This window comes from Orcinus orca, chromosome 18, assembly GCF_937001465.1.
Source record: "Orcinus orca chromosome 18, mOrcOrc1.1, whole genome shotgun sequence".
In the NCBI taxonomy this organism is placed as follows: Eukaryota; Metazoa; Chordata; class Mammalia; order Artiodactyla; family Delphinidae; genus Orcinus; species Orcinus orca.
This window is the reverse complement of record NC_064576.1, coordinates 63,350,395-63,610,676: the sequence shown is the minus strand read 5'-3', so window position 1 is coordinate 63,610,676 and position 260,282 is coordinate 63,350,395. Positions and strand designations below refer to the sequence as shown.

The following is a 260,282-nucleotide window of genomic DNA, read 5'->3' as shown; positions in this document are numbered from 1 at the left end:
TGTATTCATTCCTTCGTTCAGTTTCTTCCGTGAACATTTATTAAGAGTATATGAATGTCTAGAATTCTACAAGACTCTGAAGAAATTCAAGTGAACTTGAAGTCTTAGCCATTGATAAATGCAGAAAACTTCCCAAAATAGTCCCATGCGATACATGGTAACTAGGAAAGCTAGGTTACATCCCATAGCATCTGAAATCGATTTCAGCATTATCACCACTTCACTCCACTTCACTCTTACCTTCTTCCTTCCTTCACCTTTCTGTGTGCACAGCAAGAGTCCCGTGAAAGGGGACAATGGAGCCAAAAGGTGCCTAGATTCTCCCTGAAGGATAAACTCCCTAACTGCCCCTTCCTCCCCCAAACTTACAACCCTGAGCCTCTGGGAAGTCTCAGCAGCTTCAGCTCCCCATGGTCCCCACCTGTGTCTTTCTCCTCCCACGTCCCAGTGAAACATGGCTACCAGGGACAGACTGATCTGAGAGCAGAATGAACATCTGTGATGCTGCCTCATGCTGTTCCTCCACTTAAATCAGCCTCTGAAAAGTGGCTAATGTTTGATGCCCCTTGAAGTTGACAGCCTGCTAAATGGCACTGCTGCCCACACCTATCCCTCCTTCCACAGGACCTGCCCAGGCACAGGTACCCTACAGGGCTGCCTCCGGTTGGAGCTGAATGAAGAGGTGTTGCCTGTGTCTCCCCCACCCTAACCTTTGATCCTGTGCTAAGAAAATGCTTTGGCTTGTGAATCCTGACCACTGCTCATCACTCACCAGCTGTGTGAACCCACACAAGTTCTCTAAAGAGTCTGAGTCTATTTCCACATTGGGCAATGATGATCCCTACCTCACACCAATGCCATAAGGAGAAATATATGTGAAAGCACCAGTAAAATGCCTTTTTTATAGTAAATACTTAATAAATATCAATTGAATCTGAACTTTTTCAGTTGTATGTAAGGAGTGTGCATCCTTCATAGTTATGGTCAAGAATCATCTTATATATAGCATATGTCAATGAAGAGGTTTTGCACCATTAATTTTAATGGGCCACAGATTATCTAGGAGGAAGCTGGACAGAAGATAAAAGGCAAATAACCCAGGTCTAGAGGGGGAGGGGTGATGAGGAGCCCAAGAAAAGACCGAGAAACCACCCCATAAGGAAGCCTAGTTCTGGGATAACATAGTGTGTTATGGGCCACAGTCTGCAGAACAGCAGTGCAGCCCAGGGGCTTGGTGTTGTTGACAAGATAGTGTGGCCTCGATTCAATTGCTGTACCCGAAAACGAAAGGAACACTGTTCCTCAAGGACCATAAAGAGTTAGAGAGAGCTTTGATTCAACTATGGCAGAAACAAGATGAAACTATGAAGAGAAACATAATTTTTAAAGAAGGCTGGCCTAGGACCCCATGAATCTAACAAGGATCCCAAGGAAACTATAGGAACCAGGAAGACAATACAAAAGGGTGAAGCAGAGGTTAGAGTAGGGATGCAAGTGTAAAGTTCTTGCACATTACCTGCCTGCGACATTGCCTTTGAAACACTGCCACGTGGCCCACGGGTCACAAGTGCATGATCTCTGCCAGCATACCCACAAATTTCCCATATATATGGAGTCTGTGAGCCCAGATTCTTCACATTGCACTGTAATAGTTTCTTAGTGGAAACTATTGGCTTGTTGGGTGGGATGTTGTCGACAGTGGGAAATGGACACAGTCAAAGGAGAGAGGAGACAATCGATCTAGCCTTTCGGAGATGGTAGAAGGTTCCTATTTGGGAGCCTGGAGATTCCATCACTGATGTGGAAGAGGACCCACCAGGCTCTGACATTTCAGTTCAGTCAGCTAGATGATTATGCACCACTAAGGTATAAATTTAAAAAAAAAAAATATATATATATATATATATGTATATATACACACACACACACACACACACACACACACATATATCCATATCCATGAAAATGAGATCATAAAGTATTTATGAGGATTTTCTTATATGAAAAGGTCATATAACCTACTTCCAAAGGATGTCACAATTGTCCTTCTGTGGTGCCGCCTTTACCTGTTTGCAGTGACGAGGCGCCGTCACTGGGTGGAGAAGCACAGTTGGAAGCTGCTGGTATGAACTACACAAGCCTGATTAACAAAACTGCAAGGCAGAGATTGCCTGTTCTGACATAATCATCGCCACGTCTCTGGCTCAACTTGCCCACTTGCAACTGGCACCCACGCAGATCATGTAAGAACAATGTCACCAACCACTTTTTAGTAAGCATGTGAAGCGAATGACATATGTTTATGGGCTCCAAAATTGGAATATCCAGGAAAGATCAAGTGTCTCTTCTGACTGTCTTGGTGGTCCTCGTGATCTTGCCCAGGATAACAAGTAAGTACCTGAGGCATGAGAAATCAGACCCATCTTTGGCTGGACCTTTCATTTGCTAAATGGCCATTGCCAGGTCTCTTCACACCTATATCTGTTTCTAATTTGCAAATAGGATAATGATCTCTTCCAACCTCATTCTAGAACAACTAGAGAAGATGATAACAACATTCTAATTCTCTCCAGACTATGGAATGCTACAGCACTTTGTGATTGTCATTGCCACCACACATTCATGAAATTGACAAATAAGTAACAACAGAATAATTAAATTCTTCCCAGTGTCTTTTTCTGAAAATAGTTGAAATATGGAAATAACATTAACCTTACAGGGCTTCCCTGGTGGCACAGTGGTTGAGAATCCGCCTGCCAATGCAAGGGACACGGGTTCGAGCCCTGGTCTGGGAAGATCTCTCATGCCGCGGAGCAACTAAGCCCGTGCGCCACAACTACTGAGCCTCCGCTCTAGAGCCCGCGAGCCACAACTACTGAAGCCCGCGCGCCCAGAGCCCGTCCTCTGCAACAAGAGAAGCCACCGCAATGAGAAGCCTGCGCACCGCAACGAAGAGTAGCTCCAGCTCGCCGCAACTAGAGAAAGCACACGCGCAGCAACAAAGACCCAACGCAGCCAAAAATAAATAAATAAAATAAACAAATTTATTTTTAAAAAAATTAACCTTACAAATAAGCACCAACATTCCAAGTTGAAAGAGACTTTTATTTGGGGGTGAATTTTCTCCCTAGGTTTATACCATGTGGTTCCTCACAAGCAAGAAAATTGGGCATAAAAGCATTTTGGTACCCACACAGCTGGAATAAACTACATTATCACCACTGAAGGCAGATTATAGATAAAACTGAACAGTTGAAAACATCATCGCTATTGCCTTGGGTTTGTTTACTATTCCTTCCTGAGTCTATGACAGGAATTAAAATAATAGAAACTTAGACAATAAACCCATTAAATCAAGGATACAAGAACAATCTCTAAATAATGAAATGGAAGAAACAACAATACCAAAAAGCCTTGAACAAAGATAGTTATTTTAACGAAGTACTAGGTATAGTTCGGACTTGCTGTTCTTTTCTTTCATAAATGTTTAAAGTCGCTGTTTCTCAGAGTGCTAAGAAAGATAATTCTGAAACTGCAGCTTTAACCTGCTAAATAAAGTTGGATGTTCCAGAAAAGTAGGATATGGGTAGATGTGACCATAGATTCTGAATTTAGGGTAAACGTCTGCCTTACTTTTATCTCCCTCTACCCCCAACTAAAAAAAAAAAATTTTTTTAAGAAAATGTAAAGGAGCTTATCTTACAACAATGACGGTATTGTCTCAAATGCTTGCATTTCCTTAGCCTTAAATTCTTCTACTGTGATCTTCCAGGGAAAAGACCTTGGTGGTTTGGTTGTCCTCATCTGACACATTAGCCACAAGCCTTTCACATACAGAAAACCGGAGTCATGTATAAATAAGCGCTCATGGAATCACTTTCAAAATACCCGACACTGCATTTTCAGAAAGTAGTCTCTATCGTAGGCCCATCAATTACTGTAATCACATCTCCCACTGGCTACACACCAGTCAGAACATATTTTAAGAATTCAAAGGCCACTCTGTCAAAGACAAACCAGCTTGACTTTGGTTCCAGTATTCAGATGGGAAGGCGGCAGTTCCTGGTGGCCCAGGACTTCGCTGAGCTGTCCCAGGGGACAGCTGCTGGGGACTGAGCTCACTGCGGCTCCTCAGCCACAGGAAGAATCAGGCAACTGCCTGATTTTGCACAAATTTTCATTTCCTCCCCATGTAGATCCTGAGGCTTGACGGCCCTGTGGTTCAGGACGCAACGTGAAGGAGGAAGGTGAGCCCTGTTCCCTGTGATATGACCCCTCCAACTGAAGAGAGGCAGCAGAAATTCTGCCCTTGGCCTTGGGTTCCCTGATGAACCAGCTTGATCCCCAGCTTTCTCTGGCAGAGGCCGACAAGTCTTCCTGGACACAGGCTGGGGACAATGGTCTTCTCCAGTCTAGCCAGGCTTAACCCTGGCAAAGAACATGAGCTTCTATCCGTGAAGAGCCTGTATAGCTAGAGGCAAAGCCATTTCTTCCAGTCCCGTGGGAGGTGGCATGGGGAGGCAACTCAAAGAAAACGGCCACTTCGAAAGCACGCGTGTTTCTGTGATTTGGTCATTGGAGGGACAGCTCCCAGGTCCCTGTGAGGCATGCTCCACAGCCATGCTAGAGGTGGTTCAGCATTGATAGTTGATCCCTTGCATAGGTGCCTAGAGGCATGACCATGGGATCCCCCGGAGGTGCCCCAACGAAGCCCGTATTTGGAAGGCGAGACGTCCCACTAGGTCACATCAGGTCTCATTTATGACACACCTTACCTCACAGCTGAGGTACCTCCAACCGTGTACTCAGGAGAATCATTCAGGTGTGTGTTCTGTAAAGTTGATCATCCTGCTTAATCTGGACCTTCTCCATAATCGCTCCATCAGCCTATGTGATTCTGGGTTTCCTTTTCCAACCACATACTTCAGATCAAATTTTCACATACCTGTGAAACTGTGCTATGAAAAACCTTAGATAGGGAAGAAATTTTATAAGCATTTTCACTTAACTCACACGTTTGCAGAGGTTCTCAAAGGATGCCAGGGAGCACCCGCATCTCCTGGGAACTTGTTAGAAATACAAATCCTCAGGCCCCACCCCAGACCTACTAAATCAGAAACTCTGAGGGTGGAACTCAACAGTCTGTGTTTTAACAAGGTCTTCTTTGATTCAGAAGCAGGCTCAAGTTTGAGAACCACTGGCCTAAAAGAGAGCTTTCTCCTCATCGTGGTCAGTGAGGGCAAAGACATATACATATGAAATGTTTAGATATCATCTGAAGGCAGAATTTTTCTCATTAAAGTAGGGGAAGAGGCATGGGGCAGAATTTCACTTCATGGATCATCTTCAGATTTGTTTCTCTTGGAGCGGAGTTCTTAACCGGGCATATAAAACAGAGCAGAGAACGTCCTGGAAGATGTTTTAAACACCCAATTATTCTGGCAAAGGATGACATATTCTTTACCCCTCTGTCACCCCCTCACAACAGTGTGTCACATGTCAGAGAACTCCCTCAACCAGACTGATGTAGAAAGTGAACCTGTGTGTGGTTTAACTCTTCCAATGCCAGTCTCAGCAATACCATTTTCAAGATCCAGAGAGAAAGTTGTGAAAACTGACAACTACCTAATCTTTGTCATAAAGATAGAAATTATGCTCAGTTTTCTCTGGTCACTTTTCACAGAAAACAGGGATCTAGATACACAGTTTTTCCTTGATGACATTATAGAATACCATGCCTGGCATCTCCCCCTGAGAAAAATGGTAGGTGAAATAGAGAATTAACATTTCTAATATTTGATTTTCTTCTTTTTCTCATAAAAGAAGCAAACGGAAGATCAGGAATTCCCTTAGAAATTTGCCAGCGGTTCTATGGTTTTCATTAAGTAACCAATGGCTTGGTTGAAAGCTTAGCAACTTGTGAGGGTTTAACTCTCTCAAAGGATATAATGTAAAGACCCATTTTATCAGAAACCCCAGACTTGTTCAACAAGCATGTTCAGTTTTAAAAGATATGAATAACACTTGAGTCCTGCTCTCATGTCTGATTTCTTCATCATTCAAATTAGTTACCATTTACGTATCCTAAAACTAATCAATGAGAGGAAAAGGAGAAAGTCTTGCCTTGCTAAGTGTCTCCCACCATCATTTAAACATTTTTCAAAAATTGTTTTCCAGTGAAGTTCAAAAACTTGGGGTAAGTTGCCAATTCTCATTTTTATAGAAAAATCCATTTTTCTGTGGAATAACGTGAATGCAAAAATGGAACAAATTTAGCAAACTGAGGCAAGCTACCTTCCTGTTCTGAAGCAAAGATTAGATATGACTATCGAAAACCTGGTCTGGAGACAAAGTTCAAGCCTAAAAGATGGAGTGAAGGATACAGGGGAAGAACCAAGGTCAGATTCCAGACGTAAGGAGACTTGAAAAGTGTTAGAGTGAGAAGTGAAGAAAGGGGAAGTAAAAGACACACCACCTACGTGAACTCAACTACCCTGTTCAGCCTAAAACCCGTATCAGTGTCCACTACTTTGTACTTTACCTGGATGTGCACTCTCTTCTCACTATTCCTTCTATAGCTCTACCTGCTGCTGATAACTCCTACTGCCTCGCCAAGGAGAATTATTTATGTTCTCCTTATTCCGATTCTAACTACTGACTGAAAATTGCCTCCTGCTAGAGAAATTAATATGAATTAATTGACGTTAAGCTCCAGGGGCAATTAACTGATATTAATTCAATTCCACAAGTTTTGTCATAGTGCAATGTAACTAACGTGTCATATACATAGTAAAATTTTAAAAACCGGCCACATGGTATCTAAAACAATAAAGTGCATAGATTTCTCAGAAGTCTAACTGAAAACAAAAAGTTAGTACAGATATGCAAAATTAGGAATGGCTGGCAAGAGAGCTTTGAAGAAGTTATTTTATTACATGAAAACTATGGTAACTCTGCTAATAACTCTGAAATGGATGGTTTACTGAGATGATATATTGAATTAAGAAGTGGGACATTTTAAGAGACAGATAAGCATGAAAGAAATGGACACTGTCATCAGAGAACTGCCTTCCCCAAAAGCTGTGATTGATCAGTTAGTTTTACAGGCAAATTATATACTTTTTTTTTCAAATAAATACTACTTGTGCTATATTCAGTCCCACAGAAAATTCTGATAAACTTCTCCATTCATTTTATGACTCTATCACCACCCAGATTCTATAGCCTAACAAAGAGAACACAAAATAGAAATCTGCAGATCAAACCCACTTATAATATGGATATAAAAAATCTAAAGAAAATAATAAATCTAGTGCAGCTACACAGCAACAACAGCAAAATGACCCAATATGGCTTATTTGTGCATGTGCAGGTGGTTAAATATTCGTAAATCAATTTATATAACACATCACTTCAAGGACATGGGAGAAAAATAAGATAATTTTTTCAATAGATAGCAAACATTTAAGAACCATTCCTGAAAAAGAAGTACTTAGCAAACTAAGAATAAGATACTACCTTAAGTGGAGAAAAAGGAACCCTCTTGCACTGTTGGTGGGAATGTAAATTGATACAGCCACTAGGGAGAACAGTATGGAGGTTCCTTAAAAAACTAAAAATAGAATTACCATATGATCCAGCAATCCCACTAATGGGCATATACCCTGAGAAAACCATAATTCAAAAAGAGTCATGTATCAAAATGTTCATTGCAGCTCTATTTACAATAGCCAGGACATGGAAGCAACCTAAGTGTCCATTGGCAGATGAATGGATAAAGAAGATGTGGCACATATATACAATGGAATATTAGCCATAAAAAGAAACAAGATTGAGTTATTTGTAGTGAGGTGGATGGACCTAGAGTCTGTCATACAGAGTGAAGTAAGTCAGAAGGAGAAAACAAATACCATATGCTAACACATATATATGGAATCTAAAAAAAAAAATGGTTCTGAAGAACCTAGGGGCAGGACAGGAATAAAGATGCAGACGTAGAGAATGGACTTGAGGACACAGGGAGGGGAAGGGTAAGCTGGGACGAAGTGAGAGAGTGGCATGGACTTACAAATACTACCAAATGTAAAATAGATAGCTAGTGGGAAGCAGCCGCATAGCACAGGGAGATCAGCTCGGTGCTTTGTGACCACCTAGAGGAGTGGGATAGGCAGGGTGGGAGGGAGACACAAGAGGAAGGAGATATGGGGATATATGTATATGTATAGCTGACTCACTTTGTTATAAAGCAGAAACTAACACACCATTGTAAAGCAATTATACCCCAATAAAGATGTTTAAAAAAAAAGAAGATACTACCTTAACATTCCAAATAATAAAATTTCTTAGATCAATAGTGAATATTTTAACTAAAAATGAAATGCTATGGGCACTCTTATAAAAATCAACAGACAAATAAATAACGGATACACAAAGACAATTCTTTTCTCCACGTTTAAAATCCATATATGTGTGTGTATACATGTATGTGCGTGTATATATTTATATTTTCTAGCCAGTACTAGAAGACGTGAGACAAAGCAGATGCATCGTTAAGTAGAAAGAAATAAAATTTCTTTCCAATGTATAACTATCTATATAAAAATAAAACAAAGCGCACATGCACATACACACGAACAAAAACAGAAAAGCAAAATAAAAGTTCGACAGCTTTTATGTTTTTTATATATTATCATAAATAGATATATATACATACAAACAGAATTGGAAAACGTAATGAAAAAATTATCTAATTCACAATAACAGCAATGCACAAAATATGTAAGTATAGCCCTATAAAAAATAGAATGATTTATAGAAGGACATAAAGAGAAAACAAATAACCACATAAATGTTGTAAAGATGTCAGTTCTTCCCACAGAGATCCACAGGTTCAAAGCATTTCCAACAAAAATTCTAGCATCCAGTAAGTAATTTTACATTCTCAGATAAGCTGCTTTGGATAATTTAAGATACCAAGGAAGGTAATCCACTGTGAACGAGTCAGGCAAGTGCCCCGAAGAACTTCAGTCTCATCAGGCAACATCTACTGAGCTCCTAACTTTGGACAAACAGCAATTACCGACACTGGCAATGAGAACAGTGTGCAGAGGCTCCTGGAGCACCTGGCTGGGACCCGGAGGTGTGGGCAGGTGCTCAGGGGTGCCACCAGTAGTGAGAAGAGCTGATGTCAGTGGGGAACAATGGTGGGGAGCGGTGTTGTCCTCCGCTGGTCCTCAACATCACAGCCCAGCCAGAACCGTCCCCACTGGAGAGCAAACTGCGAGCCAAAGAGCCACAGCCTGAGGCTCCTGGGGGAGGTGCCCCCTGCGGACACGAGCAGTGGTGGGGAGAAGAGAGCCCTGAGCTGGAGGAGGATGCTGACAAAGGTCTAAGAGAGAGAAGCTGCGATGCAAAATGCCAAGTGTGGCACAGGATAGGGAGAACTGGAGTCCAGCCTTGCTTCTCAAATTTGACTAAGTGGGGCTTCCCTGGTGGCGCAGTGGTTGAGAGTCCGCCTGCTGATGCAGGGGACACAGGATCGTGCCCTGGTCTGGGAAGATCCCACATGCCGCGGAGCGGCTGGGCCCGTGAGCCATGGCCGCTGAGCCTGCGCGTCCGGAGCCTGTGCTCCGCAGCGGGAGAGGCCACAACAGTGAGAGGCCCACGTACCGCAAAGAAAAAAAAAAAAATTTGACTAAGTGGCCACCATGATGGTGAGCCTTCAGAGAAGGAAGAGGGATGGAGGGAATGACTCTCCACGTGTTCCCAGCCCTGCCGTGACATAACACAACAGCCATGGGCTGACGAGCCCCAGGAGAGAATACCGAGCCACGGGGCCCCCGGATCTGCCGATCTACCGTCACCCACAAGGCCAACACAAGTGCCAAGGCGCGGAGGAGAGCAGAGCGTGGCTGAGTCGTCAGTGGGGCAGGATGGGGGCCGGCCGCACAGGAGACCGTGGCTGGGCTGCAGCCCTCCTTGCGGTGTTCAGGCACCTCTGACACATTAGCAAAGACCACACTCTCCCCCCGACCCCGCCCATAGAAGGGTATCCAAAAATGGAGGGGGGTGTATGGGATCTCTGGCTCATTGCTTGAATCCTAGTATTCCTGGGACCTCCGGGGTCAATTCTGGCTATAAAACCATCCCTCTTTGCCTTCTTCTCTACAAATTCTACATGCCTCAAGGTCAGCTCAAATGCCTGCTTCTTTTCTGCGAAGTGTTCCCCAACTCCATCCCGACCCCACAACGGCGACTCTATCAGAACCTATCACTCTGAACCCCGCATTCCCTGGCACTTTGCTTACACCTCCCACGGAGCATTTGTTTCACGTTGCCTTTGATTCCAGTAAGTTGCATTCACATCTGTAGACTGTAGACTGTATGAAGGAGGTGGGACCATCTCCTGAAATGCCTAGAACAATAGTTTGTCCAACATCTATTATGGGGACGCTCGATAAATAGTTTTGAAATGAACTTAATTCCTACTCTGCCCGTGATTGAGTCGTGGAGGGGAAGGAAATTCCAGTTCTTCTTTTGGCAGCTCCTCGGGACCCTTGGGACACAAAGCAGTCAAGTTTCTGGGCATTAATTAACTGAAGAACCCAGCCCTCAGCTTTCCTGGTTCTCGCCCGATTGCACTCTGTCTGCCTTCTTGCAGAAATGTCAGAGCAGTCTCCATCAGCTTGCTCCGATTCTGTGTTCGTTCCCAACACTTGCCAGAGGCCAGCTTAATTAAGTTTGCTCTGACACTACGACGTTCCCACAAGAATTCCTGAATGTTTCGCACTTGCCAATGTTTGAACATGGATTTCTTTCACACTCTCTGTTACATTTTCCTCCGGAGGCTTAGTTAGGCAAATTCTGCCATCTCCTTTAGGAGAAGTGCTATCTTTGCCAATAAAAAAGTGTTTTCAAGCCAAGATTCCTTCCTTCCATACACACATACATACATAGTGTACATGCCTCAAGCATAACCCAGCACAGGGTCTCTCTGCCCCCATGCGGGGTACGGAGGGAGAAGAATATTCGTGGACCTCCCTCTGCACTGGGACTTCAGCCTAGAGGACACAGGACATACACAGCCAGTCCCCTTGTGCCTGCCAGTGTCTACCAGCCCAGGCAGGTCAAGGATGGGGGTAACCACTGTGGAGCTGTGGAGCCTTTGACTTTGGGGATCTTGTCAATCCACTTCTCACTTTTAGCTTTCCAGCCTAAACACACACACACACACACACACACACACACACACACACACACACACACACACACACACCCCTACTCTTCCGTGTGCCCAGTAGAGAGCAAGAAAGCTATTCCCAACTGCAGGGCAGCCGAGAGCAGAGTTACAGCTGCAGCCAGGATGGTCCTGAGGAGAGGCAGCTGAAAGCGCCTCTTCCCTCAACCAGGAAAGGCATGTCCTTCCCACCCTGCCCTGCCTCAAAGCGGGTGAATGGGTGAAGGGGGTCAAAAGGTATGAAATTCCAGTTATAAAATAAATCATTCATAGTGATTATAGTTAATAATACCACATTGCACATTTGACAGTTGCTAAGAGAGTAGATCTTAAAGGTTCTCATCACAAGAAAACAGAATTCTGTAACTATGTGAGGCGATGGATGTCAGCTAAACTTACTGTAGTGATCATTTCACAATGTATACAAATATCAAATCATTATGTTGTACACCTGAATCTAATATAATGTTATATGTCAAGTGTATACCAAAAAAAGAGGAAGGAAGGAAGGAAGGAAGGAAGGAAGAAAAAGAAATTGAGGTAGCAATTTTTAAATCTCTGCCCCATGTGGACTTGAGCTCGCTGGTAGAAGAATCATTCTCTCGTCCAGGAATAAAGTTAGCTGTATAGGCAGTGACAGGCAGAGAAGTCTCTGAGGTCCAGGCTGACAGCAGCCCTCACTAGAGAAAGACAACTTCTCCCTGTCAGCACAGCAGAGGACCCCAGGCTCTCCATCACACCCTCAGCTCCTAACACCCTCCCCGTGGATGTGCCTGTGAGATAATCACAAGGTTTGGAGACCGAGGTACTGAGTCCCTGTTCTTGTCTTCCTAATTACACAATCAGGAGCAATTTCTTTAACCCCTTTGAATCCAGTGTCATGTAGGGAAACAGGGAGTAAGGCTGGAAAAGTCAATTGGAGCAAATATGAATGGACCAGTTTGCCAGGCACAGAACACACTGGCTGCCCTTCTCTGATTATTATCCCTCGCTTTACCTTGATTCATCAGCATAAAAATACAGCAGGCGCTCTGCAGAGCACGCCCCCAGCTGTGCCCCTCTGGGGTGCCCTGGTGACGCCAACTAAGCCAGGCTTGAAGAGTCATTTGCCAGAAGCGGAAGCACGTTTCCCTGGAGGAGCCCTGACCTTCGGGACCAATCCTTGCTCAGCTCAGCAATGACTATAGGAGGAGAGCAAAGAGCCCTGGCAAGCTGATGGAACGCAGAAGACTACTGTGGGGGTTTTTTTAATCAAAATAATTTATTAGGCTTAGTTTTGGCTTTGTTTTTTTAACAGCTTTATTGATATATAACTGATATACAATAAACTGCACATATTAAAGTATACAACTGAAAGTTTGGACAAATGTATATGCCCACATCCTAATCCCCAGAACCTGTGAATATGTTACCCGGCACGGTAGAAGGGAGTTTGCAGGTGCAATTAACTTAAGGATCTTGGGATGGAGAGAGAATCCTGGATTATCCACATGGGACCAATGTAGTCACAAGGGCCTCCACACGAGGAAGGCAGGAAGACCTAAGTTAGGAGAAGATGAGGTGATGCAGCCACAAGCCAAGGAATGAGGGCAGCCTCCAGATGCTGGAGGAGGTTCTCTTTTAGAGCCTCCACAAGAAACGGTCCCGCCAACACCTTGATTTTAGTCCCATAAGGCTCATTTCACACTCCTGACCTCCACAACTATAAGAGAATACACTTAAGCCACTAGGTTTGTGGTAATTTGTTACAGCAGCAATAGGAAACTCATACGGTATATATCCAGGAAACCATTGATGCTGTCCCCAGGCAACCATTTATCTGCTCCCAGTCACTATAGATTAGTTTACATTCTGTAGAATTTCACTTACATGGAATCATATCGTATGTCCTCTTTTTTGATTGACCTCTTTTCATTCAGTACAATTTTGTTAATATTCGTCCATGTTTTTGCCTATATTAATAGCTTACTCCTTTTCTTGCCGAGTCGCAGTCTAATGTATAAATACACCACCACTTGTTTATCCATTAACCTAATTTAATCCATCAAATTGGTGGCCATTTGCATTATTTCCATTTTCGACTATTATAAATAAAATTGCTACTAATAGTTTTGTTCAAATCTTTGGATGGTGTGATGGGTTGAATCATGTGCCCCAATAAAGGATATGCTGAAGTCTTAACCCCCAGAACTTCAGAATGACCTTATTTAGAAGGGTCATTGCAGATGTAATTAAAGATGAGGTCTATGTATAAAATAGATAACTAATGAGAACCTACTGTATAGCACAGGGAACTCTACTCAATGATCTGTGGTGACCTAAATGGGAAGGAAATCTAAAAAAGAGTGGATATATGTATACGTATCACTGATTCACTTTGCTGTACAGCGGAAACTAACACAACATCGTAAAGCGACTATACTCCAATTAAATAAATAAATAAAGATGAGGTCACCCGGGAGTAGGCGGGTCCCTGATCCAATGTGACTGGTGCCCTTACATGAAGATGGCCATGAGAAGACAGAGACACGGGGAGGACACCATGTGACAACGAAAGCAGAGACTGGTGTTATGCAGCTGCAACCCTAGGAATGCCTGAGTCCCAGAAAATCACTGGACGCTAAGAAGAGGCAAGGAAGGCTTCCCCTCCAGCTTTCAGAGGGAGGCTGGTCCTTCCAACACCTTGATCTCAGACTCTAGCCTCCAGAAATACATGATAATATGTTTCTGATGTTTTTAAGCCACCCAGTTTGTAGTTCTTTGTCATGGCCGCCCTAGGAAACTAATACAGATGGACACATGCTTTCATTTCTCTTGAGTAAATTCCCAGGAGTGGAAAAGCTGGATCAGATGGTAAATGTCTCCTTAACTGTTTAAGAAACTGATAAACTGTTTTCCCAAGTGGTTGCATCTTTCTGCATTCCCACCAGCAGGGTAGGAGAGTTCCAATGTGTCCACATCTTTGTCAGCCCTTGGAATGAACAGTCATTATAATTGTAGCCCCTCTAACAGGAGTAGAGTCGTACCCCGGTGTGGTTTTATTTGCATTGCCCGCATGACTAATGATGGTGAGCGACCTCTTTAGTGAAGTGTCTGTTAAAATTGTTTGCCCATTTTTTAATGGGGTTGTTCATTTTTTAAATGTTGGGTTTGAGAGTTCTTTATATATTCTAGATACAAGTCCTTTATTAAATATATGCTTTACAAATACTCTCTCCCACTCTGCGGCCTGGCTTTTCCTTCTCTCAACAGTCTTTCAAAGAGGAAAAGCTATTAATTTTGGTGAAGTCCAAGGCAAGACCTTCCCAAGAACGCTCCCCAGTGCTCCAAGTACCATGAGACTTTCCAGTCTGTCTGGTGGGAGCAGGCATCACCACCTGCCCTGTGTGGGTGTCGGCACTGTTCGCTCCAGTCCTCTCAGGAGACTCCTGCCTTGGCCTTGTGTAGATCCCTACTCTGCTAAGTACACGCAGGGAGCCTCTGCAGGTCCCTAAAGTGCTCTCTCTTTGCAGCTCTCTCCTCTCCTTCTCTGGGCTGTGACCTCCAGCCCTGCGGACTCGTGCTCCCTGGACACTCAGTTGCACGTCTTCAATTCCGGGAGTCCAGCCTGGGTTGTCCTTTCCTGCCCTGTGGTCCGGAACTCTCTCGAGACAGCAAGCTGGGCAATCACAGGGCTCACCTCAATTGTTTCTCATCTCACAGGGATTGCAGGTTTTCACTGCCTGCCTGTTGTCCAGTGTCTGGTCCATATATTTTATCCAATGTCGTAGCAGCTCTAGATAAGGGAGTAAATCCGGTCTCTGTATCTCCATCTCGGCAGGAAGCAGAAACCTGTCCTGGTGTGTTCTGATGTGGTGCTACCCATGCCAAGCCATGCTTCTAGGAGAAACCTGCAGAGGCGGACCCTGCTTTGTGGCCTGGATGGGAAGGCCAGTGAGCACACACTAGCCTCCAAAACATTCCCAAGGAATTTCCATCACCAGGATCCAGAAATGGTGGCAGTGACACAGCGATCTAGCTTGCCTTTTTGTGTCCGAATTGAAAACCCAGCGAAACAAACACTTCTGTCCTCCCATAACCATGCAGGAATAAAAGCCTTCAGTGGACTCCCATATTTCACCTCAGGATAGCCAATGTCAGGGGAACAGGGGCAAGGAAGCTTAACAGTTAAACTGTTCGATCTTTGGGGCCCACGTAGGATATTCTACTGCAAGTTGAGATTATTGCCAACAGTCTTATCTCCAAGGAGAGGGACTCACCCAGGAGGGAAATTGGAGCTGGGGAGGCAGTCCTCTACCCTTTTAGTTCTTAACTGGAACCCCTGTAACAAAAGACAGATTACAAGAGAAAAGCATACAAGTGTATTCAGTACAAGTTCTATGTGACACGGGAGCTTTCATACGGAAATGAAGACCCAAGGAAATGGTTCAACCTGGGTGTTTTTGTGCCTGCTTGCTGAAGAGTGGCGAGTCCTGGAAAGATAAGAGCAAAACGGATAAACTGCGCAAGGAGGAAACCGCGCAAGACGTGTTCGTTCAAATTCCTCTGTGTCCCCGCGTGGTCTTCTTTAAAGATAAGGATGTGCCTTTCCTCCAGGTACTGGGACGGCACCTGTCACATGAGGGTTTGACGACCTGCTTCCGGGGAAGGTCTTCGTGCACATGCCATTTCTCATGTTCCTTCAGCTGGTAGCGTTCCATGTGCCAAGGTGCCATACTCGGGGGGAGTGTGTCCTGAACCCCGTCAGAAGCAAAAGCTGAGCTGTCCAGCCAAGGTTGAAGATCCTTCTCTGAAGCGGTCCCAGGACACCCTTTCTCAGCTGGCTCCTATCAAAGTGCCGGGCACCATGCTAACTCCTGCGTGCACTTGGAGGGCAGACATCCCAGAATGCTGAGGTCGGTGTCCTTGCCAAGGGTCCATGTGCACACGGGCGCAAAAGCTTTGGGAGCCCATTTCTTGGCTCTCCTGACGTGGGAAGAAAAGGACCCTGGAGCTTCATCTTGCCCCTCCAAGAAAAGACTTGATAAGCTTTCTCATTTTGCAGCCCACACCGCTTCACCTCGGCGCAGTCCTGCCCTAGGAAAGGTGTGCGTGGGAAGCGCTGACATCACTGACCAGGTAGACGCACCTTGTCCTCCATTCACACACCCTCACCGCAAACACACACAAACTCACGCACACACAGCCACTCACACCGACAGGCACGCACGTGCACACAGGCATGCATGCGCGCACACACACACGCACACACCCTGCGCCCGAGGTTCTCTTCCCCAGCTGCCTGTGCCTTAAGGTAAAGAAGTAAGGAGGAGGGAGGCTCCGGGGTTTCATATTTCTGATAGATGGAGCCCGATTTGGGAGTTGGAGCAAAAGCTGGAGATGTCAGTGTTCTGGCCGGCCTCCCTCTGAGAACACCCACAGCTCTGAAAGCTCAGTCAATAGCCCATTGTTTGCTGTGAAATTAAGAAGATAAGAGAGTGAAGGAACTTGCTCTAAAATGCTAAGAGGCGGGCAGCTACTATCTTGGATCTTCAGCAGACAGACTCCTGCCAAAGTGTTTGCCATTCAAAGGCAGACTGTGCCTGCAGATGGGAAATTCACGTCCCTGAGCCCCTCTCCCCGGCTCTCTCCCACCTCTACCTCCACGCCCTTCCTGCTAGCATCCCTCTCCCCTCTCTCCCTGCTCTGGTCCTCTCCCGTCCTCTTTCTCCCTCTCTCCCCGGTAGTGCTTCTGGCTGCCCTGCCCCGGGGGATCCGGCCCTGCTGCAGGGCCCATGGCTCCTGGACAGGCTGGACCCTCATCCTTCCGGAGAGCTGAGTTCTAACAGTAGGTGAAGACGCTACTTGGCCGAAGCCCAAGGAAAGCAGATGACCTTGGGCAGGTCGACCCACCTCACTGGGCCTCATACCTGTCAAGCAGGAAGCCCCTTTTTTTACACACTTATGGAAGAAATTATAGGCACTAGGCTAGGTGTCATCAAGGGCCCCTTCCAGGGTTCAGGAGCTTTTCCACATCTTTCTGAAACCCAGAAAAGAGGTTGTGAGAAGTCTACTCTGAGTCAGAGGCCAGCCTTGCGTTCATAATGAGGATTTTGAATCGGTTTTCCAAATGGAACGAAATCAGTAGCCTGCTCACCTCGGATGGAGGGAGGGCTGATCACAAGGCCACGTGCAGCTCATAAAGACCTCCACCAGCACAGTAATCCCCAGCGCCAACAGCGCAAAGCCTAAATGCAGTTCCCTGAAGAGAACACGTACGCTTCACCAAAAACATTACACTTGGACGTCTTTGTGAGACAGACTGATTCTCCCAAGCCAATTCAGAACCAGACAAAAAATCGTGGGTCTGAAGAGGCAGATGAAATTGGGAGGGTGAAGGAGCAGATCGAATGCGTCTGAGCCTTCCCTTCGGCTTTTCTCCCGAGACCCAAGATACTGGGAGACGAGACGGGAGGCAGGGGTGGTCTGCAGCCCCCTCAAAGGGCTCGGGGTGAGCTCTGCCCAATGCTTCCATCTCTGTGCTGAAAAACCAGAAGCCGACCTGGCGGCCAGGCGCGGCAGAGAGAGGTACAGCAAGGGCAGAGCTCCAGAGCCAGGGAGAGCGTGGTCCTCGAGGAGCTGAAAGACCAGAGGGGCCCGAGCACAGGCAACGGGAAGAGGACGAAAGGGGGCTCAGACAGGGAGGCCAGCAAGGCCCAGGTCGCCGGGGCTCTGAGGCTCAGGCGAGAGGGCTGGGGCAGAGAGACAGAGAGACAGAGTGCGTGTGTGTTTTAAGTGAACAGGGCTAACATGATCTGACACATTTAAAAGCCCGTTCTTGGGACTCCCCTGGCGGTCCAGTGGTTAAGAGTTCCCGCTTCCACTGCAGGGGGCGTGGGTTCCATCCCTGGTTGGGGAACTAGGATCCCACACGCCGCGCAGCACATGGCCGCAGAATAAAATAAAATAAAAGCTCCTTCTGGGGAACAAGAGTGACCAAGTAAGAGACCATCAAACAAACCAGGCAGGAGGTAAAGATAACTTGGGTTAGGGTAGTGTTAAGAGACAAACTGAGGCAAATTAAAAATCTTAAGAGTTGGGCTTCCCTGGTGGCACAGTGGTTGAGAGTCCGCCTGCCGATGCAGGGGACACGGGTTCATGCCCCGGTCCGGGAAGATCCCACATGCCGCGGAGCGGCTGGGCCCGTGAGCCATGGCTGCTGAGCCTGTGCGTCCGGAGCCTCTGCTCCGCAACGGGAGAGGCCACAACAGTGAGAGGCCCGCGCACCGCAAACAAAACAAAAAAAAATCTTAAGAGTTTATTTGGGCAAATCTACTTGAAGTGGGCAGGGCCAGACCGGAAGTGGTTGGGAGCTGGGGAGAGACTTTTACAGAGAAAAAGTGGAAGCAAAGCAAGGGAATTATCTGATTGGCTACAGCGTAAAGCCTGATTGGCTGTTTGTGATGGGCGGTCCTTAGTGTTTTGATTTTGTAACCTCGAGGCATTTACAGACTTAGACCTAGGCTGCCAGGCATCAGGGCCTCCTCAGTCTAACAGCCTCCTTGTTTGGTTAATTTAACAGTAGCTACAGTGGCAGTGGTGCCCAGGGGTCCTATCTGGGCAATATCATGCAGGTAGTTAACAACACTGTATTGTCTATTTAAAAGCTGTTAAGAGAGCAGATATTAAAAGTTCTCATCACACACACAAAAATTCTGTAACTATGTGAGGTGATGGATATTAACGAAACTTATTGCGGTGATCACTTCGCAATATACACATATGTCGAATTGTCATATGTCACCTTAAACTAAGACAAAATTATATGTCAATTATATCTCAGTAGAACTGGAAATTTTTTTAATAAAATGATAATTAAACAAAGAAAGAGCCACTAAAACTTGCTAAAGGGCTGGATACGGGGGAGAGGAAGTGAGGAACAAAGGAGACGTTTGGGACAGGGGAAGGGGGTGCTGAGCATTTGGGTGGAGGATGAACTACCAGCTGAAAAGGGGGGAGACAGGGGACAGGGTCAAGGTCAAGACTCGTGAGTTGTTTTGCACCTGTGGCGCGCGAGATGCCTGTTACCCTTCCGGGTGGAAGGGCCAGTAGACAGGTCTGGGGCTCCCGGGAGGTTACCAGGCTGAAGCACCACCCAAAGTTGGGAGTTTGGGACTGACATGTACACACTGCTATATTTAAAACAGATAACCAACAAGGACCAATGTATAGCACAGGGAACTCTGCTCAATATTCTGTAATAATCTAAATGGGAAAATAACTTGAAAAAGAGTAGATACTTGTATATGTATAACTGAATCACTTTGCTGTACACCTGAAACTGTCACAACATTGTTAATCAATGATACTCCAGTATAAAATAAAAATTAAAAACAAAAATACTGTATAACTGAGTGAGCAGAACTGAAGAAATGCTTCAGAATGAAGCATGGAAGACAGAAAATAGAGAGAGCTGCTATGGGACTGGAGTATAATCACAAGAGGATTTTTATGGAACTCAGTTTTAAGTCTTCATAGGTTTGAATGGATATTTTTATTTTTTTTACTCCTTATTAAAATGTAAATGTGGGAAGGTACCTTAAATTCTTATTAACAACTCCTTAGGGACTTCCCTGATGGCGCAGTGGTTAAGAATCCGCCTGCCAATGCAGGGGACATGAGTTCTATCCCTGGTCCGGGAAGATCCCCCATGCCGCGGAGCAACTAAGCCCGTGCGCCACAACTACTGAGCCTGCGCTCTAGAGCCCACGAGCCACAACTACTGAGCTCGCGTGCCTAGAGCCCGTGCTCCGCAACAAGAGAAGCCACCGCAATGAGAAGCCTGCGCACTGCAATGAAGAGTAGCCCCGACTCACCACAACTAGAGAAAGCCCGCGCCCAGCAACGAAGACCCAACACAGCCAATAAATAAATAAATAAATGTATTTTTAAAAAAACTCCTTAGAGAAAAGTTTCGGGAAGCATGACCCTCATAGCACAGAAAGGAATCCCAGAGAACGTTTCATCAACAATGCAGATTCCTGGGCCCTGCCTGAGACCAACTGAATTAGGATCTTAGGGCTTGAGGCCCGAGAATCTGCATTTTCAACAAGCTTTCCAGGTGATTGTTTTTAATACTGAAGGAACATAAGCCTTGCCACTGTCAAACCGGGGTAGGGAAGAGGAGGTGCAGGACAGGGATTGAAAATGGAAAGAGGAAATGGGCGAAGATGGAAGACCCTGCGCCCACTGCAGCACTGCTCACTGCACAAGCATTATTCCTTTTAACCCTGCATCACTTAGCACGGTAAACACTGTCATTGGTCCTGCTTCACCTTTGAAGCACGCGTCAAAAGGAATTAAGGAATTTCTCCAAGAAGATCCAGCTGGAGAGTGACGGGGGCAACATTTGAACCTAGGTCTTCCGGCTCCAGAGCACTTAGCCAACACTCCATGCTGCCAGCCCAATGACTCCACTTACTTTCCCTAAAAGAGCAACGTGGATTTCTTTACGTTTCAGTGTTGGTGGACTTGAGGGTCAGCTGACTACAAGATCAGGGGCCCACTGGTGGCCAGGATGAACCTGGCTGATCTGTACCCTCCCTCAGGGGTCCATTAGGTGGACTGGTTAGTGTTTCTGAATCACCAAACTGGGGGTGGTGGGACCCAGTGGGTTTCCATGGTCCCAAGGAGAGGGAGGGAAAGCAGTGTCTCCACCACAGGCTCCTTGGCCATCACCCTGGAGACACCCAGGCCAAGTGGCCCCCCAGCTCCTGAGACACCTGCAGGTGGAACAGTCGAACCCATCCACTGCCAAAGCCTTTCCAGGACTGAAATTCAGATTTAAAGCTCGGCACTGCTCTGCAAAAAGAGAAGAGCTTGACCGACAAAGAGTCAGAAGAGGCAGAGAGGGGGCGAGAGGGAAAGAGAAAGGAGTGAGAAAGGACTGAGAAAGGATGCTCAGTCTCCCACCACAGCAACATCTCCCCTGCTACCTCCTCTCATTAGCGATTAAATTCAATGATGCCTTCAACAATAAACATGGGGCTCTGCCTTCAAAGTCTCCCAGTTAGAGTACCTAGGAGACTGACTAGACTATCTGACAAGAGACCTCACGCTGCATAAAAATAGCAGCTAATATGTACTGAACACTTTCTGCATCAGGCACTAAGTACTCTCTATATATTATGACAGCAACCCTGTGACGTGAGTCCTACTGCCATTCTTGTGTTTTAGATGCAGAATCCGAGACACGGTTAGGGAATTCACCCAAGGCCACTCGGGCAGTGAACGGCAGAGCGGGGATAAGACACAGTTATGTTCGCAACCACTACGCCGCACTGCATCTTGCTTGCCCCTGTGACCAGTCACTAGGGACGTCCTGAAGACCTGTGCTGGGAAGGATCTGAGGCTGTATCCTAGCTCAGGAAAGAATACTTTGATCAAACCAGAAGAAAGTCCCCAAGGGCTGGGTCCTTACTGACTGTGATGATGCCACAGCCCAACCAGGACACGGAGTGAGGGTGGGGTGGCCCATGGTGCAAGCCCAGGACAGCCCAGGACAGCCCGTAAGGCCCTGCCAAATCTCAACAGTCTCCGAACCTTCCAGAAACAGACTCAGACATCGGGCAGATGTGCAAAGATGAGAAAATAACTGCAGCTTGGCTGACACATCCTCAGTGTGGACTGTAATGCCAGCAGCGGGTCTCGGGGAGCCTTTAACACAAAAACTTATCTTCAGAGACCTTCCCCCACCTTCCTGAGCTCCTTCTCCCTTCTGGGCAACTCCTCCAAGCACCCACACCCAACGTATTCCTTCTCTCACCCTCCCTCCATCAAAGTGAGATACGCCTCCCAGGCACCTTCACCCAAAGGAAGACATCTCTAGCCACTTGGTTACAGCCACCCTTGTTGAGTATTTGCTCTGTGTGCTAGGCGCTGCACTAACATTACCTCATGGAATCCTCATGATATCGCCAGTTCCGGGCTGCATCTCGTTTGACCACCAGCAGCTCTGGCAAAGCTGAAGATGCCCCCTTCAAACTCTCTTCACTTGGCTTCCCAATCTCACCGATCTTGTTTGCCATCCCACCCTACCGGCTGCTCCTATGCTAGTTTCCCCTCATCCATCCGACCCCCTAAATGCCAGAGTGACCCAGGGCATAGATGTCTTCTCTGGCTACCTCACCCCATACGTGATGTCTTCTGAACCCAAGGCTTTATTTTCTAATTCTATATATCTCCACCCCAACTACACCCCCCGAGTCCCCATCTCTTATTCCCGACTTCCAACGTGACATCTTCACTTATATATCGAGCAGGCTTTTCATACGGCTACAACAGAACTCTTGGTCCCCCATCTGCCTCTCCGCATCTCGGGATGCAGGAGCTCCATTCTTGCAGTGGCTCAGACCAAAAAAAACTGGAGTCATCCTTGACTTCCTTCTTTCACGTCCAACACGCTAGAAATCTTGCTAACTCTGCCTTTAAAACAGACCCAGAATCGTCCACTTCCTACCCTCTCCACTGCTGAATTCTGCTCTAAGAATCCATCATCTCTCCTAACTCGGCTCCCTGCTGCCACTTCTGACTTCTGATGATTCAGTCTAGTCTCAACTCAGAAGCCAGACTAATCCTTTTTAAATCAATCAGATTGTATCACTCCTCTGTTCAAATCCCTGCAGAGGTTTCTGAGCAGGCTCCTGATAGATCCGCCGTCTTTCCCACAGCCTAGAATATTCCATGTGGCTCCCAGGTAGCTCTCTGTCCCCTCTGCTCTCCCTGCTCATCCCACTCCAGCCACTTTTCTACACTAGAGTCTTCACGTGTCCCCTCTGCAGGGAGGAGTCTTTCCCCAGCTCTGAGTTCCTTCAGGTGTCAAAGGCTCCTCCCCAGGCAGACTTTCCCTGACCGCAGCAGGTACACACTCATACACGCACACTCACATCCCCATCACTCTCTCTGCTCCATTGCCTTAATTGCTTATTTCACCCGACATATGATGCATTTATTTGCTGACTGTTGTTATTTTCTACCCTAGTCCATTAGACTGTAAGTTCCATGAAAACAGAGACTTCTGTATTCACAACCACCAGGGTAAAGACTGCCAGAGAGGAGGTTTTCAACAAATAATTATTGAATGAATGAACGAATATATTGTACAGATGAGGGTCAGAAGGTCTAAGTAATTTTCCGAAGTTCCTACAGTGGGTAGGTGAAAGAGTTGATAGTCTCACTCCAGGTCTGTCTAACTCTGCTTCTCAGAAATCATGATGTGTAGGGGAGCCCTGATAAATCAAGCCCTGATCTGTGAAATACAAATGCTTGGAGATATCAAATAGCACGCTCAAAGCCCAAAATAGTTACCATAACTTCCTGAGAGACTTGACCCGAGACGCGCTACCCTACGGACTCGTGACCCCCCGCCACTTCTGTGTCCCTTCGACATCAAAACGTGTGTCCTCTCATGGTCCTTCTCTGAAATGCCCGGAATTAAACAAAGCAGGCGCAGCCCCTGCCCTTTGGAAGCTCAGCAATCTAGAACAAACACTGATGCACACAGGGCTGGTTTCGTGAGCTGGCAACCACATGGGCTGATTTTAGAGGCTGGGAAAGCTTAGTCCAAAAATATCTACCCCTCCCAAATGCCACAGTGCCTGGAATTCCACCATTAGAGAGATATTTCTGGGAGCTTAAGCTCTATCTCTGATTCTGAGTCACTTTGTTTTAGGTACATATATATATATTTTTAAAAACAGTACATAGTTGTGTTTAGGTTTTTTTTTCTTTTTTTTTACCCATTCTGTTAGTTTATTTCTTTTAATAAATAGGTTGACCTCATTTACATTTATTATTGTAATACATTTGTTTGTCATAATACTATCATCTTGAATATCCTTTTCCCTTTTAACGCTTCATTTATATTCCTATGTTTTCTTTACTGTGTAGTCTGAATTTCAGTTCATACAGTGGTTACCTTTTCCATTTTAAATAAGATGCTTAAATTTCTATTTCTCAATTAGCTTCAGAAATCAAGTCGTATCCATTACCTCCCAACTAAGAAAGATGAGAAAATTAATGATCTTATAATTCCTCCCATTTCCTTTCCACCTACTCCTGCCCTCCCAATAAACATAAACTTTTTGTTATTACGCTGCTGGATTTTTCCTACCATGTGGCTATATTATTATCTTTATTATTTTTATTATCTTACATTGGGTAGTTGCTGATTTTTTTTTCTTTTAAATGCAAGAAATACCTGGAAGAGGCCTCAGTTATCAGACACCAGTATCTTTGGATGAATTAAATGTTCAAATTGCTTTCATTTAGGCAGTAGGGGTTCCTAGGCTGCAGGACAGCCAGGAAGAAGTGGGCAGGGAAAACACAAAACGGGAAATTGGATGGAGGATGGGGAAATACACGAAAGGCAAATTTTACCTACTTCTCTGTTTTGCCTTTTGTCAAACATAGAAACAAAGGGAACACATAAAGTAGACTAAATAAACATTCCCAGAAAGCACCACGATGGCTGATGCTCTGCTGGTGTGAATGAGACAGACACGTAAGACACCTCTGTGCTCATCATCTAAGGTTGGCACCATGGGGGTTGGTGGGAGAGGAGGAAGAGAAAGGCTGAACTTCCCAGGGAGCAGACATCACAGGCTTCGAGAGAATTCTCTCAGCTACAAACTCCATCCCACGTCACGTCCTGTCCGCAAGCAGTCTGGCGGGGCCTGCCTCTCACCACAGAAGGCATGCGAAAACAACCGCCTCCCGCTCGTTCCAGGCTCAATTCTTTCTGAGACGGCCCTGGGTTTCTTTATCTCAACCCCTTGTGAGAACACAGGAAACCCTGCTTCCCCAATCCTGAAATATCTGCGTCAGGAAGGAAGGCATATCGTCTTTCCAGGGCCTCTGTTTTGCTTGTGAACCAGTTCGATAGTCCGCTTTGTAAATGCGTGGCAAAAGCAAACCAATTCAGACCTTCCTTGGAAATGGCATGTTTGAAAGATAATGTCCAAATCCATGGAAACAATGGGGGAAAAGTTAGGTCATAAAACTGGGTCCCAACTTTGCACAAACTGGACTAACTGCAGTGCTGGAGAGGTCTTTTGTTATTGTTTTATTTCGTTTGGTTTGTTGATGGTTTTTTTTCTTTTTTGGCTTACTAAGAATTGTTCAAGAGAAAAATCATTCATTTTTTTCTTCAACATTCTTGCCATACTTAGGGTATATTTGTTAATTCACCTTTCATCAGCTCCAAATGAAATTTATTTTTTATGTTTTATAGAAAACATACAAACCTTCAGCTGGTTCAAGGATATTTTATGATCAACTTTTGTAAGTAAATATGCTAAGTCAAGGCATCTTAAGAGATTAATATAATTGAATTAGAGAGCCATCGTGCTCACTATTAGAAGATTTCAATTAAAAAGGTTTGCCAGAGACAAAGGGTGGAACGGACCTCTGGGATTGCTTCACAGGCCCAGAATTCTGTGTTGCTATAAGCAGAAGTGGTATTTGTGCTTGACAACGTGTTCTGGGCCATCACCCATGATTTCTAAGCTGGACTCTGGTATTAATCACGTTCACACGAGCCTCAGACGGCCTTTATTTCAGAACGGATGAAAAACCCACCTTTCTGTGAAAAATGGTTAGTTGAGGTCTGGAAATGAATTTTTTTCTTTTTTAAAGAAGCCAAGTCTTGAAGTCCCTAAATTCCAAGGCAACTTCTCTTTCTGTCTGTTCCTAAGGACCTACCAGCATAGACCTGAGGTGTTGTTTGTATACCAAACACTGCTGTGACACTGAAAAAAAAAAGAAAGAAAAAGCATAAATGCTCTTTGCCTCCAACCTCTTAAAGGATCTGTTAGGCCGTGTGTGTGGATTCTTAACCACTATTCCCAGGACCGGTCTCCACGCTGCCAGCTGCCTTGCATCCCGGGCCCCTCCTCCCGGCTGCCTGGCCCTGCACCCTGCTGTCCACCCCTCCCCCCCAAGCGGCCCCGCCTCCAGCGTCCTCCAGCTCACATCCCTCCGAGGATGTCCCCATTGAGCAGCGTGAACACAAAGAGCCTTTTCCAGGCTCTCCCGGGCGCAGCGAGAGCGAGGCCGGCTTTGAGGAACGTGCCAAGGGGGGCGAAGGCCTCGCTTTGAAAACGCTCCTCCAGTTTGCTGACTCGTGGGACTTGGGAGGCCCGGGGAACAGTGCCCGGGGAAGAAAGCCCCTGGCCTGGCCGGGCCTCCCTGGCGGGCACCCCCTGCTCTTTTCATCGGGGCCCCATGTGACACCCGTGAGGGAGCCGGCGGCCCCGGGCCGCTGAATGAAGGCTGGTTGTCGGGGCCCCTCTCCCGCTGCAGCCCCTGCTTCGGGACACACGCCTCCCGACTGCTAAATCGCGGCTGAGAAAAGGACAGCAGTTTTGCCATCACCCAGAAAGCCCCTCTCGGCTGCTGTTCTGTCCTCCTGGGCGCCCCCCTGGGGCCCGCCTGGCACAATGGCCCGCATTTGCAGGACGGGCAGGAGTGGCCGGGCGAGGACGGGGTCAGTAGGAGTTGTAAGTCCTAAAAGGTAGGAGGAAAAATCCACTGAGCACAAGAGGCTGTTCTCCTTTGCTCTGAGTCCGCGAGAAGGCCCCGTGATTCAGCACAACAAGTACCGGCATGGCAGCCCGCGGCGTGTTTGGTTCTCGCTCAAGTGCAACTTCTTGGTTGTCACTCAAGTCTTTCCCTCCGTAAAACAGGCCTATGAGACGTGGGCCCACGGCAGTGGCTCAATAGAGCCCTATTGTTAAATCACTTGACAAACTGCAAACCCGAGTCCGAAATGCTCCATCCGCTGACCACCGCTGATGGGTGAATAATGACAAGTGAGACTTCGAGGGCGGCCACCTTGCCCATCTGTTTATTTTTCCTGCCTGAGTCAAAAATGGCTTCCAGGCCCTGGACTCACAGCGGTCACGGCTCCTCCCGCCGCCAGAAATGTGCAGAGGACAGTGCTATTCAAGGTCATTGGCAGGAGGGAGGGCCTAGCTAACACAAAGGGCCCTTGTGGAAATGTGGGCACCCAGAAGCAAGGATCAGGGCAGGACTCCCATGTAGGACGCAGCCCAGGGCTCCCCTCTCTGAGAGTTTAGGAGCAAAACAAAAGTGTGGTCAGTATCAAGGCAGAAGCACAAGTCCTAGCATTTCTGTGAAGGAGAAGAAGGCATAGCCTCCAGAGGGGGAAGATTACAAACACCCCTCTGGGCGGACAGGTGAGGAGAGGGGTGCCGCGTGGCCAAGCCAGCTGAGACCTGGCACCCCTTTCTCCCAGGCTGGGGGCTCAGGGAGAGTAGCCCTGGTCCCCTCCGCCTCTCTGGGCGCCCTTCACACCCTCCCAGCCCTGATTTTCACAGCTCTGTTGCTGGACAGGGAACTGTCAAGGTCAAACTGGAGGCTTCTCACAGGTGCAGGAAGGCGCACCAAAGCATCTTCTTAAGAAGTAAACAACGTTGCCTAATTTAGCTCTTTTTTTTTTTTTTTGAACTGCTTTGAAGTGGCAGTTTCTAGGGAAACCCCCAATGCCCTTTAAGGGGGAGATCAAGGACTCCAGCGTGTTGCAGCTAAGCTGCTCAAGCTACTTAGCTGCAAGCCTAGGTGGACGCGGCCAGGCCAATGTACAGTTAATACACAGACACGCAGGTGAGTCAGCACAGCCCCTACCCTCCGGGAGCTTGTAATCCAATGCAGTGGAGAGACCAACAGTAATACATGGCAGGGGCAACTAAAGAGGTGCAGAGAAGACGCTGGCAGGCCCCAGAGCAATTCATTCATTTTAGGAAAAAGCAAAGAAGGCTTCACAGAGGAGGTGGCTTCTGAGGCTGGGTAGGAGTTCCATGACTAAAGAAGCCAGGTTGAAGGAAAAGCATAAGCAAAAACTAGGAGTCAGGAGAGCTTGTGACGTGGCCAAAGCACAGGGTGGGGAGAAGCGAGTGAGGCTGGAAGTCAGCTGGGCCAAACCTGGAAGACCTAGAACATGGCCAATTCGGGGGCAGGGGGTGCGGGGAAGCGCAGCGTAATTCTACCTGTCTTAGGATAACTCGGACAACACTGGGAGGCCCACCTGCAGAGACGAACGACATTACAGTCATCTAGAATGACCCAGGAAGGACGCCGAGGCATGATGGCCTGGCCCACGGGGATGGGAAGGAGGAAGCGGGGAGAAGGCAGGGAGCAGGTGACACTGAGGTCTCTGGACTGGACACGTTGGGGGTTGGGGGGAGGGTGGAAAGCCAAGTCACGTATCTGAAGTAGCACACACAGGAGTGAGAGCCGGCTTGGAAGGAAAATGTTGAATTCAGTCAAGGAGAAGCCCAGTTTGAGCTGTTAACAATTCAGGCTTGTAGAAACGTCTACCAAGTAACGAACCAATGAGCTGGCTTTAAAACTGAAATGCAAAGAGATGGCTAGTAAGCTAGGGAGCTGCATACGGGTCCCTGCCTGGCTCCTTGTGCAGGTGACTACAGTGGTGACTAGGTCAGGATAGGTGCAACAGGCCCCTGGGGAGCATGGTGACAGCCCAGATGCCTCACACCCCACCACCCTTGACTGTTCAGTGTCACTGCCTAAGAAGGGACACCGATTCCAGTCACTTAAAAAAAAAATTGAAAGTCAAGAATATTCTTTTAGGGCTTCCCTGGTGGCGCAGTGGTTGAGAGTCCGCCTGCCGATGCAGGGGACACGGGCTCGTGCCCTGGTCCGGGAAGATCCCACATGCTGCAGAGCGGGTGGGCCCGTGAGCCATGGCCGCTGAGCCTGCGCGTCCGGAGCCTGTGCTCCGCAACGGGAGAGGCCACAGCAGTGAGAGCCCCGTGTACGGCGGAAAAAAAAAAAGGAAGATTCCTTTAAACTTTTAACCTCTTTCTCATTAATTAACTAGAATATCTTCATCTGTGTTTACGTTTTAGCTAAATAATCCCCTTAACTGATTAACTGAAGTGAATTCCCATTGGCCAGCAGAAAGGTCAGTGCAATTAGCCTCAGCAGAAACCACCTAAGATCGCAAAGGCTGCCAGAGGCCAGAAGATATGGAGAAACAAAGAGACAAAAGATGCTAGGGTGACACAGCCTAGGAGAACGGGGGTGCGAGCGCTGGGGGGAAACGGCCCGGCAGTCGTGGGTGGTCACTGGAGAATGCCTAAGGAGCCAGGGTGGAACTCGGGGAGCCCAGGATTCTGTCCTAACTCCTCAGGGGACCCTGCCAGCTCCACCAGGCCCACCCTCAGATAAGGCCCCCAGCAGGGCACGGTGTGCTCCAGTTCCAGGCTGTCTCAGGGCCACTGAAGGTTTGCTGCTGTTAACCTCTGACCTCACGACCCGCATGACCTGTCAGAATCATTGCAAAGTTGACCAAGACTTGCTAAATTATCACATGAAGAAGAGACAACAAAGGCATGACTGGAAAACATGAGAGAGCAAATGCACGGTCAACCTTGAGATCCTGTCACCAAAAAGTAATATCCCAACCCCCAGCAAGCTTGGCGTCGAGATCAGGTTCCACCAAACTTCGACACTGGCACTTAACGTGCAACGTCATTTAGAAACAGATGACAAAAGAAAAACGTCTTAAAAGCTGAGGAGGGGCTTCCCTGGTGGCGCAGTGGTTGAGAGTCCGCCTGCCGATGCGGGGGACACGGGTTCGTGCCCCGGTCTGGGAGGGTCCCACATGCCGTGGAGCGGCTGGGTCCGTGAGCCATGGCCGCTGAGCCTGCGCGTCCGGAGCCTGTGCTCTGCAACGGGAGAGGCCACGACAGTGAGAGGCCCGCGTACCGCAAAAAAAAAAAAAAAAAAAAGTTGATGAGCTAAGGGCCAGAGGGGGCAGGGGGGAAGAGGATATATTTTCCTTTTCTCAGAAACCTAGACCAGGCCTGTACCCAACTGTCCTGGCTCCATCGTCCCAGCCTACACAGGTAGGGTGACAACCGTCCTGGGCTGCTGGATTCTCCTGGCTTGGGCAGTGACAATCCTGTGTCCTAGAAACCCCCTCAGTGGTTTGGTCACCCCGGATCCAGGTCTAGGGAGGCTCAGGGATGTACTGCCAGGCTGTTGGGACTCTGAAGATGTGGGCTGAGGAGTTAGACTCCCGGTTCTGTCCACTCCCCGACTGCCACTTCCCAGATGTGGGTCCCAGCACAGATCACGTCACTGCTCTGAGCTTCAGTTTCCCCCCTCTAAAAAGAGTGCTCAAAACGCTTACTTCATAGGATTGTTTGCAAGGATTTAAACTTAAAGGAGTAGAGAGCACACAGTCTGTGGCACCCAGGAGCTCCCGGGTGGTGTGAGATGGGAACCTGCCCTGATCGCAGCCTGCATGACCAGCAGCTCTCCCCAGAAGGGACGCCCGCTCCATGGGGGCAGCCGAGATGTGCACCTTTGCTGCTTCCCCTTGAGGACGCACAGCCCTGTCACACGTGGCCCCGGCCCAGGGCTCCACGGAGGGAGATGTCTGGGGATGCTTGAGGTTGAGCAAGAAAGCCGCATGCCTGGGGCCACCACAGCTCCTGCGTGCCAAGCACGTCACGGAGGATGAAGTGAGCTGCAAGCGTTTCTAAGTGCTTGGTGAACGTGAATTACCCTCCCCCATGGAACAGCCTGCAGTACAGTTAGCGAGAGCAGAGGCACAAGTCTTGCCCATAACTGTCCTTCCGGCCCCAGCGGAGCTCAGGGCCTTCTCATTAGCGAATGAGAATGGGGGCATGGTGGTCTCGGGGAGGTGAGGTGCGTGCCTCCCCTGAGGGGTTCAAAGCAGGAAGTGCTGCCCCCGGCCCTGCCACAACTGTAAGAAATGAGACGCTTTTCTTTTCAAAGGTTTTGTGCGTGTCCTTGAACTGCTCTGTGGCTTTTCCAGCGCTGTGTGGCACTTCCAGGTGAATGGCAGAGAGGAAGGCGGCAAAGGCTCGTGAGATGCCAGGGCTTTGTTCATGGAACAAGTATTCATTGAGCTTCTACTATGTGGCAGCCGCGGGTCTACGTGGGGAGATACACAAGCCCCTGCCCTCCTGGAGGCTACTCTTCAGGGTGGGGAGCTGGACAATAAACCAGCAAACATATAAATAAAAGAGAGTATTCACTGGGGGTAAGTGTCCTCAAAGCAAAGCAAAAGCAAAAAGGGGTGATAAGTAATGGCGACAAGGAGGGTGGGGGGGAACCTCTGTAAGGGGTAAGGTCTGAGCCAAGACCAGTCCAAGTGCGAAGGAGTCAGCTGTGCAAAGAAAGAGGGAACGGCAGGTGCAAAGTCCCTGAGGTGCACACAAGCCTCGGAACAGAAGGAAGGTTGGGATGGCCCGATGGCAGAGGGGGAGATGGTGACAGCTTGACCGAGGGAGGGAGACGTGGAGGGGTGACGTGTGGTCTGATTTGGGATATGTGAAGCCAACAGGACTTGCTTGGGGTCGGAGGGGTAGGAAACAGAAGAACCAAGAGTGACTCCTTAGATTCAGGGTAAACAGAGGTGAGAGAAAAAGGCCATGCGGAGCTTGAGATGCCTGCTGGATATTTTAGTGGGGATGTCAAGCCAGGCCATTGGACAGATGCGCTCAGTGGAGGGTCAGGGCTGGAGATATAAATAGGGGAGAGAAACGTTTAGGCTTGAGAGAGAGACGTTGATGAGCAGCGTAGCAACACTGCCTAGCTTCCAAACGCACCCAGGCAGCCGCACCCTTTGCAACCGAAGTCCCTCTGTGTTTCAAACAACCCTACAGTCTGCACACACGACTGCGTGGAGGAACCCGGCCCAGGTCCTGCCGGGCTTTCGTTTATTCGCTCAGCAAACCCGTGTCCTGCTGGGCCCAATACTTACCCTGGAGAACAGGACTCTTGCCCTGGGGGAGCCAGCTCACTTGAAAAGGAGATGGGAGAACCTACGGGTGTGGCCACAGGAAGAGGAGGGGCAGGGGCGGGGACGGGGGGGGGGGGCGGTGAGGGGTGGCAGGCTGCCTGGGGGCTGGGCTTGCTGGGCCATTACCTGGCCGAGGACCTGGGCCAAGTCCATCTGCAGGCTTCGAGGCCTCATTTGTTGGACAAGATGATCTCCCAGACTCCCCTCCAGTCCCCAAAGGTCATAATTATCTGGAGCTGATCGCCCAAGGAGACAAATCAGATAGGCAAAAAAGAAGATGGAAAAATCCTTTTCCTTCAGTTTTGCTTTTCTTTAAACCTCCATTTTACCTACATCTTCACGCTAGTTGCCTGAAGCCTGGGCAATCCCTCCCAGACAAAGCAGTCTTGCCCTTAAGTTCTGTGCTCTGCCCCTCACAGCAAAGATCCGCACACGGCAGTCCCACCACCTTCCCCCCAACCCCCTCCGCTGGCTCCGCCTCGGAAGGTGCCTGCGAAAGCGCTTTGGTACTAGTACGGTTTATTATAAGGTGTGGTCCCCCAGACACTACCCTCTCTATATTTTGACAGTATGACTTCCTGTAAGATTACTGAGTATCTCCTGTCATCTCAGGAACAAGGCTGATACCTCGTTGGGGTTTTTTTTTTTTTCCTCCTCTCGACAATATACTTGACATTTAATGCATCATCAAAAAGTTTCTGAGGTTTTGGGGCTAAAACTCTGAAAGTATTACTTCCTGTCCCAGCAGCAGCTCCAGTGCCCCGAGCAGCCCGAGGCTTCTGAAGAAGGGCTGCTGCTCCGCTTTCAGCCCCACCAGACGGCCCCTTGCACCTCAGAACTGGCCAAAAGCCCTCCCTCCCCTCAGTGAACCCCCTCAAGGGCTGAGAAATGTGCTCTAGTCCAGAAAACAAGGGCCGCCAGTCCCCGTCCCAAGCTCTGTCCCTTAGTTCTAGGGTCCTTGAGCAAGTCTCTCAACCTCTCTGCTACCAAGGGCGGTAGAATTGCAGAGGTGGGCAAAGTAATCTCCAAGGAATGTTCTAGCATCCAACTCCCGGGTGTCGGCGTACAGACTTGAACTGCCCTCAAGACCAATAGGGCGAGACCCACTGTAAAACCTGCCGTGAAACCACACATTTTTCCCAGAGCTAAGAAGGTTATTAGCTCGGTCTCCCCCAAAACCCTCCCCAATGGCCTCGCACCAGGGGAATGTACCAGACCTGCTCTGGAAAAGCTGGAATTTGCAGCCTGCAAGGTAGAAAAACATGCCTCATTTCTGCAACTCTGCATTCCTTCCGCAGGATCTGTGGTGCACGCGCTCTTGGGCAGAGCCCAGGTGAGGCCTGGGGATGCGAGACAGAAGCCAGCAAAGCCCACATCCTCTGGGGTGGGCTAGGAACCCACAACTGCCCACAGGAAATGCTGGGAAGGACCGAGGGGGGCACAGGAAGGGAGCCCTGGCTTATCCTGAGTGATCGGAGAGAGGGGCAGGGAAGGAAGGCTTCCTGGAGGCACCAGCACCTGAGCTAACTCAAGAGTTTAGTAGTGACTGGGCAGCTGAGCCTTCCAGGCAACGGCAGCAGAAGCGCCAAGGGCGCAGCCCCAAGACAGCGCCCAGTGGGTAATGCCACACTGATCCGTTAGGGCCACAGAGCCCGTGGGCAGTTCACAAATCCAGGCCGAGGCTTCAACATCTTTCTCGTGTTAGGTGTTTAATCGGGGGCGGGGGGGGGGGAGTCACGAAAGGGTTCACAGAGAGGTGACCTAGGAAATAGGTCTCAGTTAGGAGGAGAGATGGGGAGAGAACAGCACAGATAAGGAACGGAAGTGTGAAAGTTCAAGGTGTACAGAAGCAATGGATATAACCCAGAGCCAGGGGGCCGTGGGGGAGGGGCGGGGAGGAAGGCTCCCATGGGGCCAGACTCAGGGGCACACAGGACATGACCCCTGCCCATGCGGGGCCGGGGCTGTCATGACGAGCCAGTCGGGCCAGATCCCGCATCAGGCCCTGAAGGCCGCGCTAAGGAATGTGGAATTTAGTCAGTAGGCAACAAGGGGCCTCCTCCTTTATTAGAGGTACCTATTTCCTGTCCACGGATGCACAAACAGTTTTCAAGAAACGAGGGAGACTACAGTAAGGTCTTCCCCACTGCTCCCGCGTTCAAAGGAAATGAGCCGCATGTCTTCGTGCTCCGTTATAATCAAGGTGGGGTGTCCTCTCCCTCCTATGCACACCAGAGGTGTAAGAAGAGCCGACAGCTCTGTTCGAAGGGCTTTGACTCTCTTAACTCATCTGATCCTCCTAAATAAGGTCAATATATTCTTCTCTCATTTTACGGATGGGGAAGCAAGACCCCAAGCCATGAAGAAACTTAGCCAAGGTCACCCAACTAGCAGTGGACAAGCAGGCAGCCCAGCACAAGAGCCTGCCAGAAAAGGACTGGAGGCTCCTCTGCTAGCACAGGAGAGGGTCCCAGCACAAGAGTGGCCAGCGTGCCCCAAGGGGAAGTCAGGTTGCCACGTGAGGGCTCTTGGGACCCGATGGGTCAGAGGAAAGATGCTCCAGGTGGGCACAAAAAACATCTCACCTCCCTCCACGGAGGAAAGTCTGGCTCACGTGGGACAGAACATCACGCCTCTCCCGGGAAGAAGGCACAGCAGCCCAGAGAGGGTGACGCTGCCCAAAAGCACAGGTGCTTCTGGGGGACACACGAGCATGAAGGTGAGAGAAGACGGAGCCACCCTCAAGCACCGGGAATCACACACTGTGAGCTCCGTCAAGGGTTGATGCTGGGGGTGGGCGGGCTGAGCTGCTTCCAGAGCCGCCCCTCCCCTCCCCCATGGACCCGTGTCTTCCACCCCCACCTGCTGTCCTCAGCCTGTGATTGCTGTTCTTCAAGCTGTCAGTCCTGCCTGGACCATGCCAACCCCAAATTCTGTGTAGAAATGAAGGAGATCACTCCACTGGGATGGAGTTTCTCAAGGTTATCTGATGACCCAAGGTGATCTGATAAATTTGCAGGCAAGAAGGAGATCTGCTAAAGGAGATCTGGAGACTTTAGTTGGAAAGTGAAGGGTCTGAGGTGAGAAGACCAAATTCCAACTCAGCCTGCAAGTGGGGAATGAAAAAACGAGAATGAAACAGCGATTCAGTGACAACCGTTAACAGTCTGTGCCGGAAGCTTCAAACCCGTGAACTCGTTTATCACCTCTGTCTTACAGATGAGCCACAGCCACTAAGAGCCATTGTCCTGGTGAGAGGAATGGCCAGAAAGCATGTGAAGCAGCTGCTGTCTGGTTCCAAGGACCGTGTCTCCGCCTGCCACCCTGCCTTATCCCTTCCCAACACTTAATCGCTTTCTGCCCCAAAACGTGGAGGCGGTTGCATCAGCACCTCTGCTTCCAGATCCACACAGATGAGAAACGACCCAGAAAATGTGTGCCAGAGACAGGAGGGCTTAGAAACAGCCCCCAGCCCCACACTCTCCCTCCCTCCCCTGCTCCATCACCCTCACTGGGGATCTAACCAGCGGGGACTCTCCTCCCAAACCTCGCCTCCTGTAGAGGAGCGAAGGACCGAGACCAACAAGCTTCCTTGCCTGGTATGGATGGGAAAAGGGGCAGCGACTTCTCCTCTCTGTTTCCAGCCACCTGAGCCTCTGGCAAATCCAATTCCTTTTGACAACGGCAGACAGAAGTCATCCCTGCCTAAGACATGCCAGGGATATTAGCGTGGCAGCAGGGATGCAGATCTGCAAGACCCCCAGAGGAAGCCAGACACACCAGTTGAAAACCTAACTCTGTCTAGGAGACCAACTTCCCCCAGGTCCCCTGGGGACTCATTAAATTTCTGTGTCTTCATTTCCTCCAAGGTAAAAAAAGGGGTAATAATTCTGACCTACCTCACCACAGTGCTGTAAGTAGGAATAACTAATTAACGCTAGCGAGGCACTTTAAAAGTAAAAAGCACTTTGCAATAATTAACGTGGTTCCTGCTTTCATCTCCTGCAGCCTCACCAACAGAAGCGAGGTCCCAGATAGCTACAGATGGCAGCAAGCACGCCCAGGCAGCCAGCTTTCCGAAGAGGTACGAGGGGGGCTCTGTCAGGGCCATCAAAATTGTGCCGGGGCTCCGGGCCACTGGAGACTGCTCCAAGCTGACAATTCCAAATCCATTTGCATCCACTTAGCTTTCCAGAGGCCAAGGCATTTTTCAGTTACAGCAAACAGCACATGAATGTGAAGCGCTGAGCAGGAAGCACAGGGCGAAAAAGGATTGGAAAGTCTCTGGGGCTGCTGCTGACTTGTCTTGAAAAATCAAAATGAACTTTTTTTTTTTCTTCAAAGACTTTGCTTTTATTCATCATCATTATAAAAACAGTCAAGTCCTGGAGGTCTGCATCTGCAGAGAATGCATACAAAATGGGCTTTCTGAGAAACACACACACGCACACACGCGCGCGCGCGCGCACACACACACACACACACACACACACACGCTCTACAAACTCTTCTTGTGAGCGACCGGGAACAAGGGAGTCTGGGTTTGGAGTCCAACCTTCACCTCCATTGGGCAGATTTTGCCAGATAGCTTGTTTACCCCCCTCCAAAAGTGCCTCCTTTATGAGGACATTCCTATCTGGGGAGGAGCCTTACAGAACATAGAAGTGTCTTTAATTATGCAAAGTGCTGGACCCCAGAGGACTATACCCCCTCTGTCAGCTGTCACCTCCAAAACATACCTGAGATTTCACTAATGCATCACAGAGCTTGGAACAGATGCCGAGTTGTTTTTGCTAACCTGGTTTATTGGTGAGGTACTGCAGGTCCCCAGGCCAAAGGGCTCCTGGGGGCTGTGCTGAGAATCGCCATGCACCATAGTGTTTCTTAGGAAAATCAGTTCTGATTTCCGAGGGGCTGCCTTGAGATCTGGAATGCAAGCCATTCGTAAGACGGAAACTGCCCTGAAATATTGGACACTTTTCTCCCATTATTTCAGAGGTGAGGAATGTGCTTATCTTGAATTTCCTCTGGACAGACGGTGTTCCTTTTCTCCTGCCGCCCCCCTTCTTCCTCTTTTCCTTCCTCCTCGCCAATTTATTAGCTGATAAGCCATCACTGGGTCACACGGATGTCCCAGACGGAAGTTAGGGATAAGCTTTACCAAAAAGGGGGAGCCCTGGGGGAGGGGGCGATGGCTGAAGCCGTGGTCCTGACTGGGGCGTGGTGTGGCAACAGAGAGGCCTCGGGGCAACCTGGCATAAAGACCCCCAATCAGGGGCTCAGGAAGGAGCCGCAAGGAGAGAGAAGACCTAGAAGCAAGGAGCCACTTCTGATCAAGAAAGTGACTGGCAGTCCCCAGGGAGCCAGACTGCGCAAAGGCAGAAGGCTGAACAGGACAGTGGCTTAGCCCAGCGACGGACCAGGTGAGTGCAAAGCAAGACTGCTTGAAAGTGAGTTTGGGATTGTCTCTAGAGAGAGGACATGTAGCAGATTCTAAAAGATGGTAAAAATGAAGAGGCCCCCGTCCCTTCTATCAATACACGGGAGAATGAATTCCTTCCCTGATGGTCCCTCAGAGCCTCCCAGGTGCCGGTCCTTCACCAAGGCTCCCCAGTGGGAGTTCTGGGTGGCGGGGAGGGGGCGGGGGAGACCTCTCCGGTCTGCCTTTCCCAGCCCCACCCCTGAGCTCCCTGCAGTAGCCCCTCAGGGATCCTTCCCTCCAAGTGAGGCCAAGGCCAGAACAAAGGAGGAGGCGGGAGAAGCACCCGTCTTCCTCCCTGATGGCTGCGTGCAGGGGTGAGGTTGGAAACCACAAGCTCCGCCCCCATGGTTGCAAGCTACTGACCCAGGGCCAGCGAGCCCCCGGGCACATCACCTGAAGATCAGCTCTCTCAGGCAGCCTTCACAGAAGCGTCAAGCCAAGTTCTTTTAAAAGAACACGTTAAGATTAAAACAACAAAAATGCATAAATGAAAGTATATGATACCTTCTTACAAGATTTTATTTGAGGTCATTATTACAATCTTGTGCAGGATAAGCTCCCTGGGTGTGTGACGCGGGCAGCCACAAAGGACCCCACATTTGGTTTTATATTCTGCTGTCACCATCGTGATATTCTTAATCATTTTGGAACAAAGAGCTCCATATTTTCATTTTGCGATGAAAACTGCAAACTATGCATTACAGGTATTATCAACATCCCCATTTTAGAGATGAGGAGACTGAGGGTCAGGCAGCTTAAATGGCTTCTCTAAGGTCACCCTGCTGGTGAGCAGCTAACTCCCAAACCAGTATTTGCTCTGATTTATCAGCGCAACATGCACATTGTGAGGTGCCTGCCCAGTTCACGGTGACAGCTCTCCAGAGCTGCCCCATAACAGCTGATACCCGAGCTGGCCTGTCATACTGTCTCTCCCAGCGATCTGCAATTGGCACCTAAAGGGACAGCAGATGGGGGTTAAGAGGGGCAGCCAGAGTGATAGCTGGAACAGAGGAACAGCGGGTCCAGGCACAGGAATATCATAGGAAACAATCTGCATCTCCTCCCTCCCACAAGGGCTCAGGTGCTACCGCCTGGTCAGGTGATAATAATCCAGAAACCTTAGGAAAAACTGCCTTATGTGACCTCACCTGCTGGTCCTGGGAGTTACATGAGGATGGCAAGTAGTACTTGGCAACATTTCCTATTCACGCTGCTACTGTTGCTTAATATATATGGATAGGTACGGTGCTTACTATGTGCCAGGTCCTCGTCTAAGTGTTTTACACATAGCAACCCATTAAATCTTCCTAACAACCTTATGAGATAGATATTATCATCCTCGCCATTTTATCGGTGAAGAAACTGAGGCACAGAGAGGTTAGGCACCTTGCCCAAAGTCACACAGCTAATATGTGGTGGGGCCAGGATGTGAACCAGCCTGGCTGCAGAGTCTAGGTTCTTAAAGTGCCTCTCAGAAGTATTATTCTGGCCAGTCTGAAATTAGCAAGGCACCATGAAATTTCCATGTTTAAGTTTCATTTTTACCTTTTCAAAATGCAGTATCTCAGAAGTCTTTGCTACTTGGAACCAGTGAGGCCTCTGAGTAGTCAAACGGATCTTAAAACGACTGCACACAGAAGAGTGAGTACTCGGCCCCTCGGAGTCCCACTCAACACCTGTTTCCTAACACACACTCATGCACACTCACACACAGTCACACCGATAGCTTTTGCTACCCAATTTCTTAGCACATAATAAATTAGTAGGAAACAAAATTCTACTGCAAGCCTGCATGCTGACAGCATCAAGAAAATATTCCTATGAGCCTGGCAGTAAAAGAGGCAGAGAAATCCTAAAAGCAATCAGAAACCTTACAAAGCGTGGCAGCTCGGCTTTACATAAAAACAGTCAAACAGCCCTAAACTCTGACCTTCCAACCCAACTTCTTCTTATACAAACAAATGCCCTCTTCTCAGTGTTTAAGCTGTTTCCAGCGAGGTTATCTATGATTTGCAGATGACAGCATCCTGCTTCCAGGAACAACTGAGATTATTTTGCTGTATTCACTATACTATGTTTAAGAAGGCAAAGGACTATGGAATACATTTTTTAAAAGACCTACATCTAAAATGCTCACAATTTTTTAAAAAAATTTTTGAGAGCTTAAGTGGGTAGACCAGGGATTAGACACTTTTATTCCTTGGTTGGAGGGTTGGTTAGTCTGGGGAAGGTGTTTGTTATTTGGGATTGCACGTATGGCAACATTTTTTTTAATTCCGTGGCCGCTGCCCGTTAAAAGGGTCAGGGGCTGTCTAGTTCACTACAGCTCCCACCCTTCCTTTTTTCATATCACTTTTTAAAAAAAATTTGTTTATTAATTTATTTATTTTTGGCTGTGTTGGGTCTTCGTTTCTGTGCAAGGGCTTTCTCCAGTTGCGGCGAGCGGGGGCTACTCTTCATCGCGGTGTGCAGGCCTCTCACTGTCGCGCGATCTCTCTTGTTGTGGAGCACAGGCTCCTGACGCGCAGGCTCAGTAGTTGTGGCTCACGGGCCTAGTTGCTCCGCGGCATGTGGGATCTTCCCAGACCGGGGCACGAACCCGTGTCCCCTGCATCGGCAGGCAGATTCTCAACCACTGCGCCACCAGGGAAGCCCCCACCCTTCCTTTTTTCAATTGAATTTTTACTTGAAGATAATTGTAGGCTCACATACGATTGTAAGAAATAATACAGAGAGATGCCACATTCCTTGTCCCCAGTCTCCCCCAATGGTAACATCTTACAAAACTCTAGCATCGCATCTCAACCAGGAGACTGACACTGACAAGAGTCCAGATACCGACAGTTCAGTCACCAGGAGGATCCCTCATGAGCACCACCCGCGTTCCATCACCGACCCCATCCCTGACCCCATGGTAATCGCTGCTCCTCAGTTCTCCATTTCTATAATTTTGTCATTTCAGGAACGTGATACAAATGAAATCATACAGTGTATAGGATTGGGTTTTTTCACTCATCATAATTCCCTGGAGATTTATCCGGAGTTGTTGAGTGTATCAATACGTGGTTTCTTTTCACTGCTGAGTGGTGGTCCATAGCATGGATGAAACAGAGTCATTAAAGGACATGGCCACCACTCTTCTTTCCTATATACACAGGCCGCTTTCCTCATTTACATGACCTGCCTCATCTGCCCCTCCACCCCCATGGGCATTTGAACTTGTGAGGGTACAGTCTTACCTGGGATCTGGAAAACTCAGATATCCAGAACGATTAACTTCCTCTCAACTCTATCTGTCCATTCTGTGGATTATACAGGTCACAATTTTAATACCAGGGAGGAAAGGTTCCCCAGCACATAGCTGGCTCTCATCCCTTCCTACTAGCTGGCACGTGCTCAGGAAATGCAACACTGGAACCAACATAACCAGGACAGTAGACGTGAGCCAAAAGAATCAGCCCATAGAACACTCGAAGACAAATAACGGAATTCTTGAGAGCTCATCCTTGCTTTGTTTTATTGCCTTCTGATAGCTCCTTCTGTGTGCATAGATAAGAAGGGTTAGATCCATTCAGGACTCTCAAATTCCTTATCTTGTACCCTCCCACCTCTCACTGAGCCCCTTGAGACTTTAGAATGTTCCTGTATTAAGTACTCTTTCCTAATTTCCACTTCTTCATCTGCCTCACTTCTAGGGCATATCATCATTACTTTTAACTATCTCATTCTTATATGGTATAAATTCTACTAGCTCTAAGACACTCAACAACTTGAACCGTTTCATATAATATACTTCATCCAGTAAATACTTTTTGAGCACCCGTTCTGTGCTCTGACTACATTTAATGATTATATATGCTTTTTTTTTCCTCATAAAATAAATTCTTTAAGCCACTAACAGACTTGTCATTAGGGTCCTCCAGCATCTTATTCATAGCAGGTGCTTTAAAATGTTTTAAACTGGATTCACTTGCTAGGACATCGTTCGGGAATCAGATATGTGTAGTTCGGATCCGTCTACTCATCTATGGGCAGCAACAACCTCCTCTTTCCTCCATGATATACTTTCCTTTTAATCCTTTACACTTCTTTCCTTAATTTCTGAAGCCTGGATCACTGCCAGCACCGCCCCGAATGACATCTACCATCAGTGTCGCTCACTCGTTATTTCTCGACATCCACCGAAGACCCTTCTAGGCGCCAAGCACTAGGAATTGCAGTGCGAACAGCCATGTCGCTTGTCCTCACAACAAAAGCATGTAAGGTAGTGCGTGCCTGAGAGGTGAGTACGACTTCTTCTTCCACAGATGAAACCCCTGAGATGGCGTGACTTTCCCAAAATCCCAGGCTTGATAAGTAACAGAGCAGGATTCAAACTCAGGTCTGTACGATGTCAAAACCCATCCTCGGGCTTCCCTGGTGGCGCAGTGGTTGAGAGTCCGCCTGCCGATGCAGGGGACACGGGTTCGTGCCCCGGTCCGGGAAGGTCCCACATGCCGCGGAGCGGCTGGGCACGTGAGCCATGGCCGCTGAGTCTGCACGTCCGGAGCCTGTGCTCCGCAACGGGAGAGGCCACAACAGTCAGAGGCCCGCATACCGCAAAAAAAAAAAAACATTCTCAGGGCACTTGGCCAGACTACTTTCCAGACCTCAGAGTCCCAGAGAACACCTTCACCGCCTCGCTGAGAAGACAGATTCTTGACACGAATCTTCCTAGAAAAGAAGAATCCAGTTTGTCTCCATCGTCCTCTCAGAGCATCCCCTTAGCTTCCTGTCTTTGATGCTTCAGGTCCCTAAGGAGTGCTCTGTGGGTCAAGACCTGGGGCAGGGGAGCGGGGTGGGTAGAGGAAGTCGGATTGGGTAGAGAGAGACCTTGAACTTCAAGGCCGCCAGAACCTAAGCCTCAGTTTACCCATAGGGAGGAGAAGTGCCCCAAATTAAGTCAAGGGGGCTGTCCCTTTGTACCCCATGATGAGCAGTCGCTGGGTGCAGGCTGCCCCAGGAAGTGGGCATGACCTTGGCCCCGCAAATCCCAGAGAGGGACTCGTCGGAGAGCTGTCAGCTGCCACCGGTCCCCGCTGCTGGGGGAATGACTGCTATCTGAGTGGGCACCCGGCACCCATCACACTGAACTTGTCCTCTGGCCTCCTTTCCAAACCTCTCACATCTCTGAGAAGATGTCTGGATTGGGTCTGAGGAGAAAGCCATGCCAATTTTGTACATTTTTCCTATACTCTTCTTTCAAAGGTCTCAGTATTATTTTTTTAATTTATTCTTCCCTCTTTCCCAACAAAGGTAACAAGTGTTCTCTCCACTGCCTCGGCTCACCTGAGGAGACAGTCAGGAAGTCGTCCCCCCGGTTCCTCAGCACCCTGGCCTCTGGAAGGGTGGCGGGTCCTGGGCCCCGAGTCCTGCTGCTGGAGCTCTGGGCTGAGCCTCTCCTATTTGCCTCTGAGGCCCTTGCCCTGAACCCTCTGCTTTCCCTTCCAGCCTTCCCTCCAGCCCAGCTCCTTGCCTCGCCCAGCCCTCCTCACGCCTCACCTGGACTCTGGCCTAGTCTCCTCTCCGCCCCACTCTGGCGCTCTCAGACCCGCCCTGCACACCTCCCCCGCTGCCCTAGCGAGCTTTCTAGATGCATACCTACCATGTGACTGCTTTGCCCAGCTTACAGGGTTGAATGTTAAGTTCTTTACCGTCACATTCAAGACCCACGTGGTCCGGCTCATCTTTCCTCACCCACCACTAAACACACGCATGTGCGTGCACACACACACACACACACACACACACACACACACACACACACACACAAATTCTGGTGATACTGAACTACTGTCGGTGGTTTTTCCTTCCTACCTCCAAGCCTTTTTCTACCCCTTTCCTTCTGCCTGGAACATCTTATCCTTCCTGCACCTGGTCAATTGGTGCTTCAAGAACCAATTGAGGTTCTCTTCCTTCCAGGAAACCTTCTGTGCCCACCCTCATGCTCAGCCCTAGCTCGCACAGCACTCAGATCCACCTTGACCACCGTGCCCCTTACTCAAAAGCTGTCCGCCATTGCTGGCCCATGAGACCCCACCAGCGGGACAGACGCTTTCCTTTTCTGTGTCACTCATGCCTGGAACAGAGCAGGATCTCAAGATAAGCTTATTGAACTGAACAGACTAACCCCTCTCCTCAGCGTCGATACCCGCTCATTCCGTCACCTACAATTCCCCAGCTCCTGGCCCTTCACAACACAGGCTGGACCCAAATGTATTCATTTTCTCTATTTTTACAAGATGATTATCAAGCATAGCTGGGCTTCACATTAAGCAAACTGATGTTAGGAAAAATCTGTATTTTAAAAGAAAATCTCGGGTGATTCTCTCTCTTTATAAAAGTCTGCTAGCTTAGCTCTCTTGATCTAGGAAGCTCCAAGTATGTGGACAAATGCATGATAGAACGCTGATCTTGATCTTGAAACTATGAATGGTGATCACCTTGGGATTCTCTTACATTCTTTATATTTTTATATATTATTTGAATTTTATATAATGATCATGCTTTATTACTTAAGAATCAGAAAGAAAACATAAATCCCTGTTCATTGTAGGCACACAGGAAAAAATTATAGGCCTCCAGATGATTTTTTTTCTTCTTTAAATAGATTTTAAAAAGTAGAGTTATGAAAAAATAAGACCCCAAGTCTCTTAATCTCTGGGCTCACTAGCAAGAATGAATTACACTTTTGTAGCACTTTATGCCCAAATGCATGTTAAATTGTTCAATTTGAAAACTGTTTCTTTCTTTATAATTTCCAGGGGCCAGTGTTTTAGAAATGGCATTTGCTATCAGGTCATTATTGTGACTTGAAAAATGCAGACTGTATAGCATGGAGCAAGTTCACAGTCAAGGAGCCTCAAATATCAATCCACACAGTAAACTAACTCTTGGCAAGTCAATTGAGTTCTCTGAGCCTCCACTGCTTTAAGTGGAAAATGGGGTAATCTCTGCACCATCCACTTTTTCCAGTAAAAAGAAGAAAATGAGATAATATACGTACACTTGCATTAGAAGCTAAAAGACTGAAGATGCCATGATAATAAGTGGTAGAAGGTTATGATTAATAATAATAATCTAGCAGCAGCCACTGCCCCCATCCCTCGGAGGCCCTGCCCTGTTCCCCTTGAGTACCAGCCATCTCCATCCCTACATTAAACACCATTGCATCCTTTCCAGGCTGGGAGGCAAACTGTCTGATCTCCATGAGTTTTCTGCATGATAGATCATCAAGTATCTTGGATTTAACCACACAGCCTGTGAGTGAGGGTGACGGGGCCAGAACTAGGGGCTCCAAACCAGAACTGCTTGGCCCATTGCACAGTAAATGTTGCTTTCTCTTTTTTTCAGTAGGTTAAAAAAAAAAGGGGGGAAAAAAGTGTCTGATAACGACAAAGTAAACACATCTTCAGATACACCTCAGGACCTGGCAGAAATATGCCATTAAAAGAATTTAGCTTTTTTTTAAAAATCTCTGAGATACATCCTATAAAGTAACAATAACATCTTTGTCAGGGTTGGGTGGGGAGGAACCCTGGTTTATTTATAAGGATTGATATAAATTATATGGTAAGCACAGGAGCAGAAAGGAGCCAAGGTTCATTAGCATCAAGAAATCAGTAGAGGGACTTAACTGGTGGCTTAGTGGTTAAGAATCTGCCTGCCAGTGCAGGGGACACGGGTTCGATCCCTGGTCCGGGAAGATCTCACATGCTGCAGAGCAACTAAGCCCGTGCGCTACAGCTACTGAGCCCACGCACCCCAACTAATGAAGCCCGTGCACCCTAGAGCCCATGCGCCACAACTACTGAGCCTGCGTGCTGCAACTACTGAAGCCCGCGTGCCTAGAGCCCATGCTCCGCAACAAGAAAGCCACCACAATGAGAAGCCCGCGCACTGCAACGAAGAGTAGCCCCTGCTCACCACAACTAGAGAAAGCCCGTGCACAGCAATGAAGACCCAACACAGCCAAAAACTAAATAAGATTTAAAAAGAAAGAAAAGAAAGAAAGAAAGAAAGGAAGGAAGGAAGGAAGGAAGGAAGAAAGAAAGAAAGAAAAAGAAAGAAAGAAAGAAAGAAAAAGAAATCAGTAGAGTAGAGAGACCAAGAGCTTAGATTTTAGAGGCTGAAACACTTGGGAACCCTTCCCAGCATGGCTACAAATGCACCATGTGAACATAGACTAGTTACTTATCCTCTCCTTGTGTCGCTCTCCTCATTTATGAAATGGAGCTGAGGGTACCTGACTCATAGAGGGGTGATGATTTGATGAGCTAATGAATGCAGAGCACAGAATAGAGAGCCTGGTGCATACTGAACACTCAGAACATTAGCCATCTTCATCTTTATCATCATCTTTATCATCATCATCAGGTATCAGCAACCCCAAACTTCCAATCACTTGTTACATTCAAAGAACTGTCCAAGGCACTGAAGGAGACACTTTGAGGCTCCCTTTAGGAAGCATGTCCGAGAAACTTAAGAGGTCATTTATCAAACTAACAATGAATTTAAACGTGTTCGAGAAACAGCTATCACTATCGCCACTTTTGTGAACTACAAAGCAGATTATATCCCATCAGCATTAGCTTTTAACCCTATAAATAATTCAAACTCCTTTGAAAAGCAGGTAATAACAAAGAAGAGCCCATTTGCCTGGATATTCGTCAGCTAGGTGCTCTAGGGCTGAAGCCGGTTATTTCTTGGGAGTTCACCCACAGTCCCATTGAATGAGAGGTTTATAACTATAGTAATCTTACTTCTGCTCCTTTAATTTCAGAGTTCATAGAGGTAATACTATAGCTAAGTGGTCCTCGTCACTATATATAGTTATATAAACTATATAGTTCTATAACTATATAGTTCTATAACTATGTAACTATATAGTTAGAATGTCAACTATAAATTTTTATGAAACTTTTGTTCACTTCTCTGATCCTTTGTTTTAGGACATTCTCCCTTTTACCCCAAACGTGGAGTCACCTCAGCCAGCTCGCTGACCACCATACAGAACAGCCCGTACCTCATAATGTAAGAATGTTCCACCCTATTGCTACAAGCCATTAAACTTTAAAGCACAGAATAGCATCCGTGTTTCCAGCTTTGGAAGAAGATAAAGCACTGGCTTCATAGCCATTTGTCTCAGAATTTACTCACATTACAGCCCCGAAAACATTCCACTGTTTTGGCCTAACTGGCTTTCTTGAGGGAGGAGTATACACTCTTACAGCAGAACCACTGTGTCGGTTCGCAGGGTTAACCGAAGTACACTCTGGCTTTGGCAAAATTCCCAACAGCTGGAGCTATGGGCCCCAGATTAAGGGCCATTACTGTGTCAGCCATCCTCACCATCCAAGCAGCAATGGACCAATTTGGAAGGAGCCACTGGAGGGCTTTGTACTTAACAGATAGTTACAAGATTAGTAACAGAGAGTCATGACCTCTACTGAATGTTCAAAGTACTTCTACTCATCCAGAGACCCACGAGGCAGCCGACCTCGATGTGCTGAAAAGCAGAGTGAAGGGAAAATAGATTTGTTATGAGACAGAAGGTCTTGGAGCCCAAAATTAACTTACTCCAAACATCCATCCTTGTTCCCAGTCAGTCACACAATTCAGCCAACACCAGCTTCCAAAGAATTAACAAGGAGCTGCCAGTCCCTGTGCTTCGTCAGAACAGAACTCTCTAAGCCTCCTACCCAATTTGCAAAACCCTAAGGAGAGGGGCCCTCTCTCTTGTGTCTTTACATTCCCATTCTTAACACAAATGGCTGACCAAGCTCACCATAGATATTTGTGAAGTGAGTTGAATCAAGGTAAGCTTCACATTCCGGGGTTTGGTTTTCTGAGGAATCCCCCAAGCTATTGAAGAATGGCAGTGTGACCTCACAGCGCCAGTCACACCATGACTAGAGATGAATATTCAGCGCCACAAACAGCCCAGCCCTCACCCCCGCCAGGCCCCATTGTTTCCCTAAACCAGAAGTCAAGTACTGGGATGCAGGCTTTCTGGAACGCACCTCCCTGGAATTCCCAGCATATGTTGATTCTATGAGTAATCGTCAGACATTGGCTACCACTATCTGTCATCAGATAATATCCTTTTCCTCCCACTAGCCAACTGGATCGTGAACCTGAAATACCCTTAGAAGGATATTTTCATTTCAGTTCGAGGTCTGGCTGCAGCCTCAGCTAGGCAGGCAGGCAGGAGGCAAGGTCACCACATATCCCTCCCAACTCTGGAAGCACAGCCCTCTCACGACCAGGGCTACGCCAGCCCACATCCACCCATAGCAAAGACATTCACCTCGCTCACGGGCCAACTTCCTCTGAGCTCTATTATTTGGAGGTACTTGGCTCATTCTTGTTCCTGTGGGGTGGCCTAAGTGGGAGGCTGTCTTCCACACGTCACAAGGCTGTGTTTCATCTTCTGTTGTCTGGCATCTCTCATACACTAGCTATATGACCTGGTGTGCCGCTCTCTCTCCAGGGTTCTTTAAGAATTGCTTTCCTGCGTAGCCGCTATGGAAAATGGTACGGAGGGTCCTTAAAAAACTAAAACTAGAACTACCATATGACCCAGCAATCCCACTCCTGGGCATAATTCGAAAATCTACGTGCACCCCAACGTTCATGGCAGCACTATTCACAATAGCCAAGACATGGAAACAAACTAAATGTCCACTGACAGATGGATAAAGAAGATGTGCTACATATATACAATGGAATACTACTCAGCCATAAAAAAGAATGAAATCATGCCATTTGCAGCAACATGGATGGACCTAGAGATTATCATACTCAGTGAAGTAAGTCAGACAGAGAAAAACAAATATTATATGATATCACTTACATGTGGAATCTAAAATATGATACAAATGAACTTATTTACAAAACAGAAACAGACTCACAGACAGAGAAAGCAAACTTACGGTTACCAAAGGGGAAAGGGAGGGGAGGGATAAATTAGCGGTTTGGGATTAGCAGATACAAACTACTATATATAAAGTAGATAAACAACAAGGTCCAACTGTATAACACAGGGAACTATATTCAGTGTCTTGTAATAACCTATAATGAAAAAGAATATTATATGTATAACTGCATCACCTTGCTGTACACCAGAAACTAACACAACATTGTAAATCAACTGAACATCAATAAAAAGTAATAATAATTTTTTTTAACACAGTCTTTCCTGAATGTGCTTTCCAAACACTGGTCTCCAGTGTGGGAGCAGCATTTAGATTTCTCATCAAAAATGTTCTGCCGGGGGCTTCCCTGGTGGCGCAGTGGTTGAGAGTCCGCCTGCCGATGCAGGGCACACGGGTTCGTGCCCCGGTCCGGGAAGATCCCACATGCCGCGGAGCGGCTGGGCCCGTGAGCCATGGCCGCTGAGCATGCGCGTCCGGAGCCTGTGCTCCGCAACGGGAGAGGCCACAACAGTGAGAGGCCCGCGTACTGGAAAAAAAAAAAAAAAATGTTCTGCCGGTTCTCACAACTGAGAGACAAGGGGCGCCGGGCTCCACATGGACTTCTCCCCTTGGAGTGGGCAAAGCGGGAGAAGAGCTAGAGCTGGGTCCTGGGAAGCAGGTGCCCACAGCAGAGAGGCCCACCCTGCTGGGGTCCAGGGGTGACAGCAGATTTGTTCTTCATTAATTAGAGTGTCAAGAATCCAAGCGTGTATCCATGACCTCTTTTGAAAGATCTTAGCTGCTGCTTCTTCTTTTTTTTAATTTATTTATTTGGCTGCACCGAGTCTTAGTTGCGGCACGCGGGATCTTTGTTGCCGAGTGCGAGATCTTTAGTTGCAGCATGTGGGATCTAGTTCCCCAACCAGGGATGGAACCCGGGCCCCCTGCACTGGGAGCTCCGAGCCTTAGCCAGTGGACCGCCAGGGAAGTCCCTGAACGATCTTATCTTCTTAACATCCTGCTGCTTTTACTGTGATCTGAAATGTTTTGTTACAATTCACTTGTTTAACATCAAAATATTTCTATGGACTTCCTATGGAAATGCATGAAAAATAATTTTTACATGGTACATTTATAACTGAGACGCTGCATTATCGAGTACATACTGGATAGGAGAGAACTCTTTTGACGAGGCATGGATAAGAACTGAATCCTCAGCTTAAACTTTTACATATCTGATAAAGGAATAATTTACTATAGAATAGCTTCCGGCTCCTTCCATTTCCAACCCCGATTATCTTCTACTACCCACATATTTCTAGTGCCAGGTGCCTCAGCACCTGTTCACATGAAATACCAGCTCAGTCATGGCACTGGTGGAGTCGGTATAATGGGCATTGGGAGTATTTCTGGAAACCACTCTTAATAAGAGCAGCCAGAGACACTTAACTCTGCACGGAAGTGACTGGGAGTCTCATCAATATACGCTTCTAACCCAGACTGAATGTTTGCCCAACTCCACTTCCCTTAGCATGATCCAAAAAGTGCCTGTAGCCACCAATTCAAGGAGACGTGTATGCAGACGAGTCCCACGGAAGGAGGGAGTGGTCTTAACCAAGTAGAATTAATTTCTCTTAGGTGCACACGTTTTACAAAAACACATGACCGTGGCAATGAACACATTCCTAGGGCCGTCACACAGCTGTGAAAATAAAGGGTTCTGAAGCTGAGGCCTGACTACCTTTATGTAAGTCCACTCTGGCACCAACCAATCAGAACAAATGCTGGGTGTAATCAACCCGCTCCATCATCTGGCACATGCTGGCTGAATGAACATCCCTGAATGCCGACTCCTGACGTTTGTAAGTATCCATAGACGATAAATGCCCATAAAGACCCAATTCTCATTCTAACTCGTTACAAGTTCTGTTTTGCCATCCTTTCTTTTGTTAAACTGTTCATTCTCGCCTTCCTTTAAACTCGTTTTCTGCATTCTTAATCTCTCATTTTTTATGATATTGCAACTTGATCTGGGTAAATTAGACATTTTAAAAGATGTGTTGTGTTCAGGGGCTTTGTAAAGGCAGCATCACAGAACAACATATCTCCAAAGGAGCTGGAAGAGTAGCTTGAATTAAAAGGCAAGGTCAGGCAAAGAAGAGTATGAAGCAGTAAATTGATGACCCAACCAACCAAGCTATGGGGAATCCTAGAAGCATCTTCCAACCCATTGCCTATCCTCAGATTGGGCCGGTCTGTTGACTGGTTTCCCCTCAGCTAGAACCTAAGTGTGTTGAGGGCAAGGATGGCATCCTTCGTCTCATGTGTCCAGCCTGGTACAAGGAAAATCAGCTTTATTGCTGGGCGAATGGATGAAAGATCAAGCATGGGAAACGGTCCTTGTTTGTTGGTGGTTAGGAGTCATTGGAAACCCTTGGCAAGTGTGATTCTGGCAAAGGTGAAGCAGAGGAAATCAGATCAGAGAAATTCCGGAAGAGTGTTGTTTATTAAGGAGACTCATTGTGCATGCATGCTTCAGGACGCAGGGAGGGAGGGGGGAGAGGAGTGCAGCTGTACACAGGGCCAAACATCTGGGTTTTATTTTACAAGAGAAGGTATCCAAAAATAAGGGCTAGGACCCAAAGTACAGAAGGGAGCTAGGAGGGAAGAGGCAGGGCAGGGAGGTGTCAAGATGTGGGTGGCAAAGGGCTTTCATGAAACCAGTGACTTAATGGGTATGTTTGATATGGGGTCCTGGATCATTACACATGCCTCCTGGCCCCTTGTAGGGAAATGCTTACCTCAAGGGCCACGACACCAGCACAAGTGAATGAGCTTCCTGGTGAAAAGGAGTGTGACAACACAACCTTCTCCTAGAGGGGGAAGGTGAGGTCGTCAGGGACATGACGTGATGGGAGAGAAAGCAACACATAGCACCTACAAATGGCAACAGCGGGATTAGAACGCTTGGAAAGGTACTGATGGGAAACAAGAAGCATTCTGACTCAGCCCAATTAAATAACACAACACAGGTTTTTCTACTCTTTCCTCTCATCACAAATCATTCATTCATTTTCTTCAGTTTCTCCAGGATCGCCATCCTCCCATTTCCACTCAGGATTCCCAAACGTGACAACATTGTTGACAGGGTTAGAACCATGCTGATAAGCAGTGAGAGAACAGTACAACCTAATTTACTCCATTTTGAATTTGTATTTTTACTTGCACCTCATCTTTCCCTCCCCTTCTGCTTCAAACTTCACAATAGCCCTTCCTTTGATGGGTGCATATTTTACTAAGTAAATTACTCTGTGGTTGTAACCTTTAATTTCATCTCGATTAACTGTGTCTCCTTCCCCAATTGTCCCAATCTATGTTGAGGTTTTTTTAAAATTTTTATTGGAGTACAGCTGATTTACAAGGTTGTGTTAGTTTCTGCCGTACAGCAAAGTGAATCAGTTATACATATACATTTGGCCACTCTTTTTTAGATTCTTTTCCCTTATAGGTCATTACAGAGGACTAAGTGGAGTTTGCTATGCTATACAGTAGATCCTTATTAGTTATCTATTTTGTATAGTAGTGTGTAAATGTCAATCCCAATCCAGATCTATGCTGATTTAATGTAACTCTCGAGGGTGCCAACTTCCCCAGCCTAACACAGCGTCACACACAAACTGAATGTCTACCTATCCACTTACTCAGTCAGGTACAAGAACCAAAAAAGATGGATGCTAATTTCCTCTTAAATGAGCTTTTTCCACTTTCTTTTTCTTTATGCCTATTTGATTCTTTGACCTCAACATAAAGTGAACAGAAATCTAGAAAGAGAGAGAAAGAGAAGTCCATTCTGGAAGCAAAAGATAGAGCCTTTTCTATTTCATTGGCTGGCAACAAAGCCTGAAACTCCATCACTACGTTGCCTGGCAACCTAGAAAATATTGTTCTGATTAAACAAAAACTATCTGGAGTAAATTCACAATAAAACGGCTGAAAAGCATTGTATCACTCTGCATTCCACCGTTAAGACATTCACAGCAGACACCTTGCGATAGTTCACTTTCAAGAAAACGAGAACAAATATACTGACATCAGTGAGAGGTAGCCTGGGGGTCAGGAAATGTACTGGACCGGGATCAGAAGTCCTGGGCAAGGCTCATAACCTTTGGGAGACTCGGGTTGTTTTTTTTTTCATGTGCAAAAAGAACAAGTGGAATTAATGAACTGTGACATTTCATGACTCAAAAGAAACACTAAAAATGGAGAGCACAGCACCAGACATCTTTTGGAACGGTAGCATTTACTCTACCTGTGTAGGCCAAGAACAAGGGTCCATGCCTAAAGGGTGAAACTCATCCATCTCACCTTCAATGTAATCCACAGTGGGGATTGGTTGGTTACCTATAGGCTATCGATGCCCTGTTATTACAAGAAACTCCCTTAATTTAGAAAAGCAGATGCTCAGCATTATGAAAACTGCTCATCTCATTAAGACAAAAATAGCTCCTGGAAATTTCTTCAAGACTATTCCAATGAGCAATCCCAGTGAAAAGGTGCCCTGGTGAAATTAAAGCCACTTGCTTCTGGAAATCACAAATGAATAGATCCTAAAGTTCTCCAAACAGAGAAGCTGCAGTCGAAAATTTAAAACGCCAGCAACCAAGCTTTGAAGAGTATAGGGTGGCTGTTAAAAAGCAGACTCTGGGTTCAAATCCTAACTCTACCACTTACTGGTTGAGCTGTTTTTTAACCTCTCTGCATCTCAGTTTATCCATCCTTATGTGTGTACAAAAAGAATACGCACCCCTTTTACGGTTATTGTAGAAATGAAATGAGTTAGTAATGTGTTTAGAATAGTGTTTGACATACAGTGAGCTGCTGTTGTTATGTCTGGCATGAGCCACTAATTGTCCACAGCAGTGCTGGAGTCAGATGAACCTGGATTCAAAGCCCAGCGCCACTGGTTATTAGCAATGGCCCTTTGGGCAAGCTTCCTAACCTCTCTAAGCCTGGGCTTCTTCGTGTATAAAATGAGAATAATCATAATGTACCTCCTGGAGTTTTTGTGAGGATTAAATGAGATCATGCTTTTGACAGGCACAGCACAGTGTAGCTGCCATGAATCATTACTGTCCAGGATTCATCAAGAAACTTCTCTGCAATTTCTTTAACTTCTCATTGTTGCTTTTTCCATGCCATAAGACATAACGATGTATGCCAAGACATTTCAATGAGGAAAGAATGGTCTTTCAACAAATGATCCTGTGAAAACTGGATATCCATATGCAAAAAAATGAAGTTGTACCCCTTCCTCACATCATATACTAGAATTCCCTCAAAATAGATAAAAGACCAAAATAGAAGAGTTAAAACTATTAAACTCTTAGAAAAAAACACAGGCATAAATCTTTGTGGCCTTGGATTAGGCAACGGTTTCTTAGCTACTGTACCAAAGGCACAAGCAACAAACGATAATTTAAAAATGGACAGATCGGACATCATCAAAATCAACAACTTTTGCACTTGAACTGACACCATCAAGAAAGTGAAAAAACAACCCAGAAAACAGAAGAAAATAACTGCTAATCATATATCTGATAAGGGACTTGTATCCAGAATACATAAAGAACTTTTATAATTCAATAATAAAAAGATAAATAACCCAGTTAATAGATGAGCAAAAGATCTAAATAGACATTTCCCCAAAGAAGATATACAAATGGTCAATAAGCACATGAAAAGATTCTCAAAATCACCAACCATCAGGGAAATGCAAATCAAAACCACAATGAGATATCATTTCACACCCACTAGGATGAATATGATAAAAAAGGAAGAAATAGGAAGTGCTGATGAGGATGTAGAGAAATTGAAACCCTCTGCGAGTGGGAATGTAAAATGCTGCAGCCACCTTGGAAAACAGCCTGACAGCTCCTCAAAGAATTAAACATAGAGTTAACATACAATCCAGCAATTCCACTCTCAGGTATATACCCAAGAGAAATAAAAATATGTCCACACAAAAATGTGTACACTAACACTCAAAGCAGCATTATTTACAATAGTCAAAAAGTGGAAACTGATGTCCATCGGCTGATGAATGCATAAATAAAATGCGTTATATCCATACACTTGAATAATATTTAATAATAAAAACGAATGAAGTACTAATAAATGCTACAGCATGGAAGAAACTTGAAAACCTTGAAGGAAGACAGTCACAAAAGACGACATGTTGTATAGATAGATTACATACATAAGAAAAATCCAGAATCTCAATCGATCCATTAGATTAGTGGTAGATGAGTGGTTCCCTGGAGGTGGCGGTGTGGAGGAAAGTGATTAGGGAGAAATGGGGAGTGAAAGCTAATGGGCATGAGACTTCCTTTTTGGATCAGGAAATGTTCGAAAATGGATTGTGGTAATGGCTGCACAGCTGCGTATACTAAAAATCACTGAATGGTGCATTTTAAATGGGTGAATTGTATGGTGTGTGAATCGTATCTCAATAAAACTGTTTTTAAAGATAACAATGGAAATTTCAGAAGCCTCCTCAGCTTGGAGGACCAATTCTGTGGAACTTCAGATGGGCGCCAGACTTTTATCTTCCAGCAGAAACAGTAGGGGCTGGCAACAGAAATGCCTGGATAGATCCAGAGAGAGAGAGAGAGAGAGAGAGCTTGGAAGAGCCTCCAGAACCAGCTGCTGAATCCGTATGAATTCCCTGTACCCCTTCCCTTTTTGGATTCACTGTCAAAAGTTCTGTGGAGATGCAGACACACAGTACCAACCCTCTTCCCCCCAATAAAACAGAACTGGGTCACAACGCAAATAAGCAGCTCATTTTCCCTGCTCAAACCCAATCACATGAATCTACCTGTAAGAACCCTCAGGAGAGGGACCACGACGAGGGAGGCTGTGTTTTGGAAGATGGCTTCCCAAGGAGTTGAAACTGAGGAAACCAGAGAATATGCCCGCTTAGCAACAGTGTACAAATTGAGAGGATTCTGGTGTGGTATCTGAAGATTTACCTCAAAAAGGAGTATTGAGGTTTTGAGCTTTTAAGATAAAAAAAGCCGTCTTCACAGAGTATTATTGCAAATTCCTCCTAACCACCTGGTAGTTAAAATTTGGGGTGTGTGAGATTGTGAGGAAAGAACTCAAAAGTTATATTGGAGCAGAAAAGTAGAAACTCAGAGAAACGGAAAATTTTAAGAACTCTTCTTTCCATCCTTTTTATTTCTCCTTTATTTAGTCTTATTTCTTCGCCTTTCTTCCTTTGTCCCTCTTTCACCTTGTTCTCTCCTGTCTGGTCGCCACATTTTCCAGGAAGCAGCTGACCAACGAGTCAGGGCATGCAGACCACCCTGTCTTTGTATGCCAGCACCTACCACGGCACCTCATGAGACATGGGAGCTCGAAATTAATTCTTATTGGTTGAATTAAATGCTACTGCACAGCGATTGTTAGTTACACAAGCCCAATTTCTGTGCGTCAATGCCATTTCCTTGGTTTATGAAGCAGGAGAGATATATATTAGACCCTGGACCTGGATGTCTAACTGGTTATTCTCCGGGCCATTATTCTTTATATGCACATTCCTATTGCTTCACAGGAGTCTCCTGTGAAAACACATCAAGGCATTTCATTCTTCTAGGTCAGAGTCTGTGGCAGACTGTATTTTCCAAAGATGACCGCATTATTATGTTCCATCCTTACAATGTGATGTCGACACTTCCCCATTAAAACGCAGGGTCTATGTTCCATCTCCTTGAACCTGAGTGGACCTTTGTAACTCTTCTACCAGTAGAGTACAGCTAATGGACTTCTAAGGCTAGGTTGGAAAAGGCAATGCAGCTTCCCTCTGGCTCTCCTTCTCTTGGGATGCACACGTTGGGAATCATGAGCCGCCCTATAAGAAGTTTAGCCCTCGGAAGCTGCAGAGGGACCGCACGGAGAGGGTGCTGACCAAGGAGCCCCAGCTGTTCTAACCTTCAACTGTTTCAGTCTTTCCAGCCCAGGCACCAGAGTGTGAATGAGTGAGTCTCCGGACGATTCCAGCCCCCAGGCTTCAAATCGCCCCGCTGAACACAGAGTGGAACAGAAATGAGCTATCCCTGCCCAGACTGAAGATTTGTGAGCAAAATAAATGTTGTTGTCGTTTTTAAACCAGCAAGTTCTCTTTACGGAGCTTCCTGGCACAGAATGTACTATGGTGCCTGCCCCTCAGTTACCACCAGGCAGAAGCTTCTCTGCAGGGCAGGGATAGAACAGAGAGGTTAAGCTAGCTCCTCAGAAATGCCTTCCGGGGGCGGGTGGGGGGGAGGTGTCCAAGGAATTAGACTTCTCCCTTCCTGGAAGTCTTCAGTCGGAAGTGCCTTCTGCGCACAATATGGAAATGTCCAAATAGCACCCATATGGGGATTGACACATATACACTACCGATACTATGTATAAAGTAGAGAACTAATGAGAACATAACTGTAGAGCACAGGGACCTCTACTCCGTGCTCTGTGGTGACCTGAACGGGAAGGAAGGCCAAAAGGGAGGGGATATATGTATATGTATGGCTGAATCATTTTGCTGTACAGTAGAAACTGACCCAACATTGTAAAGCAACTCTACTCCAATAAAAAAGTAATTTAAAAATTAAAAAAACAAATAGCACTCATCACCTTTCCCATTTCTTTTTTTTTTCCCATTTCTTTTAAAGGCATAATCTATTATATAATCTATTATATATGCTATTATATGTATTATATATTATATAATCTATGATATAATCTACTATATAAAAATATAATAGAGAGAAAGAGTACATAAGTATGATACCACTTTTATAAAGCTCAAAACCAACAAAACAAAATAACATTTTAGAGATACAAACAGATAAGGTAAAATTATAAGAAAAATGCAAGAAAATGGTCAAACACAAAATTAAGGGTAGAACCAGGGATGAGATCAGGCACACAGGTGTGATTGTGAGTGGTAGGTAAGTGGTAGGTTCAAGGGTACTTATTTGAATGTTACGCTTTATAACTGACATATACATTACCTATATTCCGCTCTGTATGATATACTGCATAATAAAAAAAATGATTAAAAAATGAATGTTAGGGCTTCCCCGGTGGTGCAGTGGTTGAGAATCTGCCTGCCAATGCGGGGGACACAGGTTCGAGCCCTGGTCTGGGAGGATCCCACATGCCGTGGAGCAGCTGGGCCCATGCACCACAACTACTGAGCCTGTGTGTCTAGAGCCTGTGCTCCACAACGGGAGAGACCACGACAGTGAGAGGCCCAAGCAAAAAAAAAAAAAAAAAAGAATGTTAGGTTAATAAATGTTTCCAACTTATAAAAGCAAAGCACAACACTTGGCATCGTGCCCAATGAGTGGCCCAGTCCTGGCCTCACTACATATTCAGTCTCATGTTGATTTACCCATGTTCTTGCCCCGTTCACATGGACTCTGTCCAGTTCCCAGCCCCGGTCCCCTCTCCGCAGGACCCTTGCTGAGTCCTCACAACTGGATCCCGGTCCACGTCTCCCTCCCTCAAACCCACTGCGGTCCAGTGAGCCTTCTTGAAGCAGAACTAAACCTGCCTTTCACAGCTCAGTAACCCTCAGTGACCCCTCGTGGCCCTGGCATTAAAATCTAGAGCCTGACTTTCTTAGCCTGCCATTCAAGGCCTCCACAATCCAGCTGCTTCATGCTCTTTAAGCTCCAGCCAAACCAGGCCATTTCCCACTCATGCCTCAGACCTCCCACCTCAGTGCCTTCGTCCTATGGCTCCCCTCGCCTCTCTCCTACTTCTCCACGTTTCCGTCCTTGAAATCCCACTTCAAATACCTCCACTGACATGAGGCGTTTCCCGACCCACCACCCGGGGTTAGTCACACGCACAGGTGTTCCCACCTCTCAACTCGGGTAAGACTCTCTGTTATCGAGTGGGACTGTTACCACTTTCAGAGCCTCGCTATTGGGTAAGTCAGGTCTGTTCACCTCCCCTGTGAGACCACAGGTTCCTTTAGGGTGGAGGTCATATCTGGTTCGTTTTTTTGTCCTCACACTTCCTTACACATACCAACTATTCAATCTTTTTAGAACGAATGTATCACACAATGAATGGATTCCACATCAAGATCTACCCTCAGCAAAACTATAAAGTGAAGAAAACTTGTCCTTGGTATCTCCAATTGCCCTTCCCCGTGAGGAGCTTAAGCCCTCCCTACCCAGCTACCCAGTACTTCAGACCTATGCCCAGACAGAACCTGCTTTGGGAAAAAGATGTGATAAATTCATTCCTACCACTGTATAAACTCCTGAGAAGGCTTCTGATGGGACTGCCCTTTCCTGAGAAGTACTTATTTTGTTAGTGGAAGCCAAAGTCAAAGAATATATCTGTACTGGGTTGAATAGTATCCCCCTGAAATTCATGTCCCCCCCCCTCACAGAACCTCAAATTGTGACCTTATTTGGAAAAAAGGTCTTTCTAGATGTAATTGTTAAATTAAGGTGAGGTAATACTGGATTAGGGTGGGCCCTAAGTCCAACAACCAGCGTCCTTATTAGAAGCCCATGAAAGACACAGACACAGAGGGAAGACAGTCACGTGAAGAAGCAGAAACTGGAGTGAAGCAGCTACAAGCCGAGGAAACCCAGGGATTTCCAGAAACCACCAGAAGCTAGAAAGAGGCAAGGAAGGAGTCTTCCCTAGAGCCTTCAGGGGGATCACGGTCCTGCCAACACCTTGATTTTGGAACTCTGGACTCCAGAACTGTGAGAGAACACATTTCTGCTGATTTAATTCACTGAGATTGTGTAGGTGTTTCGTTACAGCAGCCCAGAAAACCATCTGAAATGCTGGATTACCAGGCACCAGGGAACCTGTGGGAGAGATATATTGGGAGAAGATCCTCAGTGCCCTAGGAGAGACCTACCCCACCTGTTCGACCTGCCCCCAGCCACGGGGCTTGGCAGGTGAGAGGAAAAAGTAAGACTGAGACTTGGGTGAACTCTCAATCATCGCTGCTGACACCTTGCAAAATGTCAACGGATGAACATCCACCTCTTTTTGCGGTGGGTTTGTTCAGCTGCCTGCTGGGCAGGCTGAGACCAAAGTCAGGATCAGGGCTAGGAATACACGGACTAATACAGTGGCTACTAAACGCTTGGTGTCATTAATCCCTCTGAGAACACGGTATGATCTAAGGACACTCTCCCAAGAAATACGTGCACATATCCCCTCAAATTTGCATAGAGTTTCAGCAGTTTCACAGGTCCCCTGAAGCCCCTCCATGGGGTAAGAAGATTTGATTGTCTAATGCAACAATGATATGGCTAAACTGAAACTTACAGAAGATGTACACTTCCTGCAATGATGAGTAGCTTTGTTTCTGTATATGAGCACTAAGTACAGGCGAGGAGGACACCAAGTCCTTGGCATTAGATAGATCTTGAGTCAAATCCCGGCACTCCTTTTCACTAATAAATTTATTTAAACTCTCTCAGCATCAGTTGTCTTGTCTGAAAAAGGAGGAATAGCAATACCTACCTCCTACAGCTATGTGAGAATAAAAGAGAAGTAAAGCCACTTACACACTCCCGACGTGCCCTGGCCTCCCCCTGCATAGGGCTTTGCTCTCTTGTAATCATTCAAATAGCAGTTGTTCAGTGGCTGTCGCCCCCAGTGGATCATAAGCTTCTGGAGAGCTTTATTCACAACTATATTCCCGGGGGCTCTATAATTGCTGACAGAATGTTTTGCTCAGCACCATTCCTGGTGCACGGTATGGGCTTGATAAATGATAGCTCTTATTAACATTCAGCTCAAACTGATAAAAACAGGGACACATTGCTAGTCAGCAAAAGGCTATCTGCTGAGACCTTTGACCTCAGTATTGAGAAAGTAAGTGGACTCCATGAAAAAGGAACGAGTATTGTATCCTCTGTGGCCACCTCCAAGCAGAGAAGCAGGGGATTCAGAGGCGCAAAGTCTACCACCCACACAGTTCACCGGGAAATGAACTTCTGCCCCCAGTTCTGGTCCACACAGCAGCTCTTGAACCTCAGCCTGATCTGTGTGTCCAAATGAACAAGACACCTACTGATGAGTGGGAGGCTGTATCATCTACTGCAAGAGACCTAGCCCTTTCCCAACTAGGTGTTACTTTTGATTTCCTTCAAGTACGATCAAGGTGGGTGAAGTGGGGGGGGCTGCTAGAAGGCTGTGAGGTGTGGGCTGGCTGAGTCAGTACTGGTCACATTCCCCTTGGGAAATTCCCAGGGGGAGGGGAGCGGAGGGCAGTTGTCAGCTGGGAAATTAACCAGGCATGACTTCCAGAGCAATGGGTGGGTTATAATCCGGGTCTAATGAATGGATAGAATCCTGGGGTGGAAGTGAGATCTGTGTTTGGAATGAAGTCCTTCACCTTGACCCTCTCTGTCTCCAAATGATAGTCTTTCCCACCTCTCTAGTTCCCAGGAATGTCGTTAGTATAAATAAGATGGAATGATCAATACATATTTTTAAAAACGGAAAAAGTACTTATGAAGTAGACAAATGAAATATAAGAGAACTGGGTGGATTTTCACGTTGTGTTACTTTTATAAGCAAAAAGAAATTGTAAGAAAAATACTATTGAAAAATCTTTCTGCATGGTATCACGAATATTATTATACTAGCCTCCACTTTGCACCAAGGAACAGGTTCCCTCATTCTAGGGGATGGAGCCCCAGCCAAGGAATTAAGGTCCTTGGGCACTTTTTATTTGATTAGCTGCCCAAAGGAGCAAAAATATACACGGCCAACCAAACAATTAAAAAAATGTGTTAGAGACATTTTAAGCTTCCTCCCATATCCTCATGTTTTAAATAAACATGTATTTCAAATTCTTAAAGACAGACTGGTAAATAAACTTTCATAAAAGGATTACAGGATAGAAGTTCAGGGCGCTGAGGGGCTTCATGAAAGAAATCTAGTGATAAGGACCCTTTCCTCCCAAAGATAAGCTCCCAGGGAAAACTTCTCCCACAACATGGCTCTGGCTTTCTTGGGTGAGTGACTTCTGTGACACAAGACAAAGGCTATTCCCTAGGACAGGAGAACGAACAGGCTTTTCATTAATAATGATTTTCATTTTATCAGACATCAACTATGCATTAGATACTTTCTGTGCATTACTGCCAACCCTCAAAACAACCCTCAAAACAAGCCACTTTCTGTGCATTACTGCCAACCCTCAGAACAAGTCTCAGTTTATAAATGAGGTTGAGAGGGCACAAGAGACATATGAGATCATTATATTTATGTTTATTATACTTAGGAAAGATCATTATACTATGGAAGGTGGCCCAGGTTTTGAACCCAGGCCCCTGTGCTCTGTCAGCTCAACCTTCCTTCTGCCACGCTTAAGGTCGTTCCCACTGAAACCCACAGCGGGTGGCACTGCTCGCCTTGGAGGGTGAACATAATCACATGGGGTCCAGCTGGGCATTTCTGCGGGCTGGGCTATGCCTCTTCTCTAAACTAGGACACATACTGCCAGAAATCCAACACTGAGCTAGACAACCCCTTATTTTAGCTTCTACCCAGTAAAAAGAAAATTGAAAAACCAGACATGAAAAAATATTTTTAACATTTTATTACAGAAAATTTCAAACACACACAAAAGTGAAGAAAGTGGTAAAAAATGAACCCCCCTGTACCCTGACCCGGCTCCAACGACCATCAACAGTTTACCATTCTTATTTCATCTATTCCTCTTATTTTCTGGAATATTTTAAGCCAGTCCCAGGCCTCATATTATATTACCTGGAAATTTCAGTACTGATCATCACCCATAAAGACTTAAACTTAACATGATGACAGATCTGTTATCGCTCCCAAGAAAATAGTAATCATTACTTAATATTATTTCTTTTTTAAATTTTTATTGGGGTATAGCTGTTTTACAATGTTGTGTTAGTTTCTACTGTACAGCGAAGTGGAGCTCCCTGTGCTATACAACAGGTTCTCATTAGTTATCTATTTTATACATATTAGTTAGTGTATATATTTCCTAATGTATTCGATTTTCCCCCAATTGTCTCCGAAATGTCTTCTTACAGTCGTGGTTTTTTTGTTTTGTTTTGTTTCCAGCCTCCCAGCACGGCTTGCAGGATCTTAGTTCCCCGACCGGGGATTGAACTCGGGCCCTCGGCAGTGAACGCTCGGAGTCCTAACCCCTGGACCACCAGGGAATTCCCTAGAGTTGGTTTATTGAATTCAGTCCACACCTTACAAAGTATGGTTGTTTCGGTCCTATCCGATTTCTTTTTTTAGGGAAAAATATTTCACAAACAAGGGAATCTTACTGCTGGGTGGTCAAAGATGTTCCTTTCACAGTGAGCTCAGGAAGACAGAACCACCCAAGCAAACGACATTATCTGAGCAGTGTCCTTCCCGTTGGTTGAAATTATCTCAATGTTGTGAATCGATTCCTGTCACAGCTGTGGGCACAGAGGGTATTTTTATCGTAATGAATAATGTGTGGACCAATGAAGGAAACAGAATGTGTATAGCACGGGTGAGAAGTGAACTTGGTGATCGCCTGAATAACCAATGCGGTTGTCCGGAAGTAAAAGAACTTTTTCTTCAAAATAAATAAATATATAAATGCAGCACTAACAATCACTGCCAACTATCCTTTGAAATACAGAAATACTTTTTAAAATTAAGAACAAGTTTTACACTCCCCTCCTTTACAAAATAAGACCTCCCTGTTGAAGTCATGTTTGTGTTTTCTAATTCACATAAAAGAAAATGAGGAACGGATAAACGACATTAGCACTCCCTTTGGGCCTCAGCTTCTTTCGCTTCACAACGGTGGCGTCTAGGAGGGAGATGATGATCTTCAAAAGGTGCTTCCAGGGGCTTCCCTGGTGGCGCAGTGGTTGGGCGCCCACCTGCCGATGCAGGGGACACGGGTTCGTGCCCCGGTCCGGGAAGATCCCACACGCCGCGGAGCGGCTGGGCCCTGTGAGCCATGGCCGCTGAGCCTGCGCGTCCGGAGCCTGTGCTCCGCAACGGGAGAGGCCACAACAGTGAGAGGCCCGCGTACCGCAAAAAAAAAAAAAAAAAAAAAGGTGCTTCCAGTTAACCAGCTGGGGTGGAGACCGGCCCCCGCTTCAACACTGGGACACTCGATCCCCAGGTTGCCTGGCATCTTGGCTGCCGGGGGCTCACAGATAGTCCCTCCACAGAAACTAATTGTGGCCCAAGTTCACATTCCCTTTCTAGGCGCTACCCACCGCCATTGACTAGTGGATGTGGAAGGTATGAAGGCCCAGGACCAAGCGTCAACTGAGAAGACTCTGAAGGGCCTTCCTCTTTTAAGGAAGGCCAAGAGTTCTGTGGCAAATGCTTCACACTCCAGCATCTCTTTCTGCCCAGTCCGGCTCCCCTACCCCTAACAGGTAATGGACTCAAGAGCACTCCCCAATAAACATTCCCCGCACCAGCCTGAGCATCAGGGTCCGTGTCCTGGGCACTGACCTACAAGAGTATCTGTGATTCCACGAGCTGCAGGTCATCAGCTGGGACCCTAGTGAGCTTCTCTGCCTCTCAAATCCCAGCATTTATGGTTCCAGTACAATGGTGTGGCAGCCAGAAAGGAGGTGGCTCCCTTTTGAATACAAGCGCTCCAAGGCCACAGGGCTGAGAAAGCCACACTCAGAGCGAGCTGGCAGCCCAAATTCCTCCAAGGTCAGCTTATTTGCACAATCACACGCAGTTACAACTGTCATCCTCAGTTGTGAACCCAGAAAGAGCTGTAAACAAAACTGCCCAGAAATGACAAAGACAACAATATTTCTATGTAATAATTGACGCAGCAGCCAGGTTGAACCTTTTAAAACAAAAATCAGGTCATGTCACCCCCAAGCTCAAAACCCTCCAAAGAAGAGCCACTCTTCCCATCTTACTCAGAATAGAATCCCACATTCCTACCTTGGACTCTAAGGTCTAACATGATGCAGATTGCCTCTCTGGCCTCATATCCTACCACCCTCTCCCTTATTCACTCTGCAACAATGAACACTGGCCTTCTTGCTATTTCCAGAACATTCCAAGACCACTCCTACCTCAAGGCCTTTGCCTGTGTGGTTCCTTCCGAAGTGCTCTTCGCCTGGATGGCTACATGGTTCCACCCTCACTTCCTTCAGGTCTCTTATCCAATGCCACATTATTAAGGATGCCTTCCTGCCTTTTCCATAGGAGGATCCTCAAAATAGGGTACGTGCCTCCAGATATACGAAATCTTCCCAAGGAACACCTAGGCACTTATATAGTTTTAAGGGAAATACCTTTTGGAGCCTCAAGTTCTACCTTCATTCTTTCCTAAACTGTTTGACTTGACTAGGGTCAAGTACCTTACAAGTTCCTTCTTCTTACTTCCTCTTTCAAAACAGATCCTTCTCTCACTTTACAAAAGAAATATTTACCTCTTCCTCATCCCAGATCTTATAATGATGGCTTGTCCACGTAAAACCTCCAGGTTGCCAGGCAAAGTTTTACTTGGAAGGTTGAGGTTGCATCTGAGAAAGTGTACAACACTAACGAGTAAATAAAATATTTTCTTGCAGCTCAAGTAGTTTCTAATTCATTGTTTTTAACAAAATGGAAGAAGTTCCTAATAGATTTATTCACTATATTCATCTAAAACTAATTTTTGATGAAAGATCCCCAAGTGATTTGGGTATTTAAATCAGAAGGAGTTCAAAGAATTGGGTGACACTGCTCTAATAGAATCTTTCCACTCCTATCTACTTACGTATGCAGACAAGATTTCTTAGCACTTACATCTCTAAAAATGAAAAATAGTTACAGAATCGATATCAAATCTTGTATCATTCAAACAACATTATATTCAGCCAAGGATATTTGAATTAAAGTTATATTCTTTACAACTACTAATGATAACATTTAGAAGTTCATTTAAAAATGGTGAGAATCAACACTACTGATCCCATAGACATTAAAAGGAATAAAGGAATATTATATAAAATTCTATGGCCACAAGTTTGATAACTTAGATGAAAAGGACCAATTCCTCGGAACACACAAACTAACAAAATTCACACAAGGAGAAATAGATAATCTAAATAGACCTATATCTATAAGAGAAATTGAATAAGTAATTAGTAACTTTCCTAAAAAGAAAGCACCAGGCCCAAATGGTGTCACTGATGAGCATTGACCAAACTTTTGTGGAACAAGTTATACCCATTTTCCACAATCTCTTCCAGAAAATAGAAGCAGAGGGAATACTTCCTAACTCATTCTATGCAGCCAGGATTACCCTAATACCAAGACCAGATAAAGATATTACAAGAAAAGAAAACTACAGACCAATGCCTCTCATGAACATAGTCACAAAAATCCCAACAAAATATTAGCAAGTCAAATCAAACAATGTATAAAAAGAATTACCACAACCAAGTGGGATTTCTGAACTGAAAATGTGTGCTCTTTTACCAGCCTCTCCCTATTTCCCCCATCCCCAGCTGCTGGCAACCACTTTTCTACTTTGTTTCTGTGATTTTGACTTTCCCCCCTAGACTCCACATGTACGTGACACCATTGTTTTTCTGTGTCTGGCTTATTTCACTCAGCTTGATGACCTCCAGTTTCATCCATATTGTCACAAATGGCAGAATTTCCTTCTTTTTTTATTTTTTATTTTTTTTTTTTGCGGTACGCGGGCCTCTCGCTGTTGTGGCCTCTCCCGTTGCGGAGCACAGGCTCCGGACGCACAGGCTCAGCGGTCATGGCTCACAGGGCCCAGCCGCTCCGCGGCATGTGGGATCTTCCCGGACCGGGGCACGAACCCGTGTCCCCTGCAGTGGCAGGCGGACTCTCAACCACTGCGCCACCAGGGAAGCCTCTTTCTTTTTTAAGGCTGAATAACATTCCAGTGTGTGTATATATCTATATCACTTTTCCTTTATCCATTTAGCAATTGACAGACACTTAAGCTGTTTCCATACATTGGCTAATGTGAATAGTGCTGCAATTAGTATGGGAATACAGATAGCTCTTCAAGATAATGAATTCATTGCCCTTGGATATATACCCAGAAGTGGGATTGCTGGATCATATGGTAGGTCCCTTTCTAATTTCTTGAGGAGCCTCTATAATGTTTTCCCTAGTGGCTATAATTCCAGTTTTCATTCTCATCAACAGAACACAAGAGTTCCTTTTTCTCCACATCCTCACCAGCATTTGTTATATCTCATCTTTTTGATAATAGATATCCTAACAGGTATGAGGCAATATCTCATTATAATTTTTATTTGCATTTCCCTGATGATTAGCAATGTTGAGCACATTTTCATGTATGTGTTGGCCATTTGCATATCTTTTTTTTTTTTTTTGGAAAAATGTCTATTTAGGTAGCTTACCCATTTTTCACCTAGGTTATTATTATTATTATTATGATGCTCTTGAGTTGTATGAATTTCTTGTATATTTTGGATATTAACCCCTAATCAGATATGTGGTTTATAAATATTTTCTCCTATTCCCTGGGTTGCCTTTTCATTTTGTTGATAGTCTCCTTTGCTGTGTAGCAGCTTTTTATTGTCATAGTCCCATTTGTTTACTTTTCCTTTTGTTGCCTTTGTTTTTGATGTCAAATCTAAAAAAATCATTGCTAAGATCAATATCAAGGAGCTTACCCTCTATATTTTCTTCTAGGAGTTTTATGGTTTCAGGTTTTATGTTCAAGTTTTTAATCTATTTTGAGTCCATTTTTCTCTATGGTGTAAGGGAGTGGTACAGTTTCATTCTTTTGCATGTGGCTATCCAATTTTCCCAATACCATTTATTGAAGAAACTACCTTTTCCCCATTGTGTATTCCTGGTTCCTTTGTCATAATTAATTAACTGTATATGCATGGGTTTATTTCTGGGATCTCTATTCTGTTCCATTGATCTCTGTGCCTCTTTTTATGGCAATACCATACTGTTTTGTTTACTCTAGCTTGTTAATATAGTTTGAAATCAGGAAGTGTGATGCCTCCAGCTTTGTTCTTTCTCAAGATTGTTTCAGCTATTCAGAGTCTTTTTTAGTTCCATACAAATTTTAGGACTGTTCTATTTCTGTGAAAAATGCCATTGGAAATTTGACAGGGATTGCATTGAATCTGTAGATCACTTTTGGTAGTATGAGTATTTTAACAATTAATTCTTCCAACTCATGAACATAGAATATCTTTCCATTTATTTGTGTCTTCTTGACTTTCATCAACATCTTACAGTTTTCAGTGAACAGATCTTTCACCTCCTCAGTTAAAATTATTCCAAAGTATTTTATTATTTTTTTGTAATAATTGTAAATGGGCTATATTCTTCATTTCTCTTTCTGATAGTTCCTTGTTGGTGTACAGAAATGCAACTGATGTTTGTATATTGATTCTGTTTCCTACAACCTTAGTGAATTCATTGTTAGTTCTAACAGTTTTTCAGTGGAATATTTAGGGTTTTCTACATATAAAATTATGTCGTCTACAAATAAAGACAACTTTATTTCTTGCTTTCCAATTTGGATGCCTTCTATTTCTTTTTCTTGTCTAATTTTGCTCTGGCTAGGACTTCAAATACTATGCTGAATAAAAACGGTGAGAGTGGGAATCCTTGTCTTGCTTCTGACCTTAGAGGAAAAGCTTTCAGCTTTCCACCATTGAGTATGATGTTGCCTTGGGTTTGTCTCATATAGCTTTTATTCTGTTGAGGTACATTCCCTCTATACCCAGTTTGTTGAGAGTCTCAATCATGAAACATGTTGAATTTTGTCAAATGCTTTTTCTGCATCTATTGAGATGATGATGATGATTTTAATCCTTCATTTTGTTAATGTGGCATATCACATTTATTGATTTGTGGATGTTGAACCATCCTTGCATCCCTGAAATAAATGCCACTTGATTATGGTGTACAATCCTTTTAATGAAATGTTTAATTCAATTTGTTAATATTTTGTAGAGGAATTTGTATCTGTGTTCATCAGGGATATTGGCCTATAATTTTTTTTTCTTGTGGTGTCTTTCTCTGGCTTTGGTATCAGAGTAATGCGGGCCTCATAAAATGAGTTTGAAAATGTTCCCACCTCTCCTGTTTTTTGGAAGAATTTGAGATGCATTGGTATTAATTATTCTTTAAATGTTTGGTAGAATTCACCATTGATGCCATCTGGTCCTGGACTTTTCTTTGTTGAAAAGTTTTTGATTACTGATTCCATCCCCTTACCAGTAATTGGTCTGTTCAAGCATTCTATTTCTTCATGATTCAGTCTTGGTAGGTTATATGTTTCTAGGAATTTATCCATTTCTTCTAGCTTGTCCAGTTTGTTAGTGTATAATGTTCATAGTAGTCTCTTATGATCCTTTGTATTTCTGTGGTATCGGTTGTAATGTCTCCTCTTCCACTTCTAATTATATTTATTTAAGTCTTCTCCCTTTTTTTCTTGGCAAGTCTACCTAAAGGTTTGTTTCTTTTGTTTATCTTTTCAAAAAAACAGCTCTTAGTTTCATTGATCTTTTCTATTTTCATTTTATTTTCTATTTCATTTATTTGCTCTCTGATCTTTATTTCCTTCTAAACTCGTTTAGTTTGTTGGGCTTTGTTAGGGCTTAATTTGTTCTTCTTTCTCTAGTTCCTTGAGGTGTAAAGGTGGGTTGTTTCTTTGAGATCTTTCTTTTTTCTTAATGAAAATATTTATCACTATAAACTGCCCTCTTAGAAGTGCTTTTGCTGCATCCCATACATTTAGGCATCTTGTGTTTCCATGTTGTGTTTCCATCTTCATTTGTCTCAAGATTTCTTAAATTTCCTTTGATCTTTCATTGACCAATTGGTTGTTCAGGGGCATGTTGTTTACTTTCAACATATTTGTGAATTTTCCACATTTATCCTTGTAATTGCTTTTGAGTTTCATATCTTTGTGACCAGAAAAGATGATTGATATGATTTTAATCTTCTTCAATTTATTAAGACTAGTTTTGTGGCCCAACATATGATCTATTCCAGAGAATGTTCCATGTGCACTTGAGAAGAATGAGTATTCATCTTAGATTTAATGCAAACCCAAGCAAAAAAATCCCAGCAGATGATTTTGCAGAAAACAATGAGCTGATCCTAAAATTTATATGGAAATGTGAAATGCCTAGAGTAGCCAAAACAATATTTAAAAAGAAGAACAAAATTGAAGACTTGCATCTCCTGATCTCAATACTTACTATAAAGCTATATAGCTAAGTGTGGCTCTACTGCAAACAGTGTGGTACTATTGTAAAGACAGGCATATAGATGAATCAAGGAGAATTAAGAGTCAAGGATAAATCCTTATTTTTACGGTCAATTGATTTTCAACAAAAATTCCAAGACAATTCAACTGGGAAAAGATAGTTTTTTCAACAAATGGTGCTGGGACAATTGGATACTGACAAGTAAAAAAGATTAATTTAGACCCTTACCACACACCATACACAAAAATCAACTCAAAAATGGATCTAAGGGACTTCCCTGGCAGTCCAGCGGTTAAGACTCTGCACTTCCACTGCAGAGGACAAGGGTTCGATCCCTGGTCGGGAAACTAAGATCCCGCATGCTGCGCAGTGCAGCCAAAATAAATAAATAAATATCAATCAATCAGTCAATAAATGCTTTTAAAAAATGCCTCTAAGACCTAACTATAAGTGCCAAAACTTAAAAAAAAAAAAAAAAAAAGAGCTAAAACTTTAAAACTTCTGGAAAAAAATATAAAAGAAAATCTACACGATCCTGGGGTGGGCAAAGACTTAAAAATCACACCAAAAGTATGGTCCATAAAATAATTATTATATTTGACTTTAAACCTTTAAAACCTTTTGTTCTTCGAAAGACACCATTAAGAAAACAAAAAGCCAAACCCCAACCTGGGAGAAAACATTTGCAAATCCTATATCTGACAGAGGATTTGCATCCAGAATATATAAAGAACTTATGCAACTCAATAATAAGACAAAAACAATTTCTAAAATTAGGCAAATGATTTAAATAGACATTTCACCAAAGAAAATATGCAAATGGCCAATAAGAACTTGAAAAGATGTTCAACATTAGAGAAATGCAAATTAAAACCAAAATGAGAAAGCACTTTACGCCCACTAAAATGGTTATAATCAGAAAGATAGGCTGGGAACAGGGCAAAGCAAGCATTGGCAAGGATGTGGAGAAACTGGAACCTGCATACATTGCTGGTGGGAGTGTGAAATGGTACAACCATTTTGGAAAACAGTTTCCACACCTAGGTATCTGCCTAAGATAAATTAAAACATATGTTTGGATGAAACTATTCATAGCAGCATTATTTATAACGGCCAAAATCTGAAAACAATCCAAATGTCTATCAGCTGGTAAATGGATACATGTTATATTGTACAATGAAATACTGTTCAGCAATTAAAAGGAACAAACGACTGATAGAGAGGAGGAAGGAAATATAATTGTACAATAAATTAGGTTAAAAAACTTTATGCTCTTGAGTTTGAATTGGAAGTAACAGCATGAATTAAGATGTATTTTATCTTAAACAGTATGAATTAAGATGTATTTTACCTTAAACACTTTTTTCTAGCTTTGCCCACTAAAAATCCTAGTGAAAAATAACCTACCCAGTATTAATGAGCCTCCTAGCGCCCAGACTATGGTCTCTGAATACAATTTTCCACCGAAAAGAACAAGTACTCCTTGAAGAAATGATTGACTCCAGATCTGTGGCACAAAATGTACCAGATGAGCCTGGAAATTTTTGTCATACCACCAAAAAAAAAAAAAGAAGAAGTTACCAACAACTACAAGAGTCAGGTCCAAAAGAATGGAGATGCCAAGTTGATTAGATTCCAATCTTCACAAAATGGAACAACCAAGCATCAAAGAGGACAATTACCACAATAAATCGAAACACTTCCAGTAAGTCTGAATCTCTGACTTTATAATGACAGTAAAAAACAAAACAAAACTCAATGGTTGTCTTTGGACGATGCTAGGGAATCAACTCATTATTTTGAAAAATAATAAAGCGAAAGAATTAAGCATCTATATTGCCTTTCATATTCAAATTCATCCTTAGGAGACCAAATGGTTTAAGAGGACAAGTTTATCTTACAGAAGTAATAAAGGCAGAAGTAGAAAACCACCATTTTGCAATCCTAATGAAATAATAGACTTAGGCAATAATTATCGAAGGTTGCTAACATCAAGAAAAGAGATAAATCACACACCATGACACTCTGTTGGAAGTACACTACACCATTCATGATGTAATCATGCTAAAGAAAAGAACTGAACTTGAACCTGAATGAGTCTCTAAACCCAACTTACAGGAAATACAGGGGGAGAGAAACATGTTAAATAATATCTCAACGATGCAGTTGACAAAATCTAGACTGCAGGAAATTCTAAAGGCAAAGACCTATTTCTTCACTTAAAAAAAAAAAAAAACTGTTATAGAGGGCAAACCTATACATTAAAAGAGACTTAGAAGACATCACCCAATCACAGTATAAGGGCCCTAATAAAATCATGATGTAAACAAACCATTAAAAATGTTTAAGTGTTTTCAGACTGGATTGTGGTGATGTTTACACAACTGTACAAATTTACTAAAAATCAAGCGGTACATTTACAATGGGTGAAGTTTATAGTCTGTAAATTATACCTCAATAAAACTGAAAAAAAAGTGTGTCAGACTATCAGGGAAATGTGAACACCAATGGATAATAAAGAATTATTATTAACTGTTGATTTTTTAAGGCATGATAATCATATTGTGGTTTTAAATAAAGAGTCCTTATCTTTTAAAGATTAATGCTGAAGTATTTGCAGATACAGAGATTTTGAAGCATTTGAATTCAAAGCTCTCTGGTGTGGGGTGAATGAGGGCTAGAGGTGTCAAATCTGGATAACAATACTATTCTACATTTGTGCCTGTTAGAAGTGTTCTATAATAAAAAGAGTGAGGTATAAAAAGATGATTGAGAAACAAAAAGGAAAAAAGAAAAAGTGAGGAAGAGAAAGTCTTTTAATAAATCAGTTCTCTCTTCCTTAATTATTTAGTTCTTATCTTTCCACCTTTGATGTTAATGCAAATGCCTTGTGGGAATGAATGGCATATAAATAATAACACTGTAAACCAGATGCTGTATCTTCATAACTATACAATGCATGGAACTACTGCCTCTCACCCCAGGGATGTTGCAAGGAAACTGGAAACCAACCACGTACGTGGACTTGACCCACAAATGATGGGCAATGATCAGAGTATGTTTTAGTCGTGGTTTACACACGTCCCAATGCCGCATACAGACTTCATATGATTTACTATAGTCAGGCTGATGAAGTAAGATCCCCAGATCCATTCAACAGCTTTTTATAAAGTAAAATACTTCACACTTCATGGAAGTCAGAGCTTACGTATCCATGAGTAACGTTATAGCAGGAAGATTTTGAGTAGAGGTGAGCTTTCCCCACAAAATTTGGTAAAATAGCCCTGCAGAGTATCAAGGCCTCACAATAGCTTTGCGTAATGGTTCATATTGGTTTACACAGTTTATTTCATTCTAACTCCCCCACCTCTTTTTTTTTCTTGAATCCTAGATTATTTGTTCCAGAATCATCAGTTCCAGGAGCTGGTTTGGGGGATGTCATTCAACCCATAACAGCGTTAGTATGATAAACCATCTTTACCTCCCAGGGGCTGCTTGAAGTGTGGCCTGTGTTGGGTCACACCTGTCAGGTGTGTAATGTGGTTTTCCATGTTTGAACATCACTTGCCCTGGACACTCAGCTACAGAAAACAACTGACATTTCTTCTGGATTCATCTGAGTTAGGTGGTAAAGAACACGGCCTTCGGAGTTAGACAGATGGGCTCTTTTTCAACAGGATGGAGCTAATTCTTCCATTTTCCAATCCTCACACTCTTCATCAGGGAAATGGGAATAAAAACGCCTTCCTCTCAAGGTCGACGCAGGGGATAAAATGAGACAATGCAGGGAACGCTTTTAGCGCCATGCCTGACACGTAAGACATGTTAACCAAAAGCAGTTGCTGTGATGGTTCCTAACACCCAGACTTGCAGAAGATGAAACTGGAGGTGGACCTTGCAGCCTGTTTCACTGGCAAAAAATAAAAATAAAAAAATAAAGCGCCTGGTCTGCTGGACGACCTGGCAGGGCACATGTCTGATGAACAGATTTTTCCAGGCATGATTCGGTAAATGGCAAAGACGCTTGAAAGAGCTTCAAAGGTCGGCGCCGGCCTCTCGGGGCCCACACAGCCTGTTGACCTCCGGAGGGAGCCTGGTGTGACGGAAAGAGCGTGGACTGGGGCCGAGCTGCTTCACCTCGGCCTCCTCCCTTGAAAGTGAAGCTGGGAACATCTACCTCGTGAAGGAGGTTAAAAGAAGGAAGGGTGGGAGCTCACGCTGCCCGGGACTAGACTCTGTACAGGGAGTTCACGGTCACTGTTATTTATTGAAGCCTCACAACCACCCGGAAAAGAACGCATCGTTATCTCATTTTATCAGGGAGGAAAGAAAGGCCCGGCTGGGAGAAGGCACGGGCCCAAGGTTACATACCTGTGTGTGCAGGCGCCGGGACTCGACACTGAGTCTGAGAACAGATCCCAACCCTCCAACCACTCCCGCCTACCGCCTGCCACTCAGCTTCCCGCTCTGGACACAGAAAGGCCCGGGACCGCACTCGTGCCGGGACGCGGTGTTTTTAGGTCTACACGAATCCCCGTGATTTCGTGACTCCTTATCACAGTGACGCGAAGGAAGGGGTGGCAGAGGCCTGCCTAATCTCCCTCCCTAGTTTTGCTACCAACTCTCCATGAAGGAGTTAGTTCTAGTGTCTACAGTGGGCCCAAGTCAAAACACTAGGTTCCCGGAAGGTAAAGGGATATTTATTTGGCATCTAGAGGTCAGCTCCTGGAAGGAGACAAATGGTAATTCATCTCTTCAGAAAAGTAATAAATGGAAGGGCTGCTATCAACAGAGCCTCCGGAACTGAATATGCAGAGAGCGTAAGAGTTTACTCTTCTCAGTACGTGCTGTCTCGTTGCTTAAATTCTTCAAAGCTGCAGCTCTAGTCTCAAGACCCCAGGGTTAACCTGAGTCCAAAAGTCCTGCAGTACCTGATCTACCTCACAGCTGCTAAGCTTTACAGCTGTCGTCAGACTGTTCAAACACAAGCAGAGCCAAACATCCTCCCAGCCAGCACGGCCCTGCTCCAGAGAGCCATGTGTTATGGTTTCCATCACGCCCAGCCATAAAGTCCCACTTGAGCTTGTCATCCCTGGGAGCCAAGTGACTGCTGGCACCTACCTGGGTGACCCCTGCCTCTTCCCTTGAGACAGGGCTTCTCAGCAGAATGGCCACAGTCACTGGCTACGATGAGTCACAAGTTCCCCAAATCTCCTGACACCGTGGGGAGCAAAAGGAAAGGGACAGCAAACAGGCCCCGCGGGGGGCTGTCTAGCCATGACATAAGAATCCAGCACATTTCTTCAGAGGAACATTCATGCCCAAATCCACCCCCACTTTGCGGGGGAAGGTGTAGGGGGAAGCTCCAGAGACAGCGTTTCCACTGGGAGTGAGAGGAACTAGGCCAAGCCCCACACATCCCCTCCAGACATTCAGCGTACCCACAGAACCTTCCCGACACCCCTGGACCCAGTGACTCTGTCAGGCCAACGAGCTGACTCCCAGAACGTGAAAGAGCCTGACAAGGAGATGATTCTCTCTCTGAGCAGGCAAGGTTCCACATCACAGCAGCAATCCCTGGTACTATGAGAGTCAGACAGTAGCCAAGGACAAAGACCTGGGGCCAGACCTGCTTCCCAAGTGACCCAGCATTCACGGAACAGATCCCCCTGTGCAATGGGAATCTCACCCGCCTCTCCGCACACACTGGTCTCCTGGTCATTCCCCCACTGCGGCCTCAACCTCCACAAAGGCCTTTAAAATACACCATCTGTTCCCTCATCACACCTTTAGTTGCTCTCAGGGCAATGGGGACAGGTTCAGACTGTGTCCCTGATCCCTTCAGCGGGTGAAGGCTCCCCACGCTCGGCCCAGGAGTGTTCTCAACAGCCTCGGCCTGGCTCCTGGCCCCCCACCTACTGCCATGAGGGGCCTGGCTCCTGGCCCTCCACCTACTGCCATGAGGGGCCTGGCTCCTGGCCCTCCACCTACTGCCATGAGGGGCCTGGCTCCTGGCCCTCCACCTACTGCCATGAGGGGCCTGGCTCCTGGCCTCCACCTACTGCCATGAGGGGCCTGGCCTCCGCCATTCCTCTTCGAGGCTGTTCACCTCCAGCCAAAGCTACCCACACTCTTTTCCTGCCCTCTCCCGCCCTGTGCTTTGACCCAGACTTTTAAAACACCATCCACCTTAGAAGCCTCACCTGCCCGGCCCGAACATGCATATCGAAATTCTCCCAGCCTTTAAGGCCCAGCCAAACACTCCCTGCCCAGGAAGGCAGCCTGATTCCCCATCCACGTCCTCCACCCAGGTCCATACCTCCCACCTGACGGCAGGTAATTCCATCCCTCCACCCCAGGGGGGATGAACTGTTTCTCCTTAAACGTTGGCCCTCTAATTTACTATTCATCAGTGGATCTTCCTACAATAATTACTATCACGATATTCTTTTTTTTTTTTTTTGCGGTACGCAGGCCTCTCACTGCTGTGGCCTCTCCCGTTGCGGAGCACAGGCTCCGGACGCTCAGGCTCAGCGGCCATGCCTCACGGGCCCAGCCACTCCGCGGCATGTGGGATCTTCCCGGACTGGGGCACGAACCCGTATCCCCTGCATCGGCAGGCGGACTCTCAACCACTGCGCCACCAGGGAAGCCCCACTGTGACGATATTCTATCAGTAATCTTTATTTCCCTCACTCCTTCCACATTTATTCACTAGGATTTTTCTGTAAAGAAGAGTTGTCCCTCCTCCTCACATATTTATTTATTTCAGTCACTTATATTGTACTTATCAGTATTAACTCAAGGATGCTTACTTTATATAAAATTAATATTAAATATAATTGTGCTATATATGACATTATGGAATATATGATTATATTAAATTACAGTCATTATAAATTATTTATAATGTATTGTCTATAAATTATATTAAATATAAATACTATCGTGATTTATTTTGTTGCTCAAATTGTTCTAGCTTTGGTCAGGGCGAGCTCATCTGGATTGCTACAATTTGCTTTACTAGATTATAAGCTTTTTGAAGATAAGAATCATGTCTTACTGGTCTTTCTGTTCCCACAGTCCCAAACACAACATCATGAATATAGTTGATTCTCAATAATAATATTTATATACATTTCAGTTTTTCAAATGTTTTCAGGTCAATTATCTTGATTCTTACATTGTTAGAAGAATGTATAAATGAATAAGGACCAGACTAATTCATGAATGATTTTTGTGTATATCCCAAAAAGTTACCTAAATTGAACTCAGGAGCTCAACTTTTATCTGTCTTTCCTTGTTTGAGTCCAGAGCCGCTATTAGGCAAAACACTTGATTATTTTAGCTGTGTCCAGCTGTGTCCACTTCTGACTCAGACCAACTCTGTATAGGGCTCTTATGAGTAGATCTTAGGTTGTTTTTGCTTGCATGTTTGTGTTTCAAATCAAGCTGAATTTCCCCTGCCTCTCTGCTCATCTGGACGATGCTAATCTGCTATGGTACACAGGTAGAGAGTACTGAGATACCCGTCTGAAGTGGACAGCATGCCCAGCCATCACACCCTCTTAATATTGTTCTCGATTGTTGGGTAAAAGCTTCTGGAGTATTACACCCAGCCGTGAACATCTGGCCTCATTTTGTAAGACGGCAACTCAGATCCATGTGGACAGCCTTACGTGGAGCATGTTCGTTGCTATCTTCTTGCTAAACTGGCTTGAAATATGCTGCCTCATGGTTGACTTGAAGTGGCTTCAGATGAAAAACATGTTTCCTAGTTATCAAAAGTAACAAGTCTAAAGAAGAATAAGGTGGCATTCTCAGTCTCATTGACCATATCAGAGGAACAGTCATGAAACACTAATGATTCTTTTATTCAAGAAGAGCCAGGAGGTCTTTTGCTCAACCTGCTGACTCTAATCTTCATTCCCCCTGGGCTCACTTCCACCATTTCATGGCTGGGCCTAAAGAAAAGTAATGGGTGACTAGTGAGTACAGGTAACGTGCCCACATGATGTTCATCTACACCAAGACACTTTTGAAAGGGAAAGAGGATACTATTAATAATCACAACTGGGTGACAATCATAAGTTGAGGCTATCTTGGAGGAACTGGGGTGTATCCTCATTCTACGTAAAACAGAATCCCACCCTTAAAGCAATGGAGACTGGTAAACTTTTACTAAACATATCTGTATCTTCAGGAAAGCCAACAGCAATCCTCAGTGAAGTTTTCAGGGAGAACAGATTGTCTTATAACGGAGTTAAATGTGCAAAGGGATAGAAACTGCTGGGTATGTGGAGGATATTTTTGTGGAAGGGACTCAAAGGCAAGGAAACAGAAGGAGGCACAAGCAGCTGAACACACAGGACATAATCCTGTTCCTCAGATCAAGAAAGAGAATGCAAGCCTCTCTGCCTATGAACCAGCTGAAAGGTACATCCCAGCAGAACGGACTGCTATGCAGCATAAACTCATTAGTCTTTCAAACCTTAAACACTTTCTTCTTTCAAGTCAAACCCAATTTTAAGTATTCTGTTTAATAATTTCCTTCAAACATCTAGTCACTTAGATCATTTCCTCTTAAAAGACACGAAGCTATAAAGAAGGAAAAATGGGGGCTCTCACCAGGGAAGGTGTGTTCTCTGGAATGTTTTTCTATATTCATTTGGGAGCAGTTACAGACCTCACCACCTACCCAAGCTGTCTCCAGTTGGTCTCTAGTAGGAAACACCTCTTTGGCAGCAAGTCATGACCCAGTATTATTTTTTCCCATTCTACCAAGGAGGAAATGGAGCCTTTGTAAGGGGCAAATGATGTGTTTAAATTTCTGGCTTGAATCAGTAAGCAGCCAGATTTGGGATTACTCATGCTGTAGCCACGGCCCTTCTCTTTCAACTTTAATGGGAATAGTCAACATCCTATTATGTGACTGTTTGTCCCGAGTTCATATTTTTTCACACAGGGAAAGGCATTTAATGATATAAATCTTTTCAAACCTATAAAGTTAAAGGAGGAGGAAAGTCTTCCACATATCCATAGTGGAGACAGTGGCCTGGAAGATCAGAGATCATTAGATAAGTCTGCTATCTTATGGTAGAAGCCATGAGGATCTATGAGTAATAATTTCCAACTCAGAATATCTGATGAGTGAAATGCATTGAGTGCTTAGGTTAGAACCTGTCCCCAAGGTGCTCAGCATGTAGTGATTATTATTGCTGTTGTTGTAACTATCAATAAGCAACAACTTCAGCCTAATGCCTTGCAGAAAATTTAAATCTAGTGATACAAAGCAGATTAATAACTCTAGAAACACTGGCATTCCCAGAACTACTCAAGATAAAGTCCACAGGACATCCATATCATTACTTCAGGGAAGTCTCTTCATTGAAAGTTTCAGCTAGTGAATTTAGAAGAAATGATGGAATATCACCATTTTATGACCCTAATGAAATAATCACAATGACAACGATCGTCAATGGCTGCTAACATCATACAAAAGAGAGAGAATCAAACACCATATACTTCCAGCCCTATGTATTCACAGAATACTATGAAGTATTCTTGACAAAAATTGAGCCTAAATATGATCACGCCTTTAGATCTATTAGTTTTCAGGATACACAGGGATGAGAAATATAATAAACGACCCCGTGAAGATGCAATCTGCAAAATCCAAGCCGTGGGACACTCTACAAGTGACCCAGTTTCTTCAACAGAGTGCAAAAAAAGTGTGTGTGGGGGGAGATATATATAGCTTAAGAGAGATTCTTAGAAACATATAAAAATAGTAATATATAAATGTTATTTGCATTCTAATGTAAATGTCAAAAACTGTAAGGAAAAATTAGAAAATAATTGAGAAAATTTGAACATCATGCTGACTAGATACTTAATAATATTAAGAACTTTTTTATTCTTTATGTGTAATAATGGTACTGTGGTTATGTTTTTGTTATTGTTTGAGTTCTTGATCCCATGTATACAACAAAGTGATTAGAAGAAAACATAAGAGAATACAGGGGACTTCCCTGGTGGCGCAGTGGTTAAGAATCCACCTGCTAATGCAGGGGACATGGATTCGAGCCCTGGCCTGGGAAGATCCCACACGCCGCGGAGCAACTAAGCCCGTGCGCCACAACTACTGAGCCTGCGCTCTTGAGTCCGCGAGTCACAACTACTGAGCCCGCATGCCACAACTACTGAAGCCCGTGCGCCTAGAGCCCAAGCTCTGCAACAAGAGAAGCCACCGCAATGCGAAGCCCGTGCACCGCAATGAAGAGTAGCCCCCGCTCACGGCAACTAGAGAAAGCTCACACGCAGCAACGAAGACCCAACAACGAAGACCCAGTGCAGCCATAAGTAAATAAATAAATTTATTCAAAAAAAGAAAAAAGAGAATACAGAAGTAGGTAAAGATTTCTTGGTGAACACACAGAAAGCACAAACCATAAAAGAGAAATGAATATAAACTGAACTTAAAAGTACTATTCATCAAAAGACACTATCAAAAAAATAGGTAGCAGGTTGGGAGAAAATACATGCAACACATATATCTGGATGGATAGATAGATACATAGATAGAACACCTATATATTTTTTTTTAATAAGGTGTCTTTAAACAGTCACACACAAAACAAGGTTATGTATTGATTGGTTGAAACACCTATATCTTGTATCCACAATGCATAAAGACCTCCTATAACTCAAAAATAAAAAGACAAACAACCCAATTAAAAAATGGGCAAAATACTTGAACGGACACCTCACAAAAGAAGACACACAAATGGTCAATAAGCACATGAAAAAAGTTTCACCATCACTCATCATCAGGGATGGGAAAATTAAAATCGTAATGAGATACCACTACACACACTAGCATAGCTAAAATTAAAAAGATGAAAAATACTATATTTTGGAAAGGATGTGGAACAATCAGAACTCTTCATATGTTGCTGGTGAGAATGTACAATGGAGACAGTCACTCTGGAAAACCATTTGGCATTTCTTAAAAAGGAAAATAGAGAATCTGAGAGAGAATACATATACACACTTTGCCACACACCTGAAACTAACACAATATTGTAAATCAACTATACTGGAATAAAAAAAGAAAAAAAACCCAAAACAACAACAAAAAAAGGAAAATATACCTATGACCCTGCAATTCCATTTCTAGATATTTACTCAACAGAAATGAAAATATATGTCCACAAAAAAAGCCCCGTACAAGAACATTTAGAGAGCTTTGTTCATGCTCGTCAAAAACTGGAAACAGTCCAGATGTCCATGAACAGAAGAACGGATCAACCAACTGGCGTATCTATACAATGAGACACTCCTCAAAAATAGAAGGGCTCAAGCCACTGATGCAAGCAACAACCTGCTTGAATCTCAAAGTAACACACTGAGTGCCAGAAGCCAGGAGCAGAAAAGTACAGTATATGAGCCCATTTACATGAAATTCTACAATAGGCAAAAAATAACCAGTAGCAACAGAAATCAGATCAACGGTTGCTTCTTCATGCAGGGCACTGACTGGGAAGGGGCACGAAGGGATGGGGTGATAAAAACATGCTGCTCCTTGATCTGCAGCTGTCCAACTGACTGAGTGGTACACAAGTTCTAAGGATCTGAATGTATGTAAATTATGTGGCCAAAAAATTTTTTTAACTTAAAAGAATTCTTATCTATATAATTATATATCTATTTTTAACCAAGTGAAATTATGAGATATATGGGGTTTTCTTCAAAATAATCCAGATGCAAGGGTGAGTATACATGGAACAAGTTTGGCCAGGAGTTGATGACTACTCAACCTGGGTGATGAGTCTGTGGAGATTCCTGATACTTTGTATTCTTCCTACTTTTGTTTATGTTTGGAATTTTCCATAATAAAGAGTGAGTGAGAGAAAGAGAAGGGAAGGGGTGAGGGGATGAGGGAGAGAGATGGAGGGAGGGAACGAAGGAGGAAGGGTCCAGCCATGAGATCCACCTCAAAGCACTGAGGAGGAAGCCAAGCAGGACCCTGTGGGGCTCCTGGGCATGAAGAAAGCCTTTCTGTGTCCCCCGTTTCTTGTTTGTAGGGAATAGACTCCAGCTTCCATGACCTTCCCTGAGTTCCAGAGGGCAGGTTCAAACAATTGCTAATCAGGGAAGGGAGGGGATGCAGGGACAAGGGAGGGGCAGTCAAGAAACAATAGTGCAGCCTTGGGGCAGGGTCCTGGTTCTGCCTCAAGGGATACACATAAAAAACGATATCTTTGAGCTCTTCTACAGAACTAAAACCCCCAAGAAATGGAAGATGCTAGCGTTCTTCATTCCACAGAAGATCACAATTTGATAACCTTGAGAAGCTCATCAGGACACCACCTGAAGCCAGATTAAAGGACTGCAGGCCCTGCGCCCTGACCCTTATCGGCCACCCTGCCCTTGAACCATTGCTATAAAACTCCTCACCAAATCCTCCCAGGTCGGGACACACGGTTTTGAGGGGCATGGGCCCGCTGTGCCCCGCTTTGCCTGGCAAAGCAATAAAGCTATTCTTTTCTACTTCACCCAAAACTCTTTCTCCGAAATTCAATTCAGCACCGGTGCACGGAGGCCAAGTTTCTGGCATCGAGGACACCTCCAGACATCAACTTGGCTCAGTCATAGACATGCCTGTGATGACCCTGAACTGGTCAAGCTGAATTGGATATGGTTCTTTTTGCAAGAGAGACTTATGTCCTACTTTGGAGGAGATTTTACAAACAAAATAGAAAAAATCCAGGCAACCACAGAGGCGGAGACTTCCAGCGATCTGGAACTGTTCCCTCGTCGGGGGCAGAGCTCAGCCTGGGGACACCACCCCAATGAAGTGTCAAGGTGCTATCATCACGGGGGCATGGACCCTGCCCCAGGGCCGTGGCTGCTGTTCCTCACCAGGGTTTGGAAGAGAGGCTCTCCACCCTGGAGATCTCCACCCTGGAGCACTCTGCCCTGGAGCTGTGCAGGCTTGGCCCAGGGGCAAGGCAGTGTCGGCCCAGCCTGGCTCTCCAGCTCGGTATTGTAAGCTCATCTCAGCCGGGACATCTGGGTCCAGCTTACATTCCTTCGAAAATCTTGCAAGATGAGCTATTTCTCTCCTGCAGCTATTAAAAAATAAAATTAAATTGTTTTTTAAAAAAAGCTTCATTCCCAATGGAAAACAGACCCTACACAGACTGGGTTATTTTCCTCAGACCTGGATGCGCTTAGCGCTGCCCTCTGGTCAGTAGGGATCAAACTGGCTGTGTTTCCAGGTCTGCCTCTTGGCTGAAGCTACTTCAGTGCCACTCCACGGTGTTACTCAGGGATGGATCCTGGTGCTGGCGAGAGGCCAGACCGGGCCTGGATTTGTTAGCACCTCGAGGACAGAAGGCCAGTCTCCTCAACGAGCTTACTCCGTATGCCCTGCAGGTTAGGCAGGTAAAAGCCTTTGATGGATGCTGGAAATTTTAGAGTTTCAGAACCAGTTATCAGGCCAGTACTCTACCTGACCCCAGTAGCCTATTTTTAAAGAACACTTCATGACGTCTTTCTGGTAAACCTCACTACACATCTGAAGAGGGCAGGAAACGGAAAGCCTCATGAAGGCAGAGGGCGGGTCTGTCCTGTGCACCACACGGGGCATCCCAGCACAGAGGGCCAGGTACACAGGTTCTCAGGAGACATTTAACTGCTGAATGAATGAATGAATGAACGAACGAATAGCAGTTAATGTCGCAGTATCTCCAGAGACTGGTGGTGGTTCTCAAATTTCAGTGTTCACAAAAGTCACCTGGAATGATTAGAATGCAGATTTCTCAGCCATCATACCCCCCCTTCCCCCCATCCCAGATTCCTGAATCCATAGGTCTGAGGAGGAGCCCAGGAATCTGCATTTTTACAAATCTTCCCAAATGATTCTGTTGACCACAATTGGTAGTTTACACTTAGAGAAACACCGTGTCTTACTTCAGCAAGTTTCCTCGGGGTCTCTAGACATCTTCCCTAGTCTGTGATCCATACAGAGTGGGTTTCCTCTGGTCATTTTAATTCAAAGGGAGGCTGAGGAACTAACTTCAGCAGATGCTAGGTATGGCCCATGCAAAATGCTACTAAGATCACAAAACCTTTGGAAGAAACAAACCTTTCCTAATAATCCACCCACTTTCCTTAATTATAGTTTTTCTTCCATAAGTCTTAGAACTGCCCTGGAAAATAACATTGGCTCATTTCTCAGAGAAGCACTCAATTCCAACACTTTTTTTGTGCTGGTCACTGACCAGCCCTACAGCTTTCAAACACTCCGTATTTGGAACATTCCCTCTCTGGAATCTAGAAGGTGGCAGGAGGCCTTCCCCTTCCCCACGTGGGCAGGCTCTCTGCAGTGGAAGCCGACAGCTCCCTTCCCAGGTGGGAACATTTGAGACAGAGTCAGGCTTCATCTCAAGACGATTAGGTCAAAACAGCATCTTTGGGATCCAAAGCTGATACAAACTTCCTTTTTGCTGTCAAGAATATTAAGAAAGTCTAATCCCAGAGGGAGTATTATTGTCCATAATAAAGGCTGAATTTTCATTCATTCAACTGATATCAGTTTCTCTGACACTCAGATCCAGCAGGGGGGACGATGGCTGGGTTTTGAGCCAACTTTTGGAGCAAAGTAAGGTAACTCAGACTCCAAAAGTATTACACAACTGAATGCCCAAGCCTGGAAACATTCCGAAGCCTTTTTTTAGTTACCCAGAAATGACAAAGGAAATTATTTACTCCAGGAAGGTTTGCAGATTGGTGTGGCTAAGGGATCCAAGAATGCATTTTTTTTACATCTTCCTCCCTATTCCTACTCCTGCCAGTAACCAAGTGACAACAGAATTATTGCTAGCCATCTATTTTTTTAATCATGTGATTTTCTTACAAAAGACAAGGACAATTGTTGTTTCCAAAGAAAGGCACATGATAGTTACATGAGATTCCATACAGCTGTTAAATGCCTCCAGCCAGTCCAATCCAGGCTTTTGAAAATTATTCATGCTTTTAATGCAATATCAATCAAGACAAAGAAAAAAAGGAGTCAAAAGGGAACTGGAACATTAAAGATAATACTAATCTAAAATACAGCCCATAGGGCTCTAACAACTGTTGAGATCTCATAAGACACTTTCTTAAGAATAAATGAAATTTTCTATTCAGGGTGTGTTTTATCACAACTTCACACATACTTCTAAACAGAATTGCCTGACTTCAGGAAATGTCTCCTTTTTACCAAGTCATTGTTTTGGTACATGTGGTGAATTGAGGTAGGAAAAACTGTTATCTTGTAAAGGAGAATGATTACGTTCCTTTCTGAATAACATTGTATTTCAAAAAATATTTGAATATTTCAAATTAATTTCAAAATATTATTTTATAATCAGAATGCAAAACCCACCTATTTTGTCTAATTCCTTTCTGTAGGGGAAAAGTGGAGACAATCCAATGACACAACACCAAGGCAAAAATTACAAATGACAGTGTCTTTCTCCGGCCAGGTTCTGTGAAAACAAGTCAGCAACTATCTCAGGGTGACCAGCTGTGCCTTTTTTTTTTTTTAAGTGGAGAGCCTAGGACTGTTCCAGGATTGACACAACCTAGCCATTACTATAGACGTACAACCCTCCGGAGGGTAAGCAGATAAACTGGCATTTCAGTCTTGTTATTGGCAATTTTGGAGGTGGGAACTAAGCAAAGGGGACTGACCCTGGTCCCTGAGCCCGGAGAAGAGGTATACGGAAAGGGAGGATTCAGCAGCCTGTGGGGATGGCTGGCTGGAAGGAAAGCCAATGATCCCATTTCATCATTGGTCACATCCCCTCTCTTGCCTCTGAACTTTCCTTGGTTGAAGAAAGTGAATAGCAGCTCCGGACTTGTCCAAATACCTTGGGCTTCTTGGTCTGCTTTTAACTTGCTGGAATGTAGGCAGACGCAAGCTGGCTCACCCCAGAGGAATGCCTTTGGCTGTGTCCAGTGGCAAGCACTGACCAGTTGCTTCAGCCTCACTGGGAGCCTGGTGATGACCCCAGTCAGTCAGGCTGGGCTCTGAATTTCTCAGCAGGATGGCTAGAGGGCTGCCTAGGGAGGACTATTGAGGATTATGACGATGGAGCCAGAGCTCAACAAAGGCACGTGCCTGCATTTGGAAAAGGAGTCCTGAGAACCATCTAGCCCACCTATGCAAGGAACCACTCTGATATGAGGGCCTTGAAGGGTAGGAGGAGGCTTTGAGCTGTACCTTGTTGACAAGGAAAGGAGGAGAAAGGCATTCCAGACAAAATCTTCCAGCATGTGGAACAGCTGGAAGCATAAAGGGGAATGGCTGTCGGGTGTGACTGGTACATTGGGTGGAAGAGATGAGAATGCGGAAGAAGGTAGGGAAAGACCTTGCACGCCTTAGATTAACCTATGCTATTCAGACACCGGGCTAACATTCCTTTAGAAGAAAAACCCTCCAGCCAGAGACCGCTTCTTCCAGGGGGACTCTTGGTATGTCCACTGTGAAGTGAGGGTTCTAGGAAGTAATTAACTGGAAAACAGTCATTTGCTGATGGGTCGAACATATAATTAACCACCCAAACACTTGACAAGAACAGCTAATAATAATCGTGCTGGGCACAATTAGCCCAAGCCTGTCTTGGCCAAACCAGAATGTCTGGTCACCACTATTTTGTGAGCCCTTTCTATGTGCCAGGCACTGTGATAGGGTCTTATCTCGGGTCATTTGTTTCCCTCAGTAACTCCGGTTGAGCAGCTGTGATTATTTCCATTTGGCAAACCATCATGAGTCCCCAAAGCAGAACTGGCATCCTTTTGTATTCCTTTCCCAGCTCCAGAACCTTCCCCTTCCATCCTCCTGTTTCAAAAACTTCTGTTGGGGAATTCCCTGTCCGTCCAGTGGCTAGGACACTACCGAGGGCCCGGGTTCGATCCCTGGTCAGAAAACTAAGATCCCGAAAGCCATGCGGCATGGCAAACAACAATAACAAATAATAATAATAAATTTTAAAAATTAAAAACCTCTGTCGATGCTTAGGGCATTCAGCTACTCCCCCGTGTACCTTTCCTAGCCACTGACATCTACCTGCCACTTGGTTCCTCCCCCAGATTAAAGGCTTGGGCACTTGAAGTTGAGACTCCCTCTCCACCCCAGCCCTGCAGTCTCTTTTGTTGGCTCTGAAGTCTAATTTGCACGCCCCATGCAATCTTCAGGCTTCCTCTTCCCCGACCTCTTCCACTCTAGGGCCCCATCCTCACTGCCTGTCAATCACCGACTGGCGTGACCACACCCTGGACCTTGAGACAACTTCCTGTTCTCTCCCTCTCTCACTGCTATTCCACCTGTTCTCCTGTGTCATCCAAACCGCGAGTCCTTTAATGCCTTCGTTACACCCGTCAGTGGTGCACTGGTCAATGTTTAACCTGCTCCGTGGAGGCAGCAAGGAGCTGCATATATAACATATGCCTGCGCATATGTATATGTTTATTATGAATTTACTGATATAAAGAATATGCAACACACACTCTATAAATAACAAAATACACAACAGCCTTTACTGTAAACTCTATCAGGCCAATTGATTTTTGGCAAACTCTTTCATCTGTAGCCAACATATGGCAGTGAAGGCAATTCAGCCAGGATTTGACAAAGGGACTTGCATCCCAATCCACTAACTCTTTTCTTAATAAATTTGTTTTCTCAATAAATTTAACTGACATGGGGCTTCCCTGGCGGTCCAGTGGTAAGACTCCGCACTCTCACTGCCGAGGGCCCAGGTTCGATCTCTGGTCGGGGAACTAAGATCCCACGAGCTGCGCAGCACGGCCCCCCGCCAAAAAAAAAAACTGATATGATTTATTGTTAAGCCATTTCCCACCCTCATTCAAACTATATTTATTAAACTGAAACTTTGCTCAGCTTCAGCACCAGCAGTGGGAGCATCCCCATCCTAAGATACAACCAGGGCAAATATTTACTTCCAGAGCAGACAAGAGCCACGTGTAGTTCACGAGGACATGATGAGTTTTGAGTACTTACTGCCTTTGTTTTTAAATGTAACTTCGTAAGTTTGTCTAAGTTAATTGCAAATAATGGTGCTCTCTGAAATCGGCTCACAGAATTCCTGCACACTTAAGCATCAGCTCCTGTGAAATGGGCGATCGGGCTCCAGCACACCACGAGGCCCCCTCGACCTCAGCCTGGCCCTCTCCTCTCCTCATTCCCCACCTTACAGGTTAGCCTATAAGGGCACATGGAGCTGACGTCCTCCACAGCCTCTGGGTGAACATGAGTAGGGTGAGGTCGAGGTCAAATAGTCTACAAATGTCTCTCAATTTTCTTAATATAGGTCCACTTGTTCTTGGGAAACAAGTATCTCGACTAGTTTGTATTGGGCACATAATGGGTTTACAACTTACTGAGTGCTTCTAGAGTTACCAAGGAGAGGCTATGGACTCTCCTGGCGTTTGGGTCTGGTAGAATGTCTACCCACTCCCCTGTGTAAGACACGGAGGGCTGCAAATGGGGATGCGGAAGAACCACGGAAATGAGCCGAGCAGCTCTTCCACTTGCCCTGCGGGGAAATGCTGACTGTCCAGAAGCCCCACTAAGGAAACGAATCTCCAAGGCCTACCATTACCTATGCTGACACCAACTGCTTTTCCCCTGACAGGGGACGTCATCTGCAGACATTACCTCACCCTCCAATCCTCACATCAAACCGGTGAGGCACGCAGAAGGTATCCTCAACTTACCTCATCTGTGGGGAAATCACTGCCCACGCATCAGGGAAGCTCACTGCTCTGCAAACACTCCGAGTGTCCCTGCCACCAGCACAGACTAAGCAGTGGGCATCTCTGGTTTGTTCTCGAACCAGTTTGCAACCAAAGTGCAAAGCGGACCGTCCTCTACCCCAATTCACCAGAGAGAGAAATCTGTGTTAAAATGGCCCACTGTGAGCTCTGTTCTAAGCAGCTAAGATCACCTCCCTGGAGCAGCAATTTTAGTAACGTTACAATCCCCAGAGTGGGTTTAGAGAAACTCCAGCAAGTGGGTTACCATCTTAGGCAATTTTAAGTTTTATGGGAACTCTGAAAGTTGCTTGTCGGGGATTGGAGCTCGCGGAAGGAAATGTAAAGAATGACTAACAAGCCCCCCAAAAGTTGCCCTCTTTCTTCCTGGAGGATGTAAATCTCTACTTTCCACCAGTGGCTGCCAGTGCAAACAAGACTTTCACTTTTCGAAGACATGAACGTGATAAAAGTACTAATGCCAAGAAGTTTCAACTTTGCCTTTGAGTTCATGGGCAGTAGCGTTGAAAACAGTATCCTGCTACCAGTCAAGCAGAGAAAAGATGGCCTAAGAAAGTTGACCTGTATCTCCTTTTCTCCTTAACAGGTGAATGCCTTCTCAAGTGTGCAGCTGCTCCCTCTCACAGCCATGTTGGCGAAGCCTGGGGTCCGCATAGAAAGCCTCCTCTCCCAGCCACCTGCAAAACTAGAAGTTCTCTCTTGAACTTCTAGATGCCCATGCCACTCTGCAGCTTCCTCTGGTCAAAGGATCCAAAGGCCTGCCCTTCACCTGCAGCTCGTACCTCGGCTGTCTCCATCTCACATCCGGATTACCCACCACCAGCCAGGACTACCTGCCTCCCTCATTCTTTTGTTTGTTTTTGGCAGTATGCAGGCCTCTTACTGTTGTGGCCTCTCCCGCTGTGGAGAACAGCCTCCGGACGCGCACGCTCAGCTGCCATGGCTCACGGGCCTAGTCGCTCCGCGGCATGTGGGATCCTCCCGGACCGGGGCACGAACCCGCATCCCCTGCATCGGCAGGCGGACTCCCAACCACTGCGCCAGCAGGGAAGCCCCTTCCTCATTCTTTCATGCCAACACAGACCTCCCTTTCCATTCCACACTAACTTCACTCATTTTCCAGTTACTTAAACTGGAAAACAGCCTAGAGACCATGTATCCATGTAATCACCAGGGTAATTTTCTACACGAAATAATAAATGAGAATCAGGAAACCTAACGTGAACACACTGTCATTTTAGAGGTCACGGCCCAGCCTGGCTGCAGGCTCATGACCCATGAGGAACACTAACAGATGATACAAGGTTCAATGTCTACACGACAGTGACTACTGCCAAGACTGCCACTTAGTGCAATACGTCTCTAGGCACAGCCTGCCACCTACCTAACCACACCAACGGGTGTAAGTTTAACCAGCACCATCACTGTTACAGTAGGTCAGCTCCAACGTGGAGAACGATAGCCAAGGCAGAGTCCTTCAGTGTGGCAGGTCCACAGGTCAAGAGACAATCCGTCCGTCTCTGGTCACAGCAGGGGCCTAGATACTGTCCGAGGAAGGAAGTCTCTCCCTCCATGTTAACCATAGAGCTCCAACCATGGGATCTGTCGCTTCCCACTGTGTTGCTTCCTCTTATCAACTTATCTTAATGAATGACATCAGGTGCGTGATTTTCTGTATATGTACAGAGGGTTTTGAAAGGAGCCTGCTGCTTTGAGTTCTGGTGGTGTAATCAAGGCGTTTTCCTGCATTTGGACTAGATCACTTTTCAAAGTGATCTACGCACAAGACCCAGGTCTGGGGGTAGATGCTCTTATCTGTTCCACACTCTGGACTTCTGACTATCGTATCTTTTAAAGCAAGGGCTCCATTGCTGAAAGGAAGTAAGGAAAAAAATGAAAACTCTGAAAGCTGGACTGATCTTCCAGTGTCTACACAGACAAACATTAGAATGACCTATTTCCTTTTTCCTACTCCAACTCGTTTGGATGTCCCATTGCCTAGCAAAAGAGTCAGAAGCATGGAGAGACGGGACTTAATCCTGGTTTTAATCCTGGATTTAGTAACATCATTAATCTAATCCCAGCTCATTCCTCGGGCACTTTCTGAAAAAAAAAGCAAAGAAAGAAACCTCAACCTGCAGCCACTGAGTGGAAGGCACAACGCCCCCTTCATGTGGCCTTGGAAAGCCACTGCTCCCACCACACCACCCATCCCTGCTCGCTGACCTCCTAGCCAGGCCCTCCCCAGCCTGCCCTTCAGGTGTTTCTCCCTTCAGCCCCACCTATTCCAACACGAGATCTCATATGCCTGGTCATTTCTGTGCCAGATGTAGTGCCAGGCGCTCCACGGATGAAGTGCTTCAGGGTGGTTTGTTACCAGGGAGTCTACTTGCTCTTCAGTTCTGCGGATGATAGTTTGGTCCCAGAGGGACTGTTTCCACCACCCCCCAAAGAAATACCAGATTTGAATAAATCGTGGCACCGTGGCTGACAAGGGTTGAACTCACGTGAGAGCAAAACATGAAAAAACGGAAAAACAAAAAAAACCCCATAAACCTAATAAAGAGCTTATTCTGCACAACTAGAAAAGAATGACACCAAACCATTTAAACATAATTTATGTACATTTATGGCTTTATACAGTAACAGCAAAGATTGTTCTTGTGTCTGTAAGTACATCAGCATCATCAGGCACTTCTCAGAGAGTATGGGAACGGGAACGTGGAACCTGGTACTAAACTCGAGTAGCGAAATGTGGGCGGGAGTGACTGCGTCCCGACGGGATGGACGTGGCCGCACCTGGCCACGCTGCCAGGCTGTCAGCCCCCCGCCCCCGTCAGGGAGGAGGCCAAGAGTAATGCTAGGCTGTTCTGTTTGCATAAACCACACTGCAACTTTTACTGAATGGTTACTCCCAAACTAAAACCACAAGAGAAACTTCTTGTTTAAAAGTCAGTTATAAATTAAGAACTCTTAGGAGCTGAATGTAAGAATTTCCAGTTGGGGGTTGGGGAATGGTGGGTGGGAGGGGAGGACTGATAACATATATCCAGCAGCTGAACGGGTCCGAATTGTATATTTGGGGGTAACTGTTTCCATATTAAGTGTCTCTTCTCCTCTTTTGGGGATGATGTTTCACTGATTTACTGCTCACTGGGGTACAACATTTGCTAATTAATTTAGACTTTGTCAGTTTGTCAAAGCAGAACTTTCCAAGTAACACATCTATGACCTAAATATATTCCATACGTCTATATTACGGAAACAATACTTTATATTTAAAATATCTGAATAGCTCTATAATACAATATGCTTTTAATAACAGTACAAACCAGAGGAAATAAATCAAACAAGGCTGCATAGGTGGCACATTTCACAAAGCAATCATGTACAATAACTGATATACTCATTACTCCAGAAAGTCAGTATTCTTACAGAAAAAGAATTACTAGAGGTCACATAATGTTTGTTTTCGAAATAGACAAGGTGCCTTTCACTGGACTTCACTGTACCCCGGAGAGCTACCCAGGATTCCTGTTAGAATTTCAACACAAAGAAAAATTTGAAGAAAAAAAAAAAAAGATATTTACACAGACTCAAGAGGAAGCAACATCTTTTTAAAAGTCACTCTACGAAGTAGTAAGATTTTAACAGTGATTTGTAGCTACGGTTGCCTCTTCAATGAACAAGGCGGTGGGGAGTCTCACCGTGTGATGCCTGGGAGGCGGGGAGTGGTGGCAGGTGGACCCAGAGGGGAACACGAGTACTCTGGCTCCAGCAAGCTCTAGCACATGCGCAGGAGGCACTGCTCAGAACAACTAGGGTTTCTATGACCAGACTTATTTTGGAGTGGCCAACAATGAAGATGGCTAGAGAGGCGGCTGTTTTGATGAATTTTCAGAAGCACAGAAGTCACTGTGGGAGCTTACAGTAGAGCCTGTCTCCTGGAGGAGAGCGCCATCAGAACACCTGTGTTCTTGTTAAACACGGAGGAAAACCCAAGCCAACAGAGACGCAACTCACAGGCAAGACACAGCAAGTGTGAAGTGGGCTGGGTTCACAGAAATCAGAGCCTTCTCAAGAAGGCCAGAGGAACGTTTTTGTGCACCTGTTCCTTTTACTGTGCGGATTCTCAGCGTTCCACATGACGTGAACACACCGGTGGATTAAATGGCACGCAAAGCCAATTAACTTGGTCTATCAGTACAGGTAATTGGAAAATATCAATATTACAACATAATGATCACAATTATAATTGGCGTTGCTAAAGGCAGAAGAAACACTCCAATTCTTAACTTACGCTAAGGCTTTTTAAAATAAACTCAAATGTACCACTTACAGCTGGTTCGTTGGTTTTCAAATTCATTGCCCCGATTTTTAAGCAAGCTCTATCCCATTTGGTAGCCACCTGCACTCATGAACACAAAACATTCTAAAAATCACTTGAGTGCCACTTAAAAATTCCCCGCTTCGACTTGGCCTTCCACAGGGTGCCAAGTCGCCCAAGGACAGAGGGAAAGAGGGATGAAGCATGAGTGTGGACCTGATTCTTCAAGGCAGAGCTACAGAACCAACCTCCACCTAGACCAGGAAGAGCACAGTATTACGAGGGAAAACTTTTGCTGAAGCTCAACTCAAAACGGTTACGTTGATCAAAACCCCCAGCTAGAGAAAGGAGCACTGTTTTAGAGGTGGATCTCCCCTTCTGATCTACAAATATTACGAGGCCCCCCGCCAGGAGTATTTGCAACAAAGAGCATACAGGCATCCGTCAGCAGAGTCAATGCTGTGTGGTATGCTTAATTCACAGGATAGTAGAAGCGGATGGAATCTTTTAAAAACGCATACATAAAAACATATCAAGTTCTCCTAAACGTGAAACACAAAATGTTCATAACTATACATCACTCTCCTGCCAAGATAGGGACAGAAATGTTGAGTGTGCAAGTACTAATTACAATGATTGAAAGATTAGCCAGAAACATCACCAAGTAGCATCCCAAAGTGTACAAACCAGTTAAGCACGTATAAAATTAGTACTAATCCAGTTAGAAATACAAAATGAAAATTACGGATGCTGCTTCAAATATCTGGGATTCCACAAATTTACAAGCAGACTATGTAACAAAGTAGACTCTAGTTTTAAGAAAACATTACAGTTCAATATCTATTCCAAAAATGATCTCAAGTCCCAACAATAACATCAAAAATCATTCATCTGGAAATTAGAACCATTTAAGTGTTTGTACAAATTTGCAAATAACAAAATAAACAAACAAAACAAACCAAAAAAAATAGAAAAGACTTGTACAAGGCTGGCGTTTAACCTATTTTCTATTCTTTTTTTTTTTTCCAAAAGAGTTCTGATAAGTCCATTAATTCAGCAGACGGACAACAGGCTACTGGTTCTCCTGTGAGTTATGTGGCAACGTGAACAGGTCCAGAGCCGTTCCATGGAGGTGCAGAATGGAGAGCTTGGTTCTTTGTCATTCATCAGTTCAGCAGAACACAGGTCGTACAAACAGAAGTTTAACTTATCAAGGACATGAGACCATCACAGTATTACAAAAAGAGTAGAAACTTTCCTTGGACCAAATGAATATTTAAAAAAACAAAAATGCACACAAATACAATTCTGTAGCTACGGCTTATATACAAAACTTGAAAGCACACCAGGATCCAAAAGTCTTTTCTGCAATTATACGGTGTAGTGAGTTTGGCACTTCATTGTAATGAAATTTCCAATGGCACAGTCCTTATCTACAGCAGCACGTAACCTGCAAACATCGGGCAAACATCCTGTACAGGAAAAGTGTCTTCGCTGCCAAGTCTGACGAAAGGAAAAAAGAAACACTTTTTTTCTTTTTTTTTTTTTAATCAAGAAAACGAAAAGGTAGGGTGAAGGACATCTTTGGACTGCTTCTCTCAGTTCCTGCTGTCAGACAATCTGAAGTACTTTTAAGTGTAGCCTAGGAAAGAAAACACATACACACACACACTCATTGAATATACAGCCAAATTAAAATCAATTCAACTCAACATATCAGGGTGACAGACATACTTGCAGGGGGGGCTGGACTTTCTCAAACAGCTCTGAAATCATTCGGTGGGAGAAAATTCCACTTTAAAAAACCCTTCAGCATTTGATTTGTATCAAATGTATTCACTTATTGAAGAGTTGCTAAAAAGATGCAGCCATCTAGTCTGTCGAAAGAAACTCTCTAAAGCAGTTAGAGGAAAAGCTTCCTTACGTTTAAGCTCCAAAGGAAAATTTCTAAGCTGCAAAAGGGGTGGAGAATGAATGATAAAAGGTGCCTCTCGGCAAGGGGCGGCCAGCTGCCATCCAAAACTCCCCGACCATGGAAGATACAAGGCAAGGTACTGGGTTCCTCTCTTCTAAGTCCTGTTTTCAGAAGGTCTTTTGATATCGGGGTGCTCTTACCTGCTCACTCGCTCGCTCTCAGCCTGACACCCAGCTGTGTGTCGTCGTCTTGACACTGTGTGGGAAGCTTTGGTTGGGCAACACATTGTCAAAGTTAAAATCCAACGTATCTCCATCCATGAGGTCGTTCCGGATGATGGACTCCATGTCACAGTCCAAGCGCTCGATAAACATGCCGTCCAAGTCACTTGGGAGCTTCTCCTGGTGGAGAATGCCCATCCTGCCGTAGCCGTTGCAGCTGCTCACGGAGGAGTAGCCCCCCAGGGCATTCATCTGCATGGGGTGGGGCAGAGGCACTTGTAAAGCTGTCTTCACTGGGGCCAAGCGGCTCAGACCCGAGGTGTGGGGCATGGTGTTCACCGCGTGGGGCAAGGCACGCCCGTTAACCGCAGACGTCGACTGAGCGTGTCCAGGGTGGCTGTGGGAGCTGGGGTTCATCATCTTGTTATGAGATGCCTGGCTGCCATAGGCTGGCATGACCGAATTAGGGCCCATCAGCACATTCTGGCCAAGGACTCGGCTGCTGGGTTGAGCCACCCCAGGATCAACTGGTGTCATAATGTCATTATGGGGAGGAGAGTCGGAAGTAAGTAACTCCTTCAAGAGTCCCGGTGCACAGTTATACTGACTCATGCCTCCGTAACTCGATTTGCTGTCCTGAAGCGTTTGCATAGGCATCTGGGGCAAAGGGCTCATGCTGGACTGGCCGTACGTGTATTTTTGGTAGTTCGGGCTGGGTGAGTTCAGACTGGTGTTTGGCGGCGCAAACGAGTAGCATGGTGTCTGCTGCATCATGGTGCCCGGCGAGGACTGGGTTGAAACAGTTAATGACGTTGGTGATGAGAGAAGGTTGAGATTATCCAAAAGGTTTTCCATGTTCTCAGGACTGCTTATCTCAGACAGACTGGGCAGGGTAGAAGCCATCTTTGCAGCAGACGGTGGGTACACCATGGAATGCACATCCCCGTCTCCAAGATCATCCTGTTCAGTCATAATGGGAGAAAGCCTCCCACTAATAGTACTAGCATTCGAGCTCGTTCGAGGGCGAAATGTACTCCAGTTATCAAAGTCATCATTGCTGTGAGAGCCAGGGCTCGCAGGCCACTTAGGAAACTGAGACCCTGGGCTGTCCCCGGCACCCTCCTGGCCAGACTGGAGGGATGCTTTTTTCTTGGCAGCTCGGCCTCGGCTCTTAGCAAATTTACTGTTGTTGTCCATGGAGGCGGCTCTTCTCCTGGGGGATTTCCCACTCTTGCCTCCCTCTGGATTAAGCATCCACCAGGAACTTTTTCCAGTTCCTTCATTCTGCACTCGAATAAACTTGCTGTGTAGGGACAGATTATGACGAATTGAATTCTGTAAAGCAAAACACCACGTTAGAAATACAATACTCCTCCAATGGGAAAACCCGCTATTCGATACAGACACGTATCACATGGAAGACAAGTCAAGTTTTGAAAGGGTTTACGGTATAGATTTCAACCGGTACAGTCACTAGGTGAGAGCTCAAATCAGTAAAGGAAAAACAGTATCGTATCTTAAAAACAGTATCTGTGTCTTAATTTAACGACGGGACAAAGTTAAATGAGCATTATTATAAACACCTTCTTTTACACAGCTCTATTTTGCGGGAAATTATAGGAACTGGTTTTTAAACCACTTGGATTTGCTATGCAAATAGCACTCCACAACAAAGTGCTATCAAAACCCCTTTCCACTCCATCACGCCTAGAACTACTGCAAATTCTCTTCGGATGGCACATTTGCCACTTACACAAAGTGAGAAGTTTTATATTATGGGGCCCACGTGGTCACGGAAAGGAGAGAAAAGAAGCAGGATATATTCTTAGTCAAGAATTAAAAGCCTGAAAACTAGTAAGACATAGACTCATTTACATCCTTAAAGTCCATGGCAGATATAGGTGAATATAAGGACAACTGGGCTGTTGTTTAATTTTAGAAAGTTGAACTGCCAAAAAAAACGAGAGAGAAAGGAAGGAAGAAAAGAAAGAAAAAAAGAAAGAAAGAAAGAAAGAAAGAAAGAGAGAGGAAGAAAGAAAAGAGAAGAAAAGAAAGAAAAGAAAAGAAAAGAAAAAAAAGAAAAGAAAGTTTAAATTCAAACGTTGTTCACAACCCTCTCCTCCCAGCAATAACCAGTAGCACGCACCACCTAGCTCAGCCTCTGACACCCGTCAGAGGTTACACTCTGGCCAAAAAGCCGGTCTGGGAGGGACAGAGTGGTGGAGAGGACAGAGAGCTGGTGGCTTTGATCCACTGAGTACGGCTCCACAACTAAATCGCATGCCCCCTAGGACAGTTAGTAAAGAAAATCAACTGTTTTGGGAGCACTTAGGTGGCTCTGCTGCTCACTGGCTACAAACCTTGGGTAACTGCTTGGTCCCCATGTACCTTATAGCCCCTTTGGGGCTGTTCTATGGATTCCACGAGATAAGGTAGGTCAAATGCTCAGTGGTGTGTGCAACATGGTAAGCGGTCACCAAGAAGAAGGTGTTAGATCCCAACTTGGTTGGGGGGTGGGGAGGAGGGGCCCAAGGCACCGCCCATTCTGAGCCCATTTCCCCCCTCCTAGTCACTGGGGTGTCGGTAGGAGCTTACGGGTATCACGAACACAAACCCACCACTCCACTCGGAACACGCTGCAACGGGTGCCAGAGACGGTCGCAAGCTCCAGCAGAAGCCGTGGAGCCAGGCGGTAAACAAGGAAGCCCGAATGCAATTCCCCTACTGGACACACGGCGAGACTGACAGCACCTGGAGAGCCTCTGGGACATGTGGACAAGGAAAGGGGGGCTTCCGAGGAGGAGGGAGCTTCTCTGATAGATGTTTTTGCCCCAGCACAAGACAGGGCATGCAGCAGACTCCGTCATCAGGGCCCTGATCCCAAGTCCAGGGGCAGGGACCTGGGGACCTGGAGCAGGGCTGTGTGTGCTGTGAGCGTGGCCCCCAGACTTCCCTGGCTTCCTCTGCCGACTGAATGCAAGGCTCAGCCGACCGAGCCCCCCGAACCGCTGCGGCCCCCCTCCCTGACCACGGAAAGGCTCTGGCTGGATTTGTGGTCGCCCGGGATGCAGCCACGACACCCACACCCTCACGCCGTCGCCGTGGGACGCAGATGCCTGAATGCCAATCACTGCGCCACAACAAAGCCTTGGCACACAGCAGGGTAGGCCGGGACTCAACACAGACTACGAGTTCACAATTTTCCTCATTAAAAGGAGGCAGAAAACAAAGGGAAAAAATCTCACTTTCTAAAAGGAGATGCAAAAGTCAGAGTGAGGCCGGACAGTCAAGGCTGAGAAATCCACATTTCAAAACGCCCTCTGACCCTCTGTACTACATTCCACCCAAGGATTGCAACACAGCAGCTATGTGATGAGCCCTTCTGCCAGGCCCAGGCGAGTGTGGGTCAGCCCCGGACCTGAATGGGGACCTCCAGGCTGGACGCTGGGCAGGTGTGTAAGTGGATGGCAGTGAGGGTTTTCTTCTGTTGCCAAGATTCTCCTCTTCCTTCTCACCTGCAGATCTATCCCCAACTCAAGACCGGCTTTGAGGACTTTGTGGACATACAAGAACCCTCTAAAAGAGGCCCAGCACTGCAATTCCCCAATGTCCTATTTCATCCCCATAAGATTCCCTAAACCCCATGGGAAGGTTTTACTTGCGCGCGCGCACACACACACACACACGCACGCACATACTGTGTGCTCCCAATATTCCATCATGACTATTTTGTTCTTTGAACACAACAGAAACACAGATAAGCTACGATGAAATCTCTGGAGGAAAGGAAGCTTGACTCCTGTCCCTGTCACATTTAGTAACTGATAAAGGGGGGAAGATCTTCCTAGACAGTGGCTTCCTGGCTCTGCACTGCCTGGGGGAGGGGTGGCACAGCTCTATGATTCACATAATTAGATCAGATCATTTGCAACTGCAATTGGGGGACTTTTTTTTTTTTTTTATCTTATTTTTGCCTGGAAGCCTTTCTTTTTGTTTTTTGGGGTTTTTTTTGGCTGCGTTGGGTCTTCATTGCTGCGCACGGGCTTTCTCTAGTTGCGGTGAGCGGGGGCTCCTCTTCGTTGCGGTGCACGGGCCTCTCAATGTGGTGGCTTCTCGTTGTGGAGCACGGGCTCTAGGTGTGCGGGCTTCAGTAGTTGTGGCTCGCGGGCTCTAGGGTGCAGGCTCAGTAGCTGTGGCACATGGGCTCAGTAGTTGTGGCTCGTGAGCTCTAGAGCGCAGGCTCAGTAGTTGTGGGATGCAGGCTTCAGTAGTTGTGGCACATGGGCTCAGTAGTTGTGGCTCGCGGGCTCTAGAACACAGGCTCAGCAGTTGTGGCACACGGGCTTAGCTGCTCCGCGGCATGTGGGGTCTTCCCGGACCAGGGCTCGAACACGTGTCCCTGGCATTGGCAGGCGGATTCTTAACCACTGCGCCACCAGGGACGTCCCTGGGGGACATTTCTAACAAGACTGAAGAATCTGTCATGATGAAATCTTTAAAAAGTTCAGGAAGCATTCACTAGCTTGGATGGGACATACGCTAACTTACCACTTAGATTTACCAAAAAAAGGGGGGGGGGGGGCGGGGAGTGGATGTAGAACAATCCCTTACTTATCAAAACATTATGCTACATATTTTCCTAAGAGGACATTTCAGGTCGCTCTTTGAGCAACAGAGCTGTCTCCTAACTTTGCCAACAATTAAAAAATTTTTTTCCGAACAGGAAAAGGTTTGCTGCGCAGGGCTTGTTACATAAATTCCTGTTTTTCACACAGCCGGCAGGACATTAAAGAAGCTATGATTTCCAATGGGGAATATCGGAGTGGAGGGTGTTGAAGAGGTAAAGCTTGTAAAAATACGTGTCACTATTAATGATGTTATGTCTGCAAATCTCTGCCGGATGCGGTGGACACAGCCGAGGCAGGGAAATTGCGGTTCCCCGTGACCTGTGCAGAGAGCCACACGCGGACAGCAGTGCTCTGAGCTGTTCAGTTCTTCGACCACGAATAAATATCACGTGAGGAGAGAGGTAGGGTGAGAGGACAGGAGACTCGTGCACTGCAAACCACATACCTAAATCCTGAGGTTCTGCATGAGACCATCAGAGAAAAAGACCACTCAACAACTTTCCCCTCCACTAGCCGTAGTCTCCGCAGTCCGGGCTTGCCGCTCGCTGGTGCCCGGCTGGCTCCCCTCTGCACAAGCCCCTCGGCCGCCTGGCCCTTGACTCTCCCTCGCCTTCTGCGTGCCTGGCCACCCCGAGCAGGGCAGCGAGTTCTTGGGAAGCCTGACCCAATGGAAGTCCGTGGATCGTGTTGGGGGAAGGGGCAGCCTGCACCCGGTGTGCCCTGGCTTGCTCAACCTGCTCTGCCAGCTGTTTCAAATGCTCGGGTGTTCATTTTGTGCACTCTACAGACCAGATTCCAAGCTTCTTAAAGGGCAAGGGGCTGGAGTGTGTTTTTATCTCCTAATCTCAAAGCCCCTAACAGATGCTCTACACACACGATACATTCAATGAACGTTTGTTGACTGACATCCCAAAAACATCACAGGGAAGATGTAATGCCTTCCACATCTTTTCTCTATCCATTCGTGCACCAATTCATGCCAAGTAACTTTTATTGGGACTGATTTATGCTGGGTGCAGTGAAGGATGTCAGAAGGAATTAGTCACAGAGTCTGCCCTCCGGGTGTTTTATGATCCACCTGGGAAAGGAACAAGTCCACCTAAATGGCCACTCAGGACAAAAAATGATGTACAAAGGACTGTCCAGGAGCCTCGACTTCTTCCTGCCAAAGGTCACCACCATCCCCAACTTCTGTCTCAGCCCAAGTGTCCTTTCCTTCCGGAAGCATTTCCTGAGAAGCCCATCCCAGCCTGCAGCTAACATAGGACCTGATTTACTCACCACAAGCATGACTCTGCTATGTCTGGCTCCCCACTACCCTGTGAGCTGCATGAGCTCGGGGACCTGGGCTGTCCTCTTGTGTGCTATATCCTCACAGCTCCATCACCAAGTAGACACTCAAGTATCTGTTGAATGGATTAATAGGTCCTACATGTACGGGGTTGTCCTGAAGATTAAATGAGATAACAGATGTCCTTACCTCAATCGATAGGCCCGCTGTTATTATTAAGATAATGGCACCTATAAGATAACATGTCTGTGTTTTAGAGACTCACCCATATTGCAAACATTGGTCTCGTTTCTTTGTAATTGTACCTTGTACTGTTCCCACCAAGACGAGGCTTTTACACGTTAGTTACTGGGAAAATAGACCAGTTTTGAGGTAGTAGTTAAGATATTTTCTCTCTGCACTAGACAGTGTCTGCTGTGGGCAGGTGGTAATGAAGGAATTTAGATACTACAGCTGGTCTGTTAACGCGCTTGCCGGGCGCGTTCTCAGAATCCTCAAGGTGGCTGCCGAGCCTTGCGTGCGGGGCTCCGCGCTCTGAGTTCAGCTGGCGTGTGACGGGGAAGCAGCGGCAGGTGTTAGAGCAGGGCCACTCCCAAGGCCACAGGCTGGTGTGTCTCCTCGGGGGGACTGTTGTGACTGAGCTCTGCGGGCCCACCGCCCTCCTGGCTGCAAGAAGCCACGCTCCAAGCCTGGGCCCCAGAGACGCTGAAGACACAGGGCAGGAACTGCCCCTTCCCTGGACGCCCTTAGCCTGGATGTCTAAAGCAATAATCGGACAGCCATCGACGTGCAAGAAGAAATCTTTACACTTTTCACCTACTTTACATTTTTATCTCATTTTTAAAAAATGAGCATGGAGAAGTTGATTTGAGAACTAAGTTCCGTTTCTCCATTCTTTAGCCATTGAATAAAGTTTGTCTGTTCCAGCCTCAAAAAAAATTAAGTAAATAAAAATGAGCAAATGCATTATACAATATATACAATATGTTGGTACAGTATAAATGAATAAATGTACCATCAAAAAGGGTGTGATTTTTACAAAAACGTTTAGAGAGCACTAGTCTATTACAGTAAACTTCCAGTCTACTAGAAGCCCCAACAAAGAAAACCAAGGGAGCAGACAGAACTAGACCTCCGTCAAGTCTAACGAACTCTTTGGTCCCGCAAGGCCAGGGTTGAAGAAATGGCCTGGGGTCCAGCCCTCGGTTTGCTTCCCTCCTCCCCTGCCCTCCTGAATCCCGCCTTCAGACCTGAGCTCCCACCCGGCTCCATCCAGCCCACCCACGAGTGTACGTGGAGACCACCACCTCTCAGCCACCACTCTACCCATCACTGCTGCACCCTACTTTCTGCTGGGCATTCTAAGACTACTCTGGTCTTTGTGTTTAACCAAGAATAAAACAAAACCAGCAACTTAAGCTGAATACATCCTGCTCAGGATCCCCTGGCCTTCATACTTTACACGTGGATTTTACCTTACAGTTTACAAATGGCTTTCAATACATCATGTCTCGTTCCACCCTTGCGAGAGCCCTATGTAAGGCAGGTATTATTGGCCCCATTTTAAAAATAGGAAAACTGAGGCTCAGAAAATGAATCTCATGCAAAATAACTCTGCATACAACACCACTGCCAGCTGGAGAAACCACTTTTTGGCTTCACCATCATGAAGAAGAATCAAAGGAACATACTTAAGACTGAGGTTACATGTATGCATCTTGAGGGAGCGGAAGTAATTGTCTACAAACACTAGTTTAGAAAACTCGTGTTCTGCCTCAACGGGTAATAAATTTACAAAATATGGTTTGCTTTTAATTCTAATTGGTTACTCTTTGTGGAAGGAAAGCAGAGCAGCTCAAGTGTGAATTTCAAATGTGAGCACCGCCCAGGGAAAGCCTGTGCAAAGGGGCTGTGAGGACCCACGAGGGAAATGGAAAGGCCCTCAGAGGTCCCACAGCCTAGAACTGCCCGTCGCCCTGGGAGAGGGTGGGTGTGAGCTACAGTCACCAAGCCAAACAAAAAGAGCTCCAAACTAAGGCGCTGGAACACGTGACTAAATGAACTTGTTGTTCTAGAAATTCTAGAAATTCTTTCAAAACGCTAGACACACTAGGTTTTTCCAAAAGCATTTTATCTAATTTCTGTGAACTCTGTCAACGTGCGCTATGGTTTCGTAGGCTCCCAGCATGGACTCACCCCCTCCTCCTGCTTCCTCTGTTTTACACATCCCTTCCTGCAGTTCCAAGAATGAAAACAAACTAAGGAGAAAGCAGGAATAATCTCTGTTCAACAGAGTTCCCGTTAGAGGTGCTAATAAAACAACAACTTCGTAAAATAATGCATTCTGCTTGCAAACAGAAGGAAACATGTGACCTTTTGCCCATGCTTCTTTTTTACAGGTGATGTCGAAAGACGTATGTTACCAACCGACAGCATAAAAATTCAACTTGAGAAAGTGCTGCAGTGGAAGATTTGCTGTGAAGAGCTTGATCTACATGCTTACACACTAGGCCCTGGCATCCAGCTCTTCTGTAAAGCTGATTTCATTGCCCCGAAACCTGTCCTTCTTGCCTGCACATCAGTGACCCCAAAGGCCACTCTCACCCCCAGTCTGTACTAGGACTCAGGCTTCCCTGGGAACCCCTGTGGACAGAGGACTCGAAGCCTCATAAAACTTGTGAGCTGGAAAACCCTGGGAAGGTCACCTGGCCTAACACCCTCATTTTATATTAGGGAAAATAGAGTTCAGAAAGATTAAAATGCAGGTGAAAGGCTTATGGGTGTTCATTTACAAAAAGCAGAATCACATGGGGCTTTAGTCCTAGAAGAACCAGTGTCAAGGACATGCAATGACCCTCCCCCGACCAAACCAATACTCAGCTACAGATTTCTCCAGCGGCTAGACAGACACACATTTGGCTCGAAGCAGCTCTATCTCTGACTCAAATCATTCCAAAGGAAGGAAAAGATGACTACATTAAATCGGCTTCTACTAAAAAAAGCAAATCGGAGACTATGCTCTCATGTAAAACAGAATCAGAAAGACACATGTAAGATCTCATGCGAACCTTCGTGTTTTCAGGAGGCAGTGGGGAGGTGGATCCCAAGGTCAGACTGTGGGACCCCTGAGTCAGCTGGTCTCCCCAAGCCCCAGTCTTGATATCTGTGACACAATACCAACTGTTACTTGGGATCGTTAGGGGCGGAACGGCATCATCTCCATGGAAAGTGCTCAGCGCATCACCTGGCACAAAGTGAGGGAACAGAGGTTGGCTATTTTGTGATGGGAAGTAAAGAGATGTATAAACAGGAATTTTTTAGCCATCATGAATGGTTACAACCTGATTAAAAAACCATTCATCACAAACTTCCTGTTCAACAGGCAGCCAGCCTTCCTGAGGCTGTTTCCATGTCCTCACAACTGAGCTGCAAAACCCTTCTTTGACAGAGAAATTGTTCTCGCCCTTTAAGAGGATTTCAAAGGTAAAAGTCTGGATCGTTTGACTCCCGTGTTCCGTCAGCTGTGGGGGCAACCCCTGTCCTAACCTGTGTCCACGAGCTTCTTCAAGGAGCGGGACATACACCAGTCGGCCAGTGAAGAGCTGGTATCCAGGAAGGCAATTACGAGAACAACGCTCTTCCGCGTCTCTTCCCACACAGTGGCCACCCACCGCCACCTGCTTCACAGACAGCAAACCCTGAAAGAGCCCCCGAGGGGTGGGGGGGATTTAGAGCTGACTGCAGGGCAGAGTGCTGGGTAAAGGGGTGGGTTACAAAGTGAACGGGACCGTGGTATCAGGAAACAAGGCATGCAGACAGACGCACCCCTGGCCTAGAAGGACGGCCAAGGAGGAAACCTTGTGATAGAGAAACAGACGATGCTCCACGGTTCGCCTGGTCTTTAATAAGCTCTCCTGTTGGCCAAAAGCCTCCATATTTCAGGGTAAATTTTCAGCCAACAACCTCAGACATTTAGGACTTAAGAAAAAACTTCAGGTATGGAAGAGAAACTTTACTTAATGATATTAAAAGTATCCCAAGCTTTTGCTTCTCAGAAGGTGGTAATTAAAAAAGAAGCACCATGTTTCCCCATGCTGTGTCCCATAGGAAAACCCTGTATCAGAGAAAGCTACATTTTATGAGAGGAAGGGGTAAGTCCTTAATTTTCAGACGTGAAAACCTATAGCATTTCATGCCCTGTGTTTTACACACTATCAGAAACCAGGAACTCCGAAAGACAAAACCCAGGTGAGGCTGAAACCTTAGATGCAAGCATCTTCCCTTCTGTTCCAGATCATGAGGCATCTATCTGAATCACTGTCCTTGTACAATCTCCGTGAAAGTTGCTACTGTGGAGCCCTGCTTAGTAAAGTCTGGAAAACAGAAACTACCTCCCACGGCTATACACTTGGGCCTGATGTTGCCATATACTAGCCAGAGAGCTCACTCTCAAGTGAATGTCATCAACCCTGGCTAGGAAGGTCCCCGTAATGGATATACAGAGACTAAATTTCACTTAGCTAAAATTCTTTTAAATGCCTTTTTTTTTTTTTTAATAAAAAGGATGTGTCGGCTACTAAGGATTTCAAAGTGGAGCTTGTTTCTCCTGGGATTTAGTTCCAGTGCGGCAAGCAGGCATCCCTGGCCACCCTTTAACCCAGTCACTCCTTCCCCAGGGAGGCACAGAGACCGACGGGCACTGCCAAGCCCACAGCAAGGAGCCACCACTCCCCACCCTGCCCATCAGCTGACCTGAAGGAGCCTATCCTTTGCGAAACTTCTTTTTCATTAACTGCCCAGAATACAGACTCTTTTGTGCTCTTGCCTAATGACTGCCTCAGACACAGAAGGCCCCACCAGCACAGAATATTAAGAGGAAACTCATTTGTTGAAGTGATTCTGCCATTTTCCTAATGAAAATCTTTGTCTACTTTACAGGCCATACCATTTTTCGAATCTTCAGTGGCTTTAGAAACACACCGCTTTACAATGCAATTAACGACCTTATGTATTTGGCTACCGGAATGAGGCAAAACAAAATAAAAACCAAAAACAAAGAACACGTTAGGATTTACTCTCTTCTGATGAAGAACTTAAATTAGGCATAAAATGAAACAGCATATATCAATAGTTTGATCCATTTTAAAGTTTTCTAAAGAGAACTGAAGTGAATTTTAAAGTATTTTGTCAGAGTTAGTGATGAGCCCGTTAAACCTGTTCGTGTTAAGTAAACGTTTATTCGAGGTTTGCAACCAAACTGCTTACAAGAGCCACAAAAAGCTTTACGAATGTAAAGGCAATAAGGCTGAAACTTGGACAGATTAGAATCTCTAGGATAAGATCCCACCCATAGGACGTACTATCTATAATTGCTTTTTACCCTAAATATGTTCACTGTCTGGAAAATCTAGGGAAAGATGAATCCACTGAATGCATAAGCTATTTACCAAAAACTGCTACTCATGGTCAACAGAATTAAAAAGTACAAAGTCTCGGTTCATGTGGGGTGTTTTTTTTTTTCTGTTTTGGAACCCAAATATGATAAACCCAGATTACAACAACAAATTGCAATAAAATATAACACTCTGAATTACACATTATTTGCAATGTACGGTTTTCTTGGTTACACAGAATCTTGAAACCAGCCTTCTTGCCCATCATTCTGGCTAAGGAACCTAATGCAACAATGATTTGTCAAGTACACATTGTTTTAGGGCTACCCCCAAAAAAATTCTTCAGAGTTTGTCCCAAGTCAAATAGTTACAAATATTCACTGACTGACCCAATATTAGCAAAACCATTTGGGCCCATTTACTTCATGATAAAGCAAAGCGCCCCCCACCGTGGGAGACTGGGCCAGCCAGAGCTGTCCCCAAGCGCCCTGCAGATGGCGGGGATCCACCTCAGTGAACAGACCACAGACACAGCAGGTCTGCTGCAGAACAGCCCTACTCTCCACACCTTCCTTCCAAACAACAAAGGCTCCATCAGTACCACCGGGACCCACGCCAGTTCAGGGACTCCAAAAGAACCCCCCCAAAATGTTTCAGAAATGCAGCTTTATTAGGTTACCTAAAAGCCTACATATACATGTCTCTCAAGGCCTTTCAGAATGTGTCCACCTTAAAACCACACCTCCTCACCAGCACAGCCCCTGTCCTGCACACGAGGCCTGCACCTAACTTCTCAAGCAGTATTTGTCCACGGCGCTGTCACGACAACATGGTGCTGTGCTTGTTTGTCACCCATGCTATGAACAGCACTTTCACCTCTGAAAACTGCATCAACTGAACAAGGAAGGAGCCTGAGAACGTCCCCCTCACTCCTGCATAGTCACTGACGCTCCACCAGAAGTAACACATTTATAAAGTGATGCCCACAGGACCGGCAGCCTAAATCAGGTCTCAGGTCAAGATTAAGGCCAGCTCTGGGAGAATGTGCTTCGCCACGATCACTCCAGGGCTCAGGGGATGCTGGAAGGCTCCAAACTGAGTTTGCCCTGGAACCAGATTTAGACGACCTGGGGACATCTACTATGACTCCTGTGGGTTCCATTATTTTTGAGCTTAGCCCCAGGGTTAGGCTGGTCCACATTCCAGAGCGAAGAGAGGAAGAAAGCCAAGTAGGACAAAAAGGATCCTCAAATCACCTGAGGATCCCCAACTGAGCGATCAGCAAACCGCCCCATCTGGAAAGTTTTCCTTGTATTAAACTTTTTACTCTAATGCTGCAGTTTGAACCCATAACCTCTTTAGAAATATGAACAACATTGTCAATGCACCGGCTACACACAACACACATTCATTGTTCTGGGTTGAGAAAACAATGAGAGAGTTTTGTTAAGCTCTATTTTAAATACTAGAGGGAAACTAACAAAGAAAGAATGAATAAATAACTATATGAACCATTTCTTAGGATGATTCAAACCCATGGAGAATTAGAACTTCTCACCTGAGCGCACAGTCTGTGATGGTACACGTTAAACTCCTCTTTGCAACTTCACCGCTCACTGTTTTCCGTTTTGTCACTTTGAATTTTGTCCAAAAGGGAACTGTGCGTAGCAACCATTGTGGTTGGAATCTTGCACGTGCTGCAAATGTTTTGTATCTCTTCCGAGCTACTGCATTCAAGGATACTCTGAACCACTGCTACAGCTTCCACCACAATATATTAGGATATACATTTGGGCTGCCTTTTCTCCACTTTCTTAAAATGATGCATTTGCCCAAATGGTTCAGTATTAAGGGTCTTCCCAGAAGAGTAAGGGCTTATTTAGATGACGCCCTGTGCCTCACCACCATATAACCCAAAGGAGCACGGTGAAAGCTAAGTGAGAGTGCGTTTGGAAACCACACAGCATATTAAAAATGTGAAAGACAGTAACAATTTCAATTTCTAGAAATCCTTGATATTCTAAAACAAAAGCAGGATTTTCTGGAAGAAGTTGCTAACCCTATTACCACAGATACTCAAACAACTATGAGCAGTGAGGTCAGTCTAATTTCAACTCCTCTCGCTTTGTTCTAAACAACAGGTAGTCTCTTCGGTATTAATTTATTTTCTTTCTTTTTTATTACTCGGAAAAGTAACTGAGACAAATTCTGACAACCTAAATAAGGTTGTAAGGAGCATTCAGAATTGTTAGTGGGTGAACAAAGTTTCAAACAATCGTTCTTCACTACAACTCTACCCCCAAAGGTAAGAAGTTTTACATTTTAACCATTTTTAAAGTCCATGATACAACTCTATCAAACAACTGATGAAGACAGACACCAATATATTGTATAACTACTTTAATCCTCAAAGTAACTATAAATTAAACTGGAGTAGCATGCAATTTTAGAACAAAATATTTCCTTTTGAAGAGTCTTCAAGGCTGGGTTATTTAGTTTTTTGTTCATTTAAATTATAAAGACACCCGACTGTTCCAAAAGGACCCCAGGGTCAGTCAGGGCTGGAGCAGAACATGTCCCATCAGCACTGCCCCAGCCAGCACCAGAGCACTGTTCTGTTCTTGGGGGATGGAGGGGCGTGGAGGTACCAAGGATCTCACAGAATCTTGAGTCAGTCATTTTTATTGGGAATACAAACAGAAGATAAACTTTCACCCTCATTTTTATCATGGAAAAATCCATCCAAAATTAATCAAGAAATCAAGCAAAGCTTAGTTGAAATGGGTCTAACGTAAACTATTTAAATCCAGACAATCTGAGAAATTAATTTATTTCCATTCACATTTCAATAACATAAATCAGGGTCTTTTAATGGAAAGCAATCAATGTCATTTTCATTCAGCAGGTACTTATTGGGCCCCTACTGTATATTGGTACTGTTGAAACAACTAGGTAACATGAGGCTCTTTTCCTGCCTCCCAGGGTCATATACAGATGGCTGACAACACGAAAATGAAAGGTGGCACATGCTCAAAACAAGAAAGGAAAGACCCTAACCTAGAATTGAGGAAAGGCAAGATTCAGATCGCTGGATAAAAGGGAATTGTCGACGTGAGTGCAGAACACGAATAAAAGGTGATGGGTATACTACATAACGTGTTCTAAAACCCGAGAGCCCTGGATTCAAACCCAAACCTGAGTAATCCTGGGCAAGTGACTTACAATCTAACAGTACTTACCTTACTGAACCACAGTACTAAGTGCTCAGTGTGTACAAAGTGACCAACAAATATTAGTATCAGTACATGCAAAAAAGTTTGTTAAAAGCACTAACAAGACGTGTCTGGAGAAGAAAGAAGGGGTAAGAGTGGCTGTATTTGAGTTCAGACGCAGAAAGAGGGGAAAATAAGGTGGGAGGGGACTTTTAAAAATGAGCTAGGAGCTTGTATTTTATCCGACACGCAACACTCAGGAGAGCGAGAAAAGATCAGAATAAAGTTACGACGTGGAACCTAGAGGAAAGGGCCAACCTGTCTTCCCACGAGACAGCAGGGGAAAATGGAGAGACTGTGTCCTGCTCGGAAAGCAGATATTTTTGATTATCCAAAAATTTAAGTATGTGCGACGTCTGTGTTTTCATGTGCATATAAATGTTTGTTGATAAGCAAAAGCACCTCGGGGAGGTGCTGTCTTCAGTATGGTTCTTCCCCACCCTGAAAGGTGCCCTTTGTTCAAATCACTCCCCCAACAGAAGGCTGCCACAGCTTGTGTGGAGAGGCGGATGACAAGGGTCACCTTGAGGATCTCGCTGAAAATGATGGGGTTTTATATTAAAGCTGCTGCCGGGCTTTTGTCTCATGATTCAAATGCTACTTGGTTGTTTTGAAACTCGTGGTATAATATCTGATTTTTTCATAGTCAGAGGAGGGCAGGAGACTGGGACCGGGACCATTTGTTTTGAAAACAAATTCTAAAATTCGTAAAGTCTGCTGTGTTTTCATACTTTTATCCATCGTTCACAACATTTGGCATACAAATCCCGTTCTTACTTTTAGAAAGGTTTATTTTTGTTTCTTGAGGTCATTGTCTAGGCTCAACCATAACATCTTTCAGGTTGTTTTGAAAGGCTAAAGGGAAATTAAAGGAAATAATGCCCTACAATGTAACCATGGACTGTTCCACATAAACAAGGATAAAGCTACAACAAATCACTCAGTTATTCAGTACCTTAGTAGATGCATATGAGATTCAGGGCCGAGACTGGCCCATGGCTGGACAGCAGTGGCATGAGGATAAACTGAGATGGCATTTTCTCCCCAGTAACCACCCACACACACAACACTCCCTCCAACCACATACACACTTCCATCATCCTGAAAGGCACCACACACGCACACACACAGGAAAGAGGTCTAAATCTTGGGAACTTAATTTTTAACGGCTGACTATCCCATCAGAAGTTGATTATAAAAGCATGACTGTGGGTGTAAACCCTACCCTCAGCAGATCCCATCGACCTTTCCTCTTCCACAGCCTAGGAGCCCTGGCCTCTATCTGCTTCCTTTCCTTTCTGCCCCCAAAATAAGTTAGTGCCATGCAATTTACAACCAGATTTAAAAGTCACAAAGTTACCAGCAAACAAACAATAGCAGGCAGTTCAAACATTTTGTAAAAGGAAGATCTCACAGTCCAATACTTGGTCTGATCACTTTCCTGGAGAAGCCCTGAGGAACACTTGCTGAGAGAAATACCACACCACAGGTTATTAACCTCCCATCTATTTCACAGCGCTTTCTCCCAACCATTGCTCCTACTAGGATCCTTCTGTTCTCCCCACCAAAGCAAACAAAACCAAACAAAAGCAGTTCCCTTAATTCAGAGTTTGTATCTTCTGGATAGAAAATACTTTATGTGAACTTTTCATGTACACTCAACTCCTGGAAAAGCTTAGCTTAGGTATGGAAGGAAGGGAGGGAGGAGAATAGAGAAGAGAAGAGAAGAGAAGAGAAGAGAAGAGAAGAGAAGAGAGAAGAGAACATCAAGTGCAATGCCCAAGATCAGTTCTGAGAAGCTGCATTTGCTTCCTTAGTTTGAGGTTTCAATGCAAAATAATAAATCATTTCTGCCTGGCTGGAACAATTCACCTCAAAATAAAAGAGTTTTGTTAAGAGGTTCTGCTTCCCCCAAAGCAGAGGGCTGACTGATGAGAGGGATGCAGAACCTGCCCCGCTATCATAATCAAGCAATCTAATGAGAGCAACAAAAGCAGCAAAGCTGAATATTAAATATTAAACGAGAGCTGGGGGGAGGGGTGTTGACACAGACGGCCTCACTCGGGGAATGTGCCTCACTTCCAACACCTGCCAAGAGGAAGCAGTGTGCTGTTCTGGGTCCAAATTTCTTAAGTCCATCCTTGCCAAACAGTGCAGCTGTCACTCAGGCTATAGTTCATGAATCTTTACCTAACAACTCTGACAACCGTTCCTAGAATGCTGATCCTGTTGACTGAGAACCTTCCTGCGTCCCGGTTAAAATCCTACTCCACAAAGGTCCTGCTGAACTGCCGACAATGACATGATGACAGGATTCCCCATGGCCAGCCTCCCACCCCCACCCCCCCCCGCCCCAGGGTAGTCTCTATCTCCAACCACTGCCCATGTGGATTCGTCCTCCAGGTCGCCAAAGGTTAGATTTTCCTCTAACCACTGAGGGCTCCTGGAGCACCTCCAAAGTAAATCCAGGACAAGGCGGTACACTATGGCCAAGGAGAGCATCTCCAACATGCGCTCCAAAGAATAACGGCTCCTCCTAGGGTGAAAGGAGTTCACTGAGGAAGTATGTTCGGGATATCTGGCCACACCAACTCAAACAGGACTCCCAACTGCAGGATTCTTGGAGTCTCTAATACACTAACTTCATGTTAATGTACAAAAGCAAAGCAAAGCAAAACACAACGCCCTTCACTAACTTAAGATGTTTCGTTCTGTTCTGTGGGTGTGATCCCATGCACCCACCGCGTCTGACACTTCCTCACAGCCCACACTGTGGAACCAACGTTTAGCAGCACACACTTTGGGAAATGCTGGTCTAATGGCAAGACAGTGGTCAAGAGACTGAAGACCTAGGTCTGGCTCTATCTTTGTATGTATGACTTTGGACAAATTTTATATCCTGTGTATCTCCGCTTTCTTGCCTATAGAGTGGAAAAAATAACACTTGTCCTAACTCCGCAAAGGAGTTGTAATGGATACAACCTCTTCAAAAAGCATAAATAGAGTACTGTGCCCTTGTGAGATTTCATGATTACGCCCAGGGTAGAAGGGCAGGCTACCTGAAAGCTGCAGAGCTATCCACACTTCCTACCAAAGAACACACCTGTCCCAGGTACCCTGGAAAGCCCAGGCGCTCTGCGAACCATGAACCATGCCCTCTCACTCTCTGAAGGACGAAGGAGACGCAGACTCTCCAAGCAGGTCAGGTTACTCAGGACGAAGCAGGTCCCGCACAGGCCTCTCGCCCAAGATCTCACAGTAAGAGCCAACATCAGTATCTTCAAAAATACACAAGGCAGAGTTACCAGGGGAGAAGAATGGGCCCACTCTAATTTCATTTCCAAATCTCTCCCACCTCCCTTAACGCTTTTGTGAGAGGAAGGAAGGCAAGCAAGGTACAGGAGGAAGAAGAAAAGGGGAGGAGAGAAGGTAGGAGAAGAGTGCGGTAGGTTGATTTGCTCAGACAGCGGAATGAAAAAAATGACTATGATTCCGGAGACAGCTCCCAGGTCAGGAAAATACTCCAGCTCTGGCCGTGACACCACACACTGTAAGAGCTGTGATGTGAGCAGGGAGACAGTTTTCTAGGGTCATGGAAACAGGGCCTGGAGGAGAGGAACCTGCACACAGGCGCTCCTCATTAGTACAACGTGTAGCAAAACTACTGTAGAACCAGACTGGGGAAAAACAGCAGCTAGGACTGGAAAGTTTACTTACAGACAACATTTGACAATGAATGTCAACTATTACATCCCCGAAACCTCTAGTGCATGCTATCTGTCGCTAACATAAACGGTGACCTTTATTACCAGTTACATGGGATCTATATGGTCAATCATTTCTTTTACAAGACAACCTCAGTGAATAATAACGATGATGTCTCTCGGTGGTGAAGGTAATGGGGATTTTTAATTTCTAGTTGTACGTTGCCCTTTTTGCTGTTGTTAAAAGAAAAAGCACGTATAACTTTTAAGATCAGAATAAAGCTACTTCCTTGGTGGGGGGACCCAAAAAGGAAAAAAAATGATGCCTGTTCCTCTTTCATGTGTTCATTCAAAAAACTGATTTCCTACCAAGTGCCAGGACCTGTATCATATAATACACACACACACACACACACACACACACACACACACACACACACACATTTACATAATCAAATAAGATGAAGTTCACAAACTACATCCTGATTTTTTATTTTTTCAGGAAATAGCTCTTTCCTTAATCAGAAGTAGAAAAAACAATAGTTTTATGCTAGTTTTACACAAAACCAGTAGAATAGGGTGGCTGAGGACCAGGAGCCTGTTGTCGGACAAGCCTGGAGGCTAACCCAGTCCTGGCACTTAGTGAACGTGACCGTGGCTGAGGCACTTCAACTCCCCACGATTTAACTGCCTCATCTGCAAAATGGGGACAACAGTTGCCACTTTAAAGAGTTTTTATAAGGATTAAGATGAGATAATCACACAAAGCACTTAGGAACACAAAATGTCAAGCAAACGTCTAGCCTCTGACTAAAGGCAAAGCAAACCTCATGTCGCCGCCCTGCACAGATTCAAAGAGAACCGAGTGCTGGTACCTTTTTTAGGCAAAACACATCCCTGGACACTGGGTCTTAATGTTTATCCAACCATTATTAGCAGTAGCAACAAAAGATGCTGCCACTTGAAGATGAAAGTCATCCAGGGCACGATCAAACAAAATAATTTCAGCCAGGAGCTCAAAGACACACCAGTTCAAGGCCGCGTCCAAAGCACTTCTGAGCCCTCATCTACACACAGACGTACAAGGGTGATGCAGTTAGGGAGAGATGGGCACCAACATTTTAAAACCCAGCAGGAGGGGGTGTCGGAAGAAATAAGAAAAAAATACAGAATAAAATCAAATGCTTGGGCACGTCTTTGGAGAATACAGAAGGGAATTTGGGTTTTTCCAGGGCATAAAAAGGTGTCTGGAGTGGACAGAGCACCACTGAAAATCTCAGCTGTGTTTTGTGACTCCTTCCCTCATCGTGGATAAACCCTGAAGAGAAACTGCTTAAAGGCAAAAAAGGTGAACAAAAATAGAGTGCAACAGCCTTCACACTTTGCTGAAACACATTCCTTCACCTTTGAAAGGCAATCATGAGAACTTGCAGAGGGCTGTCTTCATACAGTAGTACAAATTGTGTTTAAATTGGGAAACCAGCTGTTCCTTGATCAGTCATCCTTTTATCATCAACAGAACTTTAATTAGCCCCCATCTGCTTCCTGTTTTATGCCACAAATCTTAACTTTCACCTGTCTGGAACCAAACTGCAATAACTACACCCATAGTAAATAAAAACAATGAACTTCTCATACAACGTGCAATTAATTCTTGTTAAGTTGATACTGGGCTATTCAAAACAGTGCCTGATTCAAATTAACGATTTTCCCATAAATGACAAAGTTCTATACTAAAAATTCGACAGAAACTCTCTCCCACCCACATCTTCTTGCACTTTTTCCATTAAGAAGGTTTTCAAGCTGTCTGGCTTCAATTTCCTGACTTTACGGTTAAGTATGGGGCCACATCAGGTCATGTAATAACAATGGCTAAAACTCAAAAACACCATGCTGACTTTAAAACAGTCGCAGAATGATACCTACACTGACAACACTTATATAAATGTAAAGGGGCGGGGGGTGACTATATAGGACTTATGGACCCGCCTATATCAGCCCAGCTGGGGAGGTGCGGCAGGCTTCTCTAAGGAAAGGAGCCCCCAACAGCCCACCTCTGAATCAGTGACTGCCTCTGGGGAGACAGGAAGGCTTCAAGCAAGATGGGTGACAATTGTTAAAACCGTGTGGTAGCATGTGCGTACCAACTGTACTAGCCTCTGTGCACTTCTAGGTGTTGGGACTATTTCATAAAGCTGTAAGAGAAAGACAAGGGGGGGCAGGGCAGCAGCCAAGAGGGAAGGAGAATCAGCGCCCTAGACCTTCTGACCCCCACCCAGGCGCATGCCCATCTGAGAGCTGGGGCAACACTGCACACAGCTTGGAAAAGCTCCCCCAAGTTGTCATGCCGCACCCCCAAGCTCATCCTTCGGGAAGGCTGAGTAGCAGTCCACACGCCTCGAGGGCAGGGACGCCACACTCACTCATCCCGAAACTGCCAGCGCTCACCTACCTAGTCAGGACCTGAGACATGAATATTCCTTGAGTGAGTCAATAGCTATCAGTAAAGGCTTTCTTGCGCTGCTATCTCGTAGCCTGATAACCAAGCACGCCCGGTCAATTTCCCTTTCCTGAAGGAGTCTGAAGAGATGGGTGGTTACCACTCCGGACTAATGATCGGCATCTTCTAGGAAGTGTGGTGAAAACTGAAACCCTAAAGCCCTTGGCTCGGAGGCTGGGATTCACAGCACATACGGAGTGTGGCCCAGGGTTCTATATTTTAAAAAGTCATAATAATACTGAGGGTCACCAGGTTTGGGAACACCTGGACTAGCTTCACATCCAACATTCCTTTCAGTTCTAATATTCTAAGAAAATAACTCAACTGTCTTATTCCATATTGAGTCTGACTCAACAGGAGGAGAGTGAAGTCCCAGAATATTCTTAACGAGTTACCTCATCTGACAGGTAAGTTTGAGAAACACTGTTAGTGGTACTTGGATGGGTCATTAACACCAAATAATATAAGGCAACTTGTTAGTATGATGTTATTTAACAAGTAGTTAAGAAAGGCTGTTTAAAAATATAATTATAAGGTTATGGATAAAAGCCAGTTTGTTCTGAGATCAAACTTTAAACCATCATTGTTTTTCAGAAAGAAAAACAGAAGCATCGTTAGGGAATGAGGACGTGTCAGCCTCACCTTTCAATTTCCTGGAATTCTCCTCCCCCGCTTTCCTCTTTAATATATAGTATTTCCTTTGGACACACACACAGCCAACTTCACAATGAAGTCTTTACAAGATCACTGCTCCAGATACCAACAGGCCAGCCAGGGACTCAGTGGGAGGAACACTATTGCAGCTTGACTGCACGCGCTTCCACTGCTCCTGCTTTGGCCAAGAAAGGATAATCATTTCTTATCAAACATTGATATCACCTAAAATTCCTTGACATTTCTGACAAGCCATCTGACTCCAGGGTGGAGGGAGACTTCACATCTGCTCTGGAAATTAACAGCGGAAAGTACTTTCATGGGATCAAAGGTTCTGAACACAGCTGACCATAGGTCAGGTGAGCCTGACCCAGGTTCATGCAGAAGGAAAGGAGAGTGAAACCCCATCCAGCAAAGTGGATCCAAGCAGCCGCCAGTTTTCAAGGGTCAAAAGCAGAATCTAAATGACAAAGATGTCCAGAAAAGTGAAAAATTATCCTGGCTAGTATGTCACATAAGGGCTCACGTGGCATCAGACATCTTTGAGGGTGTTTAACTTAGTACATAATTTTAACAAGATCATGTTTGAGACAAGACCAATCCAAAAAGGGGCTACTTCCTTCAGTGTGTGGCCAAGGGAAGTGTGAAGCCCCTCCTTCCGTTCCATGACTGAAGGCCAGTCTTCCATACATGGAGGCATCCACTTCTCCCCTAACTCCAAGGTTACTGTGACATGAAGCTCTTTTAAGAATAAATGTGGGAAAGAACCTCATGCTAAAAACTCTGGACCACAATCCATAAAGCAGTGAAATCAATCCAGAGGGTTGAGGCCAGCATTTTTTTTTATTAATAGAAAGCTTTTCTATTTTGTAAAACTCTTGTATCACGTTTGTGCACATGTACACTGAGTCATACTGGAAAATGGATTTCTTACTATGCATCAGGCTGGGGACAAAAATGAGAAAGCCACAGAAACAGAAAGAAACGTATTACTTCCTAGAGGACACGCTTTCCCTCTCTAGGAAAGGCCTGACGACAAAGCCCAATGAAACGGAGCACAACTCCATCCCCAGGGTTTCCGGAGATACCCCAAAACCTTCAGGGAGCGCCCACTCTGTGCAGGCAACAGGGGGCCTTCTTCTCAGCGTCCTGTGAGGCAGATGTGACTCACTATCTGGGACAGGGAAGAATACAGGCTGGGAAAGGGTTGTGTACCATCATGTTGGACAATTTTTTTTTTAACCAGGTAACTTCTGGCCAAGTTACTTTCTTGTCAAGAGAAGAAGCGTGGTATGCTAAACCTTCACATTTTAGAAGTGTGATTTTAAAGAACTATTACTTAAGTCTCCATCTTTCCTTTGGGTGGGTGCAGAGTCAGCACAACGAAACCATGGCTCGGGCAAGTGAGAAAAATGAATTTAGATTATGTTTACAAGCCAAGGAAAGGAGAAAAGAAGACACGTTGAACAAATCCTCTACTGGAAACATTGCTAAAGTGTTTTTAAACTGAAGATTATACCACCACTTAAGATATTTTTTCTCTACTATTTTGCCCAGCATATTACAAAACTGCATCTAGGACTGAAATAGCAGATTGCCTCAAGAGCAAATGACAATATTTGTACCAGAAATGTTGGCAACCAGCAGCACAGATGGGTTTCTGCACAGCAATCTTCAAAATGGGGCTCCAAGAATAACTCCACCTACTGCACCAATGCTAAATTGCTGAATCCAAAGTCAGAAGGGCTCATTACTGCATATTTTCCCCACCTCCTCCTTCCCAAATGCACGTGTACCTGCCTGACCTCCTCTGCCTGGGAAGCAGGGCTCAGAACAAAGAAGAAAAAGAGAGAGAGAGAGAGAGAGCAGACTAGAGTGAAAAGGTCCCCAGGCATCAACTGGTAGCCAATGGTCAATTATCCACAAGAGGCAGGAACACAGAAACAATGGAGAAGTCCAGATAAGCCCAACAGTTATTTACATGAGTAGTTTTCATCTTCCCCTTCAAATACAAATTTTAAAGTATTTATCCAAATTTCATCTCCTCTCCAAGGCTGGTACGTACCTTGGTCATTTTTGTTAAAAGAAAGACTCGAGAACTGAGGGGAAAAACTTGTACTAACCGTAGGAATTACTCTCCTGCACGTACAGCACAGCTCAAATCTCCTTCAAGAACTTGAAGAAAACAGCCACCTTTAAACAAAGGAGTTGGCACCTCCACGGCTGCTCTCACCACCGCCTGCCAACTACAACGTGCTGTTCTCCCTCCGTTCCTCTGCAATTTCTACCAAATGGTCTGGAAAAGCAAATTAAACAGAAGTCTTCACTTAAGGAGACATTAATTATGAAACCCATCCAATTAAAGTGCTGTCTTTGGCATTCACAGTATCCTTTCCCCGTCTTTGAAAATGGCCAGGGGGTTGGCAGTGGAAATGGGTCTTTGCCTCTGTGCTATGTAGGCTGACCTCCAAGCAAACCATAGGGTCCTCCATACAAAAGAGAACAAACATACAAACTTTTTCAGGTTAGGACAGTGCTTTTCAAATTATATAATGCAGAGTACAGAATACTGCATCGTGTTCCATGCCCCCACATGTCCTAAGGTACAGGTGGTGTAGGAGGCCTGGAATCTCACAGATTAAACTCAATTAACAAAAGGTTAGGAGTTCAGGCAAACCGAAGTCTACATTTAAATAACTGTTAATTTCATCCTAAAGAAACCAAGAGTGGAGGATTAAGGGAGTGCTACATCTCCCACCTTTCCTCCCCGAATGACTTGTGTGTTCCCAAGACAGGCTCTGGTGGTAATTCCCTGAACTGTACTTCTCAGCATGAAGGTCAGATGTATCTGGAGAAAGGACCTCTACTTTCATTATCACATCTTGATTCAGCTGAAGCTGGATAAGCCAAGTGATGCCATGAGTGAAACAAAGTTGTCTGCCTTCCTTTTCATTTTCCACTGAGTCATCTAAAATCCTAGTGAAAAAGAGGGTGTTAATCGCCGCTAGCAGGAGCAAGCAATGTTCACAGAATCCCAAAGTCCAGAAAAAAATACCTCTAAGCTTTGGTATATATCTCCATCCTTATATCTGAATGAGTGTATCAGGTTTGGAGGGGAATTTATTCCAAGCAGAAAGTCACCTAAAGAAGCCCCCCGCTAAAAAGGAGTCGGGAAGCAATATGCTCATTTCCCCGTTATCCATCGCACCTCCTTACTGGTAGAAGGCACCAGCCTCATTAGAGCGTCCTCAACCAAACCTTCTCTAGAGAATTCAGACTAAGCAACGAAGGAGCCTTCCTTGGTACAATAAAGGGCAGGTCCTTCACAGTCAACAAGACAGGGATTTAGAAATGCCGCTGATGCCAGCAGCCCATAGGGCCGTCAGTCAGGGTAGATCATCACGAAATGACGCCAAGAGTATCCGACACTAAAAGAACCCTGAAACAGTCCCATCTATTCTCATTAATTCTAAACAAGAAGAGACTGGCATGAAATTTACATTTTCTTCCCAATCAAGACCTTCCTCACCAACAACATGGAATTTAAAAAAAAAAAAAAAAAAAAAAAATCACATAAGCACAGTCAGTATTATTTTTAGAAACAACTTTCATTTCCATTTCAATTTACTTAAAATTCAAAACTTGCTAATAATAGAAAGTATTTCAGTTGTCACTAAAACCGGAAGTTGCTGCAAAATAAAATATGGTATTTCAGAGTCAAACTCAAGAATCCGTGTTGTAAAATATTTGGTCTTTGTTACTCCCTCAGCATTCAATTTGTAAAAAGGAAACATGTTCTAGTCTGGTTAATTAACCAGTAACATAAGTCAAATAATGAACGCTGCTGCTTCCTAAGTAAATCAGAATAGATTAACAGAATCCTTTGAGTTTATTCCGTTTCAGAACACATTTCAAAGCCATCACGGTGACTCTGCCTGGAAGTTAAGAAGGAAGGCGTGTGCTTCTGTATGTCAGCAGCAGAGGTGCTCAGGAGTGCCACCGTTCCCGGGTGCTCAGAACAGCGCGGCTGTTCGGATTTGGCAGGAAGAGCCGCCAGACTTCTGGGGCTGATCACCAGGGCATGACTGGACAAGAGCAGAAGCAGCAGGTGTCTGAGGGGTGCCTGGAAACAACAAGGTGAAGACGCAGAGACCAGGAACTTGGAGAGTGACAGAGGTCTTACTCTCTGCCATAATCTGCAAGTCAAGAAGTTTTAGCAAGAGTCTGCAATCTGGTCCTGTGGCAGCCTTCCTGTCCCTACTGCTCGTGGCCCCTGCCCAACTCTTCACAGTAACAGTGGTGTTATTTGACAAGCCTACAGCAAGTCTGAAAATGTAACAGATTCGAAAGCCATCATTTGTCCCAGAATGACTACTCCAGGACAGTGTCAGAGAAGAGGCTCTCTCGGATAAAGAGAAAACCTGTTTTCACAAAACAAGGGATTGGATTAGACTAGTAACATCTAATAACATCTAAGCCAAAGGATGCAAACAAAACACTATGAGAGGAATTTACACCAGAGCATAAATGCCACAAATGGGGAAATCTGCTCCTTGCTGAGACTCCTGGGTCCCTTCTTACATAATAACTCCTGGCTGCTACTGTTGCTAGAAGAGCTTTCTTTCCAAAATGACCATTATCCAAATACCCACCCCTTCCAGAATTAAAGTGACTCAAGTTTGAGAGAACCATTTGTCTGTCAAGGGTGCAGAATGGAGACAGAGATTGCCTTCAGTCTACATACCTTCATTTAAAAATAATGCTGTTGGGAAAATGGTGCCAGTAGACTTGTTCAACAGAGGGTTGCCACAAACCTTCAACTGGTGAAAACATAGTATCTGTGAAGCTCAGCGTAAAACAAGGCACACCTGTATCCCAAGTAGGACCCTAACCAGAACTAAAATATAGATACTCAAAACCGGAACTAGGGATATCTAAAGATGAACCCAAAAGAGCACAAACCCAGAAAATTCAGCAGATAAAGCTGAGTTTTCCATCTCCGCAGCGTAGGTTAATCCCAACAGTCTGAAAGTCTAGATTTGTTACGTTGGCTCAGATTTGCTGTGAATGGAATTGCAATGAGAATGAGGAGACATGCTGAAATGCCAACCCTGTTTAAATAACACACCAAGAACTATATTAATGCCTTCTATGCAGCTTTTTTTTTTTTAAGGAAAATCAAATTACTTTTGAGGAGTGGAGTGGACTTAAATTTAACTAAACATTTTGCCTGGCACGTGGCAGTTTTTCATTTAACATTCCACTTCACAAGTTGCCCAGCAAAACGCTCTTTTACTTAATGTCCTCTCCCCTCTTCCTTTTATTCCCTTCTGGTTTTCAAGGTGGTAGGTATTGCTAAAAACACCATGCGTAGGTTCTAGAAGACCTCTGGAGGGCTGCAGCATGACTGATGGGTGCAGGATGAGCAGGGAGGCCAAGAGGACTACAGTCCCAGGCAGAGAGGATGGCCACTCAGGGAGTTCATCAGAAGTCCATCACTTCTGCTCTGCAAACCCACTGAGAATCAAAGAGGCCCTTCTGCCAACAAGTGAGGAGGACGGAGGGGGAGCAATGAGAAATCCAAGAGGGAACGCAGACTTTGGAAGAGGGCAAGTTGGCAGCTGGCTGCTGAGGGATGGCACTGATGGAGACAGTTTCCTAGGAGCTCCCACCTTCCGGACACGGAGCACTATGACTGGGTCAAGCCATGGTCCAGCAGACAGTGGCTCATACGGAGAAGGCAAGCATCACAAAAAGAAGAAATCATCGCCGGCACTGAGCTTCGGCCAAACTGGGCAGAACTGCAAACTAGATGGAGGTAAAAGAATTTCGAGCAACTGAGCCAGAGACAGCCAGGAAGTGGAGGGAGTGATGAAGAGGTCAGTACTGCCAGCCAAAGGCCCAGAACAGGAAGCCTCATCCTTCCCCAGCAGGCCCACCAGGCAGGGCACCCAGGATGGCTGGGTAGGACAGAGAGCAGAGTGGAGGAGGAGAGAGGAAACCCCCAAAGGGGCGTATAAATGAGAAAGTGTAAAACCATTAAAGGACAGTCACTTTATCGTTTTACTACTACTGTTTCCCTGTGATAAGTGTTATATTTGATTAAAAAACTGGATAAAAAAAAAAACGAAGGAAGAGTTTCTTCTCCTTCCTTAGAGGGCAGAAAGAAAGGTACTTCCATCCAACTGTCCCTCCAGTCTCAAGGCCAGTCTGAAGAGATTCACAGTACCTGAGACCCCACATGGGAAGGGGTCTCTAAGATGTCACAGGCTCTCCTCCTGATATTCAGGCCCTGTGTCATCTCCTCCCCTACAGGCACCCAGCTACACTGAGCCCAGGATTCCTCACCCACAGAAACTATGAAATAAGGGCTGTGTGTTATTTTAAACCCCTAAGTTTGGGAATACTTTGTTAATCAGCAACTGATAACAAAAACATCCTATTTCATTAAAACCTTCAATATAAAAATTGAGGCAGCTGAAACTAGCATCTCCTTAAGTACAAAGCCAATATTCGGCAACTTTTCCCACCTGTGGGTTCAAAGATTCCATTCGGGCCAGGATCATGAAAGAATGACATAGCATAGCCAAGAGTTGACACCATATATTCTTTTCCTGAGGATTTGTTTCTAATATGGAAATATATGTATGCGGTACAAAATTCAAAAGATCTGAAAGAAGACCTCACTATTTCAGGTGTCTGCATAAGTGTTACCCTAGTAAGTCTACCCTGGAACTCAGGATCTGCCCTCTTTCCTTGCTTGGCTGTTTTCCAGAGCACTTAGCCCCATGACACACTTCTTTAGCTTTACGTATCTAATTACTAGTACCAATTATTGCAGTCTCTCCTGCTGGGGTTGTAAACTCTGCATGGGCATGAATTTTGTGAGTATTGTCTACCGGTGGGTCTCCAGTCCCCAGGATGGTACCTGGCACGTATTAGATATTCAGTACACACTGACCAGGTGAATAATAAAGGGGAACAGTAAGAAAAGTCTCTGCATATCCTTGACATGGCTACTGTCGTAGGAATTCATATACGAAACTGAATTTAAAATACTTTTCCTCCTGGATTTGTTAACTTTTGATCTCTTCAAGATCTCCAAAAGAAACACGACTTGTACAGAAAACATTGAATGCGGCCCTGCTGCATCTCAGAGTGAAAACAGCTGAAACTGAAGGCTTTTTCATTCAGTGACTTTTGTGAAATTCTATTGATAAGAGGTTTCAATGCATACTTCACCTTAAGTCAGAATCAACACAGATACATCAAGGTGTGACTGCATCATTTTCCCAATCACTTTATTGTTTAACCACGTCTTTTATGGAAGAGACTTTAAATTTCCAATTAACAGGAGGCTGTGCACACCGTGGTGTTGCAGGCTGCCGGCTGTTTGTTATTTCCTGGGGGCAGCGCATAACTTAAAACTACAGCAAAGACTATTTGAAATTTTTGGTTGCTGTAGCTCGGTAAATAAGTTAAAACTTTGCAAGTAGATTAAATGAAATAAGTCATTAGGCTGAATTCTCACACACTGGCATCTTCACCCATCAACATTCCATAGCTACGTACGCTTCACTCTTCCCAGCTGAGTATATATCATAGTGTGCGATCCCCGTCTCATTTCATCTTCATGCTTTCATCTCCGCTTCCAACGGCTCTCAGGTTACTAAGCTACGGACAAACTAATTTAAGAACCTGTGTACCTGCCCTCCATTAAAAAAAAAAAATTATCAAAACTCAGGACACACGGCCAGTTGCTTCCTGCCCACTGCACAATTTGTTTTGTGAACTAAGCCTACAATGCCTTCCCGGGAATTATCTTAAATTTTTAAAAGCAGCAGATCAATTTGTATTTCAAAGATCCAGAACAAAGAACATTCTGTTTTTGAATAGCAGTGAAAGCAGGGAAGAAGCAAGACTAAACCAGAAGAGTGCCCTGATTACTACATTCCTCGGGAACATTTTCTGAATAGCTCCAATTCTACAACTGGAAATGCAGCATCAGGTGACCCCTGCCTTGGATGTAAGCTCCCGAGGGACTAAAGCTCTGACTCTGTCTTTCTGCAGTGCTTAGCACAGTCAGGAAACAAGACTTCTAATAACTGAGAAGAATCCAAGTTACTCCCTCCTTCTTTCCAATTTCAATAGTCGTAATTCCTATTTTCCAATTCCTTGTATTACTTTACTGCTTAACAGGGATGGCAGGCCCCTACTGTCTTGCCATGAAATATTAAGGAAATATACTGGGGGCATTTCTGGGTCTCACATTATTAAACACAATAAAAAGGTACATGGCTTACGATATTACCAATCTAATAAGCAGTCATTTCACCACCTACATAGCAGTTACGTTTATAAAACTTAACACTGATAAAATACCAACTATGCCTCAAGAATAGAAGGAGGCACTTTGAATGAGATCATTTAACATCTAAGACTCGGAGAGGTACTGAACCTTGGATCACACACGTAATACAGTCATTAGAAAACAGTTCACTTCCGGGGTCTCAAGCCCGGTGTACAATCATTCCGAGACGTTACTGTTTTCTACCTAGGTGATATGAAAAAGCTTAGCAAGATAATTATACATGCTGCAAAGAAAAGCGATTACCACTGTACAGTGTGCTTTAAAAATATTTCAAGTTCAAATTTGAACTCTGGTAATAAATAATACAAACTAAACTACTGGACATCCCAACCTATAAGCTGGTTCTAACTTATACCACAGGTAAAGAAAAGTGAAGATATAGCTTTCTGTTGTTTGCTATTTTTTCAAACAGCAATTTATTATATAAAGAATCCTCTAGTTTCCAGTAAAATCTACCCCAATACAACAAAAATTCAGGACTTTGGATCCTTCCCTGACATCCTTCTTTGCTCCTTAATTAGATGTTTCATAGACTTTCAAGTGAAACCTAACAATTGGCTCTGAGATCATTTACATTTAGCGAGACATCGTAAGCCGCCCTGTCACCATCATAGAGCACTGCCTAATGAGGTCCTCTTAGACAAAGGCTCACTTGACAACAACCCACAATTAGTTAATACTAAAGTGATCCAAGATTTCCTAATTCCTCTGAATTTGGAAAGGATTTAGGGAACCCTCTTCCCTAAAAATGGGGGAATAAAGAGATAGTATTTCATACAGGGGTGTCTTCTGTTTGAAGGGCCCCCAAGAGAGCTGCACCATTATCAAGTGAGCAGTAATATACATTCAAATACACTCACAAGTTCACCTCCGAGTCCTTGAGCAGTTAATGGACAGCGCACAAAAAGCCCACGCGGTCACCGCTACGCTCTTCTGGAGTTTAAGGAGGCCCGTGAGGGCAGCAGGAGCCAAGCAGAAGGCAAGGCACTCAGCGGAAAGGAGGGTGTCAGCAGTGCAGGGGCAGAAGTGGCCCCGGGTCACGAAGAGCGGGCTGCAGGCAGTGGAAATGGGCTGGTGAGGATCTCCGATCTCCGGGGTGTCAGGATCTAACGCCTTCATTTCGGGGCTGAGGAAACTGAGGCTGTGCTCACAAAGCCAGGAAGCGACAGGAATCAGGCCTGGGTTGCTAGTCCCACCGCTGAGAAGGCAAGATGCGTGGACAGGGGCTTCCCTGGTAGCGCAGTGGTTGGGAGTCCGCCTGCCAATGCAGGGGACACGGGTTCCAGCCCTGGTCTGGGAAGATCCCACGTGCCGCGGAGCAACTAAGCCCGTGTGCCACAACTACTAAGCCTGTGCTCTAGAGCCCGTGAGCCACAACTACTGAGCCTGCGTGCTGCAGCTGATGAGGCCCACGCGTCTAGAGCCCATGCTCCACAGGGGGAGGCCACCGCAGTGGGAAGCCTGGGCACCGCAGCGAAGAGTGGCCCCTGCTTGCTGCAACTAGAGAGGGCCCGCGCGCAGCAACGAAGACCCAACGGCAGCCAAAATAATAATAAATAAATAAATAAATAAATAAATAAATAAAAATTAAAAAAAAAAAAAAGATGCGTGGACAATGAATGAAGAGGTTCAAACGGCTTGGTGTGGACCATCTTTCTACGTGTGCACCTCACACTCTCCCCTCCAAGGAAGAGCACAAGAAGAGGGCGGCAAGGGCTTCCCTGGTGGTGCAGTGGTTGAGAGTCTGCCTGCCGATGCAGGGGACACGGGTTCGTGCCCCGGTCCGGGAAGATCCCACATGCCGCGGAACGGCTGGGCCCGTGAGCCATGGCCGCTGAGCCTGCGGGTCCGGAGCCTGTGCTCCAGAGAGCACACAACAGTGAGAGGCCCGCGTACCACAAAAAAAAAAAAAAAAAAAAAAAAAAGAAGAGGGCGACAGAAGAGGTGTGCAGCAGGGGGAGGGGCCGTCTGGACCGTACAGTTGGTTACGGGCTTCGATCTTCAGTGGTACCTACGTGAGAGATCTGTAACTGGGTTGTGGTTTTTATACGCTTAAGAAGCCAAGGTCAACTCCTCTCCCCAAATAATGGAACACTAGCAACTCTGCATTACAAATGGAGAAAACTGAGATGGAGTGATTAAGAGGTTTAATAAATGTCAGACTTTGCTAGAAATGGCAAAATGCCCCTTTGGTGCTAAACAGCTATACTTGAGACTTCTGTTCTTTAGGGCCTGGCTCTAAAAATATAAGGTTATATTCTTGAAACAGGCTTTGTAGAAAAGGAAAAAAAACCTCTATTCAATAAGCTTAACCGTTAACTTAGGGCAGTGAGTACCATAAAATCCAGTGCTTCTGCTATTAAATTTGCACAGGAATCACCAGGCATCTTATCAAAATGCAGATTCTGATTCCAGATGCCTAGGGTCAGGTCTGAGATTCTAACAAGCTCCTGGGTGATGCTGATGCCACCAGGCCGGTTTATGGACCGTACTTCAGGCAGCAAGGCCATAAAACAACATGAGGTATGAAAACCACATTTCAAGTCATGTTTATCTCACAACTTGGATCGCTGGCTATAAAACAGTGACATGTGGGTCTTTTTCCTTCTGTTGAGTGACAGGCTCTGCAGAAATGTCAACATAACTTTTTTTTTCTTGGGGGGCGGGTTCCAAGTCCAACAAGTGAACATAAAAGCATTCAGTACACGGCATTGTGATTATTTAATACAACAGAAGTGGCTCCGGGTTTGGGGGGGAAAAAAATCATAGCCTGTATGTTTGTCAGACAAGAAAGGGAGAGCAAAGGCCGGAGTTAATAGAACCTGATTTAAGTCCTCTTGGGTGGCCAAATGGACCATGTGTTCTTTTGCATGAAAGCTAATCTTCCCCATTTGCACTCAGAATGGGTCCTGTGTTACTTTCCAGGAGTCCTGAGGCTTCTGTTGTGACAACCCATGGGAAAGCCTGGGCTAAGACCATGGAGCAGGGTTGCTCTAATCCAGGCATACAATCATTTCTCTAACACCTGACACCATTTCCTTCCACGGTCTCACGTGCCTTAGTGGAAATGCAAGCTTTCTGAAGACTATCTTATAGTCTTTGTGGGCTATTCCACATTTGAGGAATCAAATTTTTAAAACCAGCCTTAGGAAGCAATGTGGCTTTGGAGATCTTGGCTCAAAACCCTGACAGTCACTAGTACTTAAGCCTTCTAAGTCTTTTCCTCAACTATAAAATGAGGACAAGAGCCACCGAGTGAGGTTCCCGCGAGCTCAGGTACTCTGAGCTCCCAGCAGCTCGGCAGTCGGCCCAGTGCGGCTCAACGGCAGAAGTATCACCGGTACCATCACGGCCACCTTCTCCAGCTGAGCCGAGCAACCCCAATCCACGCTCTACTAAACATACATGTCACTGGCAGGCTCTGTTCTCGGCGAGCTTACGTTCTCAGCAAGCAACACGTATAGTCACACCGATTTTTTAAACATCACTGATAATTCCTGATCTCTATGTACTCACCTAAGCACTGCGGTACACAGAGGAGAAAGACTGTCCCCAATGCCATCTCGTCATTAAACCTCCCTGCTTCCCACCACATCCCCTCATCCTCATTCTGTCTGAAGACAGCACAGCACCCCAAAGAGGAGGAAGAGAGCCTGTCCCCTCACCCCATCTCCCCACTATGTGTCCTTCCTGAGCCAACAGCAACTGGTCTCCCCAACAGCATGTGAGAAAGAATAGACCGCCTTTCCCTGCGAGTTCAGCACTGATCACACAGGAAGGCTACTTACAAAAGCAAAACCCTGGAAGACCACTGTTTACAAATAAGTGCATGTGATTAATGTTTTAAAGTCCATAGTCTCTCCACATACATTATCTCAATCAATCCCAACAATAACCCTGTGAAGTATTCAGGACTGCTATTTTTATTACCATCATTACAGATAAAGGCTTACAAAGTCTGATAAACGAGACAAGTTCATGGCCACCTAGCCTTTGTACCTTCTGTCATTCTCTAAGACAGAGAGATCTCCCCAGGAAGACGGTGGTGAGGACATTCCAGAACCACCCACGTAATTCAGTTACACACATCCTTCTGACGGAGACCACTGGAGCCCATTTTATCAGCCTGAGCTGCGCCTGCCCGCTCTAAGTTATCAGGATCTGTAAACCACAGCCCACCATCTGTGGGCCCTTAATCATAGCCTAAACAAGGTCTCCTGTGTTGGAATGTAAATGGCAACGCTGAGTCAAGGTTGAAGCCGAAACCCTACATTTTCCCTCGGTGAGGGAAGGGCCCTGCCCTATGAAGAACCTTCCGTCGAGCTTGGGAAAGTCTCTTCTGCCGAATCAGAGCTGAAAAGAAACAGCCAGCCTCGGCACGTTCACAGGCATCCCGAGCACCGTCTGAGGGCCCGTTCACCAGTGTGAAAGCTGCTCTCTCCCTCCATCTGCCCACACACCCTTTCTCTGGCTGAAAGGGCCTTTTCAAAGGCATCAGAGGTGCTACAAAATCTCCGCTAAGTAATTTAATAATGAGCGTCTGGTACTTCAGTCCCAAACAGAAAGGAATGTGCCCGGGAGCCAGCAGGCAGAGCCACATTCCTCCTGTCACCCTGCTACGGCGGGCGGGCAGGCGGACAGACGGGGCTGGAGCAGCGCTGGGGACAAGTATTCTGACAGCACCGCTTTCCCAACATCAAAGGGTCAGGTCGCGTCTTCAATTTGTAACTTGGATTTTTCTCCGTTTCAAATCACAGGCTGACAGAGGTTGAAGACTTGACAGGGTATAAAATCATTGTGTAGTGAGTCAAGAATATGACCAGCAAAAGGAGACAACAGGATAAAAGAGGCCCCCGTTCGGAGAAGGAGACGGAAATCTACCACACAAGTGGCAGAGTATGAAGTAGTGAAGCTGGCTCTTCAAATGGCACAGGGCACAGCGGTGGTGATCCCGCCAAGTACTGTGCATGGAGCAGAGTCACAAACAGGCAAGGGCTGTGGCCTGTGGTGATACTTTTCTAGTTTGTCTGGTTGTTTTTGTTTTTAAGGAAGGGCATTCACAAATGATTCCGAGTTATTTCTCAATTTCTTCCCCTAAAAATTCTGGTTGAATTCACAACCATTTCCACTGATACAACATTATTTGCAAGAGGGAACAAAAACAAACTAATGAAATCAGCCAGTCTTGCCCACTAGCACGAAAAAACAAAAATCCTGTAACACCACAACTTTAAAAGAAAGAGTCAATACTTTCTTGAATGGATTCTTTCAGGAATATTTTTACACAAACGTGGCTCACGTGACCACTAACCACCCAAATTTGAGGAGTGGTTTTTATGGGCTAAGCTGTTCTTGTTTTGCCCTTAAAAATGTCACATCTCTAAACCTGAATATACCCCTGACTCTGTGCTATTCGAAGGGTGGTTTGGAGACCAGCAGCATCGTCTAGGCACTGGTTACAAATGCAGGACCTCAGGCTTCACCCCAGACCTACTGAGTCGGAACCTATGTCTGTATAAGATCCCTGGGTGTGTAAGATTCATACACATATTGAAGTTTGCTAACCACCATCTCAGAAGATGGTTTCTTATTTAAAAATCATTTAAACCCATTTTAACAGCTCTGCTAAAAACTCTTCCTTATACTGACTTGTAATATGCCCTCCCATAAGCCCATTTATGGATGCTTCCCTGGTAACTAGAATACTCAGGGAAAGAACTCCAATCTTAAGCCTGTTGTGTGAAATACTTTCAAAATAAACTTAAAGTTTATTGTGTGCAATGTTTGAGGGGGGAAAAAAATCTCTAAATTCACTATAAGCTTTCCATGACACACCGTACTGTCACTATTTCTACTGATGATCAAAAATGTACACAATAAACAAAAATAAAAGCAGGTATCCACACGATATCAACAATATCAACTGAGCAATAAACATGGCAATTCAAGTGAAGAAGGTACAAAACATGTCTCCAAGACAAAATTACTTGCCAAATGAGTCTTGCTGGGGAATATTTGCTATACAATTCAGAGTGAGAATGACAACTTTCTTCTCACTGAAAGAAATGGGATTTTCCCCACATGCCAGACTCTGTCCTCAGCATTTTCAATACGGTATTGAATTTAAGCCGTACCGCAGCCTTGTAAGGTGGGTATGTTTTAGCCTACATTTTATTGATGTTCAACTTACACGTAGCCAAACACTGAAATCTGCTGCGTACAGCTCAGTGAATTTTTACATTTGTATACCCCCGTGTAACCACCCACCACGGTGGTCATGGTCATGGCCAGCACCCCAGCAGGAGGCTCCCGTGCCCCACAAAGTCAGCAGCCCCTTCCCCACAGGTTAACCCCTATTCTGACTTCTGGGAGATACACTAGTTTTGCTTGTTTACTGAAATTCATATAAATGAAACTGTGCAGAATGTAGTTCTAGAAGGATCTATCTAGTGTGGATAGGGAAAGGGAATGCCCTGCTGGGGGAAGAGAATGAGGGAGGAGAATGCCCTAGAGCATGGAAGGGGGAGCTGCTAGAGGAGTTCATAGGAAAGGAAGTTGGAAAGAAGGTGGGTGGCCTTGAATGCCAATAGAGAGTGTGTGAAGGTGCTTGAAGGGATGAATGATATAATTAATGATATAATTAAAGTGACGTGTCAAGGAATTTGATGTCTCAGCTCACCCAGAGGAGAGTGAAGGAGGAGGAAACTGGAAGCAACAAGCCCAGTGTAGTGATCCAGGTACGAGATGGTAAGGACCACAGGGAAGGGAAGGGAAGGGAGGAGAAACTCCAAAGGGAGCCTGCACTTGCCACTCCACTGTAGGGGCTGCAGCTGATGGGAGGAGTTTTCTCCACAGCTCCAGTATGAGACTACTGAAAGAAGAGTGGTAGGTGCTATTCTAAAAATGAATTAGCCAGGAGGGGAAACCAGTTTTAGAGAGGAAAATAAGTTAATAAGTTTAAGGCCATTTGGTCACCAGCTGGTTGACAAATGAGACTAAAGCTCAGCAAAAAAAGATGCGAAGATGTCGCGTGAGAGATAAAGAACAAGACAGCAAGAGCTAAACGGTGTCCGGAAACCCATGTCTTTGAATCAAGGCAGCTGAAGCCAGTGAGGAGAGGAGACCACCAAGAAACAGCAGGAGGTGCAGGACTGTACCTTGGGGGATACTCACAGGAAAGAAGAAGAAAGAGTATGCAAAACAAGGACAGGAATAGGGCAGGAGTAGGATAAAAACCTAAAGATGGTAGAATACGTTTAGCAGCAATTCCTGCAACAGGCACTCAATTTAAAGATCTTTTTCTCAAGTATAACCATTGTAAATGCTGAAATTAGATTCTCCAAGGAAGTGCAAGGTACTTCAGAAGCTTCATTAACTCTTTCTAGCATCTTCAAGGTATTACTTTGCAAATTACTGTCTGCGTATGCTAAACTTAGTAAATTATTGTTTGGGTGAACTAAATAGTAGCCTAGTGCTCTGAAAGAGTTAATGCGGCTTTCAAACTGTCTAATTTACTCCTAAGGTGCTCGTCATATGCGAAACTCTAACTCGATTCACGTATCACCAATGATGATTTAAAGGCAATCCACTAAACTGGGCATTCACATTTCTGTCCAAACTGAAGCTAATAGATTTTTATTTAGACTTCCTAGTCATCATGACAACCAATGTTTAGATGATTAACAACCAATCAACAGTGGTCTTTCATGAAGAAATCTACTACAAATAAAAGCTGAAAAGAGACAGAAAAACAGAAAAGCTGAAATCAATGTCTGCAGGGTAATGGTGTTTGTTAAGCATGAGCCTGAGGTGGGTCCAGTCGAGGTATAAAATTATCCCACAGGCATGGGTCACAGCTCAATCCCCCGTCTTCCTTCTCTGCATTCATCTTCCCCCTTCACCAGATGACAGCTGGTAAATTTGTTTGTTAAAGCCCAGTCTTCAGGAGATATTAAGAGAGAATTCCTAAGGTAAGGTATGTTTCTTTTCTCTAAACGATGACAACAGATAATATGAAAGGAGGAATTTAGCTTTTGATTTAAAGCTAATTTTTAGGGGGCTTTCCTGGTGGTCCAGTGGTAAAGAATCCACCTTCCAACGCAGGGGATGCGGGTTCGATCCCTGGTGGGGGAACTAAGATCCCACATGCCGCGGGGCAACTAAGGCCGCGCGCCTCAATGAGAGAGCCCACGCACAACTAGAGAGAAGCCCGTGCGCCACAACAAAGATCCCGTGTGTCGCAACTAAGACCCAACAAGCAAGCAAGCGATAAATAAATAAATAAAATACATAAAAATATTTTTTTAAAAAACAGTACTGGGAGTAAAAGATTTTTTTTAAAAAAAGCTGATTTTTATCTGCTCAAGTCACTTCCAGTTATGCTGCCGATGATCGTATTTTACATTATTCCCTGATTAAACTTACCTTATTAATCAAAAGCAAGGTGGCAAGTTTATACATAGCATTAAGCAGTGATTTTTAAAAGATACTGCATAGAAAAGAAAAGGGGAACACTGCTAAAACATTGTTTTCTTTCATTAAAGAAATATGGCAAAAAAAAAAGAAATATGGTTCTTTTCCCTATTTTTCAAGTTTTCTTTTATGATTATGTTTTTTAAATTATAAATACAAATTTAAAGTCAAATTACTTCTCATCAAGTCTCCTAGCACATCTGAACAAATCACTCTTCTGAACTGCCCAACACACTAAACATTGACACTTGAGTAAAATCTGATTTTGAAATTCCCATTAAAATTCTCAGTGGCTGAATGGCTTTTTTGTCAGACTTTCACTTTTTGGCACACGTTTTCAAAAATGTTAAGAATAACATCTTTGCTTTGCTATATAGAGCAATAACCAGGCATATAGTTGTACAAGTACAGCTTAATCATTAATATCTTCATTTGAAAAATACTTTGAAATAGAAGTATCATCAAAGATCCTCAGTTCAGACCTGTTATGTAATCTAAAATTAGTACCAGTAGAAGATCTAACTACATTTTCAAATATTAGAGATTAAAAAGTAAGGTAATTGGAACCCTACAGAGGTACATATATTATTACTAATAATGAAATTATATACACACACACACACACACACACATATAGCTTTCAGAGCACACAGAAAAATTCACATAGACCTTTGCAAAAAGACAGGCATTCTGGTTTTCTTTTTAGTTAATTTTTAGTTCCATCACGGCAGGAACAAATTAAATACGGTTTCTGTCAAAATTTTTTTTTAACTAAGTGCAAATTAAATAACCAACCTAGGCCTTAAGTGTAGGCAGGTTATGCTTCCTCTCCCTAACTCTGAAGATGAATCTGAGCAAAGGAACGGGGACATGAACAACCAAGGGACAGTGAATCTGCACACACTCTCTGGCATTTAAATTGGTCACGTGCAAAAAACTAAGCCTGCTGCACACAGAGAAATGTTCAAAAGGAAGAGGTATGTGAGATAAATAAAAGCTTTCAAAGGAACTTTGAAAAGCCTTCCTTCTCTTTCTCCCCAGTCTCACTTTTGAGGACAAGAAACAATTTTTAAGTTCAAAGCAGAAAACTCATTAATACAGATCCCTTAGGGATTAAATGTGGAGGATGGGGGAAGGTGCATAACCAATGCACATGTTATAAATATAAGAGAATAAAATCCATACAAGCAATATAAAAGATTATTTCAAACACCAATGGAGAGATACTTACCTTCAATTGCTAATAGAGCTTTTTTTTTTTTTTTTTTTTTTTTTTTTTGCGGTACGCGGGCCTCTCACTGTTGTGGCCTCTCCCGTTGCGGAGCACAGGCTCCGGACGCGCAGGCTCAGCGGCCATGGCTCACGGGCCCAGCCGCTCTGCGGCACGTGGGATCTTCCCAGACCAGGGCACAAACCCGTGTCCCCTGCATCGGCAGGCGGACTCTCAACCACTGCGCCACCAGGGAAGCCCTAACAGAGCTTTTTTAATGCTCATGTTTTTCTACACAAAATCATTTGAATTGGGGGGGGAGGAACTGTTGTTTTAATTTCATCCCAACACAGAGCATTCTATCTAGCAGGCATGGTTTACATAGCCCCTAACACACCACACCTTTGGCTACTAATTGGCAATCATTTTAACGCTTTCCCAGGATTTGTGAGTAGATTAACAATCTATCCTTTTTAGTTGACAGAAGTAAAGATGGTCCCAAATGCAAAACAAAGCCCAAAACCGCACTACCAAACTCATCTACTTCATAAGCAAAATCTTCTGCACCTCACTCACACTACCATAAAACTGATACAGAGTTCAAGGTCCCAGTGGAGAGGCAATTTTGTGCAGGATGAGTAAGGGATGAAGTGAACACCCACCCGCAAGTACACACCACACACGCTCACCCAGTCACTGCCTCAGTCACTCAGCAGCTACACCACTGTTAGGGCCATTTCCCCAGTTTTACCTTAAGGCATTGGCAATAATTCTTCTAGCCTCTGAACTTCTTACTATGCCTATGCCTTTTATTTGCATTTCAGACTTTCCCAGCACGTTCTTGAGGTAATCTGTCACTCCAACACAAGGTAATGAAGAGAAACAAGACATATCCCAAACAAATGTGGCTTTTGGTGGTCGAAGTTTTTTTTTTTTTTTTTTTTGGTGGTCGAAGTTTTTAATGCCACTGACCATTAGGTTAAAAAACATTTGTTACCCAGTACAATCCAAACCAGATCAAAACCCTAGCTGGCCAATTAATTTTAGAAAAGGGAAAGTTAAAGTACAGAAATTTTAAAAATTGATATACAGGGCTTAAACATTAAACTTAAAACAAATACATGTACATGTGCTTGAGATAAGGTAAAATCTTTCCTCTGAGACAAGGTCCAGTCTTTCTTATAAACCCACAATGCATTGTCACTGAAGATTTACAACGTTGATTTCTTTAAAGTACAGGAATCTACCCAACCACTGCACGCAGCAATCCCAACTACAGAATTCTTCATGCTTTCCCCCTAATTTTTTATGGGGTCTGACTACACCTAATTTATCAGCAATTTAAGTCTTTCCAAAGTATTCAACTTAGTTTTCCTAAAGATAATTATTTCACATTCATATTGAATGGATTCATTTAACATTTAATTAATTTTTTATTAATTGGGAAAGCACTACAACTGCACAAACATGTCTGAAGAAACACAAATGAGTTCCAAGAAAAACACAACTAAGCCTGTGTACTAGAGGGTAGCATAAGCAGCCAGGGAGGCATTCAACCAGGAAGGGTATTTCACGGAGGGAGTGGAGAGCCTGTGTTCACATGTGCTGGTGAAGCGCCGGTCAACCAGGAGAGCTGCTCCCGCGGATGCTGATGCCACCACCAAAGTGTACCCTCAACATTTATCTGCCAGATAGGGGTAAAGACAGGGAAGACTACAGGATTTTTTTTTTTTAACACTTGATTTCTGTTAAATGCGACTGAATTAACTTGAAATGTTTCACTTCCTTAAAAAAACAAAAAAACCTGCCACCCAAGAAGTACTAATATTAACACGTTAAATGTGTTAAGAGTTGAATGTTACTTGTTCCTACAAGTCCACCTTCTGGAAAATCTGAATAACGATATTGTATATGTATGTGCGTGTACGTACATGCTAATTAACGTGCACATATGACCGCGTGTAACCCAATTATCTCATAATTAGCTGGGTGCCAGATAATTTTTTTTAACTCTCCTCGGCTTTGGAATACATGGTATGGTCTTTACGGAGTTCTCTTAGCACAGTTCTTTTCCTTTGTGCTCTCTATATTAGAACTGATTCAGAGGCCTTTAGCCCAGCGTCATACTGGTAGTAGGCAAGGACACCAAGACGCCAGTGTGGATGAAAAGGCGACAGACACACAGTCTATACTGCAGATACTGAAAGGTAACGCCACTTAATCACCACCAGCCTTTCTCTGCTGGAAACTTTCTTCTTTAGAAATGTCATAACAGGCAATGTGGCTCTAAACCAGACAGCTCTGTATTTGCTCACATACTTGCAAATATTACCGTCATCCCTAAAAACTGTCCTATATAGAACAAAAAGCCACATCCTACTAGGTTAAGATGTTATTTTTTTTGCAGACAGAAACCTAAAGTGTATTTACGTAACATAATAGAGAGCAAAACAGCTATATGTTAACGCCTTCCTTCTAAAATCCAGCTGGTTCCTATTTGACACAAACTCTTTCTCCTGGTTCTTAAACTGCTTCAGGAATGCAGTTTTTGCTATGAATAATCACATTTATTAAACACCATAGAGACCTGAAGTCTTCGTTTCCAATTGTTTCCAAAATTTAAAAATTGGTATGTATTTCTTGATTTATTAAAAAACAAATAAAACTGGGTAGTAATGTTCTTTGTCATTTGCTCAAAAAAGCATGATTTTTTTAAAAATGAGATTTAACATTTTTTTTAAAACTTTGAAATGTACACTCTGAGTTTGTAATAGTAAAGGAACTGGCGTCCCCAGGAAAAGTAATTATGCTCAGTTATGTCAAAGTCCTTTTAACATGCTTAGGTAGGCAAAATTGGTAACTCAAAGTTTCCAATGTGATAATTAATATACATATTGCTTGATAAACTGTAATCCAGTCCTCATTTTTAGTGAGCAAAACCACATACTGTAGAAAAAAAGTACTAAAAGTCAGTCACCAGTACATGACTACAGGAGTAAATGACTAAACAGAAAAATAAAACTCTTAAAATTCACTGCGTGATCATATCATTTTATTCCCTGACCAAGGAATAAGCGGGTATTTCCAGGATAATTCCAATCTGTTCGCAGATGCTCAGTCACAAATCCAAGCAGTCCAGGTTACCATAATTGGCAATTAAAAAATTAATTAACAGCATCATTGTTAGCAATACACATATGAAAAATTCCCTTCTCAATAGCTCCCAGCTCTCAATTACACATGATGGGGACAAGGTCCCCACTCCAGCATTATCTCCAGTAATGCATCTCCAACTACACTACACTTCTCAATTACCTTAACATGCCGACCCTGTCCCACCAACATCCCTGTGTTCAGGCTGCTTCCACCCTGAATCTCCTCCCTGACTGGCCCAAAAGTAGTGTCAGCCCGCTGAAATTCTACCCACACTTCTGCACTCATCTTAAGCGTGGGCCATGCTTCTCCTGGTGCTTCCAACCCGATGTGAACTTTCTAGCCCCTGAAACCCCAGTACTCCCTTTTACATTCCTCTCCAGTCACTTGCCCTTAATATCTGTGTACCAGCAGCTATCTAAGCCCTGACTAGTTGTTAGCCTCTTAAGGCAGAAGCTGTATCATCACCGGCTGCACAAGGCGAAGGAATAATACCACTGGTGATCAATGGAGATGCAGGCTGGCAAAAACAACCAACTAGTGTGTGGAAGGATGCCACAAATTACACCAACAGTGGTGCCAACACTAACCGCTAAGAGATGCCTCTTAATATCAGTCGACGAGTGTTTAAAGCTAGTAAGTATGAACCTAATAATCTAGAAGATGTACGTGGACCGAGCAATAAAAATATCGACAAATCTGGGACCAACATAAAAGATATTCTGACACAATGACGTGGTGGAATTTACTGTATGTTCTACCTAACCAAAATATTGTAAAAAACATTTGTTTCCAAATGTTAGATAGCAAGATGAAGCAAATGTAAACACTGAAGATCAAAATAACAGCCGTACTTTGGTGACCAAGGTGGTTTTCAAACACCCCAAGTTGACGTTTTACCAAACTGAGGTTATATCATCCTTCAACAGAGACTACACCACACCCATCCTGTCACCTGAAGCTATCTAGTCTAAAACAAACGATTTCAAGGCCTAGCAACACTTCAGAAGCAGTACAGCAGCTTCTGTCAGCGGAGGAAAAGGTTTTAAAATGACTGCAAGGCCTCCCTGGTGGCGCAGTGGTTGAGAGTCCGCCTGCCGATGCAGGGGACACGGGTTCGTGCCCCGGTCCGGGAAGATCCCACATCCGCGGAGCGGCTGGGCCCGTGAGCCATGGCCGCTGCGCCTGCGCGTCCGGAGCCTGTGCTCCGCAACGGGAGAGGCCACAACAGTGAGAGGCCCGCGTACCGCAAAAAAACAAAAAAAACTGCACATCATGCTCTCTATTTTTTGGAAGGGCGGGGAGAGAGGCAGGGTGCCAACAGGGACTGAGGAAGGCTGTGGAAGTGGAAATCTGCCCCTGGGAGACTCTACTTGGCAGGTGTCCCCTGTTCCTCCATCACCCCCAAGCCACACTTCCACCTGAGGGTCCTGCATCCCTGACAATGCAATTTCCTCGCAGCCACTTCTATTCCCCACTTTCTAAAAAAGCACATCTGATCGCATCCCTGACCCTGCTTAAAATTGGCTTCCTCTTTCCATCAGGTAAAAATCAAGTTCATGTAACACTCTCAGATCTGACCCTGCCTGCCTTTGCAGCCTTACTCCACCCTGCCCTCTCCCTTCAAACTCCCTTTGTACTTGGGCTCCCAAAATGTGTTGTGTCATTTCACGCTTCCCAGAGGCTCTCCATAAAGCCCTCAAGTTTCTCCCAAGAGCTCCCTGTCCCTCCTGCAGGAGATGCAGTGCCTTTATTAACCTAGTAGTTAATAGTAGTTAATAAACATCTTAATAGTAGTTAATAAACATCTTAACCTAGTAGTATGTGGCTTTTTGTTCTATATAGGACTGTTTTTAGGGATGACGGTAATATCTGCAAGTATGTAAGCAAATACAGAGCTCTCTGGTTTAGAGCCACATTGCACTGCTGCCTCCTGCACATCTCCCCTGCGCCATGTCCAGGCTTCTGTTACAGAAGGAGGCACGTGGTGCTGCAACTCCAGAAAAACCGGAAGACACTGAGTATGTTGTTTTGTCCTGCACCCTGAGTGCCTAGCAAAATGCCAGAGACAGAGCAAGGAGTCTGAGAGTGTATGACGTCTCAGCAGTGGTGCAACCCTCGGACTACTGTAACATTCCAAATGCCCTGAGGTGAACATCTGTCCATCCTAGTTACTACATGTGAGTGCAGAAAACCCACATTCTTCTTAGAGACACTTTTAGGCTACGCCTTCACTAATTTCCCATTTGAGGCGTCTTTACTTCATCCATTTGTTCCAAATGTGCTCTACTACATGTCAGGCACTGTACTAGGCACTACAAATGAATGAATGGATGAGAGAGAGAGAATGGGAGGGAGGGAGGAAGGAAGATAGATAAGGCATTGTCTCCACTCTCAGGGAATTGAGAGCCTACTGGGGGAGTCTATAACCGCCCAATACAGCATTCAGTAACTAGTCCACATTTTTTAGTACAATACACATAGATAATAAGTAACTACACATTCGGTGCCTTTATTCTCATCCACTATTTAACCTCCTTTGGCTACTTAAAGTCATTCTGTTGCCCTTGGGTGTTTCCCAAGTTTTATACCCTTATGACACATGGCAACATAAAGCTGCACTGGTGGTGCCAATAAACGAAACGTGCAGTTACAGACAGGGAACGAAATCTCAATTCTAGTTGTGTTAGTAACTACAGAGACAGACTAGCCCAACAACTTCATTTTACAGAACAAAGCAGCCCAAGACAAATTACATCAACTGCCTGGGGTCTTCCAACAGGTTACAGCTAAACCTGACTTAGCATCGAGATCTCCTGTCTCAGCTCCATTCTCTTCCTCTGTCTTGCCCTCACCTGACAGTAACGTGTCCCCTGTGATGTGTTAAATTCAGATCACGGTCATATGAAAAGCTGAACTGGTGTTTCTTGGGGCACAGGAAAGAACAAAAGCCAAAGGCAACAAAGTAGCACCACATCATCTCATAACCAAATGCTTCCTCCAGCTGCCAGCATTTTTCGAATTTGTGGTAAATAGAATTGTTGGTCCCAATTGTTCCGGTGTGGTTATTTCCATGGCCCCTTGCTAAAGTGCACTTCTCTCCTCCCTGATTTCAGGCTTGCCCATATGGCTTATTTTGGCCAACAGAGGCTGGAAGTGAACTTGCGCAGTAAGGCTCCCCTTCTTGTGCATCTGACATCATCCTGAGAAGAACGTATCCCTTCCAGCCTGGGCCTCAGAGTGAGAAACAGTGAGCTGCCCTAGGCAACTTCATACATGTGAGCAAGATGTATAAGCATACATGCTTATACGTGTATGGCACTGAGACGTCGGGGTGATTTGTTATGCACCAAAGCTGGCTGACACAATGTCTCATCTATCCTTCAAGCCAAGAATGCATACTTATGGTTATCTGTCAATACTGCATCTCCTCAGAGTATCTGTCTAAGTAGAAAATATTAGCATAAGTAGAAACTGACTTATTCTCTTTTATTTCCATTTTGCTAATTTCTTGAGGCCGTCTCTTATTTGAATTATCTTCAGAAAAGAACCTGTCTCCAAATTAAAGTGTCATCTCCAAGTGCTTCACTGATTCTTACGGTAGATGTAAGTGAGAGAAAAATCTATCCTTGCAGTATAATCTCATGAAATGCCCCCTTCTCCCTTCAAAGCAGTAAGATTTGTCACCAACACCATTAATTTAGTAAAGATAATTTTCAGCTCATGTGATAGAGCCTACAGATAGATGGGAAGGGAATACATGTATCTTTCAGGGCAGGTACTAAAAATTTTTTAAAGGCTGCTTTAAAGCCCTCAGCTGGAATAAATGTTAAAAACACTGATTTTTTTTCTTAATACTTTTAAAGGCCCTCCAAATCAGGGTAACATTAAACAATGACACTCAACGTAAACGCCCTTTAATTTAGGCACTTGCTTATTCCAGCACATACCCCGACATTGTTATTGTTTTTTTGTTTTTGTTATTTATTTGTTTGTTTGTTTTTGGCTGCATTGGGTCTTCATTGCCGTGCACAGGCTTTCTATAGTTGTGGCGAGCGGGGGCTACTCTTCGTTGTGGTGCGCGGGCTTCTCTTTGCAGTGGCTTCTCTTGTTGCGGAGCACAGGTTGTAGGTGCGCAGGCCTCAGTAGTTGTGGCACGAGGGCTCAGCAGTTGTGGCTCACAGGCTCTAGAGTACAGGCTTAGCAGTTGTGGTGCACGGGCTTACTCCCATGCATGCATGCATAGTTACTCCACAGCATGTGGGATCTTCCCAGACCAGGGATGGAACCCATGTCCCCTGCACTGGCAGGTGGATTCTTAACCACTGTGCCACCAGGGAAGTCTCCCCGATGTTGTTAAAACTACTCCAATTTAATTAATTATCATTTGTAATTTTTAAAGCTCAGTAGACTTGAAATAAAATTATGTTTGGATGACAAAACACATCACGCAACAGAGTCATCTGGAGGGCAGAATACCAAACTGAGAATCTACTGCTTATTTTTCCTTCTGCTTGCCATGACAAGGTTAATTTGTTTCCTTTCTATATTCTTCTTTCTGTCTTATAAAATGAAAAGGATATACTTCCTTTAGAAAGGATGTAATTTCCACTTTATAAATATATATATGTATAAAAAAAAAATCCCTCAAGGCCAAGGGTTCTTAACCTGGTGCCTATGTATAGAACTCAAGGGACTTAAGAAACTTAGATTGGGGGGGAGGGGGGGAGACATACATTTTGATATTTACTAACCAATCATTGAAATCTAGCATTTCTTTCAATTATGAAAATAGGCAGCGCAACACAGTATTAGCAGTACCTGTGACTTTGACACCAATGGAAATGGATCTGTCAAAATTCAAAAGATTTTTTTACTTGCGATGAGTAATTACCTCAAAATTACGGTGACTTGCCACTAAATCCTGTTATTTTAATGTATTGATAAAGAAGCACACGTCTTACCAAGGGACAATTTTGATAACTGTATTAGCTATAACTGGTTTGCTTTGCAATCCCATGCACTGCACCCACCTACCTCACTCCCCAGTCCTTGTGAACGAAGGAGCCCACGGCAGGGAGGAAGACACGCACGCTGGGGAGGGGAGAGGAGATAACAACCTATATATGTGCCTATAGCAGTGAAATTAAAAAATGGTAATTACGATGAGGCATCTGTCTATCTGGCACCATCTAAAACCAGCAAGCAGTAATTGTACAACAAGGGGGTGTTTAGTGTGTGAGGTTTAGGACACTGTACCAGAAAACCTAAAGCATCCAAGTTGTAAAGCACTGTAATAAGCAGGTAATCCTAGGCCCAGTGTCCAAGTTTCTGCCCTAACCTGTTCCTTATGATTACGATTTTTAAAACATCACAGTGTCAGCAGGTTCACTGTGAGTCAGACCTGAAATAATAAATGGCTTATTTTCCATCCTGATGGAGGAAATACATCACGGCTCATTGTGGCTCACTTAACTGAGGCTGTTTTTACAGGAAAATATAAAAAGTCATTCTGCCTGACCATTTTTATTTTAATTTTTTTTATTAACAGAGCTCTTTACTACATCCACTTTAAAAAGAAAAGGCATGTTTTCAATATAAGCTATCAAAACAATGCCCCACAAACATCTAGAATGAAAAATAACATAAATATCCAGAAAGAAAATTAAGTTTTTGACCAACAAATACCCTGGTGGGCCAAGATAACCAATTAAATGCATTCACTTCATCAAGATAAAGTGCTGCTTATTTAAACTGTCAACCATGTGGTAATGCTGTTAAATGACAGACAAAACCTTTCACCGCCATTTGCCATGGTTGCCAGGTTTCATAAAACTACATCTATTTAGACACAGATACAGACATACATTCCAGAACCCAAAGTCTTAGCTACTGCACCCGCTCAGCTAGAAGTTAAGGGAAAGGTTACATCTTCACCAAAGGTGAATGCTTCTTCAGTGACATCTGTAATGCATACAGACTGCAGAACCCATCTTGTCTGTGGATAAAATAACTACAGTGAGTGAGCGGTATATTCTAGGAACAATGAGTTTGTTCTGTCCTGCCATTTCAACACATTCTACATGACCTTATGGGGTTCTAGAGGTCAATCATGCCACCACTTCAGAATGTAATCTTGCTTGTTACCCAAAACTGTGCTAGAGTAGGTTCAGTATATAAAAAAGAAGAAAAAAATTAACAAGATGACACTGCTGCAGCCAATATTAGGTACATACAGTGTGTATTTCAGGATTTGACCAATAAATTGAGAATTACATATAAAGTACTCAGTGTATATAATACATTTGAAGACAAACGAATTCATAGCTCTGCTGACTTATGACATGAAGAGAGAGAGTTAAGCCATCACAGTTCCATTCCATCTCCTTGAAATGGTGCTGAGAGGCAGAAAAACCTGCTAGGAGTTACCATTGACTTACCTGCCCATTCCCTTGTCACCTGTGGGCCCCGAACACGGATGGGGAAATGGGGAAAGGAGACATAAAGGCAAACAGCAGAAGCTGCTTGTGTGTTCTTCTTCTCATTTTCAAATATGAATTTTAAAAGGCAGAAACTCTACATACAGTCTGTCACAAGCCCTACTGTCGCTCTCCTCCCATCACAACTGTAGTGTTATCTACAGTTTAAAAAAAAAAAAACCTAAGAACCAGGGGTCTACCTTTCACCCTGCATCCTGCAGGGATTACCAAGGACAGGATCCGCAGGTTGGTAGAGGGCTGGTGGAAAAAAGGCACTGCACTTGGGCATTCCAATTCTCCCTCTTCTATTTATTAGTTGCCACACCATGGAGACTGACAAAATCTGGCTTCACCACCTCTCCCGCTGGGTCCCATAAAGCTCAAATGGGATAGAGCATGGCAGGCACACAGCACATCACAGACACTCAAATATTAAGAGATCGTGCCGTTTGTGAGGGGAAAAAGTGTTACAGGGGTTCCATGAACCTGTGAAATTAAGTATCGGGATGATACCTCAGGTTTTCAACGTTAAAGAAAAAAAACAAAAAAACAAAAGGGATTCTTTTTTATTTTATTTTATTTTATTTTGCTGCACCACACAGCTTGTGGGATCTTAGTGCCCCGAGCAGGGATCGAACCCTGGCCCACGGCAGTGAAAGCGTCCTAACCACTGGACTGCCAGGGAATCCCCCAGAAGGGATTCCTGACATATGTGTTTGCGTATGTTACTCATACATACACACACACAAATACCAGCACACACGTATACAAGCACAAACGTACCTAACAAGATTTCTTTCAAAAAGAAAGCTGACCCTATGATTTCTGTGGCCAAGAAATCTTAAAACTCCCAGGCACAAAATTTCTTGGTTTTGTGGTTGCTGTTTTTTTTTTAAGTCAATTCCATGACTGGTATATCAATCGATCTAGAATTTTAATGGCAACTTTCTAAAGAGGAAATGACCCACAAACTCTGCTTTCCCTTTCCCCATATTTCTTTCATCAGCAACATAGAGGCAAAGAACCAAACGTTTACCAGCCACAATTTTAAGAAACCTACTAAACGATCCCAAGTATTTCAACCTTGGATCTTGGCTAAGAAGAGTACCTAGCATACATAAACTCTTATTTCCCCATCAGGATTACCACTAGGTCAATGAAACACAGCCAAGTGTAAGAGTCCTCTCCTGTGGCGGGTGGTGGGGTGGTATGTGTGTTGGGGGCAGGGTAGGGGCGGGGAACGGCTGTGAGTACAAAGAGAGACTGAAAAGGTCAGGGGTCTGTCATCTCTCACTTCCTGAGGCATTTAAGGATGTGACACAGTGACATGTGGTTTGCAAGAGGTCTCCTTCCTTTATGATCTGCTTCTCCACCCCATCCCCAATCTAAATCAATTTTTATTTTCAGTTCGGTGTTTAAACAAAGAGAAAAAGTTACCACACACAGAGGGACTTTAAGTCTGAGACTTTAATCACATCAGAGTCTGGAACTTCAAAGTTGCAGTTCCCCCAGCAGCAGCAACTCGGCTCCCATGTGCAATGTGAGTGTTACTGTACACGCTAGTATCTCTGACTGAAGACCCTGATGTGTGTGTGGGCACCGTGGCCAAATCACAGACACTGAATTTGAATCTCCTGACTCTTCCTTGGTTGAATTTAAGCGGGTGATTATGGGGTGTTAGCATCTGCATTTAAAACAGGTCCCCCCCCCAAAAAAAAAAAAAACAGGTCCCCAAAGAGGAAGCACATTCAGGTCACTTGAACAAACATGCCACACCAGAACCATCTGACTGCCTGCTTGGCAGCCCCGCCTCTTCAGCTGTACAGTCTTCCATCCGGGTCCCATGACCAGGACTGATGGGACAGCTCTCACAGGATTTAAAGTTGGACCCTCATGGCTGGTACCATTAAATGGCTCATTTTTCTAAGAGTCCAAGAAGAGCCTTAACAGACAAAAGGGACAGTAAATCAAGCCCCTCTTTAAAAAGAAAAAATCAGACGGAATTAAAAAAAACTAGCATGTGACCCAGCATCTGAACTACTAGCAGTTACCTTTCCTCTACCAAGCAGCAGAGTGGCTTCCAAAGGTATTTTCCAGCAGTTCTAGTTCCTGATTTCAGTAGCCACTCTGTTTCAGGAATAAGAACATAATTCAGTACAGAGACGAATGTTGGAAAAGTCCCAGAGAACTGACTTGGTGCCAGTGGTTATGTGCACGTTCACCCAGCCATGCCAGGATGCTTCCCAAAGCCTAAGTGTTTGCTATAGGCTTGATCCCCACTGTCCCCATCTCCTTCAGTGGCTGGAAATTTTGAGGCTAGATACATTTAACTCCCAGGATATGATATGAGCTAAATCTGCTTTAGGAAGGCAAGAGCACTGCCGGGAATATGACTCTGTTTCAAAGCATGATCCTGCAAAGTGATGGTACCACACTTGATTCATCTGAAAATGATACCCCGAAAGTAGCCTACATGAGTCACGGTCACTGGAATTGTAAAAGACCTGAAAATACAGTCAGTCCACCTCATTTTGCAGACAGAACACTACGGAACAGAGGGGACAAATCTTCATGTAGAGAGGGTTTTGTTACTGAGAATGATGCTAGAAGAATTTTGGTGTTGCACAGGCCTGGACCCTGCAGAGGAAAAAGAACAAATACAGCAATACGCCTCGTATCTGGTGGTCAGCCTTCCAAAAACCTCAACCATTCAGAAAGCATTTAGACTCTGTGAACAAACATGAACCAGAAAGTCAGGTCAGAAAGAAAATGATGAAAGCAGAGTACTAATCCACAGAGCACAGAGACCCTCTGAGACCCTCCAGCGCCTGCTGGATCTAAACTTCGTATAAAATAAGGTCAGTTACTTAACATATTATGCAGGTTGTCCTGAGATCTTCATTCCTTCCTAGCTAGAAGACCTTTTTTTTTTTTTTATTTTTGCGGTACGCGGATCTCTCACTGTTGTGGCCTCTCCCGTTGCGGAGCACAGGCACCGGACGCGCAGGCTCAGCGGCCATGGCTCACAGGCCCAGCCGCTCCGCGGCGTGTGGGATCTTCCCGGACCGGGGCACGAACCCGTGTCCCCTGCATCGGCAGGCGGACTCTCAACCACTGCGCCACCAGGGAAGCCCTAGAAGACCATTTTTAAGTAGCTGAGAGACCAGTCAATGCACAGTCGAGAAGAGATGCTTCAATAGCCCCAGAAGACATTATGACACAGGTGGGAAGTGGAAAAGGAGATATTCCCAAGGATCACCCCAAGTCACGAAGTAAGGTAGAGAGCATACAGTGAAATCAGAGGTACAGGAAAAGTGCATTCGTGCAACAAACAGTTGCTGGGCATCTACATGTCCTGGGTTCAAAGGAAGAAACAAACAAAACACACAGAAAATGCTTGTCCAAGCGGAGGCAAAGGATGGTGCCAAGGCCCTGAGGCAGGAGGATGCTTGGCCTGCAGGGAGGTCAATGTGACCAGAGGGACATGAAGAAGGAAATGAGTTCAGGGAAATGACTGGGGGTCAGGCAGGGGGAGGAACCACTGGAAGAACCTTGGCTTTTACACTGAGGGAGCCAGGCAGCCGGGGGAAGGCTGTGAGCAGAGGATCACTCTGGGGCTGCTGGGAAAGGGCTGAAGGGAAGCAAAGGCAGAGCAGGAAACCAGTGAGGAGACCCAGCAAGCAACCAGGTGAGAAATTACACAACTTGGATCAAGGGGATAGCAGCAGAGGAGGTGAGAAGTGGAAGAAAATCTGGATATATTTTGAAAGTAGAGATGACCAAAATTGCTGCACCACACGGCTTGTGAGATCTTAGCTCCCCAACCAGGGATCGAACACCCCTGCAGTGGAAGCACAGAGCGCTAACCGCTGGACCGCCAGGGAATTCCAGGAGATGGCCAAATTTGCTGACAAATTGCATGTGGGGTGGGTTGGGATGGGAAAGGAAAAAGGTCTTCTGAATTCAAAGGTGCTTTAAAGTTACTTGAAATATTTACTTAAACGGAACACATATATCTTCAGCAGACCACGCTGAGACAAGAAAACTGCACACGCGACATAGAATGAAGTCAGAGAGCTCTACAGGGGGCCTAATGTTTGAAGAAACGTCTGAAGGAAGGAAATGGAAGAACCAAACAGGTACTTCTAGAAAGTTCTGCAGAGGAGATGAGTCTTGAGGATGAGACAATGTAGGTTTAATGAGGCGGTTGGGAAAAAGAATTTCAAACGAAGGCTCAGCAGACGGCAAAACGCACGTGGGCAAGGACAAGAAGTCAGTCTATCAGTAAAATCACGGGTTAGAGCAGCAGAAAGGGCACTTGGTAACGGAAGTCACTGAGTGGGAATTCAGTTCCAGCCAATGGAGACACGGAGCCACAGTACACAAGCCTCGACAGGCCAGCACTCCTGCTGTCCTAACTTATATTTGGGTGAAGGAACAAGAGAAACGCTATCAAATGAGTTGCTCGGCTGCGGGGGGAGCGGGGGGAGGGGGGCAGGGACCGTGATCTTTCAAATAGGAGAAAAAGAGTCAGGTAACAACGCTGAAGAACAACTAAGAAGAAAGCAAAAACAGAAGCAGTATTTAATTTTTACTTCAGAGTTTCCTATGCAATTAAAACATGGGTATTCTGTGCCATACATGGACACAATAAATGAGAAGCATTCCATGTGAAATTCTCTGGAGAGAATGAAAAGCTCTAGAGGGTAAGTTAAGATTACAATGAACAAGAAATGAAGTCTAGTCCTCACACACGCTTGAGGCCACTGAACAAAAAACAACCGCTTCAGCCTCATTCTTTCATTGACAAAATAGAAACCAACAGGTGACATGTCTGTCAAAATTACATTATCTGGGGCTTCCCTGGTGCGCGCGCAGTGGGTGAGAATCTGCCTGCCAACGCAGGGGACACAGGACCGATCCCTGGTCCAGGAAGATCCCACATGCCGCGAAGCAACTAAGCCCGTGCACCACAATTACTGAGCCTGTGCTCTAGAGCCAGCGAGCCACAACTACTGAGCCCACATGACACAACTACTGAAGCCCACATGCGTAGAGCCCGTGCTCTGCAACAAGAGAAGTCACCACAATGAGAAGCCCACTCACCGCAACGAAGACCCAACGCAGCCAAAAATAAATAAATAAAATAAATAAATTTATATATTAAAAAAATTACATTATCTGCATTTCTAGATATTCCTTCCAGAGTAGTTCAAGATTTAAGAACCTTCAATGTACATGTACAAATACCAATTCATAATAAAATAAACACTCTTCACACTTCCAGTCTCCCAAGAGCTGTGTTCCATGTTACAGGATTAGATTTTGATGGGTGATTTTGCTAATAAACTGGTCGATGAAGCAGAGTGACTATCATTTTATTGAAGAGCTGAGTGACAAAACTGAGAAAGGGGCAGGAGTTAAAACTAAGAGCCGTGGAGACAGACAGACCTGGATTTGATTCCAGATCGTCCTTTTCATTAACTATATCACCTACCTAAAATAGCTAAGCCTCACTTTCCACTTGGAAGAAGGGGAACAGCAACATTATCTACCTTATACGGATGGAATTAAGAAGTAGAATCGCGCATAAGATACGTAGTACTCAGAAAAAGGCAGCTATCTTATTAGCTTGTCTCCAACTTAAGCTTGATTTTTATTTCTACTGCCATTCCAGAAGTAGAAAGCTGTACGAAAATGGAGTTCTTCTTACTCCTTAAAATCCTGAAAAAGAGACTGGCGGGTGTCTACATATGTTTGAGCTCCTCAAAAGATATTACTCCTCAAAAGATTACTATTACTCTTCAGCATTATATAATTATTTGCATAAAGCATTATATATGATTTGTATAATTTCTCCTAATTAACGAGCTTGACATTTCTCTTATGTAATGGCCTATACTCCATTAGTTATCCTTCATTTTAAAATAAAAATCTCAAACATCACAACTATGGAAAGAGTTAGACTTACAAATGGGGAGGTGTTTGTTTAAAACAAAACAAAACCTTTGACTGAACTGGCTGAGTCTCAACATGACACCCTGAGATATCACTCCTTGGGGTTCCTGGTCACCTATGGAGTTTCTTTTCTGGCAGAAGGCAAACATGCCTTTCCCAAGTCAAAGATATCTAAACAAAAAATATCCAAACCTTTTGCCAATTCCACATAATTCCACTGTTCCCTGCGCCCACTTCTTCAACTATGAAACAGGGTTACATAGCAGGTGGTTATTTCAGGACTGTTGTGATGATTAAAGAAGATAATACACGCAAAGTGTATGCCTGGCAGACAGAGTGATGGAAAACAAAAAGTTAGCTCTTTGTTGTTATTATTAATATTAATGAAAAATTCTAATCCTTTAAGAATTATTTTCCAGTTTACGCCTATTTTTGCCCATTCCCCAAGAACTCCTAGAGGTAAAAGTTAGCATGGAGGAGGAAGGGTGCTACGTGTCCCGACAGGAGACTGCTCAGGGCACTATCTGCTCGGAGGGTTAGAGTCACAGATCTAAGCCTATGCCAATCATTTCTTATGGCTTCAGTATGCTGATGGCTGACACATTTATACAGTCAAATTCTCAGCTGAGAGTACCACTAAATCAAAACAAAACAACCTAATTTGCACTGATTCACCTTTCCTCTAGTCCTCCAATGGGAGAGTTAAAAAACAATGAACTACAGGTAAAGGGCAAGAGGAACACTGGAAACAGGAAACTGGCTTCTGAAAAATAGCACAACCACTATATTGAAATACATTTTTCCAACTATCAAAAATCTGACCATAAAACACTAATCCACTGGAAGGCCACTCTACAAACACAGGCTTTTTAAAGCGGCACTGGGAATCATGTGGGACATTAGTTCTTACTGGTGCCGACTTATTAATAAAGCTCTTTTTACTCTATGCATATCTGTGTATCACATGATAACCCAGAAGGCAGACCAGCAAACTTGCCAATGACAAGCAGCAAAATGAGATAAGCAAGAAAATCAACAACAGAATTAAATTACACTGACAGGTTAGAATGCCGAGTTAAAAAGCAAGATAAAATTGAGAGTTCAACAGAGATGTAAAAAAAAAGATGTGAGATATGATATCACTTATATGTGGAATCTTAAAAAAATGGTACAAATGAACTTACTTACAAAACACCAAAAAAAATAAATTAAAATAAAAGGGAATTCCCTGGCGGTCCAGTGGTTGGGACTCCGCACTTTCACTGCCGAGGGTGCAGGTTCAATTCCTGTTAGGGGAACTAAGATCCCACAAGACACGTGGTGCGGGCAAAAAAATTTTTTTTAATAAAAAAAGATTGAGTCACAGATGTAAAAAACAAACGTATGATTACCAGGGGGGAAAGGGATAAACTGGGCGATTGGGACTGACATATACACACTACCATATACAAAACAGATAACTATTAAGGGCCTACTGCAAAGCACAGGGAACTCTACTCAATACTCTATAATGACCTATTCGGGAAAAGAATCTAAAAGAGAGTGGATATATGTATATGTACAACTGATTCACTTTGCTGTAGAGCAGAAACTTAACACAACATTGTAAATCAACTATACTCCAATAAAAAATTTTTTAAAAAGGATGTGAGAAATTGGAGGAAATGTGTTTGGAGGTAGTCAGAGATATGTTTGCTGACTGCAGGCTTCAGCCAAACTATCAAGAGTGATGCGGATCCTGAATAAGCTGTTAAGATACAGGCTGCAGAACCAAAGTGTAGTTTCCAGATCCCAGGAAATTAAAGTCCCATGTGCTCGGAAGAGGCCACGTAATAGCTAGAGGATAGGTGAGCTCTTTATTATCACACTTTAAGAAGCACACTGATAAATGACAGCACATCCCAAAAAGAGAATGGAAGCCAGTTCTGCAAACTTGGGTCAATCAAGTCCCTACCCCTGGAGAAAAACAGGGACTAGGCGACCCTCTGCAGGAGATGCTGAGAGGGGATGTGACCTAGTCCCGACTCTAAAATTTCAAGCACCTGGGAACTGTTGCCATATCACAGCCTGATAGCACCATCAACAAAAAAACAGATCAGTAATGTGATCAAAGCTGTCAGCAAAGAATATTGCTGCAAAAGGAGACCACTCATGAAGCTCCTAAGACCATACAGAAATAATGAACTACAGGAGCTTCCCCAAAACTTACCAGAACCCACAGCAATGCTCTACTTCCTAACATCTAAAACTTGTACCAGCCAAATCTCAGTTAGCGGGTATCGCCCCCCCTACCCTACCACCTATAAAATTCTAGCACTGATTCATGCTGTATTATGAGGGTGGTACTCTAAAGGAGGGGGGGTGGGGAATCACAGTCCCAGCAACCGTCTCAACGTAAATTAAACGGGGGTTGGCCGGACAAATGGCAGGAGGACACTGTGTATGAGTTTAATACTTTTTAAAGCTTATCAACTCCACTCTAAATTATTTTTCGGAAAATTTTAAAGTGTATGGAATTACCCACTCTCCAAATCTTTTTGTAAATATGAAAAGGAACATATGATTAAAACTTTCAGTGAGACTGTTTCAATAATGGAAATAACTATCTCACTGAGTATGCATAATAGTTTTTCATGTATATAGCAAAGAATATTTCTGGCAATCCATTAGGTAGAAAATTTAATAATACCGGTTTCAGCAGTAAAGATTTGTGTGTATATTCTAGGGTCCTTTGCCAATCAATTATAAAACATGGTTTTAAATGCTATTGGAAAAGTAACAAAAAGTCTAGTAATAGATGAAGTTTTCATTGGAAAAATTTAAGTCAGCAGAATTCAGGAAAGCACTATTTACTGTGATAAGGTCAATTGCTAGTAAAGACAAAACTGATTAAAGCTTTAATGCAATAGAATTACCAGAGTGAACTAAAAGAAACACAAAATGCAGTAAATTAATCTGGATCCAAGCAAACAAAGGTCGGGGTGGGGAGATAACAGCATTGCCGGGACTACCGTAAATGCGGCATGTTGATAAACTGCTTATTATGACCTAGAACTAATTTGACATAGCACAAACGCACTCATGATTAAGTATAAAATGTGTCACCCGAAAACTCTCACTCAAGGGGTCTCCTTCCTACTTAAACAAAATAAAATAAATATGGTGTCAGCAATTTATACTGCTTATAGTCTCCAATGCTAATGGATTACTTTTCCAACAAATCCAGCGAATTCTGACTATTACTCAATAAGTACCCACAATTTCCCACCATTAACACTTAGGGGGCTTCCGTGGTGGCACAGTGGTTAAGAATCCACCTGCCAATGCAGGGGACACGGGTTCCATCCCTGGCCTGGGAAGACCCCACATGCCGCGGAGCAACTAAGGCCGTGCAACACAACTACTGAGCCTGCGCTCTAGAGCCCACGAGCCACAACTACTGAAGCCCGCATGCCTAGAGCCCATGCTCCGCAACAAGAGAAGCCACCGCAATGAGAAGCCCATGCACCGCAATGAAGAGTAGCCCCCGCGCAGCAACTAAGACCCAATGCAGCCAAAATTTAATTAATTAATTAATTAATTAGAATAAGAAAACTTAGGACAGAAGAGCAGAAATCCAAATGTAGTAGCCTAATAGAAAATTCTATAAAACAGAGTTTATAATACTTAAATTTCCATTAACTCAGACTCAGTTAAAAAGTCTAATTTTCCACACAGAAGGAGAACGTAGTTATATGATCTTGTGATAATTCTACACAAGGCAACTGCCTCTTTAAAATATTTTAGGTGCAAATTAAAGGAAAATATGGCTCACGATAAGTACATTGTATGGATACCAACCTTCCCCCTACCATTTGAAGACACATCTTCGCATGCACACTGTCAAAACCAATCCAGGACAGAAGAGATTATCATCTCTATTTTAGAGATGTTGAAACTGAAACACGAGTGTTTAAATGATAAACCTGACCAGGGATCAGGGACCTGGGTGAAAAGTTTTTTCCATCTTTACTACTCTTTTAAAACCTAATCTATTTTAGAAAACACCTGGTTCTATGATATGTTCTAAGGAGACAGAATAATAGAAAACTCCCAGCCAGCAGATATTCTGATTAATAGGATGTATTTTAAACGAATCCCACCCTTAAATCATTGTAAAAACTCTGAATACAGTATTCCCAAGTCTTCCAACAAAGGAACCAAGTAAGATCATTGATTTTAGGTAGTTATGATCGTTTAACATAAGTGACAAAACATTTTACCAAATGGAAAACCTAACACTGTTTCTAAAGCTGTCCTATCAGTGAGAGGTCTCCTGCCCCACACCCGGCAATGTTCTTTGCGTCACAAGGGTTATAAAAATAATTCCTGGGCTTCCCTGGTGGCACAGTGGTTGAGAGTCCGCCTGCCGATGCAGGGGACACGGGTTCGTGGCCCGGTCTGGGAGGATCCCACATGCCACGGAGCGGCTGGGCCCGTGAGCCATGGCTGCTGAGCCTGCGCTCCGCGGCAGGAGAGGCCACAACAGTGAGAGGCCCGCGTACCGCAAAAAAATAATAATAATAATTCCTTGTCAGTTAAGATTCCCAAATTTTCCTGGCTCTACTATATAGAAAGTCCAGAGGTAACTCCTTGCACTTAGTGGACTGTTATACACCCACAGAAATGGTAACTACACTACGTAGGCTACCTAACAAAATTGTAAACTCTACCCATACCTCTCCCCCTTCAAATCCTGTCCTCAAGGTGACGCTCTCCGTGTGGTCTCAGCTGGGGAAAGATGCCTAGTTTCACTTGCAGGGCCCGTGAGCTTCCCTAAAACTTGGTACACCAGACTCAGCCTAAGATGACACCAGCCTTGACTCCTTCAAGAGGACAAACTTCCCTCCATTTAAGGCTAAAGGGCTACCAGCTACCAATGTGCGCCCAAGGGTGACTTCACTGGCACGGGCCCTTCATGCAAAGAACTTCAACCTGGCCAAAGGATCCAAAACTCCTAAGATTTCACAACCTCTTTCTAAACCAGAGGTGTCACGGTGTCCAGTAAATATTCAGAAATGTATATATACAATTCAGGGACATAAAAATGCCTTCCCAATTTTTCTTTACTCCTCCTCCCTCCTCTTTCATTATTTCTTTAATTTTCCAGATCAAAAGCTTTACTAGGACCCTGCAATGAGCTCTGCTCTTGTCCAGTGCCATCTACAGCCAAGCAATTTTATCAGTACTTCCTCCACCCACCTGGCCTCTCGAAACCAAGCAACAAGGCCACTGCCCATGACGCTCTCCACCTTCCCTGTCCATCTCACACCTATCTTCCCAAAGCCCAGAGGATCATATTCACCCACCTGCTCAAAACCCTTTGACACTCTATAAAATAGCTGCATTCTTCCAAATTGTCAATTGCATGGAAGATGAAAACTGAGGAACTGTTCAAATCAAAGGAGACTACAGAAGGTAATGCTTAAATGCATGTGTGATCCTGCATTGGATCCCATACCACGAGAAAAAGAAAGCTGCTATTGATGACATTACTGGGAAGCTGACAAAACTGGAACATGGTGGGGGGGGCGGGAAAAGGATAAAAAAAGGCTGTATTAATGGTAAATTTCCTGAATGTGATAGCTGTACGACAGATACACAAGAGGTTACACTTGTTCTTTGAAAATATACACTGAAACATTAAGGAATAAAGCAACACCACTTATATAAGCTACTCTTTTTTTTTTAAATTAATTGTTTTTATTGGAGTATAGTTGATTTACAATGTTGTGTTAGTTTCTGCTGTACAGCAAAGTGAGTCAGCTATACATATACATATATCCACTCTTTATATATGCTACTCTTGAACTGGGGGGAAAATGAATGTATGTCTACACAAATTTACACACACCCATGCATATACACATAAGAATGCAAGCAAATGTGGCAGATGTTAAAAATTGGTAAATCTGGGTAAAGGGTGTACAGAAGTTCTTTATTCTTTAAGCTTATCTTTTGAGGGGACACGAGGAAACTTCACAGTGATGGCTATGTTCATTATCTTGACTGTGGTGAAGTTCCACAAGTGCGTATGTGTGTCAAAACTCATCAAATGGCACGCTAAATACATGCAGTCAATGAATGTTAGTTATGCCTCAATAAAGCAGTTTTTTAAAAATACACATTCACAGCCCTTTGAGGGTTTCAGTCTTCGTGGGCTCTCTCACAAAAGCATCTCAACACACCCTGTGCCCGTGGCCCTCTCGTCCCTTTTCTGCACTTTTCATCCTTCCTTGCCACAGTCCTGAAAAACTCACTGTGCTGTCTGAGTTTGTCTTTCTTCCTCTTTTTTGTTCTTTCTACTACGACTTCCTGGAAAAGGGACAGTGGAATTCGGACTCACAAGACCTAGCCTCAAATCTCAGCTGTATCCAGTCACGTGCTCGGTTGGCAGCCCAGCTCCTCACCTGTGAAGTGGGGATTATGACCACCTACAGTCTAGGTGCAGATGCGACCAGGCCTGGTGGCTGAGGTTCAAGTTGAGTGAGGTGGGAAGTGTGAGAGTGCTCTGTAAGCTGAAATAATACAGAACAGTGTTAAGTGTCATTACCTCCACACATCTAAAGCCTGCAGGCTCAACCTTCTTCCCCAAGTTTTCTCCCAGGCGCCTTCCCTGAAACAGACTCACCTCTCCCCTGAATTCACACAGTACTATAGAGACCACCTACGGTCCACCAGGCTCATCACAGTGTACCCTGTGAATGAGGTAAACCTATCTCAACTCCCCAAGTGTAACAGCCTCATCTTGACGTGTCCTCCTTGCACATCCTAAGAGCTCAATATCTGAATTCAATAACGTACTGAACTACGATGATTAGATCCTAATCACTGAAGGGGCCCAACCAATAAATGGCGCTGAGTAGTTACAACAGTAAGTTCTGAACTGCCTACGACTTCATTCACAACCTGTAGATGTATGAAGTGGCCGGACGTGGGGCGCACCCACCCGTGGCCCTCTTTTTACATACTGAGTTGTGAGCCTTGGCTAAAACCTCAGAGGAGACCACAGATCTAGTTTCCCTACGGCCATCTGGCTCCACGTGGCCCTTCTGGGGTACTGAGTTCTGTAAGAGGAAGTTACAGATGACGGGACCCAGGATGATTAAACAAGCACTAGTGGAGTGAGTACGCTTCATTCTGAAACCAGGGGACCTAGAAGGCAGATGGGAACTGGCGGTCAGGAAGCCTCCAGAAAGAACAAGTAGCCGGGCTCAGGCCTCTCTCAAGCTCCGCACTCATGGAGCTCATCAACACATGGAGTGACAAGAACTTTTAATTAGTCACATTTAGGATTTTTAACTTACTAATGCCCACGACTTTAAAAACGTGGATAATATCATCTACCTTTCTATCTCCAAAAAATAAGGGAGGGAGGTTTAAAATGTAATTCGCTAAACCAGGAACCCCAGACCTGACAAAATGCTAGGCATCTTGTTCTAGGAATTCAAGTACTATTCATTTCAACAGCAAGAGGAACCAAAACCCTGCGAATCTGATTATATAGAAAATCTGCATGTAGTCTATACACATGCCAGCCAGGGGAATCCTTCACAACAGCCTGGGCCAGTTTTACCTTTGTTCCTACTGAAGAACAAAAATTATTTGTCAACACTAGAAAAACCAAGAAAGGCCTGCCGTTTAATGGTTGGTCTGGTAAACAAGAAAAGGGCCTAAAACGATCTATTTATCCCCTCGAAGTACTGTGAAGGCTACTCGCTTTGGCAACATCACTCAGTCGTTTTCTTTGTTTAAATCTTCTACGTTTATTAAATGGGAGGGAAGTTGCCTTGAGATATGACACCAAGATTCCCTCCTGGCACCACTCTGCTGGAACGTGGCTCAGAAGAAGAACAGAAGAACGGAAGAGGCAGTACCTCCAACACAGGTGTGACTTCCGACTCCCAAAGAGGCCTGCTCAAGTAAGGGGGAATTTTCTGCCTGACATAAATATGTCGTAGGGGTAGATAAGCGAGAAAGAATGAATCCATGATGACGAATACAGAAAAATGAAGAGGATACAAAAATAACTACTGCCTAAGTCTTTGCTCCAGAGTTCGCAATCCCGCGGGGCTGAGAGGCCGGGCTGGGGGTCTTGCTGGAGGTGGGCGTGGCAGCACTGCGGTGGAGAAGGGCTTTCACGCTCCAGCTTCGCAGCAGAACCAAAGTAAACCTAACAACTGGAGGATACGTTTAGAGCCCCCATTCCCTAAACTATGAATGTGACCTCACACTACATACCAAAATTCACTCAAAGGATCAAAGACCGGGCTTCCCTGGTGGTGCAGTGGTTGAGAGTTCGCCTGCCGATGCAGGGGACACAGGTTCGTGCCCCGGTCCGGGAAGATCCCACATGCCGCGGAGCGGGTGGGCCCGTGAGCCATGGCCGCTGAGCGTGCGCTCCGCAACGGGAGAGGCCACGACAGTGAGAGGCCCGCGTACCGCCAAAAAAAAAAAAAAGGTATCAAAGACCTAAAAGTAAGAACTAATGCTATTAAACTCTTGGAAGGCAATGTGAGCGTAAATCTTTGTGACCTTGGACTAGGTAATGGATTCTCAGACATGACAACAAAAGCACAAGCAACAAAAGAAAACCATAGATAAATTGGACTTCATCAAAATTAAAAACTTGTGTACTTCAAAGAACACTACCGCCATTTCTACATCCATGTTCACAGCAGCATTATTCGCAATAACCAAAAACCAGAAGGAATTCAAGTGTCCACTGACGGATAAATTGTACGTATGTGGTACATACACAGAAGGGAATATGAGTCAGCCTCAAAAGGGAAGGAAATTCTGTCCTATATAACCATATCTGTTTGAAAACATTATGCTAAGTGGAAAAACGCCAGTCACAAACAGACAAATATTGTATGAGATGGATGGTGGTGATGGGCGCACAACAACATGACGGTACTTAAAGCCACTGAACTAGATACTTAAAAATGATTAGGATGGTAAATTTATGTGGATTTACCACAATTTTAAAAAGTAAAAGAAAAAAAATATCACACCACCACCAAGAAAGTGAAAAGGCAACCCACAGAATGGGATAAATTATTTGCAAATCATATATATAAGGGGTTTGTATCTAGCATATATAAAGAACTCTTAAATCTCAATTTAAAAATACATAAATAACACAATTTTTAAATGGGTAAAGAACCTAGGGAGTTCCCCGGTGGTCTAGTGATTAGGATTCGGCACTTTCGCTGTCGTGACCTGGGTTCAATCCCTGGTCGGGGACTGAGATCCCACAAGCCAGGTGGCAAGACCAAAATAAAAACAAAAACAAAAACCTTTTTTAAAAAATGATAAATAGGGCTTCCCTGGTGGCGCAGTGGTCGAGAATCTGCCTGCCAATGCAGGGGACACGGGTTCAAGCCCTGGTCTGGGAAGATCCCACATGCCGCGGAGCAAATGGGCCCGTGAGCCACAATTACTGAGCCTGCACGTCTGGAGCCTGTGCTCCGCAACAAGAGAGGCCGCAATAGTGAGAGGCCCGCGCACCGCGATGAAGAGTGGCCCCCGTTTGCCACAACTGGAGAAAGTCCTCGCACAGAAACGAAGACCCAACACAGCCATAAATAAATAAATAAAGCAAACTGTCAACAAGTAAAAATAAAAAAATAAACATTATATAAAAAATAATAATAATAATAAATAAAATGGGTAAAGAATCTGAACAGATATTTCTCCAGAGAAGATATGCAAATGGCCATTAAGATGCTCAACGTCATTAGCCATCAGAAAAATGGAAAACAAAGCCACAATGAGGTACCACTTCATATCCACTGGGATGGTTAAAATAAAAGACAGTAACGAGCATTGCCAAGGATATGGAGAAATTAGAATCCTCATACCCTCCCAGTAGAAATGTAAAATGATGCAGCCACTTTAGAAAAGTCTGGCAGTTCTTCAAAGGCTAAACACAGAGTTACCACATGGCCCACCTATTTCACTCCTAGGTATATATCCAAACCAAGAGAAATAAAAAGTTATGTCCACACACCAAAAAAATTATACATGAATGATCAGAGCAACATTATTCATAATAGTCAAAAGGTGGAAACAACCTAAATGTCCATCAACTGATAAAACGTAGTATATTCATACACAACGGAATACTATTTGGCAATAAAAAGGAATGAAGTACGTATGTACAACATGGACGAACCTTGAAAATGTTATGCTAAGTGAAAGCCAGTCACAAAAGATTGCATATTATATGAATCCATTTATATGAAATGCCCAGAATGGGCAAATCCATAAAGACAGAAGCAGATGAACAGTTAGGAGCCTAGGGCTGGAAGGTAGGGGGCAATGGGGAGTGACTAGCCACGGTTACCTGTTTCTTTTGGGGGTGATGAAAATGTTCCAAAATTGATTGTGGTGGTGGCTGCACAATTCTGTGGATATACTAAAACCACTGAATTATACTCTTTAAATAGGTTAAGTGTATGGTATGTAAATCATATCTCAATAAAGCTATTATGAAAAAATATCAATGTGAACGTCTATCCATTCCTTACCTAAAAGATACTGAGACACAGTAACTCTCTGAATGGCAAAGGAAAGAATTCACAGTCTCCTTATAATCAGTTATAGGAACTCAAACTACCTCAGCAGCCCCCTGGGTGACACTGGCCCGGGCACACATCATCAGTAGAAATCCCTGTTGTATGTATTAAGCCAAGCAACCAGGGTCATAAAAACAAAGTTACAAAGCACTGTACCGAGTAAAGCACTTACTATTAAGACTGGAAGCTCTGAACATCGAAGTGTTTGCCCACGCGACAGACAGGTATGTCAGGATACCAAGGTTTGGTACTCCACAGCTACGTGATTTTACAGCAAAAGATAAAGAAGCCTCACTTTTCTAATAAAACTGCCCATGACAAAGTCACCTTAGAGTTTTCCCAATGACATCACAAAATCTTGCTTTGTGTTGGGGAAATCTTCAGAAGACTCAGCAATTTAACTGGTTCATGCCTACAAGAGTACATATTTAATTATCTTGCTATATAGGCAATAACAAATCTCACTTAGACATTAACAAAGAAGTCCCATGTTCAATAAACTGAATACAAACCTAAAAAGTTGTAGTAGAACACATATAATTTTTAAGTCACTCTGAGTGATAATTACTAAGAAAAGTGACTTTGGTCTTAATTTTTTTAAAAAAATGTACAATTGCAACATCATTTTAGCATCATTCACTAAAATCTAGGCGTCTAAAACCTAACTCATGACATTTACAAGTCATAACCAACCTTATGGGGCATCTGGCATTGTTCTACATGCTTGAAATGAAATATTAGACATCCGAAATGCTTATTACCAGAAGAGCCTTTCAATCAAGAAATCTTAAGGCCTATTTCCACATTAACCATCCAAAAATAAGTTAAGAAAAATATTGCTTCCCATTCATTCTGCTTCTTCAATTCTTCCTAGGAAGAAAGAAGATAAGGAGTCTGTAGCTTTACAGAACCATTACATTACAAGCTTCTCTTAATATTAAGAAAAAATTTTAATTGTTTCTAATAAAAAGGCTTTTAACACAGAAGTGCAACTTCTCAAGACTTAACTTACAGTTTAATATTGCGACACATAGGAATGAGGAGGAGGCACTTTATACATTGCCAAGGTTGTTTAAAAAGAAAAAAAGAAATTACCATGGTCAGTTTTGTTTTTACTCAGCTTCATAATTTGCTTGTCAGAACCAGTGAAATTTTTGTTAATCAGGTTTATAATCCTTAAACAAATACCCTGTTAAGACTATAATGAAAATACTTTTACAACAATCCCGGCAGAGAATTTGTGTATAAGAAATGTAGAAGATGTCATGTCTGGGCAATTCCTTGGACTAGATTTCTCACCTCTAACCACTGCCCTCTACAACTGGGCAGGGCTGGTCCCTTCTGCAGGAAGGGCCTCTGGCGTCAGGAACACCCTGATGAGTGTGATGGCTTCACCGAGTCCTTTGCCTTCCACTGGGGGCCCACCCTGCCCAATCTCAGGGGCTTGAGAGTGGCCCTGGCCTCTGGGATGCGCTGCAGTCTAGCTGGGGGACCCAATACATGCATTTCACAGTCCCACAGTAGCACATGTCTGTGGGAAAAGCTGTGGGGTCAGTTATACCTCTGCCACAACAAATGACACAATCTTGGGCAAGTTCTTCTAACTCTAGGGGTCTCCTGAGGATAATACTTACCTTGAAAGGTTGCTGTGAGAACCAAATAACATCTCACAACAAGCCAAGCACAGTCCCTGCCACCAGGTACAAGCTGAATAAACGACAGTGATTATAAACTGTGACATTTCTTGAACGATGACTGTGCCAGGCACTGTTCTTTAAGCACTTCACACATATTAACTCATACAGTTCTCAAAACAACCCTCAATCATTATTACCCTGATTTACAGATGAGAAAAATGAGGCAAAGAGGTTATGAATTTCACTCACCAGTCAGGAAGTCTGGATTCAAAAATCAGACAGGAAGATTCCCAATTCGACAGCCATCAGCCCTTCTAGCAGTGGCAGTTGTATGCAACGGCTACTGATGCTAGTGTAAAAGCTTACAACAGGTCCACATGGGGATTTCACCCTTGACCCAGGTGTTCCTATCTGTCACATTTTAACCAACTCAAAAAATGTCAGTCTCATCTTTCTTGCCTTCTATATATATACTCTGTTCTATGCTAAAGTAATAATAGCTGGCATTTATAAAAAAAACACTTCCTACATCCCAAACACTGCCCTAGAATAGTTCATATTTTGCTGAATTCTCACAACTTATAAGAGAGTTACTATTTACATTTTTCAGATGAGAAAACTAAAGCACAGTGAGGCCCAAGTGACAAAGTTGCTAAGTGCTAAGGGCAGGAGTCAATCCAGGCATGTGACTAGCAAACCCGAGTTCTCATCACTTTAGAATATGGACTTCCTCAGCAACAATTACCTTTATAACGGTCACATCTATAGTTCAGATAACCAACTACAGAATTTCAGGAAAATTGTATGTTTAATGTGTAAATTAACTACAGATGAGAATAACATGTTTGAAGCACCACACTTCAGGATCACTTCAAGTTGCAATACACATTTTTACCAACAGTCTATTACTTAGTTAACAGTGACATGGCTGCCCACTTTTGTGTCTATTTTTTTAATTCTTGGAATTTCTTTTTCTGCCAGCACAGTTCAGCGGCAGAGAAGACTGGAATACTGCGGAGGATTCCATTCCTTCCTAAATTTAGGAACAGCATGGACTGGTTTAGGTTAGGTTAGTACAATGACAGTGAACCAGATAATTTAAGGACCCAGTAATTTAAAAAGCTGCTCTAGAAAAACACGTCAAGCCAGATGAGAACCTCTGGCATCACCATCATCTAACTTACAGGGGAATATTAAAGTGACGCACGAAAATGTAATATGAAGGAATAAAATAAATTTTTCTGTCCTCATCAAGAACAGTGTAATAATGTATTATTTTCTAAATGTCTGTTTCATATCCATTTATGTGGGAGGAACTATACTCAGGTGTTTCCAGGGACCAGGAAAGAGAAGGGAAGAATTCTGCCCTAAAGAGCTTGCAGCCCATGGAGAGACAGAAAGCAAGAGACAAATCCATGAGAAAGCGTACCCATCACAGGAATCAAAGGAAAGAGAGAGATCCCATTCAACTGGGAGGGAATCAGGAAAAGCTTCCTAAAGGAGGTGGGCAAAAGAGGCAGCAGGGGAGGAAGGGAGCCCTGCAGAAGGAGTGGGGCACGACCAATGCCCACCCCATAAGCGTGCGAGGACCAGCCTTTGCCATCACACACCCCGGGGGACCTAAGATTTCAGAAGGCAGCAACCGTCCTAAGAAAAGAACTGAAGCAAACTTTATATTCACACCAGGCAGAGGGCAGAAGAAGTTTTGAAGTCACTTAGTAAACAATAAATAACGAAATTCTAGTGCAGGAAAAAGAATAATGGAGGGTAATTTTGCATAGAGCAAGGCTTCTCAACCTCAGCAGTACTGACATCTGAGGCCCAACCACGCTTGGTTGGAGGGCTGTGCTGGGCACTGCTGGGTGTTCAGCAGCAGTCCTGGTCTTTCCCCTCTAGGTGCTAGCAGCAACCCTACCCCCCCCATCCCCAATTCTGACAACCAAACATCTTTCCCAAATGTCCCCTGGGGGACAAAATCCCTCCCGGTTGAGAACCACTGGCCTAGTCTTTTGTAGGGAATGTAGAAATACAGGCATACCTCGGAGATGTTGCGGGTTCCACTCCAGACCACCGCGATAAAGCACATACGCGATAAAGGGAGTCGCACACATTTTTTGGTTTCCCAGTGCATATAAAAGTTATCTTTACACTGTGCTGTAGTCTATTAAGTGTGTAATCGAATTATGTCTAAAAAAGCCATACGTACCTTCATTAAAAAATGCTAACCATCATCTGAGCCCTCAGTGAGTTGTAATCTTTTTGCAATAGTAACATCAGAGACCACAGATCACCGTAACAAATGTAATAATGAAAACATTTGAAATATTGCAAGAATTACCAAAATTACAAAGAGACACAAAGGGAGCAAATGCTGTTGGAAAAATGGCATCAATAGACTTGCTCCACGCATGGTTGCCACAAACTTCCAATTTAAAAAAAAAAAAAAAGCAATTATCTGCAAAACACAATAAAACGAAGTGCAATAAAATGAGGTATGTCTGGAGAATTTTTTCCTTTCTCTCTTCTATCTGAAAAATCTCTCCAGATAAAATGGATCGAGGACAGAGGAGACAATCACCTTTGTCTTCTTATGTGGCAACCCCAATCTCTTAGCCCTCACAAAAATCCCAGGATGTATTATTCTCATTTTACTGATGAGGAAACCTATACTTAATGTTAACTTGTCCAAAGTTCTGCTAAGTTCAACAAGCTTGAATGGATTGGTGACAATACTCCAGGTTCTAAACACTACTTCTCCAAAAAGGAGCCCTTTTACTTAGGGAAACAGAAATTCCATTATCTAAATAAAATAAATATTAATAACCCTCTACAAAACCGCACGCTAAATAAAATGGCACAAATCCTGTCCATCTATTAGGAACTACCTATTCAGGAAAAATCTAACATGCCACCACTTCACACAAGAAACATACACAAAAGTAGTTGGAACAAATAATCACTGTAGGTTGACGTGATTTTTAAAGGCTGTATGGGAAAGGTAGGGAGGAGGAACAGTATTTGGAAGCAGGACCCAAAGCCAAGCAGTATTTATCTCTGAAGCCCGGGCTATCATTTCCTCCAAACCACAATACTCTCGCCAAGCAACTTCCAAAGCAAAACCAAAGACTTTCTCTCAACAAGGGGAATCCGGGATGATACAGACTGATGAACTATCTAGTAAGGTCCCATCCGGGCAACGGAAACACGGCCAAATGGTAAAGAAGACTGACTAGCACTTAGTAAAGTTTGGGTGACAGCTTAGCTAAGAATTTCACCTCATCGTTGTCCCTTAAATGAGGGCTTAGTAGCCTTCCTGAAGCGTAAGTTCACCCCAAACAAAGTCTTTTCTGTCCAAATGGGTCAGTATTTGTTCTTTCTATTTGTCAACCCCAGAGCATCAACAGGCCAAGTCCATCTCCCTGTGACAGGAAGTACTTTTCCTCCTCCTAAGCAGTGTGTGGACATAGTGACAGAGCTCACAGAACACTCTAGCACCCACTCGTCCATCTGGTGAGGAAAACATGGGGCAAAAACTCCTTTTTGCCACGCTGTGAGCCACGACTGGGTCACTGGGTCACTTCTCCCAACCTCTCATTAATCATCACCATAGATGCACTCCTTCCTCTCCTCAGAGGACAAGAGAATTCACTACCCCAAAGGCTCACTACACCAATGTACTTTTCCATCTTAGGAGTCTAGTTAACTAACTGGACAGGTCAGCAAAATTTCTGTCTTCGGATTGTCGGTATGTGCATTAATTGTTTAGATTCTGTTAATTAACTGATTATCTACCCGTTAATTTTACCTTCATATTTCCAACTTTAAATTTCAGTCCTAGTTGTTCCTCCAAGATTCCAAAGAAAATCATTCTCTCTGATGTAGCAAAGTGAAGTGCTTAAGAGTCTGAGATCTACAATAAAAACCCATGGCTTCTTGGTTCCCTCACTTACTGTGTGACACTGGGCTGTTTAACTTTATGCCTCAGCTTCCTTGTCTAAAAAATGGGGATAGTAATGATAGCTATCTTATACGTTTATGCAATCACTTGCTTGAATCCAATATTCTCTCTCTCGAGGAGGAGGAGGGATGGAAAACCCCAAACTGCATTTTCATTTCAAACACTTAATACTTCTAATACAGGTGTTTGTTGCTTAAAATATAAAAAGGCCACAGGGAGATCAGCTCGGTGCTTTCTGACCACCTAGAGGGGTGGGATAAGGAGGGTGGGAGGGAGACACAAGAGGGAAGAGATATGGGAACATATGTATATGTATAACTGATTCCCTTTGTTATAAAGCAGAAACTAACACACCATTAAGCAATTCTACTCCAATAAAGATGTTTAAAAAAAAGTAAAAAGGCAAAATATAAAGAAAAAATAAATTACCCATATTTCTACAATCCAAATACAACCCACCAGCTCTTTTCCCCTACTATCCGAAGTTCTTCCAAAACACAAAACGAGTCTCCAGACACCCTCCTCAAACTTGCTGCAGAAGTACTAGGAAAGTTTAGGAAAGAAAGACCTAGTCAGGTGGTTTAGCTTTCTTTGGTTCTATTCTGTTTTTTACCTAAACGTATTTTATATAATCAAGAAGCCCAGAAACAAAAAATGAAAGCCCCAGACTCTCAGCTACTCTGAATTTTAAGCCCAAGTATCTTGGCTAATACTAAAACGTACAACGCGGCCTAACTACATAGCTCCCTACTCTGAGCGCCCCAACCTGCTCTACAGGCACTCCCCAGTGGTATCATTAACCCCATTTTACAGATAAAGAAGCTAACACAGCGGTGATGTGACTTGTCTAAATATGAATTATCAGGTTACCAATCTAGAAACAAAATCCAGGACCCCTAATATTTACTGAAAAATCACAGATCTGGGCTAGGCTCATGAGGGCATTACAAAAAGCAAATGCTAGAGGGAATTCTTATAGCTCTGAAATGACCCCAACATCGATTCTCAAACACCCTGGTGATCTAAGGTCATCCTCCCAGGCGTGTGACAAAAGATACCTAACCATGGATCTAAGCATGTTTTGCAGACACTGGCACCGGCTAGCCAATTATTCCCAACAATCTGTGATTAAAACAGGACTAGTGTTCCTCTCCCACCTTGGCTGACCCCAAGTGGAGCCAGGTAAGCAAAGTTTCCATTTGGACTGACAAGGAAGGAGTGGGAACTCTGCTGCCTTGAACAGAAAAGGAGAAGTTACTGGGAGGACCAATGAGAAGGCAGTGATAAGGGTGAGCATCAAATCCAATGGACCCAGAGAAGAACTCATGATGTAAAAAGATCTGTACGTGAGGAATGTACCAGGTCACACATACAATATTGGCTCAGGAGCTTCCTAAGTGGTTTACAGGAACTTAGCATCCTTGGTATTGCAGGCCCCAACCCCATAAAGCCTGGTTTGACTGGGTCAAATCTCTGTAATCAATAGATAAAAGGTCTATCTATGGAATTACTCACCCAAAACGCAGGGGAGGCATTCTCTCTCCTCATTAAAGCACAAAAACCAAACAACCCTGAGATTTTAATTGCTTTTACTAATGCAGAGACTTCTCCAGCCTATGGCCTCATATTCTCTAGGCCAGAAATTAAAATTTAAAACTTCAGAATGTGAAATCAACCAACACCACCCATCTCAATATTAGTAATTTCCACATTTAACACAGATGGAGCAGGAAGGTTGCAGACTTTACTAATCCAGACTATGGCTAAAAACAAAGTTCAAGATTCACCACTGAAAAGCTCGAAGACACACTTCAGCTCAGTAAGAAGAGCTGGTGACAATACACACCTAGCCTAACACCGATATGCCTGTGATTACTCACATCTTGCACCTTGGTGTGGTTCTCTCGTCCCAAAAGTCAAATATAGGTTAACTACACATCACTGAATGGGAGGGATTTGGTAGTGCAGATTCAGTGGAAATTTACATCTATACATTCGGACTATCCCACATCCAAAAAACTGTTTCCTTCCTTTCAAAACCCTGCCTACTTACCAGTACAAACTGAAGTTTAAAAAAAAAAAAAAAAAAAAAAAACTTTCAAGACAGGCAAACACAAACTAACAGATATTTAGCTTAAAAGGCTAAAATACACTGAGTTCTTCCATTCAGCTTATTCCCCTCAGTTACTCTCCTCCTCGAGGACTTTCTCTTTATGTGCCTTGCTTAATGTGGGACTTGTAGCTTGTTCACCTGAATCACAGGACCACCGTCCTAACCAAACACTGACGAGAATCCACACAGGCCTCTTGGCCCTGTTCTTTTACCTCTCTTCTATGTCAAAGGGTGACACAGCATCCAAAAGCTAGCACAGGCTTTCTCAAGCCACCCTACCAGAAGCATGCCGTCCCTGGACAAGGGCACTACCAGCCCCGCCGTGTACTCCACTGGTCATTCCCCATCCACAGACAACTGGGTTTGGGGTTCTGTGTTTTGACAACGTACAGAAATCTTAAGTCCCTGGAAGGGTTTATTAAGGAGTTAGGACTGGTTAGCTGGGAAAAGAATAATTATGGGAATTGGCTTCAGGTACTTGAAGGGGAAATTAATTAAGCTAAGTCAATGTAGCTCCAAAATCCAGAAGCAAGGCGGGGGCAGGGAGGAAGGGAATTACACGTGGACACACTGGCTCGATATAGAAATAAACTTTTCAGCAGCGTGCGAGGTAGTGATTCTCAGAATCTCCAAGTGGCCAAGCGGAGGCTCCTACACCAAGCAGTTTTAAAATTTGTTCAACTAAAAACTTCATGATTCCTCATACCTTCTCTTACACACAGTTCAGTAAATTTTAAAGGCCTCGAGCCAAAACCCAAGGACTAGGAGATAAATGGGAATGCCAACAATTTAACATAACTCCTATACAGACAACTTGTCAGACAGAAATCTCCTTGTAAATACTTCTTAATGGGATCAGATCTATTAATAATTTAATGACCATTTCCAATGGCAGTCGAAAATACAATGGGGTAGCTGTAATGAAGTAAAACACACCAGTAACCAGCAACAACCTTTAAAGAAAGATCTCGCCTAATTTACATTAATAAGTTGGAGAAATGTATTCAAAACAAATAAATGAGGGGGCTGAAAATGAGAAGGAAAGCAAAGAGGAGATGAAAAAGTAGGGAGCGGGGGTAGGAGATAATCAAAAAGAAGCGCTCTTTTAATACAGGCATTTGGATGTGTGCCCTCGAAAGCTCAGAAGGCTGCATGGGGCATTCTTCATTTACTGCATAATTGAGAACAGAACAGATCGACTCCCCCTACAGTGCACACTGCTAACTAACCTACCCCGGATATTAACCTTAGATGGGAAATGAGAAAATTAACACAAAAGCAAGCCTATTAATGGGTTATTGGGAGGCAGGGGACACGGATTATGATCTTCTGTTTAAAGCACTTAAAGCAAAAGGTGACTTTTGCAACTTTTAAAAGGAAAACATTGTAAAACTCTGGCTTCAACTTTTCTCTCCACTTCATCAAATTTTAGATACTAAAATTTCATGACAATTCAAAGGGGATAATTTTTGACGGCGGTTTTGACTACATTCAGGAAACAGAATCACACATGTAAACTTTTAGTCAGTAGCAGCAAAACACTCCCCCCTCAGAGAGGGGTGCAAATGTGTTCCCCCTTTGCAGTTTTCTTTGCAGTTGACTGCATACTTAGGACTGGTAAAAACATCACAAAAACTAAGAATTTTAGTTCTTTTTACCAAGTGTACTTAAATGAAAAACAGTTCAAAGACCCTAAAATGTCAAACCAGTGATAAATTTAAATCCAGATTAGAAAAAATAAAACTAGGGATGAGTATAACATTTTCCGAGTATTCTGCATTAACTACTTTTGTAGGCTCAGACTCCTGATAAAAAGCATGCCAAGTGAACCACGCCCAGCAGAAAAAATTAATACCCTCTTTGTGCGTTCCAATTCTACTTTTTTCCTGTCTTCCTCCACTTCTGTTGAAAAAGCCAAAATGTGTATTCCCCACACTATCACAGGAAACAAAGCAAGGGAATTCCATCTACATTGAAGGATGTCAAATTCCCAAGCACAGCCAAGCAGGATGGCAAAGGTCATGCCTCAGATTTGGCCAAACAAAAATACTACTAATATAATTACAGCCAGGATGAGTAACTATAAATCCAAAAGCTATAACCTGATGAAAGACAGAAGGGACATTAAATTCAAACGTTTTTAAGCCTACAGGGGTATGCTGTCCTAGTGACATTCAAGTTCATCTGCACAGTAAATGTGGTCTAACAAGTCATTATGCTCTTATTGGTGGGCCGTGAGGTGGTGATGTGCCGCTGTGCAGGTCTGCAGAAAGCCGGCTGCTACCTTGTTTCAGGCCTGAGTAACAAGACAGCAGCCCAGGGGAGCAAGGATAGCTCACCAGGAGAGGTGAGCTTTTGTGCAAAAGGCAGGTGGTGGACTTGAACGTTTGCTTAATAAAATTCAATGTCATTGTTTTAAGTGAGTCCCTGAAACAGTCTCAGCAAGCCACCCAGAAACAAGCTGAATGGGGCACGTGATTAAAGGGAGGGGGGTGTCTCCATTTCCAATCCCAGGGGTGTATTCACACAGTTAAGGATCACAAAGAATTTAGTCATGAAAGGAATCCCTCTGAAATGTTTTAAGTTTTCATGTTATCCTCTGACTTCATTAATTCTTCCTTCCAGGACTCTTTTAAGAGAGTTATTTGAAACACAAATGGAGGTGGGGAGTGTAAATGAGGCTTAATTGCAGGCCCTGAGTTGTCAATCGCAGTGGAATCGATCTCAGCTCAAGACTTCCAGGACTGAACGTGTTTTCCCTTTTCTCTTCTTGGCTTTTAAATATAAATATAGGCAGAAATTATGGTTAGTCTAAGAACATAGCCATCAACAGCTTGTCTTTGATTAAAATGTCTCCATAATTTCATCACGAAAGAAATTTAAGCAGGAATTCCTTCTAGGAATACATTCAGCATTTGATATAACCCAAGATCATTTACATTATTCAACGGGAGCACACAGCACAATAATCAGTATTTTTAATTTTTTTCTTAGAAATACAATTTATAAGGCATGCAATCAAAAGGTAAATTCTGAAACTGATTAACTTCAAACATGCACCGTCCCATTGTTCGTGGAGAAAAAACACTCAGCGTAAATATGGGTTGTATCAGTATCAATATTCTCTCCATTTTATTCTCTACCCACCCTTTAGCTCAAAATAAAGCAGTCACACTAAGGAATGCAATGGCACAAACTTTAATATTCAAGCTACTCACTAAATGGCTTGTAACAACTAGGCTGAACAGATTAAGAATATTTACTTCTGAGTTAGACAGCACAGTGAGAAATTCAGGCTAAAAAGATCATGAGGAAGGGCAGTCTCTGAAAGGATCTCTGAAACGATGGTGACAGACGGGGGGGGGGGCACTAGTCCTCCAACTCAAGGACCCGCCTAAGCACTGAAGTGTGGGGAAAGTAATTCTTGAAGCTTTTGACAATCATTCTTACAAAATTTTAATGTGACTTCTGCTTTTTAAAAATATGTTCTCAGTATAATTATCAAAGGCGTCAAAATGGCATTTCAAGAAATATAAAGCACCTTAAGGAAGCACCTCAGAAATACTGGAATATAATAATACAGGACTACTACAAAGCAATGTGGTCACAGCTGGGGAAGTATCCACTACAGAAGCAAAAAAGAGGATGTAAATCGCATCAAAACATGCCTAATTATAGGAATTTTTAACCCTAAAAAAATTTCTTTAGCATTAATTTTTTAATTATCCCACGTATTTCAGAAGATAATAAAAACCATTATGGTGACCTCTTCTAAAATGTAAAGCCATCAAATACTGTGTTTAAAATCAGTGTTAGATCACAATCTGAAAGGCTGCACGTTAATGCAAATGTATACAGTAAATATAAATCCAGGCCCTACATAAGTCATTCTATTTCATGAATTCTAAAGGGGTCAAGAAACCCTCTGGGCCCACAGGTAACGGAAGAGTGAGTGTATAGGAGGAATTTTTCACATTCAATGTATGCAAATGTCATAATGGGCCACTAAAGAGAAAGTTAAATTCCAAAAGGCTGAAGGAGAGAGACCAATACAGTCACACAGATTACAAAAAGGTCTCTCAGTAGGATGGTCCACAGGAAGCTTTCACATTCATTGCATGTAAATTTCATGATGGCATGCATATCTACCCATCCAGAGAAAAAACGTTTCCATTCAAGTTTAGAGAGATGCAACCAAACCAGTGAGGTACCAGGTACACAAACAACCTCTGTTGATATTTCCAAGTTCAACAAGTTCCCCTCTGCAACTACCTCCCCTCCAACCCCTTCAGAGCTGGCCCTGCAGAACAGACAGGTGATGTAACGCCTGCCTTAAGGTAGCTGGGTTTCTCCAGTATTCAAATCACAGTTTGGCGGGCTGAAACTTGACAAGGAACACTCACTGGTGTGACAAATTGATGATTCCGCAAATCAAGCATCACAGAATAAAGACGCTATAACATCTCGAATGCACCTATCTTGATGCAACCCTACACTTAACAAGTGAAAAAATTCATGTCAAAATAGGAGTGCAGTAAAATACACTGCCTCGAGAATCTGCCAAAATAAGAGCCTCTAGCTAAACCATATGCAAACCATTTCCTTTGACCTAGCTTCCAAGCAACCAAGCTGTCTGAGGTATGATATATTTACTTATATAGACCATATCCAGATATTTATATGGTTATTTTGTTTTCAACCTTTGAAGGATGCACAATATTTACAAGTCTAGGAATTATGTAATTCAGTCATAATTTATCTCTCCAAATTGGACTTGAAATTCAAATGCATTTCTTTTCACACAGACCCTTTTCACTCTTACCCTCAAACACCACTGCAAAGATACCGCCCCCGCCCCCAGTTCTGTGTGCAGGCATTTTCAGCTCGGACAAGATGGGTCTTCCCTCAAGCCACCTGCATGGTGGGCTTCTGAGACATGATACTAGTGGAGGAAAAGCACTGATTTTCTAACTAAAATAGAAAAACTGATTTGGGGGGCAGTGCTGGAAGGCGCTAAGTGCCTCCAGACCTTCCCACAAAACCCAAACTGGTTCTCCTCTCCCTCCTTCCTTCACTAGGCCTCTCTCTTGGCTTGAGTCCAAATAAGACTGAGGGGGCTAATCATGCTCTTTGAGACTTTTTTACTGCAGGTACAGAACGCAACCACTGAGGTCCCCTCCCCCTTCCTGAAGCCAGGTTCCTTTAGCTACTTGCAAAGTTTTAACTCAGCAAACCAGGCCCCTCACTAGCAATGCAAAGGCAGCTGTGTAACAACTTCGGGATCATGGCTGTAAACAGAAAAACATTTTTTCTCAACCCTGGTTCTTAGCAAATCTCTAATATAACAAAAGGAGAGATTCACAAAACCATGACCCATTTTCTAGATTTGGGAGGAATGGCAACTGAGAAATATCTGTTTGACTTAAACAGAGGAAAAACAAATGGACACAGGCCACTGGCTCTTGCCACCCTGTCTCTCGTTACAGTTTTGCTTTTAATCAGCTGTTTGCTTTTAAACAGCATCTCCAGAGCTGTTAAGGTCATGGAGTTTAGTATTAGGATCAGCTCTGTAACTTAAGCCACACAAAGAAGGACACTGTAATTAACACAAATATCATCTAGGGGGAAAATTAATCAAGGCAGAAAAAGATTTTCTTTTCAGGTCAAAGATCTACACAGATTTTCAGAACCAAGTCACACTCAAAAAAGGTGGCAGCCTCGGGATTTCCACGCATGTGGCTAGCAGGGGTGTAACTAAGAGGCGCAGGGCTTGCTGCAGGTAAAAGCACAGCCCAGACCAGTGGGCCACATGCTTCAGAGGTGACATTCTCTGCTCAAAAGACGGCAGTGCCACCCACGATCACTAAGAGTTAAAGAACTCATATGACTTAGTGTCAGCAGGAATGGGGCTACCTTGGAAGAAATGACCTATCCTCCCACAGATCTCTACATTGCTTCTGACTCTCCTCCCAGAGGGAGGTAAAACCCCTCACGTTGAAGAATGAAGATGTTTCACATCTCTCTCTACTTATGGAATGAAAAGACCAAAGACACAGCCTGCAATTTTGACCCTCACTCAATCTACAAACATTAATAGCGGGAAAAAATTAGATTGGCCAATTCCATATTGTTTCCTACCTGCGTTTGACTAGTTTACCCTGACATCATTAGCAGCCACGCAACTGTGATGGCCTGGCGTGCTTTGAAAGCTGTTTCATCCATGTGGAAGGTAACTTGCTCATTTAACAAAACCTCACAGTGGTGAGTTTTGCAGTCTATTTTTGCTTCACTGTCCCCCGCCCCACAGCAGGGTATCTTTTGAATAAAGTGCTACCTGCTACTACTTACACTAGTAAAATAGTTTCCTACATTTCTTCAACACCTGTCATTTCTAAAATGGCTAATAAGTTTTAATAAATCTGTATTTCTGCCTTTTGATGTGCCACAGTAGAGTTTTTATCGTTTAAACCTTTTAGTTCACCGAAAGCTAATCCGACTCATTCCAAGCATTCTGAATACATGCAGTTATGTCTATCTGCTTGGCATCAATTTGGGGTTTAGCCTATCCAAATTTAACCTCCTCTGGATCTGCTGGGACATCTCATTATAACCTTCTTCATCCTGTACTTGGGTTAGTGGGTAAAGATATAATACAATGAGAAAGCTATCAAGGATAGCTAATATTTAGCTAATACAATATGAGAACTGACATTTAAATTGTAAAGCATCTTTTCAAGTCAATATAACTTTCACTCATAATTGCCCTAAGTATATTTAAAGGTTGCTAACTTCAACTTCAAGATATCTCACTTAAAATAAACCAGTAAGAATTACAATCAATAGTGATCTTTCTTTGTTTGAATCACTCTGCCCCCAGGACACCTGGCGTGAAAGTTGATTTTAAAGAACAAACCAAGCAAAAATCTAAACATTTTATACATGTCTACTATGACAATGTCGCATTGGCAATTACGTAATCTGTTCCCTGCATTACCAAATTCTGTATATCAGTTTTAAATCAAATGCAGCATATTGTCTTTACACTGCATTCCATGCTCTATATTTACACATGAACACGTTTCTGAGAAATTGCATTTAAAAAACTAAAAATATAATCCTATTTTCATAATTTCTTATATTACAAAAACAAACATACAGTCTCATAGAAAAACTTGGTCTATAACACAATATTATTTTCATAATGTATATAAAGTCCAAGTTCAGTCTGACAATAGAAACTCTCCTTCCTACACTTTTCAAACCTTCTCTGTGTGTTGCATACATCCATCACTCAGAGAAACTGTTTCCCCAATTTTCATGCCTTTATGAATGCCAGTCCATCATTCCAAAAATAAATTTTAAAAACTAAGAGGGATTGATGGGAAGATGGATGTGCCAATGGATAAATATATGATAAAGCAAGTATAATAAAATGGCAGAAGTAGAAACTAAGTGGTAGGTATATGGGTGTTCAGGGGAGAATTCTTCCAACTCTGCTGAATGTTTGAAATATTTTATAATGAAATCTTGGGAGAATAACATCCCATTTTCAAGGCCCACCTAAATGGCCAACCCAGAACTCCATTTTTCTCGAAGGCACTTAACCATGCTACCATGTATCATAGTTATTATGTGTCACATCTAATCTCCCTACAGGATCCACACTTGAATCATTTTTCTATCATTCAAATGCATCTAATACAACTTATACACAATAATCATTCAACAAATGGGAAAGAAATACTTTGACTATAGACTGAAAATAATCACTGTTCTTTAGTAATACTACTAATAAAATTATCCTCAAGTATTACAGAATGTGATCTTTTTTACTGAAGTATAATTGATGTACAATATCATGTAAGTTATAACCTACAGGCATACAATACAGTGATTCACAATTTTTAAAGGTTATACTCCATTTATACTTATTATAAAATATTGGCTATATTCCCTATGTCAGAATGTAAGCATCTTGAACACAGAGGAAGCTGAAACAGAAAAGATCCGTGTCTCAAGAAAAAATTTTTTCCACCCATGTATTTACAACATAACTGAGCTACCAAAAACATGCAGATGTTAAAGTTAAATTAAAATACGCAGGGCTTCCCTGGTGGCGCAGTGGTTGAGAGTCTGCCTGCCGATGCAGGGAACACGGGTTCGTGCCCCGGTCCGGGAAGATCCCACATGCCGCGGAGTGGCTGGGCCCGTGAGCCATGGCCGCTGAGCCTGCGCGTCCGGAGCCTGTGCTCCGCAACGGGAGAGGCCACGGCAGTGAGAGGCCCGCGTACAGCAAGAATAAAATACGCAGCAGCAGGAATTAAGCGGTTACCAGGCATTCACTCAGAGAATCGAAAATGCCTTCAGACACAAGCCAAGGTTGAAAGTTGATGGAACTGACTTGAACCTTGCAGACTAAGCAGAATTTATGGAAGCTCCAGTAGACGCACAGGAAGCTCCAAGCCCTGGGGATAGGATGGACTGGGCCTGATATAAGAGTTAACCCGGGGAGTGGTTAGAAGCTGGGAAGTGAAAGTCTCAAGAGACCCTGAGAAAGAAGAGTTAACAGACTTGGGGACACTAACACCATGAGAAGACAGTGCTGAAGGGGACATCGAGGAGTGAAAATGGGGGAAAGGGCTAAAGACCATTAAGCGAATCAGGGAACTCAAGATGGGAACCTCATCTGAGAGGAATAAGAAATATAGTATGCTTGGGTTTAGACATGTCGAACTGGAGGTGAAAGTGGGACATCTACAGCCTTAAGGTACCTGGAGACTTGGACAATAAAGGGGTAAGTTATCCAGGAAAGAATCAAAATAAGTCTACACCTAGTCCTAGGCATACTTACAACTGAGCATAGAAGGAAAAATGAACCAACTGGAGGAGAAGCCAGAATGCGGGCAAGGATCAGGACAATGTAACTGAGCCCAAGGTAAGAAAGGATTTCTACTGAGAGGTCAAGGGAAAACTGAGAAAAGGGAAGAACTTAGACCATAAAGAGTGCAGCTTCGGCAATCACCAGAAACCCAGACTTGGGGGCTACAGAAGCTCATCACGCAGCTCTGTCATTTTTCTTTTCTATAAGGAATATGGCCTGAAAAAAAGGACACAAGTTGAATTTATGTCCTTATTTAAGTAATGCATTAAGGTGAAAATTCACTAAATAAACTGAAAAACGGTTGCAGATCTAGCTTTTCAATTTTATGTGGCCCAATATCAAAATTAGCTTGCTTTTCTTTTCTTTTGGTTATATCAAAGCTATATGAGGATGGATAAAAGAGCCAGGGGGGAAGGGGGAAGGAAGGCAAGATTCATTATTTGCACTGCTTAACCCACAAGTCAATAAACCATAGGCAGACTGAGTGGAGTAAACTGGGATGCCAGTGGAAAAAAAGTTCTCCTTAAAGGTTGAACCATATGAAATCAATAATGTTCAATTATTCATTTGCATGTTTCTTATGTTCTGTAGAAGACCCCAATAAAAAAAAAGTAGCAATACTCTGCAAAGTTCTGTGCCACTGACTTGAGTGTTGTTGGTCCTTATCAAGAATTAGCAAAAAGGGGGACTCCTCCTACACCTTACTGTGCAGTGTATACACTGTACATTCGTATACAGCATATCCGTTGGAATACAAGCCTTTACCCCTCAGACAGCAAAATAAACACCTTCAAGTTCATCTGGTCTTCTCTGGTTCACAACTGAGGAACAACTGCACCAAGAAAAGGTGGTCATCTGACCCAAGGGGCGGGTGCAAGTCTCTGCAACTTGTTACTATGAAGGCCAAGGCAAGTCCTGAGGTGCAGAGAGGCAGGGCTGAACCCACTCTGCTCATTCCATGCAGAGCACAAGTGCAAACTCCTTTGCTCTCTCGCATCACCATGGGGTTTACACTGCCTTGCTAAGAGGATTCCAGGAAGCCCCAAAGTGATGGCACACGAAGACAAAAAAAACTGGCAGAGTCAATTCCCATGATGCCAGGGTAGTGGGTAGTTTCCAAGGGCAGAGCGTTCCAGAAAAATGCAAATAGGGCTTCCTAAAGAAATTCCAGGCCAATACAGACAGATGTTCTCTTAGAAAGTCACACAGAATTGCAGTTTAGAAGCTTGGATGAAGAGGTTAGAGCGCAAGGGCGAGCAAAAAGTTGGCACCCTATTAGGGATTCTAACCAACCACTGAGTATTCGCTCCTCCCTCTCCATTTCATACATCCACTTAGAAGACCCCTGTGCAGCTCATGATAGCTGGCGATATTTGTGTCCATCGCCAACGTGATGGCCTTTCAGTAATGGGGGAAGGGGGTGCCTCAACAAACTTTAACCTTTTTTGAAGTTTACATGAGAATTAAAAATGCCTTCTTTCCAGTATTCAAATGTCTGCCACTTTAAAAAAGAAAAACAAAGCTGAGTATCATTCAAAAATAGAAGCCACCCCTCCTGCCACATCTCCCCAAGGATGTGCCACAAGACCGAAAGTAAAATCAAAATAAAGTTCCTTTGAGGAGCAACTAAGGTATTCATATTTGACAACTATTTGGGAATTTCTGAACAAAATATCTCAGCCATGAGACATGGTCACATCAGTCCCACATAACTTTCAGCCTTAGAGCATACTTCGCTGTATTATGCCCTTTCCCAATTCTCTTTCCTCATGCTCCTTTCCCCAAATACATATATTGAGATTTTCACCCAACTGTAAGAAAGGCTTTAAGTAAGGTGATTTCAGTAATCCTCACCAGGATTCTGTCACACGTGACAGTGCAGCAAGAAAGCAGCCATCATCCCTGCCGTGGAACCTCTGTGGCTAAATTACTCACCTGCAGGTTGCAAACCCTAATAATAGAATAGATATGAATTTTTAAATACGAGGAAATGCACTCTCAGTTCACAGACAAAATTAAAGAAACCTTATTCCAAAATAAAGAATATCTGTGATATCTCATAATAAAACAATTTAAAATTTTAACAAGTGTTAAGTTCTACTGTTGAAGCATTCTTTTAATCTACATTGTGTTCCAAATAATTTCAAAGCAAAACACAAAAGTCAACTCAAAACAACTATTAAAAAAACAAAACACAGAGCCAGAGCTCACAATATTACTTCCCAAGCTCTAGAAAGCTTTCTCTATAGGGGGGGAAAAAATAACAGGTCACGGAAATGAAGTTTCACTATGTATAAATACTGTACATGGTTTAAAAGATCCCGGGATTTCCAAAAGTCTCAACTTCCACTTTGTGTGTAACCTTATGACAGTTCTAACCAACTGCAAAGCAGATTTAACATACCATTCCTACAAATACAAAATGCATACCCCACAAATACTACCAGTGTTGAAGGAACTAAAAGGTTTTGAACTTTTCAACAGCTTTCCAACCATTTTGTCCCATGCAAATGACTTTCAAATTCTCAGGCAGGCCCCAGGAAGTAAAGCACAAGAAACTACATTTACTTAAAGATTCAGTCTAATTCCCTGTAGTAAATCACAGGAAATAATTTAGTTCCAAAGCAGCCTCTCCTCAGTCCTCAAACAGTTAAGTTTTGGTCGATTTGCATTTTAGAACTGAATTTTTTTAAGCTAAAAGTCATAGTAAAATTTCTCCTTTTTATGAATGTTTAAAACAAGCAAGTTTTTCAGATCTGAGAGTGAAACTTAGTTTTAACAAGTTACTCATTTTTATGAAAACTCCAACCAGAAGACTAGCTGTGAGTTAGAAACACTTCAGGTTGTTTCTTTTCTTCTTAAAATACCCTTTTACTCAAAGTGAAAATGTGCTTGCTGTAATCTGACTTCCACCAACTGACTCTGATTGCACCTGAAATATTTCCTCACTTGAGAATGGCAGCCTGCTCTCTCCCAAAGCTCCACTAGGTTTCCACTGGGAGCTGCTACCTGGCCTCCAATTCTGGACAGACAATTCTCACTAACATTTAATAGATCTTCTAGCTCTGACCAGTAAATTTTTTTAAAAAACTTACAATTGCATTTGGGGGAAAAATTAGAACAAGTAAAGAACCTAATAAAAATGGCCGGAGGGGGGGTGATTTGGCCTTAGAATCTGTTTTTATAAAAAGCACTAAAGCTTCAACGTTTAAGTTATAGTCCTACAATAGTTTAAGAATACCTTGACTTAAGGCCATTTGAGAGGCAAAACTAAAAATAATCCCCAAACTCTGCCTTTCCCTATCTTTAAAGAACGCCACTCCAGCAAGCTGAAGCAGGCTGTATCCATTCCCAAGGACATGAGAAAAGGTGTAAGTACATACTGTACCTTGAATGCCCAACAACAACCAAAAAAATGGCTTTTTTAACAGCAAATGCTTTGTAACAGCTCAAGTAGGACTGATAAATAAACAAGTCAGTCAAATACTTAAATTCAAATGTTAAAGTAAAATTGGATTTGGCAGGCAACCCCGATTTTCTGACTTAAAAGAATATATACCTAGCTTAAAGTAAGGAGGCACCTTACCTTTTTGAAGCACTTGGTAAAATTGCACGTAATACCTAGTAATGAGGTTATAAGTGATGCCTTTACTCTAAAATACGCTTTGGAAAAAATAAGATCCTGACTTCTTCTCCAGGAACTTTAATACGATGTGATTAACTTAACCTTTTTTACACACATTAACCACAAAGATAACAGTGTATGTAAAACCACCTTGCTGTAACAAGTGCTTAGCAAAGGAAAATCTGTATTATGCTGTACAGTCCGGATGAGGGGTAAGGAAGGAGTTTAGCTCAACTAGAGAACCTTCGCATCGATCCTTCCACCTGTGACAGTGAGAAACTGGCAGCTTCTGGCAGCCGCAGGGCGAACGCACGGCCGGTAAGCCTCCGCACCGCCAGCCCCGAGCCTGACCTCCCGAGGGTCCCAGGGCCTTCTCCACCTCGGGGCAGGGACGTGCCTGCCCACACAGAGTCTCTCCTCGGGTCTGTCTGCCTGTCTCTCTCAGAAAGGCAAAAAGTGCGAGGCACCTCCTCTACAGGCCTCCATGCAGGCAGAAGTTCCCTACGGTTCCCTAGATTCGAACCTCCACTCCAACTCGCCCAAAACACTAGTGTCAAAGCCCCCCGCCTTGCCCCTCGGATCCGTAGCTCCGTGCTCGAAGGCACTGAGGTGGCAAAGCAAGAGATTATACACGCCCCCGGCCCTGGTCATCCGGGGGAGCCTCTCCTCGCCTAATTAAAGGCCTTGAACCTTGGGCGAGGCCAAGTTTGGGGGTACCTGCCGGCGCAGATAAGAGCTGGCCGCGCGGCGCCGAGGCCGGGCCCGGAGGCACGCAAGGCCAGGGCGCGCTGGCCCTTTAAAGGCACTCGCTTCCTGCGCCTGCGGCCCCTCCCTCGCTGTCGCCAGCTCCCGCCCCCGCCGAGGGTCACACTTGAACTTTAGCTCGCCCCGCGCGGCCGGGCGCCGGCGCTCCGCAGGCGGTGGCCGCCCCTTCGCACGTGTCGGAGGCGCTACCTCGGGATGGGCGCTCCCGGCCCCCCGCACTCGAGGCCACTTCGAATAAAATCGAAACAAAACAAAATGCACACCGGCCTCCAAAATCTGCGTGGCCATCCCCGACGGGCCTCCCGGCTCGCGCCCTGCCTGTCCCCTCCACCTGCAGCCCGGTCCCCTGGCGGCGGGGCTCTGAGGCCCCTCGCCACGCTCTCCCCAGCTCAGAGCGGCGGAAACGGCTCCGCGGGGCGTCCCGGGGCTAGGAGGACGCGCGCCGCGGGGGCGGAGGGGAGCCGCCCTCACCCCCGAGGTCCTGGAAGAAAAGCAGCAGCTGCACGAGTCCGCGCGGGCCGTGGCGGAGCAGCTCCCAGTGAACCCCTCTTTCCTTCCACTGGCGAACTTTTCTGCCCGCTCGGAGGTCCACTTCTTGGCGTACTTTTTTCACTCCCTTAGGTCTCAACGAGCCGATTCCCCGTCCCGCTCCAACTCTCACTAGAGCGCGCGCAGAGACACTTATTCCGGTCCCCCGACGAGGCCGGGTCAAGCCCACAACCCACCCCTGCCGCTTCTCGCCCGCTCCCTTCACGCGCTGCCCGCGTGCTCTGCACTTTCAGGCCAAGCAAACTTGCCCAGCCGCCCCCTCATCTGCCCCACCGCGACCTCAGGAGGAGGCAGGCAGGCTGCCCGAGCCCCCCTCCCGCTCCGGCCGTTAGCCCCGAGGCCACTCACCTTCCAGCCAGCCGAGCTGTTGCTGTCGCCCTTATCCTTGAAGTAGGGAACGCTCTTGACCATCCACTCGTAGATCTGCGACAGCGTGAGCCGCTTCTCGGCCGAGCTCTCGATGGCCTTAGTGATGAGGTCGGCGTAGGACAGGTTGCCCCACGCGTTGCGGCGGGACGAGCTGCTCTTGCGCGGCTGCCCCGCTAGCGGCCCGGCGGCGGGGGGCACGGGCGGGTGCTGCGACAGCGGCCCGGGCGGCGGGGGCTGCGGCGGCGCCGGGTGCAGGCAGCCCGCCTCCGGGCCCTGGAAGTCCCCGCACAGCCCCCCGGTGGCGGCAGCTGCGGCCGCCGCCGCCGCCACCGCGGCCGCCGCCGCGGCTGCCGCCACGGAGCCGGGCGCCTGCTGGAAGTCCCCGCTCTCCTCCAGCAGGCTCAGGTTGCTCATGAAGTCGGCGCTGACAGCGGACGCCGAGGCCGAGGGCAGGCCCGCGGCGGCGTCGGGGTTCGCGGCCGCGCCGCCCGACGGCGCCGGGCTGGAGGTGGCCGAGTTGGACTGGCTAAACTCCGGCCTGGGTAGCGGCCAGGTGCACGAGCGCGGCCGGGGCAGCGGCTCGAAGTCCGGGTCGATCTCCACCACCTGGGGCGCTTCGGCCATGGTGACCCCGGCCCCTCCCCCAGCCGCGGGACTGCCAAGAAGTGAGAGAGTGCAGCACCGGGGGCCGAGGAGAGAGAGCGAGAAGAGCCGGTCCGAGATTTGCCGGGGCCGGGCGCGGGGGGCGGGGGGGGGGGGTTGATGTCGGTGCCACGAGCGGACGGAAACCGGGAGGAAGGCGCGGCGGCAGAGTGGAAGCGCGAGCCCAGAACTTAACTTCACAGGTCCATCAACATCTAGGCTCCTCCGGGTCCGCTGCACGGACGGGACGGCAGGCCAGAGTCACCGGGCCCCGGCAGCGCCGGCGTCGCGCTCCTGCTGACACGGCCCGTGGAACGACGGACGGACGGACGCCGCGGACCGTTCACTCTCCCGGGCTGCGCGACCGTGGCGCTGCTGCCTGTTGAATGTGGCGGCGACGGCGGCAGCTGCAGCAACTACGCTGCCGCCCGACTTACTGGATCTGCCGCCGTCCCCCGCCCGCGGCGGCGCGCGCGCCGGCCCGCCCCTGACTGACAGCCCGAGAGATCAATGAGCGCGCGGCGGCTCCGCCCAGGCAGCCAGTGGACGCCGGCCTGGGCGGGGCCCGGTTTTCCACCGGGAGGCCGCAGATGGGTTGGTGGGGGGTAGTGGGGTGTTTTTCTCTCCCACACACACACGCACACACACTCTCGCTCTCTCACTCTTTTTTTTAAGCTGTTATTATTTTCTGGTAATTCTCGAGTGTTTCTGTGAGTCTCTCGCCCTCCCAGTGTTTTGATTGCTAGGAGGAAAACCAACGTGGAGGCGACGGCGACACTTTGTTTACTACTGAGGAGCAGAGAGTACTCGGGAAGCCCGAGTGGAACGAGTCGCTCGCTTCGCCTCGACCTCCGCTCGGGGCCCAAAGCCGGGCCGGGCGGGGGCCGGGGACGCTCAGCGCTCCGGGGGCGCTGGGTGGGCGGGCGGGCGGAGGCGGCCTCGCTGCATTCTGCTCAATCGCCCCCTCTCGACTCTGCCCACGATTTCTTTGCAGAGAAACGTGGGGAAGTCGGTGGGTTTTGTTTTTGTTTTGTTTTGTTTTCCCTGCGACGTGTCGAGTCCTCCGGCCCCGGCGCGAGCCGCACACGCCCCCCGGGGCAGGGGCTCTGACGGTCAAGTCCGCGCGGACGACGCAGTCGCTGCAGCTTCCGCGCCGGGAACCCACCTGTCCGCACCCGCGGGCTGAGCCTCTGCGGTTGGATGTAGACGGGGGCCAGTTGTCCAGCCCAGCAGCCACCAGCCGGGTTCACTACATTCTTGACTTAACTAGAAATGAGGGAAGGGGGCTCGGCGTGGGCCGAAGATGGTCCTACCTCACACGCACCCTCGGGCCCAAAGGCATCCTCATCCTCGTGCCCTCTTCCCTTGGGCGGGAATCTCAGACCCTCCACTGAGTCAGTCCGGGGCGACGGGGAAGGGGTCAGAGGAGAGCATTTAGTGAGAGCCTTGTCACTTTATTACTTACCCTAATTAAGTTTAACTGTTTGCTTGCCATTTCTTTGCTATTTAGAATGGAAGTGCTGAGGTGTTGAGAAGTGAAAATGGAAGAAGGGAGAGGACCAAAGCCTTGGGGTGCAGCCCTGCCCCACTCCCAGATGTTCCTTTAGGCCGCTTGCCCCGTGCGTCCATCAACCCACCCCACCTTTCCCCATCTGGGCTCCAGGTCCAGGACGTCCTGCCGAGATCAGTGGGGCAAAAGGTAGGAAGACAATGGCCCTTGTGTCTCAGGGAGCAGAAGAAACAGTCGTCAAGTTTTGTTTTCTTTTGCATTTTTTTTTTAGGAGGAATATGGAAGGCATTTCCTTTCAGAGGGATGGGATCACTTAAGATGGAAGATTGACCGTAGAGTTTTAAATATCTTGTCCAAAATGACAGCTCCCAATTCCAAAAAAAAAAAAATCCTGTTTCTGACAGGTGGTTCTTCAGTTGAAAAAGTGGCATCTGAAGAAAATGAGGCCTCGCTTACAGAAGTTTGAAAAGACTGAAAGATTTACTCCTCCTTGACATTCTCACTCGCCCAAACTCCTATTTCTTCATACTCCGCTTATCACAACAGCTTCCCAGTGATACGGGGGCTGGGTGGAGGTTGTGAGCCTGATAGATGGAAGCTAGGGTTGGTTCCCGCCCTCGTTTTGCGGTCTCTGCGTTTACTATCAAATTTGGACTGTTCGGGCCTCGTCTGCCCGCCGCTAGGGGACCTCAGTAACCCAGACGAGCTGAAAGGAAGGCCGTAATGTAGAACTACTGCTTCCCTCAACCTTTGCCACTGCACTCTGCAGGGGCAGCCCCCGTTCGAACGGCCGCACCCTTCGAATAGGCGGTGCCCTAGTGGGTCATTCTTGGCAAAGGAAGCCAGCTGGCAAATTTGGCCTTGCCTTCATTTCAATTCCGGTTTTTCAGGGCCTCAGTTGGAGGAAAGTATTTGGTTAAGAGGGTTTTCTTACAAACTTTCTCCCCAGATCCTTGAAATCTTCTGAGCTATTCTGCCTAATTGTTTCTGTAAGTGACATATTTGCTTTTGTTTGGTCTTTTTTAAAAATTTGACTTGAAGCAGGCCCAGAGTACCTACGAGCACCAATGTCCCTGACACGTGGTTCCAAAAAATTAAAAATATATATTTCAAGGTTCTTATAGCTGCCTAAAATACCTTGGTATGTATCAATCTACTCATACAAGCTGGTGGACATTTGGCTTGTTTCTACTCTTTAGTGATCACAAACCCTTCTTCTGTAGTGAATAACCTTATATAACTCATTTTGCATATGTGCACGTATGTCTATAGGAGGAATTTCCAGAAAAGAGATCACTGGGTCAGCAGTTAAATGCATTTGTAATTTTGAGACACTGCCGAATTGCCCTCCCTAAGGGTTGTATCAAGCTGAACTTTCTTTTCAGCTAGACCTAGAGAATGATAAAGTTGAAAGTAAACCTGGAGATCATCCTGGTGGTCCCTTTAATTTATAGGTAAGGAAAACGAGGCACAGAGAAGCTAACCGATTTGCCCGAGTTCACACAAATAACAGTGGTGCTGTTAGAACTAGAGCTTCAATTTCTTGCTTTCCCATCCATAATCTTCTCAACACACAGATAGAAAATTATAAATACCCTGTAATCCCAATATGCGATAACCACGATAAAACTGTGGTGTATTTCTCTCCAGCCAATCCCACAGATTTTAGTAATTTTACTTAGACTAACTCCACTGAGCTGGAAGTTTTGATTTAAAAGATTTTTAAAAAGCAGACACACAAAAAAATGATAGTGATAGTAAGATAATAAAAAAGATTACAAAAGAAGTGGTTTGGGTTTTTTTAAGTCAAAAAATGTAAACGTTTTCTTTGAAGGATGGCAAAGGATTTAGGTTGGCACTAGTTCTGCTTAAGAGAAAAAGGTTTATTTCTTTTCTCCTTCAGTATTTTTTTTTGTGGTAGCTGTTTGCTTAGAAGGGTTTTTCTAATGATTCTCACTGATTAGTAAGTAAGTGTGAGTCATTATCATCGGTTCATGTGGCCAAATTGGGAAGAAAAATGTTTCATGTCAGGTAAGCACAATTAAAATGAAAAAGGAAGTTTATCCTCACAAAGCCCATCTCACAAACCAATGTGGTATTCTTTCCTCTGCCTCTTTTCAGGGTAATTATTACATCATCCTTGACAGGAAGACTGAGGGATGGTTCCCTTTGATCAATTCCAAGGTAGAAATTTCTATATTTACCCCTCACCACCAACACACTGATCTCTGGTTTAAATTCTTATCAAAAAATAGGTAATTTAAGTCCAAGTTAATGAGTAAAAAGCCTGGATGCTTATTCTTCAGTCACAGCACTTAACTTCATACTTCACCTTCCCTTCCCCAGAACTGCCCATTTCCAATATTTTGTCTAAATCATTAGGAGATATTGCTATCAACTTAAAACAGGCTTTCTTCAATTTGCCCATAGAAGATAATGATATGAAACAACACAGCTTCAGCTTCTTAAACCAGTGTCCTGAAACCTGGCCTATTTAGTGGTAGTTATAGCAATATCAGAAGTAGCCATTTATTTTTCTCAAGGGGTAATTTCCTTCGGATTTTGTCATTCATTCAGTAAATACTTGTAGAGCACCTCCTATGTACAGGCCAGGTGCCAGGCATCACACGGTACATTGGTTTTTCTTTTTTCTTTTTTTTTTTCAGAGTACATTGTTTTGATGGCCAGTTCCTTGAGGTCATAAATAGTTTATTTTCCTTTATATGATATTTGATGTCAGAATTAAGACTATGTCACTCTTTAAATAATCAGGAATGCATACTGACAATATTTCTTTGAAGGAATTACACACAAAAAAGTATTTGATAGATACAAGGAATGCTAAGTCAGAAAAGAATTGATGTATTATCGTAGTCACCATTTTGAAGAAAAATAATAAGATGAGGTAGAAAAGCTGAATAAATGAACATCCGTAGGTGTTGGGAGCATGAGCTCTGGCCACCAGGCTTTGGGATTGGGAGGCTGTTGCTCCAAATGGACAAAAGACACGGGATATGTCAGATTATTTGTCTATCACAAATAAAGATGATGCTTACTAATCTGTAACTGGAGAGAAGCATTGGGCAAATCATAAACCAGAGATCCAACATTTTCTATTGTGCTATGAAGATGTGTGTCAGCTTCGATAAACTCTATTCCTTTGCTTTAAGTGTTAGTGAGAGACTACCTGTGGGTCCCTACAACAATACTAAAAATGTATTTGGAGATAATCTAAATGACCAACAATAGAGAATGGTTGAATGCCTGTAAGGTAGAATCATATATAGTCATTTAAAATAAAGTGGACCAAGCATACATAATGGCATTGCGACAATGCTGGGGATACAATATTTAAAAGGTTGGAGGTACCACTGTCGGCTAAAAAATTCTGGCAGTGGTTGTATCTGGGTGGTGGATTTATAGGTGATCGTTACAGGTCTCACACAAACCCCTCCTTTTACAGGTAAGAAAACAGACAATGAGAAGTTAAGTGATTTGCCCGAGGCCGCACAGTTAGTGAAGAGCTGGGCCAGGATTCAGACCTCCTAGCATTCAGGCCAAAACTCTTTCTTGTATAGCATTGCTTTTCACTTTACCTTTCTAACTGGAGGTTTTCAGACTATTTAATGAAATTCAGCCTATTTTAAACACTAGGTCTTTAACTAACTTTGAGACAATAAAATTACTCTCCCAAACTCCAAACAGCCTGCACATTACAATTAAAATTTTTTCTAACATTAAGGACTGAGAGTTGCCATAAAAATTAATGGATGGCACATGAAATCCCAAATTCTTTGAATATCACAAATCTGAATTTTGCACTCATGCTTGAAACACAATGTGTTTTCACTATTTTATTTCTGTTTCATGTCATATTAAAGCTCTTAACATGCTTCCCAAAAAAGGGGGGACATATGTATTAAATAAGAAAAAGCTGCCATGTAGATCACAGATGGTAGTACATTTTTGGCAGAAAGGAAGTTTAACAAGGCGTTCTACTTATTTACTTGGAAAACTAACATGTATGAATGTTCAAGTTAAGTGGTAAGAATTAATTGCTGTTTTACTATAATCAGTTTTTTCCAATCAAATTGCCCTATTTCCATAACATTACAGTAGAGAAAGGGCGTCAAATGTGATTGTAACCCCCTGGGAGTCCACGAGAGTAATGAAAGAATGAAGGAAGAAGAAACAGCTTTTTATAGTAACTAACCATGTTGCTTGTCATCTGTTGATAAAAATCAATAACAAGAGGTAATGACTGTATAGTCAGAGTACATGTGTTTTTAATATGACATGTATAGTCACTGACTGTGTCAGTTACGGTGTAAAAACAGGAGGTAAGAGTTTATCAAATTTCAGATTTGGCTGACTCAACACAGCCCACCCATATGCAAAGTCTGCTATGCCAGAAAGTAAACATAGATGAATAGTGAGTATTTCTCTGGAATACCAGGTTTTTATTTTGTGGTAAATAGAGCCTTTATAACACATTGAAGTAGTCTATATTCTAAGGTTTAACATTTTAAAATGGAACTTCCAATTAGCTGATCACTGATATCATGCTGGAGGAAAAAACTGATTTGTCTCATATGATGCCGTTATATACTTTAAATAATTTTGTGTTTGAACAACAAACTGAAAACAGAACATTTGACAGCTACATTGCATGCCTGCACTCCAGAAGATTACAACCTGGAAAAACTCTTCCCACAATCCGAGACTAGGCTTGGTGAGATCTCGCCCTCCTCTGTTTCAGATTTATATATCATCTGAAACAAGATGATATGTATATTGATAAATATAAATATATACCTCTCGTTTCAAAATGTTTTCATTTCTAAGCCATAAATCACTTTTTACTCCGAAGCAGAATACACACATTTTCTTTAGGCCCCAGTGTTAATAAAAACTACCATTTTTCAACAGTAGTTATGGACTAAGCACTATATAGCTATTATCTGAATCAGTCCTCAAAGCCAACCAATAATGTAGGAATTATCATGATTCATATTTTACAGAAATTGAAACTGAGGTACAGAGAGCTAAGAAACGTACTTAATGTTGTACTTTAGAAGCTTATCTAATTGTAATCAGACTTGACCCTACTGTTATCAAAATACAGAGCTCATCTCCTGGTTAACAGACCTTCTGCCTCCGTAAAATGTTGGGATTTTTCTAGAGCCCTAGAAATTAACCAGAGGTTAATTTGATGATTCAGTTTTTTTCCAGAAAATTGACGTTGGAACATTTTGGGAGGTGGAGGGATCTTTGTCAGCAATCAGCTCTGCCTGAAACCAGTTTAGTTTATGTTAACGAAGGAAGCCTAGAGATAGAATATAAATGACAATAATAATGCTGACGTTTGCATTTGTATAACACAAATGATGTCGGGGATTTCAAGCCATTAGCACTTGCTTATCTGAACAGACGGCCTCAGACCATCTACAGTAAGAGCAACCTGCCCTTCCGGAAAGGTTGGCTCATCTGGAACTCTTTCCGAAGCTCTCCTTATCTTCAATAAAGCACATCAAACCAAGTTCACCAGCTCTACTGAGCTCTGTCCCCACCAGAGAAAGTGGTTAGCTTCGGATCTGTATCTAAAAGCCATCCCTCCTATGAGTTTCAGAAGCTCAGATTTAGCTTAGAACTAGTGAACATATATTTTACAATTCACATGAGAGACCTTACGTTATTCCAATACTACTTGAATCCAGCTCTGTTGCTGAACGTGCTGGGGATTGATCCAAGCCATAAGGTTTACTTTCATGAGACAGTGAGCAAAATTAAGAGCAAAACAAACAAAACCCTTGTGTTCCTCTCCACCTCAAAGTGACTTGGAAAGTGCCCTCTCCACCACCAGGTGAGCATAAAATATCAGGAATATTTGTAAAGCACCTTTAGAAACACTTACTTTGGGAAGGGGATGGGATCCTATCTTAATGCCTCCAGTTTTCATAAAAAGCATGAATAAAACACCCTTCAGCTAAGAGTTTAGGCTGTGTTCTCCTATCTTCAGCTTCCCATCACAGAGACATATTGGCAGCCTCTACGACCCACAGACTACAGTCAGAAGACCCACAGACTATTAGTCAGAAGAGCTTATCTGTGGCTACCTTCCTTTCAGTCAGTTTAAATTGCCAGTGAATCACGAAAGGAAAATCACCCCTCCATGCTTTCCCATCCTCAGGAGATGTCCTAGTTTTAATTAGCCAGTGCATCCAGTTGTGAGAGTCAGCAGATAATCATAATTTTGTATGATAAGTAAAATCAGTATAATAATCCAAATATATTATCTCTTTTATTCAATAGTTGTATATTTGATACTTGATTTGATGTTTTACTTTTTATTGTAGACACAGACCAACAAGGCCTGGGGAAGTAGGGTGGAGAAAGGAGCAGAATGCCTCCGCCTGGATAGGAAAGCAAATCACGTGTGTCCCTCGCTCATCTCCAGCCAAGGCTATAGTGTGAGTAGAAAGCTCTGGAAACACAGTGGCTCTCTTATAGATCACAGCAGCTGTTTTATCAAGTATGCTGTGATGTTGGCCCTACCTGCAAAATATGATAAAATGAAATCACCAATGGCTCTTCCAAGAAAAGCAGAAAATCAACAAAGCACTATCAACTGAAGTTCTTTTATTCCCTAGGTAGTGTTCAATTTATTCTGCATTTTGAAATTTTATCTTGATATTACTTGCCACCTACATACCTCAAAGAGGTATTGTAAGGATTAAAATAATGTCTTAAAGTGCTTTGAAACAGGGATGAAATGTTTGTTCTTTGACATCGGTACAACCTCGTGGGTAGGTCTTTGTTACTATATGAATGACTTCAGCTTAGGTAAACACATGATTTCTAAATCACTGATATTTATTCTAAATCCTGCTATGGCTCCTTCATGTTCACATGTTTTGCACATCGGTTGCCCAAATCCAACTGATTCTTTGTGGATTCAGAGATAGTATGTATAACATCCATGGTATATCACAGCAAGAATTTAGGAAAAGTCTCCAATCTCAGGGATTTTTGTTACTTATCCATGCCCTACAGCTGAGTTTTAAAAGGAAAATTTCATGGAAATGACTTGAGAATTCTGAACCATTGATGCACCTTTTTATATGGGCTGATATACCAAAACATTGCTATAAAGGCTTTAAAAATCCTCTTACATTATGCTTGATAGTCTCAGCAGGCAATTAAAAAGCGGTTAAAAATAAAGTTAGCTGATTCATTTTGGTAGTTTAGCTGATGATGATTCTGGCAGCTTCATTTAACAGATAATGTTATCATAGAAAGCAGCACAACTTTAACAATAGAGCAAATTTCTCTAAAACAATTGCAGAAGAGAATTGATACAGTGTATTCTTTGGTTTTCTGTGGCTCTTCTGGGGGGGCAAAATTCTTAAAAATCTAAACCCACTCAAACACCACAGCATGTTTTGTAAGAGTTAGATGTCTCCAAGAAACATAACAACTGGAGACAAGTGACTTCCTCATGAAAACAGAATAGTCCTACAACATTAGCGCTCTCAAAAAAAAAAAAAAGAAGAAGAAAGAAAACAAAAACATACAGAACAGAAACAAGAAAAAGTATTCTACTTAAAGGGAATTGGAATATAATGGCTTCTGGGTCCCAAATTTTTTTTTCTAGGTCTGATTTTTTTTTAAGACTATTGAAATACTTATTTAGAAACTAGCTTCTAAATGCTTGATTAACTACCTGTTAAGACAATTGATTAAGGTTAGCTTCAGTAATTTTAAAGCATTCCTTTAGATAAACTACCTTTCAAACTTGAACCATGGACTATTTTTATTTAGAAAGTCATGTGAAGCGTAATTCATGATGTTTTTTCCAATCTTCTCAGGTTTAATGCCTTATGTATGAGAGAGAATAAAGTGATTTTGATAGTTAAAAAAAAAAAGAAATATTTAGGAATAAGGCAGTAGCTTAATTTTAACGTTCACTTTTATAATTAAAAAGAATTCATGTCTGTTCATGTAGACAAATTATTTTAACAAGAAACACCACCTGTATTATCAGATTCTGCAGTTATTCCTAGATTAGTTATTCTTGGCAACGGTACTGTAAAACTGTGTCACTGTGTGTGTGTGTGTGTGTGTGTGTGTGTGCGCGCGCGCGCGCACGCGCAAGCCTGAGGGCGTACACGCTCACGTTCCTATGTGTACACACCAGGATTCTATTAAAAGATCGTAAATGCCACCTTATTTTCACAATCCAATTAAAACATACAACAGATTTAGTCACTGATAAACAAAAATTGATGAGAACCATGGAAACCTCTTAAATTAGGAATCAGGAAGACCTGAAATTAAGAAACAAAAGTTGCTAAAATTACACAGTCAAGGTAAGAATTTGTAATGTAAATGTTACCCCCAAACACTTAAAGGTGTGAAAGTTTTTTTATTAGGAAGGACCTTCATAGCTGCATTTGCTGATCAATTCTTAAACTGGTCATAATGGAAATATGATTTTTAAATGGGTCGTGACGTAGAAATTATTAAGGTGGTCATAATGGATAAAGTACTCTCTCTTGCTTCCCAGAGAGATTCAAAGGCCTTTCTTGAGTTGGACCCAGGTGAGGGGACATCTGTGTTCCTTAGTCCACACTCACTTCCATCTGCTGCCCTGCACCGCGTTCTTCTCTTAGGCAGCTGAGAACGACAGCAGGAGAGGAGAGCTAGGGGAAAATTTTAAATCGTGATATCCTATGCAATTTAAAATCCTAAGTGTGCTGTGATACCCATACATGGCACTCCCACTGGTATCTACCAGTCATCACACTGCTTCCAAGCTCACAACTTTTCCCTTTAAATAGTACCTGTTGCAATCTTAGATTGAAGTTAGTGCATCTAGATTTTGGGGGTTTGAAGAACCTGACTGTTATGGGCTACATTGCATCCACCCCTCCAAATTCATACTTTGAAGCCCCCAGAGCCTCAGAATGTGAGTGCGTTTGGAGAAAAGGCCTTTAAAGAGGTGATTAAGTTAAAATGAGGCCATTAGGGTGGTCCCTAATCCCATCTGACTAGTGTCCTTATAAAAAGGGGAAATGTGAACACACAGAGAAACACTAGGGGTGTGGAGCACACACAGAGGAGAGATGATGTGAGGACATAGCAAAGAAGGAGGCTGCCTGCCAGCCAAGGAGAGAGGCCTCAGGAGAAACCAATCCTGCTGACACCTTAATCTTGGACTTCTAGCCTCCAAAACTATGAGAAAATTAATTTCTGTTGTTTAAGCCAACCGGTCTGTGGTATTTTGTCATGGCAGCCCTAGAAAACTAATCCACTGGCTAAAGGATCAGTTACGTTTTTCCAAAGGTTAGGGTAGATTTTTAACATTCCACTGAGGGACTAAAGGGCCCTAACCCAAAAATGTAGTTAAGCAAATAAAGCACTAACTTGAGAGCAAAGTCTCAACAAAATCCATGCTGCTAATGTATGGTTTATGAACAAGAAGCATGGTCAGCATTAGAGGAAAACATGCATCTAGAACTTACGATGTTCCAAGCACTGTACCATATAAACTCATTGCATCTTCACAAACCCTGTGGGGGAGGCGCTCTTTGACAGAAGAGGGAATGGGGGCCCGTAGAGGTTGAGCAACTTGCACAAGGTCACCTAGCTAACAAGGATACCTACCCAACTGTCTGCTCCAGAGTCTTTGCTCTTAAACAGTAATCCATGTGGCTTCTTTAGTAAGTAGATCTACTACTTGTTACCCCTCTGTCACCAACCCAACAGAGGGCAGTGAAATGTGGTGAGAGGATCACTAGCCTGGAAGGTTGAAGGACCTAAATTCAGATTCAAACTCTTACTCCTTATTCCTCCAGGCAGTTTCCTTATCTGAATAATGGGAATGATAATACTTACTGCTGTGAGGCTCCACTGAGATATATGAAAGTGCCTGCAGGTGGGATTAGCCCCAGGCATTGCAGACTTGTTTACAAGGTCTGAGATTCCTTTTAAAGATAATTCAGAGGGGCTCTCTGCTGAGTGGCAACCCACCATCCACCATGGCTTTTCCGTTCCATCAAAGGCTTACTTCCGCTTTCAGTTAGTCTTACATCTGTAGTGCATGAGGGCTCGACCATCCCCACACACGCTTGCATTCCTCTCAGCTCACACTACTGTACAGGTCCACTACCCCTTGCCCTCAGTAAACCATCATGTGGACAAGTAAGAATGGCAGGGAAACGACGGCCTCACTCTCCCTTCCCTACCCTGGAGGTCTTCTCTCCACCTTCACTAGGCTTCTGGAGAGCCCTCAGAAATACCACATTTAGGAAAAACAGCCTTTGGATGAAAGGCATTTTTGTGTGCGACTCATTGAATGGGAAGGCCAGCCTGTTGAATAAGGCGAGGGTAGACCTCTGGTGGTCCCCTCAGGAGCCTACAGAACCCGCATGAGGTCCCACCCTCCCACACCCAACTACCCAAAGTGCATTCAAGCTCCCACCACCACCCCACAACCCCTCCAGGCCCATGTGGCTGAAGGCACCCTAATGCCAGACCAGCCTTTCCTGAGACAAGCCTCAGATGTCGCGATTGGATCCGGTCCACCCAGTTTGTAAAGACTGGCCATCCAGATAACCTCTGTGGCTCCCTTGCAGGCCTTCCGCAGCCTGGGCCTTTTGGAATCACAACTGATAATGTGAATTGTCAGTCGGTGGTCACCCCCATCTCTCAGACTTGGTCTCATGCGCATCGTCCATGCCTCTGCCGTCCACCTGTTTGGGCTGATGACAACATTTCATTATTTCCCTTCCTCGTCATAAGGTTAGCCCGGGCCTCTCGATGGGGAGGGAAACACTCTTCGGAGAACCTGCTTTTGAAATCGACACTCCCCACACACGCTTGCATTCCTCTCAGCTCACATTACTGCAGCTGCTCCCATGTCTGGATCTAAACCCTCATCTCATGCCCCCGCGCAGCTGAATTACCTTGCCCAGGGAGCTTTTAACATCTTGGCAGGGACAGAGCACAAGCCTACCCCACTGGAGACTAGCTGGGCTGGGCCCTGTATTTGATAGCCATCTCAACATATTCCAAGCCATAGGAATTTTTTCCCCCTCTGCTGCTGGTTTCTTTCCATACTACTAAACTTTGCAAAATAAATGACAAGATGCCGCAGGCTAGGCTAAATTCAGTGCACAATCTCTAGCTGTGCAGCATAGCCAAAGGGACATGCACGGGCTTGCTTTTCCCTCTCATGGAAATAAACAATCCAAGAAGCAGAGCACTCAGTTTTTTAAAAATTTATTTAATTAATTAATTTATTTATTTATTTATTTTTGGCTGCGTTGGGTCTTCGCTGCTGCTCGCGGGCTTTCTCTAGTTGCAGCGAGTGGGGGCTACTCTCCGTTGGGTGCACGGGCTTCTCTTTGCGGTGGCTTCTCTTGTTGTGGAGCACGGGCTCTAGGCACGCGGGCTTCAGTAGTTGCAGCACACAGGCTCAGTAGCTGTAGTTCAAGGGCTCTAGAGCGCAGGCTCAGTAGTTGTGGCGCACGGACTTAGCTGCTCTGTGGCACGTGGGATCTTCCCGGACCAGGGATTGAACCCAGATTCTTAACCACTGCACCACCAGGAAGCCCCAGAGCACTCACTTTTTTTAGGACCAGATGTTCATTCACCTCATGACGTGGGTTGTCCCTGCCAGTAAAGAGCAGGGAGCCCAGTGGTCCAGACTGACCAGATCAGTGTGGCACCCGACACCCGAGAATGTCACCTAGCTGTTCCCCACGGTATATTCTTGCCACACCTCAAGTGAATGGCCAAAGGGTCCAAGCCCAAACTACCATCTAACTGAAAGCTATTACAATCTAGGATTTTAAAGTTACATATCCTAGACCATCACAAGGTGTAGTAGACCACATGCAGTTGAGTTTTGCCATTTCTTTCCGTTTGAGGGATCCCCATACGTAATTGTCCACAGTTGTTATGGGGCATCAGAGAGCCAGCATGAAGTCTTGTGTCCAGAAGTTCACTGATTCCAAACATATTACACAACTGTCACGTTAGTTTTTACACAGAAAATGGTTCTCTGCAAACTTAGCCAAGATGACTTATTAGCTTTGATCTTCTAATTGAACTGTGTTTCTCTCCCTTGCCATCTTCCTCCATCATTTTCCAATTAACCTGTTGGGGCAAAAGATAAGTTGCCAAAAAACCCGTTTTCACTCTGATAAAAGTGTTTTTTAATAACGTTTAACAGCAATGTTTTAGTGCCCCCTACTGGTATGTGACATTAGTGGTCCATTTGCAAAAAAGGTTCACTTAACCTTTTAGAGAAAAGATAATAAAAGATAACTCAGAAAAGAAAAAAAGAGTCTTTTACGAGCCTTTAAAATTTGTCTAATTTTTATACTGTATAAATACTTAAGAGTAATAGATAATCCACCATTTTTATTGTTCATTGTATAGGCATATTTTAACATTAAACATCTTGATTAATTTATATCTTTCACTCTATCCAGTATTTAGTTGGGGTGAAAAAAACTTTATCAGTTTCATTTTGGGAACCGGATCATTTTTATTTAATAAGTAAATATACTCGTTAAGAGAGAATTTCCATTAGATCTTCACACCCTCTCTGAGGCTGCTTATTAGTCTAAAATAGAACCTTTGTTTCACTTCAGAAAAAGGGAGGAAGTAGGCTTTGGGAATGGATCCATCTTTAAAGGAAATTTATGCTTTGGATTTTCATGAACAATGGATAATAATTATGGAGGCAGATTGCTGAATAGCCGTTATGATAAAATCCAAAATCCCAGTAAGGAGAAAGGACAAACACTCCATGCCGTAAGAGATCAGGAGACGGAAGAACTACTAGACGGGACAGGAAGTAAGGCAAAGAGGTGGGGAGGGTGGGTAAGAGTTGGAACTGGAGTGGTGATTAATTAAATGTGGAGAAAGATTTTTGTCCCTGATAAAGCAAGCCCTGTTTTAGATAGTAAAATAATTTTGGAACAACGATTTGCACTTAGAGACCATTTTTTTCTCATTGTATTTGGGTAGAATGTGCAGCCAACTAGGGCAAAGGGAGCCCATATGGCCTAGAGCTCTCTGTCTACTCCTAGCCAACACTAAAGGGGAGAAAATGTAAGTGGGCGTCCAAGAGCGTTCCACAGCCAACTGGAGCCTGGTCTGTGCTGAAAGGTCCCAAGGGCCCAAGAGGGGAAGATACGCAGTGATTCGGGGTTTCCACTTCAGTCAGTGATGGGCGAGCCTGTTTTTGAAAGCCAGAGGGAAACTAGAGACAGCTTCATGTCAAATATGGGCCAAGTGAAACCTTTTCACTCATAATCTTGTGCCAGGTTTGAAAGATTAGCCCTGACAGTGAAAACCACTCTCAAAGTATTAGATCCTCACAAAGAGCAAAGCTTCGCAGGAAATTTAAATTTCCCGAAATACTCTCCTCAAGGATTTTCTAAGCTGTTTTCAATCCTTTAGACTTGACCTTCTACTCAGACTTTTTTCCCTTATCCTACTTTTCATTTTAAAATTCATTGGAGGAGCATTTAAGATACATTTGTCATATAACTTTTACTTCTGTCACTTATTTCCACCTCTTGCTTTTAAAATCTGTTAAGTGAGAAGTGAACATTTCATCAAGGCATATACTTAAAATGTCCAAAACCATGGAATGTCTCAGTATGTTCTGCCAAAATCTTAATTCTAGGTATTTTAGCTTCAATTTTAATACCTGCCATTATTAGTCATACTGTAGGGGAAGAAAAGCTGCCTTAACTGACAGTTCTTCTAAAACCAAACCTACCCATTATAATTTCGCAGGAACTAGACAACTTGAAAGCTGTCTCCAGGGCCTATTTCTCATAAGGTCAGAAGCACATTATAAATTTAACTCAGCTTTACATCTTAGCTCACGCTCTAGGGGAAGGGAAGGGACAGGACAAATTTTTATTGTTTTAATAACCAAGCCTATTAAAATACAGATCGTTATTATGAAAGAGCTCATATTCACCTCCATTCCATAGCTAGACTAAAATACCTAGCCCAAAAAAAGAATAAAAACAGACGGTCACCTACAAACACATTATGGCTTATCCAGTCTTGAATGGGGATGTGGGACTTCTTGTTTTGAAATCACAACCCCTGCAGGTAGGTAAAGTTGGAAACCCTGATATAAAAAGCAGTTGCCCTGATTTTCTTTATGCTGAGTTCTTACCACTAACTTAGAGAAAACCTAGGATTGCATAGTTTTTCAACAAGATACTCACTGATGATTCCTTACACAATGTTTATGAATAAGAACCAACATTTAGTTCCTGCTAATTATGTGTCTCAGGCGCTGTGTTAAGCACTATATTGTACAACATAGCACAACCCTATAGGCTAGGAACTGAGTTTTACAATCGCTGTCAGATGGGGAAACTGAGGCACAGAGGCAGTAAGTAATTGACGCACAGTGGCACATCTGGTCATGGAGCCAGGCTACCCGTGTCAGTGATCTAAGTGTTGTTTGCTGCACGGACACTGGGCCATACTGCCCCGTGGGAGCAAGCGGGGAGTCCGGGGCTCGCGCTGCAGCGAGTGCCTGGGAGGAGGCCTCCCAGCAGCCAAGTGCTGAGCTGTGTCTTTCAGGGATGGTAAGGAGTTTCCCAATCAGAGAAGGGGTGGTGGTGCTCTAAATAGGGAGAAAGCAAATGGAAAGGTACGAAGGGGTAAAGTTTGCCATTTAATCGGTGCAGGGCTATGGAGGGCTTTTCGGGGGTAGGTAGGGGTGGGGAGAGGCTTTTTAAAAAGAAGATGATCGGGCTTCCCTGGTGGCGCAGTGGTTGAGAGTCCGCCTGCCGTTGCAGGGGACACGGGTTCGTGCCCCGGCCCGGGAAGATCCCACATGCCGCGGAGCGGCTGGGTCCGTGAGCCATGGCCGCTGAGCCTGCGCGTCCGGAGCCTGTGCTCCGCGACGGGAGAGGCCACAACAGTGAGAGGCCCGCGTATCGCAAAAAAAAAAAAAAAAGAAAAGAAAAGAAAAAAGAAGATGATCATTATCAACACTGTGTTTTAAAACAAGATCACCCTGGAAAAATTGTGTGATCTATTTTTAGCTCTTTTAATCATGCACATAGAAGCGAATTCAACCCCATTGTTCTTGGGGAAGACAGGAAAGTGATGCTTCAGAAGGTGCAAAGTGCTCCACTATTATCTTCTCATAAGACTATGTTCCGTATATTATGTTTTCATTAGCGGAACACCTCCTCCCCGAATCTGGATTTAGCCCACTCTATGCTTATACATTATAAAATGATCTTACAAATGTGCTGAGCAGATGTTTGCAAGGATGGTGGAACTCAGGGAGAGATCTGGGCGTTTGATCCCTTCTCCACCTGTAACTGGATGGAGAGCGGGAAAGGGGACTGGGCGGCTCAGCATGGATGAGGCTGAGCTCTCTGTCCCTCAAGCGAGGGGAATCAAGAAAACTGACCTGAGCTTGGGGAGATCTTTAGGACAAGAAAGTAGGTTTTCATATATTGGGATAGTTTAAGAAAACCTTGTCATTCTGTTATATTTTCATCAAACATTTATTGAATTTCAACTCTGCCAGCTAGCATGCTAAACCTTGTTCACTGAAAATGAACAAGGCACATTTTGGGAACTTTGGCAACTTTGCTTAAAAAAAAAAAAAGCAACCTCTTAGCTCTATTCTTCATGCCACTGATTTGGTAATTATGGGTAAGGCCAAGAAGCGTCCTAAATATTGCTTATTGAAAACCACCACAATAGGTGATGGGTTGGGGGAATGCCCTGACTGTCCAGTGGTCAGGACTCGGGGTTTTCTCTGCTGTGGGCCCAGGGTTCGATCCCTGGTTGGGGAACTAAGATCCCACAAGCTGCATGGTACAGCCAAAAAAAAAAAAAAAAAAAAAAGTGGGAATCCCAAAGAATTTAAGAATTAAAAACAAATGATGAGAAAGGGGTACCATGACTCAATTTCTGTCTTAAAAAAAATATGTACCCTGGACATGTCTGTCGGGTAGACGGTGGTTTCCAGACCCAACTTCTCCTCCCAGATGGAACTGACCTGCCTACAGCCCGTAGCTCAGGGAAGCTGCCCTGGACTGGTTGGGGCAGTGTTGACCAGGATTAAATAAAAAGGATCAGAGGTTCTGATCCCAGGGCCAGCCATCCACAGACAGGATCATGAGGTGGCCTAAGAGGATGGTTCTGGCCAATATGGACTATGGTTATTACTAAGCCAGCCAGATGGGCTCCTTCCAAGTTTAAGTATACAGGGTTGAGACAAAGTTGGCTCGTTGGTAGCGAGAGGAGGCCAGGGCAGCAGTAGCAAGAACATGCAGACCATAAGAACCGGGCAGACAGGGGCTTCCCTGGTGGGGCAGTGGTTAAGAATCTGCCTGCCAATGCAGGGAACACGGATTCGAGCCCTGGTCCAGGAAGATCCCACAGGCCGCGGAGTAACTAAGCCCGTGCGCCACAACTACTGAGCCTGCACTCTACAGCCTGCGAGCCACAACTACTGAGCCCTCATGCCACACCTACTGAAGCCCACATGCCTAGAACCCATGCTCCACAGCAAGAGAAGCCACTGCAATGAGAAGCCCACGCACTGCAACAAAGAGTAGCCCCTGCTCACCACAACTAGAGAAAGTCCACGTGAGGCAACGAAGACCCAATGCAGGAAAGAAAGGAAGGAAGAAGGACCAGGCAGAGGAGCTGGCTCCTAGAAGGGCCTCTGATCCAGGTTAAGTCCATGTGGACTTATCACAAATCCTTTTTCTCTTAAGGGGGTTTGAGTGAGTGAGTCTTTGCTTCTGAAGTAACTAGTACCTAGAAACCATCGCAGGAGTAGTGTGGAAGATGGATTGGCAGAAAGGCAGATTTTTGGCAACTCTGCATTTGATGAAATATTTTATTGCTCTCCTTTCAAATTATTAGTCCAATTGTTTTACATTAGATGCTGTCACTTGTCATTTTCCTCAGGCATTTTCTTTTCACTTTGTACTCCAGACATGGCTGACATTGTGTTCCTTAAACTTTACATCTAATGGGTCCTCTATAAGTGTTACATCTAGAAAGCATGGTGTGCTTAAAGACAACAGTCTACTCCTCCTAAGCTTTTTGACCAACAGGAAATTCAGGTTTCATAAACATAGTAGAACTCCAGTTTGGAGAATTAAGATGATTAAATGTTTGTAAACACTTAACATTGTTTCTGAATGTTAATTGAAGTCTTTGTTGACTGTCTACCATGTATAGGCTCAATGTTCTGCTCACTCCTTTTTTTTTTTTTTTTAGAAACTGTTTATTTTCCATCAACCTATTTCCATTTTAAGAGTTTGTGGAAGAACAGTTTAAGACCACTCAGTGGTTGTTCCTACCCACTCAGTGGCCTGAGCAGTGGGAGCTGCAGACCAGTCTTCAGTGGCAGGCTGAGCACTCCAGTCTCCAGTGGGGAACTGCTGAATAGGCACAGAGGGCACCTGCACACCTTTGGACCAGTCCGCCGCCTCAGGCTAAGGAGCAGTGAACTCAGGAGGTGGGGCGGCCCATTCACCCTGAAACTCCTCCTTGGTCACAGCCTTCTCAGCTGCCGCCTGCTCTTCCTTTTCAATCTCTTCAGGATCTCTGTAGAAGCAGAGATCAGGCATGACCTCCCATGGGTGTTCACGGGAGATGGTGCCACGCATGCGCAGAACTTCCCGGGCAAGCATCCACCACATCAGGCCCACTGAGTGAGCTCCCTTTTTAGGATCCTACATCAGGATACATCAAGTTAGTCTGAAAACAGAAAGGCCAAGTAATGCCTGAGAGGTCCAGGAGTAAGAAATAATGGAGAAAAGCAGAAGAAAACACAGGCCATTTTTAAAAAGTTTTTTCATCTCTCCATAAAGCTTTCATGTATTAAAATCATACATTTGTAGCAAGTATTACTATCAAACTCCACTCATTGGGCCAGAGACCCTTGTGATGTTAGCGAAAAACTTGCCCCTCATGTAGCACACTACCTACACTTGTGAGTTCAACTCCTTTTTTTTTTTTAAGTCAATGAATTTTTATTTGAGGAATTTCACATGCTATGATTCCTTCCACTGCCAATCCTGCAAAGTTTGATTCTTAATCTTCCAGATAGCCCTTTAAAAAGAACTTTGCTCAAGCCACTGTTGTCGAATCACTTAGTCCACAATTCTTTTAGATGGGTTTCTTTGATCTACACTTAAATGTGGACATACTTCAAAAATTACCCAGCTGTAATCTTTGGAAAGCAATTTCTTCAAGCAATTTACTTTTTAAAATAAATTTTATTTATTTATTTATTTATTTTTGGCTGTGTTGGGTCTTCGTTGCTGCGTGCGGGCTTTCTCTAGTTGGGGCGAGTGGGGGCTACTCTTCATTGCGGTGCACGGGCTTCTCATTGCGGTGGCTTCTCTTGTTGCGGAGCACGGGCTCTAGGCAGGCGGGCTTCAGTAGTTGTGGCGCATGGGCTTCAGTAGTTGTGGCTTGTGGGCTCTAGAGCGCAGGCTCAGTAGTTGTGGCGCACGGGCTTAGTTGCTCCGCGACATATGGGATCTTCCCGGACCAGGGCTCGAACCTATGTCCCCTGCATTGGCAGGTGGATTCTTTTTTTTTTCCTGTTTATTTATTTTTTTATTTTCTTTAATTTTTTAAAAAAATTTATTTTGCATTTTTTTTACGTCTTTATTGGAGTATAATTGCAGATGGATTCTTAACCACTACGCCACCAGGGAAGTCCCAAGCAATTTACTTTAAGGCCCTAGAAGTTAAATTGTAGGGAGTACATTGCTATTTTGGCAAATGATCTAAAATATATTATTCCTTAATCGTTTCTAATACTGAAAAGTCTTGTTACACCAATTTTCACTCATGAGCCTAACAAAAACTGTCTCAGGTCTCATTGGCACCACTGCAATAAAATTACTGCGATGGAAGCATAACCTGTGTCTCCACGTAGCCGCTCTGCTCACGCCTTTTATCGCATTTACTCCTCAAGCAAACTTGTGGAACAAATATGCTCACACCCATTTTACAGATGAGGGAACTACAACTCAACAATATTGAGTGACTTGCCCAAAGTCTCTCAGATAGGATATGGGGAAGTTAGGGCTATGAATTGAATATAGGTGGTGATTTTCCTGTTACACCTGACTTTTAAGTTAAACTGTTCCATCCACAGCTTTCAAAGGGACAGCCTAGCATGCTAATTAACCTTACTCCACCCATCCTCCACAATCCCTAAATAGACCCAGAAAGGGCACCTAACCCGAAGTGACCAATCCATAGTGTGGTCAGGGGCTGATGATGTGGATTAAGATTAAGACTCTGCCCAAACTGAGACAAATGGATCCATTAGCTTTTATCCTTCTTAAGAATGTAAACTAAGAGACAAAGATATTATTGTGAGCCAGTGGTGGACCTTTTCACTAAGAGGTTATGATGTTGAGTTGAGAGGCCCCAGTAAATGCAATGTAAGCAAAGAGGAGCAATGATGAAAGCAGCTAGACTTTCCCGGTCTCATCCCTTTGCAAGGTGGATTTAATTTTCCGGCTCTAAAGTCCAAAAGAAGAATATTTGTTGTATCCTTAAACCCCCACACCCCCCCACCAGACACACACACTTATTACTCTTACTATATCTCTATAGTGAGTAGATACAAATAGAGACATCTAGCTCTCTGCATGTAGTGGACATGAATAGATAATAGATGGGTAAATAGATGAATGATGGATGGATGGATGGATAGATAGACAGACTAATGTAAGAATAGAGTAGAACAGACCAGAAATAGTCTTATTGACAAGTCCAAGAATCTCTTGACATTATGCTGTCTTGAAGAAAAATACATCCACTTTTATCACAGGACCTTTATGATACTGGAGGCCTTCCAAACTTGCACACAATTAATTTCCAACTCTTACTCCTTTGAAGCAATAGAGTCAACATTTCCTTCCTACTCCAACTTTTTAAAAATTGTTAGATGCTGTCTTAGTCCGTTCGGGCTGCTGTAACAGAAATACCATAGACTGAGTACCTTATAAACAACAGAAATTTATTCTCACAACTCAGGAGGCTGGAAGTCCGAGATCAGGGTGCCTTTTCCACGTCGTAGACTGCTGACTTCTTGCTATTTCCTCACACGGCAGAGAGCAGAGGACAAGCTCTTTTGTGACTCTTTTACGAGAACTAATCCCATTCATGGGGGCTCCACCCTCATGACTTTGTCTAATCCCAATCACCTGCCAAAAGCCCTGCCTCCTAATAGCATCCCAGCAGCGTAGGGTTTCAACGTATGAATTTAGGGGGACACTGACATTCAATCCGTAACAGATTGTGTTGCATATGATACATGGTACCAGACAGTGGACTTGCTACTGGCTGGGGGAGAGTTAGGAACTCGGAAGACCCAAAGGGGCATTAATAAAAGGACGTTTACATTGTAACTTAAAATACAGAGAGACAGGGTCAACCTTTCACCCTATACTTGCCCCCAGCAGGTCCTGGGGACAATTTTGGTCATCAAGCCTTGACAGATCCTCAGCTCTAGGAACACCAATTCCATATTTGCTCCTGTAACCAAATCAGCCTCTTGGTCTTCTTTGCCCAAATCAGAGTAGGTCCCTAGGGCTGCTCTGAATAGCTGCACAAGTAGTAGGTTGAGCCACATAACACGGTCACTATTTGACTATTCTTGACCTACGTAAACAGCAGTTCCATGTAGTTCAACCCAATACTTACTGACAGAAATATACTTCCAGTGTTTTTCAACAGGGACAATATTGACATTTGGGGCAGGACTGTCCTGTGTATTACAAGATGTTTAGCGTTCCTGGCCTCCAGTCACCAAACACCCGTAGCACCACCCTCCCCTAAGAGTCATGGTGACAACCAAAAAGCAAAAACTGTCTTTCCGACACACATTTTCAGGTATCCTCTGAGTGGGGCAGTAACATTCCATAATGAGTTTATATAGGATTGTAAGTAAATGTCTTGAGATTTTCATATATCACCAGCAAGTAAAAGAGAGAGAGATGACAGATGGTAAAGTGATTTTCCAAAAGCAGAGGACACAATGTCAGAACCAGAAACCATCAGATTCAGATTGGTTTGCAATTAAACCACCAAAAAGTCAGCCCATGTTTCCAAAATTCATGTATAGATTTGGAGGAGTGTCAAGTGTTCAACCTACATAGTACCTAGCACAAAATAAGCACTCAATAAATGTGTGGGACAATTGGAAGGATACCTAATCTGATTGGGTTCAAATATACTGATCACTGATTAGCACTGTCTTATAGCTAACTGTTTGTATACCTGTCTCTCACTCAAGACTGAAGCTGCTATAGCCAGGGGTCATAACTGATTTACCTTTCTCTCCTGCAGTGGTTTTGTAAATAGCAGGGAATATCTTGAACATAGTAAAGGTCAAAATCAGTGGAATATGATGAAAGGTATAAGTGGACACACTATCTACTAAAGCGTTGGTCCCCTGGCTCCTGTCTGTCTTTCAGAATCAACTTGGGGAGGAAGGATTGTTGAAACCTCAGATTCCCGAGACTCACCCCAGAGTCTCTGAAATCAGAATCTTAGGACTGAATTAGGAGCATTTGTATTTTTATCAGTCTCCCCAGCTGGCTCCAATATGCCTGCCTGGGGCCAATTTTGAAGACCTGGGTTTACAGAACCAACATCTACAGCAGTGTTTCTCATACTTGCAAGATGACAGAATTTGTTATACAAATGTCCAGGTCCCTGCCTTGGAGACCCTGATCAGAGTCTGGGGTGGGTCCCAGGAATCTGTGTTTTTAATAAGCATCCCAGGTGATTCTTCACTTGATCTTAGCCAAAAGGCTGAGAAGCGATGCCAGGTGATTCTTATAACCAATCAGCATTACTAGTTAAAGGAAGGCCCTCTGAACCTAGTCCCCAGGCTCAAGGCTAGATGCCCACTTGAGGTGTTGTAGTTGGTTGCTGTGCAGCATATTATAGCAGGAGCTGTTGGAGGATGTGCTTACCAAAAGGTTAAGTAAACTAAGAAAGAGGAAGACCTGGCCTACAAGAAGTGATATAACCAACCTAGGAGAGAGGTATCCTTAAGAAAACGTAAAAAGAGACCCCAGGATGATAGCTGTTCACTATGTGCAGAGGGCAACCAGTCCAGAGCAGGAGAAAAGCTCCCAGGTAAGACTTCTTCAAGAAGGTGAAATTGATGGCGCCGGTGCATGTCAGTATCTTGAGTGGAGAGGAAGCAGCCGCACAACAGGAGATCAGCTCGGTGCTCTGTGACCACCTGGAGGGGTGGGACAGGGAGGGTGGGAGGGAGACGCAGGAGGGAGGAGATATGGGGATGTATGTTTACGTATAGCTGATTCACTTTGTTATAAAGCAGAAACTAACACACCATTGTAAAGCAATTATACTCCAATAAAGATGTTTTTAAAAAAAGGGATGTAGATATTTAGAAGGTTTTTATTTAATCTTTCTATTGGAAGTAAAGTACCTATTTTTATTTATTTATTTATTATATATATATATATTTTTTGCGGTACGCGGGCCTCTCACTGTTGTGGCCTCTCCTGTTGCGGAGCACAGGCTCAGGACGCGCAGGCTCAGCGGCTATGGCTCACGGGCCCAGCCGCTCCGCGGCATGTGGGATCTTCCCGGATCAGGGCAAGAACCTGTGTCCCCTGCCTCGGCAGGTGGACTCTCAACCACTGCGCCACCAGGGAAGCCCCTCTTTTTTTTATTTTTAACATCTTTATTGGAGTATAATTGCTTTACAATGGTGTGTTAGTTTCTGCTTTATAACAAAGTGAATCAGTTATACATATACATATGTTCCCATATCCCCTCCCTCTTGCATCTCCCTCCCTCCCTCCCACCTTCCCTATCCCACCCCTCTAGATGGTCACAAAGCACCGAGCTGATCTCCCTGTACTGTGCGGCTGCTTCCCACTAGCTATCTATTTTACGTTTGGTAGTGTATATATGTCCATGCCACTCTCTCACTTTGTCCCAGCTTACCCTTCCCCATCCCCGTTTCCTCAAGTCCATTCTCTAGTAGGTCTCTGTCTTTATTCCCGTCTTGCCCCTAGGTTCTTCATGACCGTTTTTTTTTTTTTAGATTCCATATATATGTGTTAGAATAACATATTTGTTTTTCTCTTTCTGACTTACTTCACTCTGTATGACAGACTCTAGGTCCATCCACCTCACTACAAATAACTCAATTTTTTTTCTTTTTATGGCTGAGTAATATTCCATACCTCTTACTAGTACATCTTATCTTCAGTTCAAAATTTCTGTTTTACCTTCTGTGGAACAAATCTCCAGTTTTTGCCAGAGTAGGGGCAGGTGATATAGGCAGCTAGCTGCTGCTTTTTTTTTTATTGAAGTATAGTTGATTAGCAATATTATATTAGTTTCAGGTGTGTAGCATCGTGAGTCAATTTGACACATTGTGCTCCATTTAAAGAACAATGGGAATATTTCTCTGTGCTGTATAATATATCTTGTTGCTTATTTATTTCATACATTGTACCTAGCTGCTTCCTAATAGATTTTCAATCAGTCTTTCTTATTTTGTTATACCTACCACCTTCACCTGCAGAGGAATGTGGTGTAATCAATTACTGATCTTGCTGGGGGCGGGGGAGTTCTATAGAGTAAAACAGGTTGTTCCCATTTTCTTGGTCTGCTAATCCCTTATCACTCACCCATTGTCTATCCAGCCTCCAAAATCTTTTCACCTTTTCTCTATTCTTTCCAACTTTACGTGCTTATGACTTAAAAAAGAAATCACTTTCCTGTCATTTTAGTGAGGTTTCAGGAGGGAAGGTAGATGGCAAGAGTTCAATCTGTTATCTTTAGACAGAAACTCTGGTATAGATTGCGATTATGACAAATGTCAAAACTTTTTATTATGGAAAGCTTCAAATGTATACAAAATACAGAGGATGTTAATAAACCCCTCATATTACTCATTGCCCAGTTTCAACAATTACCAATTTGTGGTCAACGTTGTTTCGTCCATATCCCTTCCTATTTGCCCCTCCTCCTGGATTCTTTTGAAGCAAATCCCTGGCATCGTATCACTTCGTTTGTAAATCAATAATGGATTTGAAGTGCTTGAGTAACTGCCTCTAGAGAATGAATTTCTGATGAGGGTACTTCAAATGTTAACTAATCCTCTCTGGAGTGTGGGTTCCTAATTAGTGTACTTCAAATGTGAACAGCCTCTAGGATATGGATTAAAGTTAATTTATACACACATACATCACACTGTTTTGTTTTAAATTTTTATTGGAGTTTAGTTGATTACAATGTTGTGTTTGTTTCAGGTGTACTACATCACACTGTTAATACTAAAGTATTTTAAAGTAAATCACCCTACAGACAACCTAACGCTGTGGAACTCAAAGTCTAGAATTCATAGGTTTTGTTATCCGACCAGAGGGGAGATACAATATTAGAAAACAGAGGTTATTCGTGGAGAAAGATGGAGAACTTGAGATAATGTTGGACACACAACAAGAAATAGAGACATTGTTTAATATGATGAGGGCCCAGAGAGAGGTCAGGCTAGGTATTCATATTTAATAGCTGTTCTTACAGAAACGAGAATTGAGAGCATGTGCACAAGTGGTTTGTTCAAATGAGAGGCAGAAAGAGATGAGAACGGCCTGAGCTGGGGATGGGAGAGGAAAAGGCGATCGATACCTGTTTGACAGGAAGGGAGTTGGGTGGTGACACTTTCAATTTACAATACTTCATTACAGAGAGCGTGGTATACACATTTGTATATGCTGTACTCTATGGGCAGGGCTCTTAACCACCTGGTTGTGAACTCTTTTTTTGTTTGGCTTCACCACACAGCTTGTGGGATTTTAGTTCCATAATCAGGGATTGAATTTGGGCCCTCAGCAGTGAGAGCAGAGTCCTAACCACTGGACTGGCAGGGAATTCCCTGGTTGTGAACTCTTGAAGAAACCTCTGGGGAATTCCCTGGAGGTCCAGTTGTTAGGACTCGGTGCTCTCACTGTCGGGGCCCTGGGTTCGATCCCCAGTTGGGGAACTAAGATCCCCAACAAGCCTCTCAGGGTGACCAAAAAAAAAGAAACCTGTGGACTTCCTCTCAGAGTAATGTTTTTAAATGCATAAAATAAAATATATAGGACTATGAAGGAAGACAGTTATGTTGAAATACAGTTATCAAAATATTTTTAATGTTATATAAGGAGTTACTCTTTTTCGACACATTAAATAACAAGATCTAGTGGCAGGTCTAATAATTACTGTAACTTTGAAGCGGTAATGAGTGTAAATTATATTTTGAGATATCTGCAACAACTCTAATGTGATATGAAAATAGCTGTGACTTCTATGGGTGACAGAGTCTTAATACTACTATTACTACTGTGTTTTGTTGTATACATTCATAATTGAAGGAAATGCTAATTTTCAGTTAGAGGCGAATGGAAATAAGGAAGTAATTTTTTTTCCCCTAAGTTCACAGACACTCCTCAGCCCTGAATTCTATCTACATATATACCTCCTCCCCCAGTGAGACCCTAGACGCCAGGTTAAGACCCTGTGGTGGGTGGTCAGTTGAATTACTTTATTAATTCAACAGCTATTTATTGCATGTCAATCTGTGCTAGACATGGAGATACAGGGATAACTAAGCTTCAAGGAGCTCACAGTGAAGATGGGGAGACTGACACACAAATAGATGATGGCTATTCAGTATGGCAGGTGCAATGATAGGGGAAAGCCTGGTGTATAAGGAGGGGCAGAGGAGGCCTCTGCAAGCAGTTATGCACGAAATAAGTGAGTGACTTGAGGTCAAAGTGAACTTGGATCCGAGCCTGTGCTCCACAATGGAGGATCTGTAGGCTGAGCTGTGAAAAACCTCAGGATAAGCTGTATCCACCACACGGAGCCCAACATGCCAGTCAAGCCTCTGTACCAGCCATGCCTACCTCCTTTTCCAGCCCCTTCTTGAGGCACTCTCCCGATCACTCTCTCTTAGTCTCCAAGTCTTAAACACACCATTTTCTTTCCTGCCTCAAGGCCACCCTATGTGCTGCAGCTTCTTCTCCTCACTCCCAACACCACACACACACACACACACACACACACACACACACACACACACACACACAGCTTATGCCTATTCATCCTTTAGTTCACAACTTAAACATCACTTCTTTGTGACTCTCCCCTACGTGCACAATACAGTATTTAACTAGCCCTCTCTTTTTTAAAAAAATTTTTAAATTGAAGTATAGCTGATTTACAACGTCCTGTTAGTTTCAGCAAAGTGATTCAGTTATACATATATGTATATATTCTTTTTCAGATTCTTTGCCCCAATAGGTTATGACAAAATATTGAGTAGAGTTCCCTGTGCTATACAGTAGGTCCTTATTAGTTATCTATTTTATATATAGTAGTGTGTATATGTTAATCCCAAACTCCTAATTTATCCTTTCCCCTCTTTCCCCTTTGGTAACCATTAGTTTGTTTTCTATGTCTGTGGGTTTATTTCTGTTTTACATGTAAGTTTATTTGTATCATTTTTATAGTTTTAGATTCCACAAGGAAGCGATAGCATACGATATTTGTCTTTGTCTGGCTTACCTCACTTAATATGATAATCTCTAGGTCCAACCATATTGCTGCAAAAGGCATTATTTCATTCTTTTTTATGGCTGAGTAATATTGCATTGTGTGTGTGTATGTGTGTTTATTGATATATATATACATATATATACACCACATCTTCTTTATCCATTCATCTGTTGATGGACATTTAGGTTGCTTCCATGTCTTGGCTATTGTAAATACTGCTGCAATGAACATTGGGGTGCATGTATCTTTTTGAATTATGGTTTTCTCTGGATATATGCCCAGGAGTGGGGTTGCTAGATCATATGGTAGTTCTATTTTTACTCTTTTAAGGAACCTCCATACTGTTCTCCATAGTGGTTGTACCAATTTACATTCCCACCAACAGTGTAGGAGGGTTCACTTTTCTCTACACCCTCTCCAGCATTTATTTGTAGACTTTTTGATGATGGCCATTCTGACCAGTGTGAGGTGATACCTCATTGTAGTTTTGGTTTGCATTTCTCTAATAATTAGCAGTGTTGAGCATCTAACCAGCCATCCCTGATGGACATTTAAGTTGTCTCTAGTTTTTCATAATTACCAGCAATGAAGTCTCACACACACATATGCACACACACACCTTTTTATACTTGTACCTACATCTCTGATAGATCCATTTCTAGAAGTGAAATTGCTAAGACAAATGCACATTTAATGTTTCAATCAGTACTACCGATAGCTCTCAAAAAGGTGCCCTAGAGGGGCTTCCCTGGTGGCGCAGTAGTTGAGAGTCCGCCTGCCGAGGCAGGGGACACAGGTTCGTGCCCCGGTTTGGGACGATCCCACATGCCGCGGAGCGGCTGGGCCCGTGAGCCATGGCCGCTGAGCCTGCGCGTCCGGAGCCTGTGCTCCGCAACGGGAGAGGCCACAACAGTGACAGGCCCGCGTACCGCAAAAAAAAAAAAAAAAAAAAAAGGTGCCCTAGAGAACCTGCTTTCTCACATTCTTTTTTTTTTTTCTCTCTCTTTTTTTTTTCTCACATTCTTAACAATATTGGATCTTACTAAGCTTTTCAATATTTGTTAATATTTTCATAAGATGGCTGCAGTCTCATTGCTAACTTTGCATATCTTTGATTATTAATGAGATTGAACATTTTATCATTCTATCATTTAAGATAAGATGTAATTAGTTTGACATTATAGATAGAAGGATAGAGACTGAAAAAAAAGAAAATTAAAATTTCTGCTAAAGAATAAAGGAACATCTTAGGAAGGAAAAGCACCTTCTCAGCTTTGATATAAATGTCATTCATGCCTAACGCACATCTTGCTACAAACGGAGCGTTTTAAACCATGTTTAAAGTTAACCCATATATAATTGGCTGCTCTGCTTCAGAATTATTACTGGAGATGCTGTGTGATCCTATATTGGTAAATTTTCTGATACATAAGCTTTATAATCATCAAATAATAAGCTTCCCCTTTGTGCGCACATCTTGGTTTCTATGTTTTTTGTTTCATTTCGGGTTTTTTTTTTTTGGCCACAGCACGTGGCTTGTGGGATCTTAGTTCCCTGACCAGGGATCGAACCTGGGCCCTCAGCAGTAATTTAATTGATAGGATTGTATTAATGTCAATTTACGAATTTTGATCATTGAACTATGGTTGTGTAAGTTAACGTTAGGGGGTGCTGGGTGAAGGGTATACATAGACTTATTATTTTTGTAACTTTTCTGTAAGTCTAAAATTATTTCAAAAATAAAAACGTTAATTAAAAATAAAATAAGCTTCATCTGAAGTGCGATTTTCATAATACACATTAAAAACCACATCCTCCTGGTCATAGCTATGCTGAGGATTTGAATATTATTCAGAATTTCCCCTAATACTGAACTGCTCTTCACTGAAACCATGTGGTTTCACAGAATGCTGAAATGTTTTAAAAACAATTTGCATTCTCTTTCTCTTCTTTCATCTTTGAGTTTATGGAGCTCCCTGTTGTTCATTCAGAAAATAATTCTTACCAGCTTAAGCTACCAATTAATGTAAAAGAAGGAAGGGTCCCTGATCTGAATCTGGGGTTCTCAGCTCTGTCATAAATGAACTATGAAATCACTGGCAACTTACTCCCTCTGGGCCTCTATTTTCCACACCTATGAAATGAGTGAATTAGTAAAAGATATTTGGCTTTCTCAGTTGGGGAATTCTGTGGTTCATATTCATAATTCCTGACTCCTACTAGCTTGACGTCCACCTCCAAGTTAGGCTAAAAGTTTTGGTGTAGAAGTGACCAAAGACTGTAAATGCCAGTTTGTGGCTCAATACGTCAAGGCATTAACCAAAGTTAATGAATGTGGCAGAGGTAATTGGGTTCTTAATTTTTTTTTTTTTTTTTGTGGTATGTGGGCCTCTCACTGCTGTGGCCTCTCCCATTGCGGAGCACAGGCTCCAGACACGCAGGCTCAGCGGCCATGGCTCACGGACCCAGCTGCTCCGCGGCATGTGGGATCTTCCTGGACCGGGGCACGAACCCGTGTCCCCTGCATCGGCAGGAGGACTCTCAACCACTGCGCCACCAGGGAAGTCCCGGGCTCTTAATTTTTAATATCTCAGAAAGTTTAACAAAGATCTTAATGTCATTTAAATCTCTTGATTTTACACATTAATGAATAGCAGTGAGTTATTTTCACATGGTGATATTCAATCCATCTAAATCAGAAGCTTCATTCTAGGACCATATTTCAAATTCCTTTCCCACAGAAGCATCGTTCGGCAGCCACAAGTATGGCACACCTGACTCTTTCCTCCCCTTTCTTTTCCTGATCCCTCTTGCTGATGGTATAGGGAATAGAGATTGACTCAAAGTCAGACAATGGTAGCCTAAACCACCAATCTGTGGATTATTACAAGCTGACCTAGAGCCTAAAAGAATACTTTTCTTTTTTTTCTTAATTTTATTGAAGTATAGTTGATTTACAATGTTGTATTAATTTCTGCTGTATGGCAAAGTGACTCAGTTATCACAGGATATTGAATATAGTTCCCTGTACTATACTGTAGGACCTTGTTGTTTATCCATCCTATATGTACTAGTTTGCATCTGCTAATCTCAAACTCCCAGTCCTTCCCTCCCCCACCCCCCTTCCCGTTGGCAACCACAAGTCCGTTCTCTGTGTCTGTGAGTCTGTTTCTATTTCGTAGATATGTTCATTTGTTTCATATTTTAGATTCCACATATAAGTGATATCATATGGTATTTGTCTTTCTCTTTCTGACTTACCTTGCTTAGAATGATAATGTCTAGGTCCATCCATGTTGCTGCAAATGGCATTATTTCATTCTTTTTAATGGATGAGTAATATTCCATTATATCTATCTATCTATATATTTATAGAGATATATATATTCCACATCTTTATCCATTCATCTGTCGATGGACATTTAGGTTGTTTCCATGTCTTGGCTATTGTTCATAGTGCTGCCATGAACACTGGGATGCATGTATCTTTTTTAAAAAATAAATTTATTTATGTATTTATTTGGCTGCGTTGGGTCTTCATTGCTGCGTGCAGGCTTTCTCTAGTTGTGGCAAGCAGGGGCTACTCTTCATTGCAGTACACAGGCTTCTCATTGCAGTGGCTTCTCTTGTTGTGGAGCACAGGCTCTAGGTGTGCGGGCTTCAGTAGTTGTGGCACGTGGGCTCAGCAGTTGTGGCTCGCGGGCTCTAGAGCGCAGGCTCAGTAGTTGTGGCACACGGGCTTAGTTGCTCCGCGGCATGTGGGATCTTCCCAGACCAGGGCTCGAACCCATGTTCCCTGCATTGGCAGGTGGATTCTTAACCACTCTGCCAGCAGGGAAGTCCCCATGTATCTTTTTGAATTATGGTTTTCTCCAGATATATGTCCAGGAGCGGGATTGCTAGATAAAAGAACAATTTTCTTTTTGCCCATCATGACACTGGAAAAATGACTTCTCTTCTCAGTGCTGTTTCTCACTTACCATCCCATTAAAAATTCTTTTTTCATTGTGGCCACTTTGACATTTGCCCCACTGAGCTTTCTGCCTTTAATTTTTTCCCAAATAGCCCTACTGAATTAGCCCCCCAAAACTCTGAGTTATTATTGTTATTCCACTCTTTAATGATTTTTCATCTAAACATTAACTACCACTTCAAAGTTCCTATGTTTGCGATGATCCCATTAGAATATTTTATTGAACCCAAATGAAGAAATTCCTTTTCCCTTTACTCCAGCATAGCCATATAATTGCTCTCAAATCTCTTCTTGAGGGGTACTGGGAAAAAAAAAAAAAACTTGGTTTTTGGAGTTGTTGATCTAGGGTTTAAATCCTGGCTGTACCACTTATTTGCAACATTGGGAAATTTATTAAATTCCTGTAAATGGGAATAATACATACCTCAGAGAATATTCCAAACTTCAGTGATGTAATATGTGTGAAGCACACAGCACCAGGCCAGTCAGCCGAGAGGAACCCACCACCGCAGTGGTGCCTGTGACCATCTCAGCCATGATGCTGATGACAGTAATTACTCTAGACTGGCACGCATGGAGCAACCACCTCTACTGCCCTCAGCCACCGAGCTACACCCTTCCAGCTTTCCTGCACCTTGGCTAACACGTGCTTCTTCCCGAAATGGTAGGTGGTCCTCTATTTGGCTTGAGAACAGAGCATTCTTTTTTCAAATGGTTAGAGTATCTTCATTATACACATAGACCATGGGATCTAGAATCTAAGGATAGTAGATTCTTTAGAATTAAGTGTGTAGATGGACAAAGAAAGGATGTTTTTAATGTCATGGTCTCAACTGTGAAGGTATGATAGTCCTTCAAAACTATGGTCAGATTCTGCATATCTTCCAGTTATACACCCACTTCCATTCATTCCTTAAAATATCATGAAATGTTGTTACATACAAAGGGATATCTGTAATATAATTTTTTTTTATTTATTTATTTTTGGCTGTGTTGGATCTTTGTTGCTGCGCGCAGGCTTTCTCTAGTTGTGGCGAGCGGGGGCTACTCTTCATTGTGGTGCCCGGGCTTCTCACTGTGGTGGCTTCTCCTGTTGTGGAGCACAGGCTCTAGGCATGCGGGCTTCAGTAGTTGTGGCTCACGGGCTCAGTAGTTGTGGCTTGCGAGCTCTAGAGAGCAGGCTCAGTAGTTGTGGCGCATGGGCTTAGTTGCTCTGTGGCATGTGGGGTCTTCCCGGACCAGGGATTGAACCCATGTCCCCTGCATTGGCAGGCAGATTCTTAACCACTGTGCCACCAGGGAAGTCCCTGTAATATAATTTTTAAAGCATGATAATAAAATGATCACCTGTGAACCTACCATCCAACTTGGGAAATAGAATGTTAGTGCCGTTTAGGCTCCCTGGGTGTCCCTCCTCAACGCCACAGCCCGTCTCCCTTGGCTCCCTGAGTTACAGTATTGTGTTTATCATTACTGTGATCTGTGTTATAATCACATTTATTGCTCTGCAATATATTCAGAATTGTAAATGGGAGTCTATTGCATGTATTCTGCTGCAACTTATTTTTCACTCAACATCTGAAATTCGTCTGTATTAATGTGTATAGCTCTATTTTAATCATTTTTGCTTCTGTTTAGAGTTCCACTGCCTGAATAAACCACAATTTATTTATTAGTTCTCCAGGCAATGGGCACTTCCTCCCCAATTTTTACTACTTTGAACATTTTTGTAAATGCCTCCCAGCACTTATCTGCAAGGGTTTCTTTAGGTATGTACTCCAGAAGCGTTGTTCAGTTTATATAAATACACACACACACACACACGGTAGATGTTTATACTATGTATTTACATATAATTATTAAAAGATAACTAAATGTTTCATGTATGTTATATATTAAGTTACATACTATATATGTATGTAATATATATTATATATAATTATGTAATTCCAAGAGTATTTGCCAATTTATACTCCCACTAACCTCAACATATGAGTGATCTTGCCTATCTTTTGATTTTTCACCCATCTAAAGAATACACAAATGTTATCTCAATATGGGTGTGGTTCTTTTTGTTTGGTTTTTGTTTTTGTTTTGTGGTACGTGGGCCTGTCACTATTGTGGCCTCTCCCGTTGCGGAGCACAGGCTCCGGACGCGCCAGCTCAGCGGCCATGGCTCACGGGCCCAGCCGCTCTGCGGCATGTGGGATCTTCCCGGACCGGGGCACGAATCCGTGTTCCCTGCATCGGTAGGCGTACTCTCAACCACTGTGCCACCAGGGAAGGCCTCAATATGGGTTTTTTAAAAAAATTTTTAACTGAAATGTTCTTTAAATTCTATAGTGCTTTAAAATTTTCAAAATTTCACACATAATTTCATGTAATCCCATAATAGCCTTTCCCCCCACCCCTATGTTGCCCCTCCCCCTTCCCTCTCCCCACTGGTAACCACTAGTTTGTTCTCTGTATCTGTGAGTCTGCTGCTTTTTTATTCATTAGTGTGTTGTATTTTTTAGATTCCACATATAAGTGACATCCTACAGCATTTGTCTTTCTCTGTCTGACGTATTTCACTTAGCATAATACCCTCTAAGTCCATCCATGTTGCTGCAAATGGCAAAATTTCATTCTTTTTTATGGCTGAGTAGTATTCCATTGTGTATATATACACCACATCTTTATCCACTCATCTGTTGATGGACACTTGGGTTGCTTCCATACTTTGGCCATCGTAAATGATGCTGCTATGAACATTGGGGTGCATATATCTTTTTGAATTAGTGTTTTCTCCATATGGTTTTCATTTGCATTTTCCTCACATTCTTTCATATATTAGCCAGTTATATTAGTTCTTCTATGAAATGCCTGTTTATATATTTTGACCATATTCTTTTGTGTTGTTTTTCTTCTACTTGATTTTTAGGAGTTCTTTGTATACATACTACCGATTTGGTGATTGTATTGAAGCATTTATCTTCTCCATGTTGGACACGTGTCTTTTCACTCTTGGTGGTATCTTTTTTGATTAAAATTTCTAAATTTTAACATAGCCAAATTTATTAATCTTTTTCTTAGAGATTGTGCTTTGGTATTTTAAATCCTTGCCTACATCAGAGCCATAAAGATATTCTTCTGTATTTTCACTTTAAATGTTTATAATTTTATCTCATTTAAGTATCAAATTCAACTGAATTGATTTTTTTAAAATATGAGAATCCACTTTTTTTCCTTCATGTGTATAACCAATTGTCCTAATACCATTCATTGAATATCCACTCTTCCCATTGATCTGCAATGCCAACTTTGTCATGTATCAAGTTTCCATATACTAATGGGCCTATTTCTGTGTTCTGTTTTCTGTTCCATCAGTCTATTTAACTATCTCTGTGTGTAATATCCTGCTAATTATCACAGCTTTATAATAAGTCTTTTAAAAAAATATTTATTTGGCCACGTTGGGTCTTAGTTGCGGCATGCGGGTACCTTCGTTACAGCGTGCAGGCTTCTCTCTAGTTGTGGTGCGTGGGCTCCAGAGTGCGCAGGCTCAGTAGCTGTGCAGTGTGGGCTTTAGAGCGCAGGCTCAGTAGTTGTGGCTCACAGGCCCAGTTGCTCCGCGGCATGTGGGATCCTCCCAGACCAGGGCTCGAACCCATGTCCCCTGCATTAGCAGGCAGACTCCCAACCACTGCGCCACCAGGGAAGCCCTACACATATTTTTAGATTCTGAATATGATAAGCCCAATATTTAAAGGCTCTGTGAGTCTGATTCTGTTGTCTGTTGTTTCTGCTGGCATACATTCATGGTGCTTTCTTTCCTTATGTGTTTTGTAATTTGAAGACTGGGTTTATGGTGAGTTCCTTCACATACAATTTTTGTTTGCTTGTGCCAGAGCTTGAACACTATTAGCCTGAGGCCACTGTAAACTAAATTCTTAATTTGAGGTTGTTTTTGTTTTTTTAAAAGAATCCTCAGTGCTTTCAGTTGTATGAATCTGAATCACGTTGCTATACACCATAATGGAAATTAGTTCTGGGCTTCCCTGGTGGCACAGCAGTTAAGAATCCACCTGCCAATGCAGGGGACACGGGTTCGAGCCCTGGCCCAGGAAGATCCCACATGCTGCGGAGCAACTAAGCCCGTGTGCCACAACTACTGAGCCCGTGTGCTACAACTACTGAAGCCTGCACGCCTAGAGCCTGTGCTCTGCAACAAGAGAAGTCACCGCATTGAGAAGCCCACACATGCAACGAAGAGTAGCCCCCGCTTGCCACAAATAGAGAAAGCCCAGGCACAGCAATGAAGACCCAACACAGCCAAAAATAATGAACAAATAAAATAAATAAATTAAAATTTAAAAAAAAAGGAAATTAGTTCTGATTTTAGCATGATGACCTAAAATTCTAGAAGTGATTAGTATAAGCCCTTTATTTCTATAAGGTTACTTCACTATAGTGACCCAGACTTAGGTAAGGGTAGTTAATTTAGTGTGGAAATATAAATATGTATATATGCAAATATAGAAACATGTATATGTAAATATAATCTATGCATATAAATTTGTCTGTAAATCCTCTCAACTGTTATAGTCCTCTGATGACATCACATGTATGGCGACTTATATTTCAAAGAAGTATGGTCACTGAATGAAAAGAAAAAGGTTACAGGAAGTTGCCTTAAACTTACTTATTAGTGATTCTAAGATACTCTTTTTGTTTAGAATTACTAGTTGAATCCATAAAAGCTGGTAACTTTTTTCCATGCAGGAATATTTTTCAGTTACCACCGTACATATACTTTTAAACTATTTAACATTTATACGATTCAAATCAGATGCAATAATGAACACAATATAGGAAAACTTCTAGTAAAATTATTTAATTATAATACGAATCTCCAACAGCTTGAAATAAGAATTTCCATGATCTTCAATTGAACTGTATGCCACTTTCTTTTAGAATGTCCCGTTTTTCATTAAAATAGTTCCTAAACCACTCTATATGTTCAATCTTCTGTTTAACACTCAGATACGGGTTTTTGGAAAGGCCACAGGTCACCAACTCCATGAAGTGGCGAATTGGTCCCTGTTTTGGAAAATCCTCCAGGTATTTATCCAGAAATATATGTTCATGAAATTCTGAACCATCATCATCAAAACCTAGGAAATGAGACAAAATATGTTACAATTTTGAATGTAAAACCTACACTATAAAATTAACATTAATGAGGTAGTATAGTATTACAGTAAAGGCATGAACACTGGAGTAAAACAGAGGTTTGCTCACCAATTTAACAGCCACATGATTGGGCAAATTAACTTCACTGAGCAACAGTTTCCTCAGGCATAAAATGAGTATTAAGACAGCACGTTCTTCATGGGGTTTTATAAAGTTAAATAGACATAAATCTTACAAAGTTCCTTTACAATGCTTAGCATACTACAAATATTCAAAATGTAGCAGCAATTACTACTAATGGATATTTTAATATCTAAAGAAACCACTAAGAAAACTATACAAACTACACTAAAAAAATACATAAAGCAAAATAAGATGGAATCCTTACATTCAAGCAGCTCACAGGAAGCCCAGAAAAGACAGAGGAGTGAGAAGCAGAGAAAATGAACAGAAACCAAATAACAAAATGAGACTTAAATCCTAACAAATCAATAATTACTTTAAATGTAAATGTCTAAATATACCATCAAAAGAAAAACACGATCCAACTATATGCTATATACAAGAAACACACTTCAAATATTTACCTATAACATAGGTAGGTTGAAAGTTAAAGGATGGAGGCAGACATATCTTGCTAACATTAATTTTTAAAAAAAGAATGCATGAGTGGCTATAGGAATATCAAAGTAGACTTCAAAGAAAATTATTAGAGAGAAAGAGGAACATTACATAATAAAAGGATCAACCCACCAAGAAGACAAGCAATCTTAATTATGTATGCACCAAAGAGTTTCTAAATACATGAAAGAAAAGTTGATAGAAATAAAGTAGAAATTAAAAAATCCACAATTACAGTTGGAGGTTTCAAGACCCCACTGTCAACAACTGTGAGAACTAGCAAGTAGAAAATTAGCAGAGACACAGAAGAACTGAACAACATCAACCAACAGGATCACAGTGACATCTACAGAACACTCTACCAGACTATTGCAGAATACAAATTCTTTTAAAGTATCCATGGAACATTCACCTAGTTTAACCATATCCTGGGTCACAAAACAAATGTCAACATATTTAAAATAACTGAAATAATATACAGTATGTTCTCTGATCATAAAGGAATCAAAACAGAAATCGGTAACAGGAAGACAATAGGAAAATCTTCAAACAGTTGGAAATTAATGTAATTCATTCATGGTCATAAAGGAAATCTCAAAAGAAATAATATTTATTTATTTGGATTGCGGGTCTTTAGTTGTGGCAGGCGGGCTCCTTAGTTGTGGCATGCATGTGGGATCTAGTTCCCTGACCAGGGATTGAACCTGGGCCCCCTACATTGGGAGTGTGGAGTCTTAACCACTGTGCCTTGAGGGAAGTCCCTCAAAAGAAATTTTAAAAAACACATAGAATCGAATGAATATACAACAAATCAAAATTTGTGGGACACAGCTAAAACAGTGCTGAGAGGGAAATATATAGCACTGAATGCACACATAAGAGAAGTCTCTAATCAATAATCTAAGCTCCCACTTTAAGAACCTAGTAAAAGAAGAGCAAAATAACCCCAAAGCAAACAAAAGGAAGGAAATAATAAAGATAACATCAGAAATCAATAAAACTGAAAACAAGAAAATAGAGAAAAATCAATGAAACCAATACCTGGTTCTTCACACGCACACACACAAAACAAAAAAAACAAAAATTGATACATTTCTAGCAAGTCTGATAAAGAAAAAAGAGAAGGCACACACCAACAATATTAGCAATGAAAAGGGGGTTATCATTATAAATCCTGAAATCATTAAAGGGATAATAAAGGAATACTCCAAACAACCTTACACTCACAAATTCAACAACTTGAAAAAAATGGACAACTTAAAAAAAAATCCATTGAACTACCAAAACTCAATCAAAATGAAAGATAACCTGAATAATCTTATAACTACTAAAGAAAAGAAATATGTAATTTAAAAGTTCTCAAACATTTAAAGAAAAACTAACACCAATTTTACACAATCTCTTCCAGAAACTAGAAGACAGGATACTTCCTAACACGTTTTATGAGACCAGCATTACCTTGTTAAAAAAACAGACAAAACAACCAAAAACAGGAGCAAGAGAGAGAGAGAACTACAAAACAATATCTCTAATAAACTTAGAGGAAAAACCTTTAAACAAAATTAGCAGACAAATCCAATAATGTATAAAAAGATTTATACACCAAGATCAAGTAGAATTTACTCAAGTAGGATTTTACTGCAAGGCTGGTTCAACATCTGAAAGTCAAGGTAATCTACCATATCAACAGGTTAAAGAAGAAAAATTGTATGACCCAACACTCACTTTGATAAATATTCTCAGCAATTTAGGAAAAGAGAAGAACTACATCAACATGGTAAACCTACAGCTAATATCATAGTGAAAGACTGAAGGCTTCTCCCCGAAGTTCCTGAACAAGGCAAGGAGATCAGCTCTCACAACTCCTACTCAACATAGTTCTGAAATTTCCAGCCACTGATGAGGGAGGCAGAAAGAAAAGTCACGTAGATGGGAAAGGAAGACATAAAACTATTTGCAGACGACATGATTGTCTACGTAGAAAATTCCAAGGAATCTACAAAAAAACTCCTAGAACTAATTAGTGAGTTCAGTAAGGTTACAGGATACAAGATCATAAAAATAAGAATCACTATTTAAATTGGAAGACTCAACATAGTAAAGATGTCATTTCTCTCCAAACTCATCTACAGGTTTAATGTACTTTCTACCACAATTCCAGCAAAGTTTTGCCACAGACAAGCTTATTCTAAAATTTATATGGAAAGGCTTAAGTCCTAGAAGAGTTAAGACAATCCTGAAAGAGAAGAATCAAGTGGGAGGAATAACGCTCGGGCTGACTCTACAGCTACAGTACAGGCATGCCTCGTCTCGCTGTGCTCTGCTTTACTGTGCTTCACAGATACTGCCTTTTATTTTTGTACAAATTAAAGGTTTGCAGCAACCCTTTGTCAAGCAAGTATATCTACACCATTTTTTCCAATGGCATTTGCTTACTTCCATGTCTCTATGTCACATTTTGGTAATTCTCACAATGTTTCAAACTTTTTTCATTATTATTATATTTGCTATGCTGATCTGTGATTGGTGATCTTTGCTGAAGGCTCAGATGATGGTAAGCATTTTTTAGCAATAAAGTATTTTTTTAACATCTTTATTGGGGTATAATTCCTTTACAATGGTGTGTTAGTTTCTGCTTTATAACAAAGTGAATCAGTTATACATATACATATGTTCCCATATCTCTTCCCTCTTGCGTCTCCCTCCCTCCCACCCTCCCTATCCCACCCCTCCAGGCGGTCACAAAGAACTGAGCCGATATCCCTGTGCCATGCGGCTGTTTCCCACTAGCTATCTACCTTACGTTTGTTAGTGTGTATATGTCCGTGACTCTCTCTCAATAAAGTATTTTTTAGTTAAGGTACGTACTGTACTTTTTTAGACATAATGTTATTGCACACTTAACAGAATACAGTGTAGTGTAAACATAATTTTTATATGCACTGGGAAACCAAAAGATGCATGTGACTTGCGTTATTATAATCTTTGCTTTATTGTGATGGTCTGGAAACACACCTGCAATATCTAAGGTATGCCTGTAATCAAAAGAGTATGGTATTCACAGGGAACTCAATATTATGTAATGACCTATATGGAAAAAAAAATCTAAAAAATAGTAGATATATGTATAACTGATTCACTTTGCTGTACATCTGAAACTAACACAACATTGTAAATCAACTATATGCCAATAAAAGTTTTTAAAAAAATAGAGTATGGTATTGGCAGGCAGTAAGACACAAAGGTTGATGGAACAAAAATCGAGGACCCAGAAATAGACCCTGTTATGGACTGCCAACACATGGATCTTGGACTTCCAGCCTGCAGACTTTGAGAAAGTAAATTCTGTTGTTTAAGGTACCTAGTCTGTGATATTTTATTATAGAAGTCTTAGCAGACTAACACAGATCCACATGAATATGCCCAACTTTTTACAAAGATGCATAGACAATTCAATGGAGAAAGGACAGACTTTTCAACAAATGGTGCCAGAAGAATTGAAAAAGAACCTCAACCTCATACAAATCAACAAAGAATGGATCACGGTCTAAACTATATATATAACAGAAAAAAAAACAGAGGAAAATCTGGTTCTAGGGCTGGCAAAGAATTTGACACCAACAGCACAATCCATAAAAGGAAAAATTGGGCCCCATCAAAATTGAAGACTTTTGGTCTGTGAAAGAATCTGTTAAAAGGATACAAAGACGGGCTTCCCTGGTGGCGCAGTGGTTGAGAGTCCGCCCGCCGATGCAGGGAACACGGGTTCGTGCCCCGGTCCGGGAAGATCCCACATGCCGCGGAGCGGCTGGGCCCGTGAGCCATGGCTGCTGAGCCTGCGCGTCCGGAGCCTGTGCTCCGCAACGGGAGAGGCCACAACAGTGAGAGGCCCGCGTACGGCAGAAAAAAAAAAAACTAAACCTGTAACTACCACACTACCCAGCAACCGCACTCCTGAGTATTTATCCCAGGGGAATGGAAATCTGTATTCATACAGAAACCTGTACGTGAATATTTACAGCACCTTTATTGTAATAGCCAAAAACTGGTAACAGCCCAGATGTCTTTTATCAGGGGAATGGTTAAACAAACTATAAGGTACATTCAAACCATGGAATATTACTCAGCAATAAAAACAACAGCAGCAAACAACCCCTATTGACACACACAACAACTTGGATACATCTCCAGAGAATTAATCATGCTGAGTGGGAAAAAAAAGCCAATCCCCAAAGGTTACATACTGTGTGATTCCATGTGTACGTCTTTCTTGAAGTGACAAAATTACAGAAATGGAAAATGGATTTAGTAAGATTGCCAAGGATCAGGGACTAAGAAAGGACAGCAGTGGGAGGTGAGTGGATGTCGTTATGAAAGAGTATAAGAGAGATCCTTGAGGCGACAGAACTGTTCTGTATCCTGACTGTGGTCGTGATTACATGAATCTACATACGTGACAAAACTGCACAGAACTAAGCACACAAACACACTCACACAAAGGAGTACATGTAGAACTGGTGACATCTGAACATGGCTGAAAGACACGGCTGCCGGCTGCCTGCCTGTGATACTGTGCTGTGGTTACGTGGGCGGTAACTACTGAGGGAAGATGGGTAAAGGGTATGTGAGATATTTATCATTTCTTACAGCTGCATGTGAACCCACAATTACCTCAAAATAAGAAGTTTAAAAATGCTCTCTAATCACTTACAATTATCTTACACTTATTGAAAGAGATTTTAAAAATTTTATTTGGACAGTTAAAGATCTATTCATCATTTTTCTTTTTTTTCTTTTTTGCAGTGTGCAGGCCTCTCACTGTTGTGGCCTCTCCCGTTGCGGAGCACAGGCTCCGGATGCGCAGGCTCAGCAGCCATGGCTCACGGGCCCAGCCGCTCCGCGGCATGTGGGATCTTCCCGGACCAGGGCACAAACCCGCGTCCCCTGCATCGGCAGGCAGACTCTCAACCACTGCGCCACCAGGGAAGCCCTATTCATCATTTTTATAAAAACTAAAACACACAAGAAATAAATTAAGGCATTAGACGGCCAAATGGCCACATACTACTCCTATGCTTGTATACATTCCCCTTTGCACTGTGCCTTTGCCATTCTTCCCATAAAGAGGTAGATACAGCCTGTTTCTCCAACCCTTAAATTTGAGGTTGGCCAGGTGACCTGCTTTGGTCAACGGGACATTACCAAACACAATGCAGACAAAGACCTGAAAAGCGCTTGCACATCAGTCCCTGCTCTTCCTTGTGTTAGGAACTCTTCTATAGCCAGGTGAACAGCCCAGGCTAGCCTGTGAGATGATGAGTGACATATAACCCTCCTATCGCCTTCTCTGACAACCAACTAGACACCAACCAGACACTTGAGAGAAGCTACTCTAGAACAACCCACCCCAGCCAACCTGCCAAAACCAACCAGAAAACCCATAAGCTCATGAGCAGTTACAACTTAGCTGTTGTTTTAGTAAGTTTGGGGTGGTTTGTTATGTAGCAAAAACTGATTGACATGATCGGCTGAAGTATTCCTAAAACTTCTTCACATTCAGAATCCAACTCTTCTGAACTGGCTTTTCAACTCGGAGTTGTCAGCAGCCGTGCTTTCCAACGTCTATTAAGAACATTTGCGATGCAGCGTTTCTTAAGAGTGTTCCACTATGGCCTCTCTGACGCCCCTAATGCAAATCTGGATGCGTATCCACAACAGGCAATGACAACTGCTCCTTCACTGATGCCTGACTAGCATAACCAGATGCATCACGATCTCAGAGATATTTAAAACGGTGAAAGACAAAAGTAGTCATAGTCAATGAAATACAGGGAAAAAGCTGTGCAGGAATTTTTTAAATGGAAGTTTTCTCTATCCTATAACCTCCGAAAGTTTCTACTCACATTTTCCCAGGCTAGTCACTTCCAAGACTAATCACTTCTAAGGTGTATATCCTTCTAGTCCTTTCCCTAAATGCATACGTATTTTTTAAAAATAAGACAAATTATTGTTTAAAAAAATCTTTCTCTGAATCCCATTCAGAATTCTCTATGGTTCTCAATAGTTTATACCACCAAGCAAGCATGTTGTTACTCCTTCACTTTTTTTCCTTTTGTTTTTAAGGCATATGCACCTGGGGATAGGAATGGGAGAAGTGCAATCCAGAGAGGTAAAAAATGAAAAATAAAAGCCTCGCTTTGCTAAAGGTCTTTTCCATATTGTCAAACACTGCTAACAGTTTCCTGTGACAATTATTCTTTAAAAAAAAAACAACAACCCAATATGGCTAATGTGAAAAACAAGGCAGGTTTACATGTTCAATATATTTGAAAGAGTATGTTAGGGCTAAGACATAAGGTCTGTAGCACTGGAGACTTAATAAATCAAGGTGATAAGTGCTCTCAAAAATCCAAGGGTGACTTCTGGATTGAGATGTTGTTGTTGTTGTTAGTTATTAATATCCTTAGATGTACTTAAAATATAAGACTCAAGACAGAAAATTTTGCAAATCATTTTTAAAAATAGCTGTGTTAACACAAGTTCAATAATCAATTTATTAAATCATTAACAGATTGACTATCTCTGACATAAAGTTATAATGAGTTAATGGGTATAGCAATTATGACTATGCTATATTAGGTGGAAAAGCATCTAAGGGCATAGGTGATCTTATTTCTTATTACTCTTCCCCTAGATGAGAGATCAACCATCTTTTTAACTCAGAATGTTCCAGCAGGGCGTAATGAACAGATCCTTCCTGAATAAGTCAATGAGTGAATGAAAGCCAAGTGGTACTGGCAAGTATAAAACAAAGGAAAAAACGAGAAAGAGATAAAGAGGGGATACTATATACAAAAATAAGTTCCAGATAGATTAAACAGGAAAAGGCTAACAGATCTGACTAGGTCCAAATTAAAATCACTGTTGGTTGAAGACGTTCTGAACAGTTAAAAGATAAGCAACAAGGACTTCTAGTTAAAATGTAGCAGATTGAACCCATGCTTTAAAAATCTCTGCTCCCCTGTAATATCTACTACATGGCAATAAAAGGAATAAAAAGACAAAGAGAACAGAAGAAGAAACAATAACAGACAGGAGGTATCAGCAAAATGTTAGAGGAAGGACAGTGGACAGATAAGTAGTAACTGACTCAGCTGAGTCGAAGATGCTAAAACCAAATTAAGAAGCAGACTTCAAAGGCTTCGGGAATTAGTGGCAGCATATACCACTGAAATTAGGAATGGGGATGAGGGACAAAAAAACAGAGGATTAATTAAAACTGGTTTAGGGAATACTTAGATCTCCCATCTTCTACCTATATCTCTAGATGACTACACCATCCATTTCCCAAAGAAGATGGGAAGTTTACTTTTTGGAGAAACTAAAACAGAAAGAGGAATGAGTCACTAAATTGATAAGAGGGGGAATTAAGTGAAAATCTGTGTGCTGAATGGTGAGACATTCCATGCCGCCCCCGCCCCCATCCTACCAGCTGGAGGAGCAGCTGGCTATCTTTTTAGAAGAGAATGTGCCAATATTTATTGCAATATAAATCACGCCTATTGTTTGACCCTTCTAGGAACTGAAGTACTCAGACATATACAGAAGGATATGTATAAAAAGATTCACTACAGCTCCATCCATCAACAGGAAAGTGGTAAAATAAATTACAGTGCATCCATACAATGGCATACTATAGAATATGTAAAATAGTTCCATTTTATGGTCCCATATAGACCAAAACAACAGATAAATGTGAAACTACCATTTAAAGTGGACTGTGAGGACACTTATCAAACTATTGACAATGGTCGTTTCAGAAAAAGGGAAGAGAACTGAGAGGTAAAGGTATATTCTCTATTCTGCCATATTATTTAACTTTTTTGCAAGTAAACTTTAATATATTTATTTCTGTAATTTAAAATATTTTTTAATAAACAAAAGAAACATAATATAGTAAGGAGAAAATAAGAGAGTGTGGGAAATTAAATACAACAAGGAAATCCCAAATGGTGTACAATCAACTCAGGTTAAATCTGTGTCTAATTCTCCTTTAAATATTACTGAATGCAATTAAATATTACTGAATACAGCTAAAAATATGGTACAGCAAATAAACGGTAAAATCCAGCTAATAGAAATGACTGATTTTTTTTTTTTTTTTTTTTTTTTTTTTTTGCGGTACACGGGCATCTCACTGTTGTGGCCTCTCCCGTTGCGGAGCACAGGCTCCGGACACGCAGGCTCAGCGGCCACGGCTCACGCGGCATGTGGGATCTTCCCAGACCGGGGCACGAACCCGCGTCCCCTGCATCGGCAGGCGGACTCTCAACCACTGTGCCACCAGGGAAGCCCTGACCAATTATTTTTGACAAGCGTGTATTATAGCACTGAAGCAAATTCAGTCACTTTCACTTTGACTTGCTTCCACTTCTATTTTGTCAAAACTATTATTTCTTTTCCTGTTTGTATTCTGAGGCTCTTGTTCAAAGGCCACCATCTCAAACAACCAACAGATTGTTTCAGACAACACATACTTAATCATCTTTATATTTGCCCTAATTTTCTCCACACTATACCCTCCCACATGACAACAGAGCCCTCTTTAGAGTTCTATGGTAATTCTGAACTTTTCTCACTATTCTTGCTAGCTCATATTACAGCACACATTCCAGATACCTTAGCAAAGGATGGCACATTACAAGTTTAAACCAACTGAAGAATAAAAACAAAAGTGTGACTGCCATCCATGACTGAGCTTTTTTGCCCACTGAAGCCTCTAAACTGAGAATTACTCCTGGAGGGTATTTCAAAACACCTGTAATTCGGTGGCATGTACATGGCTAATGGATATTCAAGAGCAGGACCCTGTTAACTGGGTAGTGGTAAAAATGGGATTAAATTTAGATAAAGCCAAAGCTAAAACAGAAGTGATCTTATTATCAATCCAATATATAACAAAGACTACAAAAGCTAACTGGGAATAATTCCATCTAACAGCTTTTATAAATCTCTAGGCTCGCAAAGCACATAGAAGGGACAAACCAGGTTTTAAAAACTGACAAAAAGCTACTTCAAACTGGGAAAACAATTTTTACATTTTAAGTGGCAAAACAAACGAGTGCAATTTTTTATATAACAGAAAAACACAACACTGGGAAGTAAATTTTAAACACAAGACATGCATTTTATCATTTTTGGTATTATGTTCCCAAACTGGCATGGTGAGTCCCTAAATACGCAACAAAACATCTTTTCCCAAAAACATCAAAGTAAATCTTCGTGAAGCTAATTATTAGGAGAGAGAGCATGATGTCTTACTACTCTTAAAATTTAAGTATAAGAAATATAAAAGAATGTTACTGAACAGCTGAGGCTCCAGGTTCTAAGGCCGGTCCTCTTAAAGTATTCAGAAGACCCTAAGTGTGTACTGAGGGGAGTGATCAAGGAACGTTTCCACAGTTCCCTTCCTGTTCTTCGTTCAGATAACAATTGCCTTCAGGAGCTGGAAATGAGATACCTCCCTTTCCGACCCCAAAGCATCAATAATATGTACAGTGTATATGGACACTTGTCACATTTATCTCCCCAACCTGACCAGAAAACATGTTTTTTTCCTTTTTCAGAAATTACACTTTCTCAGAAACGAGGTCAAATCTAAGATAAATTCCTTTGGAGTTTGGACACTCAAGATTCTGATGAACTTAAATGTTTTTCTGCTGATGACAATGTACTGCCAATTCATGCTTTTTTATTATCCTATTTGGTGGTTCCTAGAAAATACACAGTATCCTCATGAATATTCTAAGATTTAAAGATGTTATAGTATAGAAGAGAAAATAGTTATAAAAGCAAATCTCCTCACAATATCGTTGTTGTAGAAACAGGGATGAGGATGGTAACAATGCTTTACTTGTATAATCAGTTGTTTCTCAGAAGAATCCCATAAAATAATCCTATTATTATTCCCATCATTTTATAAGATGGAGGAAGTGAGAGATGAAGACTCACTCAGGAACTTGGTCTCTAACCACCACACTCACTGTCTCTCCTAAGTAAAGTCACATATTCTACCTCAATACTGGGTTTTAAAACCATATCTTGAACCATGAGGACCTGGAACACCCAACTTTCATCAAATATGGAACAAAGTCTTCCCTTAATATCATAGATTGTATTTTGTTAGTTTTTTTTGCTACTTTTAAAATTCTATCGTCATACAGGAGCGTAAAAGAACTAACATTTATTCCTATGTATTATATGCCAAGAACTGTGCTGAGCAACTCAATATCTTATTTAATTCTTACATTCTTCCAGTGAGGTACCTTTAATTTTACACATGAGAAAACTAAGGCTCAGGAGGTTAAATAATTTCCTCAAAGGCAAATGGCTAATAACTGACATAGCTGGAATCTGAACTCAGGCCTACACAAATAAAAGTCCTTGGTTTTTGGTTGTTTTTTTTTTTACCTTATTCTGATACCTTCTAGAATGTAGAAGCCATAATACTTTTAAAAATATTTAAAGTATACTTTAAAAAATACACATTATTTAATAGATGAAATGCAAATTTCTATATTACTGAATATATCATACAAATATATAAAAGATTAAGAATTTGCTAAAGGATTTATAAGTCCCTAAAGTTTTCCTATACAAAAGATTACTTTATGAAAATATAAGACTATTTAAGCTACCACTCCACTTATTAATCCAAACAAATGAAAGGTTATCAAAAATGAAAATATTACAGTGCAGCATAATACTACAAAGGTTAAAATACAGACTACATTTTCCTAAGACTTCCTGAGGTGTTTGCTATTTCTATTTAATCTTACCATAAAAGTAAATGAATCCCTTCTAACTGAAAATACATCAATAAAAATTCAATGAAATGTTTAGCTGATGACATCACGGGCGCCATAAAAAATAAACAGCATAGCAATACTGTTTTCCTTTTGATTGAGGAAGATGTAACACCTCTAGAAAAATCTCCAGGAAAGTAGATAATGTTTTATTACTGGCTCAAAGCACCTAGGTATAAGCCAAAGAATTTCAAAGCCTCCTAACCTATTTGTTTTGAGTGGCTTTGAATACAAGAAACTTGTGTCTCATTAATGCAACCGTTTTAAATAAAAGATACCAACATAAAACTTGAAGGTTGTAATGTTCCCCAAAACTGAAGGATGATCTCATACCCAGTATTTAATGTATTAGAAGATTTACCAGGTAATCTCCTGCTTTTAGCAAGTAGAAAACTGTCATCATTTGCAGTTCTCAACACTTCTATGTCACAGAAATTCATGATGCATTTCTGCCATATAATTTTACTTCTTTATTTTCCTTATCCAACAACTAGAATTCAGTGAAATCGTAGCATTCTTTTTAAAAAAACACTGTCAGATTTCTTTTAGGACATCACAAAGATGTTTACACAAAGTTTTGAAATTCAGGTAAATATCCAAAACCTACAACTGAACATCTGCCAGATTTAATCTCAATCATTGAGTTTTATAAACCTATGGCATTAAGACTTACCTGCTTCATTGTTAATTGGGAACTCCCACAATTTCCCCTCTTTTGTCAACTGGATCATCTCTTCAAAACCATTCTGAAAGGGTTGTTCATTGACTGCTGCTAACTGCTTAGCAAATTCTACATCCCAAAGAGAAGGTACTGCCTCTGTAGAATAAAAACATCCAAATTACACACAATTCCATATAAATATCTTTCTTTTTAAAAATGTTATCATCAGGGCTTCTCTGGTGGCACAGTAGTTAAGAATCCGCCTGCCAATGCAGGGGACACGGGTTTGATCCCTGGTCCGGGAAGATCCCACATGCCACAGAGCAACTAAGCCCATGTGCCACAACTACTGAGCCTGCCCGCCACAATGCTACTGAAGCCCACATGCCTAGAGCCTATGCTCCACACCAAGGGAAGCCACCACAATGAGAAGCCTGCACACCACAACGAAGAGTAGCCCCCACTCGCCACAACTAGAGAAAGCCCATGCGCAGCAATGGAGACCCAACACAGCCAAAAATAAATAAATAAAATAAATTTATATTAAAAAAATGTTATCAGCTCTGAATTGATAATATATTTTCAGATCTAGAAGCTCATAATTAAACAGTATATAGGGACTTCCCTGGTGGCACAGTGGTTAAGAATCCACCTGCCAATGAAGAGGGACATGGGTTCGATCCCTGGTCTGGGAAGACTCCACATGCCTCGGAGCAACTAAGCCCGTGCACCACAACTACTGAGCTTGCGCTCTAGATCCTATGAGCCACAACTACTGAGCCCACACACTGCAACTACTGAAGCCCACGTGCCTAGAGCCTGTGCTCTGCAACAAGAGAGGTCACCGCAATGAGAAGCCTGTGCACCACAACGAAGAGTAGCCCCTGCTCACTGCAACTAGAGAAAGCCCGCGTGCAGCAACAAAGACCCAATGCACCCCCGAAAAAACCACAAAAAACAAAACCAACAAAACAAAAACCAGTATATAATGAAAGGTCACTCTTTGATAGCTAAAATTGAAACAAAAATAATATATAAAGACTGCAACCACAATAATTGCAAGCCTTACTTTTTGTTTTTACTACAATGCTAGGTAATTAACCGCTAGTCTCACTGCCCCCTCTATTGGAAAGGAAAAAAGAAATGTCTATTCTGTTCACAGATCTTTTTATGACTGAATATTTTTTATACAACATGTGATTTAGATCTTTAAAGTCCAGTCTGTTTATCTTTATTTTTAGTCTGTTAAGATAAGTCACAAATGTACTACTAATAAAGACCAAATAAGTTAAATTAACATAATTACAATAACAATGACAATGATAATACTATTAATGCATACTGGGCACTTATTCTGTGCTAAATGCTTTTTATACATTAGTTCATTTAATCCTCACAACCAACTCTATGAGTAAGGTAATATAGTGTTAGCTTTTTACCACCATCATATCACATGTTTCAATCATTTATTTGTTTTGAAAATTTAAGACATCTTTAAAGAATGAGTCACATTCCCACCAAACATCACTGGTGGAAATGTAAAGGTACAGCTGCTCTGTATTGAATAAAAGAGTGTGGCAGTTTCTTAAGAAGTTAGAATCTACTTATTGGGACTTCCCTGGTGGCACAGTGGTTAAGAATCCACCTACCAATGAAGGGGACACGGGTTCGAGCCCTGGTCCGGGAAGATCCCACATACCACGGAGCAACTAAGCCCATGCACCACAACTACTGAGCCTGCGCTCTAGAGTCCACGAGCCACAACTGCTGAGGCCACATGCCACAACTACTGAAGCACACACACCTAGAACCCGTGCTCTGCAACAAGAGAAGCCACTGCAGTGAGAAGCCTGTGCACCACAATGAAGAGTAGCCACCGCTTGCTGCAACTAGAGAAACCCGCGCGCAGAAACAAAGACCCAAAGCAGCCAAAAATAAATAAATAAATAAATAAATTTACTTTTTAAAAAAGCAAGCTGGCTCCTTCAAGAACCCATCACCTCTTCTGGCTGTTCATTAGGTGAACCTTAGCAGCTGCCCTGACAAAAAATTCCCCTTTTGGGGCAAGCTTAAGAGTTGCCACTTCAGGAATTCCCTGGTGGTCCAGTGGTTAAGATTCACGGCAGTGGCCAGGGTTCAATCCCTGGTCTGGGAACTAAAATCCCCACAAGCTGGGCTGTGCGGCCCAAAAAAAAAGAGTTGCCACTTCAACAGGGGAGAGGTGATCCATTCTCCACGCCTGTGCATTTTGCATTTCCTTTTCATCCATCATAGAAGACAGAATGCAGTTGTCACAGTACAAGAAGGGGGGCGTTGTTCTCTTAGCTTCATCTTCAGCTTAAATGAACAGTGATTGAATTAATGCCTTTCCTCCATGGATATTTATTTTATAGCTCAATTTGTTTAAAAAAGGATTTAAGATAACGGATTCCTATTATTTGTAAGCCACTTGGCTAGGGGCTATTGGGTATACAAAAATCAGTGAGACCCAGCCCCTAATATCAAGGAGTTTATTGAATAGTGGGAAAATCAGATGTTTTTATAAGTAACTGAAAGATTAAATGAGCCACTGGAAGATGGCCTAGAAACTTAAATTTCAAAAATAAAATTATTTCTACCAAGGTCCAAAAAGTTAACTGATAATCCTTAGAAATGAAAGTCACTTATAAGCTAAGACCATTTGTATGGAATTTCTTCAGTTATTAAGTTATCAGTAAAACAAATATAATGTCAAGCAAGAGGACACTTATTTCTCTTTTAATTAGGCTTAAAATGGTGACTGTGAAGGATTTGACTTCTTGCCGAAAGAAGAAAGGGGGAAGAACAGAGAACAAACACTGTGTGTTAAGAAAAAAACACTACAAGTCTGCTAAATATATTCCCTGAATGCTCTCCTTCCCATCTCCTAAATAATCTCTAAATCACTTCAATAAATTAGCACCTATAAGTGCTATCTCCTCTTCTAGATAGTAAGCTGCCTTAGGGCAGACACCACAATTTATCTTTACATAATAGTACAAAGGTGTGTTGCAAATAGTAGGTGATCATTAACGTTCTAACCCAAATTAGCAGCCAATCTATAGATCTGGATTCATGTGGCTGATGGTACTTACCTCCCATTGCCTCACGGGCTGCAGCGTTTCAAGGGAGAAATCTGACCAACACTAACATGTCAACAACTACGTTAATAAGCAAGATCCAGGTCAATGACAGGACGGAATATTAAAATACCTGATGATTACGCAATCAAAACATGAAGGACATTTTCCAAAGATGGAATGTTTACACCTGAGAAATAGTGTTATTTTCTTAACAAACCTGTTTCAGGTGCCTCTTCAGTAACTGCCTTAAGCTCAAAAATATTAAGCCTCTTCCCCTTGAATATATTTTTCCTAAAACTGAAAAAGAAAAAAATTATTTTAATGAATATTTTATACACAGTCAACAAAAAATTGTTTATGAGAAGAAAATTTTATATGAAATATTCAACGTAAAAATTAAAAATAATTCTGCTGCCCCACACCAGACAGTTTAACTAAATTGCCGCGTCTTTAGGACTGATAACTAAAAACAGGAACAAGTTCACCTGAATTTCTGCATCATAATACAACAAAGAAGTTACAACAATTTAACTACCAAAATACCTAATTGAAAAGATCAGCTTAATTTGCCACAATTTTTATTTGATCCATTTCATATTAAGGTTTTAGAAAACCGGACATTGTGGAAAGCTATTAAAATATGCTAAGTTAGAAGCTGTTAAAGTCAACATTTGTCTTAGTTTAAGGGTAAAAAACACTGCCTGCTTAATTATAAATTATAAAAGATTGCACAGGGGCAATCTTTTGGCGCAGTGGTTGAGAGTCCGCCTGCCGATGCCGGGAACACGGGTTCGTGCCCTGGTCCGGGAAGATCCCACATGCTGCGGAGCGGCTGGGCCCGTGAGCCATGGCCACTGAGCCTGTGCGTCCGGAGCCTGTGCTCCACAACGGGAGAGGCCACAACAGTGAGAGGCCATGGGAAGCCCTGGCAGGTGTATTCTTAACCACTGTGCCACCAGGGAAGCCCCACAGTTATTTTATAATAGAAAGCTGTCTGTATTTACATAAAGTTTCTGTTCTTTCTCTCCTTCAAGCCTATAAAGTGACAGTTGGGGAGGGGAACCAAATATTTAGCATGGTCTGACAAACACTAACTGAACTTCATAGCAGGAGGTGCTTACAGAATGTCTTCTGTGTGTTGTGTATTCCATGGGTTTTGTTCTATGTATAATCTCAGGAACCTGAGTTAGCTCCTTCTGGGTGTTAGATTATTAATTTGTACAGGAATATTGGAAAAGATGGTCAGCAGTTAACAAAGGAAGTTCAGGGGTTATAGTGACTTTGGAAGATTATTTGAATTACTAATTTAAAGTGATATTTATATCTATGACATTGAATAAAGTAGAATGTGTACTTGGAGTTTAACTTATTAAATATTGCCCTGGGACTTCCCTGGTGGCGCAGTGGTTAAGAATCCGCCTGCCAATGCAGGGGACACGGGTTCCATCTCTGGTCTGGGAAGGTCGCACATGCTGCGGAGCAGCTAAGCCCGTGCACCACAACTACTGAGCCTGTGCTCTAGAGCCCACAAGCCACAACTACTGAGCCCGCGTGCCACAACTACTGAAGCCTGTGCGCCTAGAGCCTGTGCTCTGCAACGAGAAGCCACCACAATGACAAGCCCGCGCTCCACAACAAAGTTAGCCCCCGCTCGCCGCAACTAGAGAAAGCCCATGTGCAGCAATGAAGACCCAACGCAGCCAAAAATAAATAAATAAGATAGAAAAGGCATTAAATTTGTTAAAAAAACAAACCAAAACATATTGTCCCAAAATATTTAACTTTAGTCTTCTTTAAATCAGTCTTCTTTGAAATGATGCCATGCAACTACATCAGAATGCTATATTATAGATTGATTTTTTTTTTTTCGGTATGCAGGCCTCTCACCGTTGTGGCCTCTCCTGTTGCGGAGCACAGGCTCTGGACGCGCAGGCTCAGCGGCCACGGCTCACGGGCCCAGCCGCTCCGCGGCATGTGGGATCCTCCCGGACCGGGGCACGAACCCGTGTCCCCTGCATTGGTAGGCGTACTCTCAACCACTGCGCCACCAGGGAAGCCCTAGATTGATTTTTAATGATTTGAGCTGTCATCAGAAATTAGAAGGTGGTGAGGAAGAAGCTGAAAAAGTAGGGAGGGGGTTTATATGCATATAATGACTGCATTAAAAAGCGGCCTAGGACTTCCCTGGTGGTGCGGTGGTTAAGAATCCGCCTCCAATGCAGGGGACACGGGTTTGCGCCCTGGTCAGGGAAGATCCCACATGCCGTGGAGCAACTAAGCCCGTGCGCCACAACTACTGAGCCCGCGCTCTAGAGCCCACGGGCCACAACTACTGAGCCCATGTGCCACAACTACTGAGCCCATGTGCCACAACTACTGAAGCCCGCACACCTAGAGCCTGTGCTCTGCTACGAGAAGCCGTTGCAATGAGAAGCCCGTGCACCGCAACGACGACTTGCCTCTGCTCACCACAACTAGAGAAAGCCCGTGTGCAGCAACAAAGACCCAACGCAGCCAAAAATAAATAAAATAAATAAATGTATAAAAACACAACCAAAAAACTATGTAAGGCATGGCTTAGCATCTTTAAGAACTGCAAATTACCAAATTCAGATTGCCACAAATAATCTACTACTTTAAGGTATTGTAATGGATCTTCTTTCTTTTTCTGATGGTGGGTTATTTCTCTAAGGTATGAAGAAAGATGATTATATATAGAGATAGAGAGAGTACATGAATCTACACTGGTAGGCACACATCAGAATGAAAAATAGTGTTTCTCGCAAAACATTCATTTGTTCAGAATTCAGTCAGCTCCACTTACTCTAAATCAGGAGACCTTTATTCACCGTGGGTAAATGTGAGGCAGGGCCCATTCTGATTTACGATATAGAAAAATGTAGGGCTGCTAAACCCAGTACATCTTTCCCTCTCTAGGAAATGGGACGTGGAGAGTAAGGAGACAGATATAAATGCATCCGTGACGCTCAGACACCCAACAGCAACAATATGCACAGCAACAAAGTAAATCTACAGTTCAACAAACAAAACCAAACTGACTGCAGAGCCTGAATACCTTCTTCTCAGATCAGCAGGCTTCGCTTGGCCAACAAAATCATCAGTCCCTTCATCAAACTGAATCTGATGCACTGGTCTTGTGCTAACTCTTGCTGTGGCAGATCTGGCAACTTTCATATCTGATATGATGTCAGTGAAACTGAAATAAGAAAAAGGTCAAGTGTGTTAGAAATTGTAGCTACAGAAGAGTAAACTTTCTTTTTTTTTTTGAGTAATAAACTTTCTTAAACATGAGATTCATATCACTTAATTCTTACTTCACTTCTATGCACTAATACTGAACAAAAAGTCATGTTTAAATAAAAAATTATATGTTGCCTATTAATACCACAGACCACTAAGACTGATGTGGCTTTCTCTCTTTTAAAGATGTTCTTCAGAAATGTTCATTTAAAACATAATTAAAAGTATCCCTCATGAAAAACTGTCAAACATTCAGACAAGTAGATATCAATATCTGTATACCTAGCACCTAGATTAAAAACCTATATTAAAGTTGAGATTTAGCCATATTTATTTATTGCCTTGCATTTGTTCAAAGACAAATAAAATGCATGATCATATTGTGCATAAAACCAGCATATTATTTAACTAAAAGAAAAACTTCTCAGAGAAATTGTCTTATTCTATTATTTATTTCTTTATTTTAAATAACATTACTGAATTTACCACTTCTTTTTCAGGGACAAGAAATTATGTAACTTCTCAAAAGAAGTTTAATCATTCAATTGGTCTTTTAAAACTGAAATCTTACTTAACACACGAGTTTTAAAAGAAATCAAACTGCTAATACTTATGAGGCATATTTTATGTATAAATGAATATATTATGTAATGTAGCTCATCACTCACATGAAGCCAGCCTATTTTGACATATCAGCATCACTGACACAGCTATTGGATTCACCAACCTAATTTTAGGTCTCTCTCCATCCTTCTGTGCCCTCGAGGCTTCCTCGTGCTGCTGGAGCTGCTTCAGCAGATCTGACTTGGTCATCTGCTTGTCAAAAGGGAGAGAGTCTGCAACCGCGGAGGCAGCCGCCACCAACTCCGGGCTCAGGGACTCACTTCTGAGAGAGAACATGGAAGACAAATGAGAGAAAAGAGGCATTACTTCAGTGGAAAGTAAAATGATTTCTTGGGAGAAAACTTTTTGTCCTTCAAAAAGTATCATTCAATTCAATTTCTGACAAAATCAAGAATTCTTAACACAGCATTGTAAATCAACTATACTTCACTAAAATTTTTTTTAAAAAAAGAATTCTTAAACACTAGGTGTCGGTTTTATAAAAATGTTACAATATTGAAAGTTAAAGTTAATGGATCCTTAATGAAGCACAATACTAACTCAGAGCAACAGATTAAGGTGGAGGAATGAGGGATCAGCCTCGAAAGTGATAAATTAGTGGATTTTTAAGTTAGATGCCATTTTATTTCAAAAACAATACAGGCTGCAAGCAAATATAAAAGTGGTTAAACCTGTTCATACAAGCTTTAATGGTAATATCCTCAAACTGGAAACAACCCAAAGGTCTATCATCAGAACAGATAAACAGTGATATATCCATGCAATGGAACAGTACTCCGCTCACTCCACAACATGTATGAAACTGAATGAAAGAAGCTGGATTAGAAAAAGTATATATGGTATGATTCCACTTATATCGAGTTCTAGAAGAGGCCAAATTAAGGTGAAAAAAAATCAGAACAGTGGCTGCCTCAGGACAGAAGGTTACTGATGGGGAAGCTGAAGATGGGAAATGCTCTGCATCTTGGAAAGTATGTGGGTTACATGGGCACATCAATTTGCCAAACTCCTACAGCTAAGATTTGTATACTTTAACGTATGTAAATTTTACCTGGGGAAAAAAAACCATAAAATCACCACGTGGGAGATGGAAAGTGGGTGAAGGTATAGATGACAAGAATGGCAAGATTTGATAATTATCAAAACATCATACGATTTTGTTTACTTTAGGTTTTAAACTTTCCATAAGCTAAAAAAAAAAAAAAAAAGCTGTTCTTCAGTAAATTAGGGTAAGTTGGGAGAAAAATATGCCGGATATAAAAAGTTATTTACATTTTTTACATCACTGAAAATTGCCACCTCAATGAGTGGGATCTGAATTACTGTTTTACTGCACCTGGCTTTCTACCTTAGGAAATGATGTCTAACATGCAAATCAAAGTTCCCACATCCCTGAAGCTGGGCCTTAAAGAGACTGTCAGAGCCTGGAAATGCTCAAGGACGCTGAGAGTGAGGGCTGTAGGAAAATCAATGTTACTGGAAGCTGGAGGAAAGGGGACCTTAATGAATAGGTAGCTGAAATCAGAGCAGGTAGTTGCTTGGTTAAGAGAATGTTACTTAAAGGAGGAGCTAGAAACTATGGTTATCACTGCACCCACCAGGGGTCTTGTAAGGTTTCACAATACATGCAGACTCACAAGTCTACCACTGATGTGCCTGGCCCGGACTACTCAGAAAGGTAAAGGGCAGAACCACAGCAGGCTGGCAGGGCAGCCTCAGGTGTCCCTCTCGGGGAGCCCCTGCAGCACTCGCGGGCGACACGTCACACAGCCATCCAGGAGTTAGGATAGGAGACCCACATCGCGCAGGCGCAGGAGCTTAGCGCCCCACAGGAACCAGTATCTCTTGTAACAAGGCCACAGGCAGAGTATCTGTGGTCCCTACAAAGGACACGCAGTTACAAGAGTAACTGCGCTCAAGGAAGCCCTAAGTACACTGAACCATACGGTACCTATAGTTCGCCCAATCCAGATGCAATCAGTTATTCAGGGGGTCAATTTTATCATGATAATGTTGCCTTCGATACAGCTGACAACTACAGTAATCAGGTTAACGGCTGTGGCAGATACTTTCATAAAACAGAGACAGCAGTGTTTCGGGTCCCACAAGCTCTTCCAAAACCTTGCTACAAGCCCATCTAGAGAGGCAATTTCCCCTCCCCCTGAAACCAGGGGAGACTTCATGACTGCCTCAATGAACAGAATGAGAGAGAAATGATGCCCTGTGACTTGTGAGGCTAGGCCACATAATGTGACACGACTTTTGTTGGGATGTCTCTTGAGACGTGTGTCCATGGACCCCAGCTCTCAGGTTGTGAAGAAGCCCAGGCCACTTGGAGAGGCCCTGGGTAAGTGTTCTGGCCAAGAGCCCCAAATATGGTCTCAGCCAATAGGCAGCATCAAGCGCTGGAATGTATTGTACGTGGGCAAAGCTTTCAGAGAATTCCAGATGCCAGCTTTGAAGCTCCCTTGCTGACGCTGAGGGGAGCAGACACAACTATGTGCAGCTCTTTGCCCAAACTGCAGAGAGATGCTGCCCCCAAGCCTTGGGATGGTTTGTTATGCAGCGATAGATAACTGGAACAGATTTTGGAGCCTGGAGCTTGGGTGCTGCTGTTATAAAACAAAAACAAAAAAACCTAAAATGTATGGGAGAGTTTTGGGTACTGGCAGAGGGGAGAAACCGGAGAGATCCTGAGGCAAGTGTTAGAGAAAGCTTCGGGCCTCAAATGTTAGAGTCTGGCGGCCGCGTGAGAACTATAGGAAAATCAACGTTACTGGAAGCTGGAGGAAAGGGGGTCTTTGTTTAGCGACATTATTGCTTGAAGTAATATGGCAAATGAGAGAGATGCTCAATGAATTGGACGCCCTAGCAAGGAGCCTTCCAGACAGAACACTGAAGGTGCCTCCTGCCTTCTTAGTGGCCAATGGTAAAATGTGAGAGGAGAGAGAAGAAAGAACTGTCCCACATAAAGGAGCCAAGACCTGCTGGGATCAAAAGAAAACATTTCTCATTCTTAGCCCCTCCAGATAGCAAATGATGCCAAAATTTAGAAATGGCTTCTGTACAGAGATCAAATCCAGGGCAGCATTAGGAAAATGGTCTAAAGATAAAGCCATGGGCATGACTGTAAAACCCTCTGTTAAGATCTTAGAAAGACTGAAGATGGTGCCTTAGAGTGCCCTTCAGACAACAAGAATTCTAGGAAACTTAAAGGTGTGGTCCCAGGGCCTCTCACGGGGAGCTCAATGTAGACCAGGACCCTGGTTCCCAAACTGTGCCCTAAGGCACCCTGGAGTACCATAGGGAAATATCAGCCACGTCTGTCAGTGACTGTGTGAACTACTAACTCAAGGTAGTTCACAGTTTCAACATTAGACTACCGCATTCCTTTCAATGCCACCATATCTTTGTGAAGATGGTTCTCCAGCAGTTGCTGTGATGAAAAAGCAAGAACCCTTCAAAAATCAACATGGAACAGGAATGAGAGTGGCGGTGTCCAGTCTGACTCCAAGGCTAGGTCATAAAACGATACAAATTCCTAGGGGCTCGTTTTCTCTTGGGACACTCACCCTTGGAACCCAGCCACCATGCAGTGAGGAAGCCCAGGCCACATATAGGTGGCTCTGTAACAGTCCTGGCTAAGGTGTCAGCTAACAGCCAGCATCAACTGTCAGACCTGAGTGAGCAAACCCACAGATGATTCCAGCTCCCAAACTTCCAAGTCTTCCAGCTGAGGCCCCAGACATCACGGAACAGAGGTGAGCCATCTCTACTGTACTCCGTCCAAACTGCTGACCCACAGAATCCGTGAGCATGAAAAAAGGCTGTTTTATGCTGCTGAATTTGGGGGCAATTGTTATGCATCCATGGTAACTGTATCAACATGGGGGAGGGTGTTCGACATATAATACAAATAAACGAGCTAAAAGCGGGCCATGCGCGGGGCAATGATGACAGTACATCATGAATCAAAGACAATGACGAACCAAATTCTCTGCATCTGGGATTCCTTAAAAAAAAAAAAGGGGAGTGGAGGGGGGTGGGAATCATTAAAAGATACATTTTTGAAAACTCAAAATAAATGTATCTCATTCACCGATCTTTTGATATAGGATCAAAGCCTCTTCTTTGAACACAGGACCACTGACAGAAGTTCCAAGGTATCGATACATCTCTTATATGTATACTACACCCATAGTACATCCTCCAATATTGCCAATTTTGGTTTCTTTAAAGTGGAAACATGGAGCAAGAACTTAAAACGCTTACAAAGCAGTCTGAGTGCAGAATTTTCCTGGACTTTTATGCTTGTCTCATTCATACCTAATTGGAAAGCAACTTTAAAAATTACCTTTACTGAGGCTTTGCAAAGCAATCAACTCATTTTAACCACTTCATTAATAGTTAATTAAACTGTATAATTATAATAAAAAGCAAAATGAATCATGAACAGGTCTGGAAGCTGGGAAAAAAACCTTACACTTCGTAAGTAATTATAAAGTGTGTGGGAGTATTACCTAATTACGTATGTATATATTTTTTATTTGTTTTATATTGTTTCTAAAAAGGAGGAGGAGAAGGTACTTAACATGGGCATTGCCTGTTTGAATTAGCTTACTCTCTACCACCCAATTATGCTTTCCAGTGGTAGTTTAGATACAATATGATACAATGTAGAAACTAAGCAGTTCTGTTAAAATGTTAAGTCATTCTGGGAATAGAAACCTATACTATCTGTTTATTCTGCTAAGAGAAGTCAGAGATGGGGATCTTAAAGCCACATTTCTTATTACTTGAATTGACTATGTCACTGGGGTAATCATTATTTATATATCACTAAAACAAAATACTGCCATTTAAACTACAACACAATTCTAAAATATCACCGATTGCACTTAGAATCAGTAAAATATTATACTCTTTTGACAAGCACAAGTAATTACAATACTTTGAGGAAACCACGTAAGCTGAGAGCCCTGATAATTACTGGTCAAAGGAAGTAATATAAAACAGCTGTAATTAACATGACAAAATTCTATCCTAGGTGGAATTTTTTTTAATGAAATTTCAAATAAAGAAGTCCTTCAGAGACACAAAGCAACCTTCAAATCAGGATGTAAATAATTTGTTAATTGCTTAAAGAAGCAATTAAATGCAGTTAATAACTGATGAAGGGCTTTCCTGGTGGCGCAGTGGTTGAGAGTCTGCCTGCCAATGTAGGGGACACGGGTTCGTGCCCCGGTCCGGGTGGATCCCACATGCCGCAGAGCGGCTAGGCCCGTGGGCCACGGCCGCTGAGCCTGCACATCTGGAGCCTGTGCTCCGCAACGGGAGAGGCCACAACAGTGAGAGGCCCGCGTAACGCAAAAGAAAAAAAAAAAAGTGATGCATATGTAAGAGAATGTGGAATTCTCAATTAGATCACTACTCTCCCTCTCTCTAGACTCCATACAGATATCCACTTATTTAAATATAGAATAACAGTATTTCTCATTTAATTATTAGTCTCTGTGTTTACAAACTAATATTTAGTCTTCATTAACTCTGTATCTCCAATGTTCTCTAATTAAAAAACTTTTTTTTCTAAAAGAAAAAGACTGGAGTTTCAAAAATTACTTTCAAAGAAAAACATTCAAATTGCAATTCAATTTACCTCTTTTGGGGGGCATCTTCTGCAGCATTCTGAAGTCTGACAGTTGAAGCCTCCAAACTTTTAAGTTGTCTTCTGTTGGGTGGCTTTGTTGTTTGTACATTTACTGAGCTTAATTCAACTTTCATTCCCTTAAGAATATTTACCAAGTCTTTTTTCGTATTCTCCTTTACACTGTGTTGGCTCTCTGTCTCCTTGGAAATCTCACGGGTTGGAACAGACTGCTCATCTTTCTTGCTATAGATCACGCTGTTAGTGCCAAAATATCTTTGGATATTATTTTTTGTCCTGAAAAGATTAAAGAAAACAAAAAAACACTGCAAAATAATACAGGACTCAAAACGCTGCTTCTATGTGTTTAAAATTTTTTCAATTAAACCCTTCCCTTTTGCTTATTACTGTTATCAGCAACTGTAAGGACAGCAATTTAACATTTACTGAACATATACTATGAGCCTAGTCTTGTGCAGCATTTTATGTACATTTTCTCATACCCACATCAACTCCAAAAGGTAGGTATTATCCCCATTTTGCAGATAAGGGAACTGGAAACCAGAGGAGTAACTTAGCCAAGGTCATGTAGCGCAGAGCTCACTAAGGCCTAAGACCCGCTGGTGAGCACAAATGAGTTACAGGTGTGCTGAGATACTGACCACCTGGTCCTTGAAGTGGCTGGGCGAGGAGCAGGGCCGCTGGTGCACCTGTCTGTTGCTGCCTCCCATTTATCTCAAGGTCTGGTACAAGTATCATTGTCTATGTTCCATGACATTAAAAAAGTTGCGAAACACTGACATGGTTAATAAATTTCAACGTGTTATTCTCAAACCCCAAACTGACAGACTGCCAAGTCCTTGCTCTTAACATGATATAAGACCTCTATAAAACGTCACAATTAAACAATATGAAAATAAAGAAATTTCTATCAGTAAAAAAAAGGTTACTTTCTTCAAACAAATTCCTGGGTGTGATTCTATTCAACTTTCTCATTGAGCTCCATGCCATTTAACTGATCACTATCTGTAAACTGAGCTAAACTGGAACAGGAAAAAAGAACATTCAGTGGCTAGAGTTGTCATTCTGCTTTCTTCTTTAGATTTATTTGTGAAAAAGAACAACACAAACAATCACATCTATTTCAAACTCATGCAAAAAAAGACTTCCCAATTCTAAGGAACCCAAATATCTAACTTTACTTTGTGGCATTAAGAACCTTTTGAGAGTTAATGTTGAAGAACTTTAAAAACTAATGAATGTGTTAGTTTCAGTAAGAGGGTATAAAGTACAAAAAGTCATTTATTAAATATAATGAATATCTACTCTGTGCTGGGCACTACACTAGGCATTGATGATGCCTTAGTAAATAGAAATTTCATGGTGCCTATTTCATGAAGCTAACAGGCTAGAGCACTGTTTCTCAAACTTTAATACGCATAATAACTACCTAAAGGACTTGCTGAAACACAGATTCTTTGGTTCCACCAAGGAATTCTGACTCAGTAGCTTTGGGGAGGAACTCAGAGTCTGCATTTCTAACAGGTTCCCAAGTAATGCTGATGCTGCCCATCAGAGGCCCACATCTGAGTAGCTATGTTACACATGCCATTTAATCCTTACACTCTTACAGGTTTTATTATTCCCATATTACAGAAGAAACTGCTGCTCAAAAAGGTTAAATTAGTGGTTCTTAACCTTCAGAGGTTATATGAATCACCTGGGGAGCTTATTTAAAACATGGATTCCTGAGATTCTCAGTTGGTAAGTTTGGAATCAGGCCCAAAGATCTGAATTTAATCAAGACTTCAGGTGATTCTGGTGCAACTGATCTCAAGAACCTGCATCAGACCCTGGGTTAAATAGTATCTCAAGTTCTCGAAGCTAGTAAGTGGTAGTGCCAGATGAGGGAGCCTTTAATGAAAAGAGAAATGGCTATTTCCAAAAATGCTGAAACAAACTATTTGATCTGCTCATAAAAATGTCACAGGCTAACACATCAGACACTTAAAAATCAGAATGAAAACCAACTGCTTAACCAATATCCTTATAATCAGTACACAGGGGACTTCCCTGGTGGCACAGTGGTTAAGAATCCGCCTGCCAATGCAGGGGACATGGGTTCGAGCCCTGGTCCGGGAAGATCCCACATGCCGCAAAGCAACTAAGCTCATGCACCACAACTACTGAGCCTGTGAGCCACAACTACTGAGCCCATGAGCCACAACTACTGAAGCCCGTGCACCACAACAAGAGAAGCCCCGGCAAAGAGAAGTCTGTGCACTGCAACGAAGAGTAGCCCCCGCTCGCCGCAACCAGAGAAAGCCTGCGTGTAGCAACAAAACCATAAATAACACAGCCATAAATAAATAAATAAATCAGTACACGGACACATTATAATATTCAATATGTGGTACCACTGAATTTAGGAAAATGCTCTATTATTTTACATGTGAAACTTAAATTAATACTAAAGGTATTATAACAGAAAGGTGGCAATCAGGAGAAAGAATCTCACATATAACCCGTACTTCAATGTTTCCTTCCAAGACTGCTCTAGTGCTACAGAAAGTAACCTATATTTATACCAGGAAAATCATGTATAAGGAAGTAACTCCATAACACTAAAGTAATAAAACTCTAGCCCTAACCTCCCACCTGGGCTTGTTTCCACTGACAGCATCTCATCAGCACTTCAAATGCAGCACATCCAAGACCACATTCAAGAGCTTGCCTCTCCGACTGACTTTCCATTTTTCACTCTTCTGTACTGAAGGGGCCTCTTACCATAAATAGCTATTTTTGTATTCTAAAAATTATGACATATTTTAAAAGCCTTCTCAAAGCTGGTCCTCATTCTTCTGTTAACATTAATGGTACCCTAATCCTGCCAAGCAGCCAGCTGATATCTTTGCTCGGACTGCCCTACCCTTACCTCATCGTATATCACATCCCAGCAATTTCACCTGTGAATTCTTTTCCATCCAGCTACTTCTTCCCATCCCCACGGCTCCTAACCTGCTTCAGGGCTATACTTAACCAAAAGGGCCCCCAACTGATCTGCATGGAATATATATGCCGGAGAATTAAGTTTTCATAATCATGAGAGTTCTCAGAGAATAAATACCAACACCAAGTATGCTGCAAATCTTCTTCTTGCCTGGCTAACTCCAACCCTTGGGCCCCCTTTAGATTTGATCAGGCTTCTTTTCCCGAAGGGATACTCTGAACCTCTCCTGCAATGGTCAGGCGTCTCGATTTGCTCACCCAGCAATTACCAGTTCAATGAATTCTGCGGCACTCTGAGCTACCTACACTATCTCAGCGATTACTCCACTACACTTGAATTGCCTACGTGGTGGAACTCTAAGCTCGGCGACGGCAGGACTGTGTTACTCGGGGCTTAACCCCAGGGCTGGCACACGGTAAGCGTTTTCAATAATGAAGGTAAAAATGAAACCATCACAGACTTGGGAGGCAAAAAATTTAAAAAGAATTAAAAAATAAAACAACTTCGCTTTCTGGAACCTGGATAAAATGAGGGGAGAAGTGGCAAGAGAGATGAGGCACGGTATGTAGCAGAAAGAGCACAGGCGGACCAGGCCTGTCACCACGACCTTGGGCAAGTCATTTTATCTTTCTGGGATTTCCCTTTGCTCAGATTTAAAGCGACGGCTTCTAAGATCCCGCGGATCATAATACGGACTCCAGGAAGCCGGAGAAAGAGAACTGAATGTGCAGGATCGGGGACAGGGGTTGCCTGAAGACCTGCCGGGCCAACAGCGCTGCAACGCAGTACCTGACAGATCCATGCGGAGAAGCGAGTAGCACGACGGCGGCCGCCGATACCTCTGGGTCTCCGGAGCACAAAGGGAGGCGGGAAAAGGGGCGAAGAGGGAGGAGAGCCGAGACCCTCGGAAACATCGCGGAGAAACAAACAGAATTGGGCACACAGGGGCGACGACGCGTCCTCTGACAAACACGCCCCCCCGCTCCCGCTTCCGTTCCCCAACCCGACGCGCTCCTCTCGTTCGTGCGCCGGCTGACAACAGGGGCTGCTAACTGTGTTCCGGGTTCGTCCGCAGCCGAGCCCGCTGTCTCCAGGCGACTCCTCCCCCCCTCGGCGATTCTGGCCCCATCCCAGAGGTGGAGTCAACTGAGGTCAGCAAGGGGGTGGCGCTGGGGGCGCGGCCCTGACCCGAGAACTGAGAGTGGAGGGAGCGATCGACTGTGCAAAATACTGCCGATGGGGCCAGTAAGATGAGGCGCAGAACAGACCCCGCTGTGCGGCATTGGGGGAGAGGATCCACAGCGTTCATCATATTCTCGAAATGATCCATGGCCACCAAGGAGGTTAAAAAACAAAATTAACATGGGACATGCTGTCCGATAAATTAGTGTTTCTTTTCAGTCTGTTTTTGACGGAGAATCAAAACACGAGACATATATGTTTCATTGATCTAAAATGGCCTTAGAAATTAAAAAAAAAAAAATGCAAGAGAAGGACCTGGCTTTCTCCTGTCCCGTATGAAGGCAGTGAACAGTGGCCCAGAAGAAATGAGGGATTCTCAGATCTGGAAGGGCATGAGCGTACACACCCGGGTGAAAAATGCCGGCTGGTAGGTCACATGCCAACCTCTAGCTTAGAATTCCATACTGTCGGCTGAATATTGGCATCAACATTTTCCCTGACGCTTCAAAAAAGAAGCGAGATTGGTGGAGAATTTTTTTAAATAAATTTATTTATTTTATTTATTTATTTTTGGCTGCGTTGGGTCTTCATTGCTGCGTGTCGGGCGTTGCCGTGCTGGGGCTTCTCATTGAGGTGGCTTCACTTGTTGCGGAGCACGGGCTTCAGTAACTGTGGCTCTCAGGCTCTACAGCGCAGGCTCAGTAGTTGTGGCGCAAGGGCTTAGTTGCTCCACGGCATGTGGGATCTTCCCAGACCAGGGCTCAAACCCGTGTCCCCTGCCTTGGCAGGTGGATTCTTAACCACTGCGCCACCAGAGAAGCCCTGGTGGGGAATTTTTTGTGATGCTGAAAACACAGGTTACGTTGAACAGATCTTGCTAAGATCCACTAGCCCTGGCAGAACTTTTGTGACAATGCTAAACACAGTACACTCAAGGATGCTTTCCTTTTTTTTTTTTTTTTCTGTCTACAAGAAATGCACTCTGTTTGGGGGTGGGGGGTGTTTGTTTTTCCTCCAGTTTTGTTGAGATATAATTGATAACCAGCACTGTGTTAAGTTTAAGGTGTGCAGCATAATGATTTGACTTGCATACATCATGAAATGATTACCACAATACGGATAATTAACAGAGTAGTTCTAACTGGCCACAAATTAAACCACAAGAGAACTTCAATACATTCTGAGAAAAGTAAGAATAGATCTGCCCTTTGAAAAACCATAACTTGTGCAATTGTCCAGAGCAATCATTTATGAAAGTGACAAAAACATAGCCTAAAAGAAAATGTTTTTCGTCCTCCTTCTCTTCTGGCGTTGATTCACCAGTCCTTTTCTTCCCAGTGCCCCCTTGAAGTGCACTTTCTAGAGCAATGTGCCTTGGGCAAGGGGCAGCAAATCAACTGAAATAGGTCCTGACATACATCAGTGACTTTGGCCTAAATGTCTCATGAAATTCTACACTAACTGACTCGATAAGCCTGCCATGAAAATGAAAAAAACAAAATCATTCTATATCCCAGTTATCGATTGCTACATAACAGACAACCCCAAAACTTAATTAAATGGCTTAAAACAACAATTTATTATCTCTCATGGCTCTCTGGTTGACTGGGCTCAGCTGGGTGGTTCCTGCTTGGGGTATCTCATGTGGTTGCAGTCAGATAGCAGCTAGTTGGACGTCCAACATGGCTTTTTCATTCACATATTTGATGGCTTAGCTGGAATGGCTGGAAGAAATGGGCTGGCTGGGCAACTCTTTCTCTCTCTCTCTCTCTCTCTCTCTCTCTCTCTCTCTCCCTCTTTCCACGTGGCCTCTGAGAGATAGCAGAATATGCCAGCACAAAATATGCCCCTTTGGTATAAAGATTATTTTGAGCTGTAAGCATTTGAGAAGAAGCAAACACAAAAAAAACCTCTCTGCCTTCCCTCTGTTTGCCCAAAAGCAGGACATAAATTTGTAGAGATGTCCCCACCCTCCTCTACCAGAAAGAACAAAAATTAATCACCGAAAACAACCTTAGACGCTTGTCAGCCCAGAGATGACACTAAAGGAATCCACATAACCCACTTTACTCACTAACCTCTAACTTCTGTTAGTTCCCCCATATATTTGCCTTCTCACAATCTGCTGCCCTAGAAACTCAAAGTCTTTCGCTTTGGTTTCACCCGTCTCTAAAAATGTACTGCTTTCTTGTTAAGATGCTCTATAACCCTGAGTTATAACCACTCATTTGAGTTACTCATCTCTGAGTGCTCCCATGTGCATGCATGATGCATGTGTTAATAAACTGCTATTGGTTTTTCTCTTGTTAACCTCTCTTTTGTCAGTGTAATTTACAGAGACCCAGCCGATGAATCTACAATGGGTAAATGGAAAAGAGATCCTTTTCCTTCCCATCACCTCTCTACATGGCTAGCTTGGGCTTCCTCACAGCATGGCACCTTAGGGTATTTGAATTTCTTACGTGGAAGCTGGCTTGCCTTGCCGTGAGGGTTCCACAGACGCAGGCTAACGCGGCACAGCTTTTTATGACCTAGTATTGGAAGTCACATAACATCACTTCTATGACATTCTATTGGTAAAAAAATGAGTCACAGGGCCAGCCCAGATTCTAAGGGAGGGAACTACATTTCCCTTCAGATTCCAGGAGTAGGGACTTCCCTGGTGGTCCAGTGGTAAAGAATCCGCCTTACAATGCAGGGGACTTGGGTTCGATCCCACATGCCGCGGGGCCACAAGTACTGAGCTCGTGCACCTCACCTGGAGCCCGCGTGCCACAAGCTACAGAGCCCACGCGCTCTGGACCCCACGCGCCACAACTAGAGAAGAGAAAAACCGCACACCACACTAGAGAGAAGCCCGCACACCGCAACAAACATCCCACGCACCTCAACGAAGATTGCACATGCCGCAACTAAGACCCGATGCAGCCATAAATAAATTAATAAATAAATCTTTAAAAAACCCCACAAATTCCAGGAGGAGTGGCGCATTGGGACCATCTTTGGAGACTTGCTACCATCACATCTTTTTCTTTTTTTTTTTAATGTTCTTAGCAGCATTGTTCTTAATAGCCCAAACTGGAAACAACCCAAAAGTCCACCAACAGTAGAATGGATAAATAAAATGTGGTATACACAATAGAGTATTATGTAGCAATGAGAATAAGTAAACTGCAATTATACACAGTAACATAAATCATTACAGTAAATGAAAAAAAAGCTACTAAAATTCCTATAGTATGATTACACTTACATAAAAGTCAAAAACAGATAAGATCAAATAATACTGTTTAGATATGCACACATAGTGGTAAAATTCTAAAGAAAAAGGAAACGAATTGGGGAGTTGGAGAGGTTATAAGTGGGGTGGGACACGCAGGAGAGCGGGTAATGTTCTTTTTCTTGAGCTGGTGCTGACTGCATGGATTTGTGTTTATAGTAATTATCTAAACCATAATTTCCGCTTCATGGACTCTCCTGGTCACATGTTATGTTTCATAATGAAAACAATATTTAAAAAGAAGAGGAACAAGGAGTAATAGGAAGAGGGAAGAAGAGAAGGAAGAAGAAGGAGAAGAAGGAGGTGGAAGTAGAGGTGGAGGTGAAAGAGGAGAAGGAGGTCTACCACCACGTCTTGGCAAACTTTTAATTAAGCCCATTCACTTTATCAGTCTATTCTGCCGGGGTTCTTTTTTTCCATTTCTAACCACCTTGATGGTCTTTTAAGAAGTTCATATTTTGATTTATATAAAATTTTGCACCCTCCCAGCACATAGATGTGTTCGCCAACTCCAAAGCTCCTGCAGAAGACAATTTTGGTTGATGCTAAATTATCGAGAAGGCTAGTAAACACTGTCCTTTATAAGAATGTCTTCTGATTTTAAATGGGGCACACCTGGAGAGCACCAAAGCCAATTTTTTTCAGCAATTACTACTTTTGGACCGAACAGTGAACTTTCATCAGTCAACCCTTATCAGATAGTCCAGGGAGAATATATTGCTGTTGTTTTTAAGAATTGTAATATATTTCTACATGCAGGTGCTAAAGAAAACGAAATGAAAGAATTTTTTTAAATCAGGAGAATATTGATTCCAGTCAATTCATAGTGCGGCAGACCTCTGGAATCTATGATTCAAAGGCGGAAATCTAAGTAAAAGGAATGTTGATATTGCATCAGTTGTGTTATAAAGCAATATGTGCACGTAGCATTCGATACTGAGAAGAGTTTTTCAAATGTTCTGATGATAGTACATCCTTGGGTGAGGCGAGCCTGAGAGTTTAGGAGGGGTCATATCCTGACACATAGATAGGCATTCTTGGCTCTCTGCAGCACGATGGGCAGACAGGAAGGACCAGCTCTGAGAATTAGACCTGCCCTCGGGTGTCACCAGATACAAAGGGAAAGGGTTGGGCCAGCTGTCAGAATACAGTGGTTGAAGCCTGTGCTGATAGCCACCTAGAGTCCAGTGTGATAGTTATATTTATTGCCATGTAACACACACACACACTCCACTCAAATGATATATACTACTCTAATTCCAAAGCACTCCATGAATAAATGATCATTTGAAATTTGTTAGCTAATGGGTTAGAAGTGGGATTCAATAACTGGTGGTTCACTAACTGTAAAACTCTTATGCATAGTATTAATAATTATATAGAAATATTGAAAACAGGCTAAGTTATACACTGTTACAAAAGAGCAACAAAGATATTAAAATAGCAGCTTAGCTTAATGGTACAAGCAATTTCACTTCATCTTCATGAACTTCCTTCCCATACTATCTAATCTACCCCAGATTCATTTCCTACATTATTTAATTACTATGCTAGGGACTTCCCTGGTGGTCCAGTGGTCCAGTGGACTCTGCACTTCCACTGCAGGGGGCCCGGGTTCGATCCCTGGTAGGGGAAATAAGATCCCACAAGCCACAAAGCACGGCCAAAAAAAAAAGTTTTAAACAAAAATTACTCTGCTAATTCTATGAAACACCCTACATCTGAGTAAATAATACATCTGGGAAGTATCTAAATGAATAACACACCTAGAAAGATACAGGAAAATTTAGAAATATCCTGGTAATCTGACATTTGCTGCCAATCTGCTCATGCTAGGGGACCACAATAGGACAAATAGAGAGGCCACTTCTCCCCAGTGCCAGGAGAGTGGAACACAAATGTCACAGCACAGATGAGTTTTACAGGTACTGTGACTACTTGCTCATGCATCCATCAAAATGTTTGCTGCTTGTCTTATTCTACCTTACATTAGACTTGCTCTGTCTGCATGTACTTCATATGCAATCAGATTTAATCTATATTATGAATTGCTTTTCAATCACTAGCATCGCCTGTATATGTGACTTCATTTTCCAATAAATATGTTGCTTTGTTGTCTATTATATACTAGCTTGCATTGCTACCAATATACTTATTTTTAGCTATACAATTTTCTATTTTATTTTCAGGGTTGGTAGACATTGTTTTTTTTTCCATTATGGTTTATTACAAGATATTGCATATAGCTCCCTGTGCTATAAAGTAGAACTTTACCTATTTTATATATAGGTAGATGTTGTTGAATATCCAGGATTTATGATTTAATATTTCCATTTCATAGAATCAGTATACTTTATTTGATGTGCAAAATAATCCTTTTTCCCTAAAATCAACTTTAAATCAATTTTCAATGCTTCTATGTAAAAGAGTACAAAAAAGTAAAACCTTTCCAACAGAATTGGGAGGTGCTATATATATCTGCAGTGTAGTAATTAATGATAATAACAACATTAACTGCCGTGTTGAGCACTAAACAATTTATATCTGTTACCTCACTTAATTTTCTTTTCTAAAAAAATTATTGTATTGAAGTATAGTTGATTTACAACGTTGTGTTAATTTCTGCTGTACAGCAAAGTGATTCAGTTATAGGTTTATATACATTCTTTTTCATATTCTCTTCCATTACGGTTTATCACAGGATATTGAATATAGTTCCCTGTGCTCTACAGTAAGACCTTGTTGTTTATCCATCCTGTATACAGTTTGCATCTGCTAATCCCAGACTCCCAATGCATCCCTCCCTCATCCCTACCTCCCCCTTGAAAACCACAAGTCTGTTCTCTATGTCTCTCAAATTTCTGAATAACATCTGGATGATCCGATGCAGGGTAATTGTGTGTCACAGCAGATGACGACATCGTGTAACAAGGAGTCCAAGAATTTGAAATATTTGAAAATCCAACTAGCCAGGTCGCCAGAGGCACTGAGGTTTGTTCTTTGAGAAGTAAGCCTGCAGAATAAACCCACTTATCCAGCAGTTTTAGCTAACCGTTTCAATACACTTGTGACCCCACTCGCAAAAGTGTTACATTATTACGGGCATCTTTCAAAGGCAATGTACCAGGTAAAGGCACAGAAAGAGGTAGAGAATGAGGCTGGACGGCTCACCTTAGGGTGAAGCCTGTCCCGAGGTTTTCTGGTCTGGGTGGGGCATGGCTGTGTGGCGCAGAGCGTTAAATGGAGAATTTGTCTTCTTTTTTCAGAGGTGGAGTAAGAGGAGTTTTGTCTCCACACCTTCCACAGTGGGAAATTTTTATCTTTCTCCCTGTATATACATATATTTCCAGCTAATCTAGTTTATAAACAAGGGCAAACTAGAGTATCAAACACAGCCTAAAATAGATGAATAGATACGTGTACCTATATAAAATAAATAGAGATATATGGGATCAGCATAAACATGTAGTACTTGTTATGTGAAAATAAGGTTTTAGTCCCCTTGGAATACAAAAATGAGTAAGAATTCATTCCTGCTTCAAGGGGCTGGTGATCTGGGCATGGTCACAGATAGGTTAGCAGGTGGTGTGACAAGACACAGAAGGCAGCGGCGCAAAGTGACACAGGCACAGGCTCCTGGGGGGCCCAGGTGGCGGAGCCTGCCCGATGGCGTGAGTCTTTTCACAAGGTCTTCAGTGCTCAAAGCCAAGGACAAGGTAAGGGGGGAGGGGGCTTTGAGACAGGCCGTGGCAGCGTTTATGCAAGATGCGATGGAAAAGGAAGTGGTTTTGTGCCCTTCAAATTAGACGTCTAGATGCTTGCCTTTTCCCTCTCTGTGTAAAATGACTCATTCTCAGTATATTTATATATAAAATTGCTTTGGACTTTTAAGTTTATCAAAGACCAGGATCATATGCTAACGTGTATTGCCCAGCAGAAGACAGAGAATTATGGTGAAACAGCGCTTAGCAAGTGATCTCTGGAGATGACAGAGATGTTTCCAGGCAAAACTGTCCTCTGGCCCTGTTCTGAAGTGTCTGAAAGTTCCCCGGTCGCCCCATCCCCACTCCTTTTCATACTCATCCTCTCCAGGCGCCCTTCTCTCTGCTGCCCTCGGGCTTCTCCGAGCCACCCTGTTTTGGGCCTCAGCTGGGCCTGGCACCCTGGCCAAAGGCTCCTCTGCAAACGAGCCTTCCCTTCCCAGCTCCTGTCTATCAGATGCCCTCTCTCCCATCCATCCACTGGGAGGACTGGCTGTATCATTTAACTAACTGACAGTAATACATGAAAGCCCAAATTACTGGCTTATTATACGAGCTATCGCAAGAAAATATAATTTTTAAAAGAAGGCGTTTTAAGCTCCAATAAGCAAAGGCTGTAGCTTCAGCTGAGACTGTTTTCTCTTTGCTTTTCTGGCCCTCTCAACTGATGCCCTCCAGGAAACTGCTTCTCTGCCTGAGTTAATGTGCTCTGACCCTTGGAGACATTTGTAACGTTCAGGTGCCCTCTGGCGGCGAGAATAATCTCATGTTACATAAAACATGTATACCGTGTGTGTGTGTGTGTGTGTGTGTGTGTGTGTGTGTGTGATGTGTCTGTGTGCACGCACATGCGCACACGTCCACCAAAAGACTACAGTGATCAGAGCCTGTGGTGGGGGTCCCATCATCCCTCTTCCCACCATCTAGACCCCAAGTCCAGGCCCTCATTGTCTTGGGCCTTGATACTTCACTAGTCACCTGCCTGGTCCCCTTCCCCTCATTCTCACTCTCCTACAATTTCTTCTCTACCCAACCAGCAAAGTGATCCTTAATAACTTAATTTAGGCCATTTTTTCCACCAATTTAAAATCTTGAAGTCTCCCCGTTGCACTTGGAATTTTTTCCCCCAGAGGGCAAGATTTCACCTTGTCACTACATCAAATCTCACAAAATAAACCCAACACAGCCAGAAACACTGAGCAGATAAAGTGCCAATCAAAAGATATTTCTATTACACAAGAGTGAGAGCAGCCAACTTAAGAAGCGATCTATTCCACAGACACTGTGAAGTAAGGAAGAGAAAATCTTACCAGGTGGGGTCTGTGCAGGGCAAGCAAATAGGCATAAATGTGGTAAATGACCAGCCTTAGCCTCCTGCTCTGACCTCCTTCGCTACCTCTCTGTACCCCTTGCTCACTGCACCCCAGTAACTTGGGCCCTCTTCCTGTTCTCTGTAGAGCCTTGCTTCAGGACTGTTAGCTTTGGCATGAAATACTCTTGTGCCTGGAATATCCTTCTCAAAGAGTGTTCCATGATTGGCTCCTTCACACCTTGACTTAGCTCGCCAGTCCCTTTGTCAGTCACTTTCACATCTAGTGAAGCCAACCTGCCAGCTTCATCACGTGGCCCTAGCACTCATCACTACCTGAAATGATTTTTCATTCACTCACCACATTCATTGAATGCCTGCAGGGGGCGCTATCTCATGCACTCGAGATACATCAGGGTACAAACAGACCAGCTCCCTGCCTCGTAGAGTTTACAGATCTTGTCAATCCTGTTTTTTACTTATTTCCATTAGCCTCCCCGACTAGGATATGGAAGCAGGGACCTTGGTCAGCCTTGTTCACTGCTTTATCCCCAGAGCCTAGAACAGTGCCTGGTACACCGTTTATGGCCAATCACTATTTGTTGAATGAATAAGCAAACGTTTCTATTTTTTATTAGGGTACACAAAACAACATGTTAAATTCTTATCATTGTGATAAAATTAATTCATTTACTGTAAAAATGAGGCAAACAAGATACCTAATTATCAATTATTCCAGTGATTGATAACAATAGTTAGCGTTTATGGACCACTTACTAGGTGTCAGTCACTGTACTAAGTGCTTTATATGTATTATCTCATCTTCAGAAAATTCCATGACACAGGTAGGGCCATTCTCCACGGTTTTTTGGGTTTTTTTAAAATTTTATTTATCTATTTAGGCTGCATTGGGTCTTTGTTGCTGCGCGCGGGCTTCCTCTAGTTGCAGAGAGCGGGGACTACTTTTGGTTGCGGTGCGCGGGCTTCTCATTGCGGTGGCTTCTCTTGTCGCGGAGCACGGGCTCTAGGTGCGCAGGCTTCAGTAGTTGTGGCTCGCCGGCTCTAGAACGCAGACACAGTAGTTGTGGCGCACGGGCTTAGTTGCTCTGCAGCATGTGGGATCTTCTCGGACCAGGGCTCGAACCCGTATCCCCTGCATTGGCAGGCAGGTTCTTAACCACTGTGCCACTAGGGAAGCCCCATTCTCCCCTCTTTAAGATGAGGAATTTCAGGCTTAAAGAAGTTGCCCACCATCAAATGGGAGGACAGGACAGTCCAATTCCAGAGTCCATGCTTTCAACCTCCTCTGTGTGCTACCTCTACACACATCCACATTCACATGAAGAAGGTCTACTTTACTCAATGGCTCCCTCTCCCACCCTCTGAATAAACTCAACACTCTTAGCTGGGCACGTGGGACCCTTACTGAGCAGCCCTGCTCCTGTTTCCCTCACCTCCTACTCTGCACTGAAGCATCAAGGCTCCCAGACTTCTGTGCTGCATTTCTCTCCTTGCAATTGTATGGTTTGTTCCCTCCTTTGAAACTCCTACTCATACTTCAAAACTCAGCTATCACTTTCTCCAGATGCCCTTCCTGGTTTCCTGGGCTGGGTTATGTGCCCTTTCTCTGTTGCCCCCCAGCACCTTTTACATGTCTCTATAATTCTCAGTAAACTGTCTTCCCTCCCTGCAGTAGAAGCTACTTGGGAGATGAGGCTTTGCTTTTCATCTCCAGATTTCCAGAGCTTAGCACAAAGCTTGGAAGAGAGGTGTTGAATAATGCTTTGAATAATGGATTTTTATTTGGGGATTAGTTGAATGCCATGCTTTAGTATTTTACACACAGTGAGGAAATGATCCTATGATAAAGAGAGGGTTAGAATGTGGCACGTGGAATTCTTCATTGATGAGACCACATGGAGTGTAAAAATGGGGGGCTGAGAGGCACAGGCATGGGCGGAGTGGTACTTAACGCAACAGTTGGTAGAACTGAATCATTCTCTTTATTCTCACCCCAGTGGAAGAAGAGATACTGGGATTTCCCCCTCAGGCCTCTGACTCCAGAGCCTATGCTAGTCTCTAGGCCAGGTTGCCTCAAATATACTGGGCCTTCCAAAGAATGGGTGTATCCCTTTATTTGTGTATCCTTTCAGTGGTTATATCTGTCTGTGTTTGCAAAGAATAATCAATTTTCTAGAAGCACATTTTTTTTTTTTTGGCTGCACCACGTGGCTGGTGGGATCTTAGCTCCCACAGGGATTGAACTTGTGCCCCCTGC

The 260,282-nt window shown here is 43.5% G+C and overlaps 3 protein-coding genes and 2 non-coding genes across 8 annotated transcripts; 1 reads left to right on the top strand and 4 right to left on the bottom strand.

Moving 5' to 3' along the window:
* Window positions 1-91,265: 91,265 nt before the first annotated feature.
* Window positions 91,266-183,818, bottom strand: FOXO1 (forkhead box O1). Its single transcript, XM_004282249.4, has 3 exons — window positions 182,710-183,818; window positions 95,106-96,461; window positions 91,266-94,632 (listed from the first exon to the last, which is right to left on the bottom strand). The coding sequence occupies exons 1-2, from the start codon at window positions 183,352-183,354 to the stop codon at window positions 95,124-95,126; spliced, it is 1,983 nt and encodes a 660-aa protein (XP_004282297.1). The 5' UTR covers window positions 183,355-183,818; the 3' UTR covers window positions 91,266-94,632; window positions 95,106-95,123.
* A 144-nt stretch (window positions 183,819-183,962) lies between these two features.
* Window positions 183,963-191,655, top strand: LOC117197619 (uncharacterized). Its single transcript, XM_033410131.2, has 5 exons — window positions 183,963-183,966; window positions 184,173-184,384; window positions 184,883-185,071; window positions 187,004-187,066; window positions 191,239-191,655. The coding sequence occupies exons 1-5, from the start codon at window positions 183,963-183,965 to the stop codon at window positions 191,512-191,514; spliced, it is 744 nt and encodes a 247-aa protein (XP_033266022.1). The 3' UTR covers window positions 191,515-191,655.
* An 11,149-nt stretch (window positions 191,656-202,804) lies between these two features.
* On the bottom strand, window positions 202,805-202,942 carry LOC117197623 (small nucleolar RNA SNORA62/SNORA6 family). The gene has a single exon (XR_004478342.1). It is a non-coding gene; the product is annotated as a small nucleolar RNA SNORA62/SNORA6 family (small nucleolar RNA).
* An 845-nt stretch (window positions 202,943-203,787) lies between these two features.
* On the bottom strand, window positions 203,788-203,866 carry LOC117197625 (small nucleolar RNA SNORA1). The gene has a single exon (XR_004478345.1). It is a non-coding gene; the product is annotated as a small nucleolar RNA SNORA1 (small nucleolar RNA).
* A 16,504-nt stretch (window positions 203,867-220,370) lies between these two features.
* MRPS31 (mitochondrial ribosomal protein S31) lies at window positions 220,371-249,529 on the bottom strand. Of its 4 annotated transcripts, none has more exons than XM_033410094.2 (7): window positions 249,262-249,529; window positions 245,475-245,759; window positions 239,922-240,077; window positions 239,010-239,150; window positions 236,151-236,230; window positions 232,845-232,988; window positions 220,371-220,666 (listed from the first exon to the last, which is right to left on the bottom strand). In XM_033410094.2, the coding sequence occupies exons 1-7, from the start codon at window positions 249,384-249,386 to the stop codon at window positions 220,437-220,439; spliced, it is 1,161 nt and encodes a 386-aa protein (XP_033265985.1). In that variant the 5' UTR covers window positions 249,387-249,529; the 3' UTR covers window positions 220,371-220,436. The 4 variants fall into 4 exon arrangements, with proteins under 4 accessions (XP_033265985.1, XP_012393055.1, XP_033265987.1 ...); XM_012537601.3 differs by having other exon boundaries at window positions 239,922-240,080; window positions 249,262-249,525; XM_033410096.2 differs by lacking the exon at window positions 245,475-245,759 and having other exon boundaries at window positions 249,262-249,528.
* Window positions 249,530-260,282: the final 10,753 nt, after the last annotated feature.

Excerpts from the sequence above, each read along its gene's own strand:
- LOC117197619 (XM_033410131.2), top strand. Across the intron at positions 184,385-184,882 it reads AGAGAAACGTGGGGAAGTCG|AATGGAAGTGCTGAGGTGTT; the intron begins GTGGGTTTTGTT and ends TTTGCTATTTAG. Across the intron at positions 187,067-191,238 it reads TCCCTTTGATCAATTCCAAG|ACACAGACCAACAAGGCCTG; the intron begins GTAGAAATTTCT and ends TTTTTATTGTAG.
- MRPS31 (XM_012537601.3), bottom strand. The coding sequence starts at position 249,386 with ATGTTTCCGAGGGTCTCGGCTCTCCTCCCTCTTCGCCCCTTTTCCCGC. Across the intron at positions 236,231-239,009 it reads CCTGCTGATCTGAGAAGAAG|TTTTAGGAAAAATATATTCA; the intron begins GTATTCAGGCTC and ends TTTCTTTTTCAG. Across the intron at positions 232,989-236,150 it reads TGAAGAGGCACCTGAAACAG|AGGCAGTACCTTCTCTTTGG; the intron begins GTTTGTTAAGAA and ends TTTATTCTACAG.
- FOXO1 (XM_004282249.4), bottom strand. The coding sequence starts at position 183,354 with ATGGCCGAAGCGCCCCAGGTGGTGGAGATCGACCCGGACTTCGAGCCG. Across the intron at positions 96,462-182,709 it reads ACAGCTCGGCTGGCTGGAAG|AATTCAATTCGTCATAATCT; the intron begins GTGAGTGGCCTC and ends TTTGCTTTACAG.